Source organism: Carassius auratus, chromosome 29 (assembly GCF_003368295.1).
Source record: "Carassius auratus strain Wakin chromosome 29, ASM336829v1, whole genome shotgun sequence".
NCBI lineage: Eukaryota > Metazoa > Chordata > Actinopteri > Cypriniformes > Cyprinidae > Carassius > Carassius auratus.
In genome coordinates, this window is record NC_039271.1 from 3,627,646 (window position 1) to 3,865,145 (window position 237,500).

The window sequence follows — 237,500 nt, forward strand, 5'->3', positions numbered from 1 at the left end:
ATAACTTTAGTAACACATTATTTTTATATTTAAAAAAAATGCTATAAGGTGTGCAATTATAGCTGACACCTATATGAACACTTACAATTGTTTTTGTGACTGCAAGTCTTTCTTCTCAAATGCTATTGAGCTTCAAATTTGCATTTGAGCCCCATGTGAAAAAGTAGCAAATTTACATATGACTTACAGTTTGTTGTAATACATATCAAACATTCAATTTAATTGTGCATTATAGCTGTCACCTAGATGAACAATACAGTTGTTTTTGTAAGTAATTCTCTTCAAATGCTACTGACGTTAGAAAAGTGTATAACAATATCACATGTAACTTTAGAGACCGTCCCTAAATTTGAGACTCTTGAATGTCCACTGTCAAGACAGCTTTATGCCCTTTTTTTTTTTTTTTTTTTTTTAGTTTTCTTTTCTCTGTGTCGGATTGCTGATGTCCTATACCCAGGCATAGATGTCCATCCATCAATTACGAACATTCAGCCGCAAACATGAGGTGTGAGCGGTCGCGAGCGCGGATGGGAGAATGGCGCATTTTTTGTTTTTTTTTTTTTTTTTTTTTAAAGCAACTGGGATGGTGCCCCCTCTGGGAGTTGGTGCCCTACGAAGACTGCATACTCTGCATATAGGGAGTGGTGGTACTATCTGGAAGATATATTCCTCAAACCATCGTACAAGAGGAGGTGATGCTAATCCTTCAAGAATCGCTCAAAAGCTATTAAGTGTACAGTTTCATTTTATTGCATCTTGAAATAAATATTTCTGAATTCTGAATCAAACTGGGTTGTTATTTATTTATTTTATGAGACAACTGAGACTTTAATCTCCTTTGTAATATATGTGCTTTTAATTAAACCAAGAACAATTTATTTATAGATGTATTACTGCTTAATAATGACTATATTAAGGGAAAAGGATTTTATAATCATGAACTATTTACTAATGCTTAGCTAATGAGTGCAGTTATTATAAAGTGTTACCAATGCATTTACTAATGTAACAAAATTAGAACATTATCTTTTACAGCTGTTACCAAATCCTTAAATAATTTTATTTAGTGCTTTTGTAGATTTAAATACCATATAAGCATTTGGTGAAATAGTTTGCTTGCATTGCAGCTTTATCTGTCATTGAAAGAGTTTTACTGTTACCATCCATGAGATTAATACAATGTTCATGTCCACAGAATGTCATAGGGTCAGTAATCAAATGAGTTTGAACATTATTATTTGCAGCACAAATAAGGATTATTAGGATGTTTTTAAATCCCTAAAACTGTCAGAAAAGGATAAGGCCTAAGAGATTTCTTAACCTGTAATGAAAGGAAAAACGCCACCATTAGCAACAACAAAAAACAATAACAATTTAAAATACAGATTTTTTTTCCTGATTATTAAAGGGATGATTAGGTCTCTCTCTCTCTCTCTCTCTCTCTCTGCCAGACAGCCCCTCCCTACAGTCCACATACACTGTCAATCACCAAAAATTCACAGTCACCAACCCCCTCACACTCCCCCTCCCTCTCCCCCTCCCTTTCCTCACACAGACAGAGTGGCCAGAGTGAGATCATGTCAGTTGAGAAGTCTGACAGTTTTCACATTTTCTTTATCCATACAGATGTGTAAAGTCCGTGAAACTATGCATATTTCCTCAGAAATGATTTGATCTTTGTATGAACAAATGCTTTGAAGTGTTTGGAAGCTGCAATTTAAACATACAAGACAATTAATGTTTCCCTTTTTACTGTCATTTCAAAAAATCACCACGACAAAAACAGTTCAAGCTAACCAAAATCTGTTCGCAATTTAAGTTCCTCAATGTTTTTTCTTCATGTAGAAAAAGTTTGGTGTGTATAGTGTACTTCCCCTGTGAGGAGCATTCATTAATTCACAAAATAATCTTCCCAAAAATCCATATTCAAATCAAAATAGTGGACTTCCTGTTGTTGTAGCTTATGACTGTGAATTAGAAAGTTTGTCCGTCTTGATAAGAACAATTTATGTACCAAGTTTGGTGTCTGTAGCTGTCACAGGGTGTCAGAGGTCAGTATCAATGAGTTTGAAATTATTATTTGCAGCACAAATAAGGTTTTTTAGGATTTTTTTTAATCCCTGAAACTGTCAGAAAAGGATAAGGCCTAAGATATTTCTTAAGCTGTAATGAAAACAGCACAATTAGCAACAAACAACAAAAAAATAACAATTTAAAAAACAGTTTTTTTTTTTTTTTCTGGTGATTAAAGAGATGTTTAAGTCTCTCTCTCTCTCTCTCTCTCTCAATTCAATTCAATTCAATATTGCTTTATTGGCATGAATGTAAATTATACAATATTGCCAAAGCTTAGTGTACATATATAGAATAAAATAGAATAAATTATAACAAAAAAATGGACATCACAGTAATGGAACTGATTATAATAACATCTTATCTCTCTCTCTCTGTCTGTCTGCCACTCAGCTCACACCCCTCCCCCACTCACACTCACACACACACACAGTCAGCACTCATACATTCCTCAAACAGAGTGACAGAGTGAGATCAGATGTCTGACAGTTTTTTAATTTTCTTTTAATCATACAGCGCTGTAAAGTCATGAAACTATGCATATTTCCTCAGAATCACTGGTTTTCTAAATGAAAAATGTTTTTTAAAGGTTTGGAAGCTGCAATTTAAAAATAGAAGACGATTAATGTTTCACTTTTTACTGTCATTTAAAAAAATCACCACGACAAAACCGTTCAAGCTAACCAAAATCTGTTCGCAATTTAAGTTCCTCGATGTTTTTTCTTCATGTAGACAAAGTTTTGTGTGTATAGTGTACTTCCCCTGTGAGGAGTATTCATTAATTTTACAACTGTAAAATCTCAAAATACACATTCAAATCAAAATAGCCGATTTCCTGTTGATCGTAGCTTATGACTGTGAATTAGAAAGTTGTCCGTCTTGATAAGAACAATTTATGTACCAAGTTTGGTGTCTGTAGCTAAAACTAACCCCCCCACTTTTGACAAAAGGTGGCGCTATAGAGTGCCTCTTCCACGCCCTTTTCAAAGCTTTTGCCATGGTTTAGCTATCTTTAATACTGATATCTGTTTCGAGTTTCATGTAAATCTGAGCTTGTTGTCTGCCTAAAAATCATCAGAACAGAACATTCAAGTTTGACACGTTGCCATGGCAACACTATATTAGATATCAATATCCCCACAACAGATTTTCTTCGGCCGTGTTTTGTCATTATTCTGATGAAGTTTGAAGCAAATCGAGTAAAAATAAGATGCTGAATTCAAAGAGTTTTGAAAATGATTCACTTCCTGCTGCCAGTTGGTGGCGCTATAACTTTGACTCCTAATAGTCACATATATACGATCGGTATCATACAACGAACAAACAAATTAAGTTTGATCAAATTCAGGAAATGTATGTGGATGTTATTAGACATTTCCTGTTTCTCATTTCTCGCCATAATTTCAACGCCTCGCCACGGGCAAACCGTTCGAGATATCAAAAATCTCTTCGCAATTTAGCATCCCCAATGTCTTGAGATCGTGTTCACCGAGTTTTGTGGTGAACGGGTGGAGTTCCTCAGAGGAGTATATCAAATTCCAGAGCATGTGTTTTTCATAAAACCCTAAATAGCCAACTTCCTGTTGGGCGGAGCTTATGACATGCAGTGTGAAAGTTGTTTGGTTTGATGAGTTATATATATGTACCAAGTTTCATATGTATACGTGCAAGTATGCATGATATATGGCCCTCAGTACTACAGGGGGCGCTGTAGAGCCCCTGTGCCACGCCCGTGTATCAGACTCTGCCCGGCCCTAATGGCCGCAGGTTCCAAGGTGTGTGCCAATTTTCAAGAGTTTTTGAGTATGTTAAGGACCCCAAAAGCCCCCGAAACCTTGGAAAAAAATTAGAAGAATAAAGAAAAAAAAAAAAAAAAATAATCCTAAGGAAAACAATAGGGCTCTCGCCCTCCAGGCTTGAGCCCTAATAATAATAACAAATAATCCTAAGGAAAACAATAGGGCTCTCGCCCTCCAGGCTTGAGCCCTAAATATAGCTGCAAGCAGCGATGTCGGGCTCAAGCCATCAGTGCAACGCCACCCTGGTGGCATCGGGAAAACTGTGCCCAGCGGGCATAAGCATTTACAGTAACCCTCTGACAATCAAGTTTTAAGGGATGTGGCAGTTAAAGGGTTAATCCGACCAATCTAGACTTTGAAATCACATACACAGAACAATATATATAACTTTAGTAACACTTTATTTTAAAATGTATAAAAAATGTATAAGGTGTGCATTGTAGCTGACACCTATATGAACACATTACAATTGTTTTGTGACTACAAGTCTTTCTTCTCAAATGCTATTGAGTGGTCGCGAACGCGGATGGGAGAATGGCGCATATTTGTTTTGTTTTTTTTGAGCAACTGGTGCCCCCTCTGGGAGTTGGTGCTCTACGAAGACTGCATACTCTGCATATAGGGAGCGGCGGTACTATCTGGAAGATATATTCCTCAAACCATCGTACAAGTGAAGGTGATGCTAGTCCTTCAAGAATCGCTCAAAACCTTTTCAAGTGTACAGTTTCCTTTTATTGCATCTTGAAATAAATATTTCTGAATTCTGAATCAAACTGGGTTGTGTTTATTGATTTATTTTATAAGACAACTGAAACTTTAATCTCCTTTGTAATATATGTGCTTTTAAACCAAGAACAATGTAATTAGAGATGTATTCCTGCTTAATAATGACTATTATTAAGGGAAAAGGCTTTATAATCATGAACTATTTACTAATGCTTAGCTAATGAGTGCAGTTATTATAAAGTGTTACCAATGCATTTACTAATGTTAACAAATTAGACATTATTATACAGTGTTACCAAACCCTTTAATAATTTATTAGTGTTTTGTAATGATTTTAATGACCTATAAGCATTTGTGAAATAGTTTTGCTTGCATTGCAGCTTAATCTGTCAGTTGAAGAGTTTTACTGTTACATCCATGAGATTAATAAATGTCATGTCACGTCACAGGTTGTCATAGGTCAGTATCAAATGAGTTTGAAATTATAATTTGCAGCACAAATAAGGCTTCTTAGGATGTTTTTAAATCCCAAAAACTGTCAGAAAAGGATAAGGCCTAAGAGATTTCTTAACCTGTAATGAAAGGAAAAAAACACCACCATTAGCAACAACAAAAACAATAACAATTTAAAATATAGATTTTTTTTCCTGATTATTAAAGGAATGATTAGGTCTCTCTCTCTCTCTCTCTCTCTCTCTGCCAGACAGCCCCTCCCTACAATCCACACACACTGTCAGTCACCAAAGATTCACAGTCACCAACCCCCTCACACTCACACTCCCCCTCCCTCTCCCCCTCCCTTTCCTCACACAGACGGAGTGGCCAGAGTGAGATCATGTCAGTTGAGAAGTCTGACAGTTTTTTCTTTTCTTTTATCCATACAGTGTTGTAAAGTCATGAAACTATGCATATTTCCTCATAATGATTTGATCTCTGTATGAAAACAGGCCTTGAAGTGTTTGGAAGCTGCAATTTAGACATACAATACAATTAATGTTTCCCTTCTTACTGTCATTTCAAAAAATCACCACGTCAAAACCGTTCAAGCTAACCAAAATCCGTTCGCAATTTAAGTTCCTCGATGTTGTTTCTTCATGTAGTCAAAGTTTGGTGTGTATAGTGTACTTCCCATGTGAGGAGTATGCATTAATTCACAACTGTAAAATCTCAAAAATACACATTCAAATCAAAATAGCTGACTTCCTGTTGATCGTAGCTTATGACTGTGAATTAGAAAGTTGTCCGTCTTGATAAGAACAATTTAAGTACCGAGTTTGGTGTCTGTAGCTAAAACTAAATAAAATGCATTATTATTATTATTAGCTGTACACTTGCTAAACATTTTTAAATATAAACTTATGCAATTGTGTGTGTATATATATATATATATATATATATATATATATATATATATATATATATATATATATAAATTCAAGTGTACAGTTTTCTTTTATTGCATCTTGAAATAAATATTTATGAGTTCTGTGTTTGTTTATTTTATTTATTTTATTTTTTATTTTACATTTTTTTAGGGAGATTACAGCCTTTAATCTCCTCAAAATAAATGTGCATATAAACCATGAACAATTTAATTATAGCTGTATTTATAAAATGCTTACTAAAATATTAATTTTGGGAGAAGGCTATATAAAGCATGAACTGACTATTTACTAATGCTTAGCTAAGAATTGCAGCTATTATGAAGTGTTACCAATGCATTTACTAATGTTAACAATTGAGACATTATTTTAAAGAGTTACCAAATCCTTAAATAATTTAAAAGTGTTTTGTTATGATTTCATTAACCTATAAGCATTTGTGAAATAGTTCTGCTTGCATTAAAGCTTAGTCTTCATCTGTGAGCTGAACAGTTTTACTGTTACATCCTTGAGATTATGTAAATTCAAATAAATGTCATGTCACAGGGTGACAGAGGTCAGTATCAAATGAGTTTGAAATTATTATTTGCAGCACAAATAAGGTTTTTTAGGATTTTTTTTAATCCCTGAAACTGTCAGAAAAGGATAAGGCCTAAGATATTTCTTAAGATGTAATGATAACAGCACAATTAGCAACAACAACAAAAAAATAACTATTTAAAATACAGTTTTTTTTCTGGTGATTTTGATTCTGGAGATTTTTTCTCTCTCTCTCTGTCTGTCTGCCACTCAGCTCACACCCCTCCCCCACTCACACTCACACACACACACACACAGAGTCAGCACACAGAGTGACAGAGTGAGATCAGATGTCTGACAGTTTTTTAATTTTCTTTTAATCATACAGTGTTGTAAAGTCATGAAACTATGCATATTTCCTCAGAATCACTGGTTTTCTAAATTAAAAATGTTTTTTAAAGGTTTGGAAGCTGCAATTTAAAAATACAAGACGATTAATGTTTCACTTTTTACTGTCATTTCAAAAAATCACCACGACAAAACCGTTCAAGCTAACCAAAATCTGTTCGCAATTTAAGTTCCTCGATGTTTTTTCTTCATGTAGACAACGTTTGGTGTGTATAGTGTACTTCCCCTGTGAGGAGTATTCATTAATTCACAACTGTAAAATCTCAAAAATACACATTCAAATCAAAATAGCCGACTTCCTGTTGATCGTAGCTGATGACTGTGAATTAGAAAGTTGTCCGTCTTGAAAAGAACAATTTATGTACCAAGTTTGGTGTCTGTAGCTAAAACTAACCCCCCCACTTTTGACAAAAGGTGGCGCTATAGAGTGCCTCCTTCACGCCCTTTTAAAAGCTTTTGCCATTGTCTAGCTATCACTAATACTGATATGTGTTTTGAGTTTCATGTAAATCTGAGCTTGTTGTCTGCCTCAAACTCACCATAACAGAACATTCAAGTTTGACACGTTGCCATGGCAACACTATATCAGATATCAATATCCCCACAACAGATTTACATCGGCCGTGTTTTGTCATTATTCTGATGAAGTTTTAAGTAAATCGAGTAAAAATAAGATGCTGAATTCAAAGCATTTGGAAAATGACACACTTCCTGCTGCCAGTTGGTGGCGCTATAACGTTGACTCTTAATAGCCACATATATACAATCGGTATCATACAACGAACAAACCCATGAAGTTTGATCAAATTCAGGAAATGTATGTGGATGTTATTAGACATTTCCTGTTTCTCATTTCTCGCCATAAGTTCCATGCCTCGCCACGGGCAAACCGTTCGAGATATCAAAAATCCCCTCGCAATTTTTCATCCTCAATGTCTTGAGATCATGTTCACCGAGTTTCGTGGCGAACGGGTTGAAAACCTCAGAGGAGTATTTCAAATTCCAGAGCATGCTTTTTTTAAACAGCCCTGAATAGCTGACTTCCTGTTGGGCGGAGCCTATGACATAAAGTGTGAAAGTTGTTCGGCTCAATGAGATCTATAAGTGTACCGAGTTTGATATAAATACATGCAAGTGTGTGTGAGCTATGGTTCAAGAATTCTGACTGTCTTCCAGGGGGCGCTGTAGAGCCCCTGTGCCACGCCCGGGTCCCAGCCTCTGCGGCGTCCTGATGGCCGCAGATTCCAATGTGTGTGCCAATTTTCAAGAGTTTTTGAGCATGTTAAGGCCCCCAAAACACCCCGGAAGGTTTAATAAAAAATAAAAATAATAATAACAAGAATAATCCTTAGAAGAACAATAGGGCTCTTCGCCCCTTCGGGCTTGAGCCCTAATAAAATATAGCTGCAAGCAGCGATGGCGGGCTCAAGCCGTCAGTGCAACGCCACCCCGGTGGCATCGGGAAAACTGTGCCCAGCGGGCATAAGCATTTACAGTAACCCTCTGGCAATCAAGTTTTAAGGGATACGGCAGTTAAAGGGTTAATCCGACCCATCTAGACTTTGAAATCACATACACAGAACAATATATATAACTTTAGTAACACTTTATTTTAATATATACAAAAAATGCATAAGGTGTGCATTGTAGCTCATACCTAAATTAACACATTAAAATTGTTTTATGACTGCAAGTCTTTCTCCTCAAATGCTATTGAGCTTCAAATTTGCTTTTGAGTCCATGTGAAAAAGTAGCATAATTTACATATGACTTACAGTTTGTTTTAATAAACATCAAACATTTAATTTTATTGTGCATTATAGCTGTCACGTAGATGAACAATTACAGTTGTTTTTATGACTGTAAGTCATACTCTTCAAATGCTACTGATGTTAGAAAAGTGTATAACAAGATCACATATAACTTTAGAGACGGTCCCTAAATTTGAGACTCTCGAATGTCCAATGTCAAGCCAAATTTATGCCTGTTTTTTTTTTTTACTTGCTCTAATTTTCTTTTCTCTGTGCCTGATTGCTTATGTCCTTTACCCGGGCTGATGTCCATCCAAAATTCAAAAATTGAGCCGCAAACATGAGGTGCGAGTGATCGCGAGCGCGGATGGGAGAATGGTGAATGTTTTTTTTTTTTTTAGCAACTGGGATGGTGTCCCCTCTGGAAGTTGGTGCCCTATGAAGACTGCATACTCTGCATATAGGGAGTCGCGGTACTATCTGGAAGATATATTCCTCAAACCGTCTTTCAAGAGGAGGGGATGCTAGTCCTTCAAGAATCACTCAAAATATTCCGTTCATAAAGCCAATATATAAATTCTTAATATATAGTATTCCACAGTACATCATGTTATTCTAATTAAGTTCTTTTTTTTTGGGATCTTTTACATCTCTCAGAACCTGACACATTGTAATTCTGAGAGTCCAGGAAAGTTGCAGTTCTGGAAAATGGTGGCACTCTAGACTAAATGCTCCATTATAGTGTCACACCTAATTCTTAACTTTAATTCTTTTGCAATTTAGGTGTTTCTGTTCTTCTCCATCTGTTTTTTTTTTCTTTCTGACCCTTCTGACCCAGTAAGCATTTTGCTGTCCAGTGGTCATGTCTTTACTTTGTAATTACTGTAGTGATCTAATTTTGAATATTTCTCATGAGGATCTAATAATTTTGTTTTTTTTCAGTCTGAGTGAAATGTCTTTTTTGGCTCATTTTATCAGTAAAGGAAAAGTTCCTTCATAGTTATTTTTTTCTCTTCCAGTCTTCATGGTCAACTACGTGTATACAGAGATGTATAGTAACGAAGTAGAACTACTTCACTACTGTACTTAAGTACTAAACGGCGGTATCTGTACTTTACTAGAGTATTATTTTTTTCTCCTACTTCCACTTTTACTTCGGTACATATTTTCGCTGAGTTTAATACTTTTACTCCGATATTTTTTTTTATGTGCTGCATCGTTACTCGTTACAATTATAATAATGTTACGAATCATTCCATTACAAACCACTGCCAGAACTGTAGATGGCAGGTTTGATGAAGCTGGCACATCATTGAGCGAATCAAGCGAGACTGCGCGTGCTGACTGAACTGCTGTGAAGAGAGAGATGAACACCGAGCCGAGCCAGATAATGACTCGTTCACGAGTCAAGAACCGGTTCATCGGTTTTCGGATGACCAGTAACGTTAGTTCTTTCTGACAGTTCGATTCAATAAACCAGTTGAAGAAAACAGTTCACCGATTCTTTTGCGCTCGATGCAATGGCGTCATTGGCGTTTACTGCACCTGGGCTCATAACATTAACACAGAATCAGTTCAGAATCAATCACCAAAAGAATCAGTTCGGTTCCAGACGCTCTGTGTGTCGGTTTGCTTCACGCTAAATCACACATGCGCAGTATCATCAGCTCATCGGTTCACGAATCGGACGCGTCTGACAGAAACGGTTCTTGATTCGTGAACGAGTCATTATCTGGCTTGGCTTGGTGTTCATCTTCAGTTCTCTCTTCACATCAGTTCAGTCAGTTTGAGTCAATGAATTACTCCGGGATATTGGTTTGTTTTAACTCAGAGGGAGTGTCAGACACATTAAACAAGTTAACAGCTTAATTCATCTGTGGATTAATGCGTATTGGAGACGCGAACTGTTTAAAACGATTCAGTTCGGTTTGGTGGACTGTTTCAAAAAGATCCGGTTACATCGAATGATTCGTTCGCGAACCAGATATCACAAACTGCTTTGTTTTAAACTGTCTTACAACAGACACGGAAGAGAAGACAATGCTGAATAAAGTCGTAGTTTTTTGCTATTTTTGGACCAAAATGTATTTTCGATGCTTCAAAAAATTCTAAATGACCCTCTGATGTCTTCGGTTTGAAACAACATGAGGGTAAGTTATTAATGACATCATTTTGCAAATTGGGCTAACTAACCCTAGTAACTGTTTTTTGTTTACAAGAAGTTACAGTCAAAGGAATTGTCCTTTAGGTTAATCATTTGAAATAGTAAAAACAATGTGTTCAAACTTTTGACTATTTTCTTTAATAGCTACATAACACGATACTTCTACTTTTAATTTCAGTACTTGAGTAGTAAATTTTAAAATAGACTACTTGCAATACTTAAGTACAAAAAATGTTGAATACTTTAGTACTTCTACTTGAGTGTGGTGCTTAAAGAGCACTTCTACTTCTACTCAAGTCACTTTTTTGATAGAGCACTTGTACTTTTACTCAAGTATGGTTCTCTAGTACTTTATACATCTCTGCGTGTATATCACACTCGTTGCCTTTTTTTAGTGCAGCTCAACCAATTCACATCCCATTCGTAAATTTTTTCGATATCACAAATCCCGGAAAATGCTTGTTGTAGTCCAAACAAATTTTTTGTTGTAGTTTTTAAAAAGTGATTTTTGTATAATTGTGCATGTTCAAATTTCATATATATATATATATATATATATATATATATATATATATATATATATATATAATTAAACATAACCACAGCACCACCAAGTGGACAAAACCTTTACCATCCTCAACGTGTCTCCTACTATATATATATATATATATATATATATATATATATATATATATATATATATATATATATATATATATATATATATATTTCAAGTGTACAGTTTACTTTTATTGCATATTGAAATAAATATGTGCTTATAAATCAAGAACAAGCTATTTATAGCTGTATTTATAAACTGCTTAGTATTGACTATTAATGTTAAAACAAGGCTTTATAAAGCATAAACTGACTATTTACTAATGAGTGCAGTTATTATAAAGTGTTACCAATGCATTTACTAATGTTAACAAATTAGACATTATTTTACAGTGTTATCAAATCCTTAAATGATTTATAAGTTTTTTGTAATGATTTTATTGACCTATAAGCATTTGTGAAAGTTCTGCTTGCATTACAGCTTAGTCTTGATCTGTGAGCTGAACAGATTTACTGTTACATCCATGAGATTATGTAAATTCAAATAAATATCATGTCACAGGATGTCATAGGTCAGTATCAAATGAGTTTGAAATTATTATTTGCAGCACAAATAAGGTTTTTTAGGATTTTTAAAAATCCCTAAAACTGTCAGAAAAGGATAAGGCCTAAGATATTTCTATGTAAGTGGCTAAATGTATTTATGTTTTTATAATTATAATACATAAACTATGAAATTATACAAAATGTATAAAAAAGTAAATAAATAAATACGCACAGACATTTAAAAAAAGCAGCCAAGACGAATGAGTTTCCTTTTATATATATATAGATTAAAATTGAAGACAGAAGCAGGTAAATGCGGTCACTTAATATTCAAACCGAGTAGATCCACTTCAGATTTATTTCTCAAAAGTTTATGTTCACGTGGCTGTTTTCGTTTATATTAGCCAAGCTATTATGTATTTTGAAATAATCTTGTCCGTGATGTGTTCGTTCGCACGACGAAAGGCAGAATCCTGCAGCTCGAGAGAAATGTTATTCTGCCAGTCGCGCTTTCAAATAGTCTTGCACACATAAACGGGTCACAAACACCTGCATTTAGCTTGCTGTGTTATAATGGGTGTATTGTGTGCATTTATGGCAATATTTTATTTGAAAAAGCTCTTAAACAAGAACAAATTAGTTTGTTTTGAACTAGTGACACTGTACACGCTGGTCGGAGGCGGTGATTTCAGATAGGCAGCCGCGAATATTTCGTTTTCACACAAACAGTTCAAAAACATCTGAATTTAGCTCTTGGTGTGTTCTAATTGGTGAATTGTGTGATATCGCTGCAATACTTTATTTTTAATAGCTATAAAACAAGAATAAACTCGTTTTTTCTGAGCTCATCATTCCACACGCTCCTGCTCAGAGCGGTGATTCATCTCTCGTGTTTCTCACGTATCACTGACCACACATCAATTATTAATGAGCACTGACATGGTAATAATCATATATGTTGGTTTAGCTTGTCAGTGTGAATTAAATCCAAGTATTTATTTGTATTTTAACCGATTTAAAAGTGAAAATAAAAGAGAGTCTCCTCCCTTTTTTTTGCGGGAATTGCACCTGTAGGGGCGCTATCTCTCTCAGACAATGGTAGTCTAAGCACACACACTCAAACAGGGGGATAGAGTGAGATCAGATGTCTGACAGTTTTTTAATTTTCTGTTATCCATACAGTGTTGTAAAGTCATGAAACTATGCATATTTCCTCAGAATGACTTTTTTTCTGTATGAAAAAAGGTTTTGAAGTGTTTGGAATTTAAAAATGCAGGAAAATTAATAATTCCATTTTTACTGTCATTTAAAAAAATCACCACCACTAAACCATCCAAGCTATCCAAAACCCATTCACAATTTAAGTTCCTCAATGTTTTTTCAACATGTAGACAAAGTTTGGTGTGTATAGTGTTACTCTCCTCTGAGCAGTATGCATTAATTCACAGCTAAATGTAAAAAAAATCCACATTCAAATCAAAATAGCCGACTTCCTGTTGGTCGTAGCTGATGACTGTGAATTAGAAAGTTGTCCGTCTTAAAAAGAACAATTTTTGTACTGAGTTTGGTGTTTGTAGCTAAAACTAACCCCCCCACTTTTGACAAAAGGTGGCGCTATAGAGTGCCTCTTCCACACCCTCTTATGAACTTTTGCCAGTGTCTAGCTGTCACTAATACTGATATGTGTTCTGAGTTTGATGAAATTCTAAGCCTGTTATATGCCTCAAAATCACCTGAGAAGTATTCCAGTTTGACATGTTGCCACGGCAACAATATTTTTAGATATCAATATCCCCCCAGCAGATTTATATCGGCTGTGTTTTAACATTATTCTGATGAAGTTTGAAGCAAATCGAGTAAAAATAAGATGCTGAATTCCAAGCATTTTGAAAATGACACACTTCCTGCTGCCAGTTGGTGGCGCTATAACTTTGACTCCTAATAGTCACATATATGCGATCGACATCATACAATGAATAATCTGATGAAGTTTGATTGAAATCAGGAAATGTATGTGGATGGTATTAGACACTTCCTGTTTCTCAATTCTCGCCATAATTTCAACGCCTCGCCACGAGCACACCGTTCGAGATATCAAAAATCCCCTGGCAATTTTTCATCCCCAATGTCTTGAGATCATGTTGACCGAGTTTGGTGGTAAACGAGTAAAAAACCTATGACAAGTATATCAAATTCCAGAGCATGCGCTTTTTACATAACTCTAAATAGCTGACTTCCTGTTGGGCGGAGCCAAATGACATGCAATACGAAAATTGTTTGGCACAATGAGATCTATATGTGTACTGAGTTTCATATGAATATGTGCAAGTATGTGTGAGCTATACATCAACATTTATGACTGTGTTCCAGGGGGCGCCGTAGAGCCCCTGTGCCACGCCCGGGTCCCAGCCTCTGCAGGCTCCTAAAGGCCACAGATTCCAAAGTGTGTGCAAATTTTCAAGAGTTTTTGAGTATGTTAGGGACCCCAAAAGCCCCCACAACTTTGACCAAAAATATGAATAATAAACCCTAAATAGCCAACTTCCTGTTGGGCGGAGCCTATGACATGCAGTACGAAAGTTGTTTGGTTTAATGAGATCTACATGTGTACCGAGTTTCATGTGTCTACGTGCAAGTATGTATGATATATGGCCCTCAGTATTCCAGGGGGCGCTGTAGAGCCCCTGTGCCACGCCCGTGTATCAGTCTCTGCCCGACCCTAATGGCCGCAGGTTCCAATCTGTGTGCCAATTTTCAAGAGTTTTCGAGCATGTTAAGGACCCCAAAAGCCCCCGTAACGTTAGAAAAAAATAATAATAATAATAATAATAAAAAATAATCCTAAGGAAAACAATAGGGCTCTCGCCCTCCAGGCTTGAGCCCTAAAAATAATCCTAAGGAAAACAATAGGCCTCTCGCCCTTTGGGCTTGAGCCCTAAATATAGAATTGCAAAACATGAATGAAACAGCGCAAAAGCAATGATTTTGCAATACATATTTTCCATGGTAATATCTATTAATTTATTTGCAACGCTGCTTTTATTTTGCATGTCAGTATAGTTTGAGCTTGCCATGCAGTTTTCCCTTTCATTGCTTTCACGCTGTTTCATTCATGTTTTGCAATTCTTTATTTTTGTTTGCAAAAAGCTAAATTTTCCTCAATATTTTAATTTTTGTTTGCAAAACCATTTTCTTACTTTCATTTTACTTTAATTTTTGTTTGCAAACTTTATTTTCTTTTGCAAGTATATACGGCATTATATTGACTCCATAGTATCTCACATACAAAATTTCACTGACCTAAATCTTTTAATGTAATCAGAGGCATCCCCATAGAGAAAATTACAAATCGAGACTAAATTAAAAGTGCAGCAGAACAAACTGAACAACACTTAATGAAACTCAGTAGGGTTCATGCCCCCAGCATTTGATTTTGTCACTGTAATAAATTAGTTTTGCTGGCTGACAGCTGCTTAATTCCTAGTTATTATTATTTTGTGTGACCTGTGTATATCAACTGCTGATAAAAGTGGAACTGAGACATGATACTTTACTGTAAAAGAGTAATGCATTACAAAAAAACAAACAAAACACTGCACAGTAATGGTAATGTGATTTAGAAGATAAAAAGTCATTCATTATCATAAATTATACACACTTGATGCAAAAAACATAAGACTTGACACGAGTGCTAAGAGAAACAGCATCATTAATGTCAGCAACTGAAAACCAAATGGATTTTACTAATAAAGAGAAAAAGTTAATTAACACATAAAAGATTTCTCTATAATAATAGATCTCTAAACTTAGCAGTTCAATGCCACGAAGCAAATACTTTATGATAGTCAAATATAGATCTACTAAATCTCTCCAAAATGAAATGCAAAGAAAACAGTTCACCCTGACATTTTCAACACATCCGCCACTTTTTGACAAGATGCTTTATTACTCTTTGCTTTAATTGCTGGTTGTCATGCATCTTGACAAGCTTTTTCTTGAGCTGTTTTATGCGATATGAGCAACCGTGCATAAAACATGGTGCCGTTTAGGGGATGATTGAGATTACGAGATCTTGTTGACTGATCTCTGAAAGATTGTCTGATAATGTGTTTGAGAGTAGAAGGGCTTTTTTGCTTCCCAACACATCTCTCCATTCAGGTGGAAGGCAGAAACGCTGTCTGATTGATGAGAAGGGTTTATTAGAGCACTTTGCAGATATACTATCTCTGTTATGCCACCAGGAATGATAAGGAAGATGATAGTTTGTGTAGATAATAAACTTCTGGCTTTTAAGATGAGAAATTGTGGTATTTCTGTTTGACTGCTTGCATTTAGCATCTTAAAATGATAAGTCAGTCAGATGCATGAGATGCGATTGAGAGTTGTAGAAACAAAACATCACCCTAATAAAAAAAATATATATTTAAAATACATTTATTTCATAATAAGTATAGTTCAAATCTTTTAACATATTTACTGACATAACTTTAGACTTACTTACATAAAAATTATGATTAAACTTTACTTGGCATATTACTTGTGCACAATGCACTTTACTTTATATGTGACCCTAGACCACAAAACCAGTCTTCATTTTTTAAATTAATATTAAATAAGCTTTTTAAACTTTAAAAAGTTTTTATATATTTACAGTAGGAAATGTACACAATATCTTCATGGAACATGATCTTTACTTAATATCCTAATGAGTTTTGACATAAAATAAAGTTTATTTTTTGGCTATTGCTAAGAATATACCAAAGCGACTTAAGACGGGTTTTGTGCTCCAGGGTCCCGTATTAAATCTAAAATGTGTTTTAATGTCACTTTTGATGAGGAGTGCATTATCTTTGAATAATACCAGACTTTAAATGCACAATATTACCTGAAGTGTACTTGCAATAGTTCCACTTTAACACAATCAAATATGTAAAAAAAAAAAAAAATACGTTATTGCAATTTAGCAGTACACCAGTTTAGTATACTAAACCTACATTGGCAGGATATTTGATTAAGTACATAAATAGAAAAATGTATTTGTGGTACACATACATGCATTTCAAATACATACAGTATATTTATTTTTTCACTAGGGTAGTATGGCTTCCCCTTGTGTGTAGTACTCACTCATAGTCTGGTTTGGTCCGAGTGAACAGATCTTCGGTGTCATGCTCTGACAGATGCAGTTCCACATCTAGACCTGCACCACTGCTCACTAGCGCCCCCTGTATGCTCGCGCTGTACTGCTGCAGCCTCTTCCAGAGCTCATTATACAGCCTCAAGAGTTTGGGGTACTCTCCCTCCAGGGCCTGCTTCAGGAAGGTTGATGCTGAGAACAAAAGAAAAATAAACTGAGAACGGGATGAATTTAAAGAGAAGACGGCCATGTAGATAAATACATGTGTTGTGTCTTTGTCCTGATATTCACATTTTAGATGTGTTTTTTTAGCAGTGGCTTAAAACAGCTAAAAAGCATGCAAATGCATCAACGTTTATGATTACAAGGAATGCAACAACAAAAACTTAATTCTTCTGAATGATATGCAATGAAGTATTTTAATAGTTTTGATTTTATTATTTCGATTTCAATGCATTTTTTTTTTAAATCAGGGCTATGCATTGTTGTGAACACCATTTAATTAAACATTTTTGGCTGTGACAATGGCAAGCAGTGACTTGAAGCTACAAACCCTTTCTTAGTGCCTCAGTGAGCTGATTAAACTAAATCCCTCATCTCCAAACAATCTTACAATAACAATGTCGAATAAAGAGAATACACTTGGAAAAATGAGTCAAACGGATGGAACGGCATAAAAATGGATCTTTATTAATATGGTAATGACCCGACTTTACAGGTGATTAAACGCTTATTATGCAGATTGTTTCCTATGCAGATTGATTTGATGAATGCATAATTGAGTAGTTCAGTGGCGCAAGCATCGTAAACCGTTTCAATCATTGTTTCGCCATCACCCGAGCAAAGATGAGTCCTGGCAGCTCTACTCTACTGATGAAGTGCTGACTGTGAGCTCTAGCCATGTTCAGCTGACGCTACGTTTAGGATTTATCGCTTATAGTAAAGCTTACATTTCCTCACTTCATAAAACTGCCATGCAGCAGTGTTCAAACACAACCCATGACTGACAAGAAAATCCTTCCTCAGGGGAAGGTTATGAGGTGCATACAGAAACCAACAAATAAACGTGAGCGGTGGAATGGTTGAAAACGTGCATCTTGGTTGAACAAGTGTTAGTGACCTGCTCTATGAAAAGCAAAGAATTCTGGGAAGAGGCAGGGAGCCGTCTCGTATTTTAGGACTAGTATTTTATGAATCATTTATAAACAGATCTGGTTTGAAGGCTTGAGGAGCAGTGATGTCTCAAGACAGAGTCCACAACAATCGACCGGAGAACTAAAATGTTTTCTGATGGCTTCTAGGAGCTATCTTAACCTCGAACGTTCTCATCTTGTGAGAGTATTTTGGCGAGTTCCCTTAATAGATGTACAAGGTGAGTCCCCCCTAGAGTCTGGAGAATATAAAAGCAAGTTTGATTGAGAGGTTTCAAATCAGGCTTGATAAAGACTTGGAAGAGGGAGTAATGCACAAGCATTTGGATGAAGAAAGAAATGCAAAGGCTCTTATTTGCCTTCTATTGATCAGATGGAGTGAAGCACGAAGCATTAATTGAGGGGTGATAACACAGACGGGGATCAATAGAGCCAAGGCTAAAGTGACTCTGCAGGGAGGACGTGCTGCACGAGATCTTTAGCACACGTAATAAAAAGAGCACCAGTCGCGATCATGAGCCAGCGGTTTCTGTAACATTGAGGGTTTTTTGTTGTTGTAACACAACCACCAAAATGATGCATCAGTAAAGTTAGTAATGGATTTTACATTTACTTGTTCATCCTCTCGAGAAACCTGGAGTTAAGTGTCTAGATCAAGAGCACAATGGTCATCGGTCATGAAACATCCCTTCTGGGGGTTTAAAACCACAACCCAATGGCAAGTTCATGGGTTTGATTATCAAGGAAGGCATGGACAAACAAGCTGCTTTGGAGAAATTTGTCCGTCAAATGCACAAATGTTATTGTCATGGGCTTAAAAAAAACCCAGTTGATCTACAATCCGAAATACAAAACCTAGGTCTTCATGACAGATGGGTCCACTGTCCTAAAAGTAACGAGGTGAGTCTGTTTTGGGGTCTAATGAATCTCACATTTGAAAGTCTGCTTCCTTCATATTCCCTTGTGACCAAACACCTGCCTTGATTTATCCTGATAACACCATGAGATTGAGATCAGTGTAGAAATCAACATTTTGTGTCTGTATTATACGGGCTCTGTTAGTAGAGGAAAGGGTTAACAGTCAGTCTTCTCAAAAGCAGCTTTTGAAGAGTGTACGTGGGTAATGGAGTTTGAATCCGACTGCAGTGTGATGAAAAGAAAGCAAGAGCGGAGGAGACGAGAGAGACTGGGTGCGGGAGGGGAGCTTGTGTAACACACTCACACACAGAATGAACTTTTGAGATGCATGGAGGAGCACGGTCTTAAACCGAAACCTCAGACTGAGACTCACCAGCTGTGGCTTTCTGCAGCTCCTCGGAAAGCGTCTGAGTGACTGAACTCCAGAAGGTGTGCAAGATGTCAGGCTGCCCATCCTGATGAGAGTGAGAAAACGCATGAACTTTACCATAACACACACTGTGACACACACACAATAACATATATGCATTAACACACTATGCAAACAAAGCTGATATGACTGCTTTTAATGGCTCCAACCCACAACAAATCACAAAACTAATGTCCAGGTCACATTTCACCCCAAATAAAAACTAGAATCAAGTACATTTTAATTTTTGTAGGGGTTTTCTTACTCGTTTCACATGCAAAGGGGTCAGACCATAGGAGATTATTTACAAATAGTAACCTTAAAAGCTGTAGAGATTATTTTATTGTGCAAGAAATGTTGACTTGCAATAAAAGTGTACTTTTAATTGGGTAAAAAACTTGCTGTCACTCATTAGCAATCATTGACAGAATAATGACTGTCTGATCCTTTTGTGTATTTGTGTGTAAACAGGGAAGTATATGGGTCATATAATCTTTTGGAAATCATGACATAAATATGGTCTAATGATGGTGGACGTGTGCCATGATAAAAATCGAACCACTTCTCACTATGTGCATGTGTAAAAAGGCTGGAGTGTGTCAGGATCGGCCCAAATAAAGAGGCATTTCGTTTGTCTGATCTTCACCCTGTCAACCCAATGCTGAGCTGTTGAGGGACGAGTCAAACTTGATTATTTTGAAATATATTTTACATACAAAGAGAGATCAAATTAACTTTTACAGACCATTTAAACTTATTTACTAGCCAGAATCGTGTGTAACTTGAATAGACAGTCAATTTACAGACAACAAGATGCACAATGATTGTAGAAAGATTCATTTACGCAGGAGGAATGGGGTGAGCCAGAACTGATTCACAGCACCTGTGCACATCCACCTGCTCCGAATGTCCCTGCTGACTCACCGTGCATCAGCCTAAAGTAGTTTGCAGTGGCTTTACAGTAATATAAATTACTCTCTCATGACTCACAATTTCCAGCGCTACAAATTTGTGAATTCCCCAAAGAAAAAGAATTGACAAGATGAAGTATGGAGACTTCATAGTTAAATATATATATACACAGCAGGGTCCAGAAGTCTTAGACCTTATTGGCAGTCTTTAAGGTGAGACACTGCGGGCAAAAACACTGCTTTTTCAAGCACCTGTCAATTTTGAGATTTTGTGATCTAGTGATTTTTTAAACTAGTGGAAGGAAAACATCCAAAAGACACTGTTAAGTGTTTCCTTTATAGCACTTTATCTGTTTGTGTTAATAGATTTCTATTACAATACATATTTTTAAAGGCCGTTTTCTTGACAACTTGACATTTTTATTCCTGTCTATATTCTGAAGGTTTTTACAGAGGGATTTGTTCATATATAATTTCCTTGATTATATACAACATTTTATTCCCCCCAAAATTGTGAAAATATATTGTTTTCTGGCTGTTCAAAGTATTTTCTGAATTATGGAGTGACAAAAAAAGATGTGTACAGAATTCCCTCTGTAAAAACATTTGACTCTAATATGTCAAAAAAATTAAACAGAAAATTTGAAACTGACTTCATCTAGTGTTCAGATTTTTGTACTAGACATTTATGCAAATTAGCACATATTTCATTAAATAATGCCTCATTTGCATATTTAAACATAACATTTTTGAAAACTTGTAATACAAAAAATGTTTGCAATAATCAATGTTATCAATCAACTGGATAAGTAAGGTCTTAACTATTAGTTTTTTTTTTTTTGCCCTATTCACCTGCAGTGTCTCGCCTTAAATCTGGAAATAAACAGCAAGTAAAAAAAATAATAATAATTGGAACATTGAAAAAAATGACAAAGAAATGCATGTAAATTTGTGACGGAGTATGTGAACTCCATTGAACAAAAGGTCAAAAAAGGTCCATTAAAAGTTCCCAAGATGCTCTTTGGTGCATTATGAAATCAAGTCAGATAACATGAATCATCAGGTTTTGCACAAACTTGTAGTGTCCATGTTTAGTTTGTATAGTGGCATATAATGTGGCATGGTTTCAGTACGCCCATCAATATAATACAACCAATCTTGGCTTCTCTTTCTTTTTTCTCTAGTAAGTTTCATACATGCTCCAGTCCTTCAGCCAATTTCTTCTTTGTGATGTAGAGTCGTATTTCACATTGATGACACCTGAAGTGAACAAGAGAGGGCCAACCGTGAAGATGAACTCATGCCAGAGAGCCAGAAGGCTTGTTCGCTACATAAAAGCAGCTGGGAATCCAACGGGAAGGTCTGTTTTTACTTTTGTAACTGTTAAAGTGTAGCGGTTTGCAGGTTTTGCTTTCCGATGGGTGCCAGTGTGGGGGGTGTTTTCTTGCCACCGATAAAGGTGTGAGATTGTGGGAGTTTGAAAACAGCTTTCGAAGTGAAGGCAGAGAAAGAAAATAAATAAAAGGCATTCACCCACCTCTTCCAGGGAATCCGACAGCAGCTTTGTTGTGCTGTACACTGACTCCTGCACTGTTCCTATACTACATATATGTACCGTCTCCTGCATGCACCTCGTTAAACTGAAGGTTCAGAGGTGCTACAGAGCTTTTTACAGGCTTGTGAGGCTAAAGAAGTGGTACCTGTCCTGCAACACCTTTCACAGGGCCTTTTAATGTCGAGTGCCTCTTTTATCTACAGCTGACGGATCTCTCTCTCTGAGACACTGTCAGCTATTCTGCGTGGTTTCAATTTCAAGGTGTCCCTTTCTACCAAGAGTCATCGAGCTTTAAACAAAATGTGTGTTTCAGTCCATGAAGCATTCAATTTAAATCGGCACACAAAACTCTGTTCATCATGCTGTCATTATTTCTTACATATTCGAAAGAGAAAGGCCACCCTCACTCTCAAATCGAACTTTTTTTGCTTTTCCTTTCAGTTTTTTTTTTAACAAGAAAATAAAAAGGTCTATTGGAGAGCGAGAGATGGTGTTGCTATGGAAACATCCCCCCCCCTCCCAACACCATTCCCGCAGACCTCAATCTTCTGACCGAAAATCTCGATTTCCAAGCCGTTCAACTCATCTCCGCGAAACTGTTTACCGAGTGAAAACGGGTGGAATACCGACAGAGAGAGAGAGAAAACGACTGGGTTTGGACACAGACCTTTTATTTATTTTTCTCACAAATGCAAAACACAACTATGACTGTGTTCGGAAAGGAATACTAACATCCTGTGCGCTAGACTGTATGCAACAGAAAACATTAGCATGCAGTAGTATGCTATGTTGTTGTTGTTGATGCATGACTTCATTACGTTTAAAACAAATGGCTTGCGCTTATGAAATCGTATTACTATAAACTAATTCTGTCAGTTCAGCTAGACAATAAGTCAAGAAACAGATTTTGGCTGATATTGTCTTTGTTGCAGGGGTCAAGCGATGCAGTATTTCATGCAGTGTGCTCTACTTTGTATACTTATGCTACACTGTAAATATAAAAACGTTGAAGGAATCAATGCCATGACTATATGAAGAAAAAAAAAAAACGTGCATGCATTGATGCGCTTTAAATTATATCTAAATTATAAAACTATTAAGGACACATTTTAATTGGAATATAAAAATGCATGTTTAAAATTTGCATGATGTGCACAGTATACACACAGATCATATAATGCAAGTAGTATGCAATTCCAAATATATCCATGTTACAGTTTTGCATCAGATAACTTGAAATCTATGCCCACATTAGCTTTGCTGGTTATGGTTGAAGCAAATGCGTCGCTCAAGGCCAGCTCTAATTCCCAGCATTATATGCTGTCTTTGAAATCCATCTGTGAAGTCTTACCACCCCTTCCTAAACTGTTCTGATCTCACAGTTTAGCCTTTCATTTGGCAGAAAATAGCACCTTAATTACCGGCTGCAATTAGCCAAATTTGCCACTGAAGGAATCGAGAGCCACGGATGTCTGTGATACCAAAGGGGAAACGCACTGCATATGCCTTTGCAAACACTGTTTTTCACCAACACACTCCTGCTAGTTCACAAAATCACCCAGAGCCAAATGGAGAATGTAGATAAAATTGTCCCATCACTGTCTGACTGAAATTGTGTGATGGATATATACGTGTGTATGCATGTGGGGTAGATAACCTTGTCACAGAGGGGCCAGCCACCTGCAGACACCAATTAGGATGTCATTTACTGCTAATGTGCCAGCAGCAAGTGAACCAGCAGGGGCTATGCAGGCAGGTCCGTCAAAGGCAAGGGCAACACACAAAAATCCTTTGTAATAAATCACTACACATCAAGGACGGACTCATGGACTTCACTCATGGGATACGCACAATATCGACACACAACTTTCCAGTCCGACTTTACAAACAAAATTTAACTGCACACACACACACTACATCATATATTCCATCTCACCTTGATAATCTCATCAATAAAGCAGACATGAGACACCGGGTCCCTCTTTTTGGTTAGAACCTTCTGTAGATGTTGCACCTGTTCAGGAACATAGAAGAAACTTTATCCATTATATCCAAGGACCCTATTCAAGCATGATCTAAATTCAACACTTGGCTTTAAAAAATAGGTAAAATTGATACTGCACCCATGAAAAAATTCTATTAACAAGTTTTAAAATCATGCACTTAAATAATGCATCATGCACATGCATTAATCTATTTTTCTTCACCAACAATATATGTTCAGAAGCAGCTAATGCATTAAGCTTTGAAAGCTGCTAAGTAATGCATGGACTTGAACAGCTTGTATGAGTGGAGAAGAGTGACAGCAATCTCCTTTCCCCACTCAAGCATCCTCACTTCACCATTAGTGTCAAAAAGTTAATTCCGGATCTTAAGTCAAGCTCAATATTTTGTGGCTTTACAAGTGAACACCAGACAAAGTGGGTCATGGTGGGAACAAAACCATCTACTGTTGTCGTGCCTAATGACATTAACAGTTTCATAATAGTAACGTCTGTGTGAGTTTGATGACTTGTGCATACCTGACCACACGCTGCACAGATCTGGTCCATTAGTTTCTCTAAATTTGTCCAAAGGGCAGCTCGAAATGCAGCGGTGTTCCCTGGAGTGGGCATGATGGCTCTGCCAGGGGCACCTAAACACAGCAGACACGAGGGAGAGGAACACATTAAAACACAATGCAGAATCAGCAAGCAAGCCACAAATGCAGTAAACAACAAAACCTCTGGTGCTGGCAGGTTGAGTAAGGACTTTAATGTCCAGGGCATTGACAACATTCTCCTGCACAGATGTCCTGTATCCATCCACCACACTTCTTATGGTCTCTCTCAGATTGCCGAGGTTGTAAAACACCTGTAGGGCTGTCCCCACCTGAGACGGATTCTGTGGAATAAACAATAAAGAAACATAGGTAACACTTTATAATAACTGCACACTATTAATCATTAATTAAGCATTAGTAAACAGATCATTCATAATTTAAAAAGCATTAATAGACAGTAATAAGCAGTTTATAAATACAGATATAAATGCTTTATTCTTGATTTAAAAGCATATCTATAATGTGTTTAATAATTGTATTTTCATACTTTATTCATGATCAATTTATCATTTCTCAATGAAGTATAGCATTATTTACAAACCAGTTATTTAGGAGTTGCCAGTGATTCATAAGATCACAAGAAATGTAGTAAATTCAGGTAGTTATAAAGCATTTAGTAGTGGTCAGTTAACTATTTATGTGAGCTCATCTAAAGTGAGGACTAGTTATGCCTTGTAAAGCGTTTATAAAGGATATTTAAAGGCTCGGTTATCTTCTAAACAAAAACAGAAACACAGTGATACAGAACATAGAAATATTAACAGCCTTTAAATCTCATTTGTAAAAGCTTTACAATGCATAAATAGTCCTCACTTTAGATGAGCGCACAAAAATAGTTAACTAACAACTACATATGTTTTATAACTACCTGAATTAACCCTGAATTACAGTAGAAATACATGTTAATAAACCATTTATTAACACTTTAGTTTATAACTATAGCTTATTAATCATTTACTTACAATTTCTAAGTGATCTTATGAACCACTGACAACTCCTTAATAACTGGTGTGTAAATAATGCTATACTTAATTTAGAAATGATAAATTGATCATTAATAAAGTATGAAAAAACAATAATAAAATACATTATAGATATGCTTTTAAATCAGGTATAAAGCATTTATATCTGTATTTATAAACTGCTTATAAATGTTTATTAATGCTTTATAAATGATTAACTTTTTCCTAATTCTTAACTAATGATTAATAGCATGCAGTTATTATAAAGTGTTACCGAAATGTATAACAAAGAAAAAACACTATGACATTCAATGTACTACAAGTTTAACATGAATGGTTTAAACAAGTGGCCTAAACGGAATCAAGGTTATATGTTGAATAAGTTTGCCATTATTGTGTAATGTTCTCCTCTTCTGTAATACATAATCTCCCAGTTAAGATTTCGCTTCACCAGAAATGTTCATTCGTTTCATGTGTTCTCTGGATTTGAATGAGTTACATAATATTTGAGTAGAATTAATGTGGGAAGCAGGCCATTGACACACAGGAATCTAAACACATTTACATTTTCTTCTTCTACACCCGAGACTAGTCTTCTCCACGTGAGGGGAACACAGACTGTGAGCAGACTGATTGACGTCACTGCGCTCAACACATGTAAGGAAAGTAGGTCAAATTCAGATTCTTTAAATTCAACTGTCTCAGCTAAGCTGTGACTACAGGACATTGGAGTTTAAAACGCAAAACAGGAATCTCTCCAACGCTGCATTCAAAGCAGCTTCTCTGATCCTGCCTTTAATTTAATCTCCCATGGATGAAAGCACCAATCATTACAACCGATTCAAGACCCCGTCCAACTTTAATCTAATCCCAGTGGATCAAAGATGATCAGGTGCAGTCGCTTTCCAAAACGGTACATGGAAAACTGCAGGTGATTGAATATATATGCAACAGATGTCTTTAAAAAAAATAATGAGAGAACGTGATAATTCAGTAAATGTACCCTTCTTGTCTCTATGTGCTTGACTAATGGGGAACAGATTGAGTGTAATAGGCAGGAGTGGTAGGATAAAGCCATCAGTGGTGGCTAAGTACTTTGCTGCAATCAAGCGCTAATCACGCAAATGATGGACGCAAATTGCTTCCTTCATGCGGTCTTCAGGTCCACTTGAAGTGAAGGCTAAATCTGAGGACAGGGCTGCTACAGCTTCTATATGCTCTGAATTTCAACACCGATCAAGAGAAATCTGCCGAAATGTGAAATAGGTTCCTATTGTAACATTCTAAACAACAACAAAAAGATTGGGCAACATGGATGTTTAGGATGAAACTTATTTTTTTTTTTAAAAGTCAATTAGATTGAAACACTTAATGCACTGCAACACTGTAAAACCAAAGGGAGTCACTGACTATAGTAAGTACAAGAAGAAACGGCGATCCCTTGTGACCTCATTACAGGTGTTGGTGAGGGTCCATTCCCATTTCTGATACACTAGTGGCTGCGTTGATTTTGTTGCTACTTAAGATCTTAGGAAGTAAGACCGAATGTGGAAAAACTGTCCATGCACTTGTGCCTATTTGCCAATTTCATCTTACCTGCTGCAGGGTCATAAGACACTGAAGCACATTTTGAGATTTTATGCACCATGACAATAGCATGTGTGAGTATGAGAGTTTCAGACACATTTTTTTTTAATGCAGCCAGATTCAATCTGTAAAAATTTGTCCATCGACATGTGGCATTTAATATGTATTGTTGTTGAAAAATACTTTGGTATAATTGTTTTATCTATACTGCTCAGCCGTAGCTAATCACACACAAACTGAGCTAAAACTGGCTGCTGTCCAGCAGCATATATCATATGTTGCCACTAATGCAACAGTGAGTGTAGTTGTCAAAGAACAGATCTGAATCAGACAAAGAAAAACAGAGGACTGGGAGAGACCTAATTGCTTGCAGCAGGTTCACTCGCAGCATGTAATGCGCTAGCCCTCATTTACCCTGAACTGTGGAGGGATAATGGTTTAGCAGGGACATGCACAGTCACTGTGGAGATGGATTTGATCAGCTCAGTGCAAACCGGTGACCCAGGATGGCTAGCTGCCAACTGCCGTGAATGAGGTGTTTTCACATTACTCACATCCAGGCAAGCACTACGCTTTTGTTCCCAGAATTAGCTGGAACAGGTGGCCAACGATCGCTTTCTTTACCGGCAAGAGAGAAAAAAACATTTTGGCTAATGCTATTAAGCTCAAACTGCAAAAAGGGACCATTTTTTGATTTTGAGTTAGCCATCACTGGGAAGGTGAAATGCAACTAAAAATACAACTCGGTTCCATGTTGATTAGATTGGCTTGCATGTTGTGGGCTATTGTTGCATCGAGTGGGAAATCTTATACAGCGTGTTTAGTTTTGTCAGTGCTGGTTTCACTCCATCCACGTGAAACTCATTCTGTCCAAGGGATCGCATGAACTTGTGTATGGTGTAGCACTCTTTCTTGGGAGAATTACATTTCATACGGGAATAAATATGTTTCTATCAGATAACAGGTGAAGGTTAGAAAAGGTCTTGTTCATCTACCATAATGCAGAACCAATCCAATGCAGATTCTTACACAACTGCAAAAGCCAGGTGGCATGCCTGGCGAACACATCACTGTATCTGAAGATCATATGTAGAAGGAGGTTTGAGATGTGCCAATGCTATTTTTTCCCATCGTGAGATTTAAGGCGTTTCTCCAAGGGAACGTAGGAGACAAAATGCATGTGAAAAAGCATCTTACTGCTTGCTGTATTTGCTCTTTGATGGCACTGGTAACTTTCATATTCATCTCAAGAGAACAAAAAGCTGATGTATTCGTATTTAACCTGGTGGAAGAAACTGGGTCACATAAGATAAACAAGATGGGGTGGGATGCTAAGGACGAGATGTGGTGGATCATCCTTGGGTCACTATCACAGTTCTACCTTCCTCCATCATGGGCCTGTAATAACCTCCATTACAGACGCTGTGTGGGGGCTTGATTTAATTCTCCCCTGCTTGGTAGAATTCAATTCGGTCAACCGTTTTGCATGAATGCTTCACGTAGATGTCTTTTTTCTAGAGAAACCACAAAGGAAAAAAAAATACAAACCCCGAAAAGGGAACTTCCAACGAAGACCTCAACAGGAAAACCGTGAGAGTTTCCCGATCACGTAGAGCGCAGGGCCTTACGAGGAAAAACAACAGTCATTTCCAGCCAATTGCTTCCTGTCATAAAAACACCTGGTCACCACGCCAGTGTCATTAGCTTCTGGCTGTGTTTGTTGTGTCACCATATGGAAGATGTTTGTCTACCAACAAATAGCTGAATGATAGATGACACCAGGGGTCTTTGCTCACATATGGTGCCCAGGTAATTCCACAATGAGAAAATACTGAGAAATGGGAAAACAATGAGAAAATACTGCATAGCTCAAATGACCCAGCACAATATGGGGATTACACGAGTTATATGGATGATTCAGGGACATATATTTTTCCCTCTAGTCATTCCTAATCCAAAAACAACAGCAAACATGACCAATGCCATCCTATAGGAACATACAGAGTTCACTGGCTCACACTTAAAGTGTTATGGTCATGCAAGAGTAATCCTGAAGAATAGAGAGAGGGCGAAAGAGAGACTTTGAGCGTCAAGAAAAAGTGAAAAGATGATGGATCACTCAGACATCCATTTACGTGTTTCACAGCAACCCAAAAACACATACGATGAAGACCGATTAAAGCCTTTTAAGGCGCACTTGGTAAATGTCAGCCCAATGGCAGACCAGGAAGAAATGAACTCAATTTGGGAGAGAACTGATGACCGTGTTAAGGAGAAAGGTGAAAGATGAGGTGTGCTCCGCATAACTAATGAGAGAGAACATCTTCAGTGATGATTTTCACCGGCATTAAAAATAAATTAACTCCGCTCATTTATTCATTTTTTAACACGAGGTTAAATGCATCTTGTATCGAGTCATTTCTTTAAATGTCAAAACATAAGTCAAATCCGATGAACATAATTTAGTGATCCGTCTAAGTGTTTTTAGGAATGGAAATACATGTGCCCTTATGTCTTTGTTCAGTACTAAATCATTAAATGAAATCCAGAGTGCAGGTTCACCTACTGAAAAAAAGATGGACATGCAGAACTATGAATAAAATATCTATTCAATCTTGTGAAAGCAGAAAACAGGTTTCTGTTCAGGTGAAAACACTTGCGGTTCACCTATTTTGTCATCCACCAAGTCAAAATCTTAGTCTGATCAAAGGTGCTTGAATGGTGCTGGAATAGTGTTATTAGCAAACCATGCAAATAGCATGTTTCTTGATATTAGCAGGATACCTTTTCATGGCACCACGTTATATAAACGTCAGTAAACATCAATGATAATCAGTCAGTATCATGGTAGATACCATCACTGAGCAAGTGCAAGAGGACTAGTAATCAAAAGCTTCGCTCAGTGACACTGCTGCATCTTTGTGCTTTTAACCTTTGTGAGACTTTTTTTAATTGTGAAGAACAGACACCAGGCAGAAGGGATGTTAAAAAGCATGTGCATACGGTCTCCCTGGTAACAGTAATTTGTCAGGTGGGTGCAAGGCAGTAACGTGTTACTGATGGGTAATGGGCGAGAGAAGTCGACGTGGGAGAACGAGGAGCGCTAATCAGCACACATGGGAGCAGTCGCTGACAGGTCTCTGATCTGAAACAGTGCTAGCAATACTCTTTCAATATACACCATACACAACCCTACTGAAGAAGCGAGCTTTAATCCAGTCTACAGTGGCTTGTTGGTCGTAGCTGGCACAGCAGATGAGGTCTTGGTTCAAAACATTGCTTTTTTTGATTGGATGTTAAGATGTGGGCGTGGCAGTCGAAAATGGAGATAAACAAACATGAGTTTGCGGGGTTTAGGGCTAAATGACTGGAGAAGCCCTTCGTATGTCACCAGAGAAAAGCCTCTTTTTTCACTGGAAGATCCCATTATGACATTTTATTTGAGTATTATGAGGTCAAAACATTTATTTCTAAAACTTTTACATTTGAACAGATGAGGCTTTTTAAGTTAGCTTTTGCTTGATTATCTTAGTTTTTACTTTTTTGGTACTATTGTTATTCTTATATTGCTTATAAAACGCCATGAGAAGCTTACGGTTTAAGTTATTCATTATTGCCGTATTTTTCGGACTATAAGTCGCACCTGAGTATAAGTCGCATCAGTTCAAAAATACGTCATGATGAGGAAAAAAAACATATATAAGTCGCACTGGACTATAAGTCGCATTTATTTAGAACCAAGAGAAAACATTACCGTCCCCAGCCACCAGAGGGCGCTCTATGTCTTCAGTGTAGACTACAGGAGAACTGAGCAGCATAGAGCGCCCTCTGGCGGCTGGAGACGGTAATGTTTTCTCTTGGTTCATTTCTCTTGGTTCATGTCAAATTAATTTTGCTAAATTAGTCGCACCTGACTATAAGTCGCAGGACGAGCCAAACTATGAAAAAAAGTACGACTTATAGTCCGGAAAATACGGTATTATTATTATTATAAAATAAACATTATTAGTATTATCAGCTGTTTGACTTGAAACATGCATTTAGAAAACAGACAGGGTAAATTTGTATTTCCCTGCCGACTTTAAATGTGCTTTCTTCAGCAGTGTGATTCTATCCGTATTACGTTTCCTCCAGGATATCACTTATGGAAATGCATGAAGAAAAAAGGTATATGGAGCAAAGTATGCCTACAGTAAGTATATATGTGTAGTATGATCATTTGAAACCGGCATTTTGTCTTCTTCCCTCTGACAGAGCCGTGTGAAGACAAAAGCATCCACACCTGCTTACTGCTTGTCAGTTATATGAGCAATCCAGCGCATCTATATCCCATCTTCATGGTCTTAAGAGAGCAAACAGAGAATGAATGTGAGAGAGCAACTGAGATGTTATGTTTGAAGTGAGTGAGGCGGCGAAGGAAAGGGAGGCATAAAGCTTCAGGAAAAAAAGGTGGAAAAAGAAAAAAGATAGGAAAAAAGACACAAAAGGAATAACGTCACTCCTTAGCAGCTTCAAATCCCTTAGAGACATTCCTTTTGATGTAAAGGTTACTCAAACACATGACTCAAGAAATGGATGAACCGTGAATATCAGGGGGTGACTGGGTAACCTTATCAGTGACCACCACAATTTGAGCCCAATGGAAAACAGGAGCAAATGAGTGAAGATTTGAATAGAGTGCAACAGAGACATACACTTTCTTTGTGACCTTGGCATTTCCCCCATTCATGTTCTCCACAGGCATTGAAAAAAATCCATAAAGTAAAACAGCAAAATCAACCAGCTCATTATAAACTTTTATTTGAAGCAAAATGTGTTCTTTTATAAAGAAATGATCTGCTTGATGCACCCAAAGCATTGTAAATAGCAAAGCATAAAAGAATAGTGCTGTTTATGGTACTACAAACTATTGACTTGCTACTTTTTTTTTTCCTTGTTTGGAACAAGAAAGAAAGCTGTCATTTCCATATCTGACAAACCTGTCCTTATATATATATATATATATACAAACACAGCTGAATCCGTCAGGCTCTCACCATAAAGACCCATCTGTCACATAACAACCCAAAGCCTCTTGCAATATTAGACAGATCAGTGTAGCTCTGTTTTTCTGTTGAAATCTCTATTTTACCATCATTCTTTGTTGTTTAAACTGCTAAATTATAACTTTAAGGGTTAGTTCAACCAAAAATGTTGCTGCGCTTTACTCACCATCGAGGCATCCTAGGTGTATATAAGTTTTAAGTTTAAATACTGTCTTTGATCTTTCAAGCTCTATTATTGCAGTCGGGGTGTTGCATTGCTTTAGACCAATAAACAAAAACAAACTAGTCTCTTCTTGGCTTATATCGAATCCTACGACATTCTTCTTTACAAATCCTCGTTTTGTATTTCTAATTCTTGACCACTGTTTTGTTTTGAAGTGACGCACGCACAACACTGACCTCATGAGTTATTTCCCCTGGAACTGAAGCTAGATTCAAAAACACATCGATTCTCTACAGGAGGCCTTAGTTCGCCCCCACCCGGAGCCATGTGAGACACTTTTTTTATGGATGGTCACTTTTTATTTAACTTCTTTTGGACTGAAGCGATGTAACACCTGCTGACTGCAACGATACAGCTGAAAGAAAGACAATTTCTAATACAACTCTGACTGGATTCATCTGAAAGATAAGTACGCATTATATGACCCCTTTAATTGAGGATAGTAAGAATATGAGGGGCCTTATACCAAATGCCTTTGAGTCCTGCTATTCACGTATAACAATAATGCAGCAACAAGCTAAACTGTGTGCTAATAAGACATTTCTAAATGATTACAACCCTCTTATGCACAGTTTGAGTCATGCATCAAGTTCAGCCCTGAAGGAACAATAAAAAAATGCTATTATCAAATTATTAGTGACAGGGCTAGCACATTAGTAATTGCAGGAGATTGTCTATAAATAATCATGCATGGGTGAAAGGTATTTATTTATATGGAAAGAGGTAAAATTGCTATGTGGTATAGCAGAGAAAGAAAAGAAGCATTGAACTGATTTCACTTCACGTTCTTGTCAGTATTTGTTTGGCCCAAGGCGTATAACATATTTTGTTGGGTCTTTTTAGCAGCGATTGAGAGAAAATTCCATTACATGCCACAGATACATGGCTCGATTAGGCTGCGGATGACCAAAAATGCATTCCACCAAGACAATGGACAAAGCTAAACAGATCAGACAGAATGCACAAATAGAGGGAAATGAAAGTCATTTCAATCCCAAAAAAAATAATAATAATTTACGTAAATCCTGACAAACATTCAGAAGAAAAAAAAAGAGCAATAGCATATCAGAACTGTTTGGTAAAATGACTAATAATGTGTACCAATTGATTGTGGCAATGATGACTACTGTATATCTGCACCTTATATCAACAAAACACAAATCTATGTGAGACAACCATCACACGCACTCTTGACCTCTTGAAATGGACAAGGGTGACGTGATGTTTAAAGGATGCATGATCAATGTTCTGCTGGGGCTGCTTATGTAATACACAGTTACTCATGGAGGGGCAAGAAGCACATCTATCTGTCAAAAGCAGCGGTGACTCAGTTAAAACCCAGACTCATTCGTCCCCTTTTGTCAATACTCTTCCAATGCAGGCAGTGCCTCATCTATTATGTGGATGAACCACACTCCTGTGGTTTCACTAGTTATGTCTGCAGCAGGTCAGTTTTTTCCTAGGTTTATGACTGTTTTTTTGATTGTGCATGAACCTGGTCACATGATTTTCAAACCATGCTACATACTAGCTTTTAATATCTCGTATATGTATATGGAAACTTTTTTTATTCTAATAAATGTGTGAATGCCTGAACGCAGGCATCAGATAAAAACATAAAACCACAACGCAGGATCCTCTCTTCACTAACTTCACTTTTTTCAATATTTTTGCTCAGTGTCTTTTAATCAACTGTTGTTTTGTCAATTTTTTGTGAATTTATTAAGTCAGTTATTCTCAGACTCACGTGGGTTATTATTTCAAAACTGGACAAACTTAATTTTGTGAGATGTTTTGCTTCTCAAGTCTTTTTCTTTAAAACAAGTGACACTTAGTTTGCTATCTAATGCAGTGACATTTTAGGGTCACAGTGGATGGAGAGAGTGTCATTTGTTCTCTTCTGTAACAGAGAAGGCTGCATTAATGTCCATTCCTCTACGAGCATGTGAAACGGGACACTGGCCCGTGAGTACTCTGCTTTTCTGGCTCAGGAAGACAGGAGCCAAGACGAGTAGTAATTTATATATGTGTCTGTGGACATCCACACAGTGAATTTTGAGCCCTTTGTGACCATAGCATGCATTTCCAGCTCTGACCACACACACACTCACACTCTCACACAATCACACACTCACACTCTCTCTCACACACTCACACTCTCTCTCTCTCTCACACTCACACTCTCACTCTCACTCTCTCTCTCACTCTCTCTCTCGCTCTCTCTCGCTCTCTCTCGCTCTCGCTCGCTCTCGCTCGCTCTCGCTCGCTCTCGCTCGCTCTCTCTCGCTCTCTCTCGCTCACACTCTCTCACACTCTCTCTCACACTCTCTCACACTCTCTCTCACACTCTCTCTCACACTCTCTCTCACACTCTCTCTCACACTCTCTCTCACACTCACACTCTCACACTCACACTCTCACACACTCACACTCTCACACACTCACACTCTCTCTCTCACACTCTCTCGCTCTCTCTCTCTCACACTCTCTCACACTCTCTCACACTCTCTCACACACTCTCTGTCACACTCTCACTCTCTCACACACTCACACTCTCTCACACACTCACACTCTCTCGCTCTCTCTCTCTCACACTCTCTCACACTCTCTCACACTCTCTCTAACACTCTCTCTCACACTCTCTCTCACACTCACACTCACACTCACACTCTCACTCTCTCACACACTCACACTCTCTCTCACACTCACACTCTCTCTCACACTCACACTCTCACTCTCTCACACACTCACACTCTCTCTCACACACTCACACTCTCTCTCACACACTCACACTCTCACTCTCACACTCACACTCTCTCTCACACTCACACTCTCTCTCACACACTCACACTCTCTCTCACACACTCACACTCTCTCTCACACACTCACACTCTCTCACACACTCTCTCACACACTCACACTCTCTCTCACACTCTCTCAAACTCTCACTCTCTCTCTCTCTCACACACTCACACTCTCACTCTCTCACACTCTCTCACACTCATACACTCTCTCTCACACTCTCTCACACTCATACACTCTCTCTCACACTCTCTCACACTCATACACTCTCTCTCACACACTCACACTCTCACACTCACTCACACTCACACTCTCACACACACCCACCTCAGTGACCTCCAGCCAATGTTTGCTGAGTCAGCAAAAACCTTCACTGTGGTCATTAGAATCCACTTCCAAAACCTCATACCCTCATCCACATCAAAAAAAAAAAAAAAAAAAAGAGGGGGTGTGCATGATTTCTCATCAATCCCTCCAAAGTGTCACCTCTTTCGACCTTCTGTGTAAAACACCTCTCTTAAGCAGCTGATATAAATGTATAAGCAGATAAATAAAAACATACTTGAATCAAGGTGGATAAAATATTTAACAGACCTCCTTTTCTCTCACCACATCTGAAATTAATGTGCAGATACAGGCTACACTTTCTGTTCTGGCTCCCTGCACGTCAATGTCTAATACTGACCTTCAAACACACTCTCCTTTCAAGTGCCCTTCTGACAATATGGCAGTGAATCAGACAGCTGATGCTTTCAACACAGGAGGGCACTGATATAAAGTACCACTCTTCTGTATGCTTTTAATGACATTTAGAGGAGAAAAATACACTAAGCACCATGTCACTATGCACCAAAAAGCAATTAAGAGCAGATGATTCCCTCCAAACGTATACGATTTCAAAGAAAATGTTAAACAGCTCCTGCAGCTTTAAGATGATTAGTCAGATTATGGTTTTATTTTTGTTCTTCAAAAATTAATTACAGGTAATCTTAAGATTACCTATACACACACACACACACACACAAAGGTTTGGGATCTGTAAGATTTGTAACGTTTTTTTTTCAAGAAGTCTCTTCTGCTCATCAATGCTACATTTATTTGATCAAAAATCCAGAAAAAAACAGTAATATTGTAAAATATTAATACAATTTAAAATAATGTTTTCCATTTTAATTTACGTTAAAGGATAATTTATTCCTGTGATGCAAAGCTAAATTTTCATCAGCATCATTACTCCAGTCTTCGGTGTAACATGATCCTTCAGAAATCATTCTTAAATGCTGATTTATTATCAATATTGGAAACTTTTTTTTTCCCGATTATATATAATCTTATATATAATTAACATATATAATAATATTATATATAATTAACACATATATATATATATACATATATATATATACATATATATATATATAAATATAATATAAACATATATTATATAATATAATATAATATAAACATATATTTTTATATTATATTCAAAAAAGGAATGATGCTGTTGAAAAGTCAGCTTTTCATCACAGGAATAAATTATATTTTAAAGTATATTAAACTAGAAAACCATTACTTTAAATTGCAAGAATTTTTCACAATATTACTGTTTTTTCTGTATTTTTGGACAAATAAATGCAGCCTTGATGAACAGAAGAGACTTCTTTAAAACACAAAAATCTTACTGACTTTTAACAGCAGTGTATATATAGATACAGATATCAGAAGAAAGGTTATATTTTAATTTACAATACATATCAAATCAATGAAAAAGAAAAAGAAACTGTTTACAGTAATGCACTTACAAATAAAGTCAAGGCAAAGAACTGTACAGGAGTAAATGTTAAAACAGACTAACTTCAAAAAGTAATGTTATGTGGCTTCTAACTACCGTAAACATGCAAGAAAACAACTTGAAATGTTGTTGAATCTCTATTTACACTGTAAGTGCATTACTGGAAACACCACTGTCGCTCTTACAACCCGAGGAATGAGATGTTATAGATGCTGTTGCATTGAACACAGAACAGTTCCATTAAAACACATTAAAAGATTTGAGATGTCTTGGTTAAAATTCACAATCTAAAAGAAAAATTCCTCTTTTTTTTGTTGTTTAGACTAATAGAGTGAAGAGAAGAGGACCATCTCTCCACTTGAGCTAAGGAATAGCGGCTTATGTAACCCACACATTTCTAAATATACTGACGCAGGACTGTTCGTGGAGGAGTGGAGTGAACTACATGATAAGATCCAGAACAACAAATACATGAACAGAGGTCAGGGGGCTCTCGCATCGCTCGGTTTTATAATGAGATGCTAATAGGGCAAGAATGTGTTGTAGGGAGACCGCAGAGAAGGAATTTGTTAGAGATGCATGGGATTGAGGACAGAGAATGAACTATAGGATTTCTGGTCCTTGAAAAAGAGGACCAGAAATCATAAGCAGAAGTAGAATACAGCCGGAAAGGCACTGGGAGGCTTATTTTAGCAAGCAGTCAGCAATGGAAACCATTAAAGATGCAGGAACAAACAAAACCTGACTGGACCAGGTCAGCTATGGGTTGTTCATCTCCTATATTCCCTGAACAGTCATGCTTTCAAAGACAACTGAAGGCCCATGAGAGATGCATGAAGCAATCAATTTTTGACCTTGTAGCCAGTATTTCAACAGTCTTGTCATCTCCAACTGGAGCTCTGCATTGATTTGCTCCATAAACCGTGCTGAAAAATTAAACTGTCAATCAAAAGGGAAAACAAAATAGAGATGCAATAAGCAAAACATAAAAAGGGCCATGGCAGCTGCATTCATTTGATGATATGCAGGCATTTTAAATAGACATTTATTGAAAAACGGACATCTTTCAGCCTCTGAGACGGCTCCATGTGACAGCTGAGTTTCTGAAATGTGACTGGACGGTTCAGTGTGAAGCCTGTGTGTCTGTAGACGGGAGAGAAGGCCAGTGCGGCCCATCTGCTGTGTGTGAGTGCATCGTGTGACAGAGAAACACGCTGAGGGAGAGATGGAGAGAGATACTGTGCACGCTTCATCCGGTTGAAGTTATAGGTCAGAAATGAATTATCAATTACATTTTAAATGCAACTACATGAACGCATATCAAACCACAGAAACCCGATTCCATTCATGGTTGTGTTTTGAAATGTGTTGGACCACAATTCATAAAACACTGGTGTTGGAGAATTTTGAAATTGCAGTTGAAGCAGTTAGTTCACTCCCAGAGTAAAACCAGCATCTATAAAAATCAAACCAAATCTTTTTAAAAAGTAGTTCGCTGTGCTACAAGCTAAACAAGTGGCTGACTACTTAGAAAGCTTTTTCAAAATGCGGTCAAGTCCTGCAACAATTTGTCCTTGGTTTCTCCCTGACACTGTTTTATTCTTACCTGAATTTCCATGCCCTGCTCCAGTAACCGTTTGGCTTGGTTCTCCACCTCCAGACGAGCTCGGCTGATGAACAGCAGGTCATTTTCGATGACGTCAATACCTGACAGATCAACACCTTGGGACAGGTAATCTGCAAGAAATGGAGAAACACATTTCTATTGTTGGTTTCTGAGATTTTTAAAGCATTGTTGTTGTTTAAAACTTCCATATACATTAAAATCCAATGGACAAGTCATTTACAAGACCTTTTTTGTTTTGTTTTTCATGAACATGGGCAGTCATATGTTCATGTGATAGATAACGTGTCATATGGAGGACGAGTGTGTTTGCACACCCCTAGGAACACGTTTGAGCCGTTAGCATGCAAACCGTTTTTTTTTTCACAAATGTCTGCACTAAGCAGGAGGTCTGGAAGCCACTCGACCAATCATCGCAGCAGGGCTGTGGAAATGGTTCTTGATTTAGGTTCTCAATGAGAAACACATACAAAACTGTTGGAAGAGACGAGAAAGGCTTCACTTGAACAATGCTATTTTGGCAGCTTCCTACTTAGGGCTGACTAAACTCATCGCAAACAGCAGAGCATTTATTTAGACGGCAGCACGCCCTGGAATAAAAACAATGAGAAGTAGGGTAACAGCTCCTAGGATGGTGTGGGATTCAGGTGGAGGAGGTTGAACGTCCCAAAAAAAAAAAAACACGGGAGATCAGCTGTTTTTTCACAGAGGTGTGTGGATTTAACAACACCTGTCTTCTCAGGTGTGCTGCATGAGTGAAGTAACACCTTAACAGACAACAGTAGCGCTTATCATTTTAGAAGGTTTGAGCAGAAAAATGGTAATAGTTTAGTTGCAAACAGCATTAAATGGGAAAACTTCCTTAAAGGGGGAGTTTACCATCCACATTGGACCCCAATGAATGCACACACCAAAAAAAAATTTGTGCTCCGCAGAAAAGAGAAATCTATACAGGTTTTGAATGTCATTAAGGTGAGTAAATGACAAAAAAACGACATTTTTGAATGAAGTATCCATTTAAGACCAAATACTCATTTAGCTGTTCATACAAGCACATTTTAATTATGTAGCTGTGTTTTTAAAGAGAAGATTCTTGCAAGTAAAAGAATGCATCTCTAATAAATACAAGTTTTTATGCAAGAAAATCCACAATTGTGCACTTTAACGAGTAGAAGATTCTTGCAAGTAAATGAGAGGAAAGAAACAGAGGGTGCCATACTGAACAGGCCTCTGAACAGACAGCTCATGAGTCAGAGATGCTGACTGATACAGATACAGTGGCTGTAAGCAGAACAATGTCACTACATAGATCCACTCATTAGCGCCTTCTGAGGGCACACACACACCAGCTGATGAGTCCGTGACTCGATTTGCCGCCTGCTAACAAAGATATCATAAAGGACCCAATGTGGTCTCATTAGAAGAGGTCAGATACCGTGCTGAGGAAGTGACTCCATACTGTAGCACACAGATGCTAAGAAGCGACCTTGAGTTTGTGATTCGAAATCTGGAGCTGTAGGAAACAGGTGGCTTCTTCACAGGAAAGCAGGGGGGAGTCTTTGGATCGTACTCGTACAGGTATAGGCCCAAATCCAGAATAAAATCAACGACCCCTGTCAAAAATCTCTGTGTTACAGCGCAATTTCATTTGACCTCATTTCCACCCTCTCATGCTTCACCTCTTTAGAGTGCAAACAATGATTACTAGAAGAAAAGCACAACACTGAAGGTGGACAGTTAGCATTCTATCATTTGCGTTTTGATGACAAGTGCTGAAAGTGTTGCATGCTGTTTTAAGTGACAAATGGTTGCAGTGATTTAAGGTGAAATGATGGTTCAGGCTACATTTGCAGTGCCATACTACTAGGGCTGCACAATTAAATTCATCACAATTTCAGTGGAGCCTTTTGCAATAATTAAACTCCAAAAGGCTGGGATTTAATTAAATATGGCATGCAAATGATGCATTCTTCATATTAGGGACAGCACTCTGCTCTGTTCATAATCTACTGCTCATACTCGCATGCTTTTACACAACATTGGGCTCAAATGCAAAATAACCCTATTTCTTTCTAAAATATAACAGAAACTCGACACCACTTGCTTAATTAAAGGGGTATCCCACCCAAATTTACAATTATTCCATCATTTTCTAGCCTTTCCAGCTGTATGTATGTATGTATGTGTGTATGTATGTATGTATGTATGTATGTATGTGTGTGTGTTTGTGTGTGTGTGTAAATATATATATATAAAACATATTTTTTCGTTAGAGAACACATTTACTAAAAATCTCTGCTTGTGTTCACTTAAAGAAACTCATCCGGGATGGCAAGACGGTAAGACAAAAAAAAAGAAAAATAAATAAAGTTGCATGGAATGAACCTTTAAACATGCATAAGGTCATACAGCAGATAAGTGCAGTAAAAACACACACTAGAATCTGTTTTAAATGCAGTGACAGCTCCTCTCTCCAAAACCAAATCATGCTGGGGTCATGAGGTCAAGGGGAGGGGCATAGGTGCTTGTTCAACCACTGTTCTTGACTTTGTATTTTCGGTGTTGCAGAAAAACAGACACTCATATGACCATGTGTTGGCTCTTCACATATACTTGCTTTTTGTAGAGGCACTAGAGGACTGTAGGCTCAGCATCAATCACAGTTATTGCCTGCATTTATCTGGAAAGGAACACAACAGCCACTCCACAGAGAGAAGGTGCGACGTGCAATACGGTGTAAAAACCATTCCAACTGTGAGCTTGGAAATGCAATTTTTCCCTATTACAGTTCAAAAAGAAGGGGCCAATAAGAAACATTAGCACAAATTCAATATGGGGTCTGTCTGAGGAGGTGATTCCTGCAAAGCGGGGCACTCAATTTGTCTGAGATTAAAACGAAAGTGGAAAAAGGTAATTGTTGTTGGTGTAGATAGTCATCTCTGAAATTGCAAGGATGAGCAAGAGAATGTCAAATAAAAGCGCAATACTTGGTTCAAAAGCTTTTAAATTCAAGAACTCAACACCAAGCATAGCAGCGAGTCACAAAATCAATTTGCATACCAAAACATCTGGATAATCTAACCCGAAAGAACATCAAATGTTAACTCATGGTTTCTGTTTTCGATGAAAATTATAGCTCTTAGGACCCCTTCATACGTATGGCATATCACACCCCAGCAGCAGTGGAGGAAACCCGTTTTCTTTCATCTGTGACCTGCACAGTATCTCATGACAGACGATGGTCATGAGAACAGCCTACAGGTATTTCTGAAATCATGCTAATATCACGAGAGAGCGCCATGGCAAGTCACTTAGCCTGAAAGCAGCCTTGGATCATTTCAGTGTCAAGTGATTTATTCTCTCACCAGACCCAATGTCTCCTTTCACCTGGATGCTTCATTGCTTCGATATGTGACGGGTGAGGGAAACACAAACAGTTCATCTGGTCATCACTGAAATCAGCTCCAAAACTCAGGCGTTGTTCTCGCACATCAATTCGACCAACTGTAAGCAGGGTTCTTTCATCGCCTATACCTCAATAACTCTCCAAAATCACTGGTTAACCACTGCTGCTTCTGCTTCAGGGAGGTGATGGAGCTTCCTGAAGGTCACCCCTTTCATAACGGATGGCGTTTTCCCATGCCTTCCCTCCCGCCGGTACAACAAAACACATAACAACACGGCCCTCTGGACTGTGGCAGGAAGTGGATGAACTCGGAATGCTTTGTTGGGATTGGACAAAATCCCTATGGGACGGCTGAGCAAAGCTGAAGCAACATACGCAGAAAGCAGAGGTTCACAGTCAGGGTGTCCCTGCTAATCTGCCGCCGTGAAAACACAGTGTGGGGGATCCAGACTCTAACACTAAGCTTGCGTCACAGGATGACGTGTTGGCCCGGCTGAGGCTAAGGGGACTTGACACTGTTTATACAACGAAAGTCTCTGAAATCTGCTAAATACAGGACAATCACATTTCCCACAGACTCTTCCAATGCATTTAAAGCCATCTGTAGAAACATTAATGTCTAGGCATCACTAGTATTGTTCATCATAACTATGATAATGAGCACTTAATTATTTATGTTTTAACGCCATATCACATGGCTATATTCAATAACAATATCATTTCAATGCATCATTAAATATTTACAATCATTATACAAAAACATACAAGAAACAACAATAGTACTGATAAAAATCACATGCAATCTTTCAGTTTAATTAATGATAAAAAGTTCTACAATTCTTCCAGGAGAGACTTAAAAATATACATATTTTAGTATATTTTCTGAAAAATATTGCTGTCTATTATTTAAAATCATTAAAAAAAAAATGCAACCTAAAACCTCATTTGGTATAACCATCTGGATCAGCTCTAATGGTTGTAAGAGTACTTGAAAATCTGTTAAATGCTGTAAAAGTATCCGAAAGCTCTGCTTGCATCTGCTTGCATCATATTAAAGCCATTGAATGTCAAACACAAATAAGTTTTACAAGATAAACCGCTCCAAAGTCCAGTCATGTGCCCAAATGTTTTCTCTCTGAAGTCCACTTGTTGACCTAGCTCAACAGACTGAGCCGTGGTGGATCAGCTGTAGGTCTTTGGGGACCGGGGACTGCCAAATGCGACCGGTCTATCCCATGTCCACATGCAAGAGAGTCCTTGGAGACACTGGGAACGTGACCACGAACAGCTCTTGAGTCTCTGAAGTAGTAGATAGCCAACAAAGTATAACACGGCCAGAGTTTCCTGTTTGGCTTTGAGTGCCCATTTTCTTTAAGCTACTGTTTAGATGTGCTTGTTAAAGTTAGCACGTTACCAATGAAAAATGAATGGGATATAGATACTGGAGAACTGCCTTGGGATATCAAATCCAATTCAGATAAAGCTCTCTGAGTTGTCCTACCTGACACATGGCTCTAAATGAGAGTAGTGCCAGAGAGGATACAGAGGAATGGGGTTTAAAGCAGAGCTAGAAAAAGAGGTATGACCCACCACTCTCTCCGGGTCTAAAATCTGATTGGATGCCCTACATTCAAAGCTGCTGTCAGATAGCTTACATACCCATGTCCACACATCAAATGAAAATTCTCTCTATATTTTTTTTGTGAACATATTTAAAAAAAAAAAAAAAAATTATATATATATATATATATATATATATATATATATATATATATATATATATATATATATATATATATATATATATATATATATATATTTTTTTTTTTTTTTTTTAGTGCTGGGCAACGCTAACATTTTTTAAATTAAATTTTTTTAATCACATTGTTATGCGAAAAAACTAATAATCCATTCAAAAGTAGTGTATTGTGCACTTTTTTCCATTTAAAAGTAGGTTTTCTGCTATACGAACAAAAGTGTAATAACATTTGGTTTGCAAACGCTTTGAAATAAGGTGCTTTTTTACAGCAGTATTCCTTTTACATAGCAGGAATTCAAATATTTCTCGTAGCCTAAATCTCAACTTATAACATTAATGTAATTCAATGAAATAAACAAGCTATTTGTCACTGCCAGGACATTAATGCTTTACAGAAAATATTTTATAGTTTGTTAGAGAAAAACAAGTTATGCACAGAGTCCAGAGCCTCGATCATAACATCATAACTTCCTATTAGAGACCTGTATGATCGCGGGACCCATCGCAGCAGAGAGCGGCGCAGGACAACACTTGATGTGCGGGTAGAGACTCGTGTGTGCGGGATGAGGGAGAATAATTATGGTGTGCTCACACTAGGCAATCTTAACCATGCCGGAGCACGTTTGACCCCCGAAGCCTGGTTCGTTTGACTAGTGTGATCGCTCCGTTTAGCAGTCCCTGGCTCGGTTGGAAGAGGACGGCAAGAGCAAAGTTCAGTTATATATAGATCAGTTAGAGTGAGCGCTAACCGATCTTCTGATACGTGCTGCATGATTGAGTGAATATTTCTGAGCAGCAAAATCGATAGATCTGTAAAGCAATATATTGTGAAAGGGACGTGTGTTACCGCGTCCCATATGACTCAAAATAATGAACCAGGAAGTTAACAAAATGATTCACTCCACTGTAATCAGCGAGAGTGCTTCTCTGTGGTCTTCACATGCTATCGGAAACTTTCCAACTTATAAAGTCATGATTACGAGCTCATTGCATTCTTTTCTGTTAAAAACAACAGTGGACAGTGGTTTGTGAATGCCGATGCTTAGCCCAAATAATTTGATCGGGAGCATCCCCTCCTGTGCACCATGAGTGTATTCAGAGCCAGTGAGCTACAGACTTTCATAATAATAAAAAACTGTGTTAACGCACGAAAAAAATTATTGTCGGTATATATATAATTTGTATATAATTTATCTAATTATTTAATTTTTTTTACATTTTATTTAACCCAAAATATATTTGTCTGCATTCTTAGTCACACAGGTTTGGAACCAAAATGTACATTTTAAATGTCGGTCTGTCAGCGTTAACTTGTTAATGCATGTGATGAATTTTACATAAATAAATGCATTAAAATAAGAGCTTTTTCTATTGCAACCCTTTAACTCATTTAACCAGAGAAGAGCCAAACTGCAAGAGGGTTGTGCCAGAGCTTGCTTCCAGGAGGTTCATCCCTCACGCCTGTCTCAGCGAGCTGGCACCTGGCGTCTTACCTTCCGCTTCCTGAACCTACGGTTGCTAAGCACAAGTCGATTCACCCAGGGCTTCTGGAGTTCTGCTTCCAGTCAATGATCATCAATCACAGAGGCTTTATCAAGCTAGAATCACACAAACACACTCAACAGGGCAGTTTATACAACAGGAGAGTGATAACGGCATAAAGAGTGGTCATTACTGACAAGACACTAGAAATATTGGATGAAACATCAGCTTTTGTATTCGAGGGAAATTGTGCTTTGGGCCACTATATCTAGGATTTGTTTAAAGATAGAAGAAAAATATGAACACTTCTTTCTCTCTCTCTCTGGCATCTACAGAGAAATGTCTTGGGAAAGGGTCTGAATAAAAAGTTTGAACATAAATACTTACCTTTAAGGATATTCAGCTTGGTAATTTAAACCATTTTTTAGACATTTTAGTCTATTTTGTCTTTTATCTACAACAATAGTGTTTTGAAGTGATGTTCCATAATTTGCTCATTCCTTCTCTCCACATCATTGTGCACCAACACACCCACACAAAAAAACTGAACCTAAATCACGCTTCATGCAAGGTTTGCCATGTTTGCACTGTGAAGACTCAGATGAAGCCCTTGCCTTGAAAATAAACTCTCCCACATCCTTCGCTCAGGGCTATTACAATGATTTTTATTTACTCTTTCCTGATCTGTTGATGCATGGACAATTTAAGAATTGAAATAAAAAGAAAGGAAGATAGCAGACAATGGAAACAAAGACAGTAAAATTCACCTGTTGGTAAATCCCTGTTTGAGCAGCAGGGGAAGAAAGGGTCACAACTATAACAGGAGACCAATCGGGAAACAGAGGAGTGTTATAATGCACAGCAGAGAAAGAGAGGAAGGGGGAGGGAAAGCGAGAGAGATGAGGGAGGTGGGAGGGAAGAGAGAGAGAGAGAGAGAGATCGAAAAGAGGAGGAGGAGAGAGATGAGTAGGAAGGGCATTTTGAAAGCAAGCATAGGGATGAGGAACACTACATCCTACAACATCTGACTTTCCTGCCCACCTTGACAGGCAAGGGAGAGCTCACAGAAAAGCAGATAGAGGAAGACAGCCAGACTCATCCCTTCAGAGAAGCATGTCCTTTATTACTCGTCCTGGCATGGCTCTACTCAAACTGGGAAATATTTGGGCTACCAGGTCACTCACTCTTATGGCAGCAACAAGAGGTAAAAAGCTTTGAATTTTTGTACTTTCACAACTGGAGTATCCTCTAAAGGGATTGCATGCTATTCTAAACAAGCCACGGAAAACTTCTACTTTTTAAAATCTATAAAATACTGCACAGGGTCGCGACCAAGAATAAATAAATTTACGTGACAGTCAACTCGGAGCAGTTCGATTTTATGCTGCAGATAGGAATATGAATATGAAAAATGTGCACTGTCTGCTTTGATGCTTGCACTGTGGAAAAAAAAAGATGCATGCTTTGTTTTGATACGGATCCTCCAGTGGCCAACACAGTAACTGACACATTTAACTCAATTAATGTATGTGGAAAGAGCAAGACTTGAGCAATCGAAACCCATCCAACCCATTATCCTCTTAAGAGGAAGATGATGTGAGCACTCTTGTCACTATATCTGCTTCAGGCTAGTGCTGAAAGCTGCCTTCTAGCTCAGAAATAAATAGAGAAAGAGTGAGAGAGATGCTTGGAGATTTATAAGTATTCCGCTTCACATTTATAGAGCATTGCCCATGTAAGTACGGTGTAGGAGTACAGCAAACCTGCAAAGCTCCAAACAACCACTCACAGTCACCCTGGGAGTCCATTATTCTAAAAGAACATTAGTTTAATGAGTTAGCCTTAAGGCTTCTCAGCTAACAAATTACACCAGAGACGCCTTCAAAGACAAAAAGATGATTTTGACTTGGGTTAACTCTTAAAAAGGTAATTGGAAGTGTGCACAATCTCTGCAAGGTCTCTGAACAACCCGAAACCATTGACTGTGGACAAATGAGTTTTATAACAAAATAAGAGTTAAATGAATGCTAAGATGAGAAGAGATTTTCAAGGTCATTTATGACAAAAAAAATTATTCTAACTCTCACTTTTTTGCACCTACCAGCAGCTAACGTGTGAAACTACTGAGGATGGAGCTCCTGTTCCAGTGTCCCACACTGTGAAAAAGAGAGGGGAAATATATACACCTGACTACCTCCTTCCCTCTGGAAACCTTTGACCTTGTCGTGATTACTGTGTACTGCTGTCTACCAGCCTGGTCTCCTGGAGCTATATCGTGGGAGTGTGATTTACTCGGGTGGAAACAAGCGGTTGTGGACTCTGCAGGGGTCAGAAAAACTTCTGTTTAATGGCGAGGAGGGAATGCCAGTCCTGACCTGTCACACTGAGGGAGATACATTTGTTCTTGTGGTTCGCAAAGTCTTGGAATAAACAATGAAAAGTGAGGACTTTTGGAAGGATGGGACATGGTGTCATCCCTAATCGTTTCTGTAAGGTCTGTTTGACCAACACAAAGGACAAAAGGCTGAAGACAAGCCTGAACACAACACAGCTTTCATGTCAGGACCACGTGGATATTACAATGCACAAACCCTTCACACACTCTGAAAAGGAAGAGCAGAGTGTTTCCATCTCCCACTGAAATCTGAGGATGCGAGGGAAAGCGGTATGAGCTGTTTTGACGGTGTTTAATCAACCCTACAGAGAGGTGTTTGAGGAAACCGGGGTGTCCTCACTTGTTCAGTCTTTGCCATGCTGGGGCTGAGGAAAGCCTTAGCTGATGCATTCGTTAAATATTTGCTCTTTTAAAAAAAAGGCCCTGAACGGAGCAGGTACATAACAGAATGGCGTTGAAGGAGCAAAGGACACTGTTGAGATAAAGAGGCGTTGGAGCATGGTTGGCGTCTATGACATCCTTCCAACAAATCAACGCTTTGGTTGCATTTGCTACACAAGCTCCTAACAAGGACAGAGAACACAAGCGAGGGGTGAGTTTCATTAATCTATGCACATCTTTTATGTGCATGTGCAGATGAATGTTTTATCATTTTTACATTCTTAATTGTGGTCCTTTCCATTCACATTCTTGTTAGTTGACAGCTAGAGTTGGTCTGGTATAGTCTTTTATTTATTTTTTATCTAAACGGTTCTGTCATTATCAGACACTCATGTCATGGAAATGCTTCTTAGAAATACATGTCGCATTTAAACAACAGTTCATTTCTGATAAAAGCTTTGTGTTTCATTAAGAAAACCGACCCATTGAATATGTTAAAACGGTCATCTTTCATTTTTTGCACGTGTAGGAGAATGCATACCCCTCCTGTGATGGGATACCAGGCCATCATGAGCAACGTCACTGTCCTCGATAACGTGGAACCTCTTGACTTTGAAATGGACTTGGACACTCCTTACCCTGTCAGCTTCCAGGTGTCTATAACAGGTTTCCTCATGTTGGAGATCGTACTGGGTCTCAGTAGCAACCTGACTGTGCTGGCTCTCTATTGTATGAAGTCAAACCTGGTGAGCTCTGTCAGCAACATCGTAACCATGAACCTTCATGTGCTGGACGTCCTGGTGTGTGTGGGCTGCATCCCATTCACAATTGTGGTGGTGCTATTGCCACTGGAAGGCAACAGTGCACTCATCTGCTGCTTCCATGAGGCTTGTGTGTCCTTTGCTAGCGTGGCTACTGCTGCCAATGTCCTGGCCATCACACTAGACCGCTATGACATCTCAGTTCGGCCTGCAAATCGAGTTCTGACAATGGGACGAGCAGTGGCCTTATTAGGGTCCATTTGGGCTTTATCATTCCTTAGCTTTCTGGTACCCTTCATAGAAGAGGGTTTCTTTAGCCAGCCAGGTAATGAAAGGAATCAGACAGAAGGGGAGGAGACTTCAAACCAATACTCCACTGAATTAGGCCTCTACTATCACCTGTTGGCACAGATCCCAATCTTCATCTTCACTGCTGTGGTCATGTTGGTTACTTACTACAAGATTCTGCAGGCGCTCAACATCCGCATTGGCACACGTTTCCATTCGGTGCCAAAGAAGAAACCGAAGAAGAAAAAGACCATCTCCATGACTTCCACCCAACCAGAGTCGACGGATGCTTCACAGAGCAGTGCAGGCAGGAACCCACCACTGGCCATGCGTACCTCCGTGTCCGTGATCATAGCCCTCCGCAGGGCAGTCAAACGGCACAGGGAACGCCGTGAACGACAAAAGAGGGTTTTCCGAATGTCGCTTCTTATCATCTCCACCTTCCTGCTTTGTTGGACACCTATTACCGTGCTAAATACAGTAATCCTGAGTGCAGGGCCAAGCAACTTCACTGTGCGTCTCAGACTGGGCTTCCTGGTCATGGCTTATGGAACGACCATTTTTCACCCGCTGCTCTATGCCTTCACTCGGCAGAAATTTCAGAAGGTCCTAAAGAGTAAAATGAAGAAGCGTGTTGTGTCAGTTGTAGAGGCGGAGCCTATCCCCAACAACGTGGTCATCCACAACTCATGGATTGACCCAAAGAGGAACAAAAAGGTGACTTTTGAGGAGACAGAGGTCAGGCAAAAATGCCTCTCTTCAGAGGATGTGTAATGAGCTACTGTGCCAATTTAAGGCAAAAACACTGATCAGGTACAGTATCATTAAAAAAGGGAAACCACTAATCCAAAGCAGCAATGAATTTAAGTGTATTAATTGTACAGTACCTCAAGAGAAATAATTTATTATTATTTATTGTAATGTTGACTATTGTAGATGTCTTGGATGATAAAGTGTAAATACTGCATGTGCTTTATTGACGTGATCCTAGAGACTGTACATACATACCCAAGTCAAGTATAAACCACCAATGTAAAAAAGTAGAAACTGATGCTCATGGGTTTATTTAATTGCATTAAATACTCCAAAAAAAGAGCTGAAGATTTTTTTTGCCATCAAGAAGAACCCTACACTACTGTAATAATTACGTGCCATAGTTTTTTTTGACTAGAGAAAGTGGTTATATGTCTTTGTTCTCTTTGCGCTGCAACCACCTTAATTTTTACTGGTGCAAAATATAAGATAAACACTGTTAACAATTCACGCTATGAGTTTCATTAAGTGGATATTACCTGCCCTCTACCCTGCAATAAAAGGAAAAAGATGGCTATATTACTCAGGTCAACACGTAACAGGGTGCTCTTACAAAGCAAAGTCTGCTTCCTTTCAAAATCAGTTGCATGGCCAGTTGGCATAAAATCATATCTTTTTATGGGGATGAGGGAAGTGGTACACTGCATATCGTCCAATAAAGCTGCTGGGGAATGAAGTGGATGTGGAGTGTCAATGAAAAGGTGTTGATTGTAAATACTTGACCTTATAAGACACACCAAGCTGATGGTGTTTGATTATGGGTTAGACTTGATTAGAGGGTGATAACTGTATCTTTTGGCAGGCTAGAAAAAAATAATCACCTCTTGCACTGCAGCAACAAAAGGTCACATACTGTTCAGTATAAGGGGCGAAGTCATGGGACTGAATGGGTTTAACTGATCAATTTCAGAAATAGATGCAAATTGTGTTGGATGATGACTTGCATAAATAAATCTCAAAGCACATCTCAGTTGGGTAGGCTTTAAACTTGATTGAAAACCCATCTGACAGTTCATTACGGATTGTTGCAGTGTTTGGAAATAAACATGACTAATGTTCAGCTCGTATCATCAAGTGACTGTTCAACAATCATACGTTCTTGAGTTTATCTACAGATAGATAAAGGGTCAGAGCCACAGCAGCTGATCCGTATTTAGAGCTCACACACTGTGTTGAACAAGAGAAAGTGAGAGAAGAAGAGCATGATTGATGCATGTCTTTTATGTAGGTCTCTCAAAACAGTGAGTTACTGTAATAAAACATGCACAATGTGAGAAAATCTGTCCATCTGTTAATGCTGTACACGAGTCCCAGTTATCCCGTGGTGCTATGCTTTAATATCAAGGGCAAAATGGTAACTTTTAGCTGTGATGTACTCCCGGATAACTCTTAAGAAGTCACATTCTCTTTGCCTGTCCCCATATCCACAGCCAAACCACAGAGGATAAAGCATACCCCTGTTAACTGGAGCATCCTTACCTTTCCACTGTCCGTTTTCATTCACTCAGTCTATTCCTCTTGCCTTGCAACATCCACATCACTCATATATTCCCAAAGGAGTGAGTCATTGAGTCCAAGTAGTTCAGGTGGTGTAGAAAACAAACAGAATTAAATCCCCTGTACTGAATGTTAGGTACAGCTATATCTGTCCACTATTCTGAAAGCCATTTGCTTTGTAAATAGACAAATTTAGCCAAGGAACTACGGGAGTTTTAGATGAGTGATCAGTAATAGAATACTGTACATTTAATATGCAATATTATTTAAATATATGAGGTAACAAGATGGGATATGCAAGTACATTTACTCGCATATAGATTTATAACGGTCTGCCAAACAGACAGACTTTTCTTCCTGTCAGTCCTCGGCTCTTGACATTTATCTGACTTAGATTTACTCTCCCCAATAACAGCCTGATTCCTTCAGTTTGTCCATGTTTTCTCACTCCAATCGTCTCATTACAGCAGACACGCGTGTCCTCCACCAATCAAAACACCTTCACCTCTTCCTCTGCATTAGTCAATCTTCCCCTTAAGCCATTTAGAGTTCAACTATTCATCAGTGCATCTGGCTGACCATCCATACCTTACTTCGCTGGGAAGGGATTCATAAATCATGTTAGCAAGATGGTGAGCTGTCATTATTGTGTTACTAAGGATCGCAATAATTCAATCTATTTCAGGCTTGTGTACGCAGTGAGATAAACCATGAAAATAACAAATGGCTTATAAAGTTAATGACAAAGAAGATTTGAGTCTTTTGATTTAATACCACACTGGTAAGTTGGATAGTAAAAAAAAAAGGTATATGGGTCAAAGACGAAAAAGTGTTTAAGCATTAAAAAAAAAAGTGTAATACTGCTTTAAACTGTTGTAGTTTTCCCCCCAAAAAATGCAAAAAGTTTTCTGTTTTATTTAATTTCAATTTTGTTTTTGTTTTTCTGAGCAAAAAATAAATATCATACATTTTGCCCTGATTTACAGAAGACACCCAGTAAAATGTCATTCAGTGTAACAATCTTGTCAGGCATATTTAACACAAAAATCTATTTATGACATATTAAAAGACTAATTACTTTCATCTCAAATACTAACGAGTTGTAATTTTACATTTTTAACATTTGCCACTATCCTAGGTTTTGCCCATTTGTCAGTAAGAATTTTGTACTAATTTAAAACACCGTAAAATTTAATATGCTCCATTATTCATTTAGATATTTTAATAAGTGCTTTGTTGCATAAATATTGTGTTGTAACATTATTTCAACCAAATTATGACATTTTATTCTCCAAAAACGTATTTAAAATCTTAAAAGTAGACATTTTACTAACATTTAATGTGCTTTCTATGGACACAAAATCACTTTTGTACATTTTTCTTGATGCGGACATCTTAACGTCTTTGACCCAATATGCTGTCCATCCAATCAACACTACGCTGGAACACAATGAGGTCTCAGCTAACATCTCATACAGTTATGGTAAACAAGAAAGCGATTGGTCAATTAAACCTAAATTAAATTACATTTATGCATTGCATTTAGCAGACGCTTTTATCCAAAGTGACTTACAGTGCATTCAGGCTATCAATTTTTACCTATAATGTGTTCCCGGGGAATCGAACCCCCAACCTTGCGCTTAATAGTGCAATGCTCTACCAATTGAGCTACAGGAACACTAAAAAGGGTCACTAAACCTAAAAGGGTCCATTATCATTTACTGATTGTCTTGTTTACAATCCAAAAATCCTTAAACTCTGAAGCTCGACCCAGTCACTGTCCAACTGCACCTCGTCAGGTTTCTTGGGACAGCATGCACTACACAGAGACAGACTTCAAAACAAAGAAAGCAGTTTAATTGCTTCTACAGTTTCAGAGCTGCATCCTGCTGTATCTGGAAAACTGTGATCTAGCATACACCACAAACGCTGTTAAAACCTACAGACAAAAAGCTTTGCTATTAGTGTAAGGCAGTATATTTTTTAAAACAGGTTGCCTAATGGGAGATTTGTTAGACCGCATTGTACGCTGGAAGCCAGAGAGGCGCACATACAGATAATGATATCATATCAGACCCTGGCTGTTCATGTTAAACCTCGAGGGGGTGGAGGGAAGGCTTAAAAGCGGAGCACCTCGTGAAAAGAAGGACAGGTGCTGTTAGTGCAGTCTAATTGTCTCGTCTTGGATGGTGACGCTAATGCAAAGATGTCTCTGTAATCCATTAGCTGGGTGAGAAGAACCCAAACATGACCCTCACTTTGACATGATAAATAATTCAGTGGATGGAAAACATATTACTGAATCATATTCTGTCACAAAGAGAATATGACTACAGCTCAATTAAAGGAGCTACTGCCAACACAGACCGTGGAAACTCATAACTGAAATGCTAACAAAGCAACTCGCAAACAGAGCTCATGCAAGTGGTGAATGCAAAACTCAGCATGCCCTCCATAACACGATGGGAAACTTCTGTTCACCTGCTTTGATTTAGCTTCATTTGAAAACAATATGCAAATAGAAACTACGAAGAAGTACCTTGCTGGTCTTCACTGGAATCTATCCCACAGGGCCTGGGACTCAATAATGAAGATGTGTTTTAACTGTCACACAAACTTGATTTGCATTGCGCTATTTATCTCTCAATATGACATCTAGGCAAATGTACAAACAAAGGGTCAACAGAGTACGAGTCGATATGAATCTGATATTACAGTCATTAAAGCCATGACCGAAAACAAGTTCCACATTTCAGATGATGTCCACAACAACATGGATTCCAGACAATAATATGCCAGTGTCCTAAAACGACATGGTTGACAATCAGTTCAACACCCCTAAAGTCAACATCAAACACCGTCTCAACTCAGTTCACATGTGGCTTTTCTAGTGAAACAGGATTTTCAACATGGGACAGGCTTTAATTCGATGCAACAGGAATTGACCGGATCGGGAAAGGTGCTTTATGACACGAGAAGGGTTGAGGGCTGACGTCACCAATAGCACCTGGAGCGTGCACTGAGAAAATAAACGGGGTCAACTTTAAGCTCTATGAGATTATTATAATGCACTCAGGTCACTATTGGAACGGTGATGTCCCTCGTAAGTGCTTTTCGGGTCAGACGTTAATCGACGGGGTTGCAATGAAGCGACACCAAAAATATCTCCAAAGCAGGTCACACAGTTTCAGAACCAGTTTCAGACAGTCCTCGCACCTGCGTAGCAAACTCAGCAAAACATTCAGGCCACAAGAACAGGGCGACCTGGAAACGGCATTCACACAAAAGTGGAGGATACGATAACTTTTGTAATAAGTGGCCAGAAAACAGGAGCTCAAAATGCATCGTCGCCTAATGCTCAGGAAACCCAATCCTATAAGCAAAAATAAAAATGCAATAACTAGGAATATGTACACTTATAAAAATCCAGGTTCTTATGGTTTCCTCACATGAAAGTGAATGTATCCAGTGGGAAAAGGCTGTGGTAGGTCACTCACCCAGCTCGTTGAGGCTCTGGGCAGCTTTCGTGATCTCTCTGCTGCCCCCCTGCAGCTGCCCCTGCAGTCGCTTGCTCAGGTACAGGATACGAATAATCCTCCTCAACAGGTCACACGCCACCTGCCAGCCAGAATAAGAGAAGACATCTCATTCCTGTGTTAGCACGGTGACTTATGGGCCTGTGACAGCCAGCATAAGCAAATCTGTGATGGTGAGTGATATCATATCATATCATATGGCAACCGTTAGTTTTCATGACAGAGATTGTACCTACAATGAAACTGGAAATCTAATATTAGCAACCCATATTTCATGCTCCTAGTGTAAAATCATGGTATTAATACCCCTCGTAAAACACATTTTGTGCTACAGACAAGAAGGATAAATAGTGTGGATTGGTGTGGGATAGTTCCTCCAAAAATAAAGATACCACAAAAGAAGATCATTCATATATAAATATATATAGAAGTCAATGGCTACCAGCGATTGTTTGTTACCTTTTTGTGTTCAACATAGAAAACAAACTCATAGAGGTTTGAAACAACCAGAGGGTGAGCAAATGATGACGATTTTCATTTTTGGGTGAACTGTGCCTTTAAGGAAAAGTGTGGTTTTACCAATCAAACTTATAATTTTAGTCTGGAAGACTAAATTGAAGGAGGTTCATCTAGAGATCAAAATATAATCAAGACTCAGGGGTCTTTTTGAAAAGCCTACCAAACCGTTAATAGGATAATAGCATAATTTACTTTCACACAAATCTTGAACTAATGAATTTGTAAGTGGTGCTTTACGACAACCTGTGTATTATTTAAATCAAGGAGAAGGATGTGCATCATCTCACTGGGTTGTTTTAGCACTGGAATAAGCTCTCAATTCATTTTCAATGCATTTCACACACATAAAGGCATTAATAAACATTTTGTTTACTCCTTAACAGCCAACAGACACGACAATATAAAAGAAATAGGAAATTCATTTAAACCAGTGCATTTGTGCTTAAAACATGCAACTGTGCTACACATTTAATAAAGAATATAGTGTGGTGACGATCAAGCCTGTGGGCAGACCGCAGGAGGATGAAGGACTCGTAGAGGTCACTGTTTTCTGGTTTTAGGTGAATAGGTGCAGCTGATTCTGTGTGTGTGTCTGTGACAGACTGACAGTGCGTCAGATATCATGAAGGAAAAATTACTAAAGGATAACAAGAAAAAACTTCAGCTGTGTCCCCCTCCTCGGATCTGGTCTTATTCTTACGAGGAATAAAAAAATAAAATGTGTTGCTCAAGGCAAGGACAGGACAGACTCGGATAGAGACCGCATGGAATGAATAAATGATTGTGCCATCAGATATAATCAGACACAAGAATAAATTATACAACTACAAAATAGTCTGTCATATTCCTTTCTAATAATGGACACGTAAACAAGTTTAAACAATAAAACCACACTGACATACCTTTAAACAAGGATCAACTAAATAAAAGAACATTTGAGCTTTTTCTTGAAGGGTAGTTCAGGGTATAAACCTTAGATCAGTTTGAGACTTAACTTCTAGGGCAAAGATTCTTCAAAGCTTAATCAAATTATCTGACTTGTTTTTAACCTTGTATTATTGTTTGCAAATAAAAAACATATACATAAAACATATAGTATAGTATGTAGACACATATGCATACATATATATATATATATATATATATATATATATACACATATATACATATACATATATACATATATATATACACATATATACACATATATATATATATATATTATACTGTATAAGTAATAATAATAGTGATGCATGCCCAATTTCCACTAATAATTCAAGCACACTGGTGAAAAAAATATTCTTACAGGGACCAAATATTTTCACATTTTAAACAAATTAAATTCTTCTATAAATTAAAAAAATATATATTAGGTTCCTAATGTGCCACATACTCAACAAATGTATATATTTTTCCCCTGTGAAATGCAAAACATTCAGCAAACCACTGACGGATCATCTTGGAGTTTGTGATGGTGCTATGCTTCAAAAAAGCCGCACAAGAAAAGGAGCAGAAAGGGGTTTTGAGAGTAAATGGGAACATTTCATAACCAAAGCTGTATTTCGTTTAGCTGTATTATATAGATGCCCTTACTTTCCAGGTCCAAATTATTATTATTTATTTTTTTCTGCAGACTTGAAGCTTCACTCATGATGACATGATGTGAACCGAGGGCAGAAAGCTAACATGATAAAAGCGTGCATTTTTCTTGCCTTGCAACAGTCAGATAACAGCAGAGAAACAGGTTTTATTTCCCCACAGGTGCACAAATGACTTTCCTTCAGACAGAATAGATGTTTTGAACTTTACCATGACAGCACATAGTGACCACATCTGTCAAGTTACGAAAAGAACAAGAAGTACAGTAAAAGGTAGAACATACAAGCTTCGGAAGATATGGATTATGGCAACACAGGCACTATGAACTTTTTTTTATTTTTATTTTTTTATTCTGCACAGAGATACTACTTTAATGTTCCTTTTTGGAAACAAAAGTATATGGATTTAGAATAACATGAGAGTGAATAAATAATAACTATTCCTTTAAGAGATATATGAGGTCATACCAATTACACTCTTAAAAGATTTCTGAAAGACAACTTATTTATTTTAAATTTTTTTTTTTTTTTTTTGATATGGTAAAATTTTGAAAATCCATTTACTTTTATTCAAATTATATATATATATTTTTTTTAGATGTGTTCAAATATTTAGAAAATCTATATCGTTATAGATGATAATCACAAATCAGTATTCAAAAACATCTGCTTCACCAGAATTACTCTTTTTGTTTGTGTGCATTTCTCTCTTTTTTGTGCATGCTAGGTGTATTACAGAATCTGTCATGACTGCAAACAGTTGTGAAGACAGGGTTGTATCTATATCAGATGGTGAGCCAATAAACATGGAAATCAAGCTTCTGAGTGAAAGCGTGCAGTGTTTGTAAAGCAGGACAATGAAGATATAATAGTTCTGCAGAATGTCTCTCAGAGACAGAGAGACATGACAAGACAGAAGCAGATATAAAAGTAATAAAATAACCTGTAAACGGGCGAGCTGGGCTGTCCGCGTCACAATCTTATTATAAGGGTCAACGATTTTAGTTCTTATCCTGAGAAAGAAAGCAGAGAGATATCAGAAATGCATTAATAAAATACTACAAAGCATCTGACTTATTGGAGCATGCAATTTTTAATTTATAGTACACAAATAGCACGGATTTCTATTAATTATGCACATGACCACCACTTTCTTTTAAAACACGGACCATTTCAGTGCTTTTAATGAAGTCATTTACCTGTCCACAGCACTCTGGAGAGCTGCGATCCTGGTCTGCATCATTTGTAAGACACCTGGAAGTAAAAACACCAATCAAGTCCATGCTCAGAAAGAGCTAAACTACATGCACTGAGCAAGAACTGGAGATGTGACAAGGGACTCCCCTGGTGGACAGCTGCAAAACTGCATGTGCATTCAATTCACATTTATTTGTAAAGCGCTTTCACGATACATATCAATTAAAAGCATCTTTACAGATTACATTCTAGATTACAATTAAGAGTAATCTTTTATCAGAGGTGACCGAGTCAATGTCCAATTCGAGCAGTTGGTTAACTTTGCATTTTCTTTTAAGAAAACCTGTGATTACACGTTGCAATCATAATGAATTTGCAATTTGCAAGTTTCATATGTTGATTTAGAGTTGGCATCATCTGAAGTCCTTGCAGGGGATGGCATCAGTGTTTTAATATTAACAACGTTTCAGTATCCCAGATTATAACGTGGAAACATCTATAGGCAAGTTGTCAGTTATTTCCCAGAGGAAAACTATTTGTAAATGTACTAGAAAGGGGAAAATTGCACATTGCAACTTCTACATATGTGATCTCACTCCATGCCATTTTTATCTAGCCGTTTCCTACCATTTCACTGGTTTGGAAACTAATATTATAAGATTGCATAAGCTTAAAATGTGAAGCAGATAATGAAGTATTACCTTCGAGAGATTCGAACCCGGTTGCCTGAGCTAGCAGATCTTCATGTCTGGCCACAACCTGGGATAAAAAAACAAACATAATATTGCTATTCAACTTATAATGTGTGCTAACTTGGTAGGTTTTTATTATTCATGTAGTTTCCTGTGCTTAGATGTGACCTATGAAGCATTAAGGCACTTTCTAAATTGATGTTCAATGTCCCTAACACAGATCTGCATTGAGAGCTGTTCATCCAGACAGGTGTACAGTGGCATTCAAAAGTTTGGGAACCCTTGGAGAACTTGTGAAAACTAAAAAATAAGCGAGATCATACTAAACGCATTATATTTTTTAATTAGTACTGTCCTGAGTAAGATTTTGTACATGAAACATGTTTACATTTAGTCCACAAGACAAAAAAATTTGCTGCATGAAAAAAAATAACAATAAAAAATAACATGCATTTAGTACGCTCTCTATTATTTTGTTCAAATTATTCACATTTTCACAGATTCTGCAAGGAGTTTCCAAAATTTCGCATTCCAGGTGTGTGTCTCATCCGGACAGGTGTGTTTCTACCTGGCTGTGCAGCTCTTTGTCCAGCTGACTGATGCCCTCTGCCAGCTTCGCCAGCTGCTCTGCAATGACAGCATGATGAATGGCTTGAGCTGTGTACGTCTTCACATCAAAATCCTCTTTTAGGAAATCGGTGTAGCACTCTGGAAGGAAAAGGATCAGGATTTGTAAAACGCATAAGAGGAGCTCGCGCTGCCTGTAGATCCGGTTACACTGAGTTAAGTGCTAATAACGCCGCTAAAGGTGCCGATCGAGGTGATTAATTATCCTGCTAAACGTCTAAAACACATACACATATACATATCAGAAGGAGAAATCATATTTAGACTGGATTTACCAGATTTCAGCAGTGAACTCGCTGTTGATTCCGGACTAGCCTCCATCATTGCCACTTCATCAGTGACGTAGAATTCCTGCGTCACAACATGGAAAGGAGCGCGACGGCGATTGGTTATGAATATTTTTATATAGTTTAATACAAGACATATTTTATTGCTAATGCTAAATTTAACTAATTTTAGATTGTCTTCAATTATTTATAACGTGATAATTGTAAATAAATGCTAATTTCGTTTCTCGTGGACACAAGTTCAAAGGTTAAACACACCCACCAACACTGACAAAGGGAAGTGAGAAACTACTACGCATGTGAATATTTACCTGAATGTAAATTTCATCATCACGTCTGCATTTATTTGAGCAGAATTACAGAAACAAACTTAATATTGTGAAATATTATTGCAACTTAAAATAACGGTTTTATATTTTATATAGTTTAAAGTATAATTTATTCCTGTGATCAAAGCTGAATTTTAATGTCATTACTCCAGTTTTCAGTGTCATATGATCCTTCAGAACTCATTCTTAAATGCTGATTTATTATCAATATTGGTCAGAGTTGTGCTGCTTAATATTTTTTTGGAACCTGATCACTTTTCATCAATTTAACACATCCTTGCTGAATAAATTAATTCATTTCTTTCCAAATAAAAATACAATTACTGACCCCAAACTTTTGAACTGTAGTGTATTTTGTTACAAAATATTTCAGTTTTAAATAAACGCAGTTCTCTTTAACTTTTTATCCAGCATTGATAATAAATCAGCGTATTATACCGATTTCTGAAGATCATGTGAGTCTGAGGACTGGAGTAGTGATGCTAAAAATTCAGCTTTGATCACAGGAATAAATTATATTTTAAAGTACATCAAAATAGAAAACCATTATTTTAAATTGCAGTAATATTCCACAATATTACTACTATTATATTACTATGTATTTTTGGTGAAATAAATGCAGTCATGACTTTTGAATCCCGAACTTTTGAACCGCAGTATACAGTACATGCATACATCAAAATGGTCACATTGTATTAAAATTATTTATCATACACAAATGAACAAAACATTGACATCAAACATGAAGATGTATTCATATTACCATACACTGCATGGGTCCAGAAATATGCAAAAAAAAAAAAAAAAAAAAAAAGAAATTGAGTATTTTTATAAAAAATATTTGTTTCGTTGTTTGATGATGCTCACAACTAAATATTCACAAATACATTCTACCAGAATAATTATCGTTCTGTTTGTGTGCATTTATTTTTTTCCCATGCTGTGTTTATTACAGAATTACAACATGGCATTGGTAAAATAAGAAAATTTATAATTTTGTTAATGCATAAAAATTGCCAGCTTAACATATGCAAAAACATTTGGCCAGATATCGATATCATCAAGTGACCGTAGAATCTATGCTAAAATAACAAAGTTTGCATGATTTTATGCATGCGCTTTTAACAGACTTGGATGAATTCAGCTGCTCTAGCTGTGGTTAAAGCAGACCTAGCTGAAAGATTACTGAACCTTTTCAAATAAAATGTGTTTTTATACTGTGCCTCATGCATATGTTTCTGCACGACATTAACATTTCCATAAATTATTTCACTCATTTTTCATAAACATTTCCAGACAGGAAAACTGCTAAATTGTCCGAATGGTGTAGAATTGCCAACCTTGCGACAGTTCCCCCAAAATTTGTTATTGGGAAATGATTCTGTTTACTCATAAACTCTTCCTTGAATATATCTGCACACGTAACGTAAAGGTATATTTAACCATATTCAGTATATTTATTAATTTGTTTATCACTTTTATTCATATTTATAGATCTGTTATTATATTATTGTGTGTTCTGTTCTCTTGTTTTCTTAAGTACAACACTTTCCAGTATGCTTAATGTTTATAGTGTTTATAGACTTTTTTTTATTTCTGAATTACACTGTTGCGCCCTCCTACATTGATTTTTGCGAATTACACTGTCGCGCCCTCCTGTGGTGATTTTTGTAAATTGCACTGTCGCGCCCTCCTGTGGTGATTTTTGTAAATTGCACTGTCGCGCCCTCCTGTGGTGATTTTTGTAAATTGCACTGTCGCGCCCTCCTGTGGTGATTTTTGTAAATTACACTGTCGCGCCCTCCTGTGGTGATTTTTGTAAATTGCACTGTCGCGCCCTCCTGTGGTGATTTTTGTAAATTGCACTGTTCCGCCCTCCTGTGGTGATTTTTGTGAAATACAGTGATACAAATTGAGAATTAACTTATCTTATCAAACAAAAATATTTGTTGCTATTTGTTATACGTTGAATCTGAAGGTATTACTATTATCATTACTATTATTACCCCATGGACGATTGTTGTGTTCTATTTGTCATACACACTTTTAAGCGGTTGTTTTATATTAGTTGTTGGCTTTATTTACTACTTGCCCGTGGTATTTGCTATGAACAATAGTCAAACACACAACTATTTATAATCAATCTTTGTTTCGTGTTCAACGTACCCGGTGATCGACAGGCGCGCGTGCACGAAGCAAAGCGCGCGGTCTGTTGACGTCACTCGCGCGAGACGGCAGTGCTGCTGTACCTGTGTGCGCGCTTAGTTTATTTTTCTGCTTTGTGTCGTTCGTCCGAATTTTTTTTCCTGGAGCCTTTTTTCATTCACAGGTGGGATGTAAACAGATTGCTTTTTCGCTTCTGTGTGCGGTGTCATAATTTCTAGTTCGACTTTTGTCTTGACTTATCGCATGTTGATGTTCGTTTCCTGTTTGACCACATCTTATTTTAGAGTCATTTACACTCAACTTTCATTATAGTTCAACACTTTTATATTTTAACTACATGAACATGGTTATATAAATCTGCACTGCGGTCTGATAATCGTACTGTACTTCTAAATACTGATTTTATATGTACATATACCTTCTGTTAGTCTGCAACTATAAGATGCAGGTTATGTCAAGAGTAATAAAAGCTTTTATTAGTAATGAATTATGATTATTTTCAATCTTGTACAGCATTATCTAAAAGTGTAGGCCTATGTATGAAAAAATACTAACATATTTTTGTTTCCTTGTCACACAGTTGATTTAAGATGACCTTGCAGTGGACTGCGGTTGCATCGTTCTTGTATGTGGAGATTGGTGTCCTCCTCATCTTTTGCCTGCCTTTCATCTCCGCTCAAAGGTAAAACGTTCCCTCGTAATCCATGATTTCACTGTTGTCCGCTTGCTTCTTACTGACGTCCTTGTTTGCAGATGGCAAAGTGTTTTCAAGTGGAGCATCTGGAGCCATCTTTCCCAGTTCTGGAACAAGGGCTTTCTCACCATGATAATAATCCTCATCGTTCTCTTCCTCGGTATGTCATTTTCTTGATTTATTTACTGCCATGTCTTAAAGGAATAGTTCACCCCCAAAATAAAAACAGCTGAGAATTTAGCAATCTAAGAAGTAGCGGCATTTGTATCTTCATCAGATTTGGAGAAATGTACATCTCTTGCTCAGCAATAGATGCTCTGCAGTGAATGGGTGCCGTCAGAATGAGAGTCCAAACATCTGATTAAAACATCACAGTAACCCACACCACTCCAGTACATCAGATCACAACATGTTGTCATATGAATAGCTGTGTGTTTGTAAGACGTTTTAACTTTAAACCATAACGTCTACTCAAAATACAAAGCCATAATAATGCTTAATGATAATGCTTTTCCAGCAAACGTATTTGTTTAGAGTTATTTTGGCTTGTAAACAGTGTTTGATCTGTGCAGATTCCTCTCCTGATTCAGATCAGATGACTTGTTCATTAATTTCTTCCAAACACACAGCTTTTGGCTTTTTAAGACATTAACTGACGGACTGGAGTGCTGTGGATTATTGTGATGTTGCTTGTTTTCATCAGCTGTTTGGACTCTCGTTCTGACGGCACCCATTCACTACAGAGATCCATTGGCGAGCAAGTGATGCATTGCTACATTTCTCCACATCTGATGCAGAAACAAACTCATTTACAGCTTGTATGGCCCAAAAATAAGCACATTTAAATAAAAAATGAGCTGTGTTGTGTTTTAACCTGCTGCAGACGCCCTGCGGGAGGTGAAGAAGTACTCGACGGCTGACCAGAGCAAAGATACCAAGCTTCTCCCCAACATGTTAGACCACATGCACATGAAGCTCTTCCGAGCTCAGAGGAACCTCTACATCTCTGGTTTCTCGCTCTTCCTGTGGCTGTACGCATTAATCGACCTGAATGACATCGCCCACTGTCAGTGTGTCTGGTGATATTGACCTCTGGTGCTGTTTTCTCACAGTGTCATGAGGAGGGTCATCACTCTGATTAACCAGCTGGCCACGGCTGTGAACACCAGCGCCGCTCTGCAGACTCAGACTGACAGCGCCAACAAAGCTGCCAAGAAATACATGGAGGACAATGAGATGCTCAAACAGGTTAAAAGCCTTAAAAAGCTGCAATCCCATGAAACCTGCACCACATTTCACACACAAAAAAACTGATATATAGAAATAACTATTTTCCATTAGGAATCTAACTGTGATTAAAAATGTATTTCAATGAAACCTGCACCACATTTCACCCCAAAATCAAGGGATAGATTTATTGAAATTTTATTTTCAATCAGGAATGTTATTTTCATGAATATAATACAAAAAAGTTTTTATTTTCTGGCCTAAGATAACTATGTTTTTCTTATGACTTCAGGGTGAAATAAGAAAATATGATTAAGGTCAATGAAAATAATCCAAAATCAAAATATAGAATTAACAAATAATATTTTCGATATTTTCATGCATTTAATTTTCATGAAAATAATTCAAAAGTTATGAATTTATTCATTTTATATATATATATATATATATATATATATATATATATATATATATATATATATATATATATATATATATATAATAGATTTTGGGGTGAAAAATGACCTGGATATATACTTTTTACAGCTGTCACAGCTCAATAATTATCAAGTTATAAATATGATAAACATGGATGAAGAGGAAAAAAATATATTATCGTCATAAAAATAATGCAAACTTTTTACTTCAATGAAACCAGCACCAAATTTCAACCACAACAGTCAAAAGACAAACATAAAGAAAAACATTTTCAATTAAGAATTTAATTATCATGAAAATAACATTTATTTTATGTATTTTCTTTTGTAATTTCAGGTAAAATATTACTTGCAAATGAAAGTTATAATCTTGGATGAGGAGGAATAAAACAATTTGTAGCGTTTGAGAGACTGGTGTCCTTAAAGACCATTTAATAATAGAAGTACAAATGACTGTCTTCCTCAGGCATTTACAGAAGATAAAGGAGAAGGAGGGAAGACAGCAGATCCAGAAGAGAACAGACTCCTGAAGAAAGAGGTGCAGAGACTGACGGAGGATCTGAAGAGCAGCGCTGATGGTAAAACTCATTCTGCTTCACACTGCAGTCAATCACTGACCTGGAGTAGAGGAGCTCTACAAGTTACAGCTGTTTGTTTCTCTGCAGCTCTGAAAAAGACTAAGTCAGATTTGGACGCCATGAAGAAACAAACTGAAGGATTGACCAAAGAATACGACCGTCTCCTACAAGAGCACCAGGAGCTTCAGGTAACACACACACACACACACACACACACACACACATCGAAATTCTAACTAAACATATGATACTATACGTGTGCTTAGACACAAGCTGTTATCATTGAATAAAACTAAAACCGAAAAACATTTAAAAATGTAAAAATGCATTTCAGTTAGAAGAAAATTAACTGAAATAAAATATAAAAACAAACTTCAAAAATAAATAAAATTTAACATTCGTATAACAAAAGCAAACTTTCTTTTAAAGTTGAAGTACTAAATTTTAAAAAAGTAAACTATGTAGACATTTTTAGCAAAAAAAAAAAAAAATTATATATATATAAATTTAAATAAAATAAATGTATAATATAATATAGTAATTATATTTATATATATATATATATATATATATATATATATATATATATAATTTTCTTTTTAATAAAAAGTTGAAATAAAATGAAAATGGAAAGTATAACTTTCTTATAAAAATAAGCTAAAGTACTAAAAGAACTAACACTTAAAATCTATAGACATTTGATTAAATAAAAAAAAACATACAAAGATTTCTTTAAATTACTTATAAAATCTACCATATATAAAAAAATACTGACGAATACTGTTTGTAAATAAAGAAAATTCTAAATTAAATTAAAATATATAACTTGTACTATCAATGCTATTTAACATTATTGTGCATCATGACAAAAAATTGTAAAAGAGGTTATTTGTTACAGATAATAAGTAAGGAATATGATGTGACCAAAAACAACTTTTTTTTGTCTTGTTTTGTCTCGTTTTTTTAGAATCAGATGGAAAGTGGACACAAAAAAGACAACTAGCGAAGTGGACGCATTGGAAACCTGTACGTTAATGCATAATGATGACGGTCATGCTCAGTTCCTCTCACACACACTCACCTGGGAGCACCACATACAAACTGTTAGGAGTTCTCTACGGTCCTTTCATGACATCACATCCTGTCAGGTTTCCTGCTCACCACACATTTGAAGAAACCGTTTTCCCAGTTTCCTGGTTTGATGTTGAAGCGGTGCAGTGCTGTATTTTGAGATTGCTGCAGAATGTGGCTGTCTGAAACCCAACACTCATTGATGTTTACAGGAAACTGCATGCAATTTAATCCAAAAGCCTTCGTGACTGATGTTTGCATGTTGCATTGAAATACCTCGTGTTGCTTTCCTTCTTCTCTGCTAGATTCTCTGCTTTATTTGGTTTAAAAGTGCATCTTATCAAACCAGGTTAGTCGAGCAACATCCAGAAACATGCAAACACCAGTCAATAGTCGTACGATTAAAATACATTTCCACAGCAATATTTTCATTCATATTTTCCAAAGACGACATAATGGGAGCCTATATAAGATCACATACATTACAGGCTGCGTTAGTCATTTGATCAACTTTAATTAAGAAGCAAAACTGTTTACACATGAACAACAGGTAAGAGTTAAACATCACAATGAGACAGTCAAACAGTCTGTTAGCGAGCGGCTAGTGTGTTTGTTCTCGATCTGGAGAGGTAGGTCAAGTACACCTGAGTTCAAACGCTGTTAGTTGTCAAACAAATGCTGAAATGTGAAATTCAACCGATTTCACAGTCCAATAGAGATCGTTTCTTACATTTGAGGTAGATGGTTTTGTGCTTTTAATGCTTAACATTGTTGAATCTTACAAAACATGTCCAGGACATATTGCACCCCAAAATCAAATTATGTTTTGGATAAAGAAAATTAAAGTATTAAGATTGTTTTTTGTTTTTTTTTGTGCATTTTTATTATAATTTAAAAACGTGTCATTACAATTAAGCACATTTTGATGGAAGCATGTTTCTGGCATGGGATAAACATCAAAGGTAATTGTGACTTTTATCTTACAATTCAGACTTTTTTCTCAGAATTGCAAGAAATAAACTCACCGTTGTGAGAAAAGAGTCACAATTGTGAGATAAAAAATCACGGTCATCTTTAAAAAAAAAAAAAAAAAAAAAATGTTAGTCTGTTTATATTTTGCTATTGATTTTTATATCTCCTCTTACATTTTATATTCACGTCTCACAATACATTTTTTTTTTGCTTCTCAGAATTGTGAGATATAAATGGCCTTTAGTTCTTAAGACTGCAAGGCCGAAAAATGTCCAGATGCATTACACTGATGACAGTTGTTCATTTTCTGTATGCAAAATATAGCTTGCCTTTTTTTTTTTTTTTGATTGTAGGGTTAAATCCGACCTGGACTTGTTTTGGTGAGATTTTCTCCGTTATTGGTGAGGGGTGGGTATTTTATCTAATTGTTTGCCTATTCTAGTCACAAAATTACAATTAAAACTATTTAAATTTAGACTATCTAGATTAAAATACTGTGAAAATTATCCTGCACTGTAAGAAAAACAAAAAACGATGCTAAATCAGATTTTTTTGTGATAAGATTATAATTCCCTCCCATTTACTGAGCATTAGCTGTCACCCGCCCTGTGTGCGCTGAAAACCATGCTGTCAGTTCATGCATCTATGATGCACAGGGCTTCCACGCTCACTTCCTCTCCCTCAGACGCAGACAAATCAGGGAGAAAACTGAACATGTCATTGCTATGCAAGATGGGATGTCTGGCTGATTCCCTAAGGATTGAAAATGAAATGCAATGTCTTATAAAGGGGATTGTTTATGCATTTGTTGTATTGGGATCTTCCTGTTAAATGTGGTTCGAATATGCTATTTTATTAATCTTATGTTCTTCTAATGGGAGAAAAAAATGACCTGCCTAAGTGCCTCGTTTACATTTTGCTGTGATTGTATATGCCATTTTCACGATTAAAGCGAAAAACGCTGCTCATTGTAGTTCTTTCTCGAAATGTAGTAAATCATTTATTTTTAAAAGAACCTATCTAATCTTTCACATCAATGCATTTTTTTTTACACATCAGGATATGCACTTTAAAGTATACAAAAAAACATATCAGCAAATAAAATTATATACTGCCTAACGTTAAAGCAAGTAATAAATGCCACTCATCTTATCTGCTTTACAAGTCACAAAGAAAAATGCTTATTTAACTGGTGAACTTCAGTTCATTATATACAAATATATAAAAGAACATTATTTGCGAATCTGAGGAACAATTGTTCGAACGACCTGAGAATAGACCATGTTGACTTTGCTTTCTTGCACTTTTTGTGTTTTGTTTTTTTTGGCACAGGAATGCACCCGTTCACACGTAACAACACACACACAGTGACATTGCACAACATCGATCATGAAGATGATGACTTGCATACCACGGCATCACACACCTGTTTGCACGGTTCCTTAAATAGAAGGTGACACTGAAAAGCACAACAGTGACGCAAATTCGAGATTTCCAACAGCTTAGTCAACCTATACCCTGCTTAACAAGGCCTAATTATATTAAGCACAGTGTCGTGGTCAACCGTTTCAGGCATCTATCTGTGTGTATGACAGAAGAGCGAGATGCAACAGACGTGATCATGAACCCACGAGGTATAATCATGGTAATCTTATAGGGCCTGTGCACGACGATGGCTGAAATGAGAGGAAATCCAATGCTTAATTGCCTCTATTTAGGGCGTCAGATGCTTCTAAAAGCATCTTTACATTAAATCCCAACAAGTTAGTGAGTTTGAAAGACATTCTTCTTCTTCTTTTGTTCCCCAAAACATCATGTACATTCAAGAAATACTTCTACTTTATCAAAAACAACTTATTTGACATCATTTACATGAGTCCGATTGAAGGTGAAACATCACGGCCCTGTTGCTCCCTGTGCAGGCGTGCATGCATGTGCACAAACGTCACAAACGCGTCTCCCGTTCCGGGTCGTAATCTGCAGTCCGTGGGCATTGATCCGAGTTACAGCTGTTGTTTTCTTCTTTCCTGAGGGCCTGCAGTTCGCCGGCCGTGGCCCCTGTGCCTCCGTTTGTGAGCGTCATGTGCTCTTGCCTCCGAACGTGCCGTCGTAACACCACCAGACCCAGGATGCACAGCAAGAAGGAAGCGGTCCGTAAACCCAGCGTCAGGCCCAGATATGCTATCCTGAAAATACAGGATAATCAACTGAACATAATTATAAGCCTATATATTACACAGGTCTTAAATTGGAGCAGAATGTCTTTAATTCATAAACTCATGGCATGTTGCATGCATTGCAGAAAATTAAATCATCTCAGTATTTATGCATTCCAATACCAAATATAATTAAATCAAGATGTTAACTTGAGATGCATATAAAATAATGTCTTCAGAAATTGTAACCAATTAAGTGAGTTAATGCTTAATACAAGAACAAATATCTGTCAGTGGAATATGAAAACATCCCTTTGTATTGGGTTGATTTAATTTTTTTTTGTAGTCCAGTTTTGTTCTTTTTTTAATCTAAACCTACTTCACTTTGATTAATTTCTTAAAAGATTTATTATCTTAAAGCTGTGGTAGGTAACTTTTGACGCTCTAGCGGTTAATAAACAGAACTGCTTGCGTCTTGCGGAAGAACATCGTAGCCGGAACTACTTCTCTCTGTTTATGTCTATGAAGAATCACAAAGGTACTGGGTTACTCCGCCGCGGTACCCCCGAAACAATCTAAAATAGTCCGAATATAAACACTTATTATAGGTGCACCCTAGTGATTCTAGTGACAAAGCCAGAGGAGCTTGATTTTTTCACAGATTATCTGTCTCATATTCTACTGTCAGGACATAATGACAGGTTTAACAAATATGTAAAAAATATATTTTTACAAAAGTAACCTACTGCAGCTTTAAATCACTTTGCTTCTCAAGTAATCCTAATGTAAGAATCATTAGACATTTGCAATGAAAACCGATAAAAATACTGAGAAAAAAAAAAATATCACTCTTTTTGCAATGTGATAAGAAGGTACATAACCCCCCCCCATATTCTAGCACATCTATTCAAGCTTCAAGCCACTTCTTGTTTCTTACAGTGAATTAAAAAAGTAATGGAGAGCTGTTGAAAGTTGTATTTTGTGCTCCCTAGACATTTACATTTAGAGAACATATTGACATAATTGCATTCCCTTCCATTTATTCCTTTCATTTTCTTTACTTATTCTTAAAAAGGGGTTATTTTTACTTTGATAAAATCTGCAGAAACACTGATAAACAGAATCTAACGTACGGAAGAATTTCAGTTTGTAACATTGTCCTTGTTACAAATGACTATAGTAATAACAATAAATTATGCATAGCTGCATGCAATAACCCTAAACCAAACCATAATGCTAACCCTACAGTAAGTACTTTAAATACATTTTTATTCTGTACTCAAATGTGCAAATACACTTTAAAAAGGACGTTATAACTGATTTTCATATTACAGCATTACACTATACAAGATGTTTACATGCAAACATCTTTCTGAATTAATCCAACCCGATGAAGGAAATGTTGCAATGCAATTTGCATATTCCTTTATACATGCATTACATGTATTGTGCACAAAGGAGAAAGCTAACATATGTCAAGAGTGTTTTTTTTTTTAATCAAATATTTAGTTAACATGTAAAATGCATGTAAACGTACACATCACGTGCAAAGTATTTCTGAATCCAGTTATGAAAATGATTGAATTCAGGTGTTTACATGTTTAATTTTTCCACTGAATAGATTTTCTCAGGTCTACATCAGAGATTTATTTCAAATCAAGCTCATTTGAATCGATGGAGAGGATTACATGATGGATTTTCAGTCTGATTGAGACATGCATTTTTATTTATTTTGAAAACCTGTATTTTTGCATAAGCTAAAATAAGTGAGTTGTATTTTTTTTTACAGTGCACTGCAAATCTGTAAGTCAAGTGTGGTGAAGAGCAGAGTACCTGTAGGCAGTGGTGTTGTAGATTCGACAGGCTCCTCTCCCTCCACATTTCTTCTGACCCCATTTCAGACAGGTGGTGTCTATGATGGCTCCGAAGTATATAGGAGCTGGGATTCCAGCTGAGGAAGGCAAAAAACACCACACCATCCACTACTGCTTTAAAACTAATCAGCATTACCACTGACTCCAAAATGATTGAGCAGAGACGTCAACCGCAGCAAACACCAGAGCGTCTCTCACCTAGAGTGCGTGTCGTCAGTGTGTGAAAACCCAAAGCTAAAGACTTCAGCTGAGGTCTGATGCACCTGTGGATGAAACCAGAGAAAGAGTCGATTATTTCCTTTTAGAATAATAATAAGAAAACATGTTTGACAGATGTACCGATTACAAGAAATAGGACATACCAGTAGTTTAAGATTTCATGTAGCAAAAATTGTATGTATATATAATTAATTGTTTTTATTTATTTATATAATATTTTTATTGTAATTAATAATAATGATAGATTAAATAATTGCATAAATTGCATATTGACCATTGATTGAATAATTGCATAAAGTGATGTATTGTGAAAAATTAGGCAATGATACTATGCTTATTTACATTTTCATATGTGGCAAAAAAAAAAGTGTATATATATATATATATATATATATATATATATATATATATATATAAAATACTTTTTATGCATTAAATAAAGTGCAATGATTACTGTATTTATGAAAATAAATAGAAAAATAGGGCTGATTTTTGATTTTTCATATGAAGGCATTTGCAAATCATTCATAAAATACTGCAAAAAGTTAGACTACAATACTATGTTATTTCGTATGTTTACATGCCAGCAAGAAAAAAGCAGGTATTATTATATTTTGTTGGAAAAAACAATTTTAATCTTTTTTTAATCTTATTTTTTTTTATAAAATAATATGCATTGATGAATTGTACACAAGACCAGAAAAATTTTTTTTTGTTTTGTTTTGCATATTAACCTAACCTCTTTTATGAAACTACCATAAATTGCTAACACTAGACAACCTCACATCAGCAATATGTGGTTTTCTTGATCCACTGTATTTGAATAAAGAAATGTAAAATACTGTTGGTAATTTATACTATTAAACAAGAAAAAAGCTGCAAAAAATCATTCTAGTTTGTTAAAATAAAATCTTCAACAAAGTGTTGATGAATTGTGCGTAAGAACAGACAATAAATAAAAATACAAATAAATTGCTTTTAATTTCTAACATGTTGAAAAAAAGTGAACAGATCGATTTCTGTAGAATCAAGTCAACAGACAATTTCACAGCAGCAATATGCAGATGACTTCATCCAAACTAATCACGTATTCTCTCAAAAGCTCATTCTCATGAATTTTTATTTCACCAAACAAAGCTGCTGCTAAAGCCCTGGTGCTAAAGCTTTTCCTTTCAAGACACAAGTCTGATTACTGAACGATCAGGAACTTGACACGACAGCTTTGACTAAAACTAAGACGAGGAATAATGAGGGGAAAATCACATTAGTGTCACCAACACATGCTGGAGGTTTTCATCTATTATCTGCTTGAACTGAAAGAGAGAAAAAAACCCACATAAAAACCTTTCTATTATCTGAAATGATAACAATTCAGCATGTAAACGAAACATTCACCTAAACAAGACTTCATATATGCAATATTTATTTCATAAATGGAATGCTACATTTCTCCAAATATGGTGAAGAAACAAACTCGTCTACATCCTGGAGGACCTGAGGGTGAGTGTGTTTCCCTTGCAACTCTCTGGTCCACCAGCAGTTCCTGATCAGTAAATCACGGTCAGATATTCACCTGATGAGCAGCATGTATCCTGGTGTTCCTCCCAGCGAGATGATAAAGGAAGTGATGACAGACAGAGCCAGGAAGTAGGGGAAGACTCGATGGCAGCTGTCTCTGTTGTTGCACTGGCCTGCACTGGCCGTGTGATTCCCAACTGCTACACAGCTGCACTGCTCGAACACCTGAAACACACACACACACAGCACGTCAGACAACAATTAAAGCACATCTCATGCAGCAAAACAACTTTGTCCATTTTGGATTTTTTTTTTTTTGTCTGATGAAGTATAGGTAATAGGGCATTTCATCTAAAAATGTAATTACAATTTTTATTCATGCAGTTCATTCCTTTAAGCAACAAAGAAATAAAGACAAATTCTTTAAGTGGAAATGAGTTACTCATCCTATGGTTTATCAGAAATGACAACATGATGCACAAATCCTATGACTAATGAGTCCCTAAAAAAAAAAAAAAAAATCTAATGAAATACATTTTGATGAAGAGTACTGTTCGAGTTATATATTTACCAATAATATTTATTGTAATTATTTTTTTATTTTCTGCTTTTTCTATTGTGGAGTGCACTGCATTGATGCACTAAACAGGTAAATGTAAAACTGTACAATTGTTCAAAATGCAAAAAAACTATGAAAAATTGGTATTTATAAATTATTGGAATTGTTGATAAAAAAAAAAATAGAAATAGTAAAATTAAAGCAATTTAGATGAAGTGTATTGCTCAAGTTATTTATTGACCAATTTTGTTGTAATATTTTAATTTTAAATTAGGCATATTAATATTAATGCATTATTTTAATATTTTCCTATGAATTTTACATGCAAAAGTAACGTAAAAATGTAAAACTGTTGTAAATGTTAAATGCACAGAAGTGTTATTTTAAATGATATTGTAGTTTTTATATCTAAAATCACACTGAAGTCTAACGTCAACAGAATCATATAACAAATAATAAAATCAAAGGTAGGTTTACACACACACACACACACACACACACACATATATATATATATATATATATATATATATATATATATATATGCAATTAGTCATAAAAAGGTTACAAAAAAGCTCAACAGCATCTGATGAATATACTTTCCACATGCTGAAAAAATAAGAGTCACAATGTGCTCTTTGGTTGACTTCACTCATCAGAAGTCTGAAATTACACCATTTCTTTGTTTAGCAACAGTCTGAAAGGAAGGTACAAAAGACAGTGTGTATAACAAGTGCTTGAGATGAGAAATGGACACACAGGATGGGAGGGAGGGAGGTAACACAGTCTGCAGAATAAAGTCACAGAGTATCGCAGCCGTTTAGATGGAATGGAAGACACAAGTGACGAGGTTTGCGCTCTCAAAGAGAGATGGGGAAGGAACCGTCTCAGAGAAGGTTGGAGAAGGCTTTGAGCTGAAGACAAACAGGTTGTGCACACCCTTCACAGAGTGCTGGGAAAACCCCAGTTCAAGGCAAATGAAACACAACACAATGTGGCTCGCATTCTTTGAAGGGAACAGGACAACAAACACACGCCATTGTTCCAGAATCACGCTCCTGGTTCAGAAGCCACGCTTACCGTGTCCAGTCCAGAGCCGTGGGACGTCCGGCATCCAGCCAGGCAGGGGGAGACGTAGGTGAGGCCGTTCTCACCGCACACGGGGTCCCAGTTTGTTTCGGGACACTGACAGTCTGTGTTGCAGGACGCTAAGAGAGAACTGTCCACTTTGTACAGACTTTCCTCCCTGTTAGTTAGACATAACAAGCATACTGTTACTTATCATGCAGATGAAGCACATCATATAATTCATAATTATGGTGCATTTATGAACAAATCTTTACTACTCTTCAGCATGTTCAAAACTAGGCATAAAAACCAAATTTTTATATGCAATTTTAGTTTTTTCCTCCTTTTTCTATTTTCTCCTTTTTTATTGCAGGGTTATTATAGTTAACTAGAACTGAAATTAAAATCATTACTGAAAATAAAAGCATCTTGTTACTTTAAATAAAAGAAACATTAACTGAATGTTTAAAATAATGTAAAAAAAAACACTTTATAATAAGGTCTCATCAGTGAATGCATTAACATTAATTAACAATGAACAATATAATTTTACAGCATTTATGAACCTTTGTTATTGTTAAGTTAATGAAAATATTCATTTTAGTTCACAGTACATTAACTAAATGATGATATTAACATTAATAAGATTAATAAATGCAGTAGTTTTATTCAGTGTTAGTTCATTTTATCGTGTAAAAGTGTAACCAAAAACTTTTAACTCATTTTATTTCTTATAACTCGACGTACTAAAATAAACTTAAACTGAAAAACAACTACATTATATACTATACAACTATATATACAAAACACAATAAAACTATGAAAACATAACTAAAAAATAACTACAACTATTAATACAAATATTACAATATCTCAATGATACTAACTGTAACAAACAAATCTCCATATTCATCGGGAAGAAGGAGGCGGGAACCGGCGCACAATCAAAAACTCATTTTAATAATCAAAAGTAAATACAAAACTGCGCACCAGCCCCTCACGGAGGACTGGTGCGCATAAATAAAAGCCAAACACATAAACTAACATCCCAGGCCTGGTCCTCTCTCGTCCTTCACGGTCGTCACTCCAGTTTTATATCCTTCCATCTCCTACGTGGGACTCGATACTAGCGGTGGGGCTCAGGTGTAGCTCATCTCCAATCACTACACCTGGCCTCACTCCTCGTTCCCACGCCTCTCGGCCCCGCCCCACTCGCCACACTAACATTGTGCACTTTGATTTGATTCGCATTGCTTGTGCCACTTATTTATTTTTTAAAGATTATCTTTATATAAGCACACATTTACATATATTTTTTCCAGCCTTAATATATTTTGATGAAGTTCACAGGCAAATGTAAAATATACAATTGTTGTAAAAGTAAAAAAAAAATATTCATATAAACAAAAGAGATGCAAAGTGTTTTCCTCTCCTTTATTATCCAAATTATTCTGCGATTCAGTTTATTCATGATGATATAGTTGCATTTTATTATTTGCATTTAGCATAGTTTGCTTGACCTCATTAGGCCGGCTGCATAATCTGCTCAGACTAGCCTTACAACTAAATCATTTTCACTAAGACATTTCTTTCAAACCATTTTCATAAAAATCTAGGATGGGCTAATTTGAATCTGTAAAGTACGACCGATTACCCTTTGGCTAACTGCGAGTTGCTCAGGGGTGCGTTTCTCAAAACCATAGTTGCTAGCTAAGTTAGTTACTTTGTTGGTTGCAATGCAATTTCCCATTGCCAACCAAGTAAGTTGCTAACAGGTTAGCACCCCAGACTAGTGGCTGTGTTTATGCATCTGGCCCAGATTTGAGCAGAAGCACCACTGACCCTAGTCCAAACTGAAAGTCTCATCATACCCAGTGTATGACCTGGTGATGCCGGCCACGCTGGCATTCTCACATCCCATGGCGAAGAAGAAAAGCGACAGGAAGTAGCCCAGGAGAGACGTTCCCAGCGCAAACTTGGCTGCTCCCATGATGCTCAGCTTGAACTTCTTCATGATCACTCCCCCGGAGAACATTCCCAAAGCTACGGCTGGGATGTTGATCGCTCCTGAAAAAACAGACGGCATCAGGAAAACCTGGATCAAAGGAGCAGTGTCACAGGTTTGAAACAAAGTTACAGAGTAGGCCTATTTGTTTTCCCTCCGTCTGATTTTCAAACGCTAATGCCGTTTCCCAAAATGCACCAAAGTCTCCGGTGTCTGCATACGTTGTGTGTTGATATTATTTTTGGATTTCGTTCTCTTTCATAAAGTGTAACGGGCCATTTCACACTGTGATTTAACCGAGCTATAAAAACCTTTAGATTTGATATCAGAACAATTGATTAATATTTAATGCACATGAATAAAATCCAATCAAAACATCAAGCTGTAAGGTCACAGCTGCACCGTGAACTGTAACATATTTGTGCGATTAGAGGAAGACGTCGTACCCATTAAGAAGTTGGCTTTGGACGCTGACTGTCCGTAATGTTGCTCGATGTATTTCGGCTTGTACGTCACCATACCGATCAAAGAGTTGAACTGGATGATGGTGATGCAGAGATACAAGAAGTAGACTGGGTTCCCCAAAAGGGATCTGAGCGTTGGCAAAAAGTCTGGAAAACATGGATACAAAATGTTTGGGAATGATGCAAATAGCTGAATTTTATTTGTCAATCCACCGCATAAATGCACCACAGCTAATACGAATGAATGCGTTTGATACAAGATGATTGACAAACCTTTCTAAGAACTAACTTCACTTGAGTTTATTGGATGCATAGCATTCAAGTATTTAAGCTTTAGTGATGTATAGATATGGCGGAAATAATATTAGTCTGGTTTTCTAAATGACACATTTTTCTTCATTTACAAAAATGTATCTATTTTTTTGCTATTTTTATTCATGCAAGGTTCTGCAAGCAAAAGTTTTGACTGAAAAGGATGCCAATGCTTTCTTTAACCCTGTAAAGCCTGACATATGGAATAATAGACAGAAAAAAAAAATTGGTTAAACTGTTTATTAAACCTTTAGACAAAAAAAACAAAAAAAACAAGGGCCAAATTAAATAAATTTAATTAAAAAAAAAGCGTTTTTGTTGAGTATCATATTAGATCCATTAGGCTTTTATGGCTCATATAGTCTGACATAGCGAGAATATGGAGGAAAAAAAAGAAATGCTTCTATTCAGAGACCCAAACTAAACAAAAATATGAAATTTGGTGCAGATGCTGATATTATTATGGACAAAAAGTATGAAATTCTGATGCATGTAATGTAAATCAATGAGATCTTTTATAACAGCATTTAGCAAATAATTACATAGCATGCAATACATATCAGTCATCACTCTGTATCTCCAATCTGTCGTCTTATTAAGATGACGCTTAAATGATCCAAACATATAATGCAATGAAACTCTCGGATGATTGAGAGATGAACAAATAAACGTTCCTCAAAGATGTGAGATGTTTTGGAGGCTTGGGAAGACCTACAGTGAAAGTAAAGCGTTTAGAAATGTGTCTATCGACTACGATACAGATATTTTATGTCGCCTAGACCAGTGCAGATATCTGATATTTCTGTGAATTCTAGCTGATTTACCTTTGGCCATTTCTAGGAAGTTGGCTGGCTGGTCTGCGTGGTACTTGTGCTCCAGCAGGGGCGAGTCTTTGATGAATTGGGTCCGCTCTGGAGAATATTTGGCAAGCCGTTTCTCTGGCAGGGGCAAAGACTTGGGCAAGAACCAAAACGGCGCCGCTGAGAGCAGGGTGATGAATCCTGCAATAAGGTATCCCAGCCACCATGCGCCCACCCAGCGTGCATCTCCCGGGGTGATGCTAATGCTCTCTGTGAGAAGACAGTCACACACACACACACATATGTCAACAGAGAGAACACAGACGCTATGAGTCTCACTGCAGCTCATCACATGTTCAGAATATTTGGGGCATGCAGACAGCCGAGGCAGACACAGACTGTGATCCACAGACAGTCTCAGATGATAGATCTGTAGATCAAAACCTTCGTAGCATTTCATGTAAACATGTAATGGAGCAACCAAACACATTTTTTTTGCCACATTAAATTCCGAAACACGAAACGAGATATTGAGCAGAATGTTCAAACTGCTCTTTTCCATACAAAAAGATGGTGATTCGTACTGTCAAGATTGAAAAAGCAGCATCAAAGTGATCTTTATGACTGCTGCACTGTACATTTCAAGTCTTTTCCAAGTCACTCTGTAACGTGTTAAAAATGTCATGAGCCTCAAACCTAGATTTCTAATTCAATCCAAGTGTGAATTAGTCTTTTGGAGCTTGGAAGAAAAAATGCATTTACATATTTGTTGTATTTAAAAAACAAACAAACAAACAAACAAAAACCTGTCAGACTTTTGTGTTTGACAGAAGAGAAAAAAAACTATATATACAAAAAAAAAGAAAACTGTCACATTTGATTAATTTAATACATTCAAGGTATTACAGTTTCTATAAAAATATATAAAAACATTGATAATAATCAGAAATGTTTCTTGAGCAGCAGATCAGCATATTAATCTGATTTCTGAAGATCATGTGACACTGACGACTGGAGGAATGATGCTGAAAATACAGCTTTCATCACAGGAATAAATTACATTTGAAAGTATATTCAAAAAATAAATAGCTATTTTAATTTGTAATAATATTTCACATTTTTACTGTATTTTTTTATCAAATAAATGCAGCCTTTCTGAGCATGAGAAACTTAAAACTCCTTATTATTATGAAGTCTTTAGTATTGCATCATGTATAAGTGTATAAATCTATACAGAAACAATACTCCAGAAAGGATTTATGTATAGATGTTGTCTGTGTGGTTTTATTGTCCACTAAATAAAATGAATGCCAAAACATGTGATATAGTTTTTATTGGCTGAATATTTACTATACAATATCTTACAGCTTAACTTTACTGCCAAATGTCTTGACTTCAGGGTGTAACGCTATATTCTCCATGAAGAAATGGCCTGTGTCTATGACACGCATTATTTCACATACATAAACATTGCCAAAGCCAAAAAAAATTCTGGAAGGAATTAGCTTTGCACAACATGATGGACTGATCACTGATTTCTGTTAATGTCATGCAGTTTAAGGATATTGCATGTTTCATCTCATGCCCCGTTTAACCTCCCAGTCTCATTTCACAGGCAAAATAACTGCTGGATAAATCGCAGCGTAACATGTATGACCCTTTACATCGTCCCTAATCAAATAAAGAGTGCATTCGGACGCCAGAATCACACTCAGATCCAACATAAACAGCCTCTGTGGCTTTCAAACAAGAAACAACAAAGTCTCCTATTTCCTCCTGCTTTTGTTTGAAACACTAACAAAATAAGACTAATATGAATAAACTGGATTTCCTCCAGATGTGAGGAGCAAATCCTCGATTTTGTGAGTTCTTGATTCACTAGATGAGGGAAAAACTAATGAAAACATACAGAACAGACTTGACTTGTACATTTCCAGAGACATATGGCATACAGATGCAACTGAAATCAGTGACTCCTTTAGGAAAGAGTGAATCATACAACAGCACGGTTTCACTCACCCATGTTGACAAATCCAATGTCCACGTATATCTTGGCACAGACGGACCCCAGCAGGTAGCCGAACACCGGACCGATGACTGATATCGTCTGGACGCATCCTAATGCAGACGGCAAGAATTGATTAGTTCGGGCTGTTCACCAAGAAAGAGTGCTCTCTAGGAAAAACAATTAATACCAGGAAACCGTCAAAGGGAAAAACTGTCTGGGACTTTCATTGAATTTGTGGCAACCGATGAAGCAGCATATGCATGTGTCCTATTCTCTCTAATCATAAATGCATGAACAAACTTGTAGATGTACCGATGTAGAAGGCTGCGTTCTCCTCCAGAGCGTAATCATCGATGTAGGAGATTCCCAAAGGTTGCACTGGGGTCTCACCGATTCCTCGCAAGATATTCCCAAGGAAAACATAGATCCACATGGATAACACGGACTCGTGTTCGCAACCTGAGAAAGAGGGAAGAGAGGGTGAGAAGGTCTGCAAATGAAAGGCATTTCGAGAAATCAACACTTGACAAATATAGTGAATAGGCATGCATCTAAGAAAAGGCCTAATATTAGTTAATTTGATGATGCTGAATTAAAAATTGTCGATAAAACTTTTTTTTGCAAAATAAGATTAAATATCTTTTCTAACTGCACAAGTATGTATCAGCTTAAGTGCACATGTCAAATGTCAAAAGTTTCGAGTGGAGTGAAAAAATATGTTCAAATACTTCATTTAATGTCAACAAACTTTACAAACTAAGCTTTTTTCACAAAATCTGTCATTTTTCTTCACTATTTGGATGTAAACTGGCTCAGATGAAGACTGGGATCATGTCTTTGTCACAGTTTTTCAGGTAATTAAAGGATAATTCAAGACTTCCTCATCTTTCAAATGGCTGTAAAAAGAACAATACAACAAACCGCATAGATTTTGTGAGAGAAAGTGTGTCATGCTTGAGCGGTTTGGGAATCAGCATACACACTTAGTCAGAAATAAGTAGTGGATTTCATTCAGCAAATATGATGCCCTAGAAAGACTATATTAAACCAGGCTTTAAAACTAGTTTAAACTCTAACACAAGCCGTAGGTGGATCTGTACCTGAGCTCGGCGCTGAAGAAGCGCTGGGACCCACGGCCGGGACGCTTGACCTCACTGGACATGGAGAGAGGTTACTGGTGGAGTTCACTGATGACCGAATCGATGTTTCAAACTTGTAGCTGCGTAGAAATCAACAACAAGTCAGCAGAAGAAATCAGAAATCATGTCACATGACAGCAAAAGTTACACAGATTGATGAAACAAACAAACATATTTGGATCAGAATAGTTTTTTTTTTTTTGTCAACAATAAGGTAGACGCGAAAGATGCATCATAAAAAAAGTAAAAAAAAAAATAAAATTAAATTAAAAAGTATGTTCAATTATTTTTATTTTGTCAACAATAAGGACAGAAAAAACATAATATTGACAATTAACTAATAAAACAATGAAATATGTTACAGTACTGTCAACAATAATGAAAAGCTAAAAATATCATAATGATAGTTAATAATAATTTATATATATATAGTTTTTTTATTTTGTCAACAATGAGAACAGAAAATATTTATCAAAATGATAATTATAATTAAAAAAATAGCTTTTATTTTGTCAATAATACAGATGAACAAGATATATGATATAATGATAATTAAATAAAATTAGTTAAAAATATGTTTTATTTTGCCAGTAATTAAATAGAAATAATGCGTCTTAATGATAATTCAATAAATAAAAAAGTTAAACATAAATATAAAATCAATAAAATAATAATAATTAAAGTAATACTGTTAACAAGCATATAAGAAAAAATAATCTAGTATTTTGAGACAAAGCCGTACATTTATAAACTAAACTAATTTGTATAGATGATTCATCTGTATATTACAACTTATATCTGCACAGACAGTGAATAAAATGCACAGGTGAACCTCAAATCAATCACACTCTAGTCAGACGGAGCAGTTCACATCGTCAACATGCTGTTGCTGTAAAAATGGGATGCAATACAGAATGCATCATTTCTATAAATAAAGTGCTTCAAAAACATGGCCTAGATAGGAACATTAACATTAAAATTCAGCATGTCAATCCATCACGGATATTTCACTCGAGTCACTTTAAATATACCCAAGCTGTGGTGCCTTTGAAGAGCCGCATGTAAAACTGAAAACCTGGCACACTTTCAAGGTTGAGATTGCAAGTCGATGTACAAGGATGAAGTCGAATTTGAATGAGCAGAGTGAGGTCATGCAAAACTCTGTTTGTTCTGTATATAAACTAAAAATGTTTCCTTGATACAGCAGCTTTACGATGGCAAAAAACACATCTGATAAAGACAGGGAACAAACACATACTAAATAAAACTCCATGGCGTTTGTGGGCAGGGGAATACACTGGATTGATGTGACCCTTTAAAACAGCTCACCATCCTCACATCACACACATTTTCAACTTGGCTTACCGTCCGATTATAAAATGCGGCAAGGCAATTAAAAAAGTCCCAAGTGACATCAACAGGCAGCCGATGGCGATGATCTTCGGACGGTGAAGTTTGGCACCAAAGTAACTCACGAAGGCGATCACTAACAAGTTACCTAGAAGCAGAGAATCAGACAAACATTTGTGATGTGGAAATTGTGAATGAGATTGAGATGTGCTGAAAGTGTACTTCCCCTTAGTCCATCCAAGATGTAAATGATTTTGTTTCTTTATCAAAACCGATTAAGATGAATCTAGCATTCCATCACTTGCTCAGCAGTTGATGCTCTGCAAGTGAATGGGTGCCGTCAGAATGAGAGTCCAAACAGCTCTCACAATAATCCACAAGCAATTCACACCACTCCAGTCCATCAATTAATGTCTTGTGAAGACAAAAGAAACCAATCCATCAAGATGTTTTTTATAGCGTCAAACTACTGCTTCCTCCATGATATTGCTTTTTGCAGTGAAAAACGAATCTGCTCTGAAACAGGAGAGAAATCTGCACAAATCAAGCACCATTTACAATGTTTTTTTGAACACACAGCTTTTCTCTTCTCAAGATTTTAACTGACTGACTGGAGTGGTGTGGATTACTTTTTGATTATTGTGATGTTTTTATCAGCTGTTTGGACTCTCATTCTGACGGTACCCATTCACTGCAGAGACCCATTGGTGAGCAACTGATGCAATGCTTCATTTCTCAACATCTGCTGAAGAAACAAACTCATCTAGTGAATCATCAAATGAATTCTCAGCAAATCTTCTTTTTTTTTGCATGAACTATTCCTTTAAAGTAAACAATTGTAAAATAAAATGATAACCCATGAGTGCACGTATGTGCTCCACAAACTCTCTGAACATGATGCTTCACAACTGATTTCTTCATGATTGACCTCTTTGTCTGCGAGGAGCATTTATTGGCAGATTTATTTGGTTTCTGAGCTTCACAGCTCCATGAACGGAGGTCTTTGTGAGGACGATTATAGCACAGCTCTGAACCCGGTGTGGCGGTCAGGAAATTTCATGGCCTTAATGGGAACAGGAATTCTCAGACGTTTACACCACTACTCAGTTTGAAAGGAGGTCAGCTTAAGCAAAAAGAAACAACTCACCCAAACATTTATAAAACACAACAATACATTTTATTTATAATGCGCCTTTCACGTGCTCAAAGCGCTACAACGTACGTACAAAATAGTCAAACAATCAAACAAACATTGCAGTAAAAAAAATAAGTATAAAAAAAACAAGATTTATAAATTAAAAGCTTGAGTAAAAAGAGAAGTCTCTTAAAACAATCCACAGAAGCAATGCATTGTGCGTGCAATGTTTCTCAGATGGAAAAAAAGCTACCTTCGTTATGTTATTAAAATGAGAATTAAAAGTTAGCTGGTCATCACAAATAACCCTGAAATTACGAGCCTGGCCAGAAGGGGACAACTGGGTGTTGTCTACTGAGATTCTAAAATCCGTACATTTACTGACATTCAAAGGGGTGCCAATCAATAAGACTTCAGTTTTGGAGCAGTTTAGTTTAAGAAAGTTGCGTTTCATCCACCCTTTAATTTCCATCAAACAGTCAGACAGGTTTGAAGAGGAAAAATTAAGACCAGACTGAGAGCTGATATAAATTTAGGTGTCGTCTGCATAGCAGTGATAGCTCAGACCATATTTCTGAAAATTTAAATACTAAATAAAGTAGGTCCCAAGACTCACCCCTGAGGGACACCCTGACACAGAGAAACAGTCTGAGATCTGTTTGAACCCAGGTATACAAATTGTGAACGACCTGAGAGGTAAGATTTAATAACACACAGCAGCCTTTGTTCGGCAGGTTTTCTGGGCACTTGTTGATAACAGCAAGACAGTGATGCTAACTCTGACACATGATCTCTGCGAGGCTGCACGCCGTTTCCCATTGCCATAACAACACTCCTATGGAAACACTGGTTGCTAGGGCCACGTGAGCAACGGCTGCAGAAGTGTGAGCAGGGTTTAGCCTCGCTTTCATTACTCTAGACTATGATTTTACATGCACAAAGATAAATAAAGAGCTGAGTCACTTTTGAAGCTCATCGGAAATAAAACTTTGATTATAAACATTTAAATGGTGTTTCTGTGGCATACTTTTTTTATTTTAGTACTGGCATCCATGCACACCTGCAAAGGTCGAAAAATTAACTGATTAAGATTTTGGGATAAGCATTATAAATTAATAATATAATATGTTAATAATAATAATAGTTAACACAACTATGATTATGTAATATGATTAAATAATACATTAATATAAATTTTTTATTTTGTAAATATTATATTTATTTTTATATAAATATTTGTACTTTTATTCAAGAAGGCATTAAATACATTCATATTGAGATTTTATTTTGTATATTTTACATTTATTTTCTAAATATTGAATATGTTGAATAGATTAATATTTATTTTTTAAATATTATATTTTTATTTATTTTCTAAATATAATAAATATATCAATTTTAATATCTTATTTTTGTAAATACTATATTTACATTATATTACTATGACATTTTATTCCTCCAGAATGCATTAAACAGATTAATATTTTAATTTATGTATTTAATATTTATTTACCAAATATTATATTTATATTTATTATATAAATATTTGTACTTTTTTCAGCAAGGATGCATTAAATGAATCAAAGTAACAGTAAAGACATTTATAATTTATAAAGATTTCCAATTCAAATAAATGCGGTTCCTTTGAACTTTTTATTCATCAAAGAATGCAAACAAATGATGCAAACAAGTTTCATGGTAATAACATATTTTCTTTGGGACACTGCTATTTAGAAAAGTAAAGCATTTTAATGTTATGTAATGATTTATACATGTGGAAACTAAAAAATGCAATTTGCATTTGTGAAGATGAGAGCTCTTCACACTGTCGGATTTGTTGGATGACTGCACTGCAGATGTGGATGAGTGTGAATTGCAGCACACGCGATGCATCTCAGTATTATTTTTCACCGGTGCATGGAGCGTCGCAGATGCTGAGAAAGGCTTGACAAGAACCTTGGCAGCTGGTTGGGAGACATGACGGGATCGAAACCTAGCAAAAGGTCTGCTGACGCATGAAGATCCGGTTCTTACCTATTTCAAAGCTGCCATCAATGACACCTATTAAGTAACTGGGGATGTCGAAGCGTCTTTCCAGCTGAGTTATTGTGCTTTTCATATAGCTCCCAGATAATGCCTTGGCGAAGTAGGCAAAGGACAAGGCCACAAGGAACATCTGTAATGAGACACAGAAAGAGAGAGGTTTTATTCACCAGCGCTTCGTCAGATGCTGCATGCACATCTCGCTCTCCCTCATTAACCTATTTTTGGACATGGAAGCAACTCTTCATTAATATGCATTTAAAATTGTAGGGAACCAGAGTAGAGATGGAGAGACGGAGGTGGGTGCATTTCTCAAACTGCATTGCATTATGGGTACTGGCGACAAAAAGCGGATTAGGAGATCTTATGTCATGCTCTTGAGCGATGCTACTGCACTCAACCACAGTGACGTAAACCTCAACATGAGCAAAACAAAGGCAAAATGAGTCGCTGCTTTTGATGATGAAACACTGACACATTTATCATCTGTTGTTGGGGTTTCTGGGTCAAAATCATCAGCATTCGCTGAGGTTTTACCTCGGCACAGTGGTGCATCTTCACTCTTGTGGGGTCTTGCGCACATGTGCACACTCGCTGCATCCAAATTAATAATCAACAGAAAGGTGGACAACAGAAGGGTGAAGAAGCGAAGAGAGAAGAGGCAAAAAAAAGACGAAGCCAGAAGAAACGAGACGAAAAGCCTTTGATGATCAAATCATCAGCTTTACACTCCTCTTTCAACCCACACTTTAATTTTTCATGTACAAAGAAGGAAAAAAGAGCTGAATCACTTTTTGAAGCTCATTGGCATAAAACTTTTGATTAAAACTATCTTTTAAAAAAATGTTTATTAAATTAAATTGACATTTCTTGCATCCCTGAACTTTATAAAATGATCATTATAATGTCAATAAATATTTTTTATAGTAGATAATATATATATATATATATATATATATATATATATATATATATATATATTCATTCTACTATAAAAATACTAAAATAAAATTTTTAGTTATCTAATATTATAATGATAATATTATAATGCAAATTTTAAAAGGTATGGGATGCTATCTATCTATCTATCTATCTATCTATCTCTCTCTCTCTCTCTCTCTCTCTCTCTCTCTCTCTCTCTCTCTATATATATATATATATATATATATATATAAATATATAGACATACATACAAACATATATATATAATAAATAGACATTTTTAATAATATTCCACAATTTTACTGTATTTTTACTCAAATCAAAAAAAAAAAAAGATATAAAGATATATATAAAAGAGATATATATATATATACATATATATATATATATATATATATATATAGAACATTTTAATAATATTCCACAATTTTACTGTATTTTTAATCAAATAAAATGCAGTCTTAGTGAGCATCATAATGTTTCCAACATTTTGACAAGAAGGTAGATAGGTAACATGAGAACAGACCCCTCAACCAAAAGTTGAAAACACTGTGGGATCTGTGCACATACACACGCATCTCTCACTGACTTCAAATCATCATAGATTTATTGTCCTTCATCACAACTTAGATCACATTACACATGTGCGCAGAAATATGACCGGCAGCCAACAGCAACACATGCTGGCCATGGCCTCTGGGCTAATTTTCGGCTTTAACAACAGTCCAGAGATTTCCTCACTCAAGAGCACATAGGTCCCTTCACGCACTTATGGATTTCCCAAGCATGTCATGCACTGATGTCTGCAGGTTACGCTCCATAGCTCTGGAACAGTGCAGAACCGAATGCCTTCGTACTTTGACGATAACATTATAGAAAAACTTTGTACTTTAGCATTTCCTCACTTTTGGTCCATTGACATTTTCCATGATGTAACAGATTGTCATTAAACTTAAATTTATATTATTTTAGCTTTTTGCCAAGGCGTCATTTCTTATTTTCATTTAAATAAAGTTTAAATAATTATAAAATAACTAAAACTAAATAAACTTAAACTAAACACCAGAAATTATAGACAGTAGATAAATAAATACTTAAAAATTAAAAATAAATTACTAAAAATAAAAATACAATTAAACACCTACACCTATATAAAATTAATAAATAAATAAAATGAAATTTATATTCTCTCATTTATATTAAATTTACTGCAATAACTAAATAAACAAAAAAAATGTTTTAACTACATAGGCATTTAAAAATAAGAGATAAAAATAATACAAGAAAATGACTAAAACTTTAACGAAAATTCTAATTAAAATATAGCAATAAAATCTCATTCAAAATAATGAGAAAGATATAATATTAGATCAATGGCACTATTTTTTTTTTTTACAACTTTTTTATTTAAAGCCATTGAAATATTTTACATAGAAAAAAGGCAATTCAATGTATATTTTTAACAGATTAAACTCATTTGCATGACTTTTTCTTATCAGTATATTTTGATATTTCTATTTTTTAACTGACTGTGACGACTTCCAGATACAGATAAAACTTTTTAGTCCAAGCAATACCATAATTCACAAATATTTGGGATCATATATATAGGGATCATAAATGAACCAAAACTAAATGAACTAAACCCCGAAAGTTTTTTTTTACTGGATGTAATAATTTCTTATGTTTGTGTTATTGGAAGCAAAGCTTGTAGAGCTAGAACACCACTAATCAGCTTTACCTTAAGAGTCTGTATGAGTGCAATTACAATACCTTCATTCATCAGATTAGCCTGTGCTCCTGAAGCATGCAGATCATTTCTAAGATCAGACCTCGAGCTAACGCCAAGAATTTGGAAATCAGAATAGGCCTCCGTCAAGGTTTATCAGAGGATTATAATCAGGACACATCTTAGGTGAAATTTACTGCACCTTTGCATGGACTCTTTCATAGAAATGGCCTTTTCATTGTGCTTGCGTCTTTCGTTAGCTGTGCAAAATAATCTCATTTTAAGCAGCTTTTACACTGTTGTCTTATGCAAATTTAATCCCAAACAAAAACAAGCTCTAAATTCAGATCTCATCTCAATGTGCAGAAAAAAAAAATAGTTACTAATTAAGCGCTGAATGTTTATTAGTCCATCATATGGTTTGTCTGAGAACTCAACAAGAGCTCTTTCTGGATGCAGAAACACGTTTAAACCCAGAGGGTCGAAGGCTTGATACCCGAAACATGTCAGCTGATAACGTCTTCAGCTATTGCTGCCATGATCCTTAAAAAGGAATTTAACCCCTCGATGGCCGAGAGAAAAACAGTCAGAATGCACTTTTGGATTTCTGCCATGTACAATCTCGTCATATCTCTTTGCTGTAGTTTGATGCATGTTTTTTTTTTTTTTAGAATTCATGTGCAATTATCAGCACAACCAACATGTCAGAATAACAAGAACAAGTCCAGCAATCATCACCCTCGAAACAAAAATGGCAGTGAATGAGTGCATGCAATGAATACAACAATGCACTTCCACTTGCTATCAACTAGCATTAGCAAACAGCAAATCATGGTTTAGTGGTGTTTTAATAAAGCAGGCTAATTAATGTCTTCAGGATCATGAGAAAATCACAGCTATAGATGAGTTTGATCTTGGTTGCAGAATTATTCACAATAAAGACGGTGTATTATTAAAGTTAACAAGGTTGATCTGGAAATAATTTTGACTGCTTCTCTCGGGCCGGTCTCAATACCAGGGCAGAAAACTGATTTTGATGTTTTTGAATGTAAAAACCACACGGACGTCATAAGTGGATCTCAGACAACAGTATAATATAATGAAAAAGCCAGTTCATTACCACTTTAATTTAGGTACTGGGGCTTTTGAAAGGTAGTATGTAAATATGTATTCTCTGATATACACTCACTGGCCACTTTATTAGGTACACCTTGCTAGTAGCGGGTTTGACCCCCTTTTGCCTTCAGAACTGCCTTAATTCTTCGTGGCATTGATTCAGCAAGGTGTTGGAAACATTCCTCAGAGATTAAGGTCTATATTGAGATGATAACATCACGCAGTTGCTGCAGATTTGTCGGCTGCACATCCATGATGTGAATCTCCCGTTCCTCCACATCCCAAAGCTGCTCTACTGGATTCAGATCTGGTGACTGTGGAAGGCGTTTGAGTAAAGTGAACTCAATGTCATGTTCAAGAAACCAGTCTGAGATGATTTGTGACATGTGCATTATCCTGCTGGAAGTAGCCATCTGAAGATGTGTTCACTGTAGTTATAAAGGGTTGGACATGGTCAGCAACAATACTCAGGAAGACTGTGGCATTTAAACGATGCTCATTTGGGCCCAGAGTGTGCCAAGAAAACATCCCCCACACCATTACACCACCACCAGCAGGATGAACCATTGAGACAAGACACGATGAATCAATGCTTTCATGTTCTTTTCCATGTTCAGACCAGGCAACAGTTTTCCAATCTTCTATTGTCCAGCTTTGTTGAGTCTGTGTGAATTGTTGCCTCTGTTTCCTGTTCTTATCTGACAGCAGCGGCACCCGGTGTGGTCTTCTGCTGCTTCAGGGTTCAACATGTTGTGCGTTCAGAGATGGTATTCTGCATACCTTGGTTATCTGAGTTACTGTAGCCTTTCTATCATCTCGAACCAGTCTGACAATTCTCCTCTGACCTCTGACATCAACAAGGCATTTCCATCCACACAACTGACCACTCACTTGATATCTTCTCTTTTTTGGACCATTCTCTGTAAACCCTAGAGATGGTTGTGCGTGAAAATCCCAGTAGATCAGCAGCTTTTGAAATACTCAGACCAGCCCGTCTTGCACCAACAACCATACCACATTAAACGTCACTTAAATCCTCTTCTTCCCCATTCTGATGCTCGGTTAGAACTAAGTCGTCTAGATGCCTAAATGCATTGAGTTGCTTCCATGTGATTGGCTACTGAACAGGTGTACCCTATAGAGTGGCCGTTGAGTATATATATATATATATATACATACACACTGTGTTTTAAAATAGAGCTCATGACTGCATGTCTTATAGAGACACTGAATGGATCTTCTGTGGCCGTGCTCATGTGTTTATGACAGAGGGACTGTGGTTCATGAATCTCTCATTATTTACATTGTTAGCCACAATCATCTCATCAGAAGCACTGGCCGGGGGCATACATTTCCTCTAACAGTTGGGGGGAGCACTAAACATAACATTTCTCAAGAGCAATTTTTGAAGGGGACACAAATAATACAGCTAAAATTGTACTTGTAAGGACAAGTATACACATCCTTTCTACTATTAGTGTTGCAGGGAGACCGTGCTAAATTAAAGAACCTTTAAATAGAATTAAAGCTGTTGTGGTCACATGATGCAGGGTTGCCGGGTTTTCCAAACAAAACTTGCCCGATAGCTACTCAAAACTACCCCAAAACTAGCCCGATCTTGTAAAAAAAAAAAACTCTGCAATTGAGGTGATGTAAAAGAGGAAAGCAGGCATTCGGACCAAAGACTGTGAGACAAGTGAGGGGGAGACTCAAAATGTTTCTAAACCTAAAACACATTTTTGCCCTGTTTGCACTGTTTTAGTACTTACAAAGTTATATAAAGTATAAAACATTGTTATTAACAGTTGTGATTAAATTCATTGTTATTCCCCCGCCTATGTCACTGGCTCAAAACCCCCACTGTTCCCAGTGCTCAGCTCTTCAGAAGAAGACTCCACCACAAACTGAGGATAAATCTTGTTTGGACCCAATGATGTTACAGCGCCAGAGGCCTATAAAGCCTGTTACATGGAAAGCAATGGACCTGCAAGCTCGCAGACATACCAGCGCTTCTCCTTCAGGCATCAACACAACATGACAATTGAGAATAAAGCTCCTATAGGTGTTAAAGTCAGAAGATTTACCTTGAGGCTTGAGCAACAGGGCCGAGCCGAGCTGGGGCCGTTCTCCGGTGACCGTATCTCCTTATTCGGCGGGTCCATTTTCGTTCTCTTTGGTCAATGTCTCTCTAATGCAGCTTCTTGGTATTTATGCATGCACCCCTGAAAGAGAGACAGCTCGCATATGTGTGTGATCCTGCCATAAAAACTGCTTTTAGCAAGATTATGTTGTTCTTGTCACAGGTTTAAATAGAATTTGAGGAAGCCACACAAATTTGGCACACGGTGCTAAACAAAAGTTCTGCATTGTGTTCATGCAATGCAATTCTCGTTCTTATAGACTGATTGAAGTGACAACTCTAAGAATAGCAGCAGAAAGACCAGCTCCCAGGAGAAACGTGCAACGTTCTGCGGAGCGCATTTTCTCCAATAATATCCTGATATGAGTTTCAAAGCAAAAAGCAGGTTTGAATTGAGGAAATCTTTGGAAAATATTACAATGTTGTTGGATTTAGAATAATTGATATGATGAAATCTAATTAAGTATATTGTGCAAACTTTTCTTTGCAAGCATGTAAACAAATGCATGCTTTATATACTGTACACTCATCTAATCTAACACCACAGGCTTACATTTTGTACTTATGTACCTTATACGTCGCTTCGGGAATCTTAATCTCAACAACCACTTTGAGATTAAGGCCCGTTCACACCAAGCACGATAACTATAAAGATAACGATATAGTTCTAAAAATCGTTCTCAATATTAAAGAATAGCAGAGTCCACACTACAACTATAACGATAAAGGCATAGAGAAACGATATCGTTGGAATCATTTTCCAGAACGATTTTTTTTTTTCAGCTGATGAACGATATAAACATTGACATCCAATCAGAATCCATCCTGCTATAATGAGCTCGAGGATTTAAAACGGCAGACGCACGTGCGCTCAGAATAAACAGACGATATCGTTCGCTGGTGTGGACGCTAATATCGTTATCTTTATAGTTATCTTTATAGTTATCTTTATAGTTATCGTTCTTGGTGGTTTAAAGAGCAATTTCAAACGAAACCAATGAACTTGTGTATCACTGAGATTCTTTTATAATTAAAAAAATATATATTATGAATTGGTTTATATTTTTATGATTTTTAATTTTAGTTAAGATTTTGAAATTTTGGAGGTTTCTATTAAAATATGTCTATATACATTTTTAGTTATTTTAGTATATTTTAGTAAAGTAAATGAAAATGAGAAATTGAGAAAATAATTTTAAGTACTTCTAGTTCCTTATGGTTTAGTTTTACTTGACGGTTTACTTTATGGTTTACTTTTTATGCCTGCTGACATAAAATATGAAAGATGTATTGGTTACAAAACATGGCTGTGAATGTGTGGTGGAATAACATGTTGAATAAAACTTTTTTTATTTTTTTTTGACAAAGTTATGACCAAACTATCAACTAAAGCCCCAACTAAAGTTGCAACTTGTGTTATTGTTTACTGGTAATAAAAGCTATCCAATCACTTTCTTTTTTCTGTATAAAAATTGCAACTTCAGGTCCTTGATAACTCACATAAACAAAAACCTAATAAAAGCAACTTCTATACGAATCTCCAAGGTCTCCTGGACCTTATGGGCTGGTAATTTAGCTATTCAAGCTCTCATTGTACATTCTGATTGAACTTGATAAGTCCTTGAGTGCAGTACATGAAGCATCAACTGAACTATTACTTTTAGAGGCTGCTTTGAATTCATGAATCACTGGACACATAAAACATGCAATTTACAAATATTGCAGCCTTCTTCATAAGCCGAGATGTTTACATTAGTCATTTAACTGATGCTTTTTCTATTTTCTTTTCTATTCCACTTCTATTTACACTTATTTAATAGCACTTATGAGAGGGACAGGCCCTCTAGAGTAATCTGAGGTTATGTGTCTTACACAAGGACACAATGGTTCATGAACCAGCTTCTTTGTAGAAAGACAGATAATGGGTTTGACTGATTTTAAACAATATTTGCTCTTTTCTACTTAAGTCTGTCTTATCATGTCTAAATGGCACTGTTTAGTGTGTTTCTAAAGAAATCAGAAACATTTATACATAACTTCATATTAATGACTACATAGAGTTGTATTATGATTATTTAGTTATTACGTCAAAACGCAGAACTAAAACATTTAATCATAAAAATAATAAGTAAACATATTGGCTTTGAACTAAAAACCTTTCAGTTGCACTATAAAAATGATTCTTTGAAGTTGAAATACAACTTAAGGTCACTAGAGTGCATTTTACAAGAAATTACACACAACACACACACACACAAACAATTTTCACTCAGAATTTGCTATTTTACAATCAATTTCAAAGAAACATCACTTAACATTGAATAAAACAAAATTTTGAAGCTGAACAACTAATTTGCAGTGTATTTCAGTCTTTCTACTTCTAAATTCAATGTGTTTACCTTTTTTTGGTAATTATTTATAACATTTAATAGAAATGTATGATTGCAAATAGTATCAAAACCTTATTTTTAATAGTGTACCAGCCAGATCTTTAACCACAGTGCAACTTTCTTTAATTAATAAACCATGAGCTCACATATACATCGCATGAATGTAAACAGTCTTTAGTCTGGTGAGTTGATGTGGATGAGTGGTCATGACAACCAGTGTGCAGGTGCGTCTAATTAACCAGCAGCTGATGCGAATCCACGCCGAACCCAAGAGTGACCAGAGAAAAAGAAAAAACACCTCACATACTGTTGAATGTATAATATCCATTGCACAAATTGAATATAGCAATAATAATCTTGAACCCGGAGGAGCATGTATAATTAAAGCATGCTATAACATGATTATTAGTAGCTATAATTAACAGTCAATGGCGCGGTAATTATGATGCACAATAACTCTCAATCGTTTAATTAAACAAATGGGCACAAACACACAGCAGACCTACTTTTAACGAGCAGATATTGTCTTTCTCGTCTTCTTACACAAACGCACGCAGCATTGCGCACCGCCAGACCCGTTTTAAACCATCTCATCATGTCAAGTGCGCAATACATATCCATAATTTGTAAGCAAGAGATGAATTAGGTCAAACGTCTTGGTATACAGAGGAACAGCTGCGATATACTCACCAAATCTCACAGTTCATATAGGAATATACGATCCAGTCTCGTCTTATGTTGGTTGTTATACAATCTATGGATATGGAAGTGTCCCCGCTGGTCCAGAATGAGTGCGTATGGAGCAGATCATGTGTGTCAGATGGGTTTCACATGGAAAGAAACTTCCCACGGGCTGCCGGAGACGAGGAAAGGCACTTGGTCCTGACCTGGAGGTTTCCCAACACTTCCACTCACATCCGATTCCTCCGCGTTCAGCTCGATGTGTCCGAATAGCTTAATCTTTTTTGACGTCAATCTTGAAGGTTTTTCCTGAGAGGTGAGATAGTTTGTTCTGCTCGAAGCGGCTGGATGGCTCGAGCTGAAGCACGTGATGAGCGCGCATCACACCAGACGCGTGAAATGCGCGCGGAGCGTTTCATCACTGTTCCAGTACAATGGTCACACTTTATCATAACTTACAATAATATATGTCTGACAAACACTATATGATTCATTGCGAATTCATAAAATACATGCTGTGACAGGCTATGTTTAGCCTTATGTAATTTCATGTTGTCTGTGAATGAAAGTTAGGTTATATATGAAAAAAAACTTGGTCATAATTTACATTAAAGTCATGCTGAAAAACACAAACTGTGTAATTAACCCTTTGTTTACGGGTCTGAGAAAACACACGGCTCTTTAAAAAGCATGAAACATTAAAACATTAAAAACAATTATTTTATAATAACCTATTATTATCATTATCTATATTAATTTTTAAATTATTATTATTTTATAACATATTTTTGGGATCTCACGGCTTTTTCAAAAAGCCTGAAACATACTTACCATTATTATTCATTTTTTTTACGTATTAAATATTATTATATTAATGTATTAAATTGCATATTAATTTTGAATTATTTTATCACAAGGTCTCTGAGATCCTGATCATGAAGTCCATTTTAATACAACATGATTAATCTTTAATAATATTTTAAAAATATGTTTTCATAATGTCAGAGGAACATCAAAAACATGGAAACATTTAAATAAGCAATTTTATTATTCATTTATTTATATTTATTAATAGTTAATACATTTGTTATCATATTAAAAATTTTATATACAAAATATTAACATATTAAATATTTCTTTCAAGTATTATTTTATCACAAGATCTCTGAGATCCTGAGTCTATTTTAAAATAACATGATTGATGTGCAGTCATTCATTACAATCTCATCTGTGTGCCGATGCAAAATGTTAACACTAACCCTAAAGGGTTGCCGAAATAAACTTTCTTAGATAAGATTCTTGTTTGTAAGCTCAGTCTTAGGTTTGAATAACATGAATATTAAATGAACGTCATTATTTTTAAGGGATTGTTGTCAAAGAGCTTGCTTGGTTTGAGTTTCCAAGTGCTTTTCAGGGAAAGCATGCCTGTGAATCAAAAGTGAAATCAATGTGAGAGACAGACAGATTTTTTCAATGCCAAAGCAAAATATCAAACTATGGGAGCAAAGTCAGTCATTCATCAAGGCCGTTCAACCAGCATTCATCCATCCATCCCCCCATCCAGATCAATTATACCAGGCCTGGACACCCAAAGATAAATATTTCTGAAAGGAACAGATGTGTGTACTCATACACATCATATTTATCCACAGCCAGATGATTTTGTTCCAGCCACATAATATCTACAGCCACACTTCTTATATGTTTAAAAAAACAATACAATTCAGTCAATATGGAATCCTTATATAACATATTCAGGAAAAGGTGGATAGAGGAGAGACAATACACATTGCCTTGTTTCCATGGAGATGACCAGACCATAATATGACAGTTGTTATAACCTTCTGACTGTGGATTACACACATCCTACTCTTGCTGATTCGTGACTTGTCCATGTAGACTCAAAAGCACCCAAAGCATAAAGCCATTAATGGGCCGAATGTCTTTGCATTTCTGATTAAAAATATGAGATGATGGCCAATGCATTCACGTGGCGCATTATGGTATTAAATGGACTGTCTGCCTATGTTCATAATTGATAACCGCTGTAAATAGAAAATGAAAATACATTGCATATTTAAATTGTCAAGAAATGGGAGAAATGGTGATTGGGGAACAAAAATGCATAAAGCCTCAATAAGTAAAATAAAAATAAATAAAAATAAAATAATAATAATAATATATTTTAAATAGAATATTCATATATATATATATATATATATATATAAATCTTAGAATTTTTTTTAACATAAATCAATCATTAATGATCTGTTTTAAAAAGTTTGAATATGCAATGCATTTAAAAATGTAAAGCATTAAAATAACACATTATGAATATATGAAAATATGAATTATGAATACATGAAAATACATTATTATTTTAGACTAGACAAGTCATAGCATAATGGTTCACATGACTGAACAACTTTTTAACACATAATTAGCTATTGAAATAAAAAGGATCTTTAAACAGCAGTCATTTAGGTATTAAAAAGTAGTAATTCAGGTGATTACACTGTAAAAGAAATTATATTAGTCAAAAAAAAAAATGTTTAGTTTATTGGTTTATGTTTTACAAGCAAATAGCAACAATATTTCAGTGTTTCTTCTCCAATTTCCACATTTCTTTGCAATTTTTTGTGGTTTACTATTGAATTTCTAAGTAAAAAATCAAGTTCAAATCCATGATTTTTTCCCCCAGTATAAAATAAAATATATATTTTTTAATGTAATTATATATACTTGTAGACTTTCCCCTTCCACGTCAGCACTTGATTCAGGATGCTCTTCACACAATCTGCAATTGCTTCACAGTTTTTTGGCGCTTAGCTTTTCCGGATTTGGGGCGTTAGTAATCTGTTTGTGGTTTATGGTAGTTTCAGACGGTTTTCGAGGGCATGGCATAATTCTTGGCCTGGTATTTCTAACATGATTTCATTAATCCATTCTAGCCTGTTGAACAAATGGCGACTTCAACTCCATATTCTTGCCATGGTGCTTTATAACTGGGTTAACCCGTTTACATTAGCATGCATAGTATAACCTATTATGTTAGAATAAAAATTACAACTGAGAATATGAATAATGTGCCAACTGTACTGACTCAGAGTTTAATTCTTGCATCACAGGAAACTCAAAGGATTTCAACAGTAACATTTGTGAAATCTCAACTTAAGAGAAGATAATGATTGCTTTAGCTGTAAATATGACTTGACTTAATGCACAACACAACAACTCCTCAAGTCCTTGACCTGATTGTGTGCATACTATAGAGACGCAGTGTACCGGCATTTGCATTTGAGGGCCATGTGTGACGTCTTATCCAGATACAAGTATTTTTGTGCACAGAAGATATGCACATGAAATCAGACTGTTTATTCATTCTCTGTGCTGTGGCTCATATTACTGATAAATCCTTATGTGTCAATGATTGATGAATAATAACCCGATTTATTATTATTTTTTTAACATTTAATAACAAGTCATTTTATAAAGTCATTATAACCCGCATTGATGTCCCCACTGGATGCAACATACAGCTCATTCGTAATGGGTTTTATTTAGTTTTTTCTTGTGGCGCTAGTGTCCTGACAAGCATCACAGTATGGAGAGGGGCGTAACATTTACATCACACGCTTGAGATATTCGGCCAATCACAACGCACTGTTTCACTGGCCAATCAGAGCACACCTTGATCGAAGAGCTTTGTAAAAAAACCTCTGTGTTTCAGAAGACGGGGCATAGAGGAGAAACAATGATGTACAGTATGTGAAAAATAATATGTTTTCTTAACCTTAAACCGCATAAACACATTTCATTACACCAAATACACAAAATAATGTTATTTTTAGCAACATCATATGACCCCTTAAACTTGATGTGCTAAGATAACACACACCGATAAATAAAAACTATGCAGACATACACACAAAACACAGAAACTACTAAAAATGACAACTAAAATAACACTGATTCTCACACCATAACACTAACAGGACATTTTATAAGATGGAAAACAAAAGGTGTACTTGATGAGATGGATATTTACCTAATCCACAGAAACCCAAACTGTATCTGCTATCGTTGGCAAATGGCGAAGCAGCTCGATATTGAGCATCCAGCCTGTGAACGACTCTATACAGCATCTGTTTATATCCAAAAAAAGTATTTTAAGAAGTACAGTATCACTACTGATACAAGAAACGCCCCTGTCAAGCACTAAAAATAATGTGTGACTAATTTGAGGAAGTCCCCGCTCCTCCCATGTCACCTGAAGTGTGTGCTCCGGAGGCTGCTTTATGCATCACTTACGCTCCTAATGACCTTGTTGGAGAAGGTGTAGCGCTCCAGGCCTCATTATTTATATGACTCATTATTTGTAATTAGCCCAAGCCCTTCTCACTTCCCCAGACGAGAGATTGGAAAACCTATATTTTGTGTAAAGAGCTTGTGTGAGCGGCATGGTATACGTTCCTAATCTGGGATTGTGAAAAGGACTCATGATTAAGCAAAGTATTGCAGAATGAGATCCTCTGCTGACCCTTTGCTAAGTCCCGCCTTAAAACATTACTGACCAATCATAGCAGCTGTTGCTACATTAAAGCAAGCTTTGCTTTTTTCCTAATGTAAGTCTAATGTGTTTTGACTGAGAGTTGTGGAAACAAACTTTCTTTTTAAAGAAAAATGGCGGATGGAAGTTGTTTGCATATCATACATCAGTATTAATATTCATGTACATTCGCTCACTGAAATATCATGCATCTATTTTGGTGTTAGGCTGTCAGTTCTTTCAATAAGCACAGGTTTTGCATTTCTTTTTGGTCATAGGCCTCATTGAACTGAGGTTATGAAGCTCATCTCAGCATTATTTGTGGATCATTTTTGACCTTCATCGCCTATGATCAATCCAAAAATGTTTACCCATGGGAAAATTGTCCCGTATTGTGACTCAATTCAGCTAGAACTGTTTAACAAAAACATGAAAAGGAAATCTGACATATGAAAGTTTGTATGAATAATCTAATTAATAAAAATAAAAAAAGACTGGTCATGAAATTAAATATTATAGTAAGTGCAACCTTGTCAATACTAAATTAAATATATTTAAAAGAACAAGTAAAGAAATATGTGATTAAAAAGTAAAAATAAATAAATAAATAATATTACTTGTCCTTTAACAAGTATAATTTTTAATCTAAATCGTTAAAACAAAAAAAAACAAAAAATTGTATTCTGTAAACTACCCATATAACCCTTTTTTTTAACCCATATCACTCTTAAAAATAAAAGTTAGAAACGTATTAATCTTTATGGCTCTTAAAGAACCCATATGATCAATTCGCTGATCAATTTTTTTACACAAACATATACAGAAAACAAAATAACTATGCTGCAAAGAACCACTGAAGAACCTTCACTTTTTGATCTACATACACGGTTTAGCATGACATTTATAGCAAACGGTTTAAGGCGTCTGATCATGTAAGAGAAGCGCTCCTAGGGAGAATGGCAACACTGCTGAATTTGTGCATTTAATTGGTAAATCTGCATGACTATGGAGTAATGGAGGCCTACGGCTTTAGAGAATCCTCTCTGAAACCTCTTCCAGTCTCAAGAGCTTCAAAACAACCTCTCATCCCTTGTCTTTAACAAAGTGTTTGGTTTGCTAAATGCTTTGTTTCCTGTAACCGAAGTTCAGATCATGTTATTCATCCCTGAATTCAGATTTTGCATCTTGAACTAATTTCAATTAAGTTAGCTGTTGCTGGATAATTCATGCACGCCGTGTCTGTCAGAAACGCTTTCGTTAGCCGTTCACAATCACAGAAATGCCAGAGAGACTGCTGAAGGTGAACTGGAAGGAAACATGACTTCCTTATAAACATTAGACATGTCTGGAATGCTTAAATAATCGTCATTATTTATACCAATTTTAAACAGCTCAGTATGATCTTCCGGTAATGTAATATATGAACAGTCTTACCTGTAATTCAAGAAGAAAATTGATGAATCATGTTATGGCAATCCTTATAGGGAACAAACTAAACATTTAGAAACATCAAACATGTGACTTTTCATGAAAATTCTATAATTCAAGATGGCCACCCCCATATGACGTCATAATATGCAAATTAGATGGGAAAATGTAATCCCTACATAAACATTGGGTCATCCTTAATATTTTTTATAATTGACATAAAGTCTCTATCTTTTATACATTTTAAGATATAGCCTTTTGAAATTAAGATGTCAAAATCGAACGCTTTAGGAAAAAACCTCTGGCGCCTAAAGGGTTAAATATTACAATCTTGTGTATTTCTTTACTGTACACTCATCAATTTAAAGCTCACTTAAAGTTCGGTACTTGGCTTAAGTGTTGATTTATGTTAAGAGTGTTTGCCAACCTGATGTTAAAACATTTCAACTAATAAAAACAGTTTGATAAATTAGTTTGTGTTCAGCATGAACTATTATAGCCGTTTGGCACATTGTTTCCTTGTGTTCTCAAAGAAAGCAGAGAAAGGACACTTATATAAGTGGATTATGAGCAGGGCTTGAGGGACGTGTTGCTTTGAACTCATTATTAGTGGATTTGTCTAAAACCATAGACTTTTTTTTATGCTTACAACCACAATGTCCTGAATCAACCCTTTAAACATGAACTTTTTAGAACAGATTTGGAGATATTGAACTTCACATTACTTCAGCTATGGATGCTCTGTAGTGAATGGGTGCCGTCAGAATGAGAGTCCAAACAGCTGATAAAAACATCACAATAATCCACTCCACTCCAGTCCATCAGTTAATGTCTTGAGAATTTAATTCTGAGAATGGGACTTTTAAACTTTAAACCATTTCTTCCAGAGTTTTTCTGCAGTGAAAAATAAATCTCACCTGAATCAGGAGAGAAATCTGCACAGATTTGCACAAAACAGATTTTGATGCAAAATACAACAGGGGATCGAGTTTTTCACTGGAGGAAGCATTATAATGGATTATGGACTTGCATTTTGTCAAGAAGCGACGTTTGAAATGAAAATTATTATTATTATTATTATTTTACAAATGCACAGCTTTTCTCTTCACAGGACATTAACTGATGGACTGGAGTGGTGTGGATTATTGTGATGTTTTTATCAGCTTTTTAAACTCTCATTCTGACGGCACCCATTCACTGCAGAGCATCCATTGCTGAGCAAGAAATTATACATTTCTCCAAATTTGTTTTGATATAGAAACAAACTTGTCTTGTACGGCCCAAGGGTGAGTGCATTTAATTTTTGAGTGAAGACCTGGCATAACGTGTGGGATCTTACCTTGACTTCGATTGAGACAGGAGCCATTTTCAAGACAAAAACACCTACACAACTGTATGAATATTTGACATTTTACCCATTGTATTTAGCTTCAGTAGAAAACCTTCAGATTATTTCGTCTCGAATGAGGGGTGAAAATCAATCAAGGAAGAAAGAAACAATTAAGAACACAAGAGACATTCAATACCACAGGTATTTCACTCGTATTATTAAACTGTATTCACATTACAACATCCACAATGTTCAGCTTGTGACAGGTTCTAATAATCTCAATATATATTTTCTGTATGTTACATTATACCAAGAGGCACTTCCAGTAAGTCTGGCAATAGAGGAGCTACAGTATAGTGTCTAAATTACAAAACAGTAAAAATAAATAATGTTTATCTAAAAGACTTCGGTTGTCGTCTTCATCTTTTTGTCCCTTTTTTTTTTTGGCTTTGTTTTTGTCTTTTCATTTTTAACCTGTACACAATATAATTTTTGTACAAAATGGAACAAACAATCAGCGATAAAATGAATATTTCACTTTACGAATACTGGTGATTTACACAGTTCCCCTTTCTATAGGTATTGCTACATGTGTTAAGTGCAAGATACAAGTGAGAAGAAAAATAATTATTTTGTCAGTGAAGTGCCGACTATATATATATATATATATAAAAAAGTACAAGTACCACTTCTCTTTCTGAGAGAGGTGTAAAGCTTGTTTGGTTCTCGAGGTGAATGAAACGAGTGGACACGGTTATCAGACGCATACAGCTGAAGATGAAGGAACGAGGGTTGAACAGGAGATGCAAAGAAATATATCAAAAGATCAGCCTCTTTTTGTCTCTTGTGTCGACATCCGGTAAACCTGACATGCAAGTCGAACTAAAGGATCTGGAATGATGAACCCAGCTACGCTACGCTTTACAAACAAACTAGCAAGTTATCGTGCATTTCTGAAACACCTGCACAGTTTTTTTAGCCGAACTGTACAGACTGTTATTTATCTCACCTCTTAGGGCATCTACTACGTGTAAAAAAAATGAAATGGGTGAAAATGAAAATTATAAACCCATCCACACCGGTTTTTGAAGACTTGTGCTGCCCATTCTGACTCGAGAATTTGGAATCAGAGTCACCGAACGCAGATCAGAGCTGAAAACCCACGGATGGGAGGCACAGTGGAGCACAGAGCTACCATGCCAACACACGCAATCATGCAGTGCATGCACGAGCGAGCGAGCAAGCGCATCAAACGTGTAGGATTCGCTGGATAATTCCAGCTGTTGTTGAGTCTCTCTGAATACTGTCTGGGTACAAGCAAATCTGGGCATCTTTGATGATTCTGGGTTTGAAACACTTTGAGACATCAATATCAATGACCTTTGATCATCAAAGACTCACAGTAATGTAATTCCCAAAACAGAGCAAAAGTAAGAATGAAAAGGGGCGGAGCTATATTGCATAATGGATTGTTCCATAATGTCACATATTTCTTCGTGAAATTGGGAAATAATGTATTATATTCCTCAGGATTTGATTATGGGTTATGATATTATGTTGGGAAATATACAGCAAAAACATCAGTATAATTTAACACTTTGATGCATGATGTCCACTACAGTTTAGGGATGCACGATATTGGATTTTGGCCGATATTCGATATGCCGATATTTTCTAAATAATTTTGGCCGATGCCGATACTGATATCGATATATATACAAATTTTTCGCCTGATATATTTAAACTTTAATTTTACTGAAGAGAAATCCATGTATCTCTTCTGTACCGATTCTACCATAAATGTATTATTTTACAAATGTAGACAGACATTCACATCTGAAAAACAGGTCAATTATTTCACTTGGAGAATATCGGTTTGGCTCATCGGCAGAAATATTCATATCGGCCGATACCGATGATGGTCATTTTAAGCTTTTATCAGCCGATACCGATGTTGTGCCGATATTATCGTGCATCCCTACTACAGTTATTTTTAAGGCGATAACCCTTACCCATAATTCATTGTGACAAATCTTTTTTTATGTTTTATTATGGCTAAAACTAAACTAAAAAAGATCCACCACTTAACAATCATAATCTTTTATTGCAATGCTCCGTAACACTTTAAATGCATTATACTGATAAATAAAAGAGACTAGGAATTATTATATTTTTGTTTTAACAAGTAATTAAAACGTTATAGTTTTATTTGTGATTTAATAATTCATGCACCAAAGGGTTAATATATCTGGTTTGGGGTATGATGGGTTATTTAGGGGGATTTTATTATTACGTTAATTTTATTTTGGGAAATACACAGTGAAGACGCCTGTATAATTTAACAAAATGCAAGATGTCCACTACACTAGTCAGTCATTTTTAAGGTGTTGAATCTTAACCCTTATCCATAATTCATTGTGACAATCCTTTTTATATTTTCTGCTTTATGGCAACCTAAATTAAAAATGGCAAACAAAAGTGATGCACCACATAACAACTACTATCTCTTATTGCAGTGTACTGTAATGCTCTCACAATGCGTCATAAGACTGGGAATTCATATTTTTTTTTGTTTTAAAAAAAGTAATAAAAACATGAAGACTATTTTAATTTGTGATTTAATAACTCATGCACCAAAGGGTTAATATCTCTGGCCTGGGGTTACAAATCTACGGCCTAATGCAGAAATATAATATACCCTCTAAAATCGGGGCCATATACAAATAAAAAGCACTCATACTGTCTCGCCACACGTACGCACAAGCACACACAGCCTTTGCATGCTCCTGATGGTGTTTCATAATTTGGGGAGAATGGATTTGAAGTCATATTTGGCACACACACACTTGAGCTGTCTCAGATCTACACAGCAACCAAAAGAAAGTGCAACTGGAAATGCTACCAATCTGCTGTACACATAGGGTCGGTATTGCTTTAATAATTCGCCGGACGGACTTCATCGCACCACATTGCCTGATAATATTAAGGCTTACACTGCATTGCGATCGAAGGGGACGTTTCAAAGATGAGGCGTTGTAATTGGCTCAATTAAATGCAAGAACAGAAGAGGGGAGAATAAGAGCGTCTGTAGCTTTGGATGGTACACCGATGACTAGGGATGACGTGATGTACTATTGCACGCCGTATGCATGTGTATATATATATCAAATCACCTGGTTAAACAACGATTGGGCTAAAAGGCCATTGGCGTTTTGAAGAAGTTACAGTTTAAAACACAACTAAAGGTTGCCTTTGTCCACGAGTCAAGATCAGAAAAGATTAGAAAGTTGCAAGAAAGTCTGTAAAAACCAATGACTCTTTAAATACAATTATCCGAAAACAGTCTGATCCTGAGAAACTTAAAATCTCAGTTCATGGAATGCCGAGGGAAAAAGGTGAGGGAAGGGAATGACAAGCCTTCAGAAATGAGACAGTGGCGCAAGCGTTTGCTATAGTGATGTTCTGGAAGGGAAAAAGAAAGAGCAATGGCAGGACAGACATGCAGACACATATCGTATCTTTTCGTAGCCTTTTCACAAATGCATGCTATTTCTGGAGCATTTGCTTTCGAATGCTGCCGATGATGGGATACGCGAACCGGCCAGAGTCACGGTGGATTGGTTTCTCGTTCCTGACTTTGACACTAAGCTCCTTGCAAATGCTTGTTGAGCCTGCAAAACGTGTCGCCGCAGAACATTGGGACCCCTGTCGTAGTTTTGGGGGTTAAGGTGCAGCTGGAGAGGGTTCCGCCAGAAGGATTTGCAAAACTGACCAACGTAAGTCTAGAAAATATAGGAAACCCCCTGGAGAACTCTATGTCCTGGCCAATTTTAGCATCTAACCTCAATAGTTCACCGCTTGCTCATTGTTACTTCATCCCGAACCACCCCGTCCCACCCTGTTTCCTTTAGGCACATGTTCCCCAAGCATCTACAGTGTTGTGTCTAAGTGATGTGCTGGCAACCATTTCTTAGAAGTCTCGCTTGCCGATAAAAAGCTTTTAGACAACGTCTAAAAAAAGGCAAGTCATTCATTCCGGATCCTCTGTCTCGTCTTCCTCTCGTTTTCCCGTTAGCTCTGCATCGTCTTCTACAGTCCCCACAGTCTCGTCCGCTTCCTCTACAGTCTCACCATCTGTTTCCTCTGTTTCGTGTGTCTCGTCAGGTACAGGACTCTCCTCCTCCTCCGTTGTCTCCTCCTCCTGGTCCTCCGCAGGCTCCTCCTTGCTCCCCGGCTCCTCCTCCTCCTCATCGATGGCTAGGATTGGCTCAGGGGTGTTAGTGAGGCATGTGGACTCCTCCTCTTCTGTCTGACTTTGGGACTCTTCTGCGATCACCTTCTTCCACATCTCGTGGTTCTCCAGCAGGTGATGGGTGATCTGGCAGAACACTTTCCGTCGTTTCTTGGGTGCTGGTTTCTCTACAATAAACCCAGTGAATAAAGAGAGTGCTAATATGTTCTTCAGAATTTGAGCAATGAATCTGAGAAATGTTGTACATAAAAATAAAAAACAACAAACAAATCAGACATGCAATGCATCTTCATTTCTTACATGCACATTGATCCACATATATAATTCAATTCAAGTTTATTTGCATAGCACTTTTCATGATGCAAAGCGTTGCAAAGCAGCTTTACAGAAATCTGAGTTTTTACATTATATTTAATATTAGTTTTTTATCTCAGGTTGATTGCTTCAATGAATCCAAAGACATTTAATCCTATTTATTATCTTATAACATCTTGTATCTTACAGTAACCAGATTTTGAACTTGATCTGCAAAGTTTGAGTAAAAACGTGAACTCACGGGAAAGTTCGGAGCTGGTGGAGGCGTCTTCCTCTGGTGTGTCTTCCTCCTCCTCCTCTTCATCCGTCTCTTCCTCAGCGTTTTCGCCCTCTTTGGGCAGAGGGTCGACCCAGTGGCCGGGCATGAGGGCGGCTGAATCGTAAGAGCTGCAGAGAGGCCCGACGATGTGTGTGATGAAGGACTCCTGAAGTTTGGCCAACTGGGGTGCTGTGCGGTCCATGAAGGGGCTGATGGGAAGGCCCAAACTGGACTCTTCATCACCCTGCAACACCAGAATGAAGAGAAAATGCATATAAACATATAGAAGAAATAAAGAATAATGTTTAAAGGCCCATTCACACCAAGAACTAACTATAAAGATGTCTATATTAGCATCCAGACCAATGCACAATATCATTCTGTTTATTATAATCGCACGCTGCAGTTTTTTCGCCTGCTGCTTTAAATGCTCAAGCTCTTTAAAGCAGGATGGATTCTGATTGGCTGTCATGGAAGAAATCCATCTGAAAGATGATAATTGATATTATGGTTATGGTGTGTGGACTCACCTATTCTGCAATATGTAGAACAATTATTAAAATGTTATAGTTATTGTCTTTGATGTGAACACACTTTTAGGCTTCAAGCACTGGAATGAAACCCCATTTTTATGATCCAATCAATTCCCAATGATCATTTCTAATAGAAAAATCGAATTCTGCCTACATTATAGAAATAAAATGCGTTATAATGTTGTTTCATATTGACTCTAAGTGGAATAATATTTAAAATCATTTTTTGTTGCTGTAACATGGAAACCTATTTCTTACAATTTCATTGTAACTTTTTTCAGAATTGTGAGATGTAAACGCAGAACTGAGAAATAAATGAAGGGTTGTGAGATATAAACTTGTAATTCTGAGAGGAAAAGTCTGAATTATGAGACATAAACCCTCAAAGTTGCAATAGCGAGAAAAAACTTCAGAATTATGAGATAAAACTTAACCAATAACCTTATTGAATTTTATTCAGTGGCAGAAAAAAAATTAAGAATTGCTGAAACAAAATCCAAATTAGATGAAAAAAGTTGCAATTACATTTACATGCGATACTCTACAATGACATTTTGACACTTCTCTACCCTGATATTCTTATATCAGTACCTCAGGACTACTTATAACTCTTAACATTGTCTACCTTTATTGTATCGAATGCTCTGTCTGTGTTTATTGTGTTGTCTATGGTCACTGAAGTCACTCAATATCTCAGTGCCCTCCATATACGTCTATATCTGTTTGTGTATAGTCCTGATATTGTCACTAGTGGATGCTTTTTATTCAAAGCGACATGCAAATTTAATTATTATAATTTTTTAATCCTGTGGTGTAAACAATCTTCTGAATCCAAATTAAATCAACTGAAACTAACGCTGTCCTTCATCTGCACTCCCTTTTCCAGTTTTATTTGGATGAAGAGCATCATGGGAACTGACTGATGTCACCAGACAGCAAGCATATGAAAAAAAATCTCCTGAAAAAATTCATCCTGAGAAAAGAAATGCATTCAGTGGTTTTGCAAATATGCGCTTCATTTCAATTCAGAAATGCTCTATATAATGCAGATTAATCTGATCTGATTAATGCCTGATTTGAAGCATTTTTGTTCACATTTTTTTTTACTTTTTTGTTTATGCAGCAGCTATTTTATACTCATCTATTACGTTAAACAAATGACGATATTACCAGGCAGGGAACAGTATGCTCAGTATATTCAAGCACACTTGATTGGATTTTTCCAGTTCAGGAGCGAAACACACTTCACAGACATTCGACTGCTATAAAACTAGGTCAGCCTTCCCACGGACGGGGGAAATACTCCCAAACATGGAGATCATTTATTAGATATTACCGTAAGTAATCGGAGATTGAAAGAACATCATACAGTCCGCATGAAAACATATGCTTCGCAGGACCTGGACATTAACAATGACAGCAGCATTACAAACAGGCAAGGTCTCAAGTTGCCATGGCAACAGCGTGATGATGTCATCAGAGGGCAGTGATGTATGTGCGCTGTGTTCTGTCAGGTGCTGCTCAGAAGTGCTGGAGAAATGAATCATTCAAGAAACGGAAAAGGGGAAGGGAAAAACAGGCTCCTCTGAAGCATTTCATTTCTGGTGCTTTTGTAATGCTCTGAAATATGGCCAGGGGTGGTCATGTGACGCTTTGTAGTTCAGAGACATAACTGGGTCATCCTCACAATAATAGACGCAGTGTTTTATTACTCATCACTTGCATCCAAACAAGCCCTTAACTCTTTGAGAAATGCTAACGGAGGAAAGGAGATCATGACTGGTTGAACGAGCGCTCATGACGTACCGTAGCGCTCAATCGACAATATTATGCTGATGTTTTAACATGCATCTTACACAACATTTAGCATTTTGTCGAGTGCACTTTGGTCACACTTTATTTTAGGGTCCAATTCTCACTATTAACTATCCATTAACTATGACTTTTGCCTCAATTAACTCCGTATTTGCTGCTTATTAATAGTTTATAAGATAGTTGTTAAGTTTAGGGTATTGGGTAGGATTATGGATGTCATGCATTATATGTACTTTATAAGCACTAATAAACAGCTAATATGTTAATAATAGACATGCTAATAAGCAACTACTTATTAGTGTGAATTGGACCCTATACGAAAGTGTTAGCATTACTTTATTTCTTAGCATTGTTGTATTGTTTTCCATTACAAATATCTGAAAATTTGATCAGGGTGAATTGCGTTTAAAATAAGAAAAACCAAAATCGGTCAAAAGGGTAAGAAAATGTTTTGTTTTTCCTTTGATTCAAGTTTATTTTTCTAATCCCACTGAAGTATATTTTTTTATGCATAAAATCAATTCAGAAGTGTGAGATATAAAACAGAACCGAGAATCTTAACTTATCTGAAAAATGAAGTGAGTAAATATTAAAAATAAATAATAATTATAATAATAAAAAAATCCATCAATGTGCTCAGAAAAATAAAAAAATAATATTTTTTTCTCATTTTTTTTTCATTTTTACCTCATTTTTATTCAAAAATTATGATTATTTAATTTGAATTATAATCTCCCCACATTTTTTCAGAAAACAACACTTGAAATATCTTCTGTCATCTACAGTAGGTGCTCAAGTAAGTAAATGTATCATATTTTATAAATGTTGAGAAATGTTGAGATATTAACAAGACAAAAATACTAGATTATTTTTATTTTTTTGCACTGTAATAATAAAGTATCAATAAATGAGAGGCGTTTGCATTTGACTTATCTAATGTGACATAATTCTGGGTGATAAAGGACAAGATTTTTTTTATATGGACAAGATGAGAGGTTGAAAAGGAATTGCTGGTGTCAGCTGAAAAAAATGTTTTAATGAATTATTATGAACATTGAATTGTTTCCAATAACGTGCACCAATAAAGTAAACACAGCCAATTGATTTCATGATAACTTTAATTGGCCAAATATCATCCGATTCATTTGGTTTCTCATCACTGAATGGCTTGTTTAGCTTGGTAGTGCTCTCCACTGAAAACATCATTTCCAGCAGACCAGACCACTGTGAAACTTTGCTTACTTTATTGCCCTGCGTTCTCAGTACAGTTGTGTTCCTTCAGCACCGCTCGAGGATGATGTGGACGGTTGCCAGGCAACAGTGTATCCTTGCCATCCTCTCATCCACTCGATGTGAATGACACCGAGATGCTGTAGTTGCTGTGAGGTACATTGCCACAGCCTCTTACTATGAGCGCAAGGTGCAGTTGCCAGGCACTTAGTCATCGTGAGAGCTTCCTGTTTGTCTCTACAGTGACTGAACAGCTCGAAAATGACTTAGGCGTAAACATGCATCAAAGAGTAGACACTGACCTGTTCATAAAACTCATTGACGATGCCTTCCGTCCACTGCAAATGAAGCTCCTTGCTTTTCAACGGACCGTTTATATCGGCTAACTTAATACACATCTGACAGACCAGCAGACGATCGTTCTCATTAGTCCAATCGATGCTCGAGCATCCATCATCTCCCACCTACAAACACAAAATGCATAAACGAATAAAATGCACGGCATTAGTTGCTCTATATATGTATATCTAATATCAGAGGTGCTCACTTTGGCGTTGAATTCAGCCAGAAAGTCGAAGTGTTTCTTGAGGTCGGTGGCCAGGATGGCCTCGATGACCAGGAAGCGAAAGCGTTTGAAGTCCATGTTGTCTAGACTGGCCAAAAAATTGTACTCAGGCCGCGACATGAAGAGATTCCAGGCAGACGCTGCGTGATGGTTCTCCAGCACCGAACGGTCATTATAAAGCACGGCCTGCAAAGACACACACAAGACTTTTATGGGGATTCAGATGTTTCAAGAGCTGTTTTTCAGCATCATTACTCCAGTCTTCAGTGTCATTCTAATTGCTGCTCAAGAAACATGATTGTTATGATAAATAAAAAAAAACATTTATGGTCCTTAATATTTATGCAGAAACCATTATATAGTTCCATTCAAATTTTTTTATAGAAATGAATGCTTTTATTCATCAAAATGCATTAATTAAAAGTGACAGTAAAGCATTTATAATATTACAGAAGATTCCATTTCAAATAAATGCTGTTCTTTTGAACTGTTTATTCATCAACAAATTATGATTTTTTTTTCCCTGAAAAATATGAAGGAGCAAAAACATTTTTTTAACATTGATAATAATAAGAAATATTATTAAAAACTGAGCACCAAATCAGTATATTAGAATGATTTCTGAAGGATCATGTGACACTGAAGACTGGAGTAAAATTCAGATTTGATCACAGAAATAAATACAATTTTAACATCACATAGAAAACTGAATTGTAATAATATTTCACAATTTTACTGTTTTTACTGTATTTTTTTTTTATAAAATAAATACTACATGTACTATATATATATATATATACACACACACACACATATACCAAGTTTTGTCATGAAACTCTAGATGGCGCAGGCTGATCAAATTGTTAGCATTAAACGACTTGTCAGAAGCTCATTGGTTCATTTTGCATACGCAACCAGTGAGCTTGCTGCTTTACAATAAAACGGTTGATTAGCATTCACTTGAGCATTGCAGCACGCTTTCAGAGCTCCTCTGAAACCCTCCACCTTCCCCAGCTCCACCTGTATAGATCTGCTACGGGTTATTTTATATGCTATTTGTGCAGCAGCAGTATGTCTTACAAACTTTACAGTACCATATCGGTTTATGTATTACAATACGAGGAAATAAGCGCTCCCTTGTAAACACTTGAAGAAAAAGCATGCCTTGCAATGAAAGCTGAACATCTGTTTCCTGATGTGGTGTGATGATGGTGTGGTGTGTCACCTGAGGAGCGCTGGTGGCCACCAGGAACGCGTTGGTCCTGCCGGGATGGTCGTAATCATGCATAGCGGCTGCTACGTAGAGCGCCATCAGCTCCAGAGCGGGGATGAGGCCGGACAGACAGCCGTAGCCCTCGTCCTCTACAGGATACGTCCTGGACATCAGGTACTTTGAGTGACTGTGAGCGAGTCCACCGTCAGAGTCTAAAGCCGAGAGAGTGATTTGTTTGAAAGTCAGCTAGGCTTGTTTTTATGTCCTATTGTATGTCCTTATTAATAACCCGTGGTGTAAACTGTAATGAAGTGTGATTGTTACCCGAGTCACTCAGTGATGCCAGTGAAGGTAAACCAGGCACAGGCTGGGTAGTGAGGTACCACACCGCATGGAGGACGTCTGTTGCATGAATCCTGTTGTGATCTGTGAAGGAAGAGCAGGTTTAACACGCTAAACTACCACTAGAGGGAGTGTACGCACCACAAATAAAGCAGAACTGATGATTTAGGGCAAGTTATTCCTCTAGAGGTGAAGCTGTCTGCGCACAGCATCTGTTGTACATCATCAGTCATTTCATTGTTAACATATTTCTGTACACATGTCTCCTGCGGCGCAAAGACTCACATGGGATGTCCCTGTATCCGTTCTCCAGAGCGTGGAAATAGTTCATGAACTCCCTCACTGGAATCTTGAACGCCTCGAAGAGTCCCGTATCCACAAACAACCGGTAAGACACCTAAACCAAAAAGAGAAAGAGAGTTTAAAATCCCTCAACCACGTCTGGAATTAAACAAAAGGAATGCAATGGGTTCTCAAAAGGACATTGCATTGGACTATATACAAACAGTTTGAATTCTTCATGTTTGTTCATGTGTTCATTGTGGTTGTGTCAGTCTCCACTAGATGTCAGTGTGTCACCTGGCTGAGGATGCAGCCGCATCTGCCGTTGGTTTTCTCCACCAGACTGAAGATGGGGAAGTTCCAGTTGTTGATCTGACTCATGAGGGGCTCCAGGCCCTCCATCACCAGCGGCTCCGGGGCCAAGATGGGCTTATCCTACAGAGGAAATGATTTCAGATCATGGACTGTGCCATCTTACAACAAAAAAACCCCACTAGACATAACTGGAATTACTACAAAATATCAAGCGGCACATATGAAACTACTACAGAGAGTAGTTTAAACAGCATAGAACACAAAAAAACCACAGCGAAAACAAATCAAATGCTCAGTGATTGGTTTTGATGACAATTTGATGGTAGTTTAGATCTACAGGAACAAACAAACCCTGAGAACTGCACGTAACGCTTATTTATTTACTAAGCCATTGCCGAATTTTTGTGCATTATGCAGACTGCGTGCATACACTTTATACAGTGTATTTTTACTGCTTGTAGGTCCTCTAACACTGACCAGAAAATAAGAGATGAAAGATACAATACAGTAAAAAGTAAATATGCACTATACACCAAACATTCATTTTTAATATTTAACTAAATTTATTTTTTAATCATAATGGTCACATTTCAGCCGTTTAATTATCCTGACCTCAACATTTAGACATATAAAGTACAAAACAAATGAACAAAAATAATAATACAAAACATAATATGGTATCTAATAGTAATAAAACATTAGCAAATAAAATACAAACACATTTGCTAAATTTAAATAAACATTAATTTTAAACTTAGTTTTTTTTGCAATAATATTTACTAAAAACCTTAATTATATCATTTAAAAATATGAATATATATATAATTAAAAAAAGAGAAAATGTGATTTATGCATTGACATTTATTGTTTAATAAAATACATCCTCATCCTGGCTCTTTAGACATGAAAACAAAATTTACGCATAAAAATATTTAAAGAAAATAAATAATTAAAACAATCGTTTCACAAAGATTAGTTCTGATGTAGTTTTACTGGATCAAAAAAAAGTAGTGCATGTAAAATATTTACTATGCAACTGATGTATTTTTGTGCATTATACATTTTATGCAACTCTTTATATTGTGTAATTTTACTGCTTGAAGGCAAAAAACAAACAAGCAAAAAAACATCTACCTGCCTAAACTAAATTGCAGTGCTAAAAAATCAATTTCTCCTGCAGAAGCTGTGTTTACCTCTGCTGGGATGAGGGCGGCCAGTGCGAGCGCCGGAGACGGGAACGTCCCGCAGGCTTTCGTGTGACCCTCTCTGTCTTCCTCGTTCTGTGCAAAGTCGCTGCTGTCACTGTGGTTGGTCTCATAGGTGCTGTCATAGTCTGACGACATTATCAGCGGCTCGTCTGCAAGATTATTAAAAACACCTGATCACGCCTCACGTCATATTTCACGTTTGAGCAGACTGACAGCTCTGAAAGACTCGTAAAGACACCAGTTACATATGAACTCAGAGATTCAATCCAGGAGCGAGCTGTGATATCACAGATCGCAACAGCTAAAAGGATAATAAGTGAAATGCATCTAAATGCAAATTCAGAAACGCACATGACGGTGGCGATACCTGACTGTTGGGTTCGATCTCCTGCGTCTATGGATCCGTCCACGTGTCTCAGCTTACCGTACGGTCTTCCACAGCTACAACACACGACAATCCATTCACATCAAATCAATCAAACATAATCGGAGGTTAATCCAATTTTAAAATCATTTTCTTCAATGCATAAAATCAAATCACATTCTCTCTTTCTTTCTTTATGTCTTATTTATTCCACGTTTAATTAAAGGTGTTTGCATTTATTTGCATTTGTGTCGTAGTGTTTTTTTTTTTTTTTTTTGCAGTTTAACAACAACTTCAACATCAATAATAAAAACACCAGATTACTTTCTCAGTACATCATCCTGGTTTTACTGTGCATGATTGATCAGTTAATTTTATAAAAAATAAAATAAAAAAAGAATAAATAAATAAACATCGCAAATTCCATAAGTTTCACTTATATATTTATATGTTTTATTAAAGTTTTTTGCTGTTATTTTCTTTTGTGATGTATTTTAACAACAACAACTAATAATAATAATAATAATTTACTCTTTCAGTACATTCCTGGTCTTAAAGTGCATGATTTATCAGTTAAAATTTATTTCATTAAAGGTTTGCTTTGACTTTATTAGCTTTTGGGTTGCAACTACAACTATTAATAATAATAACAATAACAATAAAAACAGCTGGTTGCTTTCATCAAGTTTCATCATTTTCACAATCAATTACATTTTAATCGCTGGGAATTGAATCAATTCCTGATCTCCCCCTTTCACTCGGAAATAAGTCACATTATGAAAGAAAAATGCTTTGCGAATGCCATTTCATGCTGACTTCGGGAACATTCCTTTAAGAACAAGAAAAAGACACGATCTATCATCGCAGGCACTGGAAGCTGTTCATTACGCTTCATGTTTTTATGCTTCATGAGTTAGGAAACGGCTGAAGCGTGCATACTGTATATATTTCATGATTGCATATTTTTATATTTGGCATTGAAATTGAGAGGCGTCCTCTCCGGGTGACTAACCCCTGATGATGTGTGCTGTACACGTGTGTGTGTGTGTGTGTGTGCAGCACCAGCCGTTGTCACTGTTGTTTAGTTGAGCTCTCTGAATTAACGGGCCAGACAGAACCTAATCAAGCTGTTCCTCTGTGCCCAGCATTCATTACAGGCCAAGGGGAAGGTGACCTTGTCCCATCGCCAGGACATTAGTGATCACTGTGACTAAACCCGATAGAGAGAGAAAGAGAGAGAGAGATGGGAGGCAGATCTGACCGTGTACGTCCATCTGTTAATATTTAGACACAATGTTGGGTATTTTTCACAGTTAATGATCAGTGGTTGTTCAGTAACCACATAATGGCCTGAAGCTGCAGTCGGCTCTTGTACAACATCCAGGGCCACAGGATACGCTCAGATCTTCGAGTGATGAATTGGGCTCGAAATGAATATTAACTAGCTGTCTGTTCTCAAAATTACTCATTAGTAGTCCTGCATGGAATCCAAACAAGTACAATTCCTAAAAATAATAAAAAAAACTACACATTTCCCAGTACACTTAAAATGACTTGCATCGATTTTTCAAGAGTTGTTATTAAAAACAGATATTACAATTAAATATAAGAAAGTTATTAATATCCAAATATACCTGCATTTGTTTATTGAATATTTTGGGTCATGTAATAAAAAAACTGCAACAAAATTGTCAAAAACAAACACAGATATGTAAAAATAAATATCTCATGTAAGAGAATTAATGTATGCAAGTATGAAATTACATATTTAAGTCTGTGGACTCTAAACTGCATGTTTATTTAATATTTTGTAAATTATAATAATTCATTTAAGAAAAAATGCAATGAGTATTAAATATTTGGGGTAATGTAATAAAAATAATACTTTAAAAACTGCAGCAAATGTTTTAAAAACAAACAAAGATATTAAAATAAATATCTCATGTATGAGAATTAACGTTTGCAAATATGAAATTACATATTTAGTCTGTGGACACTACATCTGCATGTTTATTTAATATTTTGTAAATTATAATAATTAATTAAAGAAAAAATGCAATGAATGTTTTTAACCAACATAAAAATTTAAATGAATATTTCAATAATGAGAATTAAAGTATTTATATATATATAAAAAAATGAAATCATAGTTTTGAGGATGATCTAGCTGAATATTTGTTTATTAAATATTTTGGGTAAAGTAAAAAAAAAAAAAAAAAAAAAAAAACTGCAGCAACATTTTTAAAAACACAGATATTATAATAATATAATAATGTCTCATGTATGAGAATTAACGTTTGCAAATATGAAATTCATATTTAAGTCTGTGGACAATAAAATGAAATGATGGTTTAGCTGAATATTTGTTTATTAAATATTTTGCAAAATATAATAAAATATAATGTAATACCTTACAGCAAGAATGAATATGAAATAATAATGAGATGACGTGACAACTCCATGTTAATTTATTACATATTTTTGGATAATTTTACAATGCTTTTGGAACCCAAAGCTCTGCTTTAAAGATTAAATGAATTTCCCTCAAAAAAAATCAGTGCACAAACGTGTGAGGCTCAACAGAATGGAGGGGTTTTACCTGCTACAAAGTGACGGCGGCACCCATTGTGCAGTGCTGGAGCTGGGGACGCTCTGACTGTGGGTTAAGGCTTTGTGGGGGCTCTGTGGCGGAGGAAGCTCTGGGTCCGGCAGCTCCACTGAGGGGCTTTTGTTGGTGGGGCTGGTGAGCGGAGAGCCCTGGACTGGAGGAGAGGTGCAGGGTGAAGCCAGAGGTGAGATGTTGGAAGAAGGGCAACCTGTCAGAGAGCAGAGGAATCACACTGGCACTTCCAGAGCCCATTTACCTCCTTTCACTCAACACACACACACACACACAATGCTCTACCTCTTCGGCTCTTGCTATAGATGTGGTTGGCGGCGGAGGAGGCAGCGTATGAAGCAGACATGGACCTGCTCTTGGAAAGCCCGAGCATAACCGAATTGCTCCATGAATCACTGTTCACCAAACTGAAGGAGAGGAGAAAACGCATGATTGATGGTTCATGGTTTTAATGTTGGTTATGTTGTTTAGAGTCCCGTGGAGCGGTATTTTAGTGTGCATACATACACACACACACACAGCATTAACCTTCTTCCTCTTAAAACTTGTGAATGAGAAAGTTCACAATGCACTTTTTCTGGGGTTAAAACGGTCCAAGTGGCTTATTTCTGGAGAGGGATTTAAACTTGAATTTTCCCGCAAACATAAAAGAAATGGGAGCGAACAGGCCTCCTGCTGTGGGAACACTCTTCAGATATCCATTAAGAAGCTGCGCAAGGAGACCCGCCACTTTAAAACCAGCCTCGACATGGTCATGCAGGCAACCGTGTGACCCTCCATTATTCACCGGGGCTTTTATTTCAAAAGGGCCTGAATCTAAACAGGACCCGGGCTCTCGGGTCTCCAGGAAGCCGCTTTAAACTCCCTGTCTGCACAGTGCAGATGGCTATCTGGATATCAGTATTAATGGGCTGAACTTTAGCTGGTCTGTATAACTCAAGCTGAAATAAGAGGTAGAAAGGTGGAGAAATGCCCAAAGAAGGACATTATACAATTCGAATGAAACATTCAGACGGAGTGAGTAAGGCAGCGTGGAGGAGCTCTGGAAAGTTCAAGCGCTTGACAGCGATCCGCAACAGCTGTGCGAAACACTAACGTACGAGACAATGATGACAAACGAAACTAAATGAGGGCAAACGGATAAAAGGGCTTTCAGATAAATCCTGAGGAACTCTCCGTGGACTCATATTTTCAGAGAGTATGTATTATTGCTTCAAAACACTTCAGGAGTCACATACAGTACAGCGGCCCGGGAAGTATTTGGACAAATAAAATAAAATATCACATCAGGTTAGACTGCACAAGCGTACTTCTCAAACAAAACAATTCATGAATAAGGTGTGTGTCAGGTTTGAAATAATAAACCAACTCTTAAAATGAAGTAACTGGACACTTTTGTGTTTGTGAAGCGTTTCTCTGCTACGACTAAATTAAATGAATGCATTTAGCAGACGCTTTTATTTAATTGACTTGCATTGCATTCAGACTAACATGTGATCTCTCGGGATTCGAACCCCCAACATTGCGCTTGATAATGCAATGCTCTACCACTTGAGCTACAGGAACACTATAGGACTAATATAGATCTTAGTATAGAATATAGAAGACACTGAACGAAAACGAAGCAAGATGATAAATATTGTGATTCTGCAGCATTTGCTGTGTTCCTGTAGCTCAAGTGGTAGAGCATTGCGATATCAAGCGCAAGGATGGGGGTTCGATTCCCCGGGAACACGTGATAAGTAAAAATCTATAGCCTGAATGCACTGTAAGTCGCTTTGGAAAAAAGTGTCTGCTAAATGCATTAATTTATTTGAGATACAGAAATATTTTGCAATGACATTCAGTCATTTCTAAGTGATCTGGGCTGGTCACCAAAAGCATGATGAAGCGCTTAAAGCTAGATGCTATCACCATATCAAACCTCTGCAGTGAATCAGCTGCTTATGGAGAAATCTGATGAAGAAACTCATCTACATCTTGGCTTCAAGTTGTGTAAGTTAGGATTGCATCTGGATAAGAACAGGGTGTTTGTGACCTGCTGGAAGGGCCATCATGGGGTGCTTTGATGCTGGCACTGCGGTCCCATCTGACCGGCCCGGGTTCGAGGGTGGGCAGACCGGTGGCTGAGGTGGTGGTGGTCCACGGGGAAGAAATCCGTCTCAAAAGCCCCGGATGCAAACTCCGCTTCAAACGCTGTTATTTAAAGAGAACATACATCAAGTTCAGACTAAAACAATGTTGACAGCGCAGCAAAACACTCAAAATTCTCCGCTAAGGTCAGTTTTGAAGCTTGTCAAAAGTCACATCACCAATTATAATCAATTAACACTGACCCAGACAGAATCAAGCCACATGTGTTTGACAACCCTGAGCCAAATTAACACTTTTTGGCAGTGTGGTCGTTAAACAAAGTGCTTGTTTGGATTAAAGTTGGATTGCATTTTACGTAAATGATGTAAATCTTAGCGAGTGTGTATTTCAAAAGCGAGAACATCTGAGGGCGGCAGATGACAGCAGTCCGTCGGGGAATACTGAGACCTTCCCCCTACTGGAAAAAGGGGAACAGAACAGATGGAAGACCCTGGAGAAATGCATCATCGCATTTCTTATTTACATCACAAGCTGTGAACCAATCAAAAGGCTCGGCTGATGTGGGGTATAAAATGGAATAGATGAATGCACTTAAAGGGACAGAACACTCAAAAAACACCATTCTGGCAATATTTACTCACCCTCAGATAAAAGAAATGCATTGATGTTTGAAACTTACATAAAAATGAATAAAACTATATAATGTAGGCATATTTAAATGAAATATTAAAATTAAAATATAAATAAATATTAAAAAGTCATATATATATATATATATATATATATATATATATATATATATATATATATATATATATATATATATATAAAATTCAGAAATAAAACTAATTCAAAATATTAATAAAAAAACATATGCATATTTAAAAAATGAAGAAAAAAAACACACAGCACTATAACTAAAAATATAAAACAATTTAAAAATAAAAATTGAAATAATAAAAATTGAGATATACATTAATATAACTAAAATATAAAAATAAAACCCAATTAAAATATTCATAAAACTATAACATAGCACTGGAATTAAAGAAGAGTTTCATTTCTTTATCTTATATTTTATTTCAATGCAATGTAAAAAAAAAAAACTAAAAAAAAAAACTAAAACGTACATAAATAAATAATAAAAACGATTAAAAAATAACAAACATAAAAAAGATAAAACACATCGACATAACTAATTAAATATAAATTATTATACAATTAAAATCTATATTAATATATTTAAACTATAAAAATAGAATCAGTAATAATAATAATAGCATCCCAATTACACTAAAATAACTGTAAATGATGACTATTTTCAATTTTGAGTGGATCATCCCTTTAAATTCAATGTAATGCAATGCAAGTTACAGTACAGCAAAAATTTAAGTAACTGTCTTGTAGCAGGCCAACTAGCGTCATAGTTTGGAGAGAGTGTTTTGCATCTGGTTTAATGACACATTTAATATATTTCAAAGAAACTCCAGAACGCTAACACATCACTTGAACTGCATTGGTTAATGCTTTTATCTGCATTTGCGTATCAAAGTTAAGTATGTTTGCACTGGTGCACAGAAAGTTTGATAACAGTCAGAGCAGGGAAGAAACTCTCCTGAGAGCAGCATGAATATTTCAGAAGCAGTGCAGGGCTCCGGCCCACGTCGAGAAGCAGAGGGCACATCCACACGCCCCAAACCTAATCTCCCAACCGCCCCGAGTGCATGCCCTAGGCAATCTGGGAGACCAGCACTGTCCTATTACAGACAGATGGGGTGAGCGCCGGGGTCAGAAGTCACAAATCGCATGCGTATTTTTAGCTCAGGAAAAGTCTCATGCAAACAATCTGTAGCCACAAACATGAAAACATCTGCGCAATACGAGCGCCTGATATTAATTCAGCCGGAGCGACTGTCAGCTGGAGTTGGGAGGAACATGCTTGAGTGGATGTATCAGGCCTCGTGTCTGGGAAGGTGCTCGGGACGTGCGTCTCCTCTCCTGCCGTGGAGTCTCTCTCTAATGCAGACAGGCTGTCAGTGTTGCAGGCGTCTGTGAGCCGAGTCTCGTCCGATCAGGGTTCTGCAGTGTCCGACTAAACCTTGACTCTTCTCCAGCCGGTGTGACAGCTTAGAGATTTGTTTCCTATCACAGTCTAAACTAATCTATACAAGGGAATCTCACCAGACCCGTCAAGAACATGTCTGGATATTCAATTGAATTAAAAAATTAAGCTATTTTAGGATTATAACGGTGCATTATGCTGCAATTTCAAGATTAATGATATCAAACCCCCAAATTCTTTACTACAGTATACTGCAAAATCATCACGATTTAAAAACGGTATGGTCTCAACTGGTATGCAGATAACATAATAGGATATATTATTTAAATGATAAAGCAATTATACATTAAGTACTATTTTTTGTTCAGTTTTTTTATAGTTATTATTATTTTTAAAAATGCAATCACTTTTGCATTTATGTGCTTAATTGTCAACCAACATGTGACATTAACACTTCTAATTGTTTTGTTTTATTTACTGGAATGCAAAACAAAAATAAATAAATAAATAAATAAATAAATATTTAAAAAAACAATTCTACATCATGGCAGTATTTTTTGTGTTGCCTTTATACTGGTTTAGAGAGATTATTAACCTATTATTATTATTATTATTACAAAAATTATTTTTATTCAATAAAAAATACTATTACTGCATTAATGTGCTTGGTTGTCATTCAATATTCTAAATAAATACAATTATTAAATATATAAAAAATAAAATATAAAATAAAATAAATAATACTAAAAGAGTCATAATTTTTTCTTTATGCAAAATATATAATATTGTGATACGACTCTTGACAGGTTTCTCATGATTTGCCAAATATCTTCATCAACGCTTTTTACATTTACATGCATGTCCCAAACCTATATGGTTTAAAATGTATTATCTAATAATAGTTCATGCTACCAACACACACAAAAAGCAAAGCAACACACACATCACCCACAGAGCCTCACAACCCTTCATTAAAATGGCATGAGCACATTTTCCAGCAACCACTTAAGCATTTTTGCACAAACTAGCCTCCTGCAGGGAACTCAAATCACACCCTCAGCACAGGCTCACAGCATCAGTCTTCTCAATCATAATCATTTTGTCATTTTGCAGCAAAACACCAGTGATTACAGGTATAAAACAACCCTCAAAAGATGTGAAACTGCAATCTTCTTCAATATTAAAAAAAGAAACATTTTACGACTTTACTTCTCCATGCTTTACTTTTATGTATTGTAGGTAAAATATTTTATATCGGTGCACATAATGCTATTATATGCTATAATACATAACTATATTTATTAGCTTATTTAACAAATTGTAAAAAGCATGCTTTGTCCCAATTATTTTATACACACACACACACACACACACCCTGAGAGTGCAGTGAACCGGTCAGTTCAACAACTTTCCTTTCCTATTAGTTCTTGAATAGATTAGCATTTTAAACATCTGCTCCAAAGGTATGCTCTCGCTCAAAATCCTGAAGTAGGAAAATACTAGAGGAATCGGCCTTTAAATCTTAATAGTACTTTCTAAGGCAGAGAGCTCATGCATGTATAATGCGTTAAAGGTTTCTGACCTACGGTAACTGTGATGCATGTTTACCGGCTCTAGAAATGGACGTCCGATCAGCAGCGCTGCAGAAATGTAACACCTTCGGAAAAGTGTTTTTCTTTGTCGAGTTAAAATATACAGGAAAAGTGATTTGGGATTTATGTGGAGAAGTCCTGTTTCCTGCCAAGGCCGAAGCTAAATGTTTCACTGCCAAACTGGACACCCAGACAGACCACAACTATTTGACCTTCTAGGAGATCGTGTCACCATCAGTTGCATTTCATGCCGTTTTTAATTCTGCACGATATTGACACAGCTGCAGCTCTGACAGATAAAACGCTGCTTAAAGAACCAGACTCACTCCTGTTTTTCTTCACACTGCCAAAATATCACATTATGTACGCTTTGGAAAAATCAGAAGGCTGGAGCTCTGAATTCTGTTATCAGAGCGTAGTGCGGGTGTGACCTACATATGGACCAGGTGTAATGAATGAGCTTTAATAAACATCTCTTACGTTGTTCGCTGAGCACTGCAGCACGGGAAAGGCGCTGGAGAGACGGATAGTGACTTTTGCCTCACCTACTCTTTAAGTGCCGGCATGCATTTTTAACTGCAGTGCTGGTGAAACATTAAAAGGCTTCTGTGAGAATGTGCGTCATTGTCTGCTACATTAGAGACCTGCCATGTTGGCGTGAATGAGGAAGGAGCGTGTGTGTGTGTGTGTGATGAAAAACACAGAGTATTGGCTCTGGAAGTAAACCATTAAACACAATGAAGTCTTTTTTCTTTTGTCTCAAAATCTTCATTGGTTCCACCAAGATTATGCAAGCCATTCATGAATGGCTGCAGCAATGCTAAAAAATAATGTAAAAACACCAAAGCCGGTGAAAAAACATCCATTTTCACAAAGAAAAGCCTAATTGACCTGTCGCTGAGCTCTGTTCCTCACAGGACGTCCTATAGGTATAAACAGCATGATTTTCAGTGACTAGATATTATTCTTAATTGGGCTAGAATTAACTGTGGCACGTCAAAGCATTTTATATGAAGTTTATATTAAAAGAAATATATAGATTACTGTACAGTACAGTATTTTACCGACGGAAAAACGGTTGGCGCGCCCGGGCACATGGTCTAAACGGGTTGTCCCTATTCTCTTAATGAGTAATGGGTGTTTTTTAGGCGTAACATGCAATAAACCAATCAGTCTCATCTTCCATTCCCTTTAAGAGCAAGTTGCACTCATGCCATGACGGATTTGCTAATTACACGGCGGAATTTGGCAAGTGCAAAGACAGAACGCATCTCTGAGATGAAACGGAGCTGCTCGTGTGCGATCAAATAGATTCTCATTCTGATACATGCGATGACTATCCATTATGTAGTAGTATTAGTATTAGTAGGCATTTTTATATTTAATTAGCCTTCAAAAATGCATTGCAATCCTTTAATTTTTTATATTTGGCATGTTTGTGTGCTGCTGTGCGTCTCTGTGTTTAATATGCATCGTGGATGTGCATTGTGGTCCCGCCTATACTAACACGCTCTTTAAGTAACAAAGAAAAAACATTGCGCCAGACTTTAGACCAGGTTTGAGTTGGTCTAAGGCGCAGTCTATTTTCAGCTCCTTAAAATATCAAGGCGCCTGAACACACCTTTTTTTTTTAGACTAGCATGCCCATGCTCACAAATGGGCGCAAATGCATTTGCTAATTAAACGACGTGGCGCTGGATGGGAAAATGCGAACGGGTGAACGGCGCCGGACTGAAACTATCAAACACACTTGCACTGCACCTTGTGTCGCATTGTGCCGGGTGTATGATTGGGCCCACAGGCTTCCATGCAACTCTATTATTAAAGTGCAAAAGCTTGTCTAATAATACATTGCAAAAATTTATTTTCAAAGATGTAAATAAAACAAAGATTAATGGAGTATGTTTCACAAGAAAATACTATTTCAGTCTTTCTGCTTCAGAATTTCATAATTTATTTAAAGTGTTACTTGATACTTATTTGTAATGAATTATACAATTTCTTATTTATGTATTTATGAGTGAAAACCATTCCTATAATATTTTTTTCAGTGCACCAATGAATACACAATTTCATTAACTTTATCCATAGAGAAATTTTTTTAAGTGCAATCAAAATCAGTCTCCAGTATTATTATTTTAGCAATAAACTCAAAATGTATTGTAAATTCAGTTCAATAGACTCGTGTTGTACAATTATTTATGATTCAGTTACATAATTTGCAATAATTCATGGGATCTGTAGTTAATTTTTTCATTTAAAATAAAAAAACTACACTGTTAGGTGCACTATGCCTCAAATCTAACATTCATCTCAGAGTTTCTAGAATAGGTCCATGGCTAAAATATTTTATTGAGTCAGCATTAAATGAAAGTTCACCCTATCTATTTAAAAAAAATGCAAGTTTATAGATCTTATTGTTAACACTTCTTTTGCATAAATGTTTAATTTTACTGAAAATTAAAAGACTGGCAAGAGCAGATTCCAAATCTTCAATACTTATCTTGCTACATCTGTCCACCGCTTTTGACTTGTTTAACCACCAGATCCTCCTGTCAACTCTATAGGCAAAGGGCATATCAGGAACCGCATTACAGTGGTTTGAGTCTTACCTCTCAGATAGATCCTTCAAGGTATCTTGAAGAGGTGAGGTGTCCAAGTCACAACATCTAACTACTGGGGTGCCTCAGGGCTCGGTTCTTGGACCACTTCTCTTCTCTGTCTACATGGCATCACTAGGTTCTGTCATTCAGGAACATGGCTTTTCATATCATTGCTATGCTGATGACACTCAACCATACCTCTCAATTCAATCCTGATGATACAACGACAGCAGATCCATCTCAGCTTGTCTAACAGACATTTCTTGCTGGATGAAGGACCATCACCTTCAACTCAACCTTGCCAAGACAGAATTGTTTGTGGTTCCATTAAACCCATCGTTTCATTAAAATTTCACCATCCAGTTAGGCACATAAACCCTAACTCCTTCAAAACAACCAGAAACCTTGGAGTTATGCTTGATGATCAGCTGACCAGTTCGGCAGATTTGATGTTTTCAACATCAAGAAGATCATGTCATTTCTTTCGGAACATGCTGCACAACTCCTTGTTCAAGCTCTTGTTCTGTCCAGGCTGTACTACTGCAATGCCCTCTTGGCAGGTCTTCCAGACACTTCTATCAAACCTTTACAATTAATCCAGAATGCAGCAGCAAGATTAATTTTTAATGAGCCAAAAAAAGAATGTGCGTCACACCTCTGTTTATAAATTTGCATTGGCCACCAATAGCTGCTTGCATAAACTCCAAGGCATTAATATTTGCCTACAAAACCACCACTGGCTCTGCACCCCTTTACCTAAATTCAATACTTCAGAGTTATGTGCCCTCTAGAAACCTGTGTTCTGCACATGGAACATTGCTTTATTGTGCCATCCCAAAGAGGCACAAAATCACTTTCACAGACTTTTAAATTAAATGTTCCCCCTTTGTGGAATGATCTGCCCAAATCAATCCGAGCAGCTGAGTCCTTAGCAATCTTCAAGAATTGGCTAAAAACAGATTTCTTGCATCTTTATTTGCCACTCTAAAAATCCAATCAACAACCAATGCATAGAACCAATTCCCTCCACTATTTGCTGTTTAAAAAAAATCTGGAAATGGAATGGAAATGGCAAATGCTGCAAAGGTCAGTTATATTTTAAGGCATGGCTTAGCAAAGTTCTGCTCCTGAGAGGGTGTGGCATTAAACATTGAGATGGTCAGGCTCTGTACTTTCTCTGGTGCTTCTATCACACTTCAACATCCAATCAACAACCACTGCATAGAACCAAGTCCTGCCCACCTGTTCTTTTTCAATAATCCAATTAATAATTTAATGTCAATAAACACAGATGTACATCACAATATGGAAGAAAGAAACTGTGACTACTTTAAAAATCTTAAAAAAAAATTTTTTTTAAACTGGGTGGAGCCACAATAGCTGCAAAGGACAGATTGGTAAATCATGTTGTTAAGGAGGGGCTTTGCAAAGGGCCAATAACCAATTAAATTCCAGCACCTTAAAGAGTTGGCCTTACCTACGGGATGACCAGCCTCTCTCCTTTCTCTGGCACCTCCTCTCACATCTCAACATTCAATCAACAACTAACTGTAACCAAGTCCCGCCCACCGATTCCTATGTTGTTAATTCAAATATATGTCACAATATGGAAAAAAATTATCTTTCGCTACTAAAAGAACAGAAATGAAAAAAGTGGCTGATGCCACGACAGCTGCGAAGCTTAGATTGGTCAATAATTTTTTAAGCCGGGGCTTAGGAACATCCAATCAATGACTGAAGAATAGAATCAAGTCGAGCCTATTTTCTTTTCTTTCAAGATAATTTGGTAAAATCGAACGTCACACAATACATATTTCGCACTATTAAAAAAAAGAAATTAACGAAATGTATGGAAATGGAAAAAAGTGGGTGGGACCACAACAGCTGCAAAGATCAGTTGTATTTTTAAGGCGGGGCTTAGCATAGGGCCTGGGTGGGTGTGGCTTTACCTTTGAGATGGCCAGCCTCTCTCCTTTCTCCGGCATTTCCTCTGAGTCGGAGCAGGCGTGTCCATCGCTGAAGGCCAGCAGGGGGCTCAAGCGCGGCCGGTGATGCAGCGGCTGGAAGGTGAACTGGGTGCTGAGCAGGTTACTGACGGCCCGCAGGGTGCTGCAGGTGTTCGGCGGGAGGGAGGGGTCAGCCAGCAGATCTGAGATCAGTCCGTGGGCCTCGCCCATCACCGCGATGTCCACCGTCACACTGGTGCCCGAAGACTGAACGAGAAAGATAAGAAGTTGGCGTAAGGGAGAGATAGAGTTAAAAGCACAGGTAGCGCGAGAGAAACAGACAAAGGGGGAGAGAGAAAAAGCAGCGTTAGTTCATCTGCACCTCAGTGGTGACGCGATGCAGGGCTGACGTAATGGCACACTGACGCAGAGAGTGACGCCGTACTGCTACACACGGGGGAACGAGAGACACACAGAGAACGAGAGAGGGAGAGATTTCGAGGGCAAGAGAGAAGGAGGTCACAAGAAGTACAGAAAGAGGACAGAGTTATAACACGTCTCACACTCTATCTTTCCTCAAAAACGGCCACGGGATACAGTGTTCACACACACGCACGAGGGAGAAAGAGAGAGAGACATCAAAAGCAGATGAAGGACTGACACATACAGAGAATAACTAATGGAGGAAGGAGAAACTGACTTGCATTAGGCCTGATGGCTGCTCGTATCGGGCCGCGTGGACGTCATTGTTCGAGAAAGAGAGAGAGTGAGAGAGAGAGAGAGAGATCTTAAAAACTCAGAAGATCTTCAAGACAGGCGGCATCTGCTGGGGTGTATGTTCAGATGCCAACAGACTGTGCTTCATTTCAAAGATCCCCAAAAAGCTCTCATCACCAAAGTGTGTCATTTCTGGACCCTTAAATTCATCAAACTGATTTATTTAAGAATAGTAGGTCATTGCTAGACAACATTCGCACACACATACGCACACACACACACACACACACACACACACAAAAAAAACCCGAACCTCTGGATTTGAGCCAATCAGCAAGGACTACTGGGCGAATGTCAGGGAAATTAATATTCATGAGCAAAGTCGCTACGGTTTCTTTCTATGCCTCTTGTTTGATATGCTATGAACATATACACAAACAAATGCTTGAAACTAAGCTGAAAAAATGGCTTATTCAGCAATGATCATCACACAAATACATTAACATATGACCATCCACATTTACACTTAGCCAAAGTACTAAGCTATATATATATCTATATATAATAAAATGTATTTTATTCAAGGTATTGCAAACAAACGCCACTCAACAAGAATGCAAGATGAACACCAGTATTGGCTTTTCATTTTTGTTAATGGTTTATTTTTCTCACTTGGTCTGAATGGGCATCTGCTCTGTACTCATCAGCATCTTCTGTGAAATCTCATAAAGCTTGTACAAGACATGCATGAACCAAACTTACAGGAAACGGAGACGCAAGATATTGACAGTAGAATCATTTGCTTGTTTACATTTTTTCCCTTCATCAAAATCTCCTTGATTTATTCTGCCGGCTCATGTGCCGTTGACAGTCCTGCGCACGTGCGGCTGACAGATGAGTGGTGGCTATGGGAACGAGTTTGCGTCAGCCTCATTCTCTGTTTGTGTATAAAACACACACACACACACACATGTATTAAGTGCTTGGCCTGATCTTACTGTAAGGGATTTTCTCGGCCATAGACCCTTGGTGAATCATGCAAAATCCCTCACTTTTATTATTTTATTGGTGTTTGGCATATTACCTTTACAGTTACCATATCTAAAGGCCTGAGACATCTAGTTATTATATTCTATAAAACACAAAGCAGCATAAGAAAAACACTGCAGTGGAACACAAATATGCTCAAACACATAATGCGATTAAAGCAGTACTGAGATTAATTTGAAGCTTGTGTTAACAGAATTTTGTGATTATGTTTATGCAGCAACCATAATCATGCCAAAATATGTTGCGTACTGCAGTTTTCTGTATACATTTTAATGTCCACGCACATGTTTGTGCCATAGACAGATGATGCATTATGCAAATGCATGGGTTTGAAAACTGTGCACGTACAGAAAACAATATTTCTAGTGAGCTCAGGAACTATTTTGCAATTTATTTCACATTTGAAGTAGGTTTTGAATTTGAGGCAGGTCAGTGAAAACAGCAGAAGAAAACATGGCTATTGAATTTTATATAATAAATAATTCTGAGAAATTATTGGCAATAATCAGTCGATTAGTGTGCAATTTGTTTGCATTTAAAGGAACAGTTCAAACAAAAATTAAGATTAGCTGAAAATGTACTTATCCTCAGTCTATCCTAGATTTAGATGAGTTTGTTTCTACATCAGATTTGGAGAAATTTAGCTTCACTTGCTCACCAGTGGATCCTCTGCAGTGAATGGGTGCCGTCAGAATGAGACTCCAAATCCATCATTAAGATGTTTGTAATTCCACACAGTTGCTTCCAGCTAAAATTCAAGTCCATAATCCTTAATAACACTTAATTCAGTGAAAAAGTCTGTCTCCTGTTGTGTCTCACATCAAAATCCACCCACATATTTGTTTAGAGCTGTTTTGGCTTGTAAACGCCGCTAGATCTGTGCAGATTTCTCTCCTGATTCAGACAACTTTTTCACTGGAGGAAGTGTTATTATGGATTATTGACTCATGTTTTAGCGGGAAGCAATGGTTAGAAGTTAAAGCGCCTGGATGGATTTGTTTCTTACAAACATGCAGTTTTGTCTTCACAAGATGTTAACTGATGGACTGGAGTGCTGTGGATTATTGTGATGTTTTTATCAGCTGTTTAGACTCTCATTCTGACGGCACCCATTCAATGCAGACGATCCACTGGTGAGACAGTGATGCAATCCTACATTTTTCCATATCTGATAAAGAAACAAACTCATCTACATCTTGGGTGGCCTGAAAGTGAATACATTTTCAGCAAATTTACCACTTTGCATGAATTATTTCTTTAAAATGAAAGTTTGGAGTGTGGCATTCGGGTCTCCTCATCACTCATGTAAGTTCATATCACAGCGGCGCTGTGATTAAATAAGCCTGCAGTGAGGTGTGATAATTAGCCACTGCACTCAGGGCACAGTAAGAGCACAGCTGGAATGAAAAACTCAAACACGAGGAGAGTGGAAGAGTGACACAAAAAAAAGCTTTCCAGGACTCCTCTGACATCCGTCATTTTGCCTTGAGTCACTACAGAGAGAACACAAGGAGGATGTATGCACAGCTTCACGCTTCATATCACAGATTTAGCCGCTTTGATTGAGAGCTTCTGAGAAACGTTTGAGATGTAAAAACTACGTAAACACAGAAACTGTCCGCCATTGCGCATATTTGGATAATGAATATCTACTGGGTTTAGTTTTAACTCTCTGAAACGGGCTGGCTCATCATTTCATTAGCTTGAACAGTCGGCACAGGTCAGGAGTTATAAGCATGGTGAAGTATTAATGAGAGCAGCATGTGACCTGTGACCTCTCACAACCTCACGACCCACGGCAGGGGGCCTGCAAGTGACCCTTGTGGGAAAACAGAAATCATTTCTCAGATTCATTTGTTGTTTGTGTAGGTGAACCTTGCAATAATAACACAGTTATAATAATAAATTAATAAATTACAATTAAATATTGTATAGATAGTAAATAAAAAAAATAAAAAAATAAATAAAAATCTCTATCTATCTATCTATCTATCTATCTATCTATCTATCTATCTATCTATCTATCTATCTATCTATCTATCTATCTATCTATCTATCCGTATATACAAATTTAATAAATACAAATTATATTGAATTTATATCACACCCATACATTATATATTATTATAACATTCTATATACACACACATAATAAAAATGCATTTATTAAAAATATTTAATTATTTTGTGCAATTGTAATAAAATTATATATAAATATGACCACTTACTGTCTTCACAGTATTAATTGCCATAGTTTGTTTGTGTGTATATATAATGCATATGGTATATATATATATGCATTTAATAAAAAATACATAAGTATTTTATTATAATAATGTAAATACACACACATACAGTATGTAAAGTATTACTGTGACATATGCTTAATTATACTAATTTGTCAAGATAATGTGAATATATGTGTGTGTAAATATGTAATTGAATATGTGATAAAATGTATAAATATATAAAACTACTCTACTATAAAATTGTAATTAATACTATATATCTATCCATCTATATTAGAGTTTTATAGTCATATTTGTTAGAATACATATGCTTAAATTGTCATGAAAATGTAATGTGAAAAAACAAACAAACAAAAAAAATCCATTAATTGTGGGGTGAAATGTGACCCGTGCAAATTCTTAACAGATTTTGAGAAATGTCTGGAGACAGAAATCTGTCTCTCCAGCTGTGGAGAGAATGAGAAACACTTCCTCTGCTCTCTGTGTTACTCAGGTCTTCCACTAGGGTCAGACGTGAACTGCCGGGAAGTGAAAAAGGGAGATTAAATTTAGAAGTCATGGAGAGCGAGGTTAAGTGGACTGAGGCAACATTGCTCCTTGTGTGGGAGTCTTTCAGCTCCTTCGTTTCATTACATTTTTTCTCTCTTGCTCTCTCTCTCTCCTCCTGTCTCTGTCCGTTATCAAAACAGTGTCCACAGCATTCAACATCAAGAGCCGTGAGTCACCGGCGAGCTTGTCAAACAAGAGGATGTTCTGTGCAAACAATAGGCCGTAAAACCAAACTTGGGCTCTCTTAAACTTTAGCATGTGTGTGTTTGTGTGTTTTATCGACAGCTAAAACAAGAGAGGTGTTTATGGGAAAGTTGCTCAAGCACTTTGGCTTGGAGAGTGTCTGACAGATACCAGAGAGCCCGGCCTTAAAAAACACACATTATCTCGCTCTTCAGCGCAACCTTTACGACATCCTGTGATAGCCAAATCTGCCCATTACCTGCCTGAAATGGACTCTCTCCACGGCTAATGTCCTCGGATTAGTGTGATTGTGTGCGCCCACGAGAATGTGAGTGTGTGTGTGTGCATAGGTGATATCAACAACACATCCAGGGAACAAAACGGGGGTTGCTGGTAGAAACGGTATTGATCCGTCCAGGTTGATTAGGGCCATTGTGAACAGTGGTACAGGACAGCCGGGAGGGAAAGTCCTCTAATAGCGTCCCATTGATCGCAGGGCTTATGCTGAGTCATGTTATTTTCCATGCATATGCATTCAAAACACTCTGCCCAATGGGATGCAAATGTGCATGAAAGCAAAAGCGAGGGCTTTGATTCATTGCATTTGTAGGCACGTTTCTACACTCGGCTCATCAGAGAAACACGCACACACAACGGCATCACACGGAGCTGCTGCGCAGATGCCGAGGTGCAGTGAGGCGTGAAAGAGGAAGAACCCTTTACGCCACACCAGCTGAGATTTTTCCTTAAATGTAATTTATTCCTGTGATCAAAGATGAGTTTCCAGCATCATTATGCTGTGGAGATACTGTGTCTTACCCGGGAATCTAAGTGTACTACCTGTTGGCTTGACCCTTTACCAACTCACTTAAATGTTAAATCCTGTCTACCAACTTTATCTTCATTAATTACCAAAATTATTCGCTCTTCTCATTTCTGGCTCTGTACCATCCTCTCTTAAATCTACTATTATCCTATCCCTAAGAAACCAGGGGCTGATCCATCTAACCTAGATAATTACCGTCTGATTTCTGGTTTGCCATTCATCACCAAAATCCTGGAAAAGTGTGTTGCAACACAGGTCCATGATCATCTCTCTGATAACAAAATTAATTTGAGCATTTTCAATCTTTCTTCCGACCCCACCACAGTACAGAGACGGCTCTTGTTAAAATCACTAATGATCTGTTGTTGGCAACTGACTAAACTATGGTTTATTAACCATATTTGTCCTTCTAGAAGAAAATGTGCATTTTGATACTATCTCACATAAGATACTCCTTGACAGGTTAGTTTTTATTGGGATCGTTGGTAACCCCTGGTCGCCCTCAGTTTGTCCAACTTAAGACACTTATGATCGAGATCATCTAGAGTTAAATCTGGTGTTCCTCAGGGCTCTGTTTTGGGCCAGCTTCTATTCATTAACTACTTAATCTTGCTTGGTCGAATGTTTAGTAAATATGGTATTCACTTTAACTTGTCCAGTAGTTTAGCTGAAATCAAAGTCTTAATAGTAATAAACTCAGGTCTTACTTGTAGGCACAAGATCGACTCTTACCAAATCTGACGTTTTTTCTTCGGATATTGATAAATATGCCATTTGTCCTTGTCCACAGGTCAAGAGTCTAGGTATTATTCTAGATAGCACACTTTTGGTAATATTATGTGCACTGCATACTTTCATCTGCGTCATACTATTCATCTTCACCCTTTCCTCACAATGAACAACAATGCAACTCTCATCCATGCACTGGTTAATTCACCTATTGATTATTGCAAGGCTCTGCTTACTGGTCTTCCTTCTAAACTTTTCCATAAACTTCAACTGGTTCAGAACCCTGCGGCTTGTGTTCTTTCTAGAAATTGTTCTGCTCTGCACATTTCACCAGCCCTCCAGCGACTACACTGGCTTCCAGTGAAGTATCGCATTGATTGAAAAATTCTGCTTCTCACATTCAAGGCACTTCACAATCTCACTCCTCCATACCTTACTGATTTTCTTCATATTTATACCCCTCCATGCACTGAGATCTTCACACTCACTCTCCCTGGTGTCACCACTTAAAAGCTAAACTACCATGGGAGCAAGAACTTTTAGCCACATGGCCCCTATGGCGCTCTCTCCCTATCATAATGCTTTCAAATCCTGTCTTAAGACCTATCTTTTTACCAAGGCTTTTTTATGACCTGAACTGTATTATACTGTTTCTATGATGCATGTGTGTTTTTAAGTTGTTGTGATGCTAATGAGATTAGTTTATTGATATTGAATCTTAAAAACTCTGAGCATCGCTAAGTTCAAGAGGCAGAGAATTCCAAAGGACAGGAGCAAAGAAAGAGAAAGCCTTATCACAAATAGATCTTAGATGTGATTGAGGAACAACCAAGAAGTTTGACTGAGAGTAACGCAGTCTACGACTAGGAGTGTATGGATGTAACAACTCTGTAAGCTAATGTGTTGCCAGTACATGTAATGCTTTAAAAGTTAGCATCATGATTTTGAAATCCACTCTAAACCTGACCGGGAGCCAGTTCAAAGATTCTAACACTGGAATAATATGACTGCCAATCCAAGTCCCAGTTAAAATCCTAGCGGCTGAATTTTGTACATATTGCAACTTATTAAGTGTAGATTTAGAAGCTACAGCTAAAAGAGCATTACAATAGTCTAACTGCGAGACAACAAAGGAATTTATTAGCATTTCCGCAACTGTAAAATTTAACATAGGACGCAATCTTGCGATATTTCTGAAAAATAGGTTTTAACAGTGCTGTGGACAAAAGAATCAAAAGACAAGTTTGCATCAAAAATAGCTCCAAGGTTTTTCACTCAACTCTGGATTTCCAAAAGCAGAGACATCAAGAGTCAGGAACAGACAACAAGCTTTAGAAATTTAATAATGGGAACAAATGAGCACAACTTCAGTTTTACCACCGTTCAAGCACAATAAATTATTATCCAACCATATTTTAATCTCAGTAATGCAGTCCGACAAATAAGCAAAGTCAAGGCGCTCATGAGGTTTTGAATGTATATAAGTCTGCGTCATCGCCATTCAAATGGTAATGAAGGCCGTGATCTCAAAAGGTGGCCTAAAGGTGACAAATAAATATAAAAAAGTAAAGGACCTAAACTCGACCCCTGAGGGACACCAGTTGAGACAGAACTAATCTCAGACCTATTACCACCCATATAGAAATAAACACATACACAACATAAGACACATGCACAAAAACACACAAAACAGGCCTTGTGCACTTTGGAATGTGTAGTGGCTAGTTGTCCACTTTGGTGCCTGGACAAAAAAAATAAAAATAAAAAATAATAATAAATAAAAGCCTTGACGCTTACAGTCCAACAAATTCCAGTGTCCACATTGTTGACTGTCCCAAACTTGAAGTAACATTTATTACAATTAAAAATACAAATAAAAAATGAAAAAAACAAAATCTCAGTAAAGTAAAGGATTGCAAAGTCAAAGTGGATTAGAGCAGGAGTCAGACAGAGAGATCAAAGACAGTCACTTTCTGTTTCAACCACACCCTCAAGTGATGTTCACAGGTCTTTTATCTCAAAGTCCTTGCATCTTCACCTTGACCACTAGATGGGGTCAACTTAGATAACACATAGAAATAACAAAAAAATGCAGCAAATTATTATAAGTATTATATTCCTACAGAATGTATTCATGTTTTTGCATGAGAATGTGTTTTTCAGCATGCGAAGCAACTCAAAACAAGCGTGACAAACTTTTGTAACACTTCAGTGCTGCTCTGATTGTGTATCACTGTCGTTTTGCGTCCCATGACAGCACCCAATGTGTCACAAAGGCATCATAAAAATTACAGCAGGACTAAATTGTGAATGAAGCGAGCTGCCTGAGGTCCTCACAACACAAGAATGTTAATGGCTGTTTGCAGATTATGCAGAGCTTTAAAGGCTTCTTTACTTCACTTCATAATTACTGAAGTGGGGATAGGGGTCTGTAATTAGTTTGTCATATCGCTTTGAGACTTAAGCAAGAGCCAGCTGTTTTTAAACCTCTATGAAAACTACAAACCATGTCAATAATGTGCACTGTTAAAAAATGAAGGTGTTTTTTATAGGCGGATTACTTCAGATTTTGTGGCGTCCCACAAATTCAGTGACGTCTGACTGCGGTGATGCTGGCATCTGCAGACATCTTTATTCCTGACTCAAATGTTACTGAAGCTAATGATCTGAATCCAATGAGCTTCCAACTTCAAATCTAAATATTATCCTTGCTCTTGTTCCATTATTTCTCCATTCAAAAGTTAAAAACATAATTTTTGTAACCGTAACACACACTGGCTGTTGCGTGAGGTGAGTTGACTGGTGATCGAGACATGGATGAATCCGTAAATGGACTAGTGATTTACAGCACCTCTGAGCTTCTCTGATGTACCACAAATCTCCTTCTCCGCAAAAACTCACGGCGTGATTCACAGGAAATACTGTAGGACAGAGAAATCCTTCCACTTAATGCTTCGGTAAACCAAGAGCTACTGTGGATCCCTTTGCTTAATGGATTTTATTTGAGTGACATCTGAGCAGGATTATTATCATTAACTAATTATTATTATTATTATTATTATTTTTAATACTGAAAAAAAACATTTAATTATTTCAGCTAAAGTACAGCTCAAGTTTAAATACTAAAATAACTTAAAACTAAAACTTAAAAACTAAAGACATTTAAAAAAAAAAGACCAAAACACAAAAAAATACTAAAACTTTAAAATAAAAATAAAAATAAAAAAATTAGATAAAATACAATATAAAAAAAATGTAAATTTACTTCAACTACTTGCCAAGGTTGTGTTTTTCATAACTAAAACTTACCAAAAAAAAAAAAAAAAAACCTATATAGACATTTTTTTAAATGCACAAAAATAACAAAAACACAACAAAAATACAAAAACTAAAAACAGATAATATAAAAATAAAATCTAATTTAAAATACTGATTAAAACTATAATACTACATCAATGATACTAAAATAACACTGCATCTGATGCACAAATTTCCACTTTATGTTCAACTACTAACACAGTTAAAATTACTGTTAAATTATTAATCAAATAAAATAAATATTACATTTGCAAACAAACATTTGTAGGCACAATGTATACTTGCAACACATTTCAAGCATCAATATCCAGAAAAAACGTATCAGTAAAGTGCATCCAGACTTTTCACATATATGAAACAGATGAATATTAGCAACGATAAAAAGAATAGGGTGCATCTCCCACCTGGTGGCCATGATATGGGCAGAGCGGCCCGGCGGTGGCACGCCTCTTCCTCATGATGCCAGTGTTGGGCAAACTCACTGATCAGTCTGTCTGGCTGCTGTACTGGCTTTAGCGGACAGTGAGTGTGTGTGTGTGTGTGTGTGTGAAGTCCACTGCTCACACATGAGTCTCAGCTGCACTGCTGCTGTCAGATACTGCAAGTGCTCCACACACCACAGGAAGCATTTAGATTGAAAATAGCCTGTTGCTAAGTGACAGCCGGGCAAAGAGCATTACCTCAGGGCCCACACAATAAACAGTTGTTTGGGCAAAATTGGTCAACAAAAATACCTTTCCACTCCTTCACACTTTTTTATGAAATAAAGGAACTTGATAGTTTCTCTGAAGGGACGTTCAAGCTGACAGTGCATTTGCAGCACCTTGAGATGTTTGGTCATTTAGTTTTAATGAGAGTTAGGGATGTCCAGGAACATGACTGACAGTGACTATGTGACGATGAACAGGTCCAGCTCTGGATGTGATGAAGCTGAGAAAAAGTTTGTTTATGCAAATGAGCAGCGACGCAATACGTCACTAAGACGTCACTAAAAAGCCACGAAACCTGTCTGAAACCTGTATCAATCATATTTTTCTCAATAATAAACAATAATAACACATATATATTTATTTATATTTATATAATAATATTTATATAATAGTATTTATACATTATGGTACCGTCTTAATATAACTTTTAATAGAATTTTGTGGGTGAAATATATTACAGTATATTATAAAATATATAAATAGTTTTTTTTTATTTTTAATATGTTTAATGTTATATATTTCCATGCAAATATATAATTCTTTTCAAATTCAATATGATTAATTTTATATTTTGCTATTAATTTTATGAATGTGTTACTATAATGCACAAAAACAATACAATTCAAAAACTAACAAAATATATAATTTAAATACATTATGGTACCATTTTTCACCCTCAGATTTATGCTGATTTTAATTAACAGTCATCATTTATTGCACATTAATAGGCATGTAATAAAAAAAAATAGCTAAACTTGCTAATTCACTAATTTTGATTTAACTAAAATTAAAATGTTTACATGCAATACAGTAATATGAGTTTTGTGGTTTAAATGTATTATATTATATATATATATATATATATATATATTTTTTTTTTTTTATATGGGAAAAATATAATGTGAACGTTCTTTTGTTTACGTATAGGAGCAGTGACGTAACGTGGCGGCTGCTAATGAGAGTGAAGGCAACTGAACACAAACACCAACAATACAGCCACATGGGAGAAGCAGTGCACCCTGGGAAGGGTCTCCTGAGTCCCGCACACTCACTCTCTCTTCACGTCAGAGGTGTGTTTGCACTACTGCACACCTTTATCAGGCACTGGATCCTGGAGATGGCTGCTTTCCACGATCAATGAGAGGAAAGCAGGCAGAAATCAAGCACACGATTGGCTGCACTTTGAAAGCTTGTGGGTGAACGAGAACTTTGAAATGCTAATCTGTGTTTCATGCAGCAAATACGATCCAGAGACAAGAGACAACCAAGTCCCTTAATTGACTAATGATAAAACAACTGGGTGATTAGAAAAGAGAGCAAGCTCTGTTAGCTCTCAAACACACACACACACACACACACACACACACACACACACACACACACACACGCATGTGTGTCTGAATATGGCTGTGAAGCAGAAAGAGCACCATCGATCTTCAGTGGGAGGATATCCTTCTGATAAGAAGGCTTAGACACTGAACACACACACACACACACACACACACACACGCCTCTCACTATTCATTTTCCCGAAATCCAGACACTTCTAGTTATGCAAGCTTGATCACTGTGTGCTACATGTGATGCTAGATGCTAGCGACCACATTAGCGTAAACCATCACCTTCTATAGTCAGTTTTCACTTCCCAGTTTCACAGAAATCAGTTTGAACAAAAGCGTATTAAGGTTGTTAGTTAAAGTTAGACAGGAGCCCCATAAAACATCCAATGATATAAATAAAATATGAATTACATAGAATATAATAATTGAATATATGTGTTGATATATATAATAATATGTGTGTTTGTGTGTGTATATATATAGAAACGTTCATATACGCGAGTATAATCTAAATTATTAATATTATTGTTTTCATAAAGTTAGTTTTCACTTTATGGTCAACTTGAATCTTGTTGAGCACGCTAGTTAAAATCATGCTTTCATAAGACAACTGTAAGAAAATAATATAATAATATTTATCTGAATATCTACATTGTTTTATTTACACTGTGACTGTGAAATAATTCCAATTTATATGATGTTCACAAGCAATTTTTGAGGACAAAATCTTTATTCTTTTTTTTTTTTTTTTTTTTTTTTTAATTATTTTAGAAAGAAATGCACCCTTGGTAACTAGCTGAAATACATTTACAAAATACAAAAAAAATTATCAGTTCACATTTATTTTTTTGCTACAGTTTATTTAAAAATATATATATTTTCATTGGTTTTAGTTTGAGTTAACTATAATAACCCAGACTCACTGTCGATGGAGAATGCATAAATGAAGTAGTGTATTCGTTTAAAGCTCGGTATCGTCACCTTTTGTTACTGCTGCATGTACAACAGAACCAAACACTGCGTTTGCATACAGAAACACACTAAGAATGTGGATTCCACACACACAAGTGCTCTTTCCTCCTATGCATTGTTTGCACTATCAGTTCATGGCCTCGCACTGCTCCCAAGGCCCAGTGCATTATGGGAAGCATGCTCTGGCAGCTCTACTGTGAGACACGCTGACTGACAGCTGATTTCTAAGGTCATGTTCATCCTCATGTAAGGCCTGACGTGAACGCGTGTCTCAACTGCTCTCCTGCAGTCTAGTTTTACCTCAGTGGCTTTTCTATCAAATACCTTCATGAAAACGCTACGGATGGAAGCGCCATCTTTCTTATGGCCTCGTGATGCAACGGCGCACAGAGACTCAACGGAAAGAAAAGCACTCGAGAGTTTCCTCTCTGTCGCAGGCAAAGGCAGAAATAGGTGGAGGTTAAACTTCTGGGAACGAATGAAGGACCGAGGGAATGGAGAACAGAAACACGTCAGTACAGACGTCACGCTGCTCCCTGCTCTCACCCAGCCGTGAAGAGGACTAGATAAAAGTGCAAACACATTAGCATATGTGCACACACATACACACACTCACATGCTGGGGAGTATCAGAATAAAACACACACAAAATAATCATTCCTCCTGTCATTCTGGGTCATGTCATGCCATCATGATCGACAGAGTAATAAATCATCCATTAATTATAAAACTGATAATATTTTATGATAAGATCCCATATAAGATTAACTAACAATGACAATACATTAGTTAGTTCATTGTTAACTCAGGTCTATTGAATAATGCTAACAGAAATGACTCTTCTAACTTTTAATAATCCATTAGTAAATGTTAAAAAATAACATAACTTTTCATTGTTATTTCATCAGGTTAAATAACGTAGTTAATTAACTTTAACAAATGGAAACGTACAGCTACCATAAATCTATATTATGCTTTCTGAATTTTCTTGTTTCCGATATAATTTTTAATCCGGGTGCATTATTATTATTGCATTTTCTTACAAATATTATTTTAACTGATACTCATTTCATTATTCTTGTTTCCAATATAATTTTTTATCTAGGTAGATTATTATTATTATTATTATTATTATTATTACAGAACCTAGTAATAATATTACATTAAAAAGTACACACAAGTCGTTAAATCCAAAGATGGGTTTAAAAAAATTAAATCAATACATTTCACAAGAGACCAAATACAGATTTATAGTACTTTACCATAGATGCACCTTTTATATATATATATATCAAATTAATAATTCCTTCTTTCATTCTGGATCGTATGTCATCAAATGTATCTAATATATTAAAATAAATAGGTTTTTCCTGATTCTATTTCGGTAGTTCTTTTTAAAAAATTTTACTACTTTATTTTTATTTTTTATTCAAGAACAGTAGAAAGTCCCTAAAGTCATAGAAAGGATTTACCTTGGAACAAACTTTCACAACATCCCAAACACAGATTCATAATACTTTACAACAGACAGACATTTTATCATGGCAGTTCTTTACCAAGATCATCCTCCAGAAAGTGACATCATTTTGGTGGGAAAACATATTTGAATTTGAATTTGAGCATGAAAGAATGTTTCTGATGCACGTTCTTAAATTCCACAAGCGTATCACTTTTTTCAAGTTCTAAAGTTCAAAGGCGATGATGTCACTAGACTTCATATCCCGGTTACAAGCATGGGGGTCACACACAGGTCACCGACTCACAGACTCATTTACATTGTAGTCATAATGATTAATAAGAGATATCTAGCAACAAAACAAACAACACACAGGCCCCACTTTCACCCCAAAATCTAAAAAATATAAATTACAAATTATATTTTGCATAAAAAACACTTTTGCACGATTAATACTTGCTAGCGTCAGACATAATTTTTTGGACAATTAAGCAATAATCATCTGCAATGCTGTACTAGCAAATATGCTAGAGTGAAAATGATTTCACCAAAGTTTTATAGTGTGTATTTTTTTTTAATGATTCTTCATCAACAATTAATATTAATAATAATAATAAACTTGAATAAGCATAACTAAAAGCAATTTTGACAAATATAACCATGATGAATAAACTATTTATTTATTATAACATTACAGTAAGAGACTTAGAAAAAAGACAGTTATATGAGTAATTGTTTTGAAAATGTCACAAGGCAAATAAAACCTTAATAAATGCAAAACAGGCTTCATTTTCTTTCATTATTATTTTTATTAATATGTTTATTTGCATGGATTGATTATTATTAATATAATAATATAAACATATCTGGGTCATATTTCATAATTTATAAAAATGCAAATAAAATAATAGAAAATTTTAAAAAGATCCTAAGACAGGAAAAACACACACACACACACACACACACACACACACACACACACAGATATATATATATATATATATATATTAGGGGTGTAACGATACGCGTATTCGTATTGAACCGTTCGGTACGACGCTTTCGGTTCGGTACGCGGTACGCATTATGTATACCGAACGGTTCGTTGGAGTAATTAATTATATTTGAAAAAAAAAAAAAAGAGAGAGAGAGAAATATAATGATATGCGTTCAACAAGGTAGCCCAATAACCCAAACAACGTAACAGGCAACGCCCCTGACACTCCCGAAGAAGAAAAAAACACCATCTTATATGTTTATGTTAGGCTACTCAGCAGGCGCTCGCTCACTCAGTACACGCTGAAGGCTCGTTGCAAAATAGCCAATGCGTTTAACAGACTAGAAATGAGAAGATCCCCCAATAACCAACAGGTCTGGTGTTTGGGTGCACTTTGGATTCCCTTTAAGCTATAATGGTGATGGCAAGAGAGTGGTGGATAAAAAAACAACGGTATGTCGCATCTGCAACATGACAGTGCACCAGCGGGATTACAAAAAAACAAAAAAAAAAAACCAGCGGGAATATCTGGGATATATGCGTCAGTACTATCTGGGAAAAGACGAAAAAAAAGGAGAAACATGCACGCAGCAAACTATCCCTGCAGCATTTAGACACTATAGCTTACAGGGAATCCAACCCAAACACCAGACCTGTTGGTTATTTTAGGATCTTATATTTCTGGTCTGTTAAAGGCATTCGACATTTTGCAACGAGCCTTCAGCGCGTGCTGAGTGAGCGAGCGCCTTAGGGGCCGTTCACATATCGTGCCTAAAAACGCATGGAAAACGCTAAGCGCGTCTTTCTCCTCCTTTCCAAAGCGCTTGGGCAGAAGCGCTCATGAGGCGTCTGTCTTTGCTAAGCAACAATGACGTGCTCTCTCCATGAGACGCGGAAATTTCAGCGAAGGATAAATGGATTTGCAGCTCTAAAAATCGCTTGCAGTAGCGCTGCTACTAAATTTATTTCAAAATTGCAATCCATATACAACTATGATCAGCTGATCCTTCATCTTGGCTGAGCTCTCAACGTTGTTACGGGAAAGGATGAAGCTGATTGGTTGGTTCTTGTCACATGACCCGCGGTGCGCTTGCGGCATTCTGAAAAGTTGAGATGTTTTTACATTTTGCTGTATCTAAAACGTATCGAACCGAACCGAACCGAACCGTGACATCAGTGTATCGTATCGAACCGAACCGTGAATTTTGTGAACCGTTACACCCCTAATATATATATACATATACATATATACACACACACACACACACACACATATGTTTTTCCTGTTTCCAATACTGCTTTTCACCTAGGTAGATCTTTTTAAAATGTTCTATTATTTTATTTGTATTTTTTATATATGATGAAATATGACCCAGATATGTTCTTTCGCTCTCAGACATCCATCAGCTCTTTCTCAATCATCCAGACACTGACCTGAGATCCCCGGGCTCCTCTTTTGTGTTCCCATTCTTGCTGTGGGAGCATCTGTGGACAGACAGACGGGATGTTAGAGTCACACACACACAGCGGCGCAGTGCATATTCCATTCACCATTCACCATTCAGCATCTAGTGAGGATACATGCACTACCTCGCTTACTAAAAATACAGCACAGAGAGATAGAGAGAGAGAGAGAGAGAGAGAGAGAGAGAGAGAGAGATCAGGACTCCAGGGATTCCTCTCTCTCTCTCTTTCACACACACACTTTCCATTTTGTTCAGTGACACACGCTCATAATTTAATTTCACAGTCAGGCTGCCTTTACTCGCCGCTCTTCACTTAACAGCTTCTCAAAGGTTGTAAACTTTACACACTCTAATTAACAGACAGTAGGAGGTTCCCGCAGGCGGCGCAAAACAGGCCTCGTTGGCACGAGATTTGCACCTAAAAACATGTCGGATGCGAGTAAATAGCACCCTGTCAGAGAAACACCAGAGGACGTGATGCCGGGGAGCGCGGGACGCCCTTTCAACCCCACTGAAATAGCCTTAGGACTCGAGCCTGGGAAACTGGACTATTATAAATAAAATGCAGAATATTTTCCTTTGGTTTGAAGGGAGAGGAAGCCAAACAAATGGCATTCTGGACTGGGTTTATTGTATACAGCGGGACAGGCTGTAAATCGGACACTCTCCCGGGACACGATGTGACCTGGCACTGCATGGAAACACCACGGACACAACAGGACTACAGGATAATTCACAGCTGGAGAATATCTCATTAACTTTATATACATTCTCCCAAGTTGAGGGAAACTATCAAAAGACAAAAGCAATATTTGTAATTTGCAGTATGAAAAGTGTGCTTGCCAAAACATTTTGCAATTTTAACTTTACCTCTAACAAAATTTGCATTTTGGAGTAATTTAAGATCTACCAGTGGATATTTCTGGTCAAATATAATAATATACATTTACAATTGAACTCCGCACACCTGATGGCAATAGATATGTGCATTGGAGACAATGACCAGACAGGTCAAAAACAACAAAGCAAAAAACCCAAAATATAAAAAAAATTATTTTTGGACTATGTTTCGGTTGCATGACCTTCCTCAGGAATTTTTTTAAACATGACATCAGAAAGTACACCCCATTTAAAAACAGATTCATGACCAATCGCTGTAAAGATCCATTGATTAATAACAACCCACAGTAGGTACATCATCAACTTCCCAAAAAATAAAAAATAAACACCCCTTTATTTACATATAAACATATCCGGTACATACATACTAGTGCATACATCAGGCCCAGATAACATTTAGGGGATAATGTCTGAAGTTTAAAGATCCAAAACAGTGTGTGTATATATATATATATATATATATATATATATACACAATAAATCCAATGTAAAACGACAACAATAGTAACATAAACAATAATGGTTAATGTTATTATTATTTACATTTAATGTTATTATAATAAATAATTGTATAATGAATATTAATATGAATATTGTATAATAATATTAAATATGTATTAAAAACTGTATTGAGGTAATTGAACTTTACAGTAAATTTACACTAAAAATATTTCTATATATTTATTTATATCTATTTATGTATATTTGTAATCAAATATAACAAAATAAAAAAATAGTATTAAATAAAAATATATTTTAGAGTTCCATAATAATCATATGAATAATTTTGATTTAATAGATTAAATATAATAATGATATTATAATATATTATTATAAAAAATATCTTAAACTACATTAAACAATTGAAGTACTAAAATATAATTTGTACCTTTATATCACAGACAAACATCAAAAAAAAAAAAAAAAAAAAACTACAACAAAGTCATGTCATTATTCAAAGTAGATTTTTCACAAGCTCAGGAATATATACTAATATTAAAGATTATACATAAAAAAACTTGAATTTAACAACATAAGATGTAACAGAAAGCCCTGATTTAAATAAGTGATTAAAAGATGACTTGTTCTTCTCAAATGGAAAATATTTGACGTCTTAAAATAAGTTTTTCTGTGCACATCTGAAGTAAACACATGAATATGGCATCATGATACCAGCACTGTACTTTTCTGAAAGTTTTCCTTCTGTCTGTCACACAGCAGCATGATATTTTGACAGGCTGGAAATGGTTCTGTCGTTAACTCGGTGTCAATCGGAGGAATCTCGGCCGGGTTACATAATGTTACGTAAACGCTCTCTGGCCGAGGGTCAAGCCGTGTCCTCGACTGCGGCTTTGGGAAACCAATGACTGTCAGTCATGACATTGCCATCATGCATTCATTCATTAAAGCATTTTCTAAAGAGGCCTACAACACAATGCTGTTTCTATTCATACATGAGGATGATCACAAACCATTTGTTCTTTTAGACTGGTTTGGCAATAAAACTACAAGGTTATAAGTTACAGCAATGCATGAATAATTATGCATGCAAAAAACACATTCAAAATGTCATTAAGAAACAGGAACTTTATATTAAAAGCAAAACAAATCAGTTTATTAATCTTTTCGTTAAACGAATCATTTGAACAAGCCCGATTATCTAAAATGAATCAGATTTCACAGAAGGTGTGAAGTGTAGCTTAAAGGAATAGTTCACCCAAACTTGACATTTGCAGAAATGTACTCACCCTTAGGTCGTACAAGATGTAGATGAGTTTGTTTCTTCATTGAAAGATTTGATGTTTGAAGTTAAAAACATCTAAATGATCCGCGATTTCTTCCAAACACACAGCTTTTGACTTCATAAGACTTGTGGATTATTGTGATGTTTTTATCAGCTGTTTGGACTCTCATTCTGACGGCACCCATTCACTGCACAGCATCCATTGGAGAGCAAGTGATGCAATGCTACATTTCTCCAAATCTGCTACTATGAAGAAAAACTCAAGGCCATCTTGGATGGCCTGAGGGTGAATATTTTCAGCAGATTTTCATTTTTAGATGAACTATTCCTTTAAAAAGTCAAGTTATTTAACGGCAACAAACATATAGATCGACACCTGCTGTTGTCCTTCAATTGTGATCATTACTGAATCAGAAAATAATACATACATCACTAAAGCTGAATAGGCAAGACATTTTAGTTAAGATCAAGCTCCGGGACAGGTGTATCTGCAGTCACAACAAAACACCGTCAGCAGGCGATCCTTCCACTACACGAAACATATTTTCAGACGACTTCCCGAGAGAAACACTTCTTTGAAAACTCAACACGGCACAGGCAAAGCCTCCAGGTTTTTCTGGTCTGGGGTTTATTTCACTGAAACGGCAGTGTGGCATTTAGCTGCTATATTAATAACAGAGCCTGACGTCGATCCACCCTCATCTACCGCTGTTAAAATCATTAAACTATTCATAAAACACAGGAGAACGGGCAGAGGAGAGGTTTTCCAAGGCATTTCAAAGGCTTTCCTGCTGGCCGAGGCCAGCGCTGTCACTCACTCAAATCAGCCTTTATTTACAGATAACTGAACCATTACTTTACTCGCCCTCCGTTTTAAATATTTGCAAACACAAAACGGCACTGAAAATTGGATTTAACAGCATCTTCACAAATATTAATCTTCCCCCGCTACGAAAGCGACGCTCACTAGAGAGGATTTCTCAGGGGACCGACACTAACGGACCGTGTTAATGAGATTTCTCTTTTTTCAGACGTCATTGTAGCGAGGACAGAAAATAATCTGCCATTAATAACCGAGCTCTCCTTTTTCTAAGTGAAAGGGGTTGGATGGAGGAGAACTAGTCGTGACAGAGTGGCGCAGCTCTCAGAGGACTAAGTGACAGATGAAGCAATCCTCATAATAAGGTGCATGATGCAGCAGCGCTTTAATATTGCATGAACGAGCTCCAGCAGGCAGCAAAGAAAGACTCGCAAACTATTTCTCCATCTCTCCAGTAGTGTTCAGAATGACATCCTACCCCTCCATTGCTCTTCCTGCACGCTGTGCACAGTGTGTGAATTTTCTCTATGAATGGAGTGAGTACCTGGCATGTAGCATGCACTAGATCTAAACTATTTTTTTTATGGAATTTTTTTTTTTTAATTCTACACTGGATTTAAAAAACATCCATAAATACAGATAATATACAGCCCCAATTTTATGAAAAATAAAATAAAAATTATATAAATTATTTCTTCTTCTAATTAAATGTAATTAATAGAGCTCTAAAGGATCTTTTTATTGACACTTTATATTATTATTTAATATTTAAAACACCTAATATAATAATAATAATAATCATTAATATTACTGTTTTTTTATTTATTTTTAATAGGAATAAAAATGCAAAAATAGGGACCTATATCTAATTAAATAAATCACGAGACTCGTGCTTTTATTGGCATTTTTTTCCACACTGGATAAAAAAAAAAGTACATTATAAAATATTGTATTATAATATTTTGGGACTTAAAAGTATATTTTTATTGGAAGTTTTACAATTGTACATTTGATCAAAATAACCATAAATAAATATAAAAATAACCCAAAATAAACAAGCACAAAATAAAATTATTTCTAAAATTATAATTAAAAAATGCATAGGCCAGTGACACATTTTCAGATTCTTTGTTTATAAAACAGCAGGCGGTGTGTAGCATAGTTTGCAGTAAGCATTACAATAGTCTTCCATTAAGGATGTTTTTTGAAATCTGTCAGGATCACGTGACCTCCCTCAGCCGAAATCAGGACTTGAGATGCATCTCTCAGTCATTACGTCGCTAATGCGCTTTTAATAATGTAGGGACTGCGGGTGAGCTGGAAATCCCACAGGACTGATGCAGCCCAGAGCTAGATTAGCCTACCGCTCGCTTTTTTCACAATGATTCATTCATATCCAGCGCATTCACAAGTTACTCCACACGCACAAACATGTTGTCTATCACATCATTTAAATATGCCATTAATTTAATCCCTGCGTTCAATTGTTGAGAGCGTAAAAAGCTGCAAATACGCTCTTTATTTGTGAATCTGCACGCTATGAAATGTCTGTACGCACAGGCCGTAAAGTGAAAAGTCTATTTTTTTTGTGATGAAAAATGAATAATAGCCTCCAACCATTCCAGGCTCTCCGCATGTCAGCTCTGGCTGGATTCAGCACAAATTATACTCACTTTTAATTAAGGCTGAACTATACTTCTCTTCTGGCACTTTCTGTCTCTTGACGTGCTTGCTTCATTGATTTTGTTTGCTGATGCTGTTTTTGGTGTCCTGCAGGTGGCGCAGTGAATGACTTTGTATACATGTTGACCACTCTTACACAGATGCATCTTAATATAGTCCAAATCCTAATAATTAAACATCTGCATACAGACTATTTGGGAAAGATCTCAGTTTAGTTATTGTTAGGGTTAAGAGTTTATACTACTTATATTCATATCAGAGACTGTCATAATCTGACATATTTTAGGGAATAAAGCAGGATATTCAACAAGAAAATATGCAAGGAATGTGCATTGAGAAAGTAAGTTGGGTCATTTTTAAACATTTGTTATCAGAAAAAAGGAAAGCAATATATACATGTAGATTGCTCTCACAAAGATGCATTTTAATATATTCTAGATCATAATAATTAAATATTTGCATTGACAATATTTTATTAAAAAGAAATGCATTTTAGTAAGGAAAACAATATGCATCTGAATAAATTCCAAATCACAATAATTAAACGTTTGCATTGACAATATTTTGGAAAGATGTCATTTTAATGTTACTGATAATATGCATATCAAAAAGAAAGAGACTGTTTTACTGCCTTAATATGGCATATTTTAGAGAATAAACCAAATATGTAAGAAATGTGTCGTAAAACAGTCAATAAGGGGTTTAGGATATAATGTTGGATAATTAACATATTGTAAAGAAAACAACAAGAAAAAAAATATGTAAGGAACATGCATTAAAAATATGAATTGGACCATTTTTTTAGACAGACAGACATACCTGTATTTATCATTTAATTTGCTTAATATAATGAAAATTGCATTTTAAAATATAAATATAGACTGTATACTATATAATCTACAAGAAACATGCATTAAGAAAGTAAGTCAGTCGTTTTTTTTATTTTTATGTTGACTTTCATAACCATAACTGCAATTGAGGCGTTGCATTCAGACTTAACATTTATGCATTTGGCAGATGCTTTTAACCAGAGTGACTTACAATGCAGTTCAGTTGATAAATAATGAAAAATTTCATAGCAATATTTCAAATCACAGCTTGAAATTGAGCAACACAATGATCAATGACACTGGCATTAGTCACAACAATCATTTTCTGCTCTGTTAAAAAACAGCCTAAATATTTACTTCAAGATGACAGCAACTAACGAAAGTCAGTAAGAGTGATATGGATGCGGTCATACGGTGCGATGATGACTTTTCAGTGTCTGTTCGAGGTCACTGGGCCTGACTGGTGGTGGACATCCCTAAGCGCCTGTGAAACGTATCTCTGTCAGCTACGGTCCGCTCCGTCTGCTGCTCCGCACACCAGAGATTCAGATCACACATATATCCAGCCTAAAGACAAAAACAAGAGAGCTGGACAGGAAATGCTTGACCTCCCCTGAGACCTCGACCTCTGACCTGACTCAAAACCAGTCCCAGAGGTTCGGCCGTGTGGGTGTTGGGTAGTTTTAGGTTTCCAGGGAAGAAAGACAAAAGCGCTGGCCAGACAAACCTTTAAACTGGCAGAAGGTTTGAAGTCTGAGCTAAATCAAGAGAAAGAACGATAGATAGAACAATCGAGCGACAGACAGAATGATAGAGTGATAGACGGAATGATAGAATGATAGATGGATGGAAGGAACGATAGAACAACAGACAGAATGGATGGATGGACTAATGGAACGAACAATAGAACAACAGATAGACAGAATGGATGGATGGATGGAACGAACAATAGAACAACAGATAGACAGAATGGATGGATGGATGGATGGAACGAACAATAGAACAACAGATAGACAGAATGGATGGATGGACTAATGGAACGAACAACAGAACAAAAGATAGACAGAATGGATGGATGGATGGATGGAACGAACAATAGAACAACAGATAGACAGAATGGATGGATGGATGGATGGACTAATGGAACGAACAACAGAACAACAGATAGACAGAATGGATGGATGGATGGATGGAACGAACAATAGAACAACAGATGAACAGAATGGTGGATGGATGGATGGATTGATGGATGGAACGAACAATAGAACAACAGATAGACAGAATGGATGGATGGATGGATGGATGGAACGAACAATAGAACAACAGATTAAGAGAATGGTGGATGGATTGATGGATGGAACGAACAATAGAACAACAGATAGACAGAATGGATGGATGGATGGAACGAACAATAGAACAACAGATAGACAGAATGGTGGATGGATGGATGGACTAATGGAACGAACAATAGAACAACAGATAGACAGAATGGATGGATGGATGGATGGATGGACTAATGGAACGAACAACAGAACAACAGATAGACAGAATGGATGGATGGATGGATGGATGGAACGAACAATAGAACAACAGATAGACAGAATGGATGGATGGATGGATGGACTAATGGAACGAACAACAGAACAACAGATAGACAGAATGGATGGATGGATGGATGGAACGAACAATAGAACAACAGATTAACAGAATGGTGGATGGATTGATGGATGGAACGAACAATAGAACAACAGATAGACAGAATGGATGGATGGATGGAACGAACAATAGAACAACAGATAGACAGAATGGTGGATGGATGGATGGATGGAACGAACAATAGAACAACAGATAGACAGAATGGATGGATGGATGGATGGACTAATGGAACGAACAACAGAACAACAGATGAACAGAATGGATGGATGGATTGATGGATGGAACGAACAATAGAACAATATATAGACAGAATGGTGGATGGATGGATGGATGGAACGAACAAACAATAGAACAATAGATAGAATGATAGATGAATGGATGGATAGAGAGACAGACGAACGAACAAACAAATAAATAAAAGTTGAATGGATGGAATGAACTATAGATCAGTAGATAGACAGAATGATGGATGGATGGATAGATGGATGGAATGAACGAACGACAGAACAATAGATAGAATGATGGATGGATAGAGAGACTGAACGGACAAATGAATGAATAATGATGAAAGGATGGAAAGAACAATCGATAGATAGATATATTAAATGACAAAGCAATAGACAAAAATGAAACAACAAATGAACAATGGATTGATAGATAGAGAGAGACAATCTGAACAAACGATGGATGGAATGAATGATAGACGGATAGATAGATAGAGGGAAGGACAGACAGATTAACAGAATAAATAAACCAAATGTACAATATCTATATAAATATCTATATATCAATGTATTAATAAATGTATGTGAATATCTGTTTTCCAATGTCTTCATTTCAGTACTACATAAAAAAATCTCTTATTATTAATATTTAATTCATAATATATTTCTATAGAATAAAATAAAAATCTTCACATTCACGCTGAACCTCTCTTGTCATTAAGTCCACATGCTAATCACAGTGAGTTTGTCTGGCTGAAACACCTTACAGCAATAAATCACTTCAGCTCGGCCTCAACTCCGGCCAAACCTCTCTTTCACACTTGCGTCACTCTGCAGGAAAGCCAGATTTACAGTTCATATCCATACGCATCAGGAATTAGCCTACTGCCTAGCAAAGGCTTCTTTTTTGAAAGAAGGGCTGACTTCACTTCGGCACAATGTCTTTCAATGTTGACTGTGGACTCGCAGAGCTAAACTACATTGTAAAAGTCGACACATTCCTAGCCGTTTGCAGTTTGCGTGCAGCTTTGCACAAAACCCCCTGGCTGTTCTGCACAACTTTTAATGACGCCAAGAATCTGACTGCTAAAAGGTATCCTTCAGTACCACAAGAGCCGCTGTTTAAACCCGCTGAACGGCTCCACACTGTAACCCTCTGTGCTCCAGTCAAAGCGGCCAGAGGAACAAATTGCTCCCCAGGACTCCCATTTTCATTTTTTTAGCTGCGCGGAGCCACAACAGCGTTAACACCGTATCATTACATGTTACACAGCATGAGCAATGGAATGGCCTGAGCTAACGGGACCACATGCACTGAGCCATAAAACCTCGGAAAAGACACACACAGCAGTGGCGTTTGGCAACGCAGGGCCATTTGCAAAACAAAGCCATTCGGTTCAAACTCCACCATGCGGTAGTACGACACGCGGCACTGACAGAGCATGATTAAGTTTACTCTCCGCTCCTAATATATTCTCAGGCTGTGAAAGCTGTCAAGTAAAGGCTATTAGAGGCCACTTGCAGTGACCAGATGAAAGATTCTCTCTCGCTGAGGTGTAATTGACTGTATTAGGGATGATGGGATTGTGTGCAGTAGTTCAGATCTGCTTATGGCCGCTGCTCATTGTCAAGCTGATTTGGGCCACATTTTGGAAATGTCAGGTTTGTAATGGGTGAAATGCATTGGCGATTCTTGACAGGGATGCCTGAAATGAGCTTGATGGACTTTTTGCATGCTCAGATTTGACTGACGGTCACTCAGAGATGCATCTTGTGACGGATCTATGTGTGTGTAACAGAGAAAAAGACAGACAGACTGAATGTGTCGACATCATTATTAGCGCTGGTTAGTGAGCCAATAGAGGAGAACAGACACTGTAAATTGCTATTCTTCTTTTTGTTCATGTGTCACTGCTTCGTTAAATGCCAAACGCTGAGCTGAATGGGTAAGACAGATAAAAGTTACAAAGAAACTGAACCAAGATGCAATCATGTGACAGAGATTTACTGAAATGTAGTTAAAAGAAATTCAACATTTTTGGATTGGAGAGTATTATACCACCATAGTCACCAAATGTTGACAAAAAAATAAATAAATTACAAATAAATACATGTATTTAACATAATTATATAATATTAAATAAATGATTGATTTATTAAATACGATGAAAGTTATGACTAAATATTTTTTTTAAAGAAAAATATTAACAAAACTAAGGCTTTTTAAAATAAGGCTTTTACAAGCTAAAAGTTCACACCTTGCTTTTTTAGTTTTTACATTTAATTAAATTTCTAATGTTTAACTTATATATAATATTGAGATTATGCAATTTAATAAGATTCGACATCTGCAGCACAAGAGAATATTTTTAGAGTGTATTATTTAAACATTTATTACATTTAAATATTTGTGTTTGAAATTACAGTTATTTTTACAGTTAAAACACAAAACACAGTGGCATCTGAAAAAAAGGAAAATAAAAGTATATATATATATATATATATATATATATATATATATATATATATATATATATATATATATATATATATATATATATATATATACATACACACACACACACACACACACACACACACACATAATACTGTATAGAATCAATCAATTGATCAATCCATCAAATAAGTAAATAAAAAGGAAAACAGAAAACAATAAACTTCCAACAGAAGATATCTCTCGCACCCCAAACCCTCAGAACTTGAACTATTTCTTTAATCTATTTCAAAGAGCGTCCATTAAAACAGGCCATCTGAAAAGAGACATGCTGTAAAGTTTACTGTTAAATTTGTGTAGGTGAGGACAAGCAAACAGCAAAAGCAGCCCCATTTATTGACACACGTTCAGGTTGGTTCACTTATAAACACACACACACTCATAAAGAATCCTGTTCAAGATGGTGTCGGTTCCAACAAACTCAAGCTGGACCACCCAGCACTGTATATGCTCACCGCTGTGAGTTACAGCACATAAATATGGCATCCGACGTCAGCGACAAACCGGCCGGCCGCTCTTCAAGAGGTGACAGTCGGCGCCTTGATTCTCACTGTCTCCGACTGCTTCATCTAAACAAACTCTGCTCTCTGTAAAACCGTCAACATCACATGTAACCTTCACGTTTCGCCTGTGGGCACATGTTACAACAGGGCAGCAAAAAGCAAGTGTCGAAGCTGTTCTTTGTTCGTATGACAGTCCCAGAGAACATTGTGTCACTCAAAGTGCTGCTGGCCAATTAAAAGCCTCCTCTATCACCGCTGACTGCTGCTTTCCAGGTCGCTTTGGGGTAGTGAGTGAGAGTGACGTAGGCCTGAGTTCACATGCTGTGTGCACGTTGCTTCTGGCAGGGCCTTGTATGGAATAAAAGCACTGGAAAGAAGACTGCCAGTCACACAATGGCCTAGGAAGAAGAGCCAGAAAACGAGAGCGCAGCACAGGCACAGCGCTGAAGGTCTTGACCTCATTAGAGTAACTAGAGATGCACAATGAGGCTCATCGAAGCATCTGTCGAGTCCACCATGCACCTTCGCCCAGACGTATTGCATTTACAAAGCGGCATTTAGACTGTCAACAGGCCTCAAGTGCTTTACAACAAACATTTTCTCAAGTCAAATAACTTTTTTAGTTTATCCTGTTAAGTTTATAATGCCTTAGTACTTTACAACAGAGCGGGATTTAGGGATGTATAACAACAATAGGAGTTATCTTTCAGATTTTTAAATCTAGCTGTATTTAGTGTTGTGTAAGACACGTATCATTGTCGGAGTGAATCAAACACACATATAAGCATTCAAGAGATTTAAATGTTGGGCAGTTTTGATCTATTAAGAGATACAAAAATCAGTTGTTTTTTACTAAGATTTTGTCCGGCTTTGTTCTACTAATGCTGCGTTCACACCAAATGCGAATAGAGCGTCTGGTGTGAATGATTTCAATGTTAAGTCTATGTAAAGACGCGTTTACGCGTGTCTGGAGGTCTCGCGGCGCGAATATGGTGTTTAGCGTGGCGCGGTAGACTCCAATTCACCTTATTCGCGCATCTAGCTTGCGCGAATGACGCAAATTCACGTCTGACACCCGAGTTGAAAATTTTTTACTTTGGCGTCAATTTGCGCCACGTTAACCAATCAGGAGCCTGCTCAGGAGTCAACGAATGTCAACGAATGATGTTGTCAGTGAGCAGTCAACTGGAGCTTTATGACACAAGTATCATACACAAGTTTTTATTTCAGAAATAAAAAGGACCCCGCTTGGAAGAATGTGTTGTAAATACACATTTAACTTTTGAGTCACGTACACGTTTATCGACCCAGACAACCACCTAGCACTTGCCCCTCCCACAAGAAGCGGATTTCGCCTCGGACGTGCATCAATTTCGCTTCAAACTCTTGCTTTCTACGTGCGTCTATTTCGATTTAGATGCACGAATGCATTCAAAATGTTCAAGCAGCAAACTAGATGCTAAATGTGAATTATTCGCGTTTGGTGTGAATGCAGCATAAGAGATCAGACAGTTTTGCTCTATTACGAAATGTAAATATCGGTCAATATTGCTATTGATTTAAATATCGGTTGGATTTGATTCTAGTAAGAGTTTTAAATATTTGCCCATTTTGTTTAATTGGGAGACTTAAATATTGTTTGGTTTTGTTCTAGTAAGATATTTAAATATCATCCGGTTTTCTTGTGTATAAGTTATTTAAATATCGGTAGTTGATATTTAAATATCAGTCGATATTGTTCTATTAAGAAATGTCAATATTGGTAGATTTTGTTCTATTAAGAGATGTACATTTCGGTTGGTTTGTTTTAATTCTGGTTTTGTTCTAAAAAGATTTAAATATCTCTGTTTTGTTCTATTAAACGATTTTAATATCGGTTGGTTTTGTTCTACTTAGAGATTTAAATATCGGTCAGTTTTGTTCTATTAAGAGGTTGAAATATAGACCGGTTTTGTTCAAACAATAGATTTAAATAGTGGTATTTTTGTTCTATCAAGATATTTAAATATTGGATGGTTTTGTTCCATTAAGGTATTTCGATATCGGACGGTTTTGTTCTATAAAGAGATTTAAATATTGGTTGGTTTTTTCTATTAAGACAGAGGTCTCAGGTTAAGAGCCTGATACTTTTGCACACTGTTAGAGAGTAATTAAGGGATTTAGCCAATGGTTGGTTTTGTTTTAAGTGAGAATTGAAAATTCTGGCTGGAGCGTCTACTGCACCAAAAGAAGTTCTCTGTGCTCTTCTTGGGGAGAGAGAGAGTGTGAACATTTCTCCTCAGATGCATTATCTGGTCTTGTGCGCATGTGTACCTATTCTTTTGACTAGAGGGTAAATATTTGTCTTGGCAGGGTCAGCGGGGCCTGGCCTGAGTAAGTGGCACTGAGGGAATTCTCCGTGTTCCTGTGGGGAGAGACAGGCACTGGCAGCTCCTCACAAAGACCAGCTGAACTCGCTGCCAGCGGTCTGCACACACTCTTAAAAATAAAGGTGCTTCATGATGCCATAGAAAAACCTTTTTATCTAAATGATTCCATAAAGAACCTTAAACATCTAAAGAATCTTTCTGTTTCACAAAAGGTTCTTTGTGGCGAAAGAAGGTTATTCAGATTATAAAAAGTTAAGAAAGAGATGGTTCTTTAAAGAACCTTTGTGGAACCAAAAATGATTCTTCTATGGCACCGCTGTGAAGAAACTTTTTAAGCACCTTTATTTTTAAGAGTGCATGGAGATAGCATGCTGATTTTCCCTTCATGCATCTCTCGAATAAAAAGCAAACACACGGCGAGTCACTGCAGCTCTAAATGTCAAGTGTGATACAGAGGCACTTACGTCAATATAAGATAAGATTACAGTGGGCTTTGCTCGGGCATTGAAGGCAGAACCCTCAAGAGCACCAGGAAAATGCATTAGTGCACAGCAAACAGTGAAAGAAGAGCGTATTTCTTATTTTGTATGCACTGAATGGATGAACCACAACTATTTATAAATATATGCATGGTCGCAATAAAAAAAAGAAAGAAAATAAATTATTTATTGTTTCAAACATTATTAAGCCGACTTAATGTTGACCATTATATTAACTTAATATTATGTGTAATTTTAACTGAATTTTAACTTTTACAAAAAAGTAGACATAGCTTAATGATATAGATTTTATAATTTTCTGGAATTTGGGGAAAATTCATTTTTTAAATTGTATATTTAAATATCGGTGGGTTTTTGCTCTATTGTGAGATTTATGTTGTGGGTCAATTTTGTTCTGCTGCTAGTGGTTAATTTGAACTGAATTAGTTCCAGGGCCATGTTCAAATTAGAACAACATTTTGAAAATTACTTGAAAATGATTGTTTTAGATAAAAATTATTAATCCAGTGTTGTTTGAACACAATTTCATTAGAAGTTGCTATAACTCAAAAAGATTGATGCTAACTGTTGTTTAAATTAGATGCTGTTGTTGTTGTGCCAAAACGTTTGTTTTTAAAATAAAGATTATTTATTGGCATTGATGGTTACATGAAAAATCAATGGAACCTTAACATTGCACAAAAGGTTCTTTATATCGGAAAAATGTTCTTCACACACACAAACACACACAAAAAAACACAGTTTCTTTTAAGAACTGTTCACTGAAAGGTTCTTTGGCGAAACTAAAATGGTTGTTCTATGGCACTGATGTGAAACCCCCCGTCTGAAAGCTTTATTTTGTGAAGTGTAGTATGCAGATGCTAACCATCACACAGCACTATAAATCCACCTTTACTGTCTGTTAATCCCACTCAGATTTGATTTCCCTCCTTTAGAAATGTGCTTAACTCTTCCTGGTGGGTTCCTGCCTCTCATCTTAGCGCAAATCTCCACACCTGCCTGGCCTCCGAGGAATCCCCCTCATCCCGGACGAGCCCCCTATACTAAGCAGGTTAGACTTACTGCCCATGCGAGCGATGAATCATGCTGCTCATCAATGGCGTAAATCCCATCAGAGATGCTCATCAATGCTAATTAGGCCCAAATGGGCCGGGCAGGAGGTCTGTCGATCTGCGCAGCACTCGCTCCCCAATTGCTTATTGATTCGATTTGCCTCTTGCGTCACGACGGCCCCCGCAGACCAGTGGAGATTCAAAGGGACAGGTGAGGAGGATCATATAGAAGTTCATTAGAAGATTGGCTCACTACTAAACTGCTAGTTAATACAGACTTCTCTTAGCATATTAGCGGGGATATGCCTTGTGGAACAGCCACCACTGATTATTCATGAGGCTAAATGCAGAACTTTCTGAATGTATGCACAAGGGTCGGACAAAATTCGGAATTTATATAGTCGTACAAAACACATGAAGACACCAGCATGCATGCAAATCTATAATGTGGGTCAGCACAAGTATCATTAAAATACATATTTTTTTGTTTTCTACATACCACAGAAAGAGGTGCTCACTATAAAGCAGTCAGGACAGATTGAGAAGCGCATGCTCAGCACTAGTTAGTGTAAAAGCAAGTTGAAACATGCCATCTAAAATGAAAACAGAAAATTGGGCCACATTTGCACTGTAAAGTCTGAAGCCACCCCGAAGCACACAAATCTGGGCCCCTAGTCAAGACTGATTTTACTCCATATGGGAAATTTGCACTTTTTATTACAAATTGAGCATTAGTCTAATAAGAACCAGACAAGACACAGACTACACCTCCCCGAAATGCCAACCCAGAGCCAAGCACATCTGAAAGGGTCTTTCTGCTCGGAAAAGTCACTGTAGGGCAGCCAAGTCTGCATTTTTCACAGCTTTTGCCTCGATTTACCTTGATTCAACCATTTACCGTATCAGTGAATCACAATCAGGAACATTTATAGAAGATTACATGAGCCTCGACCCAAAATAATTGCTCACTGCCGTCACGGATCTCTCTCGTGGGACTGAGAGATGCACCAAAATAGACCAGAAATGATGCACAAATTAAACTAGGATGAGTCGGAACTGTGATCAAGGTGGAAATTTGACATCTCATCTGTCTTTTGAAGCCTTTCTGAGCTTGCCAATCAGGTGATGTGTTGCATTTTCCACTGGTTTTAGCACGGGTGACATCAGCGCAGGGCAGCGAGGGGCTCTGGACGGCCTGTGATTGGGTTAGTCGACTCTAATGGCCGAGTCTGTAGAGGGACTACATTAACCTCACACACAGCCACACAACTGATTACATTCATAATACTAATGAGAACGTGTCTGGTGTCCCAAATCAGAGTAACAGAGCCTAACAGAAACCCGAGAAAGAGAGAGAGAGAGAGATGTGTGCAAAAACACACACTCTCCATCCATAACACTATCCAGCTGGTACAGATGAGAACAATATCTCTGAAAATCTCTGCAAAAAATGAAGTAGTTTTGTTTAATTTTTCAGTAGGATATGCAAAAATGTCTTAAGTCATGATAAATTTACTTGAGAAGCAAAATTTCATGTCTTGTCTTCTAAAAAAATTCAACATAATTGAGGGACTTTATTTCTAAAACAATAACAAATATCGGACAATTTTCATTTGAATTGAGTTCATTATTCTAACGTCACCATCATTTTTTTCATGTATAAAGTGTATAAACTGTTTTTCCAAAACAAGATTGAATAAAAATAATATATCAATTACTACTAATAAAAATAAACAGCAAATTGCTAAAACTAAATAATAGTATGCTAAATACTATGAAAAATACAATAAAAGTGCTAAGAATTTAATATATGTGATACTTCTACTATTAAAAATAATAGTAAAAGAGTTTTGCTAATAATAATAATAATAAATATATTAAATATCAAATTTTATTTGTATAAAATAACATGACAAATACTATGAAAAATATGATATTTTAATATTTAATATATAATATAATATAGAATAAAATATTTTATGTACTACTACTATTAATAATATTAAATACTATATTAAATATTAATCCATTTGTATTAAATAATAATATTAAATATTAAATAGAAGATCATTGTTAATATATGCACTACTACTAATATTATCATTATTAAGCATGTTTTATGACCACATATTTATTGAGACTTCATGCAATATTTGAAATTACGCTTCTCAAGTAAATTTATCTTGATTTAAGAATTATTCTATATTGTGCGGTACATAATGAGCAAGAAAAAAAATATATATTTTATATATATATATTATTAAAGCACAACTGACTTTCCAGATATGGGTTATATTGTTTGGTTTTAGTTGTTTTAGTTTAACATTAAAAACCTCCCAGCTAAGGCATTTTTAAAAGATCTAGTATTCCAGAAAGTTAAACAGTAATAAATCATAAAGATACAAGGTTGAATTCTTCTCAGAAAATCAATAATTTACTTCAAAGGATGACAAAGCTCACAAATGACAGTAAGAACAACCTGTTTTCCAGGCCTTTAAAAAGACTACATGACAAAAACATAAACTCTCTTCTCTGAGAATTTCGGAGCGTTCAAGACATACTGTATGCTTCATTGTTCAGAAGGTCCAGAGCTTGTTGTTTACAGCGTTTACAGTCAGCAGTTTTCTCTGTTCCAGGAGCATCTTACTGAAGCTGGTGTTTAATGAGTCAGAGAAGGCATGGAGCTCAATGGAGCCGTGCATGATTGAACAGACACCGTCATTCACATCATCCACACGCCAATGACCATCTGCAGGACTCTGTGATGCTGAATACGGGAAATGTCCTCATATACGTCAGCGATGTTTATACAACTGCTGCTGGTTATGGACTAACACTTTGGAACAAAACACTTGTATACAGCTAACTGCACAGTATGGAAAATGAACAGGCATGCCTTATGCTACAATATAACAGAAGTATGCTGTTTAGCATCCCGATATTTGCACGTCACAATGTGTCAAAAAATGAAAGTGATATTAAAACTAGCACTTTTGGTCATATCAAAGGTGAAGCCAACAGCACTGCATTGTGGGATACAGTATGCAACGAAGTGTGCTTTCCAAACAGTAATAATAATAATAATGCTGTATTTAATGTAATACATAGTTTAATATGTGAACTTATACTAATAAATAGCAATCTGTCTAATAATAATAATAAATATTAAACAATTACACAATAATAATACACACAATAATATAATTAATATATAATACTGTATTTAATTTAACACATATTTTAATATATGTAGTGCTGCTATTAATAATAATAAACCACTAGGTAACTTTTTGGATAAATTAGATGTGTTGCTCTCAAAACACGGCAAGGCAAGAAAAAGGCTAAACTATGAAAAATAGAAACATAGACAAGAGACAAGACTGTAAAAACTAGAAACATGGACAAGACTATGAAAACAAGGAACTGAAACAAGACTATGAAAACTAGAAACTAACACGGAAAGGCTTACATATCACAGCTATTGCTAGGGGAGGGATATGTGCAGAACAATACTCGGTAGTGTGTGAAAGGAAGTCCAATGCTTATAAAGCGTGTCTGATTAATGGTGCTGTGTGTGTGTGTGTGTGTGTGTAATTGGTCTCAGGTGCATGTCTGATTGTTATCATGTGACTGTGATTGGTGCAATGGAGCATGGGAAATGTAGTCCAGGGTGTACTGTGTAGTGTGAGAGTCTGTGTTGTGGATGATGACTTCTGGTGGTGAATTAACGTACGTTCAGTGACCGGATCACGACACTACTACCAATTCTTATTGGCATAAGAATTTTTCTTCTTATTTTTTATTAATCAACTTTTATGAGACACTGCATGCGATGGGTCTCATTCATGTAATGGGTCTCATTCGTAAATATACGAGTAAATATGTGAGTGATTTGCGCATAAAGAGACCTTGCCGAAAACTCTTCTTCTGATTGAGAAATACTTCGTAAACATCAGATGTGATAGTGAAATGTGTGTGTGTGTTAATGAATCCCATTTAGTATGCACATGCACGTTCATTCTCAATTTCCATAATTCCCGCGCATTAAATCCGACTGATAACTATATATGGGCATCAAACAAAGGATTTCAACATGTCTTCTCAAAAGCGAATGAAAAATAAAAATTTCTCAGCTGCAGAAATTGAAGTTTTATTATCAGAAGTTCATTCAAAACGCCACGTTTTATTTTCAAGCGTACATAGTGGCGTATCAGGTCCTAAAAAAAAGGGAAGCTTGGCAGCATATTACAGATGCTGTTAATGGAGTTTCATCTGTTAATCGAACAGTCCCAGAAGTGAAAAGAAAAACCATATTCAATTACTATATATAGTATTTTTTTCAAAATGCTGTGTAAATATTTACCCGATTAAGGTGAATTAAAATGCAGCCGTATTAATGAGGAAAACGTTCAGATGTTAAACGCACTATTTACGCGTGGCTGGGAGCAGGTGTAGATTTATTTCGTACTAACATTTTGAAAATACGAACATTTTAATGAATCCGAAAATTTACGCCAGAACCACTTTACACACGAATTACACAAAAATTCGTTCTGCTCGTGTTTTATCAATGAGACCCATTATGTGTACTTTAAAACAACAGGACCATTTTATGGTCTTTCAAACAAATACTGTATGTAGTATGCCATAACCTCAAACTGTATCCTTAGACCAGATCCAGATCCTAATCCCAGAGAAGCAGCTAATGAAATAAGAGTAGTGCTTGAGTCAGCATCATTCAGAGTGCACAGGGACCTTGAAAGTACAGGAGCGCATCTTTGTGTGTGGAGACACTTCTGCCAGTCTGCTGTAACCATAGTGACGAGAGCGGCAGGTGACGTGTGCGAGGGAGAGACTCTTCTACACACAGCGAGAGCAATAAAATCAACATCCTCTTAGATGTCTGACTCAGCATGAACTGAGATGGGAGGACTGAGGAAGCAACTTCAGACACAAATCAAAACTACAAGCACAATCCACGGGCCGGTAAGAATCAACCTAGCAACCACCTATCATCACCCTAGCAACTGCATTGCATCCAGCTAAAACACTCTAGCACTGAGTTTTGCAAAAGTAAGCATCACTTCAAATACTTTTTTATTAAAAGATTTTAATAATGCACATACAGTGGGAACACTTTTACCTGTATGATTATAAAACAGCTGATGTCCAGCATTTACTTTCCTACCAAAGTCGTCAGGGGACACACAACAGGGAAGAGTTAGACTAGAGTTCATTTCAGAAGAATTACATTCCTAATTTCGTTTAGCAGGAGACGATCGTTAAACACACATGGATATTTATCCTGATTAGTAACTCCATTTTTGACTCTTCTCAAATAAAATAAAATAAATAGCACATCAAAAGTTTAGAAGACAGTGATGTCATAAATAATACTAATAACCAGGGGATGGACATAAGTGGTCCGCAGGTCTGCATGCACAACCAATAATTTGAAATGCGCTTTATTAATGTTTAGAGCATGCATTTGCGTAACCACATCGTTGACAGCTGTTAATGCACAATTACCATTTTAGATCGACAAACTGTAGTGTATAAGATTTCTATTCAAACGGAAAGCATAAATCTAGGCTACTCGCTACCGTTATCAAAGCATGATGCAAAACTGTGACGCTATAAAAATAATACAAATATTAGCATTTTATTTAAGTTTACTATTATTTTGTATTAGAATCATTACACTTTATTATTTAGTTTATTATTTTATATTAAAAAAAACTAAATAAATTGTAATAATATTGTCACGTTTATTAATTTATTTTTATAATTATTTTTGATGGGTCACACTATGTGCCGAGTGAGGGCTGAAGAAATTACAGTATGTGCACCCCTGCTAATAACTAAATTTGAAAGTCACATTAAAACTTGATTGGATCCACAGCAAAATTTACATTAGAATGCATTTACATCAACAAAAATATAATCTAAATAATAATATTAACAGAAACTTTAATAGACCAATTTAGTCAAATTTTGACACTATATGCATCACAAAAACACGATAAAGCTAAGCAAATACCATAAACGAATAAAAAGGGATTACTAATTTAAAAAAAAATACAAATCCCCAGACTTAACGTCTTTGTTATTTCTTCTTAAACCTCAGTCTAAATTCCCAAAAGATTTTCCCCTCATATTTGCCCTTTTCCTGGAGCAGGAATCCCTCTGTGAGAGTCCGTTCTCTGTCCTGATACCAAACAAACAAGCATGCCAGTGCTTGCTTTTGCTTTTCACACCAAAGATCTCAAACAAAACGGAAGCGTTAAGTGCCTGACGAAGATGCACCACTTTTTTTTGGCTCATATCCGCCATGAGACAAGAGATAATTGGGGAAACTGGGACAGGGTGGATCTTTCAATCACTTTCTCATGCTTTGAGATCTCAAAAACTTTTGAACGAGATTAGAAGCAGACTGTTCCTGAACGTAGTTGCGACTCAGTAATTTAATTTTAAATCTCAGCCAAACATAAAACATGTCATCCTTAAAAAATTGTCAACCCTTGTGTTTTTTCGGCAGCTGCAGACTATATTCTAGGAAACAGAAAAGAAGAAGCTCTTTTCTATATGATTCTGAAAGAACAACGATACAGATTGTAACCCTAAAAAATTACCATCCGATCACAAGTGCAGTATGAAGTACCTCAAGGCTCAGTACTAGGGCCGCTACTTTTCACGCTTTATATATTACCCTTGGGAGATATCATCAGGAAACATTGTGTTAGCTTTCACTGTTATGCTGATGATACTCAGCTTTATATTTCTTTGCAGCCCGATGAAACACACCAATTTGAAAAACTAATGGAATGCATAGTAAATATAAAAAACTGGATGACGAGTAATTTCTTACTGCTAAATTCTGAAAAACAGAGGTGTTAATTATAGGACCTAAAAACTCTGCTTGTAATAACCTAGAACACTGTCTAAGACTTGATGGTTGCTCTGTCAATTCTTCGTCATCAGTTAAGAAACTAGGTGTGCTATTCGATCGCAATCTTTCCTTAGAAAGCCACATTTCTAGCATTTGTAAAACTGCATTTTTTCATCTCAAAAATATATCTAAATTACGGCCTATACTCTCAATGTCAAATGCAGAAATGTTAATCCATGCATTTATGACCTGAAGGTTAGATTATTGTAATGCTTTATTGTCCAAAATGCAGTTCTTACTAGAACCAGGAAGTATGACCATATTAGCCCGGTCCTGTCAACACTGCACTGGCTCCCTATCAAACATCGTATAGATTTTAAAATATTGCTTATTACTTATAAAGCCCTGAATGGTTTAGCACCTCGGTATTTGAATGAGCTCCTTTACATTATACTCCTCTATGTCCGTTACGTTCTCAAAACTCAGGCAATTTGATAATACCTAGAATATCAAAATCAACTGCGGGTGGCAGATCCTTTTCCTATTTGGCGCCTAAACTCTGGAATAACCTACCTAACATTGTTCGGGAGGCAGACACACTCTTGCAGTTTAAATCTAGATTAAAGACCCATCTCTTTAACCTGGCTTACACACAACATACTAATATGCTTTTAATATCCAAATCTGTCAAAGGATTTTTAGGCTGCATTAATTAGGTAAACCGGAACCGGGAACACTTCCCTTAACACCCTATGTACTTGCTACATCATTAGAAGAATGGCATCTACGCTAATATTTGTCTGTTTCTTTCTTATTCCGAGGTCACCGTAGCCACCAGATCCAGTCTGTATCCAGATCAGAGGGTCACTGCTGTCGCCCGGATCCAGTACGTATCCAGACCAGATGGTGGATCAGCACCTAGAAAGGACCTCTACATCCCTGAAAGACAGCGGAGACCAGGACAACTAGAGCCCCAGATACAGATCCCCTGTAAAGACCTTGTCTCAGACGACCACAGGGACAAGACCACAGGAAACAGATGATTCTTCTGCACAATCGGAATTTTTTATGCATTTTTTTTTTTTTATTACCAGATTGTTTTATATTTTATGGTCAAACAGCAACATCACACACTTGCTAAAGTTGAAAAAGTGTAGAAGCTTAGAAAACATTCCGAAATAGAGTTTTCATAATTTAACAGGAATGTTAGAAAAACATTCTTAAATCATATTTTTGTTAGATGGGATCAAGCTCCTGTATTCCCGCTCTCTCTCTCTTCTCAGCCAATTTGTTAAGTGGAGCATTTCTCCCTGCACTAACGGCATGCTGCTGTTAAGTTAAACACGTGGCTCTCGCTTCCATTAACGTCAGAGTGAATCACATGTGAGCGTCAGAGCTCGTGTAGTCGGCGTGTATTAGCAGGATGCGAACAGACGCCACACACGGTACCTTGACACAGAAATTGAATTTCACGGAATGATATTGATTATTTAAGATGCATGTGACAAGTCTAAGTAATGTACGCTTGCTTGCTGTGAGATATGAATGATTTATAATTCATGGAAAAAAAAAAACACCAGTTTTCACAATCTATAATCCACATGATTTCAATTTCTAATAAATGCTAGTCTTTTGAACATTTCATTCATCAAAGAATCTTGAAAATAAGAATGTACCACAGAAGTATCATACAAACATACTGTATGAAGCAGCACAACTGTTTTCAACATTGATAATAATCAGAAATGTTTCTTGAGCAGCAGATCAGCGTATTATTCGGATTTCTGAAGATCATGTGACACTGAAGACTGGAGGAATGATGCTAAAAATACAGCTTTGATCCCAGAAATAAACTGCATTTTAAAATACATTAAAATAGAGAGCAGTTATTTTAAATTCTAATAACAATTCACGATTTTACTGTTTTTACTATATTTGTTTTATCAAATAAAGGCAGCCTCTGTGAGCAGAAGAGACTTTCGAAAAAATATATCTACTGTATATTACTTTCTTGAGGGACACAGACAAACCAAATCAAATTACTGGTAAAAACAGAAAGAAAGAAAGGAGAAACAGCTTCATATTATGTAATACATGAAGAAAAAATAACACTAAAAACTGTAAAACTAATATTATTTGAGAGCGAGACAGAATGCAGGCATTATGTAAATATGTAACATTGTGTTGTAGCTAAATCACAGAAATAATGTCAGGACTACAAACAAACAGTGTTTTCTGGTGGAGAGATGAACTCCCTTTGACTTGCTTCGTAACTGCAGATGGTTTACATGCAAACACACAAAAGGAAAGGCACAACAGATGCCCTTCAAGCTGATCTCCAGATGACTTTGCAGGGAGTATCTCATCGACTCGTGACGCAAACGCAGAGACGCGGTTATGATGAGAGCCAGCTGTGGCTCTTACAGTTTCCCCAGCATACAATGACTAGATATGTTGGCGTTCATATTGCACTCTATATGATCGGATCTCACTTCAGTGTGACTATAAGGTTAACGCCAATGTTTTCTTTTGGTCAGTGCAGTCAGTTCCTGACCACAGTGTTGAATTGCCCCAACAATCGCCTTAACCGAGTTACACTTACATTAGGGTATGTTTTTAGCATGCATTTCGAGTCAGATGGAGCAGAACAGTTTGGTCCGTCCATATCGAAGCCAGCAAACAAATCAGCTAAACCCAGCGGATGCTAGAAAGCAGGGGGCTTTCCAAAACTCGAGGCGGGCAGAACCACAGACCGCGGGTGGGACGGACCCGATGGAGGTCAATGGAGGTTGTGTGTTGTTTTTTGGGCCGGAGCTGCTACGAGCAGCATGTTTCCCTGTCCGTTACTGTACACAACCCCGATTTCAGCTTCTGTGCGGCTCTCACGGGGAAAAACAAACCCACGTAACTGCAGCGTGATCCACGTGAGGCTTGTTCTGAGCGACTGGCGCTCTTGTAGCCATCACTCTGACAATGTACACACATCTGTACTCCGCATGTGCTTTCAGCAAAGGAGGAAAATGAGGCATAACATGAGTATTCAGTCTAAGACAATCATCTAAATCCATATGAATCGGAGAATACCATGTACTGAAACTGATTGAGATGATCACAGGATATATGTTTTTTTAATTCACTGGAAAAAAAGTTAATGAAAGCATTTGCAGAGTAGCAATAGACACAATAAATTCACAATAAAACATGTCCATGCGAAAGCCATGAGTCAGGGCTTATCATTCACACACGCTGAGACCAGGGGATTTGAAGGAAGAAATCCTACTTTAACCTACATCCTACAAATCACATTTCAGAACAACAGCATGAAGGAACAAATATATTAAATATGCTAAAAGTGCAGCATGCACACTGTCTGTGAAATAAAATCCAAATCGGCACCGTTTATTTCCTAAAAGCATCTATTATGTTCAATAAAGGTTAATAATAAAGAAAAGAAAATCACTAAAGAAACAAAACCACGATTTTGATTTGTTTTGGTAATGTCATTTTCTCAGTAAAGTTGTGGTTTTATCTCACATTTACTGTTTTTTTTAAATCATATTTATTGAAATGTAGGATTCCATCACTTGTTCACCAATGGATGCTCTACAGTGAATGGGTGCCGTCAGAATGAGAGTCCAAACAGCTGATAAAAACATCACAATAATCCACAAGTAATTCACTCCACTCCAGTCCATCAGTTAATGTCTTGAGAAGCAAAAAGCTGTGTTTGTATGAAACAAATCCATCATTAAGACCTTTTTAACTTAAAACCTTTGCTTCTGCCCTAAATATGAGTCCATAATCCCTAATCCCTAATAATTGTTCCTCAGGTTCATCTCCTGTTGTCTCCTGATTCAGAACAGACACATTTTTCACCGGAGAAAATGTTATTATGGATTTTATTAAAAAAGGTCTTAATGATGGATTTGTTTCTTACAAATATGCAGCTTTTGTCTTCTCAAGACATTAACTGATGGACTGGAGTGGAGTGGATTATTGTGATGTTTTTATCAGCTGTTTGAACTCTCATTCTGACGGCACCCATTCACTGCAGAGGATCCATAGCTGAGATGGAATGCTACATTTCTCCAGATCTGTCCGAAGCTTCCATAAAAATTGAGTTTATATGCAGAGTTATGTTTTAACTAAGTATAATGATACCAATTTTTGTTTTTTTATATGCATACATCTTTATCTATTGCTAGTCTAGGTTGTAACAGCTGTTGCAACCGACTGGGGTGTTTTTGCGATTTTTGGGTTACTCTGACCTTTGCACATTTTTCAATTTCGATTTTTCAATACGTTATCGTCTTTTTTTTGCATTGAAATGCATCACAAAGTGGGAACAACAAACAAGCCACAAAAACAGTGAATTTCTTAGAACAAAGGGGAATTGTTTCTAAGTAAAATACTCACGCATTGCCTTCTTTACCACAACAACCTAATCCAATAAGAGATTTTTGGGGTGGATGAGAGCAAGAGCGAGAGAGAGAGAGAGTGCTTAGTGCTGAATGGACAGTGCTGAGAGTGAATGGGGATATCATGCCCAGCGGCCCATTCTGACATTAACACAGGCCCTTATGTACCCTGAGAGCCCGGCTAATGATGCGATCCCAGCACTGCCAAACAGAACCACTGGGGCTCTTAGAGGTGTGTGTGTGTGTGTGTGTGTGTGTGTGTGTGTGTGTGTGTTTACATCGCTTTAATGGCTCCAGCCAGCGTCATACACTCTCTGCACCCTCTCATCTCTGACACAGATGAACACTTCCAGAGAAATCCATTTTCCAATGTATGTGTTTATACATAGTTACTCAACTGCAGAATGGACTACTGTGTCACTAACTGAATTTCAGTTTACTATATATTATTATTTTAGGTAGATGATAGTGTAAAACATTTAACTACAAAATATAACAATACTTGCCCTGCTGATTGATTGCATTAAGTCTCGTATTACAAGAAATGTTGTAAACATTTCTCATTAAATATAATTTATGCAATTAAGCAGACGCTTTTATCTAAAGCGAATTACAGTGCATTCATTCAGGCTAATATTTTACCTAATTTGCATACATTTCAAGAACAGAAATTGGATAAAGCCGGATTCAAAATTCTTGTTTGGTTTTGTTGCAATATTAGAATTAAAAGTTTTTACATAATACATTTTGGATCTCTTTTATCGCTCCATAAATCTAAATCAACAGCCCTCAAAAAAAAAAAAAAAAAAAAAGTGAATCATGTTTTTAGTTATAAAAAACATAGATAAAACTAAAACTGCAATTAATAAAAAAATAAATAAAAAAAACACTACTTTTTACTGTTTTCTGTGTACATTTAACTGTATACATTTTAAACTAATATGAGAAAAACTACGCCATATACAGTGTTCCCACATTTGAACAATTTATTTTCCATTACCTTTTCAGATGTTTGTGGTTACTGGATAAGGATTTTCATATATTATAATATTATAATTTTTATTCAGACTCATTTACTAACTACTTGGAAAGAGCCTCGTAATTAAGCTCCATAGTTTGTGATGATGTTTTATATATACAGTTTATTATACGTTTACATTTTTTTTCTACACACACACACACACACACACACACACACACACACACACACACACACACACACACACGCCACGCCAATAAAATACTGTAAAGAACTGTATAATTAATGGCATATTCGCTACAGAAATGTCCACTTTATGGAAGTCCGTGCATGCTTAATTCAGCAAATTAACCAGGAAATAAACCTAACCATAAAACAATAATATAATAAATTAAATCAAAGGTAAATATAATTGATATTAATTGCACGTCATAGCCACATGGAAACGAAAGGTCAAGTTGAACACTCTGTATTGTAAGATTTAAATAAATATAGGTCATAAAACGCATACAGAAAATTATTATACATACTTTATAGTTGAGAAATAGAAAGAATAGTATGCTATTTTCGAACTTTCCTCCTCACATGCACTGTTTACAGGCACACACACCAGAGGAAAGTCCATTAGCCCTTGTGATCAGGGACAACCGTTGCACAAATTATGGTGACAGCCATTAGCGCGAACCGGAGAGCGAGAACACCTGGACACATCTGTTCATCAACAGCACAAACCCTGAGAGAAGCTTTCCAGCTCAGCCCGCAAACCAGCGCGAGCAGGATCTGCTCTGTTTATTTGACAAAGCCGTCTGCTGCACGGCCTGCCTGGTTTGTTTGAAATGTCAGATGTGCGGCTTCTCGGGTTGGGGTCGAGAGACAGCCCTCCGAGGACGACACGAGACGCATAACGAATTAGATGGAGAGCGATTGAGTGTGAAATAAATGGAAGCGATTTGAAGAATCATTCATGTCTGAAGCACAAACGGTTTAATTCAACGAGTAACATGACTAAGTTTCATACAAACCAAAAGTATGAGCATTATTAATAGTGATGTTTGACTTAATAGATGTAAAGAAGCTTTCAGAAACATCCAGTCACTTTGTTAAATTTATCTTTTTTTATTGCAGTGGTGGCTACAAAAATAGCTACAGTAACAATCTTTGTGCTGAAACTATGGTTTATTGGAATTTATTACACGGCTCTGTGGAATACTTGATTCTGATTGGTCAGTCGTGTCATTGACATGGTATGTTATCCCTTGATAACAACTGTTAAAAGATGATAACACAGGCTTATCCAGGTAACTGAAGTCGGCACAATACTCTTGCCAGGAATTTTTTTTTTAACTGTACCGTATCCCTTAAATGTTAATCTGGTTTGAACTTGCCGCTTGCTCAAAACGGTGTTCACGGACGCTTTGCGTAAAAAATATTTCAACTCAAATCAATATTTTGTCTAATTATTTACTTATGTTCCAAGTAGCCATGTAATAACAGGGATAATGTACATCTAGCCGGTTATTAATGCTGTATAAACCCCTTAAGGGGTGGGATATTCATATTGAATTGTATTATATAATTAACGTAGACATGCATTAAACATGTTAAAGGAGAAACTGAATATAATTAGAGTATTTTTTGATTAAGCTATAGCAATTGTGCATTTATACTAGACTACTGTTTTCCATGCAAATACCACAGAAACCATTTCATTGCATTTTTACCATGGTTTTGAGACATAGACATAATATAAGATTATAACAATAATACTATTATTATTGCATATATATATATATATATATATATATATATATATATATATATATATGGGGTCTGATAAGAGGAAAGATCAAATAAAGCTTGTATTTGTTTCCATTTGAAGATAAACTATGACTATATTAAACAATCACTCTAACTAGCGATGCATTGTATGATTTTAAATTCCTTTGGATTCAAATGGATCATATATTCATTTGTACAATAAAGTGATCACATAAAACTCTGAAGATGATATAAAAATCTGAAATGTCATTAAAGATGATGAAAGCCATTGCAACGGCCAGCGTTATATAAAAACACATGATTAAACCGGGGGCTTGGGTCAGGATGGGTCTTTGGATGGTTTGATGCAGGACAGATGAGGACAATGTTTCTGTTGGTATGAATGACATTAGCTTTTAATCAATCAATCTCACAGCACTGACCCTCATCCAATAGGTCAACCGTAGCGTCCCGTTACGTAACGGCGAGACATAAGAGCAGGACGGCAGCTGAGGTCCTTTCCACTGCTGCCAGTCGAGGTGCCAGCTGTCATATGAGTGGGCATCGCGAATGGGACGCCGTTTACTCGCTCTTTAAAGTTACATAACGGTGAACTGAGGATGTTATGTACGGTAGAATTAGGAGAGTCATGATGTGATCAAATCAAACAAAATGATTAAAGCGTGAAATACGAATTAGTGTAGTTTGCTGTATGAAAAGTTTGATTGCATGATTCCTTTATCCTTTGGATGTCATTAGTCTAAATAAATTGAATAATTACACGGTTAACTGTGAAACGTTACTATATAAGATGGCTAACTTTAATATCCGCAACTAAATATAATTTCAAGGTTAATGAAAATAAATTTGCAATGCTTCATTAATTGTTTCTTAATTTGCATGTGTTGAGAGGATTTGCAACACTGTTGTCAAACTGATGAAGATGTTTTCTTCATCGGCTGGTCTAATCAGTGAATGAAAACATCTACATTTCCATTAAGTTAGTTTTCTCAATGGTTTCACAGTGACAGATGAACGTTTTTGGACAGGTTTTGGCTAGAAACAACAAATTCTCAATGCTAAAGGGGATGTATGAGTGTTTCTTTCAGGTCCTGTACAGATGGATCACATCTGTGAAGGAAGTACAGATCCCCTGCATGCCATCTTTCCCTCTATCTTCACTCTCTCTCTCTTTTCCTTTTCTCCCTTGCAGTGAGAAGAACAGGGAGAGATGTTGCATAAAAATCCCTATAATGTTTTTAATCGCCTCCAATAAAATTGTTAAAGCAACATGAAAGCGAACTAAGCAAACACATAAATGGCTTTATCCATGTTAGTCTGCGAAACAATTCTGCGCATTACAATGATGCATATCTGCACACGCACACACATAAACAACGGCTAAGTGTGCTTAACATTATAAAGCATGGAACTTGTTGAAAATAAAAACAATGTTGTCTTTGTTTCTGCTACAATGTCTTCAGTGTTTAATAGATGTATCTTTACTATCTGTTAAATGTCATGCAGAAACTAGCCTTGGGAGAAACATTAAACAAACAGAATAATTTGTACAATGGTCTTTCAATGCATACCAAAACATCACTTATTATAAGCAAAACTGGGTTAAAGAAGCCACAAAAAGCTAACGCTAAATTTTCCCATGAAAATACATTATGAAAAAAGGCAAGATAAATATTATGAATGCAGAAATCAATTATATCATTTGATAGTTATATATCGACCACAAATTACACCTTAAATACGCAATTCGTTATTTTTTGTAATTTAGCTACTTGTCTTTAGCTTAGGAAGTTTTAACGTCGTAATGAAATGGAAGTAGCGACAGATTTTTTCTTCTATATTGTGAAGTACATCTTACAGTATTATAAAAAAAACATAGGGCGGTACTTCGTTCTATGCAGCGGTCATTGATTGGATGTTGAGATATGGGCGTGGCACTCAAAAGTGAAGGGGCGGGGCTTAAATGCTACTGCATGCTATTGATAGTGGATTATGGAAAAAAATACAGGGTGGGACTTGGCTCTGCGTAATGGTTTTTGATTGTATGTTCAAATGTGGGCGGGGCTCTCAAATGGAGGGGCAGGGTTTAAAAGATACTTTATGCTATAATGCATGCTATTTCTGTGTCTAATGCTTCAATGCTATCTGTACTTTAGGATTTGCTTGTAGCTTGGTAAGTTTTATTTCTATAATGAAACGGAAATAGTGAGAGATCTTTCGTTCTGTAATGTGATTGGAGTATAACAGATTATCGATTTTTTTTTTTTAAGTAGGGTGGGACTTGGTTCTACGTAGCAACTGTTGATTAGATGCTGAGATGTGGGTGTGGCAACTCAAAAGTAGAGGGGCGTGGCTTAAGCAGATTTAATTATCGAAGACATTTTGAAATGTGCCAAAACCCACAGATGAATTGTTCAAATTAGCTCCATTACTTGTATTTAGATAAGATTACATGCCGAATTCCTTCCACTACTGTACCTTCCCTAAGTGATCAACAGATCTATGCACTTTTTGTGTTTTTACTGCGATCAGAGTCAGATCTAGCAGCGGTGGGCATAAGTCAGCAGCAGTTCTCACGGTATCTGTCAACTTCTGACGCACAGCAGGAGCCGGTTTCTCACGCGAGCTCTGACGGTGGACCTGTGACTGCGCGGTTTCACATTATTAGGCGAGCTACACGCTTAACTCGGCTAACGAGCGTCCAAAAAACACTTCCAGCTGTAATGGTCACAATTGCGTATGCAATAATCTGATGTGAAACACAAATGCAGACAGAACCATCAAAGTTGGTGATGGCAGCCAAGGTGCGAGCTGCAGCAACATGTCAACGAAGCAACTTTGTGTGTTTCTTGGCTGCAGTTAAAATCTTCCAGCTGCCGTTTCATTGTTTCCTCTGAGAAGCCGGTGGTAAAATGAAACTCCAGCTGTTATCAAAGCCTCATAAAATGCTTTTGCGTCAGGAGTCCCCTCAGGATACGTAGGGGGTTCGAATGCAGAGTTTGCCATGATAACAGGAACTCAAGTGTTGAGATAAAGAGATTAGTCACTATTAATGAGGTAAATTCACACGGTTTTTAAGAGGCTTTCTCAGAGACTCACAAACATGGAGAGGATTGTTATCATCTGGTTCATGTTATTTAACGCTTCTGAACATTTAGAAGAAAAACATTCATCAGACATAATTTTATTTATAGAGAAGAGATAATTTTATTTATAGAGAAGAGATGCAAAATTGTTTAAAACTAGGTAAAAGTTGCACTGTAAAAATTATTTTGTAAATCAAATCAGATTATTGCAGCATGTTTTACAAAAATGTCATGTTTAATTCAATGTATCGCTTCTTAGTAAATAATTGTTTATTGTATGGAGCATATTCATAAAACATAAGAAGAATGAAGAATGAAAATAGTGATTAAATTGCATTAAATTAAATGTGGCAATTTCCTTTTTTAAGAATAATTTATTTATTATAATTATGGGTATGATATGTCCCAGTTTAATTTATTTAGCTATCCTCACTTAACTAAATTAACTATAGTGTGAGAATAATTTTACCCACTAGTAAAAAAATATAAAAAATTATACCTTGTGTATGAATAATTTTATATATATATAAAAAAAAATTATATAAAATATACAATATAAATAAAATGTTGAAAAATAAAAAACTATTTAAGTAAAATTAATTGCACTAATTGAAATTAAATTGGCAGCCCCAATTACAATGAATCCAGATGCTTTGGGAAAAATTACAGTTATCAATACTGTTCAGCACTATTTTGTTTGTTGACTACTGTGTAACTTTTTGAGCAAACGTTCTAGAAACTTTCCAGAGTAACTTTGCTTCCCACTAATTCAAATATACTTAGAAAAAGGTAAACCATCTCTCAAATCCATAAACCCGAATGCAAGAACGCAAGAGAGAGACGGACTGACAAACAGACAGATGCACAGACAGACACCGTTTTTGTCATCGACTGGCTCAGCTATGTAACTTCCCCCATCACTACACCATCTGCCGTCCATATTTTGGAAACTAAAACACACCACTGAGTGAGTTAACAAGACAGGCCTTGTCTGGGACCGGCCGCTCATCTGGGCAGCAGTGGGGAGCTCCTGGAGAGAGGTGCGCTGGAGCCCAGCCAGCTCAGGTTAAAATAACACTCAAAAACATGTGACAAACACACACCTACTGAGAGAACACCAGTGAGTGTGCACTAGGGCTGTGAGATGCAGGAAAAAAATGTTTCTTTTTTTTTTTTCAGCCTTTTGGGTAATTCGCCAAAATATTTATGCACTTTCTTTGAAATGGTTAATTTTTTAGTTGTCAAATAGATGTAAAATCTTCAATTACTCAACTGGATTAGAAATGTTTAATTGGTAAAAAAAAAAAAATAATTACTTTAAAATATTTCATTGAATAATTTTCATTTATACACATCGGTAAAATAATGCACAGTAAATAATAACAATAAATAATAATATGTTAAATCTTTCATTAGTAAACTGGATTAGTAATGTATAATTAGTGAAAAAAATGATAGAATAAAATAATACCTAGTAACAGCAATACATAATTAGAGGTCATATCTTTAATTATTAGGCTAAATTGGATTAATGTTCGATTAGTAAAAAAAAAAAAAGTAGCTAAAATAACCATTAAACAACAAAAAAACTGTTTCTTTCATGCACATCATCAGAAAATACATTGTAAATAATAGCAGTAAATAATTAGACATTTGATTTTGTGAGATCATGTCTATATGATAGTCGGAGTCCCACAAGGGTCAATTCTTGCACCGCTCTTGTTTAGCCTGTATATGCTCCCACTAAGTCAAATAATGAGAAGGAACCAAATTGCATATCAGTGCTATGCTGATGATACCCAAGATTTACCTAGCCTTATCTCCAAATGGCTACAGCCCTATTGACTCCCTCTGCCAATGCATTGATGAAATTAATAGTTGGATGTGCCAGAACTTTCTGCAGTTAAACAAGGAAAAAACTGAAGTCATTGCATTTGGGAACAAAGATGAAGTCTTCAAGATGAATGCATACCCTTGACTCTAGAGGTCAAACAACTAAAAATCAAGTCAGGAATCTTGGTGTGATTCTGGAGACAGACCTTAGTTTCAGTAGTCATGTCAAAGCAGTAACTAAATCAGCATACTATCATTTAAAAAACATCGCAAGAATTAGATGTTTTGTTTCCAGTCAAGACTTGGAGAAACTTGCATGTGCTATATAAATAAACTTGCCTTGCCTTATATAATTATTATTCTTTTTTTTAATTGAGCGATGCAAACAAATAATTTAATCAGTTCAATGAAACGGTGTTTGATTCAGCTGATTCACAGAAATGAATCAAACTGTACTGCCATTTTTGTATGTTTGTGCGTCTAAATATAGCTTAAGTTTATAATCACCAACAACATCACTAGAAATATATTGTGAATACTCAATGTGCATCACCCAGACATAGTACAGACCATAGTCCTCACTTCTTGGCATCTCATACGCCGTAATAAGCGTCTTAGTCAAAAACACTACATTTCCAGAAGCCTTTGAACAGCTTGTATTCTCATGACACACTTTTACAGCAGCTGAGGGTTTCTGGCATGTGTCCGTCCTGCAGTTTATTTGGATTGACATATGTAGAACAGTTAATGTCATTTGTTTTGTTTTTTCACTCGCTCCGTTTGCGCCAGCCGCGCACCTGGTTCAGATCGAAGCGGGGAGAAACCGTGCAGTTTCGTTCTAGCTTGTTTGGAAAGAGTCAAACTGCTAGCATTTTTAAAATGGATGAGGTTTTTGGCAGCCGTCTGCACAGGCAAGACAGCTGAGGCTACACATTCCAGTCCTGGCATGGTCCGACTGGACGCGAGGCCTCTTACAAGCAAAATACTGCACGGTCGACGTCAAAGATCCCTCTGTCTGCTACTGCAGCGCAGACCAGACCAATTAGAGCGAGAGGGAGCGAAGAAGTGTAGACGAAGGCCTGCAGGAAGGAAAAACAACCCTCAGCGTGTCGAGTGCTCAAGTGTAGATTTAAAATCTCTCAGCCCAGCTACTGCAGGTCAGGCCAGAAACCACAAGGGACGGCACAAGGTCCACTTCAGACAGGAAACCATTACCTTCAGGCCACATCGTCTGCTGTAAGTGAGCTCAAGCGCTTGGCATTTCCCAGATCTCATTGCTTTAAGAGGTTTATTATCAACAATGGCGGACAGAAAAGTCCCATCTACTAACCTCGTATCTCCAGTGGGTTGCATGGGAAACGGACCCCCTTAAAAAAAAAAAAAAAAGCCCATGGCACAGAAACATGCTCCTGGTCTCTATGGATCTCCATTTGCGTCATCCCTCAAATAGCTCCATGCACACCCTTTCTTCTCCTCCAGAAATCCAATACGTTATCCTTTCCTCCATCACAAAAGAAACAGGAACATCTTAAATTCTCAGGCCACTAAAAATGCCACTGTTTTTCTACTTCTGCGGAGGAGGGGGGAACAGCGGAGGACCCTGCATTTAATCAATCGGAGAAAAGATGTGACAAAAGTGACAAATGCATTTCTCTTTTAAGTCAATGTGGCACCAAAGTATACCCTTTTTGTTTCTTAATGCTCTTTCTGATCAAATTTTTTTTAACGTCTGGCACTTGCAAACACACACACACACACACACACACACAAATTATGGGAATGATTTGAAAAAGTTAAATGGTCTTGAAAAAAAAAAATAGTCGCCGTCAAAAATGAATACATTGAAAATGAATGGGAAATTAATTTAATCTAGTGGTAACATTGGGTATGACTCCCAGACAAAATCTTACTTTTTTACGATATCAACCTAAAATTAAAAACACAGCTTGTTTAGCCTGATGCATTTGATCTTCTTGCATTTTAGAGTAAAACTATATATTTATATCATGCAAAATTAGAAAATAGTACTTTTGTGCATTTATCTTAACAATAAATTAAAGCTTCTATAACTTTATAGCAAAATCTTTATAAAAAAAGTCACAATTTTAAATACATTAAATAAAATAAAACATCCAACCAAAATATAGTACATTAATTTCACTTTAATTTAAACCTGTGTCATTTCTGACTGGCACATGAGGAGCACCTGAGGGTTAATACATTCATTGCATTTCCTTGGTTCTCAGAAGCAGATGCAAACTTCCATCCACCTTATTTTGCAGCCCAAAGACAACTATTTTCACTGAACGTGCAACACTTCTGGTCTATTAGCCATATAGGTAACTTTGCTTGATTTTCAATGTTAATAGCTGTGGAAACATCAATGAACAGTCTGTGAAAAAGGTCTATCCTTTACATTTTTATCTTTTTAAATATCCTGTTACACTCCAAAATACGTCACATTACTGAAGCAAAATGGGTTGAATGTTATTATTTCTGCACATGGCATGCCGGAAAGCGATGTATTGGGTCACTCAACCAAACAGTATGAATGTCTTGAGCCCAATGCACACTTTAAGACTTTTTCATATTCAAAGTCTGCCAGAAAGCATCCTAGATTGTAGTTGACTTGCAAGCGCACTGGTGAGACATGCAATGAATAACTGGCACATTTTTTTAAATTTGAATTCGCGAGAAATTGAATGAACAAGAATTCTAAATATTTTAATGAACATAACTTGTCTTGGTATGTGCTTGACTTGTCTTAGTTTGCACAAGTCAAGTAAAGAATCTGTTTAAGACCAAGTAAAGAACATTCAAGTAATAAATTGGAGGGAACACAATCCATCAGTATGTTCTCTAAATGCAAATGCCACAACCAGCTCGATTAGCAACACTTCAAAGTTTGAAAATACAACTTTGAACAGATTTCCAGTCATTTCTTATTCATTTTACAAAAAAGAAACTTAACTAGAGTATGTAAATAACTTTTACTGTAGCTTCAGCACCAAACTGATGTTTTTCCTCACTATTTGTGTCGTTTTCCATTGCAAATGTCAAAATTTATGAAGTGAATTAATGATTTAAAAAGAACAAATATCTGCCAATCAACTTAATTCAAATAGAAACCTAATTTGTATATCCCATTGACATATTTGTTCTTGTTTTTAGCACAAAACTTACTTCATTTTGTTACATTTCTCAAAATATCTCCATATCTTCTTCATTTTGCATCTCAAGCAAATGTTTCTTTATTTAATGACGTTAAGGTATTTGTATGGCAAAAAACAAGACAAAAATCCTCAGAAAGGTATTCGTTTTTTGCCATGACTTTATGAATTTCAGACTTTCTGCTCCAATTCTAAAGCATTCATTTCTGGAATTAAGTCTTTTTTACGACCCACAGAATCACTGATTAAACTGGGACAGGACAAAATGACTCACTTCCCCTTCAAGAGCAGATTTAAATACTCTCGGCTCTGCCCAGAGGCTCTGGCTCATGCCGAACAGCTCTTCCAGGCAGCCCTGGGCTAATCGCAATTCACTGACCCGCTACAGGCTACTAAAGGCTCCATGCGGTGAGGTGTTTAGCTGAAACAGCTCCTCGTGCCATTAAACGGGGGTTTTCCATGAACACCGTCCTCTGGAGACCTGTGCTTAAATGCAGGCACATGCAGAGAGCAACGCTTCAGTTTACCACCCAGAAACACTCTTTAATAACCTTCAATCATCTGGAGCTCTAGTTAGCTTGAGAACTAAAGGTCCAAAGTGCAAGTACTGTCTGCTTTGTACTGTATCAGATTGAGAAGCTCAGGCCACACTGTTCATAAACTCGACACTGGGCCACGTTTATTAAAATCCCAACTCCACATAAGGTTATTCAAGTCTATACAAAGACAAGAGGGCGAAGACGTTTCAGCCTCGTTCTCAGTCCATTTGAAGAACGTTATGTAACTCACTTCGCAAAGCGATGCTCATAATGGGAATGATTTTCTGTCCATCACTGAAAGCGCCCAGGGCATGTGCTCTACTGAGTGGATGACAGATAATGGCCACAGTCGCTCTGAGCTCACTTCCTGTTTATGAACCAACCCCCCAAATGAGAAGATTTACTAATGCGAGTTTGATGCTCGGTTCAAATAAGACTTCACTTAGTCCTTTTAGGTCTCATTTGTTGTACATTTACATCAGTAACATTTTACAATTACACCTCTGACAGTAGAGTGTGATGACAACATAGAGTTGCCAATGTGATAATATATTAAAATAATATGATAACAAATACCTGTCTGCAATAACAGTCAGCATAACAGAAGTGAATGACACCGGAAGTCTTTGCAAAGTCAAGTAACAAATGCACCGCTTTTATGTTAAAAATAAGAGCGTGCCGTGATGTCAGGAGCATGCAAACATGCAAATTAACATCAAATTGACTTCCCCAATATGTGATCACTTCCATGTTTTAATAACAATTGCAAACTGAACCAAAGTTAACAGAGTTCCTGTCGCAGAAACAGCTTTCGCACCACCTAAACTCTGACGTCAAACAGACACCGAAAGCTTGTCTTTGTACACGAGGTGCACACTGTTCTGTGTGGCCCATTAAGACACACAGGTTATTGTCAGAGCAGACAGCCGGGACGCCGGGAACAGCGCAGGGGTCACACACTGGTATGTTTACACACCCAGACCACACAGATAAAACAACTGCACATAAACCGCTATAGGAGCTAATATCACTCCAGACATCACACATGTGCACCAGGTGTGTGTGTGTGTTACAGAACATGAAAAAACACACTCACGAGTCTGTGTTCTTGTCCATTTCACAAGTGTTGCACCAACAATGCATTGATTCATCACAAATGTTGTTCCTTTTAAGGTTCCCGTAGGAAAAAGGTCCCTAATGCATTAATTATGTGGCCACTAGGGGGTGCAGACTAAATACTCGAGAGACCAAACCAGCAAAAAGGCCAACTACTCTGTGAAAACACTAAATGTCCAGTGAGGATAGCAAAGGAAGAAATATTTAATTCATACAAAATTCATCCATTGACTAAAGTGAGTTACAGTGCAAGATATGACACTTCATTTATAATCACTATATGATTTAATGCAAAACTTGAAATGCCAGTTCATCTTATTGTCACATAAATCAAATCCTGTAAACAGGACAAAAAGACGAGCAAATGTGACTACAATATTTGCAATTTGTTTAACAATTATTCACCACCATGCTTAACGATAGCCAATGATTTGGACATTATTTTTCAATAACTAGATAATTTTAGCTTAATATTTTGTGTACTTTAGCTAATCAACAGTCTAAACATTAGTAGCGCAGGCTGTATCCTAACAATGCACTATAAAATAAAAAATAAAAATAATAATTTTAGATGTAATAATTTTAATCTCTCTCTTTCTCTTCACACACACACACACACACATATATATTTTTATTGAAATTGCAAAAAAATAAAAAAATACTTTGATGAACAAAAATGTATAGAAATAAGGTGACTAATCATGTTACGTTCTTTTAAGGTACATAGCTTAAGAAACGTACAGCTTTACTGTAGCAAAATACCATGACATCCTGTTGACAAGCCAAATCGTGCTACACACAGTCCTCTGTGTGAATGTAAAATATCTCTAAGACACATCAACACATTAACTTCAAAATCAAATAAACTTGTACATGCTTCTGCAACCCAGTTGTGCAGAAATCTCCACTGTAGTCCATATGCATCCTAGTTCTGTGAGATTTTCATATTTGTGCTATAATACAATGCATGAAAAATCAAAAACACACCAAACAGAGTACAAGAGGTCAAAGTTCATTGCTTTAGCCATGAGCTTTTCCTTCCGATATTGTCATACAAGAAATTTAAGAATGCATGCTTAAGTGAAAGTGTTCCAAGTATCCAAGTAAGTGGCAGGAAAAACGAAAACCTCTGAAAAAACACAACCAACAGAAATACATTTTCATAGATTTATGATCATGTAATAAGAGGTAACACTTTACACTGCTTTATGGTTTTGCAATTCCTTACAGCAGCAGTAAGTGCATGCAGTTCATAAGTAGCACTATTATAATTTATGCAAACTAACGTGTGACCGATTTTTTATTAATATGATCAATAGCAGCAAAAGCAATATTAAGACAGTCTTGTTGCTAAACAGCTGCTTAATTTTCTAGTTCAGGAGCAATACAGCCAAACAGTGTTTAAAGCGCGTCCTGACGCGGCATTATTGTTCTCCTTGTGATCGAAAGCGGCAGGAATAATAACAATGTCTTGTTTTAATCCGCTAATACACGAGCAGTTACAGTAAACGATCATGTTCGGACTTCTACAGACGCGCGCTACCGTTCCGATGTGTCGTTTGCGATCGATGGCAGCTCTATCATTAAAGAGGACGTACCTGGTCTCTCTGCAAACAGGGCAGCGATGTCCGCCTGTGAGATTTGCTCCTGGGCTGGCCGTGCTGTGCCATGTCTGACGAGACTACGGAGCTGGACCTCCTGCGCCTCTTAAATACCGGAATATCTCCCCTCGATCCCTCCCGGTGTGATGCGCCCTGCTCCGGCAGCAGCCTGTCCGCATACCTCGCCAGCAGGACCCCCAGCACCCCGAGCAGGTACGCCAGGTAGGGTCTCCAGCTGGCGCGCACCTTCTGCAGAGACAGCAACGATACGGTCCTGATGATGCTGATGAAGAGGAGCACGGAGATGCCCTGACCCAGACGCACCACCATGAGCGCCCCGCTGGCCAGGCAGGCGAGCAGCACCAGCGCGGTGGCCGTGAATGAGTACAGCTGCTGCGCATCCAACAGCGACTGCGCCGCCGCTTCGCCCAGATGGCACACGGTGAGCAGGAACACGGCCGTGCGGATGAGCACCCCGCAGCGGAGCAGATACACACCCACCCAGAAGAAGGCACACACGAGCGTGAAGACGGGCGAGAGCAGCTGCCACACGAGCTCCACGAGCGTCACCAAGTGAGAGCCAGAGTGCGCGTGTGCGCGCTCCGCGTCCCAGTCCGCGGACTGAGCGAGCAGCGCGAGCAGCACGGACAGTGAAGCGACGCACACGGCCGAGGAGAGGCTCTTACGGCTCCACACGAGAGCAAAGCACGAGTGCCAGCAGTCCTGCTCCACGGGAGTGACACAAGTGCGCACATAGCCGTTGCGCACGGATTCCAGTGCCATCGGTCACGGGAGAGCACGCGTACGCGCTCGCGCACACACGCATTAATGCGCAGAGCCGCTGTTCCTTCACACGTGGGCCAGTGACTCTCGGACTGGGAGACTTCAAAGCATCCTCGGAGTAAAGTGAAGTCGGGGTGCGTGGAGGAGAAAAGCGAGCCCCTTTTCTTTGCAATGCGTAAAATCCCCCATCGTCTTACAATCCAGTCAAGCGGAACGAGGAATTCCTGATGTTTCTAGGCCACCACCATCCTGCTCCTCCACCTCATCAGTGATCTCTCTCTCTCTCCCTCGCGCTCCCTCTGTTTGTTTCTCTCGCGTGCTCTCGGATTATTTCCCCTCTTGGATCATTTTCACGCGTGGAAACTCTCGCTGCACAAAGATTTCCGTGACTTTTGGATCGTACTGGCCAGTGTCCCGTGGCTCGCGAGGCGGTCCCTAAACAGAGAGAGCGCGCGCTGCTCCGTGTGCCGATCAGACCCGATTCAGATTATCAGTCAGTTGGTTTATTGATTTCAGCTGCTCGCGTCCATGTGCTTTCTCCCGTTTTTTTTTTTTTTTTTTTTTATAACTCACCTACATTGACGTCATCATCCTTTCCGTACGTGGGGTACGTTTAAATGGCGGGAAATAAATGATTCACACTTGAAATAAAGGAAACAACATACTTTTTAAAACCTAAATAATAGACAACTATTTTTTATGTGCATGCTGTGCAAAAGGTGAAATGGCACTGTGAACCCTTAAAACAGCTTGAATATATTTTTCCCAACTGCAGTAAACTATTAAAGTACATTAAACCAAAAATCACAGCTTTCTTGACTATAATTGTTAATTATTTGTTTTATGACTGAATTTTTTTAATGATAATATTTTAGCAGATTCAATTAAGGATTTATATACAAACAATAATTTATTAGCCCCATTTATGAAGAATGTTTAAAAAAAATAAATAAATAAATAAATGTGTGTATCTGATTTTATCTCACTTTGGTTTAGTTTTTGCTGACTGGTTTTTCATTTACAGTTAATTTTATATTTAATTTGCATTGAGTTATAACCACAATTCCTTGCAATATCAAACAAAAAAGTTAAAAATTTATTAACTATCAGCCCCAGACTCTAAGATAAATTTTTCATTTATTTGATTAAAGTTTTTTCTTCGGTATTGGTTCCTGCAGAGTCTAAATTTCATGTTCATTACCAGCGTCAAACAAAATTCAAATGAAAGTCACTAGTTTTTCTGCTGTTTTAATTAAGACTTTGTGTGCTTTTCCGCAAACTTATGTTATTTTTATGTGTTTATTTTCTTCAATCCTTCTTCAGTATCAGTTCTCGGTGACTTTACAGTAAAAATTTACAGTTGTTAACATTTGCATATCAATGCACCATCAAGATCAAACAAAAATCATATGACCATCAATCATTTGGTTTTTCCTGGCTATTAATTCTAGCGGAGCAATTTTCCTGTAATATATTAGTGACTACTTAACATTTACTGGTAAACACGACTCCCTATTGTTGCATGAGTGAGATCCAACAAAAAAAACATATTAATGATGGCATTCCCAATCTGGCTGCCATTCACACAGGAGCTCGCAGTGTGCGCAGAATTCCCAGGAGGAAAAAAAACAGTTCCTTAACTAAGACGGTCTCTCTACTGGCTGGACAGAAACTTGCAGCTGAGACATTTTAAGAGTCTGATGGATGTCCACATCCCACGGTGACGCTCTGAGTTTCCCGGCCTCCCGCCGATGAGGAGCAGCTGAGGGAATGTGGGAGCGCTTGTTTGGAAAGCTGCAGAGGCAACAGTGTCTTCCGGTCTCGGCTCCTGGGTCAGTCGAGGGCCATCTAATATTAAGTCCTTGCGTCATGTCCTCCAAACAGCAAAATAAAGATAAGGATATAAATTGCAGGGAAAAATCCTAAGCGGGAACACAGCAGAGCCAGTTCTAAGGATAAGGAAATGCGCCTGTAAAAACAAATGCCTAAATCCTGTATTACGGAGTTAGGTCATTATAGGTTAATGCAATAAATTGAAAATATGGTAAAGGAAAAGCTCTATGGAATAATATAAATGCTATAAAGGAGCTTAAGTGGTCTTAAAATGCAGAAAGCCAAGATTATCATTGAGGTATTATTATAGTTTTTGCTAATATTTCTATATTTTCTGTTTTAGTTAATATTTCAGTATTTTATTGTGCTTGTCATTTTTATTTTTTAGTTTACTATATATATATTTATGTTTCTTCAATATATCACAACATATTCTTGGTTAAAAAATAATTACTTAAAATGCTGACGCCATTCCCAGGTTTGCCACTAAGGGGCACTACTTTTTCCACGCGATAAGATGCAATGACCAAATATTTAACTTTTTGTCCTCTCTAAATGTCTAAATGTTTTCTGCTCACCTTAATAACGAATCCAGATTGATTTCTAAAATGCATTAATGTGAGGCTATTTCCAGCCTGTTTAGTTATGATTGTGTCTCACGATGCGCTCGGACAGTCATTTCCATCGGAAAGATGCGCTCAAGCCAAAGTTATACATGAGAAAAGAATAATTGTACGCAGGCTTGGAGGTGTTTACACTTAAATCTATTTGCAAGTCTCAAAGTGCCAGTCTGAAACATCTCGCCCAGCCTGTGATAAATAATCAGACACTCTGGGTTCAGGGCTTGCTGCAGAAAAAGCTGAAATATAAGCATGAAACTGTGTGGGGGAACTTAAACATGTGAGTCCAAAATGCATTACAGGTGGAGCGATTGGGGATTAAGTCTGGGAGAAGATTCAATTTTCCCTCCTAGTACATCAGCTCTAGCATAAACCCCGGCTTGGCACAAGATGCCAAGTATAAAAGCATAATTTCACCTCCACCCCGCGCGCTCCTCGCTGCTCTCTAGACACACTCCTGTGGTTAGGATCTGAATGGAGAATGTTCTGTATGCAGAGAGCCGTCCTCCGGGAACGCTGGGATGGAATTGTGGGATACTGTCACTGCACGGGCTGGGTTTTCAGCGATCTGCCTGAACATTTACATAATGTCATTTGAAACATGGATTGTGTTTGTCAAGCACGTTGCTATTTCTAAGAGTTGTGCTTGTTTAATGTTTAGGTGAAAAAGCAAGAACATCGAATGCATGGACGCCATGAACCTCAGCTAAAACAAGCAATTCACAGTCCTGGCCTTTCACAAAGGCACATATATATATATAGTGCTTTATACAATACAGATTGTTTCAAAGCAGTTTCACAGTTAGTGTTAATGTTGCAAAATGCTTCAGAAATCGATTTAAGCTAGAAGCAGCTCTACAGAAGACAATGGTGCCATTATTCAGCTCAGTTCAGCGTTGATTCAACTCAGTTCAATAAGTATCGATGTTGCAAAGAGACTGCAAAGCATGCCAAAAGCCAAAAGTCAACTTTCTCCGCCTTTGAAAAGACTGTCATTTTTGCTGACATCACCAAGGCTTCATGTCATTAAGCCCCTCCCCTCCAATTACCCGTCACTTCTCACAGTCCAATCAAATCCCAATTGATAACTCAAGCTCCGCCCTCCTTTTTCTTATTAAATATTCTTTTTTACTCAATAATGTGTCTTACTCATTATGGGAGGAAATGGGAAATAAACTGCAAAGTGCAAAGGTTATGTAAAAGTCAAACTGTTAAAACATTGTATTAATTGAAATAAAATAAAATAAAATTACAAGAAAAACGTATTAAAAACTTATTTCAACTAGTGGCTAAGGCACCATTTCTCATTTCTAACGCTGAAGCATTAAAATTACGAATTAGTAATAATATAAATCAATACAAAACAAAATAATAAAAACCAAAAAACCTAAAAGGTAATATTTAAAATAAATAAAAATGATAAAAGCATGTAAAATTACTAACAATGTAAATAGAATTAAAATGAAAACAAAGTATAAAAATAAAAACTAATTTAAAATATAAGTAAAAGTATGATAGTAAATGGATTATATTAAAATAACCCAAAACACAACTGTATTTTCTAAAACTGTCTGAGAAATTAAATACATTTTACTTTTGGATAGATAGAAATCTAGACAAAGTCTATATACATTTCTGCATTTTGTTTACTGCAAAACGGTTCACAGACTGACATTGCTTTGCAATTATTTGTACCCTAAAGAGATCCAGATGAACGGCTAAGTTTTATGTAATCCAAATGCAAAGTGGACGAAAAGTCTGTCAGCATGAGCCTGCGGTGAAACAAACCTCACCAATATTTCCGGAACCTCATTAGCATCACATCTTTCGGCTAAACTGTATCTGTTTAGTTCAGCTGTTGCATAGAGACCAGAGCTTGTCATGTTTTGCTGAAAAGAATCCTATCTGACCCAAACACGTGCTCGGAGACTTTGCACTGGGCCAAAAATCTTTTTCTCGGAAGAACAGCCGGAGAACTGCTGAAGTGTAAAAGCAAAAAAGCCTCCTGTAAATACAGTACGAGAGCATGCTTTTCAATTCCCCAGTTACAGTGAATCATAATCATGACAATGTTTAATAGTGGGTCAGTAAATAGAGCGTTTTTAATTCAGGCCATCATCACTGAGCTCTAGGAGAAAGAGAAATAAAGTAACACTATATTCCCCTGCTCAGGGTAATGGTGACCTTTGACCCCGGCACACAACAGCTGCTCGAAACATGTGGAGAAAAATTAATGTGGATTAAAAAATCTAAATAAAAAAGGTATGTGACTTTTTATCTCCCAATACTGATTTAGGCCCAATCCCAATTCTATTTTATACCCCTTCCCCTTTTTTCGTTAAAATCTTTATTTATGCCAAAAAAGCTTACATTTATGAGTCTTTTTGTTCGCTGTAGCAGCCATGTTTCCTAGATAATTCATACCCCTTCGTTTGAAGTGTGGTCCCGAAAAATCTTCGTTTGAAGGGCTATCTGGCCATTCCCCTTACCCCTCCAACCAAAAGAGAATTGAGACACCCCTACCCCTTCACGTGAACGTGCGAAATGGAGGGGTAGGGGAAAGGGGAAAGGCTAAGGGGTAGAATTGGGATTGGGCCTTATTTTCTTCATATCTCAAAATTCTGACCTTTTCTCAGAACTGAAAGATATAAACTCGTAATCATGAGTTATAATGTCAGAATTTCAAGATATATAAACGTGCAATTGACTGTGAGTTTATGAGTTTGAGAGAAAAAAGTGTGAATTGCGAGATATAAACTTGCTATTTGCATGATCTAAATATGCAAGTGCGAGTTTTTAATCACACCATGCATCAAAAGTCAGAATTGCAAGATGGAAACTCTCAATTGCAAGAAAAAGAAAACATCAGAATTACGATATAAAAAGTCACAACTAGCTTGTTTATTTTTTTTATTCAGTTTCAGAAACAAGCTTCCATGTGAACCCACTTGAACGTCACGAGTGTAACCGAGGACAAATATGAGCATGAAGCTCTTTATCATTGTGCTCCAATTAATTATTTATGAAGCTGAAAGAGAATCGGAGCTAATGGCAAACACTCAGGCTCAGTATATACGTACACACTCGACTGGAGTGCTGGATGAATGCATGCTCGTTTTGGGCTCTGAAGCAGGTGAGCGGTTGATTTCAGAGCGTATGCTAATAGCCGTCTGGATGGTGGTTGGGCTTTGATGTCGAGGACGGCACTTGCGACAGGAATGCGTAGCTGCGCTGTTTTTTAGAGGCAGGCGAGAAAAAACGCTTCAATTAAAACGGCATTCTGGACCGTTCCTTAATCAGCCTGGCAACTCACAAACACACTCCCCCTCCACACACACACACACACACACACGCGCTGAATCGCTTTAAATGTGTTTCAAACAGCACAGCCTGTGTGTCTCTATGGAATCTGTCTGGCAGAATTCATTCCTTAAACATGTCTTATGTGTGACCCCAAACAGAAGGAAAACTAAATCATACATGTGGGTTAAATAACACGGTTACAGTCTGTCATGTTCAAATAAAACAGCCCTTGATTTCATTATTAGTGCTACTAATAATGAAAAACTTAATCCAAAACATCATGCCAACCACTCAGAAATGAATGCCTTGGATGCACAACCCAACTTTGCATTCTGGGAAATGAAGTCTTCGTCCAACCAGGTCTGTCTGTTGTCTATCTATCTACCTAATTTAAGATTTTACAACTATATTACACTTTCAGACAATTTAGTAACCACCCACAACACCATTGCATCGTAGCACTATTCGTATTTTCTTAAAAAAATAAAAAATCTGGAATATCTACTGTTGTAAAATTCATATCAGTCTAACCCAGTTTAACAAAAGGAGGATAAACACGCAGTCTAACTAAACAACTAAAGTCATGAACAGCTTGTTTGCTCTTCCATCACATCATCCACACCTTATAACTCGACTGACCCACGTTCTTAAAACGCTTATGTATGCTCGTTAACTTCCTTGACTTTCCCCAATGATGCCAAATGAAACTATTTGTCATGTGTTTGACACAGGGTGCTCGCTTGCGACGTAATTTGGTGTGTGTTTGTCCAAAAGCTGCCAGGAAAAACACTGGAAGTGCACCTCAGCAGAGGGAATGGGGACCGGAGCACAAAAGTGTGCTTTCACACAGCTGAGCTCTGGGGAAAGTGAGGGGCCCGGGGCCCGAGAGATGACTGTGGACTTTCAGGTTTTCCCTCCGCCTTGCAGACATGTTTTTATAAACACCAGGAATGCGTCAAAAAGGCACAGTCCAAGTACCTTCCTCTTTTTTTTTTTGTTTTACGAGCGTCAATCCGTCATCCACCAATCAGATGTGGCGCACAGTGAGGCCCCGCCTCCTTCTGAGTGTGGCATGGAAACACAATCTGCAGCGTTAGCTAGTGTATCCACCACTGCAGCATGAGGGAATTGTGGGAAGCATCTACATTTACCAAAAATGTAATAGAGGACGTGAAATCATGAGACGGATTCCAAACATTGTTAATCTTTCCATCAGTTTCTCTCAGTGATGAAGCTGGGCTGAATAACTGCACGGCCTCAAACTCAACCCATGACGCATCTGGGGAGATTTATACTTTCAGTGCATTCAGCCTCCCTGTTTGTCTGGAATGACGCTGAGCGTCGCCAACTCCTAAAACTGAGTCAACATTTTGTCACTCGAGCCGAGAGAGCGAACCTCATGAAAGACACGTCCAAGACACATTTAACCTGAAAATCACAATAGAAAATAAATAAGAAAAATAATAATCATGACATTTCCCTTCATTACTGTAATGCAGTAGAATATTTAAATTGTTTTGTAATTTGGATCTCATTAAATTCATCTTATTATAATACAATATGCACTATTACAGTATTTTCTCCTTACCATGAAACTGTATTTTACTCTAAATTTTACTTTACATTTTAGCTGCATTTAAAGTATAGTAAATCTTTTAAAAATATATTTATATAAATCCGAAATGTTTTTTATTTATATACGGTCATTCTCATTAAATTATCATTATTATAACACAATATATACTATAAAATGTAAAATTTTCATCTTACTACAAAAAATATTTTTACTGTATAAAAGCTATTTTACATTGACATTTTTTTTTTCATTTAAATGAAATAGGGAAAAAAATGATATTAAATATCTTGGTTATTCTTAACCCAAAAAATGCAATTAGCATGTATACAATATTGTTATAAAATGTAACTTAATGTGTTATAGTAGTAACAATTGCTAAATTATCATGTATATAATATAAAAAATCTACATCCTCAAAAGATAATAACAATAATAATAATAATAAGAAGAAATTGAATATATAGGCTTCAATTGAACCAGAATTGCAGTGAAACTTGGAGGAGAAACGCAGCCTCAGTTCTGTCAGGACGAGTTACAGGGATGAGAAGCAGAAATCTCACATTAGGAGCTGAACTGTTTGAACTGGGACTCAGTCATGATGAAGTCATAACCCTGAGACCTTCACGTCCACAGAAGCTAGACACATTCGGTCATCGCTGCATGCTCATCTCTCTTCGTGCATGCAGCAAAGTGGAAGGAACATCACAATTGACATCACTTTTGAAGATTTAGTCATGACCGAAGAGAACAGATGTGAATAATAAATCATCTTCTTTCTTTTTACATATTTTATTTGTGCAAAAGCTGGATGGTATGCTTAAAACCGAGGCCGAGCTTTGATTAGCGTCGGCGAAGAGCTCCCAGCGTCCTCTGAGGACACAAAACAAGCGTCAGCGACCGTCTTTGATGATCATACAGAGTTATGAAAGCACATGTTGTATCATAGGTGCAGCACTCAGAAACACAAGACAAGCCTTGAGAGAAATGCATTTGAATAGTTGTGAGGTTGTGCGACGGCATAATACTGAAATATGACTTTCATCAGCTGATGAGCGCTGGGTTTTCACAGGGACACGACGAGCTGACTCACTGTAATTAGGTTACGGAGTTTCTTGCTAAAACTGATTGTGCGTGTCCCACCGGCTGATGGATGGAAACGCTATGCCGAGAGCACATTTTAATACCCCGGATTTTCAAACCCACTTACTGTTCTCAGTCTTTCTTCAGAAGACAATACCCGTAACGCAATTACTGTAGGAGAAAATTTGCCTGGCTCCTAAAATAACTCCCACATAGAGACCCCGCTTCCAAGTAACTGTCTCGCCTGTCCTCGCTCGTGCAGGTATAATTTCTCAGTTAATGCATACTAACAAAGAAACCGACCTAAAAAAGCATCCTAAACAAATTATGTGCAAGTTTAAGAAATATCCACGGAGGTAGGATTCTTCACATGGACAATAATGAGTAAAACGTAACACAATATGCAGAAAAAACATCCAGGTGCTCCCTCGAGAAAGAGTGAGGTTAACCCTCTAAAGTCTGACTCAAGTTTGCATATTTGTTATTTCTGAGTATCATATTTGATACATCAGGCTTTAAAGGCTTATAATATGAAGTAAAAACATCAGTTTTATTCAGAGGCCCAAACTGAGCAAAATTATGCAATTTGGGGGAGACACTGACGCTGATATTTATATTGCACAAAGTAGGATGCAATTCTAATGCTTTGTAATGTAAATCAATGAGATCTTTATGGCATATAGCAGATACTTCTAAAAACTGATACAATTATTTCTCATTAAAATATGTCTTAGTAAGACATTATCTGAATGCTTAGTTTAACGATCAAAACAATACATTACAATACAACTGCAATTCTGAGTTACATTTTGCAATTTTCGGTTTTCACCATGGGACAAAAAAGGTAACTGTGACTTTTTATCTCCGAATTTCAGGTTTATACGTTTATACACAAATCTCACAATTTCAAGTTTATATCTCACATTTGTGAGTTTAAATCTTACAATTTAGCAGTGTTGTAGTCGAGACCAGCTCATTCGAGTCCGAGTCCAGATCGAGTCCAGAGAGGGTCGAGTCCGAGTCAAGACCGAGTTCAGAAAGGGTCGAGTCCAAGTCAAGACCGAGTTCAGAAAGGGTCGAGTCCAAGTCAAGACCGAGTTCAGAAAGGGTCGAGTCCGAGTCAAGACCGAGTTCAGAGAGGGTTGAGTCCGAGTCAAGACCGAGTTCAGAAAGGCTCGAGTCCGAGTCAAGACCGAGTTCAGAAAGGGTCGAGTCCAAGTCAAGACCGAGTTCAGAAAGGGTCGAGTCCGAGTCAAGACCGAGTTCAGAGAGGGTTGAGTCCGAGTCAAGACCGAGTTCAGAAAGGCTCGAGTCCGAGTCAAGACCGAGTTCAGAAAGGGTCGAGTCCGAGTCAAGACCGAGACCAGAGAGATTGGGTCTGAGACAAGACCTAAAGAAATCTTCAAGAGTATGTCAAATGTTTGGTGGAAACAATAAAGGTTAAAAGGGCCACATAGTATGTGGTGTAAAGGTAATTTTATTAGTATTATGAAGTGTTACTTGTCAATATTAAGTGCTCATTTTCACATAACATCGTTGTACCACTATACACATCCATATAACCTTTCTAGTACACATAATATTACTGTACGATTCTATATTGTAATTCTACATAACACTTCTAGTACAAGTAACATTACTGTACCACTATACCTGTAAATGTTCAACTGTAACAGCTTTTACATAACTTTTAACCTTGAAGCTTAACTAATGACTGCTAATATCCTTACAATGTATTGGATTATGTGCACTTTAGATGTTGTGAAGATTACAGATGGGCATAATTACTTTTCAAAAAAATAAGTGAGGAGACCATCCTGCTACCCAACCAAGCACGATGTGGTCTCATGATCAATCCACCCCGACTAAAAACACTCTCTACTGGTGCAGAGGAAGAGGGGACCGACAACAGTTACCATTTTATTACTTTGTGTAACAGCAACGGATAATCTAATGCTAATTTCCCTGGATGGTGCGTTTTAATGCAGGGTAAAATACACACTAGTCGAAGTTTTTTTTAGTTACGGAGGGCATACACACAAGAGCCGAGTGACTGTCCAGGAAAATTTCATCCAAAAGTGTGTATGTGCCAGAGGAAGAAAGCTGGATCAAATGCAATATAAGTTCAATGCATTCTGTCAGACATTGTTTTTGAGGGGGAGATGTTTAGTGTTGAGACAGTCAGTCTGTGTCTGTATTTAATTAAACAATATTTGTTTTTTTTTCTGTGACCATTTTGTCCTACTTTGTAAAAATAACACAGTTGAGAGAAATAATGTAGCAATGTGGCTTTCTGGAAAGTGGGATCACTACAGGCGGATGGCAGGAGGGTAACTTAAGGCCGGTGACACACTGGCTGCGTAGCTTCTCTGCTGCGTGCCAGAAGCGTGGTGGCTGCTTCGCGTTTTCTGTCTTTACACACCAGAAGCGTGCCTGCACGCGGCGCTTGGCGCGCTGCTGCGGCTGTAGGTGACATAGAGGGAGGCCGCCAAAAAACCAGGCTCTTGTCTTCATGACAACAAGATCAAATTATTATTTATTTTTTTTACACACCTACTGATATGACACCGTCAACAGTATTGACGGCAAAATAGAGTATGTTTGACAGGTGCAATATTTGAAAATCGATCATTATTAATTTATTTTTTAAATTACATTTATATCTGAATTTATGTCAACCTATAGACTTTCAAATATCAAAATGTCATGAATTAATATGTATTTGTGTACAAAATGACATATAAACATATTTTCCTAGTATATTTTGCCTTGAAACGCTTCCAACATGCACGCGTGTCGCGTGAAAAATAGGCGTCGGTTCTATTTCTAGCATGCACGGGTTTTCCGCGCGTCTCACGCAGACAGTCTGCAAGATCTAACCTGTTAACATGGGAGCCGAATTAAAAACAGACACGCCACGCAGCTGAGGCGCTTGCGCCACACATCCAGTGTGTCGCTGGCCTAACGTCTCACGTCAAAAGAAAATCACCAGTCATTGGATGTGTCAATCATACATCAATTTAAATAAACATTAACATACAGTAATAATCATGAAATATTTTGATTGGGACTCGAGTGGACTCGGGCATAAGTCCGATTCCTAATATGTTCGAGTCCGAGTCAATACCGAGTCAAAATGCACACGAGTCCATGACAAGACCAAGACCATTAAAATACGGTCTCGAGACCGAGTCCAAGACCGAGTCCGAGTCTCGAGTACTCAACACTGCAATTTAGAGTTTACATCTTACACTTTTTTCCCCTCAGAATTCTGAGTTTACATCTTGCAATTGTTTACTTTTTTATAAACTTTGAATGGCAAGAAAATATTTTTTTAATTTGCAATTACCCTTTTTTTAGGAAACGAGCTTCATAGTTTTACTATCCACCAGACAAAATCAGCTCATTTAGCACAAAGGTTGCAGGACGAGTTACACTCAGTGTTTTTAAATCCCTGCTCCTAAATAACAATAGTAAAAGAAGTGCTGATGCATCTACTAAAGACTTCTCAGGAGACGAAGCTGCTCAGATGCTGCTCTTAGGAGAAAGAGAGAGAGAGGTGGACCGACTTCTAAAGTCCCGACTTCTCTTTTATCAAACGCCTGGCTGCACAACTGTGCTCCTCCTAATTGTTTCCAGAAGACACAGGGCTTGTTTGTGTCTTGCTGGAGTGGAAAATGCCCCGTTTCCTGTTATTTTCTCTTGCTTTAATAAGGAAGTGGATTTGGCCACCTGTTCTAAGCCAGAATCCACAGAGGAGCGCTGGAGAATAAAAGGTGAAAATCTCTGCCGATTTTCCTTCTTACTCGCACTCTCTCTGTCACTGTGACAGTGTGTGTGTGTATTTATATTCATGTATGTTGTCTTTAAGGCTCAATGTGTTCTACATTAGAGCAAATCCAAAGTTTTACACAGTTTTGGACGTCAGTAACCCGAACTCGGCAGGTTCCATCACCTCAAATATTCTGACCACAACCTGGCACCCGTGTTACGAAACATTACTTGGACATTTGCATCACATCCTGTGGATAGTGGTTGAATTCCAGGAAATTCATACATCTAAAACTTTGTTTGTATTCACATACTCCCATTCTATTGCTAGATTACATGTACATAAATCAACAGATAAAAAAACAATCCCATTAGAGAACCGTACAGAAATACTTCTGAGAGTCATACATTTTTATTATGAATGCTAAATTATCTTAAATTATGTCCTCTTGGCTCCTGATAATCTTTCCGAGCGGTTAACTCTGACAAACCGTCCATGAATTTGCTGTGCTATTGCCCAAACACAATAAAAACACTGGTGATATGTGCATCTCTATTACTGTTGCTCAAACTTATGATGTGATTTGTACAAACCCCTGACACTTAGTATTAATCAGTCACATAACTAGCAATATCCATAGAGCCAAACAAAGACTTTGACTATTTAACGAAAACTAAAACATAACTATATGACAGAAAAGGTTTCAATTTCAGAAATTAAACTAAAATTTAGTTTACAAACTAAATAAATAATACATTTTTTTTAAATAAAAAATGGTTTGTTTTTACTACAAAATAGGTTTAATTATAGATTTATTTTAAAAGTTTACAACCTGTCTGTATTACTCATGAAATGCCACTAGATTAGCAATAATTAGAAATTTTATATTTAGAAAATTTTATCAGTAACATTATTATTATTAACTGTGAAAGTACTAAAAGACTAAAACAAAAACTATAATAAAACTAAAAAATAAATTAAAACAATGAAATTTTATTAAATAACTTATGTTAAAAAAACTAAACAGAAAACTGAAATAAAAATGTTTGTGCCACTAAATAAAAGAATGAATACATCAAAGATAATGATTAAATAAATAAAATCAAAATATTTAGATTTTTGTTTTGAATTTATTCTCTGATTTTTTTTCAATTTTTTATTTAATCTTGTATTGCAATGACTTTATCCTCATAATTTTGACTTTTTTCCCTAAAAATTCGATTACTTTATTCTTATGAATCTGATATTTGTTTATTATTATAATAATTATTTTATGTGGCACTAAAACGCTCTTGTATATTTTTTCAAAACACACTACAATAAAATAAAAAATTGCTACAAAAGTTTGTGATGCCTGGTATATTAAGAAAATTTCTACCTTTACAACCCGTCTGTATTACACATTAACCTTCCACTTAATTAGTACTAATATAAATTAAACACATTAAATTAAATCGTTAAGTGCATTGATTTTGAAAAGACTCAAAATAAACTAGAAGTAAAAATGTAATTAAAACATCACAATTATGCTAAGAGGAGAGCAATTTTGACTTTGCCAAGCTGACATACAAACAATTGTATCGCAAGGCTCTTATAATCCTCTTTCTATTACCCTACTGGGTATTCATCATGTTTTTATAGACACGCGCCACTCATTTTCCACAGAAAGCATAAAAATCCTGCGAATCCTCCGCAAACCTTTCAGTAAAGCGATCTGAGTGCCAGTGCTAGACAAAGCTGGAGTAATTGCTCGCACTGAAGCTCTGGAACCACTAAATGACTTCCTAAGATCTCACTCATTTCCTGTCGCAAATCTTTCTTGCAGCGATTTGCCCATTTGGTCCTATTTTCTTTTCGCGGCGTCCCTTGAGCACAGGCCAAGCTCTCTCGCTCGCTCGAACCCAGACGTCCCAATCTCTTCCCCTAATCTAATCCGCAGCACCAGGAAATCCAAGCGAAATGTGTCATTACTCTTTCTCCACCCAAACAGCACCTCAATCCTTCCTCCAGGAGTCCTGATGCTTGCGTCAGAGCCGTGATAAGTGCACGGCTACTAACCCTACAGGAATCCAATGATAAAAGGCTTTTTAAAATAAGCGTAGAAGAAAAAAAACCCAGGTGTGATGGATTGTGGGAAACAGAGATGGTTGTGTTTACTACTCTGGGGATGCTTATGCTGGTGGAACTGGACGTTTTACGCAGAACTGGGACGTAGGAGAGCAAACACTGTGTATCTGGGCACGAACTCCATCCTGAATGTTTTTTTTGGGGGGCTGAAACTCAAACTCTGGATGTGTTTGCTTCGTTTCTACACAACCGACCCAACAAACAATTGAGACATGAGCTGCAAATACAGTCAGGAAAATACTAAGCGGGTCAATCTGCATACTAGCAAGTCCAAACTAGTCCTCGTCTCAACTTCACCTGTTCACTGACCATTAAATTTGGCAAGAACTTGTGAAAATGTTAATCAATCTGCCATTTTCAATAAGTACAGTTAATATTAATGGCATCTGCAATCGACTTAAAAGTCATCTTAAAGTGACAGTACACCCAAAAATTACAATTGGTCATCATTTACTCACTCTCATATTATTCTAGCTTCTTTTTTCCACTGAACACAAAAGAAGATATTTTGAAGAATGTAGGTAACCAAACTTGGGGGTAACCAAACTGGCTTTGAGGGTGAACAAAGGATATGTTTTTAATTTTGGGGTGAACTATCCCTTTAAAGGCATGTTTAAGTCCTACTGGGAGGTTTGTATTTACAAGTTGGAAAGTCATGATTACAATGTCGGGTGCAATCAAATTACTTTTGTTAGAGTAAGATGGCGATGTTCCTTTTATATATCACTGTAAAAAAATATTTCGGAAAATATACGGTAAAAAAACGGCAGCTGTGGTTGCCAGAATTATACTGTAAAAAATACGGTAACACCGTTTTTAGTTCAACGGTTTTATACTGTTAAAAATACAGTAACAGTTAACAGTTTTACATTAAATTTACAGTTTTATACCGTAATTTAACTGATATAATATTAATATACCAACTTATTGAAGTACTGAAATCTGTTTTGTACCTTTGTAATAGACTGGTAACCACCAAAAGCAGGTGGTGATGAGAAAGTAACATGATAAAACAAAGCCCATCACAAACAGCTTTTAAATAATAATATTCATAGAAGGTGCAGAGTGTCATTCACACAAGCACTAAACACCATCATGGTGAGACTCATTAAACTTAAAAATGCAATAAACATTATAATTAATTTAACAACATTATATGTAACATACAACTCTAGTAAACATAACAGGTAAGAAAAAAATAAGAAACATAAGTTATTTCAAAGAAAAAAAAATCTAATTCAAACAAAATTTGAAACGCAACGCAGAGAATTCTGGGAACATACGTTTACAGGAAAGTTTACAGGAAATTACCGTTAACCATTTTACAGGTTAGTACTGTAGCATTTTTACAGTTTTTTACCGTTAAAATCACTGTCATTTTTTACAGTGATAAAAGATAAAACTTGATGAATAAATAAAAAAAAAAACCTAAAGCTATTACAAATAGGTCTAGTTAATTGAAATAGCGTGAAATAAAAATATAAATATAAATGAAAATGACAAATGTTGCCTTGGCAACTAACTGAAATAAAATCTGTTTAAGATAAAATCGCTACTATAAATTATAAAAAAGTAAAAAAAAATGTAAATCTATAAATTATGCAAAACATTTTCTACCAGTCTGAAATAAATAAATTATTATTCCGTCCATAATAAACATGAAAGCATGTAAAATTAAGAAAAATGACACACACTTAAAATTATTGTCCAGAAATGTAAAAAAGAAAACATATATATATATATATATAAAAAATGAAACTTAAAGTATAAAAAAAGCTAATAAATTAGACAAACAAGAAGACTTTAATGAAAATGACAGTGAAAATGACAGAATGTGTAAATAAAAAAGCTAAATATAAATATTTATAAAAAAAGTCATCAATATGATAAACACATAAAATAACTAAGACTTGAAACTTAAAATATAAAAAAGAAACTTATATAAAAATCAATGTTAACTGAATATATACTAAAAATAATACTAAAATAACACTGTTACAATGCTTTACATATATATATATATATATATATATATATATATATATATACGATTAAGAGATATATATATATATATATATATATATATATATATATATATATATATACTATTAAGATATATATTACGACTATATATGTTAAGACTAGATTAACTAGAACAAATTATAGATTTGCAGTCATAAATCTAAAAATCAGCTGATCGCATGAAAGGTCACCAGAGGTCAAGCAGTTTTTTTTGCTTACCCCATTGAAGAGAGTTGAGCGTGGACGCGGGAAGCTGGATTTGGCAGGATGCTCTTTTTTGAACGCAGTGGTGTATTCGAGCTAATATCCTCCCGTTCGCTGCCTTTGGTGCTTGTCATCAACCGCGGGAGAAAATTTGCCGATTTGGTTCAATAAGCATGTGCTCAGGGCAAATGATGTCATTGCTCGTGTAACCTGTGCTCCATTACAGGTAAATAACATAACAGAGATGCTAAATGGGTCTCGTTGGCTCATTACAGATGCGCCATTTAAAAAAACACCAGGCTCTGCATATGAAACACAATCCTCCCTCCGGGGCTAGAAAAGTGACTGCTGTCATTTAGCGATAAGTACATTCAGTTACATAGATGCTATTGTGAATCTGAGACTCTGATTAGCATCCATGCTAATCTCCTGTGTGTCTCAATGGATTAGCCGCATGGGGTCAGGACTGTTGATGTATTTCCGTTCCTTTTCTGGTGAAATATCTGCTCACTCGCTCAGATAAGTATTTGCTTTTTACTTGAATCTAGCCGTGGGCTCAGGTTGTTCAGTGCAGTGGAAACAAATGAAACAGAACATAAATCTGAGAGTTTAAACATGCAGTCTCTTACTGACAACACACAATGAGGTCAGATGGGCTTTTCGCAAAATGAAATGACTATAAAGCTTCATGGAAAAGCCCTTTAGGATGGATAAACTCCACCTCTGTCAATTTATTAAAGACTTCAAACGAAGCTTTTTTTTTTTTAAAAACTCAGTAAAAGGGTAACAGATCATGACCTGCCTTCACTGTGCAAGGTCAATGATAAAAAATAATGATTTTAAAAATAAAAATATTTAATATAATATAAAAAAAATCATTTAAAATGTAAATATAAATAAAAATATCTCTCATCTACATTCATTATACTTTGCTCATGTCTACAATCCTGAGCAAAAGAACTCAACAGTGCCTAGTAACTAATAATTTTGTGAACTTCAATACATTAACAACAAAATATTGCCTAAATAATTGATCATTCTTTCACCTCAGAAATAATGACAGACCTACTGCTCTCCCCTACACAAAAGTTCAATTCAATTCAATTCAAGTTTATTTGTATAGCGCTTTTTACAAAACAAATCGTTACAAAGCAACTTTACAGAAAATTATGTTTCTACAATATTTAGTAGTAGCTAGTAGTTTGTGCACATTTGACAGGATTTTAGAAAAACTAAAAAATTATAATAATACAAGACGTAGTCAGCTAGACGATGAACTATCAATATTATTAAGTTATTATATGATTAAGTCACACAATTAGGAATAATTGTTAGTTCTGTTTGTTCATTCAGGGTTAGCATCATCTGGGGTCCTCTGAGGGTCAGCATCATCTCTTCTCAGGTGTTCTGGATCCAGACTGGAGCTTGTGTAAATCCTAGTTACCACGGGATGTGAATCCCGTGGCAAAACATAGAAACAAAATACAGACATCATTAGCATAGCTGCTGATCCAACAAAGTAAAATTAGTTTAACCCAAGCTAATGAATAAAAATGCACCTTTGATCAGATGCAACTACACTCACAATTAAAAAGATACATTATTCGAATGCTTGGCGAAAGAGATGTGTTTTTAATCTAGATTTAAACAAAGAAAGTGTGTCTGAACCCCGAACATTATCAGGAAGGCTATTCCAGAGTTTGGGAGCCAAATGTGAGAAGGCTCTACCTCCTTTAGTGGACTTTGCTATCCTAGGAACTACCAAAAGTCCAGCGTTTTGTGACCTTAGGGTGCGTGATGGGTTGTAACGTGGTAGAAGGCTAGTTAGGTACGCTGGAGCTAAACCATTTAGGGCCTTATAGGTAAGTAATGATAATTTGTAACTGATGCGGAACTTAATAGGTAGCCAGTGCAGAGAGTAAAATTGGGGTAATATGATCATATTTTCTTGACCTCGTAAGGACTCTAGCTGCTGCATTTTGGACGACCTGTAGCTTGTTTATTGAAGAAGCAGGACAACCACCTAGAAGTGCATTACAATAGTCCAGTCTAGAGGTCATGAATGCATGAACTAGCTTTTCTGCATCAGAAACAGATAACATGTTTCGTAGCTTGGCAATGTTTCTAAGATGGAAGAATGCAATTTTTGTAACATTGGAAATATGATTTTCAAAAGACAAATTGCTGTCTAATATAACACCCAGATTTCTGACTGTAGAGGAAGTAACAGTACATCCGTCTAGTTGCAGATTGTAATCTACAAGATTCTGTGTAGTGTTTTTTGGTCCAATAATTAATATCTCCGTCTTATCCGAATTTAATTGGAGAAAATTCTTTGTCATCCAATCTTTTACATTTTTAACACACTCTGTTAGCTTAGATAATTGGGAAGTTTCATCTGGTCTCGTTGAGATATATAGCTGAGTATCATCAGCATAACAGTGGAAGCTAATTCCGTATTTTCTAATAATATTACCAAGGGGCAACATGTATATTGAAAATAGAAGGGGACCTAGGACGGATCCTTGTGGCACTCCATATTTTACTGATGATAAATGAGATGACTCCCCATTTAAGTAAACAAAATGGTAGCGTTCGGACAGGTAGGATCTAAACCATCTTAGAGCCTGCCCTTGAATACCTGTATAGTTTTGTAATCGATCTATGAGTATGTCATGATCTATGGTGTCGAACGCAGCACTAAGATCAAGTAAGACTAGAAATGAGATGCAGCCTTGGTCTGACGCAAGGAGCAGGTCATTTGTAATTTTAACAAGTGCAGTTTCTGTGCTATGGTGGGGCCTAAAACCTGACTGAAATTCTTCATACAGATCATTTTTATGCAGGAAGGTGCTCAATTGAGCAGACACAACTTTTTCTAAAATTTTAGACATAAATGGAAGATTTGAAATAGGCCTATAATTTGCCAGTACACTAGGATCTAGTTTTGGTTTCTTAATAAGAGGCTTGATAACCGCCAGCTTGAATGGTTTTGGGACGTGTCCTAAAGATAACGACGAGTTAATGATATTGAGAAGCGGTTCTTCGGCTACAGGTAACAGCTCTTTCAGTAATTTAGTGGGTACAGGATCTAATAAACATGTTGTTGGTTTAGATACAGTGATAAGTTTATTTAGCTCTTCCTGTCCTATGGTTGTAAAGCACTGCAGTTTATGTTTGGGTGCGATGGATGAAACTGAAGTGTTAGATGCTGTAGAATCTACATTCGCTATTGTATTTCTAATGTTATCTATTTTATCAGTGAAGAAATTCATAAAGTCATTACTATTTAACGTTGGTGGAATATTTGAATCAGGTGGCGTCTGGTAATTTGTTAACTTAGCCACTGTGCTAAATAAAAACCTTGGATTGTTTTGGTTATTTTCAATGAGTTTGTGTATATGCTCTGCCCTAGCAGTTTTTAGAGCCTGTCTATAGCTGGACATACTGTTTTTCCATTCAATTCTAAAAACTTCTAAGTTAGTTTTTCTCCATTTGCGTTCAAGACTACGAGTTAATTTCTTGAGAGAGTGAGTATTACTGTTATACCATGGTACAGTACGTTTTTCTCTAACTTTTTTCAATTTGATTGGGGCAACAGCTTCTAATGTATTAGAGAAAATAGTGCCCATGTTGTCAGTAATTTTGTCTAATTCATGTGTATTTTTGGGTACAAATAGCAGTTGAGATAGATCAGGCAGGTTATTTGCGAATCTGTCTTTGGTGGCTGGAACAATAGTTCTGCCCAGACGGTAACGCTGAGACATATAGTTAATATCAGTTATACGCAGCATGCACGATACAAGGAAATGGTCTGTAATATCATCACTTTGAGGTACAATATCTATAGCAGTAAGATCGATGCCATGCGATATAATTAAATCTAGTGTATGATTAAAACGATGAGTGGGCCCGGTGACATTTTGCTTGACTCCAAAGGAGTTTATTAGGTCAGTAAACGCAAGTCCTAATGTATCATTTGTATTATCAACGTGAATATTAAAATCTCCCATGATTAGCGCCTTATCAACTGTAACTAGAAGGTCTGAGAGGAAATCTGCAAATTCTTTTAGGAATTCTGTATACGGCCCTGGTGGTCTATACACAGTAGCCAGAGCAAGAGATACATTAGATTTCTTTTGCATGTCTGACAGAGTAACATTTAGCATTAGTATTTCAAAAGAGTTAAACCTGTATCCTGTTTTCTGGGTAACATTGAGAATATCACTATATATTGTTGCAACACCCCCGCCACGACCAGTCTGACGGGGCTCATGTTTATAACAGTAGTTTGGTGGAGTAGACTCATTTAGACCAAAATAATCATTTGGTTTTAGCCAGGTTTCAGTCAAGCAGAGTAAATCAAAACTATTATCTGTGATCATTTCATTTACAATAACTGCTTTTGGTGTGAGTGATCTAATATTTATGAGCCCAAACTTTAAAAATTGTTTTTGTTCATTTACTTTACATTTTTCTGGTTTAATTACGATAAGATTTTTTTTCTAGATCCTACATTATATTTATATTTATATTTTGACCTCACTATTCGGGGAACAGACACAGTCTTAATAGGTTTTACAGCACAAGTACTTTTATCATTTAAGCGGGTGGAACAAAACTCATCATAATGGTTATTTGAGAATTGACTTACTAGTCACATGGAGCGAAGTGTCCTGGAGATGTTGTCAGAGAGCAGCTCCGCTCCGAATCTGCTGGGGTGTAATCCATCAGTACGAAACAGTCTAGGACGCTCCCAGAAAAGATTCCAGTTATTAACAAATAGCAGTTTCTGTTCTTTACACCATGACAACAACCATTCATTTAAAGCAAAAAGTCTACTGAACCTTTCGTGTCCTCGTCGATACGTGGGCAGTGGTCCTGACACGACGATCGTCGCCGCGGGCGTCGTGCTGCGAACCGTCTCGATCAGGCTCCTGAAGTCCCTCTTCAGCGTCTGAAGTTTTTTTTTTTTTTTTTAGTAAAAAGTATTGTATTGGTATCGGTATCGGCAATACTGTATCAATACGGTATCGGATCGATACCAAATTTTGCAGTATCGCCCACCACTAAGTGCCACTCTCAGCGCCGTCAAAATAAAAGTCCTGCATCAAACATATCAGCCAAGCAGAAAAACTTATCGGCCAATGATATTTAACGATATTTAAAAAAATTCCAAATATCGGCTGATGTATGTGTTCCCCGGGAACTCATGATAGGGAAAAATTGATAGCCTGAATGCACTGTAAGTCACTTTGGATAAAAGCGTCTGCTAAATGCATTTTTTTTATTTTTTTGGTGATATATCGGTTGACTTATAATAAATACACACACACACACACAGTTTTCTTTACACCTAACATTCTTTCCTTATATTTTACTGTACATATTCTTAATTCATATTTAAGTCATCATCTTTTGTTTTAAACTTGAATTTAAATGTATTTTAAATTTAAATGTGTGTAACATCACTGACCCTGTAATTGTAAATGTGATAATTTCTCTGCCAGAGCATCTCCTGTCCCCATGAAAAGCAGAGCATTGTTTGATCTTGAGACATTTGCTCTGGAATCACTCTAAACACACAGCTCTGATCCGGCTTTCATCTTGGGTCTGTGTTATTTTGCTAACATACAAGTCTCATTATTGCCCTGCAGAGTTCATATAATTCCACTCTTCTGCTGTTTGCAACTAGGCAAGTCGTATTAGCATAGCATCTTTCCCTGATGAACAAGATACAAGCATGCGGCCATCACTCTCGACGACATTTATGACCAACAAAGGAACAGGTCTGGACTGGACCCGCAAGCTGTATGCGCAAAACAAGCACATTAAGAAAGTTTTCATTATTTATGTGCTACCTGTGCTAACAACTGCCGGTGGGCCGCTCATGCAGCATTTGTTTCCACATCTTTCAAGGAATGTTCAACGAGCGAGTCGTTTATCAGAAACAAGCAGCTTTCCACGGATTCGTTTACCCAGCAGGCAAAGAGTGTGTTTAATACGCCTGTGATTTAGGGTTGGATCCTTCTCAGCTTTAAAACACCACGTTGACCTCTGCTCAGAGTTTGTTCTTAGATATAACATATGACAACTTCTCCACCATCTAAGCAGTTTTGAGAAGCGTTTATGAAGCATCAGTAGACGCTGTAGGGAAGTGTCCTATCTTTACCTCTGAGTTGCTCAACTTTACAAGCCTTTACAAGACCGTAAACACATCTGCAAAGCGTCACAAACTCACTTTAATCCAGCTATTTATTAACCGTTTTTAATGGGAAATCAGCAACAGAATATGGTCATAAACTTTATACCACCAAGAACCATTCTTCCAGGTAAAGCCTTCGTATTTTATATTTCTTATCACACAAGATGACATGTGTTTTCTGAGATTTCATCTCGCAGTTCTGACTTTTTCTCTCTCTGAATTTGGGGTTTACAATTCCGACATTTTTCTTGGAATTCTGAGTTTACATCCTGCAATTTTGCCCCCCTGAGAATTCTTAGTTCTATCACAATTCTAAATTTTCTAAGAGTTCTAAATTTACATTTACATTTTTTTCTGTTAATTTTTTCCTCTGAAATTTGGGTCTGCATCTCACAATTCTGACTATTTTTCCTTATAATTTTTAATGTTTTTAGGTTTGAGTTTCCATCTCGCAATTCAGCCATTTTTTTTGTACAATTGTTTACACGTCATAAATAATAACAATTAATAACATCACAATTAATTGATTACAGTTGCGAAAACAGTCCAAAACTTTTTTTTATATATGTTTAGTCTGTTGCATAAATAAGCTTCCATAGGTTAAGGTCCCAAAATACTAACTCTATTAAAACTTGCACTATTACAAATCCAGTCTGGAGGATTGATAACCCAAAACCTAGCAAACCGATATAATGATCGCCACTGCACCAGATGATTCTTTCAGCTATTAGCGCAGCTAATGTGAGAAATCATTGTGGGTTTATGTGTAAAAAATACCTTTAGCTTGCGGAAGGGGTTGGAATGCAATAGAGAAACACTAAAGGGGGAAGTTGCGGCTAAGCTTATCAATCAAACAATACAGTTCATATAAATGACAGCAATAAACGCACAGCCCAGGCTGCGAGCACACTGCTGTTCCCACGAGCCAATCGTCTCAAGCCTACTATAACACAACCTCATAAAAATCTTCAGCACTGTCGGCCGCTCTAAAATCAACAGCCCTAAACCCACGTCATCAGTGCTTTTTAGTCGGTCGTAATTTACAGCTAAGTGACTTTGTGATGATCACAAGACTGCGAGGAGTTCTGTTCAACTTAAATGCTTCTGACAACCGAATGATAGGCTGATGATTTAGAGGCTAATTAATGAAATAATACATTGGAGGCTCTTGTTGTGCTTTAATGTGTTCAGTATGGTGCTGGCTGATAAATGGGCCCTTACCTGATTGATTGGGCCAATTAGCACAAGTCCATTCTTGAATCGTTCTGGGAACAATAACGCTGTTGTGCTCCAAATCCAAACGGTGACCGAATACATAAAAGGAGTCTGTAGCTGGATCAGAAGTGATGGAAATTAACACAATATTACAGGAACATGATATGATCTCACTGGGCAATTTGCTTTGATGAGCATTAGATTAACTTTTCATCGATAAAGTGGGATTTTACTGTTGAGACCTAGACTAAAGTTACTTTTTTCCTAGATAAGAAAATACATTATTATTACAATTAAAAATATCATGGCCTATAGTCAAAAAAAAAAAAAAAAGTTAATTAATTTATTATAAAAATCTTAAAGCAATGACATACAATTAGACACTTTTCTGAAAACATTTGAAAATAATACTTTTATTTATCGCTTTGGATAAAAGCATCTCCTAAATGACTAAATGTGAAATTTTTTTATTTTTTATTTTTTTATATCGGTATTGGAATTGTTAAAAACTATTAAAAGTCATTAACTGTTCTTTAATTTATAAAGCTAAATATAATAAAATATAAATATTAGATAAAACACTTAAAAAACTAAAATATTTTCAACAAAAAAAAAAGTTGAAGTGGCAAAATTAATATAAAGAACGGTATGATTGGATTAATTTAAATAATACCTAAAACAAAAATTAAATTAAAAATAATAAACGTGAAAAAAGCACAAACAATTACTGGTCTTAAATTATAAATAAACAGAAATTAAAATATAAAAATAAAAGCAATTAATGAATAAATTAATAGTATATTAATCATACTAAAATTATACCAAATATAATATAATATAATATAATATAATCTAATATAATATAATATAATATAATATAATATAATATAATATAATATAATATAATATAATATAATATAATATAATATAATATAATATAATATATCAAAAAGTTGACAGATCTGAGTGACAAATAACCAAAGGTACATGTTGTGAGATGAAACTGTTTTATTTTAATAAAAAAAACAAAAAAACAAAAAAAAAACATTTTACTCTAGTATACCTAAAGATCTCTTTATTAGGACTAGCCTATTGGGGCCACAGGGCATCTTTGTTAATACATGTCTCGTGTTTGTATGTGAACGTCGCTGACCCTCGCTGTCTGTCTGTAGAGACGCTCTCTCATCTGACAGCTTTAGCTGGAGACGTTCAGCAGTCAGGACAAAAGGCTGCGTATGCAGATCCCATCAGCCAGAAGACATCATATCACTGACGGATGTTTACAATAGGGTCATAAAATATCAAAAACAGGAACCTCCTCGGAGCCTGTAACTTTCAGAAACCCTAAATCTTCCTGCCAGCCGGATGCATGCGGTGCAGACGCGGGTGAAAGTGTGAGGTCAGCTTCCCCAGGGCCCGACACACACAACACTAAACGCCTGTGTTTGACGCTCATGCGGATTGAAAGCGAGCATGTTCCCCGCGACCCGACGACGGAGCGGATCTTAGCGTTAGTGACAGGCCTGTCCCCACGTCGCCCCCCCAACCCTGGATATTCCCGTCGTCCAATCCACTTCCTGTCCCACCTTCATTATAACACTCTATTCTAACATTTGAGACTTCAAGTACCATTTTTAGGACGTCCACCTTCAAGTAATATAGAAATAGCAAATGTCCAGGTCATATTTCAACCTTATTTAAAAAAATTCACTCCAAAATCAAAATAAAGACAATTTAAAAAGTGAAGACGACTTATTTTTTTTACCATAAAGCATAATCTCATAATAATAACAAAATATATAGATATTACAAACTTTTTTTTTCTAAATGATCAGTGCTGTTATTGTTAACTGACATGGTCTTAAAATAATTTTTACTAATTGAAAGAAGGCTGAAATGAAATAAAATATAAATATCAGATGAAAAACGTAAGAAATTGAAACGTAAAAAAAATAAAAATAATTTAAAAAGCACAAGCTTTATCAAAAAAATGGAAAGCATAAAAAAGCGAATTCAAAATATTAATAAATAGTATTCTAGTGTATCAATACTAAAATAAAACCTTTAATATATATATATATATATATATATATATATATATATATATATATATATATATATATATATATATATATAAAATTAAATCAAAATAAATTCTAAATATTTAGAAATATTATTGTAGCATATAAATTATATTAAAATAGCACCAGTAATAATTCCCAATTGTAGTTATTTTACCGATTATTCACATCGTCATTCAGTATTTTACATAGTAAGAAATGCTATATTATACATAAAAAATTATAAATACTTAAATGTATACTATTACATTAACTGAAACAAACCTATGGGGAACATTTTAATGATAATTCGGTCTCAAAAAGGCTCTATTCTCTGAACTGAGATGAAATCAAAAGGCTAAATGAAACTAAATATGACCTTTCGATTTTTGACAGGTTTGACGAGATTGACCCCGGTCTGTCTCTTGTGCTCTGTGTCACTCAGAAAGCAACACTGTCCTTAAATCTGCTCAAGAGAAGAAGGTGAGAGAGAGAAGTGTGTAAAAGAGAAGGAGCTGATAGGAGAGATAAACACATACAGTAGCGCTGCACATCATTAGAGCGCTGGCAGTGACGCAGACGGGAGCTCAATTAGCCGGCACTGATTGTGCTAAATGTAGGAAAGACGCAGTTCAAACGAGGTTAGTCCGTGTGCCGCTGCCAGACGTGGTGATGAAGTGTACAGTCGTGTCCTTGGGGAGCACAGGAAATCAAACTCAGGCCCAACAGGAAGTGGATTGAGAGAGCGTCACAACCTCCACCTGAGAACCACAGACCAGAAAGTGAACGAGGAGGAATAATGATATCCGACTAAAACGTGAAAGGCAGAGAGGAGCGTCATTTCTACATCGCAATACATTTCCATGTCTCCATCATTTATGAATGGAAGCCTGATTCTGTCACAGAATTAAAAAGAAAAAAGGTAATTGTGACTTTGAATCTCACAATTATGACTTTTTTGAGAAAAATTGCAAGATATAAACAGAATAGCAAGAATTTTATTTACAATTCTAAGTTTGTATCTCACTTTTTTTTTTTGGGCCATGGAATAAGAAAATAAAGATATTGCAACCTTTTCTCCCAATTTTGACTTTTTTTTTCACAATTGTTATAAATATATAGAATTTCAAGATTGTTTCTTGCGATTCTGAGTTTATATCTTGCAATTTAATTTAATTTAATTTAATTTAATTTAATTTAATTTAATTTAATTTAATTTAATTTAATTTAATTTAATTTATGCATTTAACAGACACTTTTATCCAATGCGACTTACGTTGCATTCAAGCAAACAATTTTCTCCTAACACAAGTTCCCTGCAATTTAGGTTTATATGTCACAATATTTTATTAATTTATTTATAAATAATGTCTGATTTATGAGACATAAACTCTGAATTGTGAGAAAAAAAGTCTAAATTGGAAGTTTAAAAAGCTGCAATTATGGACAAACAGAATATGTGCTTTATAATTTTTAACAAACAGCAATTTATATTTCAATAATAGACATGCTAATGAGCAACTAGTTATTAGTAAGAATGTTATATGTAGTTATATGATATTTAAATGTCACCAAGTGCAATTTACTAATGATGAAAAAATTGCGATGTTACAGTTTTCTTAATTTTTTTTATTTGAACTCTTTCTTTTACAATCTAAATATTTCAAATAAACATTAAAACTAAAATATTATTTGAATTATTATCAGTTGAAGTTTTCACCCCCGATCAATTACACTTTCCAGTATGTTACTCTTTTTAAAATCCCTAACTACTGTAATAAAAGCCACTTCCTTGATGACATCACCCTCCAGGAAGTGACATCATTTTGGTGGGAAAACAACAGCCCAAACATCTATGAGTATTAGCAATGGATCTAAGTGTGTAGCTCTCTCTCTCTCTCTCTCTCTCTCTCTCTCTCATGTGTCTAAGCATGCGCATTAACCATTAAGTGCCTGGCCGTGAGTCCCATCTAAATGCTGTCTTAAGTGAGGGTCGGTGAGATAAGTGGCCATCTTTTTTGTTCAAAGATGGTCAAAAGTTGCTAAGTTTTGTAATGATCTTCAATCGTTAATGAAAACGGCTCCAGAGCTTGCATCATGGAATGATTAAGCAGCCAGCTCTAAAACATGCATGAGTTTAAACTCTCTTTCATTCTCAGGCTCATTAAATTCTCTCGAGTAGAGCGATGAGTTTCTTCACGTCGGACATGAAAGCACCCTGACTTGAGGAGGTAACCCGTGGTACTCAGCTCTTGTTGGAGACCCGGTCTTTCAGCTTTCTGCTCTCTGGCCCTGTGATCTGAGACATCGGGGAGCTGGCCTCAGGCGTCTGAAAGGACCCGACACGTTTCACACATCTATGATCCGAAATACAAAAATGAATAACACAATATCAGAGGAGGACAAGGAAACAGTCAGTGTCACTGTGGCGTACACTGTACTTCATTGAGGGTCTTATATTGCTGGTGTTGTTCACCCAAAGACAGTGATGACGAGAGAAAAGAAGCTTCATGATTTTCTCACACCCACATCATTCCAATCAAGAATCTGCATGTACATTAAACAGTTCCTGTTGAGCTGCAAAAAAAGAACAAGCACCATAAATGCACCATAAAAGTAGTCCTGAGGTCATATGAAGGCTTTGCATGGGGAACAGACTGTTATGATGGATTCATGATGTTATGCACAATATATAATTTAATTAAGTTTTAAAATATTCCTCCTCTGCTCACTAAGGCTGCATTTATTTGCTCATATATACAGTAAAAGCTTTAATGTTGTGAAATGTTATTACAATTTAAAATAGCTGGTTTCTATGTGCATATATTTTAAAATGTCAATTTTTCTTGCGATGCAATGCTGAATTTTCAGCGTATTGTCTTTCAGTGTCACAAATCTTTCTAATATGCGGATTTGCTTCCCAAGAAAGATGATTATTATTAATGTTGAAAAGCATTTTTCAATTCAATTTTTATCAATTTAAGGCATCTTTGTTGAAAAAAGTTTTTTTTAAACCTACTGACTTTTGAATATTAGTATATTGATGATAAATAAGTTATTGATTGATTTTACAGATTTTTTAAAGACCGATATTGGACATTTAATAGTGCACATTTGACCTTTACCATCTAAAAATTTTAGTAAATTAAAAAAATTATTAATATAATAATTTAATGACAATGTAAAATACAGCGGATATCAAAAATATTATATATTTTGCATAGTGCACATGAATTAATATTTTATTTTTAGAATTTTTAAAGCTTATAGTTTAGTTTATAGTTGACTTTTTGGAATATGACAGGCACGAGAAGTATGAACATTGCAAGGAAAAAGCCTGCATGAAGTTTTATTTCCACAGAAATATGAACTGCACTGAAATGGCATGAGTGAGAGTAAACAGGTAAAACTAGTATCTTTTAGTCCAGGAATACAGATGCACACAGTCTTTGATTGTTTTGGAGCACTTTAGCATTTTTTTGCATTACGCACATGATTCCATGCTCTTTGGCTTTGATGTCCCTGAATCTAATCTGTTTTCCGTTTTCATTAACTATATAATGTTCAAAGAGACGTGTGGCTCCCTCGGGCAGCGGGAGTCGGTTCAACCTCAACACAGAGTTTACAACAGGGACGAAGGTCTCCGAGACCTGCTTCATTTGTCCTCTCTTGTGTGGCTTTTTGTGAAACATCAGCAGGGAGCACCACTACATGACATGATTCATGAGGAATTACATAAGCTTGTGTGAATCGAGAAGTCACCTTCAGGAACATGATGTTCGTCTTGAGTAATCATTTCATACACAGGACCACACTCATTATCATAATCTCTGTGTTAATAGCTGCCTCACTGGCCGATCTCAAACAGTAAAACCACTGTGCACTTAATTTATCACACGATTCACACTCTGCATGCTATTGAATCTTATATGATATTGAATGCATATCTAATTTATGATGCCTGCTAAATATAAGTGTCATGTGCATTTGTAACTGAGATGTTCAGGACATGGCGTGAGCCGCTGGGAAGGTTGGTTGGACTGTAACTAGTAACCCTGATTCCTAGTACTTGTGCTTCCTCCATTAAACAAGCTGATTGATCACCTCGCCATTAAAAGATGCATGATAAACCTGAAAATGCATTCACCCTGAGGCCGAAGATGTAGATGAGTTCAATTATTCAACAGAACAGATTCAGAGAAATGTAGCATTCCATCACTTGCTTACCGATGGATATCTGCAGTGAATGGGTGCCGTCATAATGAAAGTTTAAACAGATGATTAAAACATCACAATAATCCACACCACTTCAGTATACAATAATTCACTTCAGAAACGATCAATTTCTCCAAATCTGTTCCCGTTTCATCTATTGTACATTTGGGATGGCCTGAGGGTGAGTAAATTCTCAGCTTCTCAAATTTTCCTTTTTTGAACTATTCAACTATTTCTTGAAATGCTTTAGAATAATGTTTCACTAATGTAGTTAACTAATGTTGTACCTTGATGTAAAGTGTTACCACTTTTTTCCCCCTTCTTCTATTTGAAGTAGTTCAGACATTTCCGTACTTTTATTCTAAACGACGATACGCTCTTCGTACTCTGTTCTGGAATGTGCCGTTGTATTTATTTAACTTTCGGATAAATATATGCATCTATCTAACACCGGTCAACTCTACACTGAGCATCACTGGCCAAGCATGAAAGCAATACGAGCGCTAGCCCAAACAGATCAGGGAAAGAATAAATTCATGGAGAAATATTTCATGAGGGAGAGAGCGGTTCACATTTATCTGAGAATTGAAAAACAGCATCTCATTCGGTCACAGAGAAAGGCCAAAAAAAGAGATTCAGGGATCTTTGTAATTGCATACTACCATTTTACTCATACTTTGCCAAAATATGAAGCACGCAACACAACACACTACCTGGAATAATGCATCCCAGAATGCAAAGGACTCAACTCATTGTAGGCTTATTGTATGATTTTTGTTTTTAAAAACTCCTTATGGGATCAAGACTTTTTAACACATATTTGAAATAAAAACAGAAATAACTGATGAAAATTGGACACTGCTTGCAGAATTAATCATGACAAGATAGCAAACTACTATTTGAAGTTTCTATGGAAATACACAATGTTTTAATATACATACGCTCAAAAAATTACCCATTCAAAAAATTTGGGGTCAGTTAGATTCATATACAGTATGTGTTCGTGTGTGTGTGTTTAAAAGAAGTTCAAATGTATGAATAAAAAAATACCTAAGATAATTAAGACTTCTTATCTCACACTACTTTTTTTTAATCTCTTAATTGAGAGATATAAACTCAGTTGTGATATAAGTATAAAGTATAAGTTGTGATAAAAGTTTCAGTTGCCCTTTTCATTTTTTTTTCTATTGCAGAAACAAACGTCCACACTTCTGCTCACCAAGGCTGCATTTATTTGATAAAAAATACAGTTAAATTAAATGAAATGTTATTAAAATTTTAAATACCTGTTTTCAATTAAAACTTATTATCAAATGTAATTTATTCCTGTGATGTAAAGCTGATTTTCCAGATTTTCCATTTTCCAGTCTTCAGAAATCATTCCAATATGATGATTTGCAGCTCAAGAAACATTTCTGATTATTTTCAGTGTTAAAAACAGTTGAACTGCTTCATATTTCGTGGAAACCGTGATGCAGCATTTAAGAACGGCATTTTTTTGTAACATTATAAATGTCTTTAGTGTCATTTCTGATCTATTTTATGCATATTTGCTGAATAAAAGCATCAGCTTTGTAGCTTTTGTGTATATGTAGTGCGCGCATTAAAGTGTTTTACAGGATTACAGTACTCTAATATGCAAATAAGATCAAGCTGATTTCTTGACAAGTTTTAAAGCAGAAGGAAAAGAGACTTTCTGTCCAGCTAGATGACGTTCAGAGTTATGTCACCTTTACACAAGACGAAGTGAGCTTGAGAGACGTGCTGAAAGTTTAATATCCCAGGAGAGAGCAGCCATCAGTCAAATCTATAGGACACACGGTGCTCCACGTGTTCGGATGACCCGATCGCCCCGCCGCCGGATTACGGGATATTTACAATAATTCACTCTTTTGTCACCCTTGCCCGCCGGAGGTGAGATCATCCGTTATCACACTCAAGCTCTGACGAGGGCACACTTTTATTTCAACCAATCATTTCTTCATCTCCATCTGCCTCTTTCCTACGCTGCTGACTCCACTCTTTTGAACCAGCAATTTTCTTTTTTGCTCCTGGAAGCATAGCCTGTATTTTATTTATTTCAAACAGGCTGGAGGTAAAGACAATGTTACTGAATATTATTACATTTACTGTAGCATGCAAACATCCATTGCATGCATTATCTGTAATGCAGTGCTCATGATTTGACCTTCATTAGTGACAATCTTTCAATTTAACTTATTATTTTTGAAATGCTAAATAGATGTCACTTGCTAAATTAAGCATGTTGAGGTCATGGGACAAGCATACTTCTGCCTGAAATGCCTATGCATAATGCATACTTTTTAATACAGCAGTGTGTGCAGTATATAATAAATCCCCCCCTTAATCTGTAAATTCATACCCATGGTGCCATCATTTTGATTTTTCAAGTGACAACCAGCTCTAATGTGAAATTGTGTGCACAGACGTGCACAGGACACTATTCAGAGTCCCAGCCTCAGAGGACACAAGATAGCAGTGGGATTATTCATTTATTTACTGTATATTGAAGCTGCCACACAGATCTAAAAACTTCACAAACATAACCGACTGTTTTTGTAACAGGTGTGTTTTTAACGTAAACGTGTGAAAGTGAACTTAGTTTAGTACTCACATGCTGTGAAAGCAGCTTTCTGTCCTTGTGCTTTGGGATGTGTGCACTCAGAAAAACTGTATTTCAGAAGCTTAAACTAATATGCATTAAAATGCATGATTTCAGCATGATAAACATGTTAATCAGAACCAAAACGGACGTTTTTAGCAGGTCCTGGCTGTAATGAAGCAGCTCTATTCTGGAAAACGGGGCGGGAAGCAGCAGCTCATTTGCATTTAAAGAGACAGGCACAAAAACAGCACATTACTGCTTCCATTCAAAATAGGCATTTTCAATATGATTTAATAAATTATCTGTAGGGTATTATGAGCTGAAACTTTACAGACACATTCTGTGGACACCAGAGAATTATATTACATTGTAAAAAGGGGCATAATATGTCACCTTTTAATTCAACAATATTAACATTTGATTTGAGGACTCATTCACATCTGGAGCCAGACTTACATGCTTAAGTTGTGTTTCAATCCTTAGAAAGTACCTCTAATTAAAATACACTGATACTTTCCAACAAATGCTTGAACGTGTTATTTGTACGAGTGGGATGGACTAAAACCCTTAATGTTGCCATCCAGATAAACAGGTTTAATGTGGATAAACCGCCCGTGTGGTCATCTTAATCTGGCAGGTGTTCTGCTTTCTTTTGGGTAACAAAAACTCTTAATAGTACGCCAACACAAAAGTGCCTTTGTGAACAATGAGTCTTTTTGTATTAATGGATGCGGTTCAGCACGTAAGCGCATTTGTGCGTGTGTGCTTTGGATGCTTTCCCTATCCGCCAATCCTTCAATCCAAGTCCAACAGGGTAAAGAACACGTATACATCAAATAAAACTCTAATATTTGAAGTAAGAAATGAGTAACCGGGGGAAAAATGGAAGTGAGAGACTCTTCCCAAGCCAAATCCAATGACAAGAGGCCGAAACAGATGGGTTACTGGGAAGTGTGTCGTCTCGCTGGTTCAACACTCATTTCTGGATTCATGCCACCGAGAAAATCTGGAAGTTCCCAAGATAGTGAAGAGATATGATCGCTGTCTCTCCTAAACACACGTGTTTTGGCAGAAACATCATGAAAACACAAGACGCCTGGCGCACAGAGTTGAATCTGTGAAGCCACACTATCCAGACAACAGGAGGAATACAGCACGAGTCAAATAAAGGCACTCAGACTGAAAGTCTCCCTCCTTTTTTTTATTAGTCACTGCAAATCATTCCTGGAGAATCCAGTGGAAACAAACTGATCAACATTCCACACAGGAGCTCATTTAACAAGCTGCTGCTAACTAAACCTTCCACTTGTTATGACCGCAGAAATTAAAAAACAGAAAGGCCTGGAACAGTGTCCAATGTCTGCCAAGCGCTCAGTTTAATGGAACAATATTACGATGTGGGATTGAGATATTGTTTTGTGAAAAATGAACCAGTATTTCTTAAAAAAAAGAAAAGAAAAAAATAACAATATTACAGTTATGGGTTGAATTAGAGGCTAACTTGGAAGAAAAAAGGGCTTAAAAATGTCCTGTTGAATGATGCTTGTTTTTTTTTTTTTTACCAGTAATACTGGATTAATTAGAAGAAACTAATCAGTTTTTTATAATACAGCAACATAATGATTGATATTGGTTTCACTAAAACATACAAACCAATTGAATTTTTATAATTATAAAAAATGAAAAATAAATACAATTAAATAAAAATTTACAAGAAATAAAAAAATACATTACAAAAATAAAGCAAACATGCATTACAAAGATGCAAAAAAATAATAATCATGGTATTTCAGTATTTTTATAATGTAATAAAATATATAGAATAAATAGACTAAATACATTTACAATACGTAAAAAAGTTGTATTAACATTTAACACATTTTAAATATTTAACAAATATTTTTAATATTTAATAACTTTTATACATTTTTATAAATAATTAAATGTTTGCTTTTAAAACATTTTAATATTGTGATATTAGTTTCAGTACATTTTCCAAAAAACTTGCATTATCGTAATGCAAAAAACTGTCATAATTATCAATTAAAAATTACAATTAAAATAATAAAATAAATAAGAAAAATAACATTAAAAAAAGGATGAAAATAGAATACAAAAATATGTATGCATTATGGTAATGAGAATATGTGAGGAAAAATGTGTCAATGCAAAATATCCATAAAAAAAAAAAAACAGGTTTCTTATTTTATTTATTCATTAATTTAGTATTTTGTGATGACATGCTTTTGTGAGATTTACCCATATTTTTTATTAAATGTGATAAAAATGGTAGTAATAATAATGAAAATCACAAAAAAAAAACAAAAGTAATTTAAGTCTTTCAAAATCTGCAAACTTCTAAACTTCTCTTTGACTTTGTGACTGACAGAGAGACAGACAGACAGACAGCACAAAGGTAGAAAAACAGTGTCCACAAAACACATGCAAAGCTCCCATTCCCACAGTCGAGCAATTAGACAACATAGGGTAGTTGCGTGCAAAACCAACGAGAGACGTAAACAGATTACAGTACATATACCCCATTTATTAAGGTAAATGGCTTTTAAATGAAAACAGCATTTGTGGACGGGTTAGTGATGCCTGTTTTTTAAGAAATCACAAGGGGGAACGCAGTAGAGAAAGTGTGTGTGTGCACAGAAACAGAGTTGGGCTTTATTAAACATCTGGGAGTCATCAGTTTGCTTCAGTGCTGTACTGAATTCAGCTGTGAGTGCAAACACTGCTCATGTTTTCACTGCTGCCTGCTTCACATCTACACAACACCTTCCCACAGGACGTATAGGTTATGGCAAGCCGTTTTAACATTTAATCCTTACTATTCAAATATACTACTATCCATTTTAATACTCCTATAACTTATATTGTTCTATTCCACTAAATACCATGAGTTATTCATTAGTCACTAGTGCTCATTCTTGATCTACTAGTTACTTTTTAAAGATACTGCATACTTGTTCATTAGATAATTCTTATTTCACTAGTGACAAATGTCTTTTTAAAAAGTACTAGTAAGTATTCATTAGATAGTAGAACTTAGTACTTTTAAGATACTAGTACCCATTTAATAGACATATAATAGAATAGTAATTACTATAACATATTTACTAGACACTAGTATCTTTTATAATTGTATTACTAGTAAGAAATCTTATTAAACATTAATCAGAATGTCCACTGTGGAGTTCTATCAAAAATCTTACTAGTAAAAAATAAATAAATAAAAATAATTCTAGTAACATTAGGGATAGGTATTAGTATCAAATAAATGTGTACTGATGTCTATTGAATAATTACTAGTAGCTACTCAATAAGTACTACTATCTGATTAATAAGTTCTAGTATCTTAACATGTGCAATTATCTAACGAATAAGTAAATAAGACCTAGCAATGAATAAATAGCAACTTTTAATGCATCTTGTTTCCTTCTGGAGCATCAGTGAACCTTTTTTAATAGTTGTGTTTGAGTCCCTCAGTTGTCCTCAGTGTGAAAAGGTGTATCTCAAAATCATAAAGTCACTGCTGGAAAGGGTTCAAATATGCAAAGATGCTGGAAAACTGAAGAATCTGCAGGACCTTAAAGATTTTTCTGAAGAACAGTTCTCAGTTTAACTGTTCAGAACAAACAAAGGACTCATGCACAACCATCACAAAACAGAAAGAGAGTTGTAGATCATCCAGGTTACCACACATAGTATTAAGAACCAAGGCTTCCCAAAATTTTGAATGGAGCTATTTTTAGATGTGGACTAGATCTTTTATGTACAATATCTTACTCAGGACAGTACTAAATAAAAAATAAAATGCATTTAGTATGATCTCTCTTATTTTGCTAAAATAATTCAAATTTTCACAGATTCTGCAAAGGTTTCCCAAACCTTCGCATGCCATTGTAAATGTAAAAATGCAATACCTGTAAATATATATATATATATATTTTTTTCGGACCTCTGCTTGTAATAAAATACAAAGGCTTTAATTGAATACCCCTGACTTATATAGTAAAAAAAAAATACTTTATTTGTATGATTTTGTAATATCTGCATCACATATTTCCTTGTGTGTTATGGTAGATTGGTCTCTTTATAGAATTTCATTACAGAAAAAACATGACAACAGATTAAAACATAGTCTGGATGCACAATAACCTTACATCTTAACACCTCTTTTTTTCTTTTCTTTTTACAAAGCAGATCATATAATAGCTTCAAAAATAGCAATATTTCAATACACAAGGATTCTGAAAGTGATATTTTATTTGCAGGCCATTAAATGATTTAAGACTTGACTCGGACTTGTAACCAAAGACTGATAGCTAGTATATGATGTATAATTACAAACATCTAATAATAAGTACAAGCAATAGTATCTACGAGTCTACATACTGTAGGTACAAGTATCTAATGAATGAGTACCAGTATCTAATAAAAGGTAGTTTCTAATGAGTAAATACTAGTGCCTTTTAAAAAATCTACTACTTACTAAAGAATAAGCACAAGTAGCCAACAAATAAGTACTAGTAGCATGAAAACAGATAACAGTACACTTTATAGATTAAATGTTAAAATGGCTTGCCATACATAGAAAGCTGTAAAACGTGACCTCGGACGCAGCATGCAATAACCAAAAGGATCCCAAGCACAGAATCTTAATCTTAAAGTTCAGTTCAACAGCAAGAGAACTTTGTGAATCTGTGGTCACCCTGTTTAATGCGCTCGTAAACACACAGCACTGCAGGAGCGATTGTGGCCGTGCAAATTCACACTTTTCATTGTCGTCACTTACTGAGGTTAACAATGCAAAGAATCGGTTGATGCTAGGCATGGTCATAGATAGGAGCGGCTCACTGTCCGTAATGAGAGGCATGTTAGGCGGGACGTATCCTGTGTGGTGAGCGCAGTTTATACACGGCACGGCAAGAGATGACGGGTCGAATATATTTGAGACGTTTGATGGAAGCGATTGAACAGCCACTCGCCCGTATTAGAGCTGAACTCTTCGCCAACTCGGCCTGCATGAACCCACTTCACTGCTCGCAAAATATGACGTTACAATTTAATGGAGCAAGGTTGTTCAGTACAAAACAATATTTTTAGCCATGTTTTATTAAAGTCACCAGCTAGCTGTATTATTAGGTTGTTTGTACAGAGTATAACCTTATTTGATATTGTTTAAAAGCACATACCCTTGAAAGTATGTCCTGAATGCGATAAAATGTCATGTTAATTTGAGTTCCCATCCTAAAGGGTGACTCTGGAAAAGACATTTCGCCAGTCACAATTTTGGTTGCATTGTGCTGCTTAGCTCCAACCAAAGAAAGAAATAATAATAAAATGAATTTTAAACATTAAAACATACAATAATATATAATTAAAATGATTAAAACTAAATTTAACATTTAAATTTAAAATGATTATATTATTTATTCATTCAAAATGAAAGATATATAATTAAAACTAGAAAATCTTTTTACTGTAATGCAAATTAATTAAAATATTACATAGCAGTAGGCTATTTCATAATGTTATACTTTATGTAGTTGAGCAGAAACACCAAACTTTTGAATTATATTCTACATACACATCTAAGGGAAACCGATAATTTGAAAGAGACCCGGTATTTCGTGGGTTCTTCTCAGAACTTTGTTAATGCATCATGATGTCCAGCATGTTTGAACTGCAGAAGGAAAAAACAAAACAAGAGAAAGGAATTCAGTGTCATGACTGAAGCGCTGAACTCTGAGTTTTTGATGTGGCCTCCACAAACAAGCTGCCAAACTACAAGAGGATGATGCGTTTCATAATGCACGGCCCGTCTCTGGGGAGCATCTGCTCTTAGGGAACAAAAACGCTCACGCACATCTATTCATTATCAAAAGAGCTTGGCTATATTTGTACCCAATCCGTGTTACAGTGCCATGCACACACGCACACGCTCGCAGCTGAGGGCTCTGGCCTGTTGTCCATCACATGGCCCTGAGACAAACACAGTCTGGGGTTATGACATCAGAGCAGGCCACGGTTAGATCACACGTCACTGATTCACCACATGTGCTCCCATCACAAGAGCATCATGGGAAAACGACCAACAGCTGTGGTGCGCTCGGTCTCCAAAGACTTTAAACAAATACTCAATCTTTGTCTGGAGCTAGATAAATGTGTTATAAATGTAATCCTTAAAATAATGAATTATATAAATATGAATAAATAAATAAATAAATATATATAAATGTGTCTGTGTCATCAAAATATATGAAGGGACATTTTATAAAAATGTTATAAAAATTATAAAAAATATATACAATTTTAAAAAGAAAATCTGCCACAAATAAATGAGAAAATAGTTGCCACATTAAAAATATATTAATAAAAGGTAAAAAAAAGCACTGACAGACAAATTAATAAAAAAATAGATAAATAAATAAAAAAAAAAATATATATATATATATATATATATATATATATATATATACATGAAAAAAACCTAATAAATATAAACAATAAAAATAAAAATATACATAAAGGTACAAACAGGCACTGACACAAATAAATAAATTAATGAAAAAAAAAATAGGTGCCTGGTACTGACACTTTTTACATTTACATTTTTTTATGTTATTTAATATATTAATGTTAATATATTTTAGCACAGCTGTAATGTTGTATTAACCAATCAGCATCAAGGAGCAGAACAATTTGCTTTAAAATCCACTGCAAATAACAGTAAAGATGTCACAAGGTCACAGGAAGTCTTTGGGGAATGAAAGGGCAACAGTGCAGATGGATTTGGCGTTTTCTCCAATCTGATTGGAGGAACAGAATTAACACATCTACCCATGGGGTTTAATGGGAGCTGCAGTGAAAGGCCTCGTGGATGATGTGATCGCTGGGTGGAAGTGAGACAAAAACAGTGGGAAAGGGTGAACAAACCATCTCTGGCTTGCGTTAGTCGCGTATCATGTGTGCATGAGGCATTAGTTGTCTTATGCCAGTTCATCATATCAAGTGTGACATATCCCATTTGTTTGCAAAAAACAAGTTATGCTACACTTTGTGGCTGTTTAAGATGTTTCCTTAAACATCAGGATACCATTCGCAGAAAATGTAAGGTGAACCTCACAAATCTAGTCAAAAACAAATACACAACTAGTCAATAGCGTTTATATATTATAACACGTTATTGACTGTATATTGTCAATAACAAAAAAAAGCATCAATATTAATAATAAAAATATTAGATATTCAATTAATACTGTCATTATATATATATATAAATTAAGAAATAATATCAATAATATAAAAAAAGTTAAGCATTTAAGACAGTTCATTTTTTTTTACATTGTGACATAGTAGTTAAGCTTTGAAAATTACGTTAAAACTGAATATTTCTTTTTTTTTTTTTGAAAATGAATTTTTTTTTATTGTTTTTTCATTTATATATATATATAACAAAACATACCAGTACAAAATTAAATAAATAGATACATTGTGTACAAAATAACACAAACAAAAGTAAAACTGAATATTTCAATTGTAACATTTTACGTGTAAAAAGCTCAACTTGAACTTGTATATGCATGCATATTTATGCATATACATTTTTTGGCTTTAATGCAAAAAGTAATACATTTGTATCCATCATGACATATAAATATTTCACAATGTCAATTATTTAAAAAATCTTTTGTCTAATTACCATGTCACAATGTACAAATAAATAAATAAATAAAATACAAATAAAAAATAATATATTCAGGTATTTAATGAAAACACATTTATAATATATTTAAAAAATGCCCCCCAAAAAGTAAAAAAATCATGCAGATACATTACAACAATGAGAATTTTCTATATGAACAATAGATTTCTTTTTTATACATTTCTACTGGGAAAGAAATAGGATCATATGAAATTAACACTTGCATCACTTAACTCATTGCCCACAATAACTGCTGTTTCTCACACCATGCAAATAAAATCACAGCAGCCTCAAAGATAACCGAAATCTAATCACGGAGTGAGAGAGAGAGAGCGAGGCAGGACAGGAAATGACCCACTAGACCAATCAGGACAGGTTTAGGAGTCACATGACCTGACTGACGTCAGCACAGAGGTGTTGTGTGACCTGCATGCAAACGAGAGGCTTGTTATTTAGTAATCTACACTGAGACCTTTAACAATGAACAGCTTTCAGTCGTGCAGCAGATCGGCCTGGAAGCAACTCTTGAACTGCTGCAGCTGCATGTGTCTCCCATTAACCCGAAAAAACTCGACACCTTCTGCAGTCAAAGCTCCTTCTCCGAGCCGCTCCTCATGCAGTTTCCAAAGAGTTATGCTGAATACAAGCAGGAAAGCCCAGGAGATATTATATTTTAAGTGATGCGCATTTGAATTTATTTATCTGACGAGTACAATAATATCATCAATCTGCAGTCGCCGCAAAATCCTGAGCGGCATTCCACCGGCATCCAAACACTTACTTCACACATTCTTCGGGATCGCAGCCGTAATGTTTCTCTGGTGGAATAACTGCCTTGATAACTGCGGCCAATCATCTCCTAAGCCCCTATGGTTACAGCATTAATAAATCAATGAAGAAGCCTTCAGAAGCCTCGTGCTGCGGACAAGCAGAAACGCAGGGAGTCTGGAGAGATGAGCCGTTCTGACAAGACGTTGTGCATTGCTCTTGAAGCACTGGGCTGGAATTACAGCCTCAATTTTCTTGAACTTTATTAATGACTAAAAGCATTTTTTTTTCCAACTTCCAAAAACAAATGTGGCACGGATGACCTCAGAGCTACGATGAGTTCTGGTTTTAATAGTTTTATTTCTGCTTCGACATGACAACTACACGACTGCTAAACTACATTTAAAATCAAACTTTTACTTTTAAGTTTAAGCCACACATTTCTCACCTGTGAATTTGAAATTATCCAAACATTACACATTTAATATTAGTCGACCGTATTAAAAATGTAGGTCAATATGGCTGACAGTCCCTCTGAGTTCAAAAAAACGGTTCGCGGAAAAGAACCAAACTTCCCATTACTACTGGTGATCCGAAAACTGATGCAACCGGTTCTTGACTCGAGAACGAGTCAATCTTTCGTTCGTTATCTGGCTCGGCTCGGTGTTCATCTTCAGTTCTCTCTTCACATCAGTTCAGTCAGTGTACTGTTTGAGTAAATGAATTACTCCGGGATATTGGTTTGTTTTAACTCAGAGGGAGTGTCAGCCACATTAAAAAAGTGAACAGCTTAAGTCATTTGCGGTTTAATGCGTATTGGAGAGGTGAACCGTTTGAAACGATTCAGTTCGATTTGGTGAACTGGTTCAAAAAGATCCGGTTACATCGAATGATTCGTTCGTGAACCAGATATCACAAACTGCTTTGTTTTGAACTCTCTCACAACAGACACGGAAGAGAAGACAATGCTGAATAAAGTCGTCGTTTTTGCTATTTTTGGACCAAAATGTATTTTCGATGCTTCAAAATATTCTAACTGACCCTCTGATGTCACATGAACTACTTTGATGATGTTTTTCTTACCTTTCTGGACATGGACAGTAACGTTATACCGTACACACAGCTTCAATGGAGGGACTGAGAGCTCTCGGACTAAATCTAAAATATCTTAAACTGTGTTCTGAAGATGAACGGGTTGAGGGTGAGTTATTAATGACATAATTTTTGGGTGAACTAACCCTTTAAGTCTGGTTTTGTGCTCCAGAGACACATATGTGGTGTTGTTGTAATGCCTAAATATAACAATTGACAGTTAATTAATAATATAATTCTTACCATTTGGGATTTAAAACAAGACTGAAGTTATCCTAACTTTGAAAAATTATTTATGATGATTTTTATGATATTATTGAATTCTTAACTTTTGTCTTAAGAACAATTTTTGGGAATACAAATATTTGTAACTTTTTTTCCCGCATCCGTTAGAAAATAAAAAGAAAATGTCAGTTAAGAAGAAATTTATTTTTAAGGATGTATTGTGAATCCGGCCACTTGTCTTTAATAACGTTCTCGATTTTTCTTAAACATTTTAGTTGGATGCTTTTTAAACTACTTTAATTTCAAATAATCATTTAACGTTAAAAACTTATGTTTCTATAATGTTTGCAAAAGCATGAAATGGAATGTTTCCTCAACATTCATATAATTAACAAAAACATTTTTAAAACATGGATGTTTTAAATGCTCATAACCTAATGGGAACTTTAGCAAAAATAACACATTTTTATTAGCTGGTGCACACTAAAATGTACAGTATTACTTGGGTTTAAAGTAAAAAAAAAAAAATTATTAAGCTTCAGAACTAGCAATAATATTGAAAAAATTGCACTAAATATGTTAAAAAAATTTTATGCACACAGACAGATACACATGTGGCATTAAAGAATACAAAAAGACTCATTATGCTACATCCAGAAACCAATTAATGAGCTCTAGAAAGAGTTTTGTATTACTGAACCCTACCGCTCTTGGCAAACACCTGTAAGAGGCATCCACCCTTTCCGCTAACCCTAAAACATGTGGGATGCTAAGAACCAGAGGTTTACCCGCTGCCAACCTCTGTGAGATTGATTGACTCGTTGTTTCCACACATGAATCCCTTGAAAAATGCACAGTCCAATCTCCTCAACTGACCAGCACTCTGCGGCTGGCGATGCGTCTCTCGCAATACGCTCGAGCCGCCTTGAATTTCAACCCAAATCCTATAAAACCTGTTTCTTGTTTGGACTAAATGGAGCTAAGCCACATTCTCCATGTGTTTCCAGAACCAGGTTTTGGAAGAGGTTAACGCTGTTGTTTGATGTTTTTGTTGGGTTACACCACTGCCAAGAGTTTAGCCGCTCTATGAAACCCTTTAACTTTTTCGGCAATTTCGTCGATATGCAGCACATTAATGTAAAAAATTGACTTCTAGTTCAAACTCAAATACAGACAAACCGGTGAAAACACGAATCCTATTACAGGAAAACAAGGCAGAGGTCGTAGTTAAACCTGAGATGTTCTCCAAACGTGACTTCAGACCGTTGCTCACAATCTCAACACAGATACAAGACAGCCGTCAAGGTTCGATATTTATAGCTTCACACCAAAGACTGACACTTACAAACAGTGAGATGCTTCGTCAACACTCTCGGGTTTTCGCCGCGTTAGCATTTGTCCATACTAACACAAGAATTTGTGCCGGGCTAAGTGTCTCATATCTGACCGTAGTCCAGGAGAGTTTGGTTTGTGTTAGCATAATTGTGAAGGGCCTGAAAACATTTCGTAGAAACATGGAAAACAAACTGAGAGTGAGAGGAACGAGGCCAAGATTCTCTCACATTCAATTATTTGACTTGTTGTCCGGTTGCGTCTCTCCTCCATTGCATGTCTGTCTTTCCCGCTGGATCTTTATGAGAAGAGCAATGTAAACACAGTATTCTTCTTCCCATCCCTTCCCAATTTCTCCCATCCCAAGAAAAGCCAAAGAAACAAGACTCTTTGGATGAGAACGACACAGTTGGACAGCTTGCAGGGGTTATCTGATGATTAATGGACCGTGTGTGCAAATGTCCACCGCTGGCAAAGTGGATTTGCTTACACTGATCACTTCCACACACCAGCCGATGGCCTGCAGATCACAGGACGTCACAGATACTAATAAAAGGCACAAGGTAAGACTGAAACCAGAGATTTTATTAATGAGCAACTCATTCTTGCTCACTGACTCACATTTTGTTCGCCGAGGTCTCAAATTGAACGAACGGCATAAACCGGGACATCTGATTCATAAAGGAGGATCTGGACACTAGGGGCACGACTGTCATGTGTCACTATCGTTCACAACAAGGAGAGAAAGAGAGCGGAAGGATTATGCATGTGTAAAATTGGACACACAACTGGACGGACAATTACAGTGACATGAGGATGGTATTAAAACTAAATCAATTGATTTAGATTATTATTGTGTATTTCTACGGCATGATGAAGTCAAGCGGAGCGATTGACGAGATGGAGCGGGGAAAACTGACAGATTTTCTTTGTCATTATTTGTGAGGTAAACATACAGAAAGATGCAAAAAAAAAAAAAAAATGGAGTCTCTCTGCAGACTTGCACATTTGGGTGAAGTATAAAAAGGCTCTTAAGGCTTTTTTTAAGCATCATTTGAATAAATGATTCAGTGACTCTCTCCTCTTAGACACACACACACACACACACACACACACACACACATTTCATAGGCGTAATGTTTTTTCTGCTGAACAAACTGTGTTTTCTATCCCCTCACAGGACCCCACTTGCATTTTTTGTAAAAAAAAAAAAAAAAAGTATATATATATATATTATTTAATTATGTATGATTTATAAGTTTCTTCCCCTTGGGGACCTCAATTTAGGTCCCCGTTAGTCAGTGTGAATTAAAGTCTCCACCAGAATAGAAAAACATGTACACACACACAAACACACTTGTGTGTTAACGATGCAAACTGCAGAAGGGGCCATTGATGTATTCAGTGAACAAATCTGAATGAATCTTTTCGGTGAACAAGTCATTGGATCGAACCATAAACTGTTCTCAAAAGTGATTAATTACATGAGGGTCACCTGCAGAAACCGATACTGATGATACTAATGAATCTGTATGAATCATTTTGGTGAACAGATTCAAAAGGATTCAAGTCACTGGACTGAATCAAAAAATGTTGTCCAGAAATGAACTAAATAAGAGTAACCTCCAAAAAAGGCCATTAAAATATCAGTAAACAAAAAAAAAAAAATGTTTTGAGTAAATAGATTCAAGTCAATGGACTGAATCAAAAACTGTTCTCAAACTTGATGAACTGAATAAGAGTAGCCTGCAGAAAGGGTTTGTGAACAAATCTGAATGAATCTTTTTGGTGAACAGATTCAAATCACTGGATTAAAGCAAAAACTGTTCCCAAACACGATTAACTGAATAACAACAACCTACAGAAAGGGACACTTACAAATCAGCAAAAGAATCTAAATTAATTTTTGTAGTAAATATATTTAAAGTCAAGAAGCGACTGAACAATCAAAGACTTCTCAAATGCAAAAATAAATAAAGTAAACCGTGGCAAATCTGTGAATAAATCGCAGTTTATCTTTAAGGTGAACAGATTTAAATGATTTAAGTGAATCCCACACCACTATCCCCAAAAGCAACAATCCGAGTAAGAGTAACCAGATCCTAAATTTCAGTTCAGACTGTGGTTGACGCTCCTGGGTATGAATCAAAGCCCGAGGCTCTCGATGGTGGCCACAGGAACGAGGAAAAGGCTTCCACATGGGGTCCACCTCTCTCTTGTGCCTCACTTCCTCTCAGACTCGAAAACAAGGCACTCAATATCCAGACCAGACCCCAAGTATGATGACTAATAGTGTGCTAGGCTGTGTGCTCACTGTTAAGGGCCCGTTGCCAAGACTTCCTGGAGCTTGTTTACAACTTTAATGCACATTAAAGTAATTTAGGTCAGAACAAAATGGCAAAATTGGGCAATTTCGAGTTCATGACCAGTATTAATTAGTTTCAACCATGATTCTTCAATTAACACGTTCAGATATGTGTGTGCTCATCTGAAAAACATGATCACTCCAAGATGACATGAACGGATTTGCCAAGCAATCCGTTAGCTTTTGTTGTGTAGCCGGTGTGTTTTGTGGATCAATAAAAGTTGCTTACTTGGGTAAGACAGCAGCAGAAATCTGGCACTGAAGTGTTTATCAGGAGCACATTATATACAACATTTGCTCTGGATATGCAATATGCCAGTCTGTTACATGGCAGTGTATGTTAGCGACAATGACAATCGATTTGGGCCTTTTTGTGACAAAGGGAGATATAATTCATCAGTAAATAGTAGTAGATAATATGCCATCTTCATGTATATTCTTGGATGAAAACACTCTCTGGAAAAGCTTGATTAAGTTAGGGTTAGGGCATTGTTAGCTAAACATGATATTTCTGATATTTATCAGGCATTTGTCATAAATATATGCGAAAAAAAAACTTTTAAATATTTTTTTATAATAAATATATTTAACATGCATAAAATATTTATTAATCATTTAAAATATTTTAAAGACTACTAATATTATTATTGTGATTTTTTCTATGAAATATAAATATATATATTTTAAATACATTTAAAACTAATCATAATAAAATAATGATCATCATACATTTTTAGATTACACTTTTAAATAAAATTATTTTGTCTTGAGGTTGATAAAATTCCATGGCAAACAATTTATTGTATTTAATATTTTTTCACATTTTCAATAATACTTTTTTTTTTTTTTTTACATTAAATACATTTTCTTTGTCACAAAGTTTACAGGTTATATATATATATATTGTATATAAAATATTACTATTGAGCACCTTGCAGTTGGATGATCTTGGACACTAAGGTTGCAATTAATTTTCAGTTTAAGTTAAAGTCAAACCATAAAAGAAATGCCAACCCTGATATAATTATCTCTCAACTTACAGTATATTAACATGCATTCATTAAGTTTGAAAGGGCACAATGCAATTAATACTCGAACAGGTTCTGCACTGGCACTGGCTTCACAGAACGACCCTTTTATAAGATCACTTGGGTTTTTTTAGTGATTCTGACAGTCCAGACAAAACTGTCCATCTCAAGGCATGCCAATCACAACAGTCATCCACATCTCTGTTGCTCTGCAAGCGCTGTACTCTTCCCACAAGCCATCGATGTGATTGCAGGTCTAATTATGAGTGAAGCTCAGTTTCACAGAGGTCTGGGGCTCGGTGCAGTCGGTTCACTCTAATGGATGAAGAAACCTCCATGTGAGAAACATTTAGACGCATGACGTGAGAAGAGCCAATTCACAGCCAGCTCTGGTAATCTATCAATCTGTAGTCACCTCCAAGAGTGAAGTCTTACACAATGGGCTTTAATACGTAACAGAACCAAAAATGTGATAAGACGGAGAGAGGAGCAGAGATGTCGGACCACACAGAGCGTGACGTTGGACCAGATATCTGACTGCATCTCTTCTGTCTACCTAAGCCCGACTCTTCTGAGGCTTTCCTCTGACCTGATTTCAGACGTGCAAAACACTCGCGCTCTGCTGGATGTGGTTTGTGTTGCAGACTGATGTTGAAGCAGCAATTAGAGCACCGCAAGGAAAAGAGTTGTTAAAAGTGTCAGTTATAAACCGTGGCGCCTGGCCAAAAAGAACAAACTGCATGAGCCATATCTCTAATATAAACCTAAAGGAGAAGAAAACACAAGCTCAGAAAGATGCAGATGACAGATTCTACATTATTGCAAGTGTGCGTTCATTTCTCTCAGCTTCAATCTTGCCTGGTTATAAACTCCAGAAACATTTGATCTTTCAAAGCTGACAGTTCAAAACAAGCATCATATTAAACATGACATATATTATTTCTAAGATTTTTCTAAAAAAAAAAAAAAAAAATTATATATATATATATATATATATATATATATATATATATATATATATAAATTTTAAATAATAATACATCAAAATAAAATAAAAATCAGCATTTTGAACATTTTAAAATTATTTTTTTAAATTAATATAAAGAAATATTTAAGATATATAATATAATAATTAAAAGAAAAAAAAAAAGATGATGATGAAATAATACTGCTGGTCTGTTTTGAACCCCACTGTATATTTTATATAATTTATACATTTTTTTTATTATAAATAACAAAAAATATATAAAAATATTAAAATAAACAAATATATAAACAAACAAAAAATCTATATTGAAGAAATAGCTGTTACTTGCATGAACACTTCAAACATTCACATCAAACGACAGTCTCTCCATTTACTAAAATGCCAAAATGATTCCCATTTCCACAAAACTGCTAATATGTGACCAGTTTCCTCCTATGCATAAGCCATATATCTTTCCTCCAAATGCATGTTATTGGTTTGGTTTGCAATGGCTTTTCTTTCACTTGATTGGCCTTGACTGGAAGAACTGTGTGTACTAATTACAAAACAGCAATAAATCTTTCCAATCTTTGGTGGCTTGCCATGTGTTCTAAATAAACAGTGAACGTGAATCTACAACTCAATCTTTACAGTGCAGAGCTGCCTCTGGGGTTTGTGGGAAAAGTGTGATGTCATCACGGGCCGCTGCGGTCCTCCTGAGAGTCAGCCTCTCTTGTTCTAATTAGGGGAAGACAGCTATAATTTACCCGGTCCAGAAATGAGGCGGCCATGGGGTGTTTCAGCAACCTACAACTGCCATACAATGACGCAAATGCTCTGCTTTACCGTCACCAGATGATCAAGCCTTGTGTATCAGCTAACAGCTGTTATCAACATCCAGCCTTTGCCAATGGAATATTCCTCTCCAAAAGACAAAGGCGCCAAGAACGAGAGAATCACTTCCTCATTCGAGGGCCGATGCATTTGTTTCAGGTTTGTATGCAGGAGAAATGGTGCAAAACAGGCCCTGCTCGAGTTTCATAAATCAACTCATGCACAAAGATTAGAAATGCATCCAAAACAACAACTGGCTGCGGCATGAATAATCTGATTCAATCCAGCTGATAAGATGCAGGGCTGTATCTCCATCTGACTCGCAGAGAGAGGTTCATAAATCGCAGCAGTGACGCTTTCAGGGACAGAGGGAGGGGAAACACGAGCCGATCCCAAGCTGCTTTTACACTGCCACACAAGAAAACAAACAGTCTTGGTGCCGTGTGTCTGGCAAAGACACCAAATTAGTCAGATGCTAAAAATAGCAGCGCCCACGCTGATGATCAAACTGATTTAACGGAGTCCTGCTGGATGCAGAAATGGGATAGTTACTTAAAAAAAATACTCAATGATTGTTTATTGACAAAAAAATTAGTTACCTAATCCAAAAATACAATATGGAGGTAGCACTCAACTACTTACAACTACATATAAATTAATTCAATTGAAGACATGAGACAAGTGATGTCAACTAGATGCATAATGCTGATTACCTCAGAAATTAATGAAGAGCCAGTCACCAGAGGATGTCTCTGTTGCTCTCTCTCTCTCTCTCTGGAACCGCAAGTAAGAAAATTATGAAATTTGGCAGACTTACAGTAATGGTCCTATATAGTAATCTGACCAAATTTGAGGTCTCTAGAACCAACTCTATAGCGCCACCACCAATTCAAAAATTCAAATGGTTATAACTTTTGAATCTTTTGCCCTAAATAAATAACTGTCCACATGGTGATCACATCCCATTACATTAATTGGCATTTGTTTCTACAAACAGTCTGGGTTACAGTAAGACAATCACAATAGAAGTGAATGGGCTCACTTTATGAAAACCACCAAAACTCTGTAGGCCCCTATTGTTGTTTTTTCCTTTCTATAGTCAATGGCAACTCTATGAACTACAAGTAGGAACATTATGATATTTGGTACACTTATAGTGATGGTCTGGAAGAGTAATCTGTCCATTTTTGGGGTCTCTAGAACCAACTCTGTAGCGCCACCACCTGTTCAAAGATTCACTTTTCAAATGGTCATAATTTATGAATCCTTTGAATCCTAGAGAGTAAAATAAATAAAACGAAACAGCTCACCAGATTACTTTCCTCAGGGGGATCACTTTCCATCCATCAATTGCCATTTGTTACTGCCTACCAAAAATCTGTGTTACAGTGAGAATCTTGCAATAGAAGTGAATGAGGCCAATACGGCATGTTTAAATACAATTTCAATACTAAAGCCAGTAGACTACTCTATACTGACATGCTTTTAGTCTGAAAATCAATTGCTAATATTTTCTTTGTAGAATTATATCCATTTTTACAACTTCGTCACAGCATCATATGCAATAAAACCCTAAAACAACTGTAAAATTGAAGATCTAAACAGTTTTACAGCTTAAGTTGTAACAAATTACACAGGTTCAAGTGGTAAATATTAAAATTAATTCAGTTTTAGTACTGTGGCTTATTTAGTTTGTGTCAGGACCGTAATGCAGTACATCTTTGATCATTATGTAAAAAAGGAAACCTGCTTCGCACCCCATTTCTACAAAATCTGGCGAGATGATTACATATTTATGTAACTAATGGAAAATCGATACCTTTTCCTATCCTGATTGTGTAACACCGGTCCAAGTATTCTGTTGCTCCTCAAGTCTGGCTGTGCGTGACATTGTTGAAAACAAAGGCACTCTTGAACGCTGATGTATTAATTTGTCAGAGCAGGAAAGAAAAGTCAAAATAACAAGTTACATCCTGATTCCAGACGATTAAGGAATTCAATAACCTACAGTTTCATTAAATCAAAACAAATCAAAGGCATTAAACTGACTAGATATGATGGGGAAACCAACGATAACAAAAAGAGATGGAGGCCGAGAGGTCAGATCACTGTAAAGCATGACTGATGCTGAGGGAGCACATGTTTGAAGCAATGGTGTGAGACCAAGAGACAGCTGCGCTGATCCAAAACCTAGTCAAATGTTTAGGTTCAGTGTATTTTTATGCTAAGAGTGACATGTCATTAGCTTAGCAACAGGCTAATGTCAAAGTCTGATGTGCACTTCACAAATAGTAGTTATTATTATTAACCCAAAACACACTTAAACCGTTTATTACACAAAAAAACCTAAAGCTAAAATAAAATACACAAGTATTAGAAATTTGAAATATTGCCTCAGCAGCTAACTGCAAAAGAAAATCTACTGAAATTAAAATTTACTAAACGCACTCAAATTAAAACTGAAAATTAAAATAAAACTACTAACACTAAAATAAAAGAAATATATTAGAAAAAGTAAGAAAATATGAATAAGAAATATTTTATATTAGAAGAAAAATGTAAATTAAAAAAAATTTGTCCTGGCAAATCACTGAGAAAAGTTATTAAAAAATTAATAAAACTGAAAAATAAATTAAAGCTGAATATTGAATTGACAAATGTTTTATTAACAAAAAAAAAATAAAAAATCATTAAGAACAACACTAGACTAAAAACTCAAAGCACCATACTAGAACTAGAAAATATTACCGGAAATAAAATTCAACTTAAATCTGAAATATAAATAAAGATAAATATAAAAATAATCGGAAGTTAGAAATCTTACCTTGAAACTGAAACAAGTAGA

At 36.5% G+C, this 237,500-nt stretch overlaps 4 protein-coding genes and 1 pseudogene across 7 annotated transcripts; 2 read left to right on the forward strand and 3 right to left on the reverse strand.

Annotated features, from left to right (window-relative positions):
- Nucleotides 1–17,028: 17,028 nt before the first annotated feature.
- On the reverse strand, nucleotides 17,029–59,948 carry LOC113047882 (conserved oligomeric Golgi complex subunit 5-like). The gene is made up of 12 exons (XM_026209231.1): nucleotides 59,871–59,948; nucleotides 59,537–59,676; nucleotides 58,978–59,035; nucleotides 58,279–58,333; nucleotides 58,023–58,092; nucleotides 54,924–55,044; nucleotides 38,627–38,757; nucleotides 24,731–24,890; nucleotides 24,530–24,642; nucleotides 23,944–24,021; nucleotides 19,506–19,587; nucleotides 17,029–17,255 (listed from the first exon to the last, which is right to left on the reverse strand). Exons 1-12 carry the CDS (start codon nucleotides 59,917–59,919, stop codon nucleotides 17,050–17,052), a joined length of 1,263 nt encoding a protein of 420 aa, XP_026065016.1. The 5' UTR covers nucleotides 59,920–59,948; the 3' UTR covers nucleotides 17,029–17,049.
- Nucleotides 45,959–50,209, forward strand: LOC113047881 (probable G-protein coupled receptor 22). The gene is made up of 3 exons (XM_026209230.1): nucleotides 45,959–46,495; nucleotides 47,396–48,278; nucleotides 48,597–50,209. Exon 3 carries the CDS (start codon nucleotides 48,601–48,603, stop codon nucleotides 49,888–49,890), a length of 1,290 nt encoding a protein of 429 aa, XP_026065015.1. The 5' UTR covers nucleotides 45,959–46,495; nucleotides 47,396–48,278; nucleotides 48,597–48,600; the 3' UTR covers nucleotides 49,891–50,209.
- Nucleotides 59,949–62,409: 2,461 nt separating the features above from the next.
- Nucleotides 62,410–67,467, forward strand: LOC113047884 (B-cell receptor-associated protein 29-like). The gene is made up of 8 exons (XM_026209232.1): nucleotides 62,410–62,540; nucleotides 62,958–63,059; nucleotides 63,131–63,231; nucleotides 63,955–64,102; nucleotides 64,184–64,319; nucleotides 65,202–65,313; nucleotides 65,401–65,501; nucleotides 66,281–67,467. The coding sequence occupies exons 2-8, from the start codon at nucleotides 62,968–62,970 to the stop codon at nucleotides 66,314–66,316; spliced, it is 726 nt and encodes a 241-aa protein (XP_026065017.1). The 5' UTR covers nucleotides 62,410–62,540; nucleotides 62,958–62,967; the 3' UTR covers nucleotides 66,317–67,467.
- Nucleotides 67,468–68,036: 569 nt separating this feature from the next.
- Nucleotides 68,037–92,001, reverse strand: LOC113048658 (solute carrier organic anion transporter family member 1C1-like; annotated as a pseudogene).
- Nucleotides 92,002–104,900: 12,899 nt separating this feature from the next.
- Nucleotides 104,901–186,350, reverse strand: LOC113047885 (cGMP-inhibited 3',5'-cyclic phosphodiesterase A-like). 4 transcript variants are annotated; one of them, XM_026209235.1, is made up of 17 exons: nucleotides 184,684–186,350; nucleotides 144,449–144,499; nucleotides 128,622–128,639; nucleotides 127,925–128,188; nucleotides 119,663–119,820; nucleotides 117,910–118,031; nucleotides 117,604–117,766; nucleotides 115,008–115,081; nucleotides 114,626–114,789; nucleotides 113,415–113,552; nucleotides 113,121–113,232; nucleotides 112,818–112,919; nucleotides 112,506–112,705; nucleotides 111,263–111,466; nucleotides 111,018–111,179; nucleotides 107,120–107,381; nucleotides 104,901–106,730 (listed from the first exon to the last, which is right to left on the reverse strand). In XM_026209235.1, the coding sequence occupies exons 1-17, from the start codon at nucleotides 185,467–185,469 to the stop codon at nucleotides 106,342–106,344; spliced, it is 3,369 nt and encodes a 1,122-aa protein (XP_026065020.1). In that variant the 5' UTR covers nucleotides 185,470–186,350; the 3' UTR covers nucleotides 104,901–106,341. The 4 variants fall into 4 exon arrangements, with proteins under 4 accessions (XP_026065020.1, XP_026065018.1, XP_026065019.1 ...); XM_026209233.1 differs by having other exon boundaries at nucleotides 117,604–117,820; nucleotides 184,684–186,346; XM_026209234.1 differs by lacking the exon at nucleotides 128,622–128,639 and having other exon boundaries at nucleotides 117,604–117,820; nucleotides 184,684–186,344.
- Between the last annotated feature and the right edge of the window lie 51,150 nt (nucleotides 186,351–237,500).

What these genes read in the sequence shown, in the direction of transcription:
- LOC113047885 (XM_026209233.1), bottom strand. Translation starts at nt 185,469, where the DNA reads ATGGCACTGGAATCCGTGCGCAACGGCTATGTGCGCACTTGTGTCACT. An exon ending in GCGGCTGCATCCTCAGCCAG is followed by an intron (nt 113,233 to 113,414) that starts GTGACACACTGA and finishes TTTTTGGTTTAG; the next exon opens with GTGTCTTACCGGTTGTTTGT. An exon ending in CACCAGCTCCGAACTTTCCC is followed by an intron (nt 106,731 to 107,119) that starts GTGAGTTCACGT and finishes GGTTTATTGTAG; the next exon opens with AGAAACCAGCACCCAAGAAA.
- LOC113047881 (XM_026209230.1), top strand. Translation starts at nt 48,601, where the DNA reads ATGCATACCCCTCCTGTGATGGGATACCAGGCCATCATGAGCAACGTC.
- LOC113047882 (XM_026209231.1), bottom strand. Translation starts at nt 59,919, where the DNA reads ATGATGGAGGCTAGTCCGGAATCAACAGCGAGTTCACTGCTGAAATCT. An exon ending in GAGTTCACTGCTGAAATCTG is followed by an intron (nt 59,677 to 59,870) that starts GTAAATCCAGTC and finishes TTTTCCTTCCAG; the next exon opens with AGTGCTACACCGATTTCCTA. An exon ending in CGGGTTCGAATCTCTCGAAG is followed by an intron (nt 58,334 to 58,977) that starts GTAATACTTCAT and finishes TTTTACTTCCAG; the next exon opens with GTGTCTTACAAATGATGCAG.
- LOC113047884 (XM_026209232.1), top strand. Translation starts at nt 62,968, where the DNA reads ATGACCTTGCAGTGGACTGCGGTTGCATCGTTCTTGTATGTGGAGATT. An exon ending in TTCTCGCTCTTCCTGTGGCT is followed by an intron (nt 64,103 to 64,183) that starts GTACGCATTAAT and finishes GTTTTCTCACAG; the next exon opens with TGTCATGAGGAGGGTCATCA. An exon ending in ACAATGAGATGCTCAAACAG is followed by an intron (nt 64,320 to 65,201) that starts GTTAAAAGCCTT and finishes TGTCTTCCTCAG; the next exon opens with GCATTTACAGAAGATAAAGG.